Source organism: Panthera pardus, unplaced genomic scaffold (genome assembly GCF_024362965.1).
Source record: "Panthera pardus isolate Hobbes unplaced genomic scaffold, ASM2436296v1 HiC_scaffold_27, whole genome shotgun sequence".
Classification (NCBI taxonomy): domain Eukaryota; kingdom Metazoa; phylum Chordata; class Mammalia; order Carnivora; family Felidae; genus Panthera; species Panthera pardus.
In genome coordinates this window covers 84,132,941-84,375,080 of record NW_026526843.1, presented here as the reverse complement: position 1 = coordinate 84,375,080, position 242,140 = coordinate 84,132,941, and the positions used below count along the sequence as shown (strand labels likewise).

The window sequence follows — 242,140 nt, the reverse complement described above, 5'->3', positions numbered from 1 at the left end:
GGGCTCATAGTAGCATGAAGATGATGGGATAGAATCAGTGAACTTGAGAACAGAACAATAGAATTTCTCTGATCTGAACAAAAGAGAGAAAATAGATGAGGGCAAAATACCCCAGAGTCTCAGAGCCTGGTTGGACAATAATATTCATAATATTCATATCATTGAAGTCCCTGAAGGAGAAGAAAGAGTGGGACTGAAAACAAATTCAAAGAAATAATGGCTCTTTAAATTTTTTAAATTTTTTTTTTTTTTTGAGAGAGAGAGACAGAGACGGAGCATGAGTGGGGGAGGGGCAGAGAGAGGGGGAGACACAGAATTCCAAGCAGGCTCCAGGCTCTGAGCTGTCAGCACAGAGCCAGACATGGGGCTCGAACTTGTGAACTGCAAGATCATGAGCCCTTTGGACGCTTAACTGACTGAGCCACCCAGGTGGCCCAAGAAATAATGGCTCTTAACTATTGAGAACAAACTGATGGTTACAAGAAGGGAGGTGGGTGGGAAATGGGTTACATAAGGGATGGGGATTAAGGAGTGAACTTGTCTTGATTAGCACTGGGGGCTGTATGCAATTATTATTTATTTTTAAAAAATTTTTTAATGTTTACTTTTGAGAGAGAGAGACAGAGAGACTGAGCGTGAGCAAGGGAAGGGCAGAGGGAGAGAGACAGAATCCAAAGCAGGCTCCAGGCTCTGAGCTGTCAGCACAGAGCCCGATGTGGGGCTCAAACACTCAAACCACGAGATCACGACCTGAGCTGAAGTCGGATGTTTAACTGACTGAGCCACCCAGGCGCTCCTGCAATTATTGAATCACTGTATTTCACACATGAAACTAATAAAACACTGTATGTGAACTACACTGGAATTAAACGAGAATTCAAAAAACACACAATATTGAATATATAAATAAACAAAAGTAATAATGTTAAAAAAACACAAATAAATAATGGCTGAAAATGTCCCAAACTTGGCAGACATAAACCTACAGTGGTTTTGTTTTAATGTTTATTGATTTTTGAGAGAGAGAGAGAGAGAGAGAGAGAGAGAGAGAGACTGGGAGAGGGGCAGAGAGAGAGGTAGACACAGAATCCTAAGTAGGCTCCAGGCTCTGAGCTGTGAGCTCAGAGCCGGACATGGGGCTCAAACTCGTGAACCATGAGATAATGACCTGAGCTGAAGTTGCACACGTTCCCTACTGAGCCACCCAGGCGCCCCTAATATAAACCTACAGTTTTAAGAAGCTCAGTGAAACCCAAACAGGAAAACCCAAAAATGCAACACTGAGACACATTGTAAATAACTTCTGAAAACTAAAGAAAAAGAAAAATTCTTGAATGCAGCCAGAGAGAAAAAAATTATTACCTGTAGAGGAGCACTGATTCAGTTGATAGCAAGTTTCTCATCTGAAATCATAAAGGCTGGAAGGAAGAGGTACAGTTTTCAAATGATGACAGAAAAGAACTGCCAACTCTGAAGTCCATGTTCAGCAAAAATATCCTTCAGGAATGAGAGGGAAATAAAAGACATTCTCAGATGACATAAAACTTATTAAATTTTCACTAGCAGATTTACCACTAACAAATGGCTAAAGGAAGTTCTCTAAACAGAATGGAAATGACAGCAGAAGGAGGCTTAAAACGTCAGAAAAGAAGGAAAACGATGAAATGTGTATAAATAAAGATAAATATCATAGACTCTCCTTTTCCTCCTTAGTTTTTAAAAAAAAAATTTTTTTAACGTTTATTTATTTTTGAGACAGGGAGAGACAGAGCATGAACAGGGGAGGGGCAGAGAGAGAGGGAGACACAGAATCCGAAACAGGCTCCAGGCTCCGAGCTGTCAGCACAGAGCCTGACGCGGGGCTCGAACTCACGGACCGTGAGATCATGACATGAGCCGATGTCGGACGCCTAACCGACCAAGCCACCCAGGCGCCCCATCTCCTTAGTTTTTTAAATCATGATGCATTACCCAGGCACCCCATCTCCTTAGTTTTTTAAATCATGATGCATTGCTGAAGCAAAAATTGTAACACCATCTGATTTTGGGTTCAATGTATGTAGAAGAAACAGGTAAGAAAGTGATATTTAAAACATTGCAGAGTAAAGGGACCAAAGGGAAAATGAGGTTTCTACACCCAGTAGACTGAGATAAGCTACATATGTGTATTTTTTTGCTTTTCTAAAGTTTATTTATCTTGAGAGAGAGAGGAAGTGGGAGAGGGACAGAGAGAGAGGGGGAGAGGGAATCCGAAGCAGGCTCTGTGCTGAGCCCTGATGCGGAGCTCGAACTCGCAAACCATGAGATCACGACCTGAGTCGAAGTTGGATGTTTAACAGACAGAGCCACCCAGGCACCCCACATACACGTATTTTAATACCTAGAGCAAACATCAAGAAAACCATGTAAAGCGAAATACTCAAAACCACTATGTACGTCAAAATGGAATTCTAAAAAATATTCAAGTAACCCACTGTAAGGCAAGAAAAGGAAAACAGAAGAATGAGAAATAGAACAATAAAATGTTAGACTTTAGCCATAAGATAACAATAACTATGTTAAAGGTAAATAGTCTACGGGCACCTGGGTGGCTCAGTCAGTTAAGCATCCGACTTTGGCTCAGGCCATGATCTCACTGCTCATGAGTTCGAGCCCCGCATCAGGCTCTGTGCTGACAGATTCTGTCTCCGTCTCTCTGCCCCTCCCCTGCTCACGCACTGTCTCTCTCTCTCTCTCTCAAACATAAAAAAATAAAACATAAAAAATTTTTTTTAAAAGGTGAATAGTCTACATACATGAGTTAAAATACAGAGATTCACAGAATGGTTTTTAAAAACAACCCAACTATATGCTGTTTATTAGAAACTCACTTCGAATATAATAACATAGGTAAGGTAGAAAGTAAAAGGATGGAAAAAGATGTACTACTAAAATGGGCATTTATGAAAGGAGTGGTTATATTAATATCAGATAAAGTAGACTTCAGAGCAAACAAAATTACCAGGTACAAAGAGGGATACTGCATAAAAGGGTCAATCCACCAAGAAGACGCGGCAATCCAAAATGTGTACGCACCAAACAACACAAGAGAGCTTCAAAGTACATGAAGCAAAATCTGATAGAAGTGAAAGGAGAAATAAATCCACAATTATCGTTAAAAACTTCAATATGCCCTCTTAGCAGAACTACTACATATGAAATCAGCAAGATTATACAACTCAAAACCATCAAGCAACAGGATCTAATTTATAGGACACTCCACCCAATAATAGCATAATTCACATTCTTTTCAAATACCCGCGGAACAGTCACCGAGAAGGATAGCTCATAATCTGGGTCATAAAACAGACTTCAACAAATATAAAAGAACTGAAATCATACAGAATATGTTCTCTGACCATAATGGAATCAAACTAGAAATTAGTAACAAAACCAACAGGAAAATCTCCAAACAGTTGGAAACTAAACAACACATTTCTCATGGATCTATAGGTGAAAAAGGAAATCTCAAGAGAAAAATTTCAAAATACAATGAATGGAACAAAAATGAAAATATATCAAAATTTGTGGAATGTAGCTTTAGCCAAAGCAGTGCTGACATGGGAATTTAGAACACTAAATGCTTACTTACATCAGAAGAGGGCAAAGGTCTCAAATCAATCATGTAAGCTCCCACCTAAAGACACTAGAAAAAGAGGAGCAAAATAAAATGAACTCACAACAAGCAGAAGGAGAAAAATAATAAAGATAAGAGCAGGAATCAATCAAATTGAAGAAAGGAAATCAACAGAGAAAATCAATTAAACAAAAAGCTATTTCTCTGAAAAGATCAATCAAGTTGATAAACCTATAGCAAAAGAGGAAGATGCAAATCACTAATACCACAAATGAGACAGGAGAATCTTACTACAGATCCTTATAGCCATTGAAAGGAAAATAAAGTCCTCACCCCAGTCCTCAACCCTTCTTTGGAAGAAAGATGCTATGTGAATGTCTGCCCATAACACATACATAGTCAATCCATGAACAAAATGTTCATAAACTCTGTCAGTATTTGGAAAAGAAACTAGCAAACTATGAAATTTATTTGACATTAACCCCCACCTCCCCCGCAAAAAGAACTACTATATGATCCAGCAATCCCACTTCTGGGTGTATGTCCAAAGGAAACAAGACCATTATCTCAAAGAGGTGTTTGCACTCCCATGTTCATTGCAACTTACTCACAATAGCCAAGGTATGGAAACAACCTAAGTGTTTGTCAACGAATGAACAGATGAAGTAAATGTGGCATATATATACAATGGAATATCATTCGGCCTTACAAAAGAAAAAGATCCTGTCATTTGTGACAACATGGATGAACCTGGAGGGCATTATGCTAGTGAAATAAGCCAGACAGAGAAAGACAAATATTGCATGGTATCACTTGTACGTGGAATTGTTAATCAGTTAAGCATCTGACTTTAGCTCAGGTCATGATCTCACAGTTTGTGAGTTCGAGCCCTTCACTGGGCTGGAGCCTGCTTTGGATTCTGTGTCTCCCTCTCTCTCTATCCCTCCCCACTCACGCTCTGTCTCTCTCTCAAAAATAAATAAACACGGGGCGCCTGGGTGGCTTGGTCGGTTGAGCATCCGGCTTCGGCTTGGGTCATGGTCTCACGGTCCATGTGTTCAAGCCCCACGTCAGGCTCTGTGCTGACAGCTCGGAGTCTGGAGCCTGCTTCAGATTCTGTGTCTCCCTCTCTCTCTGCCCCTCCCCTGCTCATGCTCTGTCTCTCTAAGTCTCAAAAATAAATAAAAACATTTAAAAATACATAAATATTAAATGTATATATATAATAGGAAATAAAAGGGCAAAGTCACAGAAACAGAGAGTAGAATGGTGGTTACCAGAGGCTGAGAGGGTGGGGAAAATAGAGGTTGGTAAAAAGGTATGAACATTCAGCTATAAGATGAATAAGGTCTGAATTTCTAATGTATACCATAGTGACTATAGTTGATAACACTGTATTGTATAATTAAAGTTTGCTAAGAGAGTAGAACTTAAATGTTCTTACCAACAAAAAGGGTAAATATGTGAGATGATGGATGTGTTTTTAAAAAAGGAATACCATGGGGGCGCCTGGGTGGCTCAGTCAGTTAAGCATCTGACTCAGTTTCGGCTCTGGTCATGATTTCATAGTTTGGTGAGTTCGAGGCCCATATCAGGCTCCCTGCTGACAAAGCAGAGCCTGCTTGGGATTCTCTCTCTCTCTCCCTCTCTCTGCCCCTCCCCTGTCTCTCTCTCTCTCTCAAAATAAATAAATAAGCTTTTAAAAATTAAAAAAATTAAAAAGGAATAGTATGAAAAACCCTAGGCATTTAAATTTGACAACTTAGATAAAATGGACCAATTCCTTGAAAACCACGAAAACTAAACCAATACGGGATTTATAATCTGAAGAGTCCCATAACTATTAAAGAAATTAGATTAGTAATTTAAAAGGTCTTGGGGTGCCTTGGGTGACTCAGTCACCCACTCAGTCACCGGTTGAGGGTCCAGCTCTTGATTCGGTGCAGGTCATGATCTCACAGTTTCATGAGTTTAAGCCCCGCATCAGGCTCTATGCTGCGCAGAGCCTGCTTAAGATTCTCCCTCTTTCTCTGCCCCTCCCCTGCTCGGACTCTCTCTGTCTCTCTCAAAATAAATAAATAAACTTAAATAAAAATAAAAGGTCTTAAAAAGAAAGCTCCAGGTCCAAATGGTTTCACTAAACAATTCTACCAAACGTTTAAAAGAATTAATACGAAAAAAATTCTACCAAACTACCAAAATTCTACCAAACATTTAAAGAATTAATACAGAAGAATTTACACAGTCTTTTCCAGAATACCAAAGAGAAGGGAACACTTCTGTGTCAGTGGTCCCCAAGACCATGCCTGGGCCCAATGATTCACTAGAAACTCAGCACATAGTTAGGCTCAGGGCTATGATTTATTACAGTGAGAGACTGCAGAGCAAAATTAGCGAAGGCACAGGGGGTGATGTCCAGAGAAAAAATCAGGTACAAGCTTCCAAGAGTCCTCTCCGACTGGAGTCATACAGGACATACCTTAGTCCTCCAGAAAACAGTTGTGACAACACACGTGAAATGCTATCTATCAGGGACGCTCCTGAGAAACTCAGTTCCCAAGGCATTTATTGGGGTTGGTCATATAGGCACCGTCTGCCTAGCATTTACCAAAATTCCAGACTCCCAGAAGGAAAGCAGGTGTCCCACACAGACCATATTGTTTGTACAAACAGCTTAGGCACAGCGAGCCACTCTTATCAGTCCTGGTAATGACGGGAATCCTCCTCAAATCCAAGTTTCCAGATGCTAACCAAGGACCAACCTTGCAAGCAGGCCCTTCAAAGGATGGCAGTCAGGCCTGCTATGTTAATTCTTGTCTGCACAGCTTGGATATCAGGAGATTTGAAATTTAGTCACAGCAGAAATCACACATGCTCAAACAGTTCAGGCATGGTGAACCACTCTTATCAATGCTGGGAATGGTGGGAACCCTCCAGAAATCCGAGTTCCCATTAGCCTTCCAAGGGCCTTCTGTGTTAACTCTTTTCTGCACAACTTCCCAACTCATTTTATGAGGCCAGTATTATCCTAATTCCGAAACCAGCATTCGTTCATGATAAAAACTCAAAGCAAACTAGGAATAGAAGGGGACTTTTTCAGCTTGATAAAGAGCAGCTGGTAGTTTTCTTTATGGTGAAAGATGGCACGTTTCCCCCTAGGACAGGGAACAAGGGAAGTATGTCCACTCACATCACTCTCACTCAACATAGGACCGAAAGTTCTCGCCTGCACAATAAGGTAAGAAAAGGAAATAAAACGCAGACAGATTGGAAGGGAAGAAATAAAACTGTATTCACAGACAACACGAGTGGTTGTGTAGAAAATCCCAACGAATCTACTAGAAAATTTCCAGAACTAAAAAATGGGTTCAGCAAAGTCAAAGGATACAAGATCAACACACAAAGATTAACTGCATTTCTATATACATACTGATAATGAGCAATGAAACCCCCCCCACAATACTATTTGTAATCACTCCAAAGAAAATGAAATACGGTGTACAATGAACAAAACATGTACGGGATCCGCATGCTGAAAATTCCAAAATGCTGAGGAAAGAAGTCAAAGATCTAAATAAATGCAGAGGCACACAAATCATCTTCACGGACTGGAAGACGCAATATAATAAAGATGTTAATTCTCCCCCAAATGGATCCGTAAGTTTAACACAGTCCCTTTAAAAATCCCAGCAGAGTTTCTGCAGATATAAACAAGCTAATTCCAAAATTAGCTTGGCAAATGACCTTGAATGGCTAAAGCAATTTTGAAGAATAAAGTGGGAAGAATCACTCTACCCAATTTTAAATCTTCCTATACAGCTACAGTAATTTAAACTTTGATATTCACAGAGGGGTAGACACATAAGAACAACAGAACAGAATAGGGAACCAAAAATATCCCCACGCCATTCGTCCAACACAACATGCCCAACTGATTTTGACAAAAGCAATTCAACGGAGGAAAGACAGTCATTTTAACGAGTTGTGTTTGAGCCATCAGACCTCTATAGAAAAAAATATGAATCTCGACCTCATTAAGTTCACATTTTATAGCAAAATTCAAAATGAATCATGGATTTAAAAGTAAAGTATACAACTACAACACTTTTAGAAGGAAATAGAAGAGAAAATTTGTGGAACCTGGTGCTAGGCAAAAAATTTCTTAGACATGACACGGAAAGGACAATACGTATATGCAGACATTGAGGGGTACCTAGGTGGCTCAGTGGGTTAAACATCCATCTTGGGCTCAGGTCATGATCTCATGGTTCGTGGGTTCGAGCCCTGCGTCAGGCTCTGTGCTGACCATTCAGAGCCTGGAGCCTGCTTCAGATTCTGTGTCTCCCTGTCTCTCTGACCCTCCCCCACTTGCGCTCTGTCTCTCTCTCAAAAATAAATAAACATTAAAAAAATTAAAAATAAACGCATAAGTTGGACTTCAATAAAATGAAAAATTTGGGGCTGCAAAATCCCTTAAGGAGATGAAAAGACCACTACAGACTGGGGGAAAAATTGCGAACCATGTATCTGACAGAGAACTTGTATCTAGAATATGTATAGAGAATTCTCAAAATTTAACAGTAAGAAGCAAACAATACAATCAGAAAATAGAAAAAAGACATAAACGGACATTGCACCAACGAGGATATACAGATGGCCAATAAGAACATGAAAAAATGTCAACATCATTAGGGAAGTGCAATTGAAGACAAAGAGAGATCACTAGACACCCATTAGAATGGCTAAAATAAAATTATAGTGACAATACCAAATTCTGGCAAAGATGTGGAGATACTGGATCTCTCACACATTGCTGGTGGGAATGTAAAATGGTACAGACAGTCTAGAAAATGCTGGCAGTTTCTTGTAACACTAAACTTACGCTTAGCATCTGACCCAGCAATTGCACTCTGGGACATTCGTCGCAGAAAAAGGAAAACTTATGTTTACACAAAAAACTACATGACTGTTCATAGCAGTTTTATTCTTAATAGGCAAAAATTGGAAACTATCCAAATGTTCTTCAACGGGTGAAAAAACGCACCGTAAACACTGTAGAACACCAAAGCATAACAACACCGCTAGTTAGCAGGGAAAAGGAATCAACTATTGATACAGGCAGCAACCTGGGTGGATCTCAAGGCAATTATGCTGAATGAAGAAAAGCCAATTTCAAAAGGCATGATTCCATTTCCATATTCTTGAAATAACAAAATTATAGAGATGGGGAACATGTTAGAGGTTGCCAGGGGTTTAGGGTAGGTGAAGGAGGGGACTGTGACTATGTTGTGTAGCAGGAAGAATTTTTGTTGTGGAGGAACAGTTGATTGTGGTGGTTACACAAATCTACACATGATAAAATTGTGTAGTAGTATACACACAGACACAGAAATTAGTGCATGTAAAACTGGTGAAATCTGAATAAGGTCTGTGGATTGTCCCAATGTCAATATCTTGGTTATGTAAGATATTAGCACTGGGGGAAACTAGGTGAAGAGTACATGGGTCTGTCCTGTAATATTTTTACAGATCCTGAGGACCTATAATTATTTCAAAATGAGTTAATAAGACAAGGTAAATCTGGAGGACAATGAATGTTTTAGAACTCACACATTTGTGTATTATGAAATGGAATTACAGCTTTACTATGTAAATCAGACAAAATACAGGAGAGCCTACATTTTTGTTTAGCCAAGAAATGTAAATGAAAATGACAATATGAGTTCATGGTAATTGTACATGGTCCATTTCCAAACCCAGATAGGAAAACCATAAAGGGTTTGTTGCTTAAACATCTGTATGAGTTAGGATTCCACCAGAGAAGCCAACCAATAAAACATTTTACACACACACACACACACATTATTTATTTATTCATTCATTCATTCAAAGATATTGGCTTACACGACTGTGAGGCTGGCTAAGCAAATCCAAAATCTGTAGGGCATGCAGTCAGAAAGGAATGATCGGGCCCACCCAGATTATCCAGGATAATCTCCCTCACTTTAAATCAACCGATCAGGGGCTTTAGTTACATCAGCAAAATATCTTCACAGCAACACGTAGATTAATGTTTGATTGAATAACTGGGGCGGTAGCCTAACCACGTTGACACCTCAAAAAGCCACACAGCATCACAGACCATTTGTGCTGGCAATTGAATAAATTTATTCTGTTCCTAGCCACCCTGGCTTTATTATTATAGGTAATTCAAGCGCAAACAACTTAAATCAACAGTGGCCCACAATGAGTTTTATACATGAGGGTCCACTTACAGAACTTTAGAGTTGAAAGGGGCCATGAAAGGCTTAGTTTGTATTTCAGCACAGCCAGGGCACCTCCCCATCGTCCTCTCGGGCACTTATCCGGGCTGAGGCTCCCCCCAGGCAGCAGCGCGCCCAGCAGGAGCAGAGAGGAACCCACCTGGAGCACGACGCCGCGGGTGCGGGAGCACTCAGGGGGCGGAGCCTCGAGGCGCGCGGCGGTGGCGACGGCGCCCAGCCCGCCAGAAGAGCGCGCGGCGGGCGGACGGCGGGGAGCCAGTCGGGTAGGGCGAGCGCGGCCGGCGGTTGGGGTGGGGGGGTGATTGGGGGGGGTTGGAAGGAAGGGGAAGAGGCGGAGCGTGGGAGCGCACAGTGTCAGGAATACAATAGTGCTCCGCGCCGCTTCAGCCGCCGCCGCCACCGCCGCCGCTGCCGCCGCCGCTGCCGCTGCCGCCGCCGCCCAACCGCCGGCCCAACGCTGAGGCCTGACGGGCCGGGCGGGCGAGGGCCGAGGGCGGGAGCTGAAGCGCAGGGGGCGGCCCGGGCGGATCAGGCGGCGGGGCGGGGGGCGGGGGTGGGGAGGAGATTAGGGGGCAGGTGCGAGGGAGGGGAGAGAAGAAAGCGAGCGGTTAGGGGGGCGGTTACCACCCCTACCGGACTCGCCCGGCACATTGCCGGGCCCGAGTGTGGAGCCGGGAAGGAAGGAGCCGCGACCTAGCTGTGCGAAGGTAGGCGCCACCGGAGCCGGACGCGGGGCGAGCGGGGCTGGGGGCGTCGCGCCGGGTGGGCAGCGGGAGTGGCGGCCTCGGGGAGTGGAAGCGGGCGCCGCGGAGCGCGGCGTCCCGGCCCAGCCTCGCAGCGTTCCGGGGCGCCCCGGCCCCACATCGCGGTCGCTCCGGCGTCCCCGGCGTCTCCGGGCCGAGAGCGTGTGTGGGCTGGGGTAAAGTGCCCGCCGGCCCCTCAGTCGGCCGGGGGAGCGCCGGGTGGCCGACGCGGGGGGCGGGGGGCGGACGCCGGAGCTCGGGCTCGGCTACGGCTCCGCTCGGGCAGGAATTGAGCGCCATAACTGTTGCGGCCGTCCCCTCCGGTGCCCCCTCCCGGCGCCCCCTCCCTCTCTGTGCTCTGCCCGGTCTCGGGGCTCCCGGGGTCAGCCCCGCGGCGGGAGGACCTGCTCTGCGGGCCGCCCCGGGGCCGGATGCTCCGGGGAGCGGGGGCGCGCCCCTGGCTGTTTCGGTGTTGGGGGGCGTGCGGAACCGAGTGCTTGGCGAGGGGGGCCGGGCGGCTCGGGGGAGCCCGGGTGCCCCCGGAGCAGGAGCGTGAGCGCCCCGCGGGCTAGCGAACTTTCCCTCCCCCTCCCGTCATTGTTCGGGCGCTGCCGGTCCGGGGCCGCGGCGACCGCCGAGCGCCGGGCGGTCCGGGGGGGAGGGGGGTGGTGGGAAAAGCGGGAGGGCTTTGCGAATCTTACGGGAAAATTTTCCCACCGCTGGGCACGGCAAAGTTAACTTTTCTCCAGCGATCGAGTTGGTTTTATTCCCTCGGCCGTGGGGCGATCGATTTAAAAAGAGAGAGAGAGAGTGAGAGCGTGCCTCCCTCCAATCTTTTTCTCTCGCTTTTCAGAGCCACGGCTTCGGTGAAGTCTGGCTTTAAATTGCGCAGGGCAACCTGCGTTTATTATTTGTGAGAAGGAGAGGTGTGGGGGGGGGGGCGGGATCTCGAGTGAGTGACCGTAATGGTGGTATGTGAAGGCATGTTTAAAAGTTGGTATCATTGTGTAGCCCTGGGACATATGTAGTTCCCAGGCATTTGGCAAGAAACTTGTTTGGCCGCTTCTCTGACTTTCTGAGTTGCTAGGAAATCATGCCCTCAGATGTGCGCAAGGTTTTTTGATGTGAGAACCGTTTATCTGTGAAACTGAGGATGGGATCCCCGCCCCCTCCCCCCCCCCCCCCCCCCACTCCGGACGCCGTCTGATTGTATAAGAAATCAAAACCGTGTTGGTGGTGATTTCAGTGGCCTGGAGGGAAGAGCGACCTCATTCTCTGTATTCAGTCCGGTAAAGATAACTGTCTGCTTCTCTCTAAACTTGGAAAGTAATGGAAAATAATTTAGGTAAAGACTGGTTGCACAACATCTTGGCTCAGTTTAAGCAACTCAGAATCCACTTTCCCAGAGTAGTTCTCTTAAATACCTTCCCTGAAGCCACTTCTTGCCAGCCTGGGGATGGGGGTGAGGGTGAGAAAGGAGTCGGTCTGAACAAAGCATTGTGTTTTATTTAATTTAATATTTTCATAACATCTGTAAACAATGGGAATGTGGATCCCTGCCTCTGTACCCTTTGAATACCTAGTTTTCATGCTTTTATAGCATCATGTGATTACTCTCCGGATAAGTGAAAATAGATTTTTTTTTCTTTTTTGTTTAGCCTAGGAGCATTTTACCTCTATAACATCGTTTTCTTTTTTCGTTTAAAGTGAGCTCTGAGCTGAAATACTCGAATCGTAAACGATAATACCTCTCTTCAAAGGGGTGAAGGGATTACATGAGATTTTTGGGATGTGCTTCTCAGTATTAGCTACCATCATTACCACCTTTTCTTTAGCTGTGCTCTTCTCTACAATTTTGTTTGCTAGAGAAGAGTTCTTAACCCAGTATCTTTGCCTGGAAACAGCTCCTTGCATTTTTCATCCAATCAGTTCTGGGATACTCTGGGATGCAGGTCTGGTTCTAGAACCCACACATTGTCTCCCTCCTTTCTGAGTCATGTTGCTGTGCCTTGGCAGCGTGATGAGTGCCTTCTCACTTTGAGTAGCCTGTGAATCTTGGTCACAGGTAAGAGAAAGTGGAGAAGGGCCTTCCACTCCTTCCTGAGGTGTTTGTGATCAGCTGTGAGAGCCAGGAGTAACGTGGAAGCAGCCTTAGGGGTGCCTGTGTTCCCCCTTCTGGCCTGTGGATGAGGTTCTGAGAAGGCCAAGTTATGACGCAGAGCTCTCATAGTTGAGACACATAGGTTAGTGAAAGTAAAAATAAAGAACAAATGATGTGAGGCTGGTAGGTTGGGTATGATCCTCTCCTTTGATAATGCTTGTCTTTTCCCTCCCTTGTGTTCCACCAACCATAACAATCCATTTCTCTCCTCAGCTACACCAGTCTATTTCGTCTTTTTGCCCACTACTTTGAGGTCTGACTGGAAAACTAGGCAAGTATTTTGGGGGACGTTGGGGGAGGCAGGAGGCACCGGGTGTTTGTAAAGGCATGGCATTACAGAGGGCTCTTAATAAGCCTTGATCAGGGATACAGAGGTCCTATTATCATAGGACATAATGCATCTACCTCCTCATGGAGGTTATACAAAACAGGATCTATCTGAGGAGGGTAGAGATCATATGCTGGCTTACATTAAGAAAAAAAAATGTCTCAGGGTGCCTGCATGGCTCAGTCGGTTGAATATCCAATCTTGATTTCGGCTCAGGTTATGATCCCAGGGTTGTGGGATCAAGCCCAGCATTGGACTTTGTGCTGAGAGTGGAGCCTGCTTAAGATTCTCTCCCTCCTCCTCCCCATGTCTCCCTCTCCTCTCCCCCTCCCTCCCCCTCCCCCCCCGCCTCCCCCCTCTGCCTCCCCCTCCCTCCCCCCTCTCTGCCTCCCCCTCTCCCTCCCCCCTCTCCTTCCCCCCCTCTCCCTCCCTCTCCCCTTCCTAATTACCCCCCCTCAAATAAAATTTAAAAACTTTTAAGAAAAATCTCATCAAGGAATAACTTACCTCACCTTATAGGTGAGGGGTGAGTGTTGGGTGATACCCATCTGGCACTCTTCTGAAGTGGCTAATATGAGGACACTTGAGTGGTTTAGAAGTTTCTCCCTGTTGTTCAGTTACAGTGGCTGGGAAAGCTGAAGCATTCTGGTTTGTGGGGGAAAGTCTAGGATGAATGGGTAAAAATAATTAGTGAATAAAAAGGTGCTAGCAAATGCTCATTGGAGACCAAGTAACTACCACATTGAGTTTTCTGTTTTCTGAAATACTTGTGACTCCTCTATGGTTATTTTTGCCTCCTGCCTGTAGGTCTCTCCACAGACAATAGCAGTAAAGCTCTTATCATCAAAACTGCCTCTGTGGTTCTCTTGGGGGGCAGAAAGAAGGGTCCTGGGAAGAATTTGCCTGACCCCATGGCTAAGCTTGGGAAAAGTAACTCAGAAGGCAGTCAACTGAAGAAAGTATGTAGGGTGCCTGGTATGGGGAAATGGTACTGAGGTTTTGACCAATAGGAGATACCCATGTGTTCGTTAATACTGTTTAAGCAGTAAATAATTTAATCTCCATCACAACCCAGAGGCCATAGCTGAGCTCTGCTACCCAAGGAGTTCCTTGTCCGTTGATGTTGGCTGACAGGCAAGGAAATCCAAGCCTGGAATGTGCTTTTTGGAATAGCTGACAAGAGAATATGGTATCAGCATGGTCAGTACACCAGCCAGACCTTGTGTGTTGGAGTCTCCTGGGACAGTTCTTCTTATTAGATTTTAAAAAAGCTTCTTATTTCGATTATAATTACAGAAATATTGCAAGAATAGTACAAAGAACTCCTGTATTCCCTTTACCCAAGGTCACTAATTATTACTAGTTCACTCCCACTTGCTTTTATCATTTGTTCTCTTTTTCTAAACCATCAGAAAGTAACCATTGCCAGATTAGCACTTGTCAAGGGCATCCTGTCCTGAAGGGTGGCTCAAGTGTAGCAGTGGAGTATAGCAGAATTTTGGTGGTGATGCAGGGCCCCAGAGGTAGAGGGGCGTCTACCTATAGCTGTAAAGGGCGTATGTGTAAGTCAGGTGAAATCAATGTATGGTGCTACATATAGAAATCATTATCAGTTGTAAAAGTGGTTATGATAAACTCTACTTTTGTCATCCTTCATGTCAAGTTTGTTGCCAACTATGCCAAACTTCAAAATTGTTATGAAAATCCACTCCACCACTCCAACTTCGCAGCCGTAATGTATTCTCCAACATTTTCATTTAATTCGTTCAGCAAATGTGTATTAAGTGCCTACTATTTGCTAGGGGTATAAGAGGTGAAAGACAACTCATCCCACTGAGAGTTCAACATCCAATGTAAAGGAAGAAGGAAATCTATCGGCGGGGGGGGAGGGGGGGGCGGCAGTGGCGCGCGGGCGGAATTCGGTTGAAGGAGTTTACAGGAAGTGCTTAAATACCAGACTCGTTAAGGATCTGAAGAGTAGATACCTGGGAGTAGAATGTGAAGATCCATCTTCTCTGAGGCTTGCTGCTCTTAGATAACAAGGTTCATGATTGGGGAAGCCTTTGGTGGTGTATACCCAGCACAGGCTATGGGTTCAGGCCAACTTGGATTTGAATCTGCCACTTGATCTTGGCCGGTACTTCTCTATGCCTCAGTTTCTTCATCTGCCTAACCACATCTCCAAGGTAATAATTAATTGAGGTCAAAATTGCTCTGTAAACATTCATTTTATCTTCCCCCCGCAAGAAATGCAGTATGTGGGGAAATAGCATGAGCAGTATTAGGTATTAAAGTGGGATGCAGGGGAGTGTTTCTATTTTTCCTACAAATATGTATGTAATTGCTAATTGTACTGAGAGCTATGATGGAGATCACTATAAGGGATAATAACAACAGTAGCTATGATTTGTTGACCATTGCCTGTGTACTGAGCACTGTACTAAGGTACTTAATATAGTATATCTCTGTGAGGTATGAGGCAAAGCTAACTTGCCCACGGTCACACAGCAAGTAAGAGGTAGAATGCTTTTGTAAGGGAGACTAGCAAGGTTCCCTGGACCCTGAATAATGAGCAGGAATAAGCAAGGCAAAAGGGAGGAGGGATTGCCAGGCCAAGGGAACACCAGGTGTTGTGAGGGCACTGAGGTGGGAGAGAGATGTGGAGAGGATCCACAGAGGTTTGGCTGGGACCTGGGGAAAGAGAGATGAAGTAGGCAGGGGGAGATTGACAGGGCCTTATGGGACCTCATTAAGCAGCTTGTATTTTATTCCAAGGGCAACGGGAGGCTGCTGGAAGGTGTTTTCCACCTTAAACCATACGGGGTGTGTTGGGGGGGTGTGTGGTGGTGTGGTGTGTGTAATCCAGAAAAACATCTAGTGAGGCTTAAACAAAAGTAGCCTATAAGTCATTTCCCCTTCAGTGTCCCACTTTGTGATCCAGTGGAAGCAGTGTTTCTGGCCCAAATGTGTAGATCTTAAGCAGTTTCTACTGCCCACCATTAACATGGCTAAAAAGAGTTGCTATGATGCTGGAAGAAGCTGGTCCTGCAGAATGTTTCTAGAAGGTTTAATTAGGTTTATATATCTGATGCTTTTTAGGCTGCAGTAAGGGAGGTCTTTCAGCTTTCACTGAGCCCTGTCAAATGGGGAAAAAAGTAAAATTGGGAGAAGTCATTCCTGGAAACCTGAGTTGTGTTAGAAATGGAACTGTTGAGTATAAGACTTTGGTTTAAATATATCATGATAAAGATGCTTCAGTGACTAAATGGAAATTTTTAATGCTTTTTGTTTTTTTGGTGTGTGCCATCTGTGATGGCAGACAGCACATTTGTGAGAATCTGGGAAGACTTAGACATTTTTTCAGTACTTATATATTTATTTATTCTCGTCCAGGTACTGCAGGTTTTTCTGTTTGAAACTATTTCTTTTGTGCAGAATCAACTTTGCAGGAGGAAAACCAGTGTTCTCTTCCCCTTTCCATATGTACCAGACTGCAAACATACTTACTTTGAAGTAGCCTGTGTCAGTTAGCTTTTGGGGGGAAGGGAGGGCGGTTGGATGATCTAGGTTGGCCTTGCTCACACATCTGGTGCTTGTCAGGCCGGTTGGTCTAGGAGGCCCTAAGCAAGGATGGCTCATCTCCACTCCAAATGGTCCCTCCTTCGGCTGGCTGGTCTGGATGGGTTAACATCGTGGTCTCAAAGGCACAAAGAGTAGCCAGCAAGAGCAAGCTCCAGTGTACAAGCACTTCTCTTGTGTCTGCTTGTGTCGTATTTGGTATTGTCCCATCAGCCAAAGTAGGGAAGTGCTTCCTTGGCTAAGCCCAGAGTCATAATGGGAGGGAGCCATCTAAAGGTGCAAACACCAGGTGCCTGGGTGGCTCAGTTGGTTAAGCGTCTGATTCTTGATTTCAACTCCGGTCATGATCTCACAGTTTGTGCGTTCAAGCCCCGCATGGGGTTCTATACTGACAGTGTGGAGCCTGCATGGGATTCTCTCTCTGCCCCTCCCCTGCTCACGCTAGCTCTCTGTCTCTCTTTCAAAGTAAATAAATAAATAAACTTACAAAATTAAAGGTGCAAATTCAAGGAGATGCAAAAAAAAAAAACCCAAAAACTGGGGGCCATTACTTAAGTAATGCAAAATAATCATTAATGTAACCTCTTTTCCTTTGATAAATCTTGTTAAACACTCATTTCTAAATGTACTGTATTCTTGAGATTAAGTAATACAATTGGGCCATCTTCTCTTCTACTGAGTGTGGAGCTGAGTGGTGTTTTTTTCCAGAAGGAAACTGAAGGGAGACAGTGTGCTCTGGATGTAAATATTCTTGTGAATGGCTTGACTGCTCACTGATTTTGTGTAGCTATTAACAAAGGAATTCGTGGGTTTTCTCAACCTCCTGTTCAAGTTTTATCACAAAAACTTAGTGTACTAGGCTGTACTGCATTTTGTAGTCAAGCAAAAGGATAGTTAATTGGAAATCCATCACTACCTGAAAGATGAGAGAAACATTTGCAGCCTTTCCTTATAACCTTTATGTGATTTATAGTTTTTACCTGAGAAGAAATCCTTATTTGGGCATTATAATAAAGACAAAGGATTCCCTCTAGGTGTGTTTCATTTGGTCAAGATTTTATTTTTTTTTTTATTTTTTATTTTTTTTTAAATTTTATTTTAACATTTATTTATTTTTGAGACAGAGCATGAACTGGGGAGGGTCAGAGAGAGAGGGAGACACAGAATCTGAAGCAGGCTCCAGGCTCTGAGCGGTCAGCACAGAGCCCGACGTGGGGCTCGAACTCACGGACTGCGAGATCACGACCTGAGCCGAAGTCGGACGCTTAACCAACTGAGCCACCCAGGCGCCCCTTGGTCAAGATTTTAAAGTCTTCTGGGGTGCCGGGGTGGCTCAGTCGTTGAAGCTTCCAACTTCGGCTCAGGCCATGATCTCAAGGTTCCTGGGTCCGAGCCCCCTATCGGGCTCTGTGCTGACACATCAGAACCTGGAGCCTGCTTCGGATTCTGTGTGTCTCTTTCTCTCTCTCTGCCCGTCCCCTGCTTGTGCGCTTGCATTCTCTCTCTCTCTCTCTCTCTCTCTCTCTCTCTCTCAAAAAGTAAATAAACACTTAAAAAAAGACTTTAAAGTCTTCCCTGTGGTTGTAGTGAAGAATCCAGTATTGTGCTGTGAAGTGAGTGGTCAGTGACCAGCAGTTTGGGGCATTAGCCTTTGGCCTTTGCTTGTGAAGTTTTCTGAAGTAACTAACACCTTTCACATAACTGAAATAGGCTTTGCAACCAGCTTGTGGCCTGAAATATTACATGAAAATGCAACTAGACCCTAGGAAGCATGTGTGGGAAACTGAGGAGAAGGCTCACTTTGTATATCTTAGCGATGTACATTCCTCCAGAAAATTGCCTGGTGATAGAATCTTAGCTTCCTTTCTTTCCTCCTAGGATAAAAATAAAAAATGGAAAATCCCTGACATTTTAAAAGTCAGTGACTTGAAAATAGCCATCAAAATTATAAATGCCTGTATCATTTGACCCAGCAAACACATCGAAGAATTTATTCAACAATTATTTGCATATTACTTGGAGTGTTGCTTATGATAGCGAAATATTAGTAATATTCTAAGTATTGAGCAAGGCTTGGTTATTACACTGATAGTAGAATATTACACTGATATTGCATGATCCCTAAGATGTACAAACTTAAGAAAAACAGTAAATGGAAGAGTGTGTATTATATGCTGCCATTTGTGATAGCTACTGGGGCAATAATATGTGCTGTATAATATGTACATTTTTTCTTACTTGGACATAAAATATTTCTGGAAAAGTGTTCAAGATACTGATAGCTTTAGGGCATATAGAGCCAGGGTAGAGGGTTGGAAGAAGATTCTTCACTGCATAAACTTTTGTATATACCTTTTGACTTTTTTTTTTTCTTTTTGGCTGTCAAATGATCCTTTATTGAAATATTTTCCTTTGTGGTTCTTAACTAGCTGGGCATTCCACTGAACCATTATTGGTGTTATCTGTGATATCATGAGGGTGGCAGCCGTCAACCTTGCAGACCACAGATTGGGGAGTCCCCAGGATCTCTTTCATGGTTCCAGAGAGTTCTCTGGCTAAAGATCAGTGCCGCATCTGTTGGGCAAGGTTGACAGTCTCATCAAAAGTGATATTTCTACTGTGCTTAATGTTTTTCTGCTTCTTTCTGTCTCTTGGCAGTTCCTGAAAGGCTTTGATAATCAGGGCAGAGGAAGAAGGTACCACTTCAGTCTGAGCCTGTCTGTTCTGAATGGTCATTTTCAATGTAATCCTCAGACCCTTCCAATCTCTGGTTGCCTTGGCAATGTCATTACCAACGTTTTTTGGAGACAGAACCTGGGGGCCAATTTTTGCAGCCAGGACAGACATGGCGCTGACTTCCCCACCTGTGCACCTTAGGTATACAACTTTGATCTTGTTGGGGTCGAACTTAGGAGGCATGGTGGAGGTGGCTGGTGTCCTATAACCCAGATTTGGGAGGACCAAAGAGAGTTGCACCTTCACCTCCTCTAAGGTGAAAGTCAAAAGTACCTTTTGAGTTTTAAGCCGTGTGAATACAGTACCCTATTTTAAAAACCAAATACATTTATTTTAAAAAGAGATGATATATGGTGATGGTGATATGAACTTCCATGGACTTCCACCCAACAGCTATGGCTGTTAAAAAATACATATATGTATCCAGTCAGTTTTGTCTCATAGAAATGCCTCAGAATAGTGCACTTCTGAATTTTTAGCTAAAGTCCTGCATTTTCCAGAATTTCATACGAGTGGAATCATACAATACGTAGCCTTTTTTGGTCTGGCTTCTTTTACTTGATTCATCCATTTTATGTGAACTAATAGCCTGTTCCTTTTTATCACTGAATAGTATTCCATTGTACGGATGCCCCACAGTTCGTACAGTTACCTGTTGAAGGACAACTTGGCTGCTTCCAGTTTCTTGGTGATTATGAATAAAGCTGCAGTAAATATTAGCATACAGATTTTTTTGTGTGAAACATAAGTTTTTAGTTCATTTGGGCAAATACCTAAGAGTGGGACTGCTGAGTTTTTATGAGAAACTGTCAAACTGTCTTCCAAAGTGGTTCTACCATTTTGCATTCCCACCAGATTAGGTGTGTGTCAAGTTTCATCTTCCTGCATATGGATGTCCAGGGGTTCCAGAACACTTGTTGAAAAGTCTATCCGTTCTCCATTAATACTGCTTTTGCACCTGTGTCAGAAATGTGACTATGCTTGTGTGGGTCTATTTCTGGGCTCTCTGTGCTGTTGCATTGATCTGTGTGTCCATTATTGTGCTATTACCACACTTTCTTGATTACTGTCGCTTTTTGGTAAGTCTTAAAATTAGGTAACACGAGCACTCTTACTTTTTTCTTCTCTCCCAAAATTGTAGTGGTGAGAGAGGACATCCTTAAGTTGTTCCAATCTTGAAAAACATTCCATCTCTCACCATTAAGTATGATGTTAGCTGTATGTTTTTAAAATATATATACCCTATTATGCTGAAAAGAGTTACCATAGCAGTCCTGATGCTGCTTGCTATCTTTAGAGGGCCTCACAAGATTGGCCCTTGCCTGGTGTCTTGAAAATTGGCTTTTCAATCATTTTGAAAATAAAATCTTATACTCAACCTTCATTTGTTACTTTTCCAGTGTTCATTTCTTTATGCTAATCCAAGCTCCTACCTTAATCATAATTTTCTGCCTGAAGGATTTTTCCTTAATGTTTCTTTTGTGCCAGGTCTGCTGACAGTATATTCTTTGCTTTTGAGAGTCTTTCTTTGTTTCTTCACTTCTGAAGGTCATTTTTGTGGGATATGGAATTCTGGGTTGACAGTTCTTTTCCTTTGCAACGTATTACTCTACCGTTGCCTTGCTTGCATGGTTTCTGATAAATCGGCTGTAATTTTTGTCCTGTTTCTCCATGTGGTTAATGTGTCTTTTTTTCCTCTGACTGCCTTCAGGCTCTTTGTCTTTGCCTAGATATGGCTTTTTAAAATTTCGTCATATTTATCCTTCTTGGTGTTCCTCTGAGCTTCTTGTATCTGTGGATTGTTGTCTGTCACTGATTTTGGAGAGTTCTCAGTCATTATTTTTTCACATCATTCTTGTGTTCAATTTTCTCTTTTTTTATTCCTCTGGAATTCCAGTTTACAAGTATGTTATGCTGTTTGATATTTTCCCACAGTTCTTACATGCCATGTTCGAATTTTTCACTCTCTTGTCTCTTTTTATTTTAATTTTTATTGATCTGACCAATAAACTCGATCGTTATGCTCACAGATTCTTTCCTTGGCCGTGTCTAATCTCCTGTTGAGCATGTTGGGTTTTTTGTCCTTTTTTTGAGCATGTTGGGTTTTTTTTTTAACTTTTTTTTTTTATTTCTAGCATTTCGATTTCTTGCTTATCCTTTCTGTATTTTTGCTGAAATTATTCATCTAGACTTGCATGTTGCCTACCGTGCAACTCTACCATTAGAGTCTTTAATATATTAATCATAATTCTTTTAAATTTCATTCCAGATAGTCCCAACATCTGTATTCATATTGAGTCTAAATTTGATGATTGCTCTGTCACTTGGAACATTTCCTTGCCTTTTACTATGCCTCATAATAAAAAGCTGAACATGGCTGAAAAGCTGTGGAAAGCTGTTGAAACTGAACATGGGCAGGAGATACTGAGGTAAATATTTGATATGTTTGGAGAAGAACACAGGTGTCCTTCTGCTAGGCCTTTAGTGTGGAGATTTGAGTTAATCAAGTCAGGAGTTGGCTTGTATTTGATGTTTGTTTTTGGTAGGGCACCAGAGATTTCTGACTCCTCTAGTGATACCTTCTTTTTGACTCCGGCTTGGCTTTGGGGTTTTCCTTTGTGCTGTTTCCCGAGAGCTACCTCTCCTAGCCCTCCCAGTTGTATTCCACTGTTACTAACCACATAGCTGGTTTGGCAGGTGGTGGCAGGGGGGAGGAGGGAGTTTTCTCATGACTGGATGAAACCTCAGACTTAGGCAGGTATTGGAACCTGGGTCTTGAGTATGTCCTTTACAAGAATTCCTGCTCGCCCTCCAGGGGTGAAGCTTCTTTTTCTTTTTCCTGTCTTCCTCTTCCCCAGCTGCAGTTGAGTGTCCTGAAGCCAAGGGTTTCAAGCCCTTCCCCCTACAGATTAAGCCTTTTGTTCTGTACTGGAGATAAAGGAAAGGGGTCTGGGTGGATTTCACAGTGGGTGTTGTTTTCCTCAGCCAACCGGCACCAGGATGGGAGCTTTGTCTGGGATTCCCCTGATTCTTTCTCTAAGAGCCTGGTGGGATTCCTGTAGGAAAAACTTGTAAGAGGATGGGAATTCCTCCGCCCCGTGTGGAACCCAGGAGCTTCATACTCTCATGACATCCCATACTCTGGCCTTCGGTAACTTGTTAGAATTTCTGGTTTAATCTTCCTACCAGTTTACATGCCCAGATCCTGTGTCTTCCTGCAGGCATCTGTCTCTTCAGATATCCGGATGGTAGTTTGCCCTGTACTCCATACTTTGATAGGTCTGAGAAGAGTCATCGGTTTTTCAGTTTGTCTAGCTTCTTTCTCATAATGGTGAGAATGATGGTTTTCCAGGCCTTTACAAATCTGCTGAAACCTGAGTCCTAAAATGAGTTTTAATCTATATAAATGTCTAATGCAGTGCACGGCCCGTAGAAACTCAGCACAGGTTAGTTTTTCCTTTCTTTTTCTCACCTCTTTGCATGTTCTGGTTTTATGGCTAGGGAACCAGGAATAATTGATTCTCGTTTGAGTTCTGCATGTTTTAGGCTTTAAGGGGGCGCCTGTGTGGCTCAGTTGGTTAAGCATCCGACTTCAGCTCAGGTCGCCATCTCATGGTTTGTGGGTTCGAGCCCCACATCGGGCTCTGTGCTGACAGCGCAGAGCCCACTTAGGATCCTCCGTCTCCCTCTTTCTCAGCCCCTCCTCCATGAGCGCACTGTCTCAAAAATAAACAAACATTAAAAAAAAAGAAACCTCTACACCACTGGCAGTATGTTGTTACATGTTTGTCTTGCTCTCTTTCAGAATTCTATATATGCCTTTGTAATTATCGAGAACATCGTTAGCGCTCAGAAATAATTTGCCTCATTCAAAATTAGAGCTTGATTTAGTCTTCCCACAGTGTAGGTTTTGTTAGTAACCATGTGTTTGTCATTTTTATTCCCCACATTTCCGGGTGCAGTGCAGTTCAGCAGATATTTTAAGTGCCCACTGTGCTATGAGTGAGGCAGTAGGTGTTGAGTAGAATACGAGCGTGACCTGGTAAGTGGAGTAAGAGGTTCTCAAAGGCAATGGAAACCCTCTGGATGGAAGGATATTGCAACTTGGGAAATATCTCCATTTCAATCTAGAAGGATTTTTAAAAAATTTTAATTCTGTTTCTAGTTATACTAGAGATATACTAGAGATGCATTCTAGTAAAAATTGAAAAGCTGTAGAAAGAGCCATGGTTGTCCATGACATCCTTATAACATCCTCATTTTATCACATTGTCCTTCCCAGGGTTAATTTTGATTACTTATTTTTGTTTTACTATGCAAATTGCTGTGCCAGATGTCATGCCGTCTAATAACTTACTGAAATACGTGTATTTTTAAGGCACTAAGCACACAAATTCATTTAACCTTTAAGGAATGTTTATTTAAAGGGATAACTCATCATTCAGTTTGGATGTGTGACCTGATAATGGTTCTTTGCTTCACATTGTAGTGTAACTCTTAATTTTTAAATCTGAAAACTACTGTTAGCGATAGGTAGAATGGTATTGTGAGTAAATGGAAAATACAGAAATTAGTATTGACCAAAAAGAAGATGGCCTCTTACCATTTTCTTTAATTATCATCCAGTAAATTGACTTTCAGGGGATATACATAGTCTTGTGGATTTTGATACATGTATAGATCAGTATAACCACCATCATAATCAAGGTACAAAACAGTTCCATCACCCCCCCAAAACTCCTTTGTGTTACCTCTTCAGTGACACTTTTCCCTCCCCAACTCTTGGCAACCACTGATCTGTGCTCCATCACTAGTTTTATCACTTTGAGGATGTCATATAAATGGAGCGAGGCTGAATGTAATCTTTTGAGTCTTGCATTTTTTTTTCACTCACCATAATGCTTTTGAGATTCATCCAAGTTGTGTATATTAATAGGTGTTCCTTTTTTATTGTTGAATAGCATTCCATTGTAGAAATGTACCACATTTGGGTTGTACCAGTTTTGGGTAATTATAAGTAGAGCTGCCGTAAGAATGTATGTGCAAGTGTTTATAGACACATACGTTTGCATTTTTTAAGGCAAATACCTGAGCGTAAGATTGGTAGAATTATAGTAATGTTCATGGTGAAACTAGTTCGCTGGTGTTCTAACGCTAGAATGGATAGAGTAGTAGAGACTCAAGTTGTTTGAATTATGCTTACTTAGTCATGCAGCCGTGAGTGAGTTTAACCTCTTTGTGCCCCAGTTTCCTCTTTTGTAAAATGAAGTTAATAATGATAACCACTGGGATTGTTGTGTGGAATTAAAGACTTCTTAAGGATACAATGCCGAGCAATGTCTGGCATACCAAATGTTATTATTATTTCATGTTTAACTGAACCTTGTCAGAAACATTCATCTGTAATTAAAATAGGGAAATTAAGTAATCCATAAGTGTGATGTGTTTAGTAGGCAAGCCTCCAAAGCAATGCCGTCTCTAGGGGAAGTTTTAGAAGTTATCTTTAGGGGAGGCTAGGTGGCTGAGTCAGTTGGGCATCCAACTTCAGCTCAGGTCAGGATCTCGCGGTTTGTGAGTTCAAGCCCCACGTCGGGCTCTGTGCTGACAGCTCAGAGCCTGGAGCCTGCTTTGGATTCTGTGTCTCCTCCTCTCTCTGCCCCTCCCGTGCTCACGCTCTGTCTCTCTCTGTCTCTCGATAATAAATAAACATTAAAAAAAAATTTTTTTTAAGTTATCTTTAGTGGTGAAAAAGTTCAGGACCATACATATGGGAGTCCTATGTAATAGCCAAAGATTGGACTGCATGCCCATTTTTGATGATTTTACTTGCCCTCTCAGCATTAAAGAATCACATTCACCAAAATTTAGTACATTGCTATACTTAATGAAGAAACTGCAAAAAGTACCTCAAAATCAACTAACATTCATTTAGTGCTTGCTGTATACCAAGCCCCAGGATAGGCATTCCTCAAGGGTATAAACCTGAGTACCTCCCCACAAAATAAGAAATTTGGATAATCACTAAATGTTATTTTTATACTTTTTAAAGTTGACACTGACGAGGCATGATTTCTTGGAGCCCCTATGATGTGAGCCGTCTGTGATTTCTCAGGTCCTATCTTAAAACACATCTTTTTACAGGAAACCTCCCCAGTTTTGAGGAGAGAATTGCAAAACTCAGCATGCCTGAGTAAATCTCTCCCTAGAGCACTGTGTCATTAGGAAATGCAACAGAGGCCCCTTTCTTGCATAACTGCTCTATAGTATGGTCTGGCTCAGTCTGAGAAAGCACCAAGGGCAAAGGGGATGTGTTTTCCCCTGGAGAACTCCCTGTCCTGTGAGGTACACACAAAGGCCTACCCATCCACCTACTATACAGTGAATGAAAGCCAGTGTGTGCAAAGAGGAACCCAAATATCCTTTCTTCTCTTGTCTGTTCAGTTGTTTTCTAATGTATTCACATGCCACGGTCTGTCAACTGAGGACAATTCTTCACCTGCACTTTCAGGGTAGCTAACTGGGTGGAACAAGAAGTTTAGAGCACACACTCTAGGATGTCATCTCTAAACTTCCCTCACTGCCTCCCCTCCCCAAGTATCACCACCATCCAACACTCAGGTTTACCTGGAGCCTTTCCTCGCAATTGGAGCCTCCTTCCCTCTTTGCCCTGCCAATCCTGCCTGGGCCATTTCTTGCATATTCTAGCCCAGCAAGAGACTCCCCCGCGCCTCAAAACCTGCTCATTTGGACGCCATCCTTTACTCCATATTTCCTCATTAAATCATGTCTTGTCTTTTCACTTTGTCACCTGATGCCATGCTTCCTTATTCTGTGACCTATTTCGTATATACGTGACCTGAAAGTTGTACGACTAGACTGCTGTTCCCAGAGTGTAGGAAACCCTCTAATTCTCCATATCCTGTCTCCCACAAATACCTGAAAGAGAATTGCTGCCTGCTATTTAATAAACAAACTAAATATCTGTTCTCATTTTGTGTTTAAAAATTACATGTAACATGTTCTAATGGCCACAGAAGTCCTGTGCACAGTGATAGTTTGGGAAATAAATATGTGTCTTGTGGACTGTCAAAAGAAAACTGGTGCTTTGCCACGCTGCCACTGTGAAAAGTGTGACTAAATAGTCTGCCTGCGCAGAATATGACTCCATAGTATAGACTGCAGTCAAAACTGCAGGCAGCCTTTTTCTGGCCCCATCATGGTTTCTGACCTTCCCCATAGTTCTTTTCCCATTTACATTGTTAAAGAGCACTAGAATTTTTTTTCAAATACAGACGAAGCATTGTTAACAGTTGTATTGTACTTCTCTCTCATGAAACTTGTATCTTATACAGGAGACTGGTGGTGTGTGTGTGTGTGTGTGTGTGTGTGTGTGAAAGAGAGAGAGACAGAGAGACAGAGACAGAGAGACAGAGACAGAGAGAGAGATGAGCCTGAATTTGGCTCTCTGGGATGACCAATTTAAATCCAGGATAAACAATTTTTATACCTCTAAATAAATCTGGAGGTAAAAGCTCCAGTTATGCCCTTTAACCCCTTGAAGAGAATCCATGCAGGCACTTGCCTTTAGGGAAACCATCTCTAGGCTGCTCTCTTGCCATGATCTCTATGCCACTATACTCCAGAGCCAGTCTAACTTCCTTCCAGACTGCTGTCCATGAAGATGCAGGTCCTAAAGGCCTCTTCCCTATACCACCATTCCCACTCCTGCCACGAAGCCGCCACTGACTCCTTGCTGCTCACTGCATGGTGGGTAGTGTCTGTATTCCTGAAAGCCTAGCAGTTAAGGTCTTCCACATCCAATCATAACCTTTCCCACCATCGTTACCTCTTAATTTTTCAAATCCTCGTCTCTACCCATTCCAGCCAAGTATGCATTCACTAGACTCTAAACATACCATGAGTCATCCTGCCACTCCTGTGTGTACTGCCTTTGCCTGAAGTTCTCCACATTCCTCTGGGTTCGTTCCATCCTGTACATTCCTCAGGACCCACTCAGAAGCTTATCTTTTTCATCTCAGTGGTTCCTTCCATCTTTGAAGGTGCACAGGATTTAATGTGCTCAGCACTCATTTTCCCAAACGGGATGGTGTGATAGAATGGTTAATGGCCACAGAGTCCTTTCATTTCTGTATGCATGTATGTATGTATGTGACATTGCAGCCCCTCCCATCAAGGTAGAGTCCGGTTCTCTACTCCCTGAATCTGGGCTGTTCTTGTAACTTGCTTTGGCCAGTAAAATGCCACGTGAGTAGTTCTGTGTGACTTCTGAGCCCAGGTCTCAAGAAGTCTTGTAGCTTCCCCCTTGCTCCCTAGGGACCCTGAAGCAACCTTATGAAGAAGTCCAGCCAGCCTGCTGGAGGAAGAGATGACATGGCAAGAGAGGCCAGGCAGCAGCCACGCATCAGACATGTAGGCAGACATGAGTCCCAGTCACGTCGCCAGATGACTGACCATATGAGGGACCCTAGGAAAGAGTCACAGAAGAACCACCTAGCTGATGCTACTGCAGATTGCTGAGCCACAGCATTGTGAGCACATAAAATGGTTGTTATTTTAAGCCACTATGTTTTGGGATGATTTACTATGCAGCAATAAATAACTGAGGGCATGGTTTGTAGCGTTGTATTCCCAGGGCCTAGAAGACACGCCTATGGGAGTTTTCTTGAAGAGATTACTGTGGATCACTGTCATCATGGTGTCACTCCTCTCTCTACTTCATAGACAAATAAGCTTTCAAATCTTCGTGTCTCTCCCTGGTGCTCAAGCAGTTCAAAGCTTGGGCTCACCACTGTCTTCGAGAATAACACTTTGCGGTTCTTCTGTACTTCACAGGACCAACATCCCTCTATTTGCTCCCTTCACAGACCCATGGCAGGTCGTACCTCTCAGCTCACTGCTGCATCTCTTACCGTTCGCCCTTGGTCACTAACACTGTAGGGTCAACCCGTGGACTGCCTGAATGCCATAAAGCTGTTCTCAACCTCGCAGCCTTCCACCATCACTTTGAATGCTCATACCTGATTCACGTGTGCTTATTACTAGGAGAGACCTTAGAGATTGTCTCAGACAGACACCCCTTCAAGTTATGAATGAGGAAAGGAATGCCCAGATAAGAAATAACCATAAAAAATGGCTTCTTGAGGTCATATGTTGGCAGTACCAATACCAGAACCCACATCTCATGCAGATTATTACCCAGTAGATTGCTCATTTGTGCTTGGTTCATGTGTACTTCACTGGTTAGACTGTCGAGTTCTTTGGAGGCAGGCATAATCTTTTACTTCTGCCTTTTCACACTTTCCTGCTATCCCCAAAGCCTGACCAGTGACCACTGGACATACCTGTACTCAATAAGTACTTGTGGATTAATTGACACTTGAAAAGCACTTATGCTTGGAACTCTTCTATATCTTTTTTGTAGGGTTGCCAGTTTTTCGAAAAAAACTACTAAGGTACAGTTGACACACAATGTTATGTTAGTTTCAAGTGTACAACATAGCGATTCAACAATTCTGTGTGTTATTCAGTGCTCACCACGATGTGTGGTCACCGGCTGTTAGCATACAGTGTTATTACAATATTATTGACTATATTCCCTAAGATGCACTTGTCATCTCCGTGACTTATTTATTTTATAACTGGAAATTGTTACCTCTTAATCCCTTTTATCTATTTTACTCATACCCCTACCCACTTCCCCTTTGGCAGCCACTGGTTTGTTCTTTGTATTTAAGACTCGGGGTTGGTTTGTTGTTGTTGTCGTCTCTCTCTTTTGTTTCCTGTTTGCTCATTTGTTTTGTTTCTTAAATTCCACATATGAATGAAATCATATGGCATTTGTCTTTCTCTGACTGACTTAATTTCACTTCACATCATACCCTCTAGGTCCATCCATGTTGTTGCACATGGCAGGATTTCGTCCTTTTTTATGGCTGTGTAATATTCCATTGTATATACCATGTCTTTATCCATTCATCTGTGGATGAACACTTGAGTTGCTTCCATTTCTTGGCCATTGTGAATAATGCTGCTATAAACATAGCATTTATCTTTTTAAAGCAGTGTTTTTGTTTTCTTTGGGTAAATATCCAACAGTGGAATTACTGTGGCATTTCTATTTTTAATTTTTTGAGAGACCCGCATGTTTTCCACAGTGGCTGTACCAATTTACATTTCCACCGGTACTGCGTGTCCTTGTCATTCCCCCACGTCCTTGCCAATGCTTGTTATTTCTTGCCTTTTTGATGCTAGCCATTCTGACTGGGTGAGATGGTATCTCATTGTGGGGAATTGTTCTATATCTTGTTTGTGGTGGTAATTACAAATGTATGCATTTTTCAAAACTCGAATTGTACATCAAGAAGGATAAATTATACTGTGTGTAAATTTTTAGAATTAAGGTATAATTCAAGGCAATTATGCTGAAGAAATCCATTTATTTGATAAATGTGGCTAAATGTATAGGTTATGTGTTACCGTGAGAAGGAATTTGGCCCTTTGAAAATAAATGTGCACATAATGAGCACTCATGCCAGTTTCCTTCCTCCTTGCACACAAATGCTTCAGGATCATCTGTCAAGACTGCTAAAGAAAGGATACATGCCCGAGGAGATGGCGGGATCTCAGATGACTTCTAAGATCCTGTGATTGGTTTGAAAGGTAAATAAATGATATTTTGGAATGCTTGGGTAAAGCAAAATATATAAGCACCACCATACTATTCCAAAAGCTGGTCCCCTAGAACCTTAATTTTAGTCACAAAGACTTACTCAAATATAAAATAAACTATTAGCCCTCTGTTAATAGAAATTATTTAAAACTTAAAAATAATACAAAAAGATGGTCATGCGTTCTTTCATTGTTATACTGGAACATTGAGAGGCCCACCCAAGGGTTATTTAGTTCTTTGGGGGATTGCATCTTTGTTTGGAAGTGATGCGTTAAAAGATTTTTGTCAGGTAGGAGATGTAAAAATTCTTTTGGGTAGAAGAAATAATCTGAGAGTACAGATGAACTGTCCTGTAGACATTAACCACTTTTCTGTCCAATTTAGCTATCTTACTGTAGCATTTTTTAATTTTAGTACCTCTGTATACCAAATCTCTCAAATATTCTTTGAATTATCCTGGTTCCCTCACAGATAAAGTAGTCTTTGACATGTGTTCACTCTGTGTTTGTAGGAGTCACGTTTTTAATTTTGAAAATTACATTTTTTGACACCCGAAACATCCTACAGCATTGCCTGTGGATCATGCCCCATCCTGTACAAAGTCCCTGAAATCCACTACTGATTGCTGGTTTTAATGCTTTACCAGCACCTTGAAATACCTTAGTGATCATGCTGGTACCTGAAGAGCTCTTTGCAGGAAAAAACACTGGATGCCTCTGCAAAAGACTGCAGAAAGACTTTCTGGAACTACTCTCACAAAATGAGAAACTGATGTTCCTTCCTATCATGTTATTGTTCTATTTATAAGCCAAGAGGATGACATTAAGAACCTTTGTTTTAGGAGATCCAGAGCAAACAGACTCACACTGGGCCCTTCTTTCCTGTCAAACACTATTCCTTATAATCCAGTTTTGCTGGTAATGGCCATAAAATAACTATATTGAAGAAATAAAAATTGATAAACTACCAGCTGCCTCAAAAATCTAATAGCTTTGGCAAAATATACTGCAGCTCGTTCTGATAGAGCCTCCTTTTCTCTAACAGGTTTTATTTTAATACTTTCCTTTTCACACTACTGAATAGCATAATCAAATCAACAATTCTGCAAATGGCCAGTGTGTTTCAGGCACTAGGCACTGTTCAGCCCTGACCACTGCCCCCCGCCCTCTACCCCCCAGGCTCCACTGGTACTCCATGTCAGTCATTGATTTGCAGTTGTCCGGGATGAAAATGGAGAACAGAGTGAGCTCAAGTGGAGGGTTGCAGCCTGCCCTGTTAGCACCCACAGAATCCAACAAAACAGTAGATCGTTTTCACATTAATAAAACCTTAATTGTCTACAAGACCATTGAGTGTTAAATATATACAAATTTGAAACATCATGTGAGACAGGAAGGGCAGGTTAAAACATGGTTCACTAACAAACTGAATCAGCTTGACGACTTTATTGAAAGAGGCATAAGACAAGTATCTTGTAATAAAAACTCCAATTCAGAAATTATCCAGGTATGGTGCCTATTAATACAAAGACCAAAGTGCCAGCTTTCCATGCAGCACAGGGAATCCTCTGCAGAGGAATTCTGAACCAAAATTCTAAAACACCACGGAAGAGGGGGTGGAGTGGGTTAGGGATATGGGACAAGTAGGAGACATTTTTTTCAACCCGTTTTTTTTCCTGGTTATTATTAAAACAAGTTCTCTAATACTTCATTATAAAGTGTTTTTGAAAAAATAATCACTTGGGCCACCTGCTGCCCTGGGGTGTAGTTAGGTGAAGGAACATTGCTCCCACCCTTAAAATTTTAAAAAGCCAGACTGACTTCAAATTCATGACTTTTATAAAACCCATCAGAGGGAAGTATTTTGCTCAAGTATTTGTCGAGAGGATTATTTGTTCAAGTATTTTCCCCATTTTTAAATTTGGTAGTTTGTTTTCTCGCTGTTGAATTGTTTTTTTTTTAACTTATGTATTTTTAAATATTTTTAAGTAATCTCTACACCTAATGTGGGGCTTGAACTCACAACCCTGATATCAAGAGTCGTATACTCTACCATTTGTGCCAGCCAGGCCCCCACGTTTGTTTATTTTAAGTAATCTCTACACCCAGCATGGGGCTTGAACTCACAACCCCTGAGATCAAGAGTCATATGCTCCTCTGACTGAGCCATCCTGGTGCCCCTCTTACTGTTGAGTTTTGAGAGTTTTTTTTTTTTTTTTCAATATTCTGGTTAAAAATCCTTTGTTGGTTACATAATTTATTAACAAATATTTTCTCTGCATCTTTGGCTTGGATTTTCATTTTCCTAACAGCGTCATTCACCAATTAAGATTTTAATTTTGATGAAGTCCAATCTATCATTTTTTTCAAAAGGACTCTTATTAATTCTGGGTCATGAAGATTTTCTCCTGTTTCCTTCTTTTTTTTAAAATTTTTTAAATGTTTATTTATTTCTGAGACAGAGAGAAACAGAGCATGAGTCGGGGAGGGGCAGAGAGAGAGGGAGACACAGAATCCGCAGCAGGCTCCTGAGCTGTCAGCACAGAGCCCAATGTGGGGCTCGAACTCACAAACTGAGATCATGACCTGAGCTGAAGTTGGTCGCTCAACTGACTGAGCCACCCAGGCACCCTTCTCCTGTTTTCTTCTAAAAGTTACTTGTAGTTCCATGTTTTACACTTAGGTTTATGCCTGTTTCCAGTTAATCTTTGTATATGATGCAAAGTTTAGATGGAGGTCTCGCTTTTACATATGGATATCTTATTGTTCCAGCACCGTTTGTCCAAAAGACTATTCTTCCTTCTTTAAGTTGTTTTTGCACCTTTGTCAAACATCAGTTGCCTATATTTATGTGGGTCAATATCTGAACTGTTTTGTTCCATTGGTCAGTTTTTATCACTTCACCAATATCACTGTCTTGATTACTGTAGCTTTATAGTAAGCCTTAAAATCAGTTAGTGTGGTTTCTCTATTCTTTTTAAAATTTGTTTTAGCTATTCTAGATCTTTTGCTGTTTTTTTATAAATTTTTTTATAAATTTTAGGATCAACCTGTGTATTTACAAAAAAAAATGCTGCTGGGATTTTTATTGGAATTAGGTTCAGTCTCCTGATGAATCTGATGAATTTGGAGATAACTGACATCTTTAATATGCTGAACATTTCACCATATGAATATAGTATATTTCGCCATTTATTTAGATTTTTGAATTTCTTCTAGTAGTGTTTTGTAGCATGTAGGATCAGCATATAGATCCTATACGTGTTTTGTTAGAGATATACCTAAATATTTTATTTCTTTAGAACTATTGTATATAATATATTTTTAAAATATTCAGTTTCTAATTGCTTGTTACCACCACATAGAAATATGATTTATTTTTGTGTTGACCTTATGTCCTCCTCCCTTGCTAACTGGTTGTTAAAGGATTTTTAAAAAATAGATTCTCTGATATATTCTAAGCAAACAATCATGTTGTTTAGGAGTAGGAGTAGTTTCATTTCTTTCTTTCAATCTATATGCCCGTTTTTCTTTTTTTTTTTTTTTTTTTTTTTAAATTTTTTTTTTCAACGTTTTTTATTTATTTTTGGGACAGAGAGAGACAGAGCATGAACGGGGGAGGGGCAGAGAGAGAGGGAGACACAGAATCGGAAACAGGCTCCAGGCTCCGAGCCATCAGCCCAGAGCCTGACGCGGGGCTCGAACCCACGGACCGCGAGATCGTGACCTGGCTGAAGTCGGACGCTTAACCGACTGCGCCACCCAGGCGCCCCAATATATGCCCGTTTTTCTTGAGAGAGAGTGAGCGCGAGTTGAGGGACAGAGGAAGTAGGAGGGAGAGAATCTTAAGCAGGCTCCACACTGAGCACGGAGCCCCACACGGGGCTCAATCTCATGACTGTGAGATCATGACCTGAGGTGAACGCTTAACCAACTGAGCCACCCACGGGCCCCTAGTACATTTTAAAGATTTTAAGTAATCTCCATACCCAACCTGGACTTGAACTCACAACCTCGAGATCAGGAGTTGCCTGCTCCACTGACTGAGCCAGCCAGAAACCCCTGTGTGCCATTTATTTATCTGTTTATTCATCTGTCCATCCGTCCATCTATCCATCCATCTATCTATCCCTTATTGCACAGGCCAGGGCTTCCAGTATGATGTAATAGGAGTGGTGAGATAACACTGTATGTCAGCTATACTCAAAAAATTTTTTTAAATAGGAGTAGTGAAAAAGAACATCTTTTCTCCTGTTTCACCCTCAAGTCTGTCGTCTTTAAGTTTTTTTATTCAGTTGAGGAAGTTCCCTTGTATTCCTAGTTTGCTGAGAGTTTCTATCATGAATGCATGCTGAATTTTGACAGATGCTTTTGTCATCATGAACGGAAATGCTCATGTGGATTTTCTTTTTTACACTTAATATGGTTGATTACATTGATTGGTTTTTAGACATTGAACCTGCCTTGCATTCCTAGGGTAAACTCCACTTGGTTTTAGGGTTTTATATATTGCTGTTAGATTTGCTAATATTTTGCTGGGGATGTTTGCTTCTGTATTCATGAGGAATATTGGTCTATAGCATTCTTTTTTTGTATTGCATTTGTCTGGGTTTGGTATCAGGACTTGATAAAATTTGTTGAGAAGGATTCCCTCCTCTCCTGTTGCCTGGGAGAGATCTTGCAGAATTGGTGTTATTTTTTCTTTAAATGTTTGTTGAAATTTGCCAGTGAAACCATCTGGGCCTGAGTATTTCTTCTTAAAAAGATTTTTAGCTGTGAATTTAATTTCCTTAATAGATATTGCATTATTCAGGTTATCTATTTCATCATCAATGAATTTTGGTGGTTTGTGGTTTTTGAGCAATCAGTCCCATTTCATTTAAGTTGTCTAATTTATATGCATAGAATTATTCATCATATCCCCTTATTATCCTTTCAGTGGTTGCAGAGTCTATGGTGATAATTCCCTCTTTCATTCTTCATATGGCTAATTTGAGTGTTCTCTCTTCTTTTCTCTCTCAATCTTGCTAGAGGTTTATCAATTTTATTGATTTTTTTCAAAGAACCAGCTTTTGTTTTCATTGATTTTTCTCTGTTGTTTTTCTGTTTCTCTGTTGTTTTTCAGCTTCATTGATTTCTGCTTTATCCAGATTATTTCCTTGTTCTGACTGCTTTGGATTTATTTTGCTCTTTTTTTAGTTCCCTAAGGTGGAAGTGTAGATTGTTTATTTGAGACCGTTTTTTTTTTTTCCCTACAAGAGCATTTAATGTTATAAATTTCCCTCTAAGCACTGCTTCAGCTGTAGCCCTCAAATTGGTTTATGTTGTATTTTCATTTTTCTTTAATTCTGAGTATTTTCTAATTTCTCTTGAAAGTTTCTCTTTGAAGGGCACCTGGGTGGTTCAGTCACTTAAGCATCTGACTCTTGATTTCAGCTCAGGTCATGATCACAGAGTCATGGGATCAAGCCCCACATTGGGCTCCATGCTAAGCATGGAGCCTGTTTAGGGTTTGTTCATTCTCTTTCTCTCTCTCTCTCTCTCTCTCTCTCTCTCTTTCTCTTTCTTCCCCTCCCCTCCCTCGCTCCCCTCTGCCCCTCTCCCCCACTCATGTGTGCTTTTTCTCCCCCTCTCTAAGATAAAAAAAAAATGTTTTAAAGTTTCTCTTTGATTCATGGATTATTTGGATGTATGCTATCTAACATCCAAGTGTTTGGAACTTTTCCTCTTATCTGTGTGTTGTTGATGTCTATTTTAATTTCTTTATGGCCAGGGAACATATTCTTTATAATTTCAATTCTTTTATATTAGAGGTTTGTTTTATGACCCAGGATATGGTCTGTCTTGTTGAAAGAATATATATTCTGCTGTTGTCAGGTAGAGTGTTCTATATCATGTCAACTAATTCCACTTAGTTGATAATGATGTTCAGTTCTTACATATTCTTGCTGATTTTGTGTCTACTACTTCTGTGTATTAATTAGAGAAGAGTATTGAAGCTTCCAAGTATAACTGGATTTTTCTACTTCTCATTTTTGGTTTGACAGTTTTTGTTTCACATATTTTAAAAGCACCATTGTTAGGTGTGTACAAATTTAGGATTGTTAAGTCTTTTTGGTGAGTTAATAACCTTTTAGCATTATGTCATGTCCCTCTATATCCCACTTTATCTGTTACTATTTCCTTTTTTTCCCCACTTCCCTGCCTTTTTTTGGGTTACTGGAACATTTTTTAGCACCCCATTTTAATTTATTGACTGTGATTTTTGAGTTCATCTCTGCATATTTTTGTGGTTACACTAGGAATTATAATGCATATCTTTGCACAGTCTACATCAATACTTTATCACTTCAAGAGGAATGCAGAAACCTTACATTTACCCAACATCCTTTGTGTTATAGTTGGTTTATATTCCATTTACGCCTATTGAAAATCCCTTCACACGTTATCATTTTTGCTGTCAGCTATGAAACATATTTTCAAGAACCAAGAGAATAGTCTATTATATTTACCCAATTATTTTCTATTTATGTTGCTGTTCCTTTGTCCCTAATGTTCTAAATTTCTGTCTGCTATAATTTTTCAACTGTCTGAAGAACTTCCTATTGCAATTCTTTTAGAGCAGGTTGCTGGCTATCAATTCTCATTTCTGAAGGTATTTTTGCTGGATATAGAATTATGTGTTGATAGTTCCTTTTTCCCCACACCTCAAACATTTTGTTTCCTTCTGACCTTCATGGTTTCTGATGAAAAATCCACTGTAATGTCAAATTTTTGTACTCCAATAAAATGATATGGGAAACAGGCAAAAGAAAAAAAATTAAATTTCCTTACAACTTATAGCCCATTGACAAGTCCTTGAGACAGGCAGAGTGACATTCCTCTAGGAACACAGCTTCTTGAGTGACCCTTTGCTAAGGGCAGAAGGCAATCTTAGCTTAACATTATCCTGATCTCCAGGATCCTGTAAGTCTAAGTTTCCAAGTCCTTTGGAAACTTCCTTTATCTCTAACCTCCCAAATATATGTTAGTAGTCATTCTCCAAGCATATGGCCCGCTGATAAATATCTGAAGGGTCCCATGACTGAAGGTTTAGTAAACTTGCAAAGTAAATGACCTTTTCCTAACAATAGCTAGTCCCCTCAGGGTCCCGTAAACCTTGTTTCCAAAATACCTTGGAGGCTTGTGCTGTCTCTAACCCCCTCCCAACTCAAAAGTATATAATCAGTCACTCCTCACAACCCCAGTGCATCTTTCTGCTCACAGGTCCTATCCCCTTGCTTTAACAAAACCAGCCCCAAAGACTTCTCATGAATTCTTTCTTGGCCATCAGCTCCAAACCCCAACGTTTCCACATCATTTGGCACCCAGTGTGGGGTGGACTCTGGACTCTGAGCCTCGGTGCAGACATGGTGAATACTTTTTTTTCTCTTCCTTTATTTTCAATCCAGGGGCTTTTCAAGGAGTATGGTCTTATTGGAACACTTCATGCCAATTGCTCAGGTTGCAATCCTCTAGCCTGTGGCTACTCTATGGGGAGGAGAAAGCGTGCCTTTTGGCTGGAAGTTAGTACCATGGCCAGAATGGTAATAAGACCCAGAAATTTGATGCCCTCTCTTTATTCCTGTCCTTAAAGTTGTCTGGGCATGGGGCAGTCACCTAAGTCATCAGGACAGCTGCCAATCTTAAGTCTCCTGTGTGAGGTTTCTTCCTCATTGGTCTAATGTGATCCCCCTTCACATCTCTGGTCTAGCCACTTCTGGTTGTAGGACCTCTACTCATTACCGGTGGAAACTAGGACCCAGTTGAATTAAAACCCAACTGGGGACCATTTTCTAGAGAAGTTAGCCGTAAAGACTACATGTGTTGAAATGTTGCTTAGACTATGATGGATTTCTCTATCTTTACTGTTTTCTGTCAGTGTCCTCTACTAACTACTTAAATTACAACATTGGGTAATTTCCCCCTTGTAAAACTTTTCTAGTTTTGTCCATGGGTTACAAACGGTGGGTTCTTAATGGCAAGGCAAGGGCCAGCCTTCATGGCACAGCTTTCAAGGCAAGGCACGGCACAGTATCTCGGTCCATACATCAGCACCCATTTTACAGCCTAGAATGTGATGGGGGAATGGGATGTTAGCATCCCTCCTACAGAGTCTTTTAATGATAGGGCGATGATCATAGCGATTTCTTTTGAGGGATGCCTCAGGTCGCTTTGACACCAGGAACCTGTGTCATACCCTGTGTATAGTTACTCCTATAATGTAAGGTTTTTGTCTGGTTGCTTTAAAGATTTTTTCCTTTGTGTTTTTGTTCCGCACTTTGATTTAGATATGTCTGGATATGCATTTCTGTGGGTTTCTCCTGTTTGGGGTTTTTCACTACTCAGGCTATTCAGAGTATCATAAGTAGGCTCTAGATTCCAGAATAGACTGGAATAATAATGATAAAACATTTTGAAATATCTTTGCTTCATAGGGACTGCACATAATAGAAATAGAAATATTTGCTATATATCCCAGATAGAAATTAACATTAGTTTAGTAAATTATGGTTATAACTCCTGCTCCCTTTCAGCAATGTGGAAGATTGTTGCAAATGGACCAGGATGGGGGGAATTGAGCTCCAGAAAGAATGAGTGATTTTTGTAGCTTTACATACCTAATAAACTGCGGGTCTTTAAGTCAGTTTTCCAGTTCTCTTTCCACTATAATATCTTGCTATACACTTACAGAGTTTGCCCCTACTCCCCAAGCTGAAACTTTAGCAGAAGTTTATGGTGAGATGTTGGTTTGAAATGTCTGCTTTTTTTTTTTTTTTAATCAGGGAGTGTGTGAAATTTTAAATTCCTTCTGGGAGGCATCAGGTCTTGGTTTGAGCAGGGATTGGTACATTACAGCCTGCCAGCCAAATCTGGCCTACTACCTATTTTCATACAGCCCACAGACTACAAATGGATTTTTTTTTTCTATTTTTAAATGGTTGGAAAAAATCAAAAGACGAATATTTCATGATATGTAAAATTTATATGAAGTTCAAATTTCAGTGTCCATAAGTGAAGTTTAACAGTTCGTTTCAGTGCCCATAAATGAAGTTTTAAGTTTATCAGAACACAGCCATGTCTATTTGTTTACGTATTGTCTAGTGTCTTTTGTGCTGCGGTGGCAGGATTGAATAATTACGACACAGACCGAATGGCCTGCAAAGCAAAAAATATTTACTCTCTGTCCCTTTACAGAAAAAGTTTGCTATCTCCCGGTTTAGAATAATGTCTAAGTCAGTTGAGTTAGAATGTCAGTGATCTGAGCTGTGAAAAGGGTAGCCAGAATTCAAACTTTGCTCTTTGGATAAGTGTCTTAGGTATAAGTAGAAGTTAAGAGTTACTAAATGAGCATTGCACTTGTCTTTTTAACAGATATTAAGTATTTTTAGTTCTAGAGCAATATTTCACATTGTCTGTACTTTTAAAGTTAGCTCTTCAGGAAATCCTGCCATTTGTGACAACACAGATGAACTAGAGGATATTATGCTAAGTGAAATAAGCCAGACAGAAAAAGACAAATACTGCATGGTGTCACTTATATATGTGATTTTTTTTAAGTTAAACTAGAAACAGTAGAATAGTGGTTGCCAAGAACTGAGGAATGGAGGAAATGGGCAGAATTTGGTAAAAGGGTATAAATTTCCAGTTGTAAGATAAATAAACTCTGGGGATCTAATGTACAGCATGGTGACTGTAGTTAACAATACTGCATTACATATTTGAAAGCTGCTAAGAGAGTGGAACTGAAATGTTTTCACCACAAAAAGAAAAAAAAGTATGTGAGGTAATGGATGTGTTAATTTGGTTGGAGCCCTTTCACAATATATATCAAATCATCACATTGCATACTTTAAATATTGCCATTTTATTTGTCAGTTATACTTCTGTAAAGCTGAGGGAAAAAATTAAGGTCAATCAATCAAATTAGGAGAAATTGGAAAAAAATAAAGGGCAATCAGTCAATCAACCAATCAAATCAGGAGAAATTGATTGGAAGAAAAGCCAGAACTGTTTCTATCTAGTTACTTGAAGATTTAAAAAAATTTTTTTAACATTTATTTATTTTTGAGAGAGAGAGAGACAGAGTACGAGTGGGGGAGGGGCAGAGAGAGAGGGAGACACAGAATCCGAAGCAGGCTTCAGGCTCTGAGCTGTCAGCACAGAGCCGACGTGGCACTCGAACCCACAAACCATGAGATCATGACCTGAGCCAAAGTCAGCACTTAACAGACTGAGCAACCCAGGCTCCTATTTGAAGAAGATTTTCATTTGGAGTCACTTGACACCCAATTGTGAGGGGCTTAGGGAAGTTTTCTTGTGTAGAAGAGATAAAGGCTGTTATTTAAATTTTGTTTTCCTGCTTCTGAGTTGAGCTTTTTACAAGTCTAATTACCTAGTTGACTTTCTGTAGACTTCTTTTGTGAGGCTGTTTTTCTGTGACTAGTGAGAGGAAATGTCTGGTGACTTTTTAAAATATTCATTCATTCATTCATTCATTCATTCATTCATTCATTCAGAGTGAGCCAAGAGCAAGCAAACGAGGGAGGGGCAGAGAGAGGAGGAGAGAGAAAATCCCTAGCAGGCTCCGCACTGTCAACACAGAGCCCGGCATAGGGCTTGATCTTCTGAACTGTGAGACCATTATCTGAGCAGAGATCAAAGTTGAACACTTAACTGACTGAACCACCCAGGTGCCCCATGTCTAGTCACTTTTAAATGTAGAGGGGGGGGGGGTGCCTGGGTGGCTCAGTCGGTTAAGCGTCCAACTTCAGCTCAGGTCATGATCTCGCGGTTGGTGAGTTCGAGCCCTGAGTCAGACTCTGTGCTGATGCCTCAGAGCCTGGAGCCTGCTTCGGATTCTGTGTCTCCCTCTGTCTCTCTGCCCCTCCCCTGCTCATGCTCTGTCTCTCTCTCTCTCTCTAAAAAATAAATAAATGTTAAAAAAAAATTTAATGTAGAGGAAATCCCAGCTCTGACCAGGAGCAGAGCCTGCCCTTGCCCCTCACCCCTACCCTATACATTTTTTAATGTTTATTTATTTTTGAGGGAGAGACAGAGTGCAAGCAGGGGAGGGGCAGAGAGAGGCAGACACAGAATCCGAAGCAGGCTCCAGGCTCCGAGCTGTCAGCACAGAGCCCGACATGTTGCTTGACTCACGAACCGAACCGTGAGATCATGACCTGAGCTGAATTTGGATGCTTACCCGACTGAGCCACCCAGGCGCCCTTCACCCCTACCCTATAGTTGGCCTTTCCTCTCACCTGCGTATCTGCCTTGCCAGCTGGCATCAGAAGTCTATTGAGATGTCCATGGCCTATTTCTTCCACCCTCTTCCCTCCATCTCAAGGACCAGATGAGCCACATTTGTACTGTGCATGCACTTAAAGATGTCTTTAGGCCCAAGTTAACTTTTGTTGCCCTTTGAAATTTAAGCTTCTTGAGTTGCCTATCGCAGAGTTCCTAGAAACAACTAATTTTAAATGTACTATTCACGTTGATTTTTAGGGTAAAAACATTATTCTCTTGATTTGGAAATTTACCTTTTAGGTGACAGGAAAATAAACATCTCTTTGTGCTGTGCATGTATATGTATTCTGTATGTATGTGTGTGTGTGTTCTATAACTATATTCACTCTTGGATCTATTACCACCATGAAATATAGCTGTCCTAAATACTATGGGCCATACCATCCTGGAGGTGAAACCAGAGTCTGGATAATAGTCACTCCATAGACTTTTGCTAGCTCTCTTACAGTTTTTCAGCTTCCAGGGCAGTCTTCAGATACAGCTAGCTTATCCTGGAGGTATCTGCTGTGTTTTCCTGACTGGGTATTCTAGAGCTCCAAGTGTCATCTGCCTCCTTCTCGCACATTTGGTGACCTCTGGGTCAGGATCCTTGCTGGGCTGCTAGTGCTTTCAGTCCCTTGAGGCTGTTCTCATGTGTTTGCACAGCCCCCAGTGTTGCTAATACAACAATGCCTGATTCTGCCCATGTGGGTGACCCACTCATCCAGTACTCACTGGATGAGTTAAGGGCACTGATGTCTGTGCTGAGGCTCTTGACTCTCTTGTCCTCCTGCTATAGCTAGAGCTTCCGGGCCTGTAGGGGTTGCAGGTCAGCTTGTTTAGGTTTCTTTGGAAAGCCCGTCTCTGACTGGGATTCTTAATCAAGTCCTTGAAAGCTGAGCTTTTAGATAAACCTGAGTTACATGCTTCACAGCCATTTTCTGAATTGTTACTCCCTCATACTTTGGGGGACCACGAGGTCAGGTTGGTGAGCTATTGTCTTCTCCCGGGACTACCTTCTTTACTAGGAGTGTCCTTGTCCCCTCAAGAACCTAGTTCCTGGTAAGATAGGCTGCTCCTAGGCATGTCCTGACAGGCGAGAATCCCACTGGTACGTTAATCAGCTGCTCAAGTGGGGCCCCTCTGTGGGTTTATGTGTCTGTGTTGATAATATATGTCCTCTGGTGCATACATTTCTATTCCTCTGTCTCCTTGAGATGTTTAAAGCTGGTCAGCTGCTGTAGGAGGCCCAGAGCTTAATTTCTACCTTTCCCTAAACTATGCCAGCTCCTATATTCATCTGAGATATTGGCATTAGTTTGGTTGTCTTCCTGCCCACGTATTCTGCCAGGTACTACCTCTGCCCACTTCAGGCCTAAGTGGTTGACCTACCTATCCAGTGTTAGTACTTCATAGAAGTTAACTTTTGTTCTTCTCAAATCTTCATCTACTTTTGTATCCTATTCCAAGGATTGTTATCCTCCTTTTTCTAGTTTCTGGAGGTAGGAGCTTAGATTACTGATTTGAGGCTTTCATTTCTTCTTTTTTTTAAATCAGTAACTTTAATGTGTATCTATTTTTGAGAGAGAGAGAGACAGAGACAGACAGACAGAGAATCCCAAGCAGGCTCCACGCCATCAGCACAGAGCTGGACGTGGGGCTTGAACTCACAAAGTGTGAGATCATCACCTGAACTGAAATCAAGAATTGGACCGACTGAGCTGCCCAGACGCCCCAAGACTTTCTTCTTTTCTAACGTAAGCATTTAGTGCCATATATTTGCCTCTCAGTACTGCTTTACCTGTGCCTCACAAATTTGGGTATGTTGTGGTATTTTCATTTTCATTCAGTTCAGTGTATTTTTTTTTTTAATTTTTTTTTCAACGTTTTTTATTTATTTTTGGGACAGAGAGAGACAGAGCATGAACAGGGGAGGGGCAGAGAGAGAGGGAGACACAGAATCGGAAACAGGCTCCAGGCTCCGAGCCATCAGCCCAGAGCCTGACGCGGGGCTCGAACTCACGGACCGCGAGATCGTGACCTGGCTGAAGTCGGACGCTCAACCGACTGCGCCACCCAGGCGCCCCAGTTCAGTGTATTTTTAAAATTTCCCTTGAGACTTCCCCTGTGACCCATGGCTTATTTAGAAGTACATAATTTAGTTTCCAAATGTGTGGAGATTTTCCTGTTATCTTTCTGCTATTGATTTCTGTGTTTATTCCATTGTGGTCAGAGGACACACTCCATATGATACCAATCCTATTGAATGTGTTTAAGTTTGTTTCGTGGCCCAAGCTATAGTCTTTTTATATGTTATGTGGGTACTTGAAAAGGCTGTAGTCTACTGTTGCTGGATGCAGTGTTCTACAAGTGTCAGTTAAATCCTGTTGGTTGGTTGATTGTGTTGAGTGCTGTCTCCTTGCTGATTTTGTCTATTGGCTCTATTGTTGAGAAAACAGTGTTGAAGTCTCCAACTATAACTGTGGATTTGTACGTCTTACCTTTCAGTTCAACCAGTTTTGCTTCACATATTTTACAGCTAATGTTTAGTTTTGTTTTGTTTGTTTTTTGGTTCATACATATTTAGGATTGCTATATCTTGGTAGATTGGCCTTTCTATCATTATTTAATATTCTCCATCTGTGGAATTTTCTTTTTATTGATATTAATATACCCACTCCTGCTTTCTTTTGAGTAATGTTTTGCATCTTATTTTTTCCTCCATTTTTTTTTTACTTCCAGCCTACTTAATTCCTTATATTTTAAGTAAGTTGTGGTAGATAGCATATAAATGGATCGTATTCTTTAACACACTCTGCTAATCTCCACCTTTTGATTGGTTTATTTAGACCATTCACATTTGCTGGTCCTTCAGAGATCAATAAAATGTCTGTCCCTAGAATACATTTTCTGGAATCATGTTTGACCTCTTTATGAGTGACTCTTTAAGTACTTTATACAATGGAAAGCTTCCTAGATGAAGAGAGAGATGACCTGGGGCCTACCCTTCCTTTGCTGTACAGCATCTGTGACCTTGGGCAAATGACACCACCCAGTTCCATTAAAAAATGCTCACTGAGCTGTTGGGCACATACTGGGCTAGGTACTAGGCATACAAAGAGAGGACATGACACACTCCTTGCCTTCCAGGAATTTAGAGTCCAGTGGGAGACATGTGCAAGTAATCAGGTAATTATAGGGGGTAAATATTATGGTAGAGGTTAGAAGGGGCATTTACACAGCTTGGGAGTAGGAGAGGAAGTTAAGTGAGGCTTCTGATAAGAGGTGAAGTCTGTGCTGAATTTTAAATGACCAGGAGAGATCAACCAGGTAAAAGGGATCAAAGGAAGAAAATTTTGAACACTTCTGAAATTTTGTTTTCCTGTGTTTAAGGTGAGATTGGCAGTCCAGTCAAGACAAAATCTAACCCTCATTCCACACACACACATTTAATATTGTGTAATCTAGATGTCCTCAGGCCTTGGTATCCTATCGGCTTGTTTATATCCAAATTGCATGGTTCTTGGTTTCGTTGGCCTCTGCTGGACTTTCAGCCTCCAGCAGAGTGTTCATGGTTAGGTCCGCAAGTCATCATGGGGTATTTCACATGTCTCCGTAAATCACTATCAATTATAGTCACCTTTCTCCTGTCTAAATAATTTATACAGTAGATGCTTAGGGTAGGCAGTAGTGAAGGGGACAGAATCAATCATAGGCTTCAAAAGACTATCAAATTTACACTTGATTTTTGTTATATTTCTAATTCCTGTAGTCACTCTAATGGTGTCTTTTGCATGTCAGTAAGTTTTATATTTGTTTCTTTCTTCCGACCATGTTCGTATTTATTAGTAAGGATTAAATCATTTTATTTAAAAAGTTCTTAACCATCTTAATCATTCTTACTCCTTTTTTGAGAACTCCTTTTCCGCCATCAATAGTGTTTCTAATAATTGGATAGATATGTGTATGCACAGAATACGAGAGCTGCTGTGTAACCTCATGGTATTCACCAGTAGCCATGCCTTTTTAGACGAGTGTCTGGTTTGGAAAAACATGAAGAATGATAAAAAGAGTTGGGATGCAAGACTTTAGAGTAGCAGGTAAAAGATTATGATCACTAACTCTGCAAAAGAGAAGATTAAGAGGGTGCCCTTTCAGTACTTAAAACATTTTAAACAAAATTTGGTAGTGGCTAGTTATGAGTACTAAAAATAATATAAGGACTGTATTGCTATGATGGGTTTAGGAAAAGATGGAAGCATTTCTAGCAATTGTTGAAATGGATCCCAAAGGGATATGGTAGAATTTTCTAGCTGGGCCTGAAAGAAAAATTCCAAAGTCTCTTTTTTGGGCATTCAGGTAAATGTAGAGGACTTGAGGGGCACTGGGCAGGATTGAGGAAGGGGCATTCTTACGTCACCCAACCTTCCCACGGAAGTAGCATGACATAGCAGGGAGGTATGGCTGTGGCAATCAGTCCACGGGTTCAAATCTCAGCTCCCTGATCTCTTACTGAGGCTCTTTTTTTTTTTTTTTTAATAAATGGATAATATGTGAATAGGTATGACTAAATGAATTAAATTATGTGAAGCATCTACCACAGAAAAGGGTGCCCCCCATAAGTATAGCTCCCCATGCCTCTCTTTACAATCTATTCATAGTTTGGCTCTCCAAACTCACTGCTCACCAGTCTTTCATACCAGTCTGTAGTATAATATACAGAATTGCTTACAGGATTTTTTTTGTCTGTTTGTTCATTTTACTTTGTTTTCAGCATGTTGTGCCTTTCCATGCCATGAAAGGCATGTGTGATATGCCTTTCACCTTGGAGAATTTATCTTAGTCCAGGGCTGGCTTTCCACTTGGGGTACTCCAAAACCCAATCTTGCTCATATGGAGGATGAACCCCTACTTAAAGATGGACTTGAGGTCACGTAGCTCTTGAAATCTGATCTGTGTAAGCCAAGGTAGCAATTTATTGATATATAGTGAAAATTTCACTGATTGCATTTTTGTGTGATGTAGCTACCTCACACCAGATTGAAAGATCTAGTTGTATATATCACTCTCAAACTCCATGGTGAAGGACATCATCTTAATAGCTTCAAGTTGACCATGGTGGGAATGTCTACATCACAGAAATCAGTAAGCTACAAATCACAGCACACCCCACCCCAAGCCTAATGTTAAACATTTATCACCACACCACTGATACTATCTCTGTCTCTTTGGGAGAGTTGTGTGGGAGGCCAAGTCATCTTGTTAAGGGTAGACTTGGTCCAGGGACCTTAGCGATGTGATTCTCATGTTTGATGTCATCAGCATGAGAGCTCCTTTTGGTCTTTTTCTGAAACTGGTATTCCTGTCCCTCAGCCAAGAGGGATGGGTACTTGGACATGACCTCCATCTGCCTCTGGGCCGTGCTTGGATGGGAAATTCCGACTGTGGGACTCTCCTTTTTTTGATCCTTTAGACCGATCTCCCTTTTATTCTCACAGTCCATCCTAAGTGGAGTATCAAATAAAATTGTTTGTTTTTACTAAATTGTAATCATATTCCAAACCTGCTTCCCTGAAATAAAGTCAAATTCACTTCTTCTTTGCATCCATTCCACTCCTAGATTAGTTTGTTTAGAGGTTTGAGTGTTGATGAGCTTTTTGGTCCCCTGTACAGGCAGTAACAGGGTTTGCCCTCATATGTGTCCAGTCACTTCCAAGTGTGTTTTCAACTAGTCTTTTTCTCAGAGCAAACACCTGCATTTTGCTCATCTCTAAAATCCCAAGAAGTACCATGCTGTTTGGTTGGTCCATGTCCTGATAAGGTGTCACTTCCAACATGGAGCCTCCACGCCCTCTCTTAGTAACTATCCTTCGATGCCCCTAGGAAATTTGGAGCCTTCCCTTCTTGTAAGACTTATCGCTCTAGGTTGTGGTCATTTGTTTTCCTGTCCTCTTTATCCATCCACCAGAGCCCTGAGCTCCTCAAAATTACAGACCTTGCAGTTTACCTGTTCCTGTATCTGCGGTACCAAGTGTGATGTAGTATCTTGTACATAAATTTGTAGCATGTATAAATTAACAAATAACATTCTGTGAAATTAAAGGTAATGTGAAAGTTAAATCAGCCTGTGGGTGTTTTTAAGATTAACATCCCTAAGTCCAAATCTTACACTGTGGGTTAAGAATCAATTCCTGGACAGCCTTTTTGCCCCCTTTACACTATTTTGCAGCTCTGATGATTGCTAAAGTATGTGAAAGTGCCTTTGGAAAGATTTCTATACAGGAAGGGTCACATAAAGGAATGCCACTCTGTGTCTATAACTTTGTCTATAAATCAGTGCTGTGATTTGTAGCTTACTGATTTCTGTGATGTAGACATTCCCACCATGGTCAACTTGAAGCTATTAAGATGATGTCATTCACCATGGAGTTGAGAGAGTTATGTGGGCAAATGAACCAATCCTTCTATTTAAAGAATAGTTTCTCCTCTGTGGATAGACCAGGTCTAGCTTCTTTAATGCTAACTTCTAAAACCCTGCCTGTGTGAAGAAAGGATGCCTGTGTTCTCCCTGCAGTTATTTTGTGGGCTCTCTTTTCTCACTGTGGTTTTGCCTTTACATGATCCCATCACTGGCAACAAAGATTTAGGTTAAGTACCCAGTATTATTGATAGTTCAGCAGACAAGAATGCAGAGAGTAAGAGAAGTGCACACGCTAAAGAAGGATAAAGGGGGTAGTGGTCGTGGTAGTGGACAAAGAGCGAAGACATTGAGTATGCATGCATATGACATAAGGGACAGAATCCAAAATGTATGTGGAAGTACAACGTACCTGAAGAAAAAGTGAACAAGTCATAAGTGTACAACTCTGTTGATAATTTCAACATGAATATACCCATTTAACCAGTGCCTCGGTCAAGAAAACATTGCGGGCTGTCTGGGTGGCTCGTTTGGTTGAGCGTCTGACTTCGGCTCAGGTCATGATCTCCTGCTTTGTGAGTTCGAGCCCTGGGTCGGGCTCTGTGCTGGCAGTCAGCTCAGAGCCTGGAACCTGTTTCAGATTCTGTGTCTCCTCTTTGCCCCTCCCCCACTCGCTCTCGCTTGCTCTCTCTCTCTCTCTCTCTCAAAAATAAACATACATTTAAAAAAATGAGGATATCTATTAAAAAAAAAAAAGAAAAATATTGCCAGCACAGCAGAGGTCCCCTTCCTACTTCCTGGCAATGACTACCCCTTCCTTCTACCCCAGAGGTTACTGGTTTACCACCATACTTAATTCTATTGCTGTAGATGAATCCTATTTTTACCCTTTGCGTAGGTGAAGGATATGTGTGTATATATATCTTGTGATCAGTAAACTACAAGGTTTTTTCCAATTTGGGGCTACTACATACAGTGCTCATCTGAATGTCCTTGCACATCTTTCGAGGGACAAATGTGTACATTTCTGTTAGACACATAACTAAGAGCTGGGTCATAAGGTATGCATATGTTGAGCCTCAGTAGATATTGGCAAACAGGTTTCCAAAGCATTTAAACTAATTTACAGTCTCACCAGCAGTATACAAGAGGTACCGTTTGGCCACATTTGCCAACACTTGCGTTGTAGAGGTTTTGAATGTTAGCCATTCTAATGGATACTAGTGGTATTTCATTATGGCTTACTTATTTCTTTTTTATTGAAGTATAATTTACATGCGGTAAAACGCAAGGATTTTAAAGAGTACAGTTTGAGTTGTGACAAATGTATATACCCACGTAACCCACACTCCAGTGAAGATAGAGATGATTTCTGTCACCCCAGAAAATACCATCATGTTTCTTTTCAGACAGTATTCTACAACCAGAGGCAACCACTATTCAGGTTTCTGTCACCCTAGACTAGTTTTGCCTGTTATTGCCCCTCATGTACATAAAGTTATACAGTATGTATTCTTGTGTCTGGATCATTTTTGGCTTCTTTTGTTCAACATAATGGTTTTGAGATTCAGCCATGATGTCGTATTTATCAGTGGCCCATCCTATGTTATTGCTGAGTATTTCATTGTATGAATGTACCAGAATTTGTTCATCTGTTCTTCTGCTGATGGACATTTTGGGGTTTTTTGGAAGTCTAATTGTTATTTTATTTTATTTTATTATTTTTTTTAATGTTTATTTATTTTTGAGACAGAGAGAGACAGAGCATGAACGGGGGAGGGTCAGAGAGAGAGGGAGACACAGAATCTGAAACGGGCTCCAGGCTCTGAGCCGTCAGCACAGAGCCCGACGTGGGGCTCGAACTCACGGACCGCGAGATCATGACCTGAGCCGAAGTCGGAGGCTTAACCAACTGAGCCACCCAGGCGCCCCCTAATTGTTATTTTAATTTGTATTTCCCTGATAACTAATAGTGTTGAACATCTTTTCATAGTTTATTTCTGGTTGAATATCTACTTGTAAAGAACCTGTTTGAGACTTCTGCCATTTTTCTGTTGAGTTGTCTGTCTTCTGATTAATTTATTGAAGTTATTTATATAGCCTGGAAATGAGTCCATTCTAGTCTGAGAGAATCTTTTCACTCTCTTAAGAGTATCCTTTCCACACAAAAACCTATTCAGGAATGTTCATAGCAGCTTTATTTGTAATAACCCCAAACTGGAAACAACCCCCATAGCTTTCGGTGGGTGAATGGTTAGACATACTGTGGTACATACATATAGTGGAATAAAAAGAATGAACTACTGATACGTGGAACAACTTGGATGGATCCCAGGAGCATTGTGCTGAATGAAAAAAAAAAAAGCCAATCTCAAAAGTTTATATACTGTATGATTTCATTTATATAATGTTCTTGGGGCACCAGGGTGGCTTAGTTGGTTAAGCGTCTGACTCTTGATTTCTGCCCAGGTCATGTCATGATCTCACAGTTCCTGAGTTTGAGCTGCCCCACCCTGCCCAGTGCTGTGCTGTCAGCAGGGAGCCTGCTTGGGATTCTTTCTCCCTCCCTCTCTGCCCCTCCCCCGTTTCCCCACCTGATACACGTGCAGGAGCTCTCCCTCTCTCTAAAAATAAATAAAATAAAATAAACTTAAAAAATTCTTAAAATGACCATTTTATTAAGGTATAATTTACATACAACAAAATTCACATGTTTAAATATACAATTCAGTGCTTTTTAGTAAATTTACCAAGTTCTGTAACCATCTTCATAATCCAGTTTTAGAGTATTTCCATCACTCCAGGAGAATTCTTTGTGCCCATTTGCCATCTCTCCAACCCCTCCCTGCAGGCCTAGGCAACCACTAATCTACTTTCTTTCTCTCTAGATTTGCCTTTTGTGGATACTTCATGTAAATAAAATCATATACTATATGGTCTTCTGTGTCTGGCTTTCATGTAGCATAATGTTTTTGAGGTTCATCCATGGTTGTGCCATGTATCAATAATTCATTCCTTTTTTTTTGTTGAATAATATTACATTATACGTATATACCACATTATGATTATTTGCTGTGGATGGACATTTGGGGTATTTCTAGTTTTGGGTTCTCATGAGTAATGCTGGTGTGAACAATCATGTACATGCCCTTGTGTTAGACGTATGTTCTTTTATTTGGGGTATATTCCTAGGAGTAGAATTGCTGGGTTGTATACTAAATTTCTGCTTAACATTGACCAACTGTTTTCCAAGGTGGTTGAACCATTTTATAGTCCCACCAGCAATTCCTGGAGAATATTCCATGTATACCTGAAAAACATATACGTATGTTGTTCATCTTGGTAGGAGCATTTTGTAAATGCCAGCTCAATTTTTCGGTAGTGTTGTGTAAGTTTTCTACATTCTTGCCGATTTTCTTTCTAGTTGTTCCATTATCAAGAATGGGTGTTAAACTCTCTGTTAGTGTTGAATTATCTATTGCGTCAGTTCTTTGTCTTTTGTTTTCAGCAGTTTGATTATGATGTGTCTACATGTGGATTTCTTTGTGTTATGTTTAGTGTTCTGTCAGTTTCTTGGCAATTCTCAGCTATTTTTTCTTCAAATATTTTTCCAGCATCACACTCATTTTCTTCTCTGTATTGGATTCCAATTACACAAATGTTAGATCCTTTATTGTTATCCTGCAGGTCCCTGAGGTTTCCTCACCCCACCACCATCTTTTTTCTATTATTTAGATTGGCTAATTTCATTACCTATCTCAAGTTCACTGCCTCCTCCATTCTCCTATTGTGTCCTCCCAGTGAATTTTTTATTTTGGTTTTTTTAATTTTTCATTTCTAAAGTTTCAATTTGATTATCCTTTATATCTTCTCTTTGCTTTGCCAGTACTTTGTATTTTAACTCGCTTTCACGAGTGTTCAAGTTTGGTGATTGCTTATTTGAGCATTTTTTATAATAGCTGCTTTAACATACTTGTTAGATAATTTCAGCATTTGTTACATCTCATTGTTAGCATCTATTGATTGTCTTTTCCCATGTGAGTTGGCATTTTTTGTGGTCCTTTGTATAGCAAGTAATTGGGGGTTTTATCCTGGACATTTTGAAGATTATGTTATTAGATTCTGGATCTTGTTTCATTCCAATGGAGAATGTTGATGTATTTGTTTCAGCAGTCAGTTGACCTGGTTAGGTTCAGGGTGCAAATTCCAACTCCCTTTCTGTAGACTGTAGTTCCAGTGTTAGAATTCAGGTCCTTTGCAGTGCTATTCATATCTGTACCGTGTGTGACACCCACTGGTCAATCTGGGACCTGAGTGTTCCTCTGTTAGCTAAGTTCTCAAAGTCTTTGACATGATAATTAGGATCAAGTCCACATATGTGTGGGTGGGGGTGATCCGAATTGTTCATAAGCAGCTTTATGGGTTTGCTTTCCTGAGCTCTTCTCTCTTTGTTATTTTCATGGTACTTTCTGGTTTCCTAGAGCTTTCCTTTTTGGTCCTCCAGTCAGAAACCGCCTACTTTCATGATGCACAGCCTCTGGAACACAAGGGGCAGGCAGACAGAGAAAGAGAGAAAGTGAGAAAAAAAACAATGGGATTTGGTTTTGCCCTTTTGGAGCTATAACTCTACTGAATGGAATGTAAGTTTCCTTTCCCTTGAGAGTTTTAAGTCCTAGGCCTTCCTTTGCCAGTTAATTTCATTGCTGCAGCCTCTACCATGAGATTTTCTGGGTATGGAGAAGAGAGGAAAAGGAGAAAAAAAAAACCAGGGGATTTCCCCCTAGTTTCTCTGAGTTATAGTAGTTCCTGTTTCCAAAAAAAAAAAAAAAAAAAACCACCTTGCATCAGAACATGTGCTCTAACCACAGTGTTCACTCACTTTTAAGTTTTGTTGTGTTGGGTTCAGGCCAGAGAGTACTGGAGGTTAAAAAAGTGGTAAAACCATCACTAGTTCAGTTGTACTTTGCATTCTGGTATTCTTCCCTGATCTACCTGCTGATATATACTTTAATGAGTTCTCTAATAGCTGCCACATTCTCTACAAATTTTATAGTTGCATTCAGTGGACAGAAAATTGAGTATGTTTATTCCATCTTACCTGGAGCCACAAGTCTTAACTGCTATTGTAAGTGATGTTTTGGATTGGTTCCCTTCTTCCCCAAAGTGTTTATATCTCTGAAATAATAGTTTTAGACATGTGGCTTTTGGTATAATTAAGTAGACAAGTTTCTAAGGGTAAGCAGAGGAGCTGCGTTATTGGGCAGAATACATAAGGCCTGAAAACCAAAGCCACTTTTCTGAAGGCATATGTGGTAATCTCACCCGGAAGCACAGTTCTTTGTCCTCATATAGCATATCATTGACCTCATTGTTTTCCTTGGCCCTGCCTCTCTGTCACATTCTCTTACTTCTGTCCTGCTGTTTTCCAGTAACCTTTGCCCCCAGGATTTCATTCATCAAGCCCTTTCTCCTCCTTCCTCCCCTGTTTGTCTCTGGTTTCCGCCAGCCACACTCCTTCCTAGCATTATAGTCTTGCATTTTATCACCAGACACTGTCTTCCAAGGATAAATACACTTCCCTGTGGCATCTTAGGATGTAAGTGCTTGCACTTGACGGATGGAGAAGCTAGGCTAGGGAGGTGGTGGGTGAGTAATCAGCTTTTGCTGATAGATTAGGGCCAGACCTGAGTCTCTGCAAGGCATTGTGGTGGTCTAGCCAGCTGCTTTTCCAACATATTACGGATTTTTCTTTCATGCCATATTTCTGGGGGTTGTGGGGCGGGCCACATGAAGCTCCAGCACAGCCAGGAATATGGGTCTAGAAAGAAGGTAGTATTCAAACCACACTAACTCATTAATTTGGGAATATATAAGAACCTTTTGAGCTGTGGTTTGGTTTGGTTTGGTTTGGTTTGTTAATCTTGAAATTTAATAGGAAGAAACTACTAAATAACAATACTTTTATGAAAGTATTTCCTATTGTTAGTTACGTGGTACAGAATCGCTGCAGGTAGGAAATCCTAAGTGGGCAAAAATACATGGACAGAAAGCACATGGTTTTTTTGTTGCAGCATGCTTTCAATATTTTTATGGTGGAAACACATTCCTTAAAAACCACAGTGGGCTTCCCTGGTGTCTTATTCAGAGCCATCAGATTCCAGGCATGTAAAGGCTACTCAGTTTATAATCTTCTGGGCATATATTCACCATGTACAGATAAAAACTTGTTGGTACAAAAGATAACGTTACCTTTTGGAAAGAAAATCCTCAGGTACATTATGTTGTCTCATTTACTACCACTGAAATTTCTTACCTTCTTGGACTGGGAGCAAGGCAGCCACAGGGAGCTGCCTGAGTTCTGACCCCACTGTTTTTATGCCAGACTGACCCTCCCCGCACAAGGACAGGTCAATGATACTCGTTTTCCACTGCTAAGACTTTTGTTTTTTCTTTGGCAGTAGCCAAAGCAGCTAGTTAAAAAGAAAACACTCGTTATTCTTACTCTTTGATTTTACCAAGTAATATTTATTTCAGTGGAATGTTTCTGTGGAGATCTCTTTAGCTGTGGGAGCAATTTGACTTTGGTACTGGGAGAACAACTGATAAGTCACAGAAGCAGTGATTAAATAGGCAACAGTTCAACAAATAATACTGATTTAATTATGTGCATAAGGTTGACCAGGCATGAGAGTTAAAGGTAGCTTTATTCAAGGCCAGAATAATTTTTGTAACCCCTTGCCTATATTAATTTTCAGGCCCAATTAAATGAATTAATCCTTATTGATTGTGAAATATTCCTGGGTAACACCATTAAATGCTCTACTGAATTCAGATTGTTGCATTATTTTTTAAAGCTTGTCTTGGGAAAATTTTGCTGCATTTTCCAGAGCCTGTGAGCTCTAAACTGGGAGGTTCTGGTCCCGGGTTGATGGAATCTGAGAAGTGGAAGGACCATGGAGATCACCAAATCCAGATACCTTCCCAATGCTGGAATCCTCTCCACAATATTCTGTCAGTCAGGCTGACTCTTGATCACTTACCCCTCCCCAACAAAGAGTATGTATTTTTCCTCCATACATTTTTGAAGCTACTCAGTCCTCTTTCCATGATAAGTCGTTCTTTATTCCCAAGCCAAGATCTGCCTCCTAGGAACTCGCACCATTGTACCCAGCTCTCCCCTTCGTAGCCGCACAGAGCAGATCTCCTTTGTCCAAAATCATTAAAGCCATCTATTTTCCTACTTGCCATCCCCCTGTTTCCCACCTGTGGTCTTCTCAGGCCAAAATATTCCTGGTTCTTTTCAACAGCTTCTTATTTCAAGGATTCTAATGCAATGGAAAGATTCAAACAATAATATAATGAACACTCAACTCTCCACCAACCACAATTATCAACAATTAAGATTTTATCGTATTTTTTTCTTAAATAGAGACATTAAAACATTACAGAAATAATTATTTCCCTTTGATCATCTCTTCCAGTGTCATCCTCCTCCTTCCTCAGTGTCATGCATATATAGGTATGTATAAACAACATATAGATTTGTTTTAGATCTGTTTTAATTTACATAAATGGTGATATTATGAATGTGTGTTCACACAGCAAAATGTCTTAAACCTTTTCATTTATTTTGTATTACTCTTTCCATGTTATTTGTATATATTTGTATAATCTTTCCATACTATATATTATATTAGTCATTCTATGTAACATAGTATTTTTGTCTGTCTGCCTTCTGGGCATAAGGTGGGATTGTAATTCCTGCCCCATTTGAAGTTCGGTGTGGCCATGTGACTTGCTAATTTGCTAACTTGGTTTGTGACTTGCTAACTTGGTCAATGAAACGTCAACAAAAGTAATGGGTATACTTCCAAATGCAAATTTTAAGAGATTTCATGCCCTTGGCAAATAGAGATGGGGCCTTTTTCAGCCCGGGTCTGAGAATAACTACATTTAGCTTTTCTGCAGGCTCACTTTAAACATGTAGCATGAGGAATAAATAGACTTGGGTTTTGTTAAGCCCCTCATATTTTAGATTCCTTTTGTTACTTTGGCAAACTTAGCCCATCCTGGTTGATAACTAGACCTATATCATTGTTTTTAGCTGCTGCAAAGTATCCCAGAGTGTGAATTGACCTTATTCTGTCTGGCCACTCTCCTATTGACAGAAGCCTAAATACTTCCTGAATTTTTCTTTTATCAATAATTTTATATTGGTGATGTAAGTTTGTGAGCATTTCTCCAGTATATGTACCTAGAAATGGGATTGCTGGGTCACAAGGTATAGATATTTTCAGTTTTATAGGATTCTGTCTTTGCTATCCAAAATGGCTGTACCAATTTACATCCTCACCCTTTCAACTGTCATTTGTGTGACATGATTCCCAAACCTTTTTCTAATCTTGGTTCTCTTCTCTGGATTCACTTTTGTTAGTTGTTGTTTCTCTGTAATACACAGAAACTTGGTTGTTACTTGTTAGCCAACTGAGGTAGATGGTATATTTCCAAATTTAGCCCAAATTGTATAACTGCATCACCCTGTGTGGTATTTGCTGGCATCCTACATTTAGGAAATAGGGCTTTTAGGGACGCCTGGGTGGCTCAGTCAGTTGAGCGTCAGACTTGTGATTTCAGCTCAGGTCACGATCCCAGGGTCGTGGGATTGAGCTCCACATCAGGCTCCATGCTGAGCGTGGAGCCTGCTTAAGATTCTCTTTCTCTCAGGGTGCCTGGGTGGCTCAGTTGGTTAAGTGTCCAACTCTTGAATTTGGCTCGGGATCATATCTCACTGTTCATGGATCAAGCCCCGCATCAGGCTCTGCGCTCACAGCTTGGGATTCTCTCTCTCCCTCTCTGTCTCTGCCCCTCTTGCATGCTTGCATGCACGCACTCTCTCAAAAATAAATAAACTTTAAAGAAGATTCTCTCTCTCCCCCCCTCGCTGTGCTCCCCACTCTCCCTCTCTTAAAAAACAGAGGAAATAAGGTTTTTAAAATTACATTGGCTTTACATACGTTCTAGTTAAATTTCATCCTGTTTTTTTTTAATCATATTAGCTTTTGAATCCTCCCCTTTAATCAGTGTTACCCCTCGTAGATCAGTAACCATAGGTTCATGTACATTACTGATCAGAGTTTTGATCAGCACAGGGCCAAAGGCATAGGTAGCTCTGTGTCCCACCACAAGACACCTTTCAGGTCTGTCTGCAGCCTACATTCTTCATCTTACCAACTGGAAAATCCTGATGGCCTTTGTGAGCTACCTCCATATACACTGTACTTATAAATATTTATCTCAATAAATCAGTCAAGTGACTGGAACAGAAAGGAGTCTAGAGTAAGTTGAGTGTGTTGTGATTTTGAAGAACCTGAGCTAGCTGGTAGTGACTGTTTCTTTTTCAAATGCTTATCCAACTAATGCTTTATTAATTTGGTCTAGAATTCAGTTTGGAGTGAGATTCACACTTTATTTATAATGATTATACTCCATGCCTCTGAAAATAAGGGAGATTTTTGTCTCTATCCAGTCTGTTGGGAGGTCTGGTTTCTGTAAGCTTTCTTAGATGAGAGGAAGTGATTCTGCTGTCATAGCTGGAAATCATTTTTTAGCCCAGAGGAGAGGAACAAGGCGGTTTTTAGGACTATGACTACCCAGGATGCCTGTGCTCTACTCCCCAGTCAGGGTGTCTTTTCCCACCCTGCACCACCAGAACCAAACCTGTTCATGGTTTTGGGTGGTTTTTGTTTGTTTTAGTTTTTTAATGTTTTATTTATTTTTGAGAGAGAGTGTGCAAGTGGGAGCAGGTTGGAGAGAGAGGGGGAACAGAAGACCCAAAGCGGGCTCTGTGCTGACAGCAGCAAGCCCCATGCAGGGCTTGAACTCACAAACTGAGGTCATGACCTAAGCCAAAGGCACATGCTCAACCAGCTGGGCCACCAGGCACCCCAAACTTGTTGGTAGTTTAAGGAACTGTGAAGATTCCCTAGGCTAGTAGCTCAAGTGAGCCTTGCTGATGGTCTTTCTGTTGTTCTTTGGGATCAACTGCATCTCTGATTTCAGTTATTATTTTTGTGTTAGGATTCTTAGTGACGTGTCAGAAACCCAACTCAGAGTTAACCTAAGAAACAAAAAAGTTCACTGGCAAAAGAATAGCCTTTAGGAATGGCTATATCCTCACGCTCATCATAGCCCTGAATCTCCTTCTCTCACCTTTGCTTTCCTCTGAGTTAGTTTCACTCTCAGGCGGGCTGTCTGCAGCATATACAATGCCTCTTTCCCAGTGCTTCTGTCAAAACCCTTGGATCGCGGGGCGCCTGGGTGGCGCAGTCGGTTAAGCGTCCGACTTCAGCCAGGTCACGATCTCACGGTCCGTGAGTTCGAGCCCCGCGTCAGGCTCTGGGCTGATGGCTCAGAGCCTGGAGCCTGTTTCCGATTCTGTGTCTCCCTCTCTCTCTGTCCCTCCCCCGTTCATGCTCTGTCTCTCTCTGTCCCACAAATAAATAAAAAAACGTTGAAAAAAAAAAAAATTATAAAAAAAAAAAAAAAAAACCTTGGATCGCTTGTTGGTACAGCCTTGGTCATGTGCCTTAGACCCAGAAGGTGTGTATTTGTTAAAGAGGGAGGGATAGAGGTGCCCTCACCCAGACCACATGGACTGAGAGTGAGCCCTCATTCATTCCTCTTTCATACGTTTACTGAGTGCCCACTACGTGATAGGTATCATGTTAGGCTCAGAGGTTATCAATTGAACAACACAGGCACAGTCTCTGCCTTCTTGAAGTGTATAAGTGTAAAAAATGGACTTTGATGTGCTCACAGTGATAGAGGAAAAGTTACTGGTGCAGGAAAGTAAATGACAGAGTTTCTGATGTACTCTGGGGCAGGTGAGCGAAGGCTGCCCTGAGGAGGTGGTGTTTGGATTGAAACCTAACGTGAGGAGTAGATGTGTGAAGTAGGTAGGGCAATGACGAACAATATGGCCGGGTAGGGGGGTGAATAGTATGTACAGAACCTTGGAAATAGAAGCATATTCCAGGCACTGAAATGAGGCCAGGATAGTTAGATCACAGAGAGTGAAGGGGTAGAGAGGCACAGGTGGGGCTGGCGAAGTAGGTTGCAGGGCAAGGCCACATGGCTTGCGAGAGGTTTGGAAGCCATACAGTTTAAGCAGGGAATCAAAGTGATTAATAGCCTTGGTCCATGTGGGCAACTCATTTCCTAAGATACAGTTTAGTTAATTAACTAGCCAAGATCACCCTCCTGGTTGGGTTTTAAATATAGACACACCACAGTATTTGTCATGTGTCCAGACCTGGCTCAGTCATTGCCTCTCCCAGAAAGCAGTCCTCATTGCCCCCTTTTTGCCACTGGGAGAGGGTAGGGATTTCTCCATTCCTGTTCCCATAGTATCTTGATCAGAGAACTCTCATGATTTTGTCCCCCCCCCCCCCCCCCCCCCCCCGTCAAGGTCTGGACAGGATTTGTTGGTACCTGCCCAGGCTAATGATTGGCATCTGTGCAACAAAGTACCCTAGCAGATCTGGCTTTGAAAGGCCTGCTTACAAGGTTGTCCCTTGGTGGGCATCTGGGAACTTGATTTTCAGGAGGGTTCCCATCATTCCCAGAACTCCTTGTGGCCCCAAATTGTGCCTGCACTGTTTATACAAACAATGTGATTTCTGCTGAACACCTGCTTTCCTTCTTGGAGTCTGGAATGTGTGTATTTGCCAGTCAGAGGGTGCATATGTGACCAGCCTCCAATCGAAACCCTGGGCACACTGGGTGGCTCAGTCAGTTAAGCATCTGATTTTGGCTTAGGTCATGATCTCACGGTTCGTGGGTTCAAGCCCTGCATCAGGCTCTGTGCTGACAGCTCAGAGCCTGGAGCCTACTTCAGATTCTGTGTCTCCCTCTCTCAAAAATAAATAAACATGAAAAAAAAATTAAAAACCCTGGGTACTGAGGCCCTACTGAGCTTCCTTAGTGGACAGCATTTCACATGTGTTGTCACAACTCGTTGCTAGGGAGATTAAGTGCATCCTTGTGTAACTCCACCGGGAGAGGACTCTTAAAAGCTTGTGCCTGATCTCCCTTGTATTTCATCCAGTGTGCATTTGCCCTTTGCTGATTTTGCTTTGTGTCCTTTCACTGTAGTAAATTATAGCCGAGAGTGTGATTATATACTGGGTTCTGTGAGTCCTCCTAGCAAATAACAGAAGTTGGAGGTGGTCTTGGGGACCCTGATTTAGCACCCTTGCAAAACCGTTGTTAAATATTTGTTCAGCACTTACTTAAAGGAAAGAGTGAGCCTGATGAGGAACCGGGGCAGGGAAAGGGGCTCTCTGGTGGCATCACAGACTCTCCTCTCCTTTTGAGCAGTCAGCTTTGGCCCTAAACTTGTACTCCCCACTCCACTAAATTATAGCCCTACGAGGGCCTACAAGGAAATCTGTGAGCACTGGGGAACAATGGAAGGGTTTTACACTAAGGAGTATCATGATCAGATTTGCATTTTGGAAAGAACAAATGCCCAAGAATCATCAGGAAATTTTGTGAGGAGAGTTTGTTTTACTAGATTAAAATTTACTACAAAGCCACTGTAATAAAAATGGTATGGTGTAACGGACTAGAAATTTGAGCGAACACCCAGGTGCCCCAAATTCCAGCCCAAGTTCTTTCATCACATCTTTATCGAATTACTTGATGAGCCCTGTAAGAGTGAACCTGTGAGACTCAGTTCCTTCTCGGCTTTACTTCTGAGACAGGTCCATGCAAAAAATAGGGCATCACTTATACCATATGCAACAGAACCTTCTGAACCTGTTTTAGGTGGTTGTAATGCTGTCAGCTGTTGAAGACAGAATATGGGATTCTGAATTCAGAACCTGGGAAAAACAGTAAATAAGCTAAGAACTTTTTACCAGTCTCCTGTGAATTACTGATATTTCAAATCACTGCATATGAATAACTTAGGAGTAATTTTGGCACTTTTGATCTTTTATAGTTTTTCAATGGGTAGAAATGAAGTATTCCTGTTTCCACAATCTGCCACCATTGTTTTGTCTCTTTGCATGTCAGGGATGATGTTTCCTAAGGGACAACTTAATTAGACCATGCAATGATCTGCTTGGGGAAATAGAGAAAATCAGTTATTTAAAACACACTGGATGAAAAATCTTATTTAAAAAAAAAAAAGACCTTTGAAAGAGGAAAACATCCTGTACTGAGGGAACAGAGGTGGGATGATGGAGTTTTGCTGTCCCTATTTTGCATTTCTAACAGTAAACTTGAAAGCACAGGATCTTCTGACCGTTGGAGCTGAAATTATGTATTCAGTGTTTCTCACGAAATAACATTAACCATTAAAAAAAAAAAGATTGCATTTATACTTGCCTTGGGTAATTCTAAGAATTTCTGTGCAGAAAATTGTAAAAATTTTAATGTGGAAAATTTGCCAGCTCAAGACCCATGCAAGCACACAAAAGCATTACATTGATTACATGTCTGTGTATTGGCTGATTCCTGAAATGGTGTCTCAGAAGGATTAAAATTGAGCCTCTGTTCTGAGCACGTGGTGTTGACTGTAGCCTGGGAGTGTGCCAGTTAGTCACAGCACCTGCGCCTCCTTGCAGGGTCTTATTGCGGCTGCCCAGGCAGATGGAGGGTAATTGCCTCACCACTCCAGCCACACACACAGGGTTAGGAATCCTGCTTCTGAGGCTTCTCCTGCTCTGACCGAAAAGAAACGCAGAGAGTCTAGCCAGCTGGCTGCAACTCTGGGGCAGGAAAAGCAGAAGAAATGAGGATAAAATCAAGCCCCCCCCCACCCCCCACCCCAGCCCATGCTGATAATAATGATCAGACACCCTTTTGTCTCTTGCATTAAACAACATTCAGGAATCCTGGGTGTGATGGCCTGTTTGCAGTGTGCAAATGGAACATGGGAAGAGGGTGCTCAGATCTGACCTAGAAATTTGAGATGTAGCTGGAGAGACCTAATATCCCCACTGGGGACTCACAGGCCAATTACCTTGAGTCTGGTAAGTGGAATACAACTCCTAAAGGAAACTAGGTGTTTTGAACTAAGAAATAATGTATAGACAGGGCTCTGTGTATTTCTTTCTTTATTATAAGTCCTCAAAAGTCCATAAGAATTGAGATTCTCCGGTGTGTGTGAGGGCTTTGAAGGCAAAGGAAGGCATCTTTTCTTACATATTTTTGTTCATGAGCAAAATTCTGGAGTATTAGGTTGAACGATATGACATTGCTGATACTCAAAACATTTTGACCTACAACAATGGCAATTTCGTGTGGTTCAACCAAATATAAACTAATTTTACCACACGAATGATTTGAAAATATTTTCAGTTTATTATTGCATTAGGCTTAATTTCATCAGAGGGGAAAGGATCTCATAAATTCTTAAAGAGTCTTTATCTTTATAATAACTTGTGACATATCCATTACCTATCAAACTAGTGTTTTTTAGCAGTTCTACTATGGTATAATTGATGCACAAAAACTGCATATATTCAGTGTATACAATTTGATGAGTTCGGATATACGCATATACTTGTGAAACCATCACCGCAGTCAAGGCATATCCATCATCTCCAAAAGTTTCCTTGTTCTTTTTTTTCCCTTGTTCTTTCTGTGTTATAATACTTAACGAGATCTACCCTCTTAAATTTTGGGGTGTATAGTACAGTATTGTTAATAGACACTATGTTGTACAGCAGGTCTCTAGAACTTCTTCATCTTGTATAACTCTATACTCATTGGACAACAATTCCCCATTCCCCTCTCCTCCCAGCCCCTAGCAACCGTCACTCTACTCTCTTGTTTCTATGAGTTTGACTACTGTAGATACCCCATATAAGTGGAATCAGGTAGTATTTGTCCTTCTGTGACTGGCTTATTTCACTTAGCATAATGTCCTCCAGGGTCATCCTTGTCACAAATGGTAGGATTCCCCTCTTTTTAAAGGCCAAATAATATTCCATTGTATGTATATGCCACATTTTCTGTATCCATTCATCTGTCGATAGACATTTGGGTTGTTTCCGTGTCTTGACTCTTGTAGATAATGCTGCATGGGTGGGCAGGTATCTCTTCAAGATCCTGACTTCAGTTCTTTTGCATATATATGGCCAACAGGTATATGAAAAGGTGCTCAACATCACTAATCATCAGGGAAATGCAAATCAAAACCATAATGAGATATCATCTCACATTTGTTAGGACAACAGCTGTTATGTTTCTTTTTAAAATATAAGTGTTGGCAAGGAAGTGGAGAAATTAGAACCCTTGTTACACTGTTGGTAGGAATGTAAAATGATGCTGCCGCTATGGAAAACAGTATGGAGATTATAAAAAAAAAAAAACCCTAAAAATAGAACTAGTAAATGATACAGCAATTTCAGTTCTAGGTATATATATCTAGAAGTAATGTTTGTTTTTAACTTGGATATCTTGAGAGAGAATCCCAGAAATCCAGAACTCCAAGGCCTGCCATCTTAAATACAGTAACACAGCGATCGATGGTCTAGGTAGACTAGAGTAGCCTGGAATTTTTAGTTCATTTCTGGCTCAGTACCTGATCGAGTAGGCCTTCTTAGGCAGTCATTAGGCATGACTACAAATCAGTTGCTGTTCCAGTGTTTCCTACTTCATCCTCAAAATACATGTTGAAGGCTACTTATCCCCTTGCTTAGAATGTCTTTGGAGCTCTCCTTTGTGGAATTACCTTCAGAGCCATTTTATAAGCCATCCAAGGAATTGATTCATTGAATAAATATTTATTTGAGTCACGTACAGTGTTGGGCAATGTATCACGTCTAGAGACAGATGACATGGATATAGAGGGCGGTTCAGGGGAAGAGTGTGAACAGATGTATGGATGCAAGAAAGCACCAGGACTTGTGAGTGGGGAGCAGTGAGGGGTTTAGCTTCCCTAGCAAAGAGACTGCACAAGGAAAATAAGACTGGAAAGGTGAGCTGTGGCCACACTGTGGAGGGCCTTCGATACTAGGCCTAGGAGTATGAAATTTGTGCTGTAAGCAGCAGGGAGCCATTGAAGGGTTTTTGTACTTTTAGATTTTTAACCTGCCAGCCAATAACTGTAGAATTGGAATTATAAATCAACCTTGCAGTTTCTTTTCCCAACTTGTTAGTGACTAAAACTGGTTTTACACACCTGAGTTGCGTGTTCACTTGCATGGACTTTGAATGACATGTGATTGTGTCCAAAACTTAAATTCATCTTCAAAGGAAAAAATTTGCTTCCATTGACCTTAGTCAAAGGAATATGATATGTCAAAGGAACAGAAAGCAAACCCAAGCAAAAAATGTCCTAAGTATTTTGAGAAATTGCATTGTTGGAACAAATATTTGCTGCCTCAGAGGGTCTCTTGGAAGTTAACCTGTAATTGGATGTGTGAATTCTGGTGTGTGCGTGTGTGTGTGTGTGTGTGTGTGTGTGTGTGTAGTTACCGGAGTATAATTAATCTTTTGAATTGGTATCTGCCCTGCCTTTACTGGAGAGCACCAAAGGGTAACACTGGGGCCAATAAAGAGGATGGGGATTATAGCTAAAAGGAACAGGCATTCTAATGGCAATGTTAAGTTCTCTTCAGGTAAAGTATTAGGGGTGTGGGATGTGTTGTTCTGACATTCTAGTTAACTGGCTAACTGCTGGTTGCACGTGCCACTTCCCTCTGGCCTGAGGGGGCACCTTATGGCTGCCTTGGCATCAGGTAAGATGAAAGACTGCAGATGGAGTGATGTTTGCTATTTATATGGCTGCTATTACAGATTTCTTCTCTGGGGTCAGGTGTCTGACCCCTGGGATCGTGGCGTTAGTTTGAGTGCCCTTGTCAGTGGAGCCTGGCAGTAGTTCCTGCTTTGGAGAATCATTCGTTGTCCGAGGTCATTCAACGTAGTGAGTCTGAAGTGTGTGATGGCATTTCCATTTTACAGTTAGTCATTAAAAACTGCCTTCTAAAATTCTATCAGTTAACTATTGCTGTGTATCTAGCCACTTCAAAAGTTGGTGGCTCAAAGTAGTAATCATTTGGTTCATTATTCTAAGAGTCGGCTATTAGAGCTGGGTTCAGCCGAGTGGTTCTGCTGTTCTTAGCTGGTCTCCCTGATGCCTGCATTAACTACAGGTCAGCAGGGAGCTCTGCTTTTGAGGTTGGCTGGTCCGCTGGGGCAGTGGTAGCAGTGGTAGCGGGTAGGAATGCTGGGTTTTACATCTCTCCTCCCGCCGGCAAGCTAGCCTAGGCTTGTTTTCGTGGTAGCTGGGCGGGTTTCTAAAACTGAGTAGAAGTAGCCGTGCCTCCTGTGGCCGAGGCCTAGAGCTGGCACTCCCTCACCTCTGCTGTATTCTGTTGCTGTAAGCAAGTCACAAAGCCAGTCTAGACTCAAGGAGTGGGAAGGAGCTTCAGAGTCACCTTGAAAGGGCATAAATAACGAAAAGGGTGGAGAATTAGAACCATTTTTGCTATTTATGACACAAGTGCAGATTACTCTTCTTAAAAGCTTCAGTTACTTCTGTGACATTTAAAAACTCACGCATTCTGAAAAAAAATTTTAAAAACTCCTATGTTCTGTATGTTCAGTATGTTCAGAGTTAAAGGCTGATCAGAAACAAATAGAAAAGTATTAAAATTGTTCACAAGTCAGGGCCTTGATGACAGTCCTTTTGTGAAGCTGAATTTTTTTTTTTTTTTTGAAACTTGGTTGCTCTGATACGTGTGCTTGTCACACTTTAAGTCAGTCATTAATTCTGGATCCTTGCTACTAAATGATATGAAGACCATAAACGCAGGTTTAAAACATAGCTGCAGATTTTTTGACACTACTCTCATCAGGAGGCAGGGCCTGTGTCTCCTTCCAGTTAGATCTGGGTTGGCTTGTGACTGCTTCAACCAGTAGAATAGAGTATGTGGCTTCTGAGGCTATGTCATAAAAGGCAATGCAGCTTCTGCCTTTCTTCATTAGAATATTCATGCTGGAACCCCTGAGCTCCATGTAAGTAGTCTGACTACCCTCAAGCCACCTCTGCTGGAGAGGCCTTATGTGGGCATATGCTGGAGATGGTGTCTGCTGAGCCCAGTCATCCCTGTCAAAGGTGCCAGATAAGCCTCCAGATGATTCCAGCTGTTTGTCTTCCCAGCTGAGGGTTCCAGACATCTTGGAACAGGAAAAAAGCCATTCCTGTCATGCCTTATCTGAATTCCTGACCCACAGAATTCCTGAGATGAATTTATGCCATTCTGTTTTGCAGTGGTTTTGTTTTTAATTTTTAAAGCTTGCTTGCTTATTTATTTATTTATTTATTTATTTATTTATTTATTTATTTATTTATTTATTTATTTTGAGTGGGGTGGAGCAGAGAGAGGGAGAGAGAATCCCAGCAGGCGCCGTGCTGCCCAGTGCGGGGCTCAAACTCATGAACCTTGAGATCACTACCTGAGCAGAGATCACGAGTCAGACACTTAACTGACTGAGCCACCCAGACACCCTGGTTTGTTACATAGCAGTTGATAACTGGAAAGCATAAGTGAATGAGTATGACTGTATTCTCTCTCAAAATAAATAATTTTTTAAAAAAATATCTGAGAGCAAAGGGAAGCCATTGAAGTCTCTCAGCAGTGAAGGGACATAGTCTAATTTATGTTTCAGATAATATTTGGCAGTTGGGTGGAAGGTGAAACCAGTAAGTTAGGAAGCTCCTATCATAGTCTTGGTTTTAGGAGGTGGTTAGGTCCCAAACTAGGAAAATGAAGGTTAAAAGGGGAATATTGATTTAGAAGATTACTTCAGAGTTTAACTTGGCAAGATTTGATGACTGATCCAAGGTGAGAGAAAGGAAAGAATTAGGAGACTTTTCTAGATCTTGTGACCACATAAAGGAGGGTACCAATGGAGACCTTAGTGTTGATCATCTTCCAGGTTGATATGTATGGTTGACAGGGGGTTTTGGACTTGTTCTTTTTTTTTCTTCTCCCTCTTCCCCTCCCTCTTTTTTGCTTTGTTCCCTTCCTTGGTGCCATAAGCATGTGTGTAGTGTAGGGCACTTTGGGAAAGCATCATCCCTTATAAGACAGTTAGAGGAAGAAAAGGATATTAGGGAGCAACATAGGGAATCTGGAAAAAAACCCTTTGGAAACCAAGGCAGTTGTTTCAAGAGGGATGGTGGGAAGGAGGGAGGGAGTGATCAGTATGTCAAATTCAGCATACAGGGACTTAGAGACAAGGGTGGAGAAATATGCTCAGACTGGTGACTTTTTCAAGAACGGTGGTGTGGTCGAAGCCTGTTGAGGAGTGACTGAAAGCAGGGAGGGGAAGAGAGAACATAGACTACATTTTGAGGAGTTTGCAAGATAAGGGAAAGAAAGGAATTAGGTGTTAAGTAGAGAAAAATGATGTAGGGTCAGGAGAGAGTTTGGGATTAAAGGTAGGGAGAGATTTGAACCTGTTAACAGGTATAAATCCTAGTATAAAGGCAGAATTAAATTAGGAATTTAAAAGGCAGATTTTTTTCTGTTCGTAGAAAGTTATTTCTTCATTTAGAGCTGTCTAAAAATTGGAATGATTGCCTTGAGATAGTGAGCTCCCTCACTGAGTGGTCAAGTAGAGGTTAGGTCTTTTCTGGTGAGCTGTGTAGAAAGATAGATTGGTGACTGACATTGGGTATTTTAGCCTCTGTTCAGTTCTCAACAGTTTTTCCAAAGTTGTTTCAAACATTATCAACTAATGAGTTATTCCGTGGACTTGTCTTGCCTGGCAGCTTTCCGTAGATTCATCAAATCAATGGACCAAGTCAATTTATGTGCCTTTGATCTTGAAGGATGAAATTAAACTGCAGATTTTCAGATAAGAAAATATTGAGTCTTAGTGTCCAGGGAAGTTTCATCGTCATGACAATCAACCACAGCCTGGGCTCACAGATGTTTTTGAGAAGGGTAGTCACTTTCCACACAACAGCAACAATTGAGTTTTATTTTAAATTTTTGAGAGTTTATTTTTCTATCTGTCCATCGCTTTATAAAAACAGTTACTTGGAGGGGCGCCTGGGTGGCGCAGTCGGTTGGGCGTCCGACTTCAGCCAGGTCACGATCTCGCGGTCCGTGAGTTCGAGCCCCGCGTCGGGCTCTGGGCTGATGGCTCGGAGCATGGAGCCTGTTTCCGATTCTGTGTCTCCCGCTCTCTCTCTGCCCCTCCCCCGTTCATGCTCTGTCTCTCTCTGTCCCAAAAATAAATAAAAAATGTTGGAAAAAAAAAAATTTAAAAAAAAAACAGTTACTTGGAATGATCGAAATAGCACTGAGATGGTAGGAGAAATGGATAGAGAAGAAAAACCTGTTTCCTTTTCCCTGTGATTCATATTCCTATATGAGTGCTTTTAGTTTACACAGAAGTTTAATTTGCTAGGGCCAAGAGGAGATAATTAGTTTCCAGCTATGCTCTCTAATCCTTATCTTAGATTGTTTAGTGATCTCTTTGGTTAGCATTTAAAACAGTTCAGGGGTAACCTTTTGCAGTTTTGTCTCAAATGACTACTTACCTGTATCCAAATCTGGCTTCCTGGGGCACTGAAGCATGAATGACATAAATGACTGAACACCACTAATTCTCAGAAAGCCACATTTTAGTCAGTACTTTCCAGCTTTCTCACTCATCATTTCTTTTACAGAACTAACAAGTGGTATAACTAATTAATGAGAGTTTTATTCCTTCTCAAGTTATATATACATTTTAAATTCCCTCTCTTAACCTTTTGAAAATGTCAGTAAGTAGTAAAATAACTAAAACCCAGACAGGGAAACTAGAAAATGCGGGAAAAACAGCTCCTATCCACAAAGAAATACCAGGAGCACCAGGTGTGGTGAATATTGATCTTTTAATGAAAAATAGTTACATTCTTGTTAACCAACTGATTTTCCTTGTTACCAACTGGCCCGCAGATAGGTAGTCAGCCTCCCAGTTACACTCAGGCCTGTAAATTTTACCTATTTTCTTAGCCCATTTCTTTCCTCCTTTTAGGAGAATGCAGTAAGTGAAAGTCTCACAAGTCCTTCTTAATTTAATACTCTCCAGATATGGGAGGAACATAAGATGCCCTTTTATCATGTATTTCCTTTTTTTAATCATTAATTTTTTATTTGGAGATAATTTTTTGAAACGAGATTTTGAGATAATGCCTAACTTTAATGCGAGGAGTTATAAAAACAGTAGAGTGAGCGAACTTGCTGTTCCAGATAAGATGGAGTGGACACATTTCACTGTATCCCATGTTAAATGTAATGATACAGGTCATTTACAAGTAAGTGGATGCAAAAAGATATACTGTGCAAGCACCAATCAAAAGAAAGCTGGAGTGGCTATATTACTAATTTCAGACAGATTAGACATCAGAGCAAAGAAAATTACCAAGGACAAGAGGGATGCTACATAATGATTCAAAGAGTCAGTCCATCCAGAAGACACAACAATCTTAGATGGACTTTTTAAATTTTTATTTTGTGGGGGAGAGAGAGAATGAGAATCTCAAGCAAGCACACTTAGTGTGGAGCCCGATGCAGGGCTCTATCCCATGACCCTGGAATCATGACCTGAGCTGAAATCAAGAGACACTCAACCTAGTGAGCCACCACCCCCCCCCTTCAATTTGTATCCACCAAATAACAGAGCTTCAAAGTACATAAGGCAAAACTGAACTAGATTGAGAAAAAGACAAATCCATAATTAGAGTTTGGAGTTTCAGTGCCCCTTTCAGTAACTGATAGAACCATTAGACAGAAAATCAGCAAGGATATAGAAGAAATAACATCAGCAACCAACCAGATCTAATTGACATAGAATTCTATCAGTTCTATACAGGGTATATTCATTGACCATAATGCAGTCAAACTAGAAATCAAAAACAGGAAGACTACAGAAAAGTTTCCAAACAGTTGGAAGCTAAATAACACACTTCTCATTAATCCAAGGGTAAAAGAGGAAGTCTAAAAGAAAAGAAAAAAATACATTGACCTGAATGAAAATGAAAATGAAAATACAGCATATCAAAACGTGTAGGATGTAGCTAAATAAGCGCTGAGTGGGAAATTTATGGCACTAAATGCTTATATGAGGGATAGGTGAAAGATCTCAAATGAATAACCAAAGCTTCAACCTAAAGAAAATAGAACAAAAGAAGAGCAAAGTAAACTCAGAGCAGGCTGGAGGAAGGAAATAATAAAGGAAAGAAACGTTAATGTAGTTGAAAACAAAAACAACAGAGAAAAACAGTGAATCCAAAAGCTGGTTCTCTGAGAGATTCTGACTTAATTGGCAATGGGTGCAGTTTGGGCACTGGGAATTTTACAAGGTCCCCAGATGATTCCAGTGGGTAATGGGGATGGAGAACCTCTGCTGAGAGGCTAGATACATTTTCTTGGGGCTTAACCTGTGTTGGCATCTGGGGCGCAGTCCCTGTCATTCCTCCTGAGGAAAATTTGTAGCTCCGTATTTCATTTTCCTTCACTTTTTGTTGCCCTCAAAGTCAGTACTGACTCTTTCCCTTGTGTGTCAGTTTGCATGTCTGACTGCTCCTTTGCCATAGGCATTGCTCAAACCAGAGGTGAGAGTTTAACCTCACTCCCCCCTCCACTTCACCCCCAACCAACTTGATTGATTTTGGGATTAACACCGAAACCCCTCTCTGGTTGGTTTGTCACACGTCATTGGTTACCAGTTTTCGGCTGTGACCATCCAAGCCATTGTGACAATGTGTCTAGTGCACCTGGTCCTGTGACCCTGGCCCTGAGGGAGCCAGAGGACTTGGTTTCTCAGTTCTGGTGGCCACTGCAATGTCTGCCCTCTTTAGTAGCACAGTATGAACTGTTGGTGTGCAGTGGATTTGAACTTGCTCAGTAAGTTTGGGATTGTTTCTGTTTCTTTGACTTTATATGTGAGGCTGATATGCCTTTTATTGTTACTAAAACCAAGGTTTTAATATAACCAGGGTTATTTTTTTCCTCCTAATTCTGATGATCACTTTAAATTGGATAGATATTATAAATGTGTTAGGGGTACATGTGAACAAAAATTTCAGTGTGGAAGCAACTCACAGCAGCAGATAAGACATATTGGAAACCGTTATTTTTAAAAATTGTCTGAGTTTCTATCTGGAGAAAGAATTATGTATTTCATAGTAAAAGCTATTCTTACCGATTTACTTTTTTCTTAAGAGGTCTTATTTGCAAATGGTATTTTATCTCAAAAGGGTTCATGTTTTGTACATAGATTTCTTTTTACTCTTAAAATGCCAAACCTACTTATTTGGGTAGTTGAAATTGTTGAATATATGTACATAAATTAAAAAGAACATGTAGTGCTAATTTTTAAAAACTTGCTGGAACTGGGGCTTTTTTCCCTTAAAAGGCATCAAACAGATTTTAATTTAGAAAGACCTAGGACCATTAAAATCTGTCAAGATAATATCACAGAATAGACCACCCAGGCTGAAACCTTCCAGTGAGGTCTGTATCAGCCAAACAGTGTGCTGAGAGGTTAGGAAGAAGGGGGTGCTGTTAAGAGGGTGATAATTCAGTTGTAGGCTTCCAATTTTCAATATTCTTTTCTTTCATTAAAATAAAGGTTTCTTGTAGTTTAGACTAGAGGTTGGCGAGCTGTGGCCTGTGAGCAAAATCTCGCCTGCCACCTGTTTCTGTATGGCCTGTGAGCTCAGAATGGTTTTTACATTTTTAAATGGTTGAAAAATGAAGAATAATATTTCATGATGTGAAAATTATATGAAATTCAAATTTCAGTATTATAAAGTTTTATTGGACAGAGCCATGTTCATTTGTTTATGTGCTGTCTGTGACTGCTTTCATGCTACAATAGCAGATTTAAGTAGTTGCAACAGAGACCATATGGTCCATAAACTCTAAAATATTTGCTAGCTGGTCCTTTCCAGAAAAAGTTTACTGAACCCTGATTTAAACTCACTTCCCAGCCTGGCCTTTCCATGCAAGATGGTTTCTACTCAGGAGGCTTGAAATTCCCAAATAATTTGTTAACAAGTCTGTATATTAAAGAGAGTAAGGGGCGCCTGGGTGGGTCAGGTTAAGCATCTGACTCTTGGTTTCGGCTCAGGTCATGGTCTCATGGTTCACGAGATTGAGCCCTGCATCGGGTGCTGTGCTGACCGTGTAGAGCCTGCTTGAATTCTGTCTCTCCCTCTCTCTCTATCCCTCCCCCACCCAAAATAAATAAATAAACACTTAAAAAAAGTGAAGAGGGTAAGCCTGCTTCCTGGTAATAGAGATAACTTGTGGCTGACAATGGAAATACTTCTCTGAGTGGCAGGAACCTACCTAGGTAAATTCATATTTTCTTCCTCTTTTTTCTCTAATGCATTTTGGAGACTTTGGAAAAGAGTTGATTGACCTCCAGCCTCCTCATCTGGTCACAGGGAATTCATGAGGCACATGATGTGTCTTGATTTTTAAGAAACAAGCTTTAAAATGACAAATGACTGAGATGAAGACGGTCTTTAAGAAAGTACAGAAAAGTTCATCTGCTCCAACTTTTGGTATCTCTTTTTTAAAGACAAAGATTTGTTGGGGATGAGGAGAAGCAGTAAAATATGTAGGCTATGTTCTTTTTTCTTCTGATTATATTTTGTTTACTCAGTCTCTAGATAGATATGGCTGTAGTCACTGGACTACTGAAATGTGGCAGAGGAGAAAGATATGCGAGGTGAACAGACTTGAAGGGAAGTTTTGTTTCCACAACACTGAAGCAGCAGTGGATTGAATTGTTTCGTAGAGTGGGGTGAATTCTGAATTAAACCATAGGCAGTAGACTCAAATGGCCTCAGCCTGGAGGTTAGTATTGTTTACCCTAAAGCAGAGCTAATCAGCTCAAGAAACACATTAATGACATTCCTAATTTCTGTTTAAGGAACAGTTTAGGAGGTTCTTTGCCGACATGGGCAGGACTTGACCCTAAAGGATGCAAGAAGTGTTCTGCTCTGGTCTGACCAGTGACCTAACTCAGATGTCTGTCTCTGTTAATGGCTCTAAAGGATATTTTCCTGAAAGCCTAAGGGAGCTGGACTTTCAGATGTTTCTTTACTTAAGGATTACTTCCAAATACCATCATGGATTTATCCTCCTTGATTTTATCTCAGTCCTTCTTGAACCTGTTTACATTTTCATTCTGTTCCACTTCTTGAACTGGTGAGTTCTCAAAGTTCCCTAAGCATTGCTCAAAGTCCTGCTTTCTTTTTGATAAAAATTGCCTTTAGGTTTCAAAGAGTGCCCCTTTGTTACTTTTATTCTGTGATAGGGTGAATGAACTCAAGCCAGTCGTTTCTAAGGATAAGACCCTTCTTGAGTCTTATCTATTTTTGCTTCATCCTTTTAGAGCAAGATTTCTCAACTTTGGCAGTATTGACAGTTTGGGCCAGATACATCTGTGCATTATAAGAGACTATCCTGTGGGTTGTTGGATGGTTAGCAACCTCCCTGGCCTCTAGCCCCATAGATGCCGGTAACACCTCCCCCCCTTCTGACTCATGACAACCAAAAATGTCTCCAGATATTGCAAAGTTTTGTGCTTTTTGGACTACCTTTTTATAATATGAAGACTTCTCTTGGGGCACCTGTGTGGCTCAGATGGTTAAGCACCTGGGTCTTGATTTCAGCTCAGGTCATGATCTCATGATTTGTGAGATTGAGCCTCCTGTCCGGCTGTGTGCTGACAGCACAGAGCCTGCTTGAGTTTCTCTCTTTCCCTCTCTCTCTGCCTCCCTCTCTCTCTCTCCCTCCCTCCCTCTCTCTCTCTCTCTCTCCCTCCCTCTCTCTCCCTCCCTCCCTCCCTCCCTCCCTCTCTCTCTCTCTCTCTGTCTCTGTCTCTGTCTCTTTTTCAAAATAAATAAACTTTAAAAAATATGGAGGCTTCTCTATCCAATTGATTGTATTATGCTTTTCTGGATTTTTCCCAGCTCTGGTTAATGTCCATTTTGAATGACAGCGACAGCTATTTTTATAATCTCAGTGTTTCAGGTCAGCTGTTATCATTTGTGGGCGGCATGAGAGACAGATACCTTGAAATCTTAGAAGTTTTTTTTTTTTTCAAATAATAAATGTACTGTAAAAATGTGGGCAATGGAAAAAATTGGAAAGACTGTTTTTACCACCCCAAAATCCAACTTTAATTTTACTAATGTAACTAATGTTAGTAAATTGGTTTATGGCCTTCATCTATTTTCCATATATTTTATTTCATAGATGTAATCTCTCCATAAAAACCAATATTTATACTGTTTTTTCCACTTAACGTTTTAACCTAAATGTTTCCCTTTATACCATGTTTAAGTGATTGAATGAAATATGATAATATGCTTTTAATTATTCCTCTTTCGTTTGATAGCTAGGTTTCATTTATTTTTATTATAGGGTTTTTTAAATTTTTATTTATTTTTAAGAGACAGACAGAACATGACCTGTGCCAAAGTTGGATGCTTAACTGACTGAGCTACCCAGTGCCCCTATTGTAGAATTTTAATGGACATCTTTGTTCATAATCATTTTCTGTGTTTTGGATTATTTTTCAAAGATGAATGTTAGAAGTAGAATTCCTGGGTCAAAGGGTGTGAATATGTTTAAAGCAGAACCTCAGGTTATTTTTAAACTCCTACATGGCCCCACAGAGGGTAGTGAAAAGGAGCCCCTTGCACTGACCATGCATTTCAAAAGTCTGTCTCCTGGGCATATAGAAGGAAAGGGCTGTGTTTAAGCTAATCACTTTTCCTTGCCTGCCTGCTCTTCTATGAGAATATTAATGGGGAGTCAAGTAGCCACCAAACCACAGACTTAGATTCCAGTTCCAAATAATCCCAGTTGGGTTGACTTCCAGACAGTGCTCCTTTAAAAGGAAGTTTCACCCAAGGAAGGCATTTACTTTATACATTTATATTTTGCCTGGCTTGCAGTCACTGTTAAAATAAATCAGCATGCTGTTAATCATTTTGGTTGAGATTGTAGTAGGAATAAGATCTGAAAACTGCCGTCAAATTACCACTCCCAAGGGTGCAAAGTGAGGCCTGGTGCACATTTCATTTCTGCCAAAACAAAGGAATACTCATTGTGGGAGGTAAGGAAGAAAAGAATGCCTTTATAAAGGCTCTACCCTGCAAAGAGGGCTAGTAAATAAACAGCTGAATAATATATCCAAAAATAAGACATTGAGGCACATCATGAAGTTACTCAAGATTGCACTGTACTTACTTATAATTTTGCTTAACAAATAATTTTATTTTGAAGTGCTTTTAGGGGCGCCTGGGTGGCTCAGGTGGTTAAGCATCCGACCTTGGCTCAGGTCACGATCTCATGGTTTGTGCGTTCGAGCCCTGCACTGGGCTCTGTGCTGACAGCTCGGAGCCTGGAGCCTGCTTCGGATTCTGTGTCTCCCTGTCTCTCTGCCGCTCGCTCACACTCTCTCTCTCTCTCTCTCTCTCTCTCCCCCCCCCCCCCAATAATTAAACAAACAAATATTGAGGTACTTTGCAAAGTATACCACTTTAATGAAGATTTACAAGTTATCTTGAGTGTGGGTGCCTAGAAGCAGAACCTGGGACAGTATTTGAACGTACATGATTTATTGAGGGGGAGTGCTCTCAGGAGAAACTGATAAAGGAGTGAGGCCGAGAGGGTAGGGAAGAAGGAGCTAAAGTAAGGATATGGTCCTAGCAAAGTCTAGCCTTATCATGTTTTGGTTAGAGGGGGGAAGATACAGAACAATTATTGACTGCTTGGCGCCCTGGGGAGGGAGACTGGGAGAGGATAATCTCCTTGACAGACTCCTGCACTTGGGAGGGGGACAGCTGTGAACCATCAGCAGCCAGTAGGCAGTAGCTGGGAGATGGATATGTTAGCTAGGTAAAGGGGATCTGGGTGGGGCACCAGAGCATCTACTACTCTTTTGAATGTTTATTTTGTACAAGACACTGTGCTAAGACTTGGGAGTAAGAGATGAATGTGACATAGTCCCAGCTTTTTCTTTTTTTTGAGAGAGAGCCAGCAAGCGAGCTAGCACGAGTGAGGGAGAGGGCCAGGGCCGGCGGGGAGAGAATCTCAAGCAAGCCTCCACACTCAGCACGGAGCCCGACATGGGGCTCGATCCCAAGACCCTGGGATGATCATAACCTGAGCCAAAATCAAGAGTCAGATGCTTCACCGACTGAGCCACCCAGGCGCCCCAACATAGTCCCAGCTTTTAAGATGGTTGTGGTCTAGTGGCAGGACTGACCATGTAAAGAATATTTACAGTGTAAGTAAGGTGCTTTTTACACTGATAAAAGCATGCACGGAGACTGGAATAGAAAACAAAGGAATGCATAATTGTGGGAGAGGGATATCTGGAGAGCTTCATTGAAGGGATCCAACAAATGGGTAGGACCAGGTTGGGAGACCTGGTCAGGGTTAACAGAGAAGGAACTGTAGACAGAAGGAAGAGCTCCGTGCAAAGCTGGCAAGTATGAAATAAGAAGTGTTCATGGAATCACGTTGGGCCTAGAATGTGCTGGGGGTAAGGGAGCAGCAGCTGAGGAGGCCTGATAGATTGGATCCGGAGTATTGACTGTGGGCCTCGAAGGTCACGCTGAGGAGGCTGGGCTGAGAAGGGGCAGCCTTCCTGCTGTCATCCACCCAGCCTGCCTAAGGTCTCAGGGTCAACTGGGGAGTGCCCAGGCTTGATATACCTGCCAGCATTGCCCTCTGGTGGCCATGTGGCTCCAAGCATGTCCCTTAAACATTTTTGAGCCCCAACTTCCTCATCTGTAAAATGGCTGGTTGATGGTAATATTTATAGGACTGTTGTGATTAGAAATAATAAGTAAAGACAGATCTAAAGACTTACTATCATTGTGCTGCATTTACTGTTCTTTGTAATTTTCCTACAGTGATTAAGACAGCGCTGTCTCAGAAATGGATAGATTGATCAGTGTATACTATAACAGCGCAAACCAAAAAATTTTGCTTGCTTTATTTTTTTTCTAAAAATCATTAACAGTTCACTTTCTTATTTCCCAGGACTGGTATTACTGGTGTTAGATAATCTGTTTCCTAGACTCTGTATTGATAATTTAGGATTTTTTTTGTTTTCCATCTTTCATAAAGAGTGAATGTTACTGTAATAGTTTTATAAAACAAAATTCGGGGGACAAAACATAAGAGACACTTAAATATAGAGAACAAACTGAGGGTTTCTGGATGGGTTCTGGGTGGGTAGATGGGCTAAATGGATAAGGAGCATTAAGGAAGACACTTGTTGGGATGAGCACTGGGTGTTATACATAGGGGATGAATCATTCCTGATTCCTGGAATCTACTCCTGAAATCATGATTGTATGCTAACTAACTTGGATGTAAATTTAAAAATAAAATAAAATAAGCAAAAAAAATTTTAAAAACCCACAAAATTTTGTAGATTCTTAAAAATTTTCACCTCCCTCAGTCATGAACAGTTTGATAACAAACTCAAAGAATAGGATATTACAGAAAATGGAAATTACTCTATTGTACACCTGACACTAATATAACACTGTATGTTAACTGAAATTAAAATAAAAACATAAATACATACATAAAAACATTAATTCATTCATTACTTAATGAAAAGAAGATGGAGATACTGTTTTAGCCAAAGTTTCTAAGACCAGAATGTCAGATGAGAGGAATATCTTTCTTACAAGAAGTCGTGGGTCTCCTAAAACTCAGGGAAGTGAGGAGAGAGGGTACGGTCCATGCTCAGTTGGCTTTCTTCACTGAGAGTTTATGGAGAATAAAACTATTTCTTCTATGGTATATGCTACCTTCGATTCCAGTATGAGTTATCCATCTAGAGGTAATGTTTAATAGACATGGAATATTTCTATTGCTAACTCTTCTTGACTCTGCCTAAAAATTCTCGTTCGTAAAATGTTACAATAATTTTTAAAGGTTTTTTTTTTTACTTTTTTTTTTTTTTTTTTTTTGAGAGAATGAGACCACACAAGCGGGGAAAGGGCAGAGAGGGAGGGAGACACAGAATGTAAAGCAGGCTTCAGGCTCTGAGCTGTCAGCATGGAGCCGGATGCGGGGCTCAAACTTGTGAACCGCGAGATCATGACCTCAGCTGAAGCTGGATGCTTCGATGCTGATCCACAATCCACACAGGCGCCCCAATAATTTTTAAAGGTTTTAAAAGCTTTTTTGAGGTATAATTGACATACTATAACATTCTTGCATTTTAAGGATACAATTCAGTGAGTTTTAGTATATTTACAGGGTTTTGCAATCATCACTACTGTCCAGTTTTAGAACACTTCTGTCACCCCCCCCCCCAAAAAAATTTGTGCCCATTTGTAGTCAGCCTGCATTCTCACTCTCAACCCTAGGCAACCACTGCTCTGGACATTTGGTATAAATGGAATCACATAAGTGATCTTGTGTTTATGACTTCTTTCGCCGAGCATACTGTTTTGCTAGGTTTTTTTTTTTTTACATGTTTTATGTAGCATGTATCTACACTTTGTTCCTTTAAAAAAATTTTTAATGTTTTTATTTGTTTTTGAGAGAGAGAGAATGGAGGGAGAGTCAGAGCACGAGCAAGGGAGGGGCAGAGAGAGAGAGGGAGACACAGAATCCGAAGCAGGCTCCAGGCTCTGAGCTGTCAGTACAGAGCCCGACGCAGGCCTCGAACTCACACACCGTGAGATCACGACCTGAGCTAAAGTCGGGTGCTTAACCGACTGAGTCACCCAGGTGCCCCTTATATGGCTACTTTGAAGTCTTTACCTGTTAAATCTGATATCTGATGGCTGTCACAGGCAGTTTCTGTTGCCTGCTTTTTTTTCTGGTTTATAGGTCATAGGTTTCCTGTTTCTTTTCATGTCCCGTAATTTTTTGTTGGCAACTGGACATTTTAGATAACATAATGTAGCAACACTGGGTATTGGCACCCCCCACCCAAGGCTTTTTATTGTTATTTGCTTGTTTACTTCTTTAAGGATAGGCTAGATTATTTTACTGAAGTCTGTTTACTCCCCACCTTTGCCCTGCAGTGTAGGTCTTGATGTTGTTCCTTAGAGGTGCAGCCTTTGGTATGCCCCAGTTACCTGGGGACGATACTGGTTTTGACAGGGCTCTTGTTGACAGTCTTTTTCCTCACCACACCAGGCTGTTAAGTTGAAGTACTTACTGTCTGATTGTTCTGTTGTTTTTAATAATACCCTGGGACATAAATTGCTACGCAAACTGATCCAGTCAAGTTAGGGCTCCTTTGAAGGGATAGTTCCTGGGATAAGTATTGAGATTTTTTTCTGACCCCAGGACTGTTCCTCCCAGCTGAAGTCAGCTCCAATGGGGGAGAGATTTGGAGCCCTCTCTTCTGTGGTCTGCCTCTCTCCCTGGGAAAAATCTCTAAGCCACAGCTCTAGGATAGAGAGTGGGGAAGATGATGTACTTCCCTCTGAGTGGCAGCCTCAGGTCTCCTAGGTTTGCCTCTCCTGACTCGATGAGCTGGAGTCAGGGCAGTTGGAACCTCTGTATTCTCAGTGGCACCACACCCAAGGCATAGCCTCCATCCCACGAGTGGGGGAAGAAGAAAGGCCCAACCATTCAGCTACTCTTGTGTAGAACTTAACCTCAGCAACAGGTAGCCGGGGCAGGGTGAAAAATGCTGACATCCTGCTCCTCCCAGGAAGAAAGCCTTCCAAGTGGGAGCTGGAGGAAAGGGAGCTCTGTGTTCTTGGCCATACCAGTCTGGTATGAGATCTGTGCTGAGAAAGGGGGTGAAGGAAAGTGGCTCTAGGTCCATATACCACAAATTCTTTACTTACTGAGTTTTAGTTGATTTTCTTTAATAAGTGCTGCTTTATTTGCTGTATGCCCTTTGAGCCATTTCCAGGGATTTTAAATGAATAGTTTTTTGCTTCTTTTTTAAGTAATTTTCACCAGTTTCACTGTGGAGTGGGTTGGTGAAGCTCTTCACACTGCATGGGCTTCCTCCTAAGAATCATATGTGGCCTCCCCAGTCTTTGGTACCTTCTGTATTGGAAAATGTGATAGAAATGCCAGAAACGGAACTCTTTTAGCTTTTTAACATGCACTTTTGTATCTGTTACTCTTGATTGCTCACGGTGGCCTTGTACTTGGGTTTCTATCTCCTTGGTAGATGAGTGGCTCGAAAGCAGTAGTCCTGACCTTTATTCCTTGTGGAATCATGATTGCCCCTAATAGCATCTTGTATACTGTGGCACATAAAAGAACGTCAGTTACTGGTTGTATCACTGTCTTTTCTTTTCTTTTTTTTTTTTTTTTTTTTGATACTTCTTTTGTAACTTTCAGTGCCTTCCTTTTTTCTTATACTCTAGTGCTGGTATGTTCCCAGAAAAGTGGTGCCTCTTTTTTATCTGCCATTGGCCACACACACACAAGGAAGGGCACTGAAGGTTTAGTCAAAACCATTCTCCATTTGTCACAGTATAGGAGCTTTTTAACAACATTCCTTGTGATGTATAGATAGATATAATTTTAAATTAGGCTAGTTCTTTGGGGGACGGAGACAGGGAGAAAAGAGGGAAAAGGGGCAGACAGAAGAGCAGTGTAGTTGTGCTCTTAAAGGTGGGACATGCCTCACTTGTTGACCTTGGCCCTTGACAGCTCTGCCTTGCAAATGCTTTTTCCTTTCTTGCTCCTCCCGGACTGGGGTTCCCTGGCTGGTGATGGCCCCATGGCTATCCCCGCTTTTGGGTAGACAGTGATGTGGTCACATCTGAGGCTCCAGCCGATTCTAGACCATTAATCCATTGCTGCATGGGCTTCCTCCTAAGAACTATATGTGGCCTCCCCAGTCTTTAGTACCTTCTGTATTGGAAAACGTGATAGTAATCTTCTCCCATCACTGTAGGTCATTTGAGGATATTCTTGACAGAAATCATTTGATTTGTGTGATTTGCCTGCTACTGCTTCTTGAGATCTATAGGGCAGTGTTGACTGCCCCCTGGGATGGATGTCGTGTGTATTGACTGTTTTATTCAGTGTTGTTCTCTTTCCCAGGATGCTCCAGGATGAAACGCCATAGAACTCTCAGCAGCAGTGACAGTTCAGATGACTGTGAGTAGAACTGGCCAACAGGTGGTAATCTCTGTATCTATACTCTTTGAGGACTTATTCTTTGACTTAAGCTCTTTTCATGTTTCTTTCAGTGGTTAAAAAAAAATGTTTCTAGGAAGGAAAGCTTGGGGTATTATTTTTCTTATTTAAATTTCATTAGAAATAGATAAGTTAGGTGGGAGGATTGGGTTTTTTGTGGCATATTGCATTTTTTTTCACTTTTCATTTACCAAAACAACAGAAGCCAAATCTAATAATGATTTAACAGTGCTTTTCTGGAAAGGACAAAAAAATATGGGAGCATAAATTGAGGGCCCCACAAGTCTAATTGTAACTCAGGTATTAAAGGTTTGATGGGATGAATCATCATTTGTAAAAGGCAACAACCTCATTAACAGTAGCATTTGGGGGAGGGCTGAAGGATACAGATTACTTGCCTCACATTTTTAGGTTTTCCAGTTGCTTTTGCAGATATTGTTTCTCCAGGTGGAACATGAATCATGTTATTCCAAAATGTTATGAGGTATGATTACACCCAATCAAATCTCCTCAGCATTAACAGTGTCAAAGCTTTTACATGCTGGGAGGTCATCTATAAATGTCGTTAAACTCCATTATGAGTCTTTCTTGATTGCAATTTAACTGTTTTCTTCAGTGGTATGAGATCACTGTGCTCTTCTCCATTAATACCTTTCATATTCTCTTGGATGACATTGAGTTATATGACATTTAGTAATATCAGCAAATAAGAAGTCTCAGTATTTTTTTTCTAATAATCTTTTTCAGGTCCTTCCACTTCTTTTACTCCCAGCTCAATGTATAGGAGCAAGTCAAAAATTCCAAAAGAACACAAGAAGCCTGCTGAGGTGAGATCAGATATTCAATTTTTAGACGTATGCCTGCATACCTCCAATGCCCAGATCCTGGAGATGTGAGGATTAAGCTATGTGCCAGTGGACAGACTTGTTTTCCTATGAACTTTTTGGTTTTTAAGAAAGGTTCCATTTTCTTTTCCCTTTGGGAAAACCGTAATCTTCACACTGATTTCATTTTGGTGATGACGCTTTTAAGTACCTGGCTTTAGAATATAAAACCTTCCCTAACCAAGAATTCAAAGGGAAGCCAGAGTTGGGGAATTGGGAAGGACCCAAAGATCTGGTCTGTGATTGGAGAGAGCTAAATTGGCAGGTGGGAGGCAGTGCAAGTAGAGATTGATGAAGAGGTGATGGATGGAGAAGGGAAGGACTAGGTTGAAGATCTGGGCTGTGGGCTTTGATGGGTCTTTACAGCCTTCAGATGGGTCTTTACCCTCCAGCCCAAGGAGAATGGATCACTCCTTGCGAGGCTGGTCATCTTCTGCCCCAAGGACAGCAAAGTGCCAGGGTTGCACTTGGACTTGGTTTAGTGGATCCTACAGACTTTCCTCTGTGGTAATTAAATGATGAGAAACTGACATTGTGTCTTCACTTCTATGAGTAGACTTCCTTAGCTACAAAGGAAAAGGAGTGTATTAGTTAACTGTTGCTACATTACAAATTATTACAAAATTAGTGGCTTGAAGGGGCACCTGGGTTGTTCAGTCGGTTAAGCATCCAGCTCTTGATCTCGGCTCAGGTCATGATCTCACAGTTTGTGAGTTCAAGCCTCACATCAGGCTCCACACTATCAGTGCAGGGCCTGCTTGGGATTCTCTCTCTATCCCTCTCTCTCTACCCCTCCCCTGCTCATGCTTGCTTGCTTGCTCGCTCAGGTGCGCTCACTCTCTTCTCGCTCTCTCTCTCTCTCTCAACAAATAAACTTTAAAAAAAAACTTGAAGAAAAAAATTAGTGGCTTAAACAGCACACATTTATTATCTCAGTTTTTGTGGATCAGGAGTCTGGGCACAGCATCCCTAGGTTCTCTGTTCAGGGTCTTTCAAGGCTGCCATCAGTGTGCTGGTTGGGCTATGTTCTAGAGGTTCTACCAGGAAAGAACTCACTTCCAAGTTCATTTGGATTGTTAGCGGAATTCATCTCCTTGCAGCCAGAGGACTGAAGTCCTTGGGGTTTTTTTGCTGACTTTTGATGGAGGATTACCCTCTGCTCCTAGAGACTCATAGTTTTTTACAGTGTGGCCTTCTCCATACATAGTCTCAAAACATGGCAGCTTACTTTTTCAGAGCCAACAAGGGGAGAGTCTTTTGCTCCAGTCTGCTAAGACTGAGTCTTATATGACATAACATAATCATGGAAGTGATATCCCATCCCATTTGCCATATAACATAACCTAGTCAAGGGAGTGACGCTCCATCATGTGTGACATATCCTATTGATTCAAAGCAAGTCACAGGTTCCACCTACCCTTACGCAAGGTAGGGGAGGGGCATCGCTTTAGGGTGTCAGCCCTAAAAGAGCATTTCTTTCTTCCTTTCTCAGTGGTCACTTTTCATTTCCATCTTTTGCTTGGGATCTTTCTGGGCACAGTAAAATATCAGAGTATATTTATATGGATCCGTTTCATGCAGAAAAAAACTTAGGGAGTAAAATGCATATAAACAGAAGCAGAACAAATTTCCCATGTATCCAGAGGAGTCTTCGACTATAGAATGGTGAGAAAGAAACTTTGCTACTTTTCCATTTAGACAGCCAGTCCTAGAGCATGAAGTGACTCTCTAGTTTTGGGTCTTGAGTTCTCATACCTCCAGTTCAGCGAGAATAGCAGTCTTTTATTGCAAGGGATAGGGGTCCTGGGCTACTGGAAGCAAATTTTTGACTTTATATTTCACATTCTACTATAAAAGAGAGAACCTGATATTGTAAAACAAAACGAGCTTTGGCATTAGAAGAGAATGAGTCCATGTTTTGCTTTGCTGGCTTATTTCATCTTGCTGAAATAATTTGTTTTGTCATAAAACACAGACATTATTTATCACAACTACCTCTCATAGCTACCGTTTATTGAAATTTTATGTGCCAAGAGCTTTATATTAGAGAATCTGATTGTTTCCCAAAATTAAGCAATTTATAAGAATCTCCTTGGGTGATTTTAAAATTTTTATTTAATTACTTCATTTAAAAATTTAATTTTATTTAATTTAAAAATTTTATTTAATAACTTTATTTAAAATTTTTATTTAAAAATTTCATTTAAAAATTTTATTTAATAACTTACCTATATCAGTATGGACTCACGTATATTTATTTTATACTTTGGGCTATAATCCAGTAGTACATAATTTATTGTGTTGCTCAAATTGTTTCATAAATCAGTGAAATCATCTCTTATTTTTCTCTTCAATTCCATTGATTTCTGTTCTTATTTTTATTATTTTCTTCCTTCTTGCTTTAGGTTTACTTTGTTCTTTTTCTAGATTCTTCAAATGGGTGCTTAGGCTATTTGAAACTTTTCCTCTTTTCTAATGTAAGAATTTTAGTTCTATAAATTTCCCTTTAAATTTTTTTAATGTTTATTTTTGAGAGAGACAGGGAGAGAGGAGAGAACGAGTGGGGGTGGGGCAGAGAGAGAGGGAGACACAGAATCTGAAACAGGCTGCAGGCTCCGAGCTGTCAGCACAGAGCCAGACGCTGGGCTCGAACTCATGAACTGCGAGGTCATGACCTGAGCCGAAGTAGGATGCTTAACTGACTGAGCCACCCAGGTACCCCTGTGAATTTCCCTTTAAACACTTCTTTAGCTGCGTCCCATTAATTTTGATATGTTTTTAGTATATGTGCTGCCAAAGCAAGCACAATTTTGACATGTTTATTTTCATTTTCATCCAGTTCAGTGTAGTTTTTATTTTCCTTGAGACTTCCTCTTTGACCCATGGCTTATTTAGAAGTATGCTGTTTAATTTCCAAGCATTTGGAGACTTTCCTGCTATCTTTCTGTTAATTGATGTCTAGTTTGAGTCCATTTTTGATGGAGAACATAATCTGTACAGTTTTACTTCTTTTACATTTGTCAAAGTTGGTCTTAAGGCTAAGGATATGGTTTATCTTGGTAAATGTTTCATGGGTACTTGCATGCTGTTTGTCGTGCTGTTGTTGAGTCCTACTGGATGTCAGTGTTCTTCTCTATCCTCACCGATATTCTGCCTAGTAGTTTTATCTATTGTTTAGAGAGGGTTGTAGGAGTCTCCAACTGTAATTATGGATTTGTGTATTTCTCCTCTCCGTTCTGTCAGTTTTGCTTCATATATTTTGAAGCTCTTTTGTTAGGTGTATTCATATTTAGGACTGCCATCTCTTGGTAAATTTAGCATCACTTAATGTCCCTCTTTGTCTTTGATAATTTTGTTTGCTCTGGAGTCTGCACTATCTATATTAATATAGTTTTTGGCTTTCTTTTGATTCATGTTTACATTGTATGTCTTTCCATCCTTTTACTTGTAACTTCTACATATGATTATATTTGAAGTGAGTTTCTTATAGATGATGTATAGTTGGGTCATTTTTTATTTTTATTTATTTATTTATTTTTTTCAATATATGAAGTTTATTGTCAAATTGGTTTCCATACAACACCCAGTGCTCATCCCAAAAGGTGCCCTCCTCAATACCCATCACCCACCCTCCCCTCCCTCCCACCCCCCATCAACCCTCAGTTTGTTCTCAGTTTTTAAGAGTCTCTTATGTTTTGGCTCTCTTCTACTCTAACCTCTTTTTTTTTTTTCCTTGATCCACATAAGAGTGAAACCATATGGTATCTGTCTTTCTCTGTATGGCTTATTTCACTTAGCATCACACTCTCCAGTTCCATCCATGTTGCTACACAGGGCCATATTTCATTCTTTCTCATTGCCACGTAGTACTCCATTGTGTATATAAACCACAATTTGTTTATCCATTCATCAGTTGATGGACATTTAGGCTCTTTCCATAATTTGGCTATTGTTGAGAGTGCTGCTATAAACATTGGGGTACAAGTGCCCCTATGCATCAGTACTCTTGTATTAGTTGGGTCATTTTTTAATCCACTCTTTCAATCTCTGTCTCTTAATTGGAATATATAGGCCACTTAATATAATTTTAGTGTAACTTTTGGTATGATTTAGTTTAAGTCTGCCATTTTGTTGTTTGTTTTCTATTTGTTCTCTCTGTTTTTTGTCTTCCTGTGGATTACTTGAATATTTTTTTGAATTCCATGTTGATTTTTCCATAGTGGTTTTGAGTGTATATCTTTGTGTAGATTTTTTTAATATTTGAATTTTTTAAATATTTATTTTTGAGAGAAAGAGAGCGTGAGCAGGGGAAGAGAAGAGAGAGAGGGAGACACAGAATCCTAAGCAGGCTCCAGGCTCTGAGCTGTCATCACAGAGCCCGACCAGGGCTCAAACTCAACAAACTGCGAGATCATGACCCAAGCCAAAGTTGGATGCTTAACCGACTGAGCCACCCAGGCACCCCTTTGTGTAAATTTTTGTTAATGTTTATTTATTTTTGAGAGCGAGAGAGCTTGCATTAATGGGGGAGGGGCAGAGAGAGAGGGGGGCAGAGGATCAAAAGTGGGCTCTACCCTGATGAGAGGCTCAACCTCACAGACCATGAGATAATGACCTGAGCCAAAGTCGGACGCTCGACTGAGCCACCCAGGTGCCCCTCTATTTGTTCTGTCTGTTTTTTGGTTCCTCTGTTTTATTTTCTGTCTTCCTGTGGATTACTTGAACATTTTTTTGAATTCCATGTTGATTTTTCTGTAGTGGTTTTGAGTGTATATCTTTGTGTAGATTTTTAGTGGTTGCTCTCGGGAAGCAACCTTTAAAAAGGAAAACCTTTTCAACGTGGTCTCGCCATTTTATCACTTCAAATGAAATACAGAAAACTTAAGCACTGGGGCACCTGGCTGGCTCTGTTGGTAGAGCATGTAACTCTTGATCTCAGGATCATGAGTTCAAGCACCACATTGGGTGTGGAGCCTTCTTAAAAAGGAAAACAGAAAAGGAACCTTACCACCATCTAGGTTCATTTATCCACCCCCACCTTTATAATATAATTGTCTTAAATATTTTCTCTACATACTTTGAGAACCGTACTAGGCAGTGTCATAATATTTGCTTCATCCAACGAACATCATTTATAAAACTCAAGAGGAGGATAATCTATTATATTTACCTGTATTTTTACTCTTGTTCTTCCTTTTTCCTGATGTCCCAACTTTCCCTTTGTTCATTTCCTTTCTGTTTGAAGAACTTCCTTTAGCCATTCTTTTAGGGTCAGGATCACGTCTCCTGGTTTTCCTTAATCTGAGAATATCTTGGTTTCACCTTCATTCCTGAAAGATATATTCACTTGATATAGAATTCTGGTTTGACAGTACTTTCCTTTCTGCACTTGAAAAATGTGCTGCTTCTTTGTGGCCTCCCTGGTTTCTGGTGAGAAATCTGTTCTCATTCAAATAGTTGCCCCCTGCAGGTAATCAGTCATTTCCTTTCCAGTTGCTTTCAAGACTGTTCTTTGTCTTTATTCCCAAAGTTGGATTATGATGTGCCGGGACATGGATTTCTTTTGGTTTATCCTGTTTGGAGTTTGATCACCGTCTTGAATCTAAGTTTATGTCTTCTTTATATGTCTATAAACATATGTCTATGTTTATGCCAGTTTGAGGCAATTTTCAGCCATTTTTTCTCCATCTATTTTTTTCAGCTCTGTCTGCTTTCTCCTCTTCTTTTGGGTCTTCAACTGCGTGAATGTTAGATCTTTTGTAATTTCCCCCCAGGTCCCTCAGACTCTTTTCTTTTTTTCAGTATATATTCTTTCTTTTGATCAGATTGGGTAATTTCTCTTGTTCACTGATTCTTTTTGTTCTGTGAATTCCATTCTTCTATTGAGCCTCTCATGAGATTGTTATTTCAGTTATTGTGTTATTCCATTTCAAATTTTTTATTTGGTCATTCTTTACATCCTCCATTTCTCTGCTGAAACTTTCAGTTTGTTTCAAAAGTGTTTGTTTAATTTCTCACTGAAGCATTTTTATGATGGCTGCTTTAAACTCCTCATCGACGATTCCAGCTTCTGTGTCATCTCGGTATTGGTGTCTGTTGATTGTCTCTTCTCATTCCTAGTTCTTAGTATGATGAGTGATTTTCTTTTGTATTCTGGACTTTTTTGGTATTACATTATCAGACAGTAAGTCTTATTTAAATCTGTTTTAGCAGGCCTCCATAATAACCAGGCCAGTGGGGAAGTGGGGTGCTGACTCTACCACCAGTTTCAGAATTTCTAGACTTCTATCTTCTGTTATCTCTCTAGGAAGATGGTTCTGTTATCTCTCTGGAACAGGGGACACGTGTCTCCCTACAACCTGGTGGGCGTGGAAATCCCTACCTTGTTGCCTCTACTGATAGCAGGGCGAGTGGTGGTGGTCAGGGGTACTGCATTACCAGTGGATGCTGGGGACGGCGCCAGTGTAAGAGAGTGTTTGAAATTTGTTATTGCTGTGGGCACCAGAGACTTCTCTAATTCTTCTGGTGACTTTGTTTTTGTCTCTTGTCTTGGATTACAGTCTTCTGTCTGTGCTCATCCTCCGAGAGATTCTGTCTTTTACAGCTCTCCCAGCATAAGCCACTGTTATTATCGCTGGAGGCTCAAGCATGGTGGTAGAGTACTGGGGAGAGACATTGTTCTCTAACCTTCTGATTATATCTGTCTTTGAAATGGGTAGTGGTCCCGTTTCTGGGGTGAGATGGGGGAAGCGTACTTTAGGGGTAGAGCCTTTTTTTTTTTTTGCCCTTGCCTCCTGTTCCCCTGTCTGCCTGTAGCAGGTAGCCTCTGGAATTCTGTCTCTGTCCTTAGAATTCTCCCTCCTCTAGATGAAGGCTTCTTTCCCCCGCCCCCTACGTTGTAGGCTGAGGTTGGATGCTTTTCCCTTCCCCCTGGCACTAGTGAAATTACATCAGTGCCATCACCTGATATCCTTCCCCTGCAGGTGAAACTTTTTGTTCAGCAAGGGAGCCAGGACACAGAGCACCAGGGACCTAGACAGCACCACTGGGGGAGCTTTCTCCAGGTTTCCCACCATCCTCCCTGTGAGAGCCTAGTTGGGTTTCTAGGGAAAAAAGCTTACAAGAGGGTTGGAACCCCCCCCCCATGACTATAGCCCCCAGGAACTTCATTCTCTCTTGGTTGTCCCCACTTTGCTCACAGCAGTTCGTCAAAATTTCTGGGTTAAATGTTTCTGCTGTGGCTTCTGCCCCAGGGAAGCAAATGCTCCTGTCCTGTGTCTCCCTGCAGGCATACCCATCCTTCCTTGAGTTGGCCATTTGTCCTGTGACTCATTTCTCTAGGGGACTTACCAAAAAAAATCGTTAATTTGCTGCCTGTCTTGCCTTTTTCTCCTTGTGAGGATGGGAGTTTCTTTTTTTCTGACTGAAGCCTTATGTTTGTAATGGGAGTTTGTCATTGAAATGCAGTAAAAATGATTGTTTTCACTGGGGCTTAATTGGCTGCATTAATAGATACATATTTTCTTTGATGCTTAGTGCTTCAGTGAGATTCTGGTGTATGACCACCCCTGGTTTATCCTCTAGAGAAGAGTTTCCTAGGGGTGTGTGAACGTATGGTTCGGGGGCTTTCTTTGGTAACTTCTGCAACTTGTATGCAGATTTTTAAGGGTATGTTTTTAGTGTGTGTGTGTATGTGTGTGTGCGCACACGCACACGTGCACGTACGTGCTAGTAGCCTTCATCTGATTCTCAAAAGGGCCTGTACTCTTAAAGGTGTTTTTAAAAAGCCAGCTTTGGGGCGCCTGGATGGCCTAGTCGGTTACGCGTCGGACTCTTGGTTTCGACGCAGGTCATGATCTCACATTTTTATGAGTTCAAGCCCTGCATCCGGTTCTGTGTTGGCAGCACAGAGCCTGCTTAGGATTCTCTCTCTCTTCCTCTCTGTCTCTGCCCCTTCCCCACTTGTGCTGTCTCTCTCTCAAAAACTAAATAAACTTTTAAAAAAATAAATAAAAAATAAACAAAAAGCCAGTTGTTATAGAAAGAGCACATTGTACCAGATGACTAATTTGAATGTATTAAAAAGTCTTCTTTCTCAAAAGCCAGGATATTTTTACATATATTAGTCTGACTGGTCTATAAAACATGTCAACCTATCTTAAAGGATTGATAGCATATCATCTGTAGCTCTGGAGTCTCATTTGTGTGTCCAGGACTTTCATAGCAACAGAGCGAAAGCTCGCATATTTTAACTCCACAGAGAACACTGCAATACCCTCAAATAGAGCCTGTTTACACCCCTTTACCTGTATTTCTAACATGCTTGATTCTTTGGTTTTCTGACCCACAGGAGACAAAAACTACCAAGCTTGCAAATACACACTTACTGTACAAGAAAGGGATAGTGAGGGATGGGAGAAACACTTGCAGAGTAAATCTCAGATGTCATCTTGTGTGTGCAGGTGGCCCCGGTCTCCAACCCAGACTCAGTTGCTCCCCCGCGTCCATTACCAGGATGCATACACCTCTGTTTGGCAGTGGGCGAGGGGAGTGATCAGACCTTCCTGAGCTGCCCCAAAGCACTTCGCTTTATGGTAATTGATGTTTCCGTTGATGTCAACCCCAAGCCATCAAAATGTCCTGTTTGTTCTTTATAAGAAAACGGAGAAGTATTTTAAACTATTTAAAAAACATTTCTGTGAAGAACTATTTACATGGTCTTTAAAGTTTTCAACTTAGAAATTGAATAAGCTTTGCTCCATTGGAAAAACTAGCATGGGACACAGTGTCTTGAACAGTACAGGCTACTTCATCATCATATAAGAACGAGAGCTTGGATTCTTTACCAGGTTTTCTCTGCCTCAAGTGGTCGATTCTTTTAGATGACCTACACATCTTTTTTTTCACCCTAAGATTGTATAATTCTAAGAAAATCCCTTACAGTTAACTCCTTTTGATTAAATACAGTTAACCACGCGCTGTTGGGGGGTCTCATCTGTTTGTGGTCATTTATGTATAGTTTCAGATTTCAGTGACTATGAATCACAACTGGTCCGTTTCTTTGCTACATTCACATGGACCAGGCAGTTTTCCCGTTTGTGTCATACAGGAAGTAAATGTTTTTTTTGCTTTTCCTCTAAAAAATGTCACCGAAATGTTCAGACTGGCTGTGCTTTAAGAAACTGCCCGCTGAGAGATGTTAATGAGAGCAGTAAAAGCCAGAGCTGTCCATGAAGGACATTTTCATTTTGTGGCTGTGGCAGGTTAAGCATTGATATTCTAATTGAATTCATAGTGAGGCCTCCTTTGTTTCTGCAAGCATCCGAGAGGCCAAGATGTACATGCCCTGTTAGACTTGGCCTAGCTGCTGGGGCTGTATGTTAGCCCGTGAATCCCCTCTTTGACCATAAATGAGTAGATATCTGGTAAGTACAAAGGTTTTTTGTCTCAGGCACTTTTGGGGAAACTACCAGTGCATATAAAACAGGCATACAATTAAGAACTTCTAAAACTTCTCAACTTCATTACCTAGGTCAGTGTCAGCATCTAGTTCCTTCATTCATAATCTTTCATTTGGCATCAAACGCCAGGTTGTATTTTGTGAAGTTTCTGTGTTACCTTGTGGCTCGTAGAGTGTTTTCTGAAGTTTTTGATGGGCCTCTTGCTTGGGAATCCTGTCTTTGGGAGCCAAACCATGCACGTTTTAGTTGAGCTGTGAACTCTCATCTCCTTTATCCCATCGATGATTACTTTATGAACTAGATAGATAGGAGAACTCAGCTACATACTTCTTTCTGCTTTTGGAAGCAAAGCTGAGACTGTGATGATGATAATAGAATAATAACCGCAGCTAGACTTTGTTTAGCAATTATCATGAGTCCAGTAACACGCTAAGCCCTTTACGTAAACTCATCCATTTACTTCTTATAACAAGTGTTCTTATTACAAGGTGTTTTTATTATCCCCATTTTAGAGATGAGTGAACTGAGGCCCAGAATTTAAATAACTTGTCCCAAATCAGTTGGTGAATCCAGTAGACCAGTCTGGGTAGACTGTTCCTGGTCCCATCTTGCTTTCTTTAAACTTTTTTTTTTTTTTTTTTGAGAGGGAGAGAGAGAATGCCAAGCAGGCTCCGCACAGTCAGCACAGAGCTGGACGCGGGGCTCAGTCTCATGAACCGTGAGATCGTGACCTGAGCCAAAATCAAGTCGAATGCTTAACTGACTGAACCACCCAGACACCCCCATATTCCATTCTTTGAAGACTTTTAATTTCATTTTTGACTATATAAAACATTTGCCTGGTTCAGATATCCAACTGTGACCTAAAATACGTTCAGAGAGGTCCAGCTTTGGTCTGTTTCTCATCCCTATTTTCTCCCCCCTCCTGAGAATTAACCATTTTTTTAAAAAAGCTTTTCATTTATCCTTTTATTGTTTCTTTATGAAAGTACATACAAATATGTGTATATGCATGTGCCTCTGTGTGTGTATAAAACGCACACCTCTACCCAGGATACGCTAAAGCTATTTTGTTTGCCTGTATTCATTAAAAAAAATTCCTTTTCTTATCAAAAGCAGATTCATGAGACCAGTTTGGTAAATATATTTCATATCACTTTGCAGATATCTTCCTAAGTACTGAACTTGCATTCCTATCCCTTCTTCGGCATTTTATGTTCTGCCTCATGCTTGGGATATTTCTACAGCAAGATAAAGCAGACTCTTGCACTCTGCCTTAAGTAAAAATGCTTCTCGGGAAACCTTGGGTCTGATGCCATTTAATCTGGCTAGCTTATAAAATTGAAATCAGGCTTATCATATAAGTCTGCTATTTTTCTCTAAAAGTGAAAGGAAAATTATAATAGTCATTAGATTCAGCCTTCATTTGCTTAAGGAAGATAGGTATGAATTGATTGGTGTTCCTGCAGTCAGGTTTCCAGACTTCACAGAATGTCTGTTCCCTGGAGGTTTGGTATTTCTGAAGCCGTGGACAAGGGCCAGATTTCGCTGGCCTCTGCTTTTATATCGCTTTGTCTAAAGTCTTCAAGTTACTTTTTCTGTTTGGTAAACATGTGTATTAGTTTCCTGGGGCTGCTGTAACAAATCACCACAAACTGGGTGGCTTAAAACAACTGGAATTTATTGTCTCACAGTTCTGAGGCCAGAAGTCCAAAATTGGCCAGGCTATTAGGGGAGATTCCATCCTTTGCCACTTCTAGGTTCTGATGACTATCAGCATTTATTGACTTGTGGATCAGTGAGTCACTCCAAACTCTGCCTCCCTGGTCACACTGCTTCCTCCTGTTCTGTCTTAAATCTGTCTCTGCCTTTCTCTCGTAAGAACACTTGTCATTGGATTTAGAGCCCACCCAAAAATTCTGGAATGACCTCTTCATCTCAGAGTCCTTAAATTATTTATGTCCGCAAAGATCCCTTTTCCAAATAAGCTAATATTCACAGGTTCCAGAAATTAGAATGTAGGCATATCTTTTGGGGGGCCACCACTCATCCCACTACAATATGTTTCCAGGCTACTTAGGAAACTATACAGGACAGATGTTCATAAGCAGTTACATCAAGTGTAAAGATACAGCTTAAGCTATATGGTTAGATGGTGTGACATATATTAAGTCCGAAGCATGATTTGCAAATCAGTTAATTTATTTTGCGAAGTGTATCACATGGAAAACAATGAAATATTTTAGGAGGTTGAAAATACTTAGCTTTAGTATTCTTTCCAGATCTAACATAGGATTTCCCACAGCACACTCTCTCCCAAAGACAGTAGTTTATTAGCACAATTGTAAATTGTCACCGCTCCTTAACCACTGGCTCATTAAAGGCTCTGTAGTCATTTATAGAAATGGATCAGTGTTCAGGAAAATGGTGATTGAGATTTTCCCCCTAGCCATGCAGAACACTAAGCTCTATGCAGAACACGCTAAATGGATATGTCTGTGATCCTCTCTTACCCCCTTATACAAAGAACTTTGTAATAAACCACCAGTTTTTTTTTTCCTGTAGACAGCTTTCTCCCTGCACAGCACCCAATTATCTTTAATTGGCTAAGATTCTTGGTAGGTAGGTCATTTTGTTGCCACCTGGCCACTAGCATGAAGTTTAAGGTTGGTTTCCTTCTCTACTTTGCTCAGAGCATATTAATTCTAAATCATCCCTAAGTGAAAGCAACAGGCGTTTGCAGGGTTCTCCCTGTAAAGTAGCAAATGGAATGAGTCTTTATTCGTTTAAATGGCATCATTTGATTATGTGATAATTCAGTCCTATACTCTGAAATGTTGTCAGTTTAAGCAGAAGTGCACCAACAGAGAATTAACTGCTTTATTAGATCACCCTCTGTGCCTCTACTTCACGTCACACAGAATTTGAACAGCGCTTCTCCTCAGAGAACCTTTATTAGCATTAAAGGCTAAAATGGGGGCGCCTGGGTGGCGCAGTCGGTTAAGCGTCCGACTTCAGCCGGGTCACGATCTCGCGGTCTGTGAGTTCGAGCCCCGCGTCAGGCTCTGGGCTGATGGCTCGGAGCCTGGAGCCTGTTTCCGATTCTGTGTCTCCCTCTCTCTCTGCCCCTCCCCCGTTCATGCTCTGTCTCTCTCTGTCCCAAAAATAAATAAAAAACGTTGAAAAAAAAAATTTTTTTTTAAATAAATAAAGGCTAAAATGTTTGATTGATAGCATGTTTTTCCTTTGACCTTCCAGAAATTTGCACATGTTTACCTTCAGCCTGCCAGTGGTTGGTTGAATATTTTTAGAATTAGAAATTAGTAGATGATGTATAGACCAGTGTATGTATACTTTTATGTAAAAGTATATTCCCTCATTGCTTAGACCTCAACTGGGCCTTCATCACTGAAATCGTTGCCAGCTTAGCTTACGATCTCATGGCATGCTTTTTTCTGTTGTTGAAAAGGCAGAATCACAAAGCTTAGGCTTCCACAGCCATTTAAGTTATGTTTCCAGGCTGGTAAGCATATTTCTGTGCCCCTTAGTCACCCAGGGACCCTTTCAACCAGAGGATGACAGTACATCAAACTTTAGATGGATCATGGTTCCCATATTGTCAGTGCCTAATTGTACTTAGGGTACAGAAAATGAGCTATGAAGAATCTCTTTGTTTCCCTGAGTCCAAGTTGTAGCTGTACTCATATGATCATCCTCTATCTCTGTCCTTTGAAATTATCACGCAGCTAGGGCTCCCTTGCCAGGGATCAGGTTAAGGCTCGTGCTGGGATCCTCTTGGCTGCCACAGTAGACATTTCATTCCTATCCTCCTCACCTCTGAGGTGTTCACTGAGTGCAATAAAAACTGATAAACCAGATAGTAAAAGGTTAAAAAAGACAATGAAACTAAGGGCATTTTTTAAAGATCTAAGTACAAAGATAACAAATAGAATAAAAATATGAACCTTAAATGCAAAAAAAATACTGTAATTAAAAGAGCAAAGAATACGCATCTGGTAGAGAAAGATGCACAAGGAAATATAACACATGTAATTATCAAATATGACAGTTGAGACCAAACATCTGAGTCATGCCAGTAAATCTGAATGGGCTTAACAGCTATTAAAGAAAAATATTATTTTGGCTCACAAAACAAGACGCAACTATATGCTGTATACAAAAATATACCTAAAACACCTACTCAGAAAGGCTAAAAGTAGAGATGGACAAAGGTATACCAGGAGGACGGTAGGAGGAGGAGTGAGCCTGATAGTAGACAAAGTAGAAATCAAGCCCCCAAAACAAAGAAGACTTTTTAACATTCTTTGAGTCTGTTTATTTTTGATAGAGATAGAGTGTGAGTGGGGGAGGGGCAGAGAGAGAGGGAGACACAGAATCCTAAGTGGGTTCCGGGCTCTGAGCTGTCAGCACAGAGCCTGACGTTGGGTTCGAACTCGCGAACCGTGAGATCATGATCTGAGCCAAAGTCGGACGCTCAACCGACTGAGCCACCCAGGTGCCCCAAAGAAGACTTTTTAATGTTAAAAGCTACAACTTACCATGAAGATGTAATACTTTAGAGTATTTGTGCACTGAATAACCCAGCAACCACCTTTCTGGAGCAAAAACTATAGAAGAGTCAAGGAGACGTAGGTGGAAACACACCAACCATAGGGGGCTTTCATACACTTCTCTCAGTCTCAGATTAAGTGAACAAAAAAATAAGTGAGGAGATAGAAGATCTAAACAACTTAAGCAGTAAGGTACATCTGATTAATATCTATCAAACTCTAACTCTTGATATTAGAGATAATAGACAATACACCTTCTCAAATGTCTGTGGTACACTTACAGAGTGATCAAATATTAAGTCACAAGGAAAAACATTTCCATTATGTAGACATGATGTAAACAAAAATTCTGGTCACAACGCAGTAAAATCAGAAATTACTAACAAAAACAGGAAGGTCCTTTCCTATGGAAACTTTAAAACCTATTAAACAACTCTTGGGTGAAAGGGGAAATACAAACCAAAATCATAGATTTTTTTAATTTTTTAATGTTTATTTATTTTTGGGAGAGAGAGAGAGCACAAGCAAGGGAGGGAGAGCAGAGAGAGAGAGAGATACAGAATCCAAAACTGGCTCCAGGCTCTGTGCTGTCAGAACACAGCCCAATGCAGAGCTCGAACCCACGAACCGTGAGATCATGACCTGAGCTGAAGTCGGACGGTTAACCGACTGAGCCACCCAGGCGCCCCTGAAATCATAGATTTTTAAAAATAATGATTAGTTGAAAACATTCCATCTCAGATGTTTGTTCCATATCTTAAATTTATGATCAGAAAAAGGTGAACATTGTTCCACCCACTCTTGATAAATCTTTAAATAAATATTAACTTAAGTTCTCAATGTTTCCATTGTTTAATTACAGTATACTAAATAAATATTATATTTTTCATTTTTTATATACACTTATAGCCAACAATAAGAGAGTTTCTAATATGTTGACCAAAATGTTTAAAGTGCATAGAAAAATCATAATTACCCCATTAATTGTTAATATTGCTTTTCACAGTTTCTATATGCACCATCATTTTTATGATCCCACACTTCTGTCCAAAGTAGACCTCCCTATACTTTGCAAGCCTCTGCAGAAATAAATTTGAAAAACTGGATAAGATAGATAACTCTTATGAAAATACAGATTACCAAACTTGACTCCATTAGACTAAGTAGAAAGCTTAAAGTGATCAATTTCCAAAGAATAAGTAGAGTATGTTATTAGGAACTACTGCACAATAAAAGCACCAAGTCCAGGGGCACCTGGGTGGCTCAGTCGGTTGAGCGTCCAACTTTGGCTCAGGTCATGATCTCACAGTTCGTGGGATTGAGTCCCATGTTGGGCTCTGTGCTGACAGCTCGGAGCCTGAAGTCTCCTTCCAATTCTCTGTCTCCCTCTGTCTCTGCCCCCTCCCACTTGCACGCACTCTCTCACTCTCTCTCTCACTCTCCCTCTCTCAAAAATAAATAAACGTTAAAAAAAAAGCTTTTAAAGCACCAAGTCCAGATGGTTTCATAGGGACCAGTTAGTCCCAGTAATTCTCAGATTATTCTAGAGCATTGTTAACAGAAGGAAAACGTTCTAATTCTTTTTATGAAACATGCATAACACTGATACCTAAACCTAAAAGACAAAGGCAATTAAAAAAGAAAACTTCAGATAAATATCACTCATGAATATGATACAGAAATAGTAAATAACGGAAGACAGAATACAAAACCATAGTAAGAAGGTATACCATGACCAAATAACATTCATTCCAGAAATGCAGAATTTGTTTGGTATTAAGAAATACAATATTATCATACAGTATATTAATATATAAGGAAAGTAATTATATAATTATTCTCATATTCACTGAAGAAGCCTTTAACAAAATTCAGTACCCAGGCCTTCGAAAACATTCAAGAAAAAAGGAACTGTAAGATAATTTAACATATATACAATGTATATACACCATATACTAGGTGTATATACTAGGTCATCAACCTAGTATCTTAGTTGATAGAGAACACTAGATGCGTTTCCCCCAATTTCAGGAAGAAGGCAGATGTGTCCACTATCCCCAATACTGTTCCAAATGTTAGTGCAATATCTGCCAATTCCATTAAACAAGAGAAACCAATTAGAGACAGAAGACTAGGTAAAGAAGATACGAAATTCTGTTTGCAGATGATATGATAATATATCCGGAAAACCATAGGAAAATCAATGATAAGACTAATGCAAGCAATAAAAGAATTCAGTGAAGTTAACATATAAGATCAATAGCTTTTATAAGCAGTTAGAAGATACAAACGTGCCTGGAACATGTTGTAAGGTAAAGAATTAAGGAAATACTCAAAAAAGGATGGGATGCATTAAAAGAGCACAGATGCTAGGCAACCCAAAAGAGCTCCTAGTGATCAAAGGTGAAACAATTTGAGCAACAAAATAAATAACACTAATACTAGATTATAACTGGAAGAATAAAGAAATACTTACAAGTCTATAATGATCTAACTAAACAATTGAAAAATAAGGGGGAAGAAAGGACAGATCTTTCTTACAGAGCAGTTCCAATCGACAAACGTAGGACTGAGGGACATAGAAAATCACCATTAGAACACCACAGTAATAATTGTTGCAGGCAAGTTATCCACCAGTGGATGCTAAAGTTTGAGGAGAAATGGGATATTTTTATAATCTCAAAGTATCTCCTCTAGGATATTTATAAATTACAAAGGGAAATACAGTAACCTAACAGTGGAGAAAACCAGCAAGACACTACATTAACCAAGCGATCAAGTTTAATATCACCACTGACAGGACATTGGCATTATGCATTGCTGATAAAATGGAACAAGAAAGGCACAGCATCATTTCTGTGGTGTTCTTGCCAAAAGCGAATAGCTTTAATCCTGAGAAAACATCATTCAAACCCAAATTGTGGGGATATTCTCTAAAATACGTGACTAGTACTCTTCAAAAGTGTCAGGGTCTTGAAAGACCAGGAAAGACTGAAAAAGCCTCACATACTGGAGAATACTCAGGAGCCATGACAACTAATTGCAGTGTGGGATTCTGGATTGAATTCTGGAACAGAAGAACATTAATGGGAAAATCAGTAACATTTTAATAAGGTCTGTAGCTTAATTAATAGTATTACAGCAATATTAATTTTCTGGTTTAGCTAATTGTACTTTGGTTATGTTAGATATTAACATTAGAAGAAACCGTATGAAGGGGAGCTCTGTGCTATTTCTGTAACTTTTCTGTGTGTCTGAGTAAATAATTAAAAAATAAAGTGATGGCTAAATAAATAAGTTATCAAAGGATACTTATTGCTCAATTTGAGAGCGTTAAAGGTTGTTTGTTTTATACAGTTTTAGAGTAACCTGTATTGTTGATTTAAATTCAAAGAGCCCTCGGAAATAATTCGAGAAGAATTTTTTTAAGTTTATTTACTTATTTTGAGAGACAGAGAGAGAAAGAAAAAGCGAGCAGGGGAGGGGGAGAGAGAGAGAATCCCAAACACGCTCCATGCTGTCAGTGCAGAGCCCGATGTGGGGTTCAATCTCACAAATGGTGTGATCGTAACCTGAGCCAAAATCAAGAGTTGGACACTCAACCGACTGAGCTGCCCAGGCACTCCGAGAAGAATTTCTTTACTCTTTATTAAATTCAGAACAAACTGGCTTCCCTGTCGGTACCTCAAACACTTTCCAAATAAAAGTTGATCTGGCCATTGAGGAAGTTGAAGGTGTCTCTTGAAGTGTAGAGTGGGTGAGGATAGTCTTTTTAAAAGGAGAACATTAAATTGTTTTAGTTTCATAGTGATGGTCTTCTCAAGATGTGTACAATGTCTTCTCAGGTATTCCGGAAGGACCTCATCAGTGCCATGAAACTTCCAGATTCTCATCATATTAGTCCTGACAGCTATTACCTCTTTGCGGATACATGGAAGGAAGAATGGGAAAAGGGAGTCCAGGTACCAGCCAGTCCAGACAATATTCCACAGCCTTCTGTCAGGTACTTGCTTTGACTTAAGGAATGAATGATCTTACGGTTATCTGTGCGCTGGCTGGGGAGAGACTTTGAATGGGTAATGATACATTTATAATACAAAGTCATATACTGCCACCAGTGGCAGATGGTCTGAGGCTAGGGTAGGCCAGCAGTTAGAGTCAAGCTCGTTTATTTAGGGATATAATATGTGCGCATTCGCAGGGTTAAACTATCTTGAAGTCCAATCTGAACTTGTGATAAGGTTTTAGAGACTAGGATTTCCAAGTCTACTAGCATTTACTAGTCTTTGAAGAGAAACAACATTAATGACATAACCTTGTAAGAAACCTATTAATATATAATCCCATTAGAAGTTGCTTCATTTTAATAGGGGCCTTGTCGTGATAGCATCTGTAAATAGAAGGCCAAAACATACAGTCTGTGAAATGCATAAACCCAAATGAAAGGGGATGAAACTGGAATATCGGGTTGACTATAAGCACATAACCTTCATTTACAAAGACTTGAGAAGAACGTTTAAGTAGGAGAGGACTTTTCTGCCAGAGAAAGGAGTAAGTTCAGCTCCTCAAGAGCGATGACTGGGGTGCCTAGGTGGCTAAGTCAGTAATGTGTTCCACTTTGGCTCAGGTCATGATCTCACGGTTTGTGAGTTTGAACCCTGTGTTGGGCTCTGTGCTGACAGCTCAGAGCCCGGAGCCTGCTTCGGATTCTGTGTCTCCCTCTCTCTCTGCCCCTCCCCCGCTCCTGATCGATCTCTCTCTCGAGGTCTGTCTCTCTCACACAAACAAACATTAAAATTTTTTTTTTTAAAGAGAGTAATGACTGGTTTGGAAGCCATTTTTTCATATTGGTCTTTGTGTTTCCCAGTGCTTTGCGCAAAGGCTGGCATGAGATAAAATGCTTGGTATGAGTTTTGAGTGCAGAAAAGAAGGAAGGAATGGAAGGAATAGCACCAGATAAGGGGACTGGTGGGACCCGCTGCTCACTATGAGAATTACCTTATTGTACATCTTCTCTTTTTCTGGCACATGTTAGGTTCCTAAAGGGCAGCAGTTACATCCTTGAATTCTGTGCCCCTCGCCTCAGGTTTTTAGGCCCTCGTCATGCCCCGGAAACACTTGTCAGATCGCTTCTAGAAGCCCGAGCTCAGGCCACTCCACCCATGGAGAGAAAGCTCCACAGTCTTGCCCAGCACATTTCCTGAGCCTCACTAGCTCCGTCGTCATCAACGCCATCTCCTGTCTCCTCAAAATCAGTGCAGCATCATGAGTGAACACAAGAGTCAGACATTTTCATGTCCTTCTTGTCCGTATTTTCATATACCATAGCAGTAACACTGGGAAGCCTATATACACATGAACAGTCATCACAAATAGAGGAGCATAAAAATGGGTAAGAAAATGTGATAGTGGGCACAGGAAGGCACAGAAATGCGTGATGAGAAGAGAAAAGAAAGACAACAAGATGTGACTATAAGCTACCTAAAAGCAGAGCTCCTGTTGTCAAATAGGAGGTTTTCAACGCACACTTATTGATGTGAGGAGACTAGGACAAAAGCAAAGAGGAAAATGAGTGGATGTTAGGAAAGAAAATTAGTGAAGAACCAAAATACATTACAAGTAAGAAAAGCAAAGATGACACTAGGAAGGGAAGGGCATAAAAACAAAGAAGATCAGGGAATAACAGTAAGTAGGAAGGGCTAATAATAAACCTTCCCTTTTAACCACTTGTATTTCCTTTACTAAAAGTGAAAAGATTTTTTCACTTTCTCAAGCACTTGATGGAAAGAGTTTATTGTAAGGAAACCTACAACTAACAAGTAAACTTTAATAGATCAAACTAGGAAATTGGGGTGGGTGGGTACCTGGGTGGCTCAGTCAGTTAAGCACCTGACTCTTTCAGTTCAGGTCATGATGTAATGGTTCATGAGTTCAAGCCCCGCATTGGGCTCTGTGCTGTGTCAGCAAGGAGTCTGCTTGGAATTCTGTCTCCCTCTTTCTCTGCCCCTAGCCCTCTCATGCTGGCGCTCGCTCTCTCTCGCTTGCGCGCTCTCTCTCTCTCAAAATAAATAAACTTAAAAAATTTTTTAAATAGGAAATTGGGAGGTGGGGGATTTCACTAAGTTCTTCAGTCAAGTCTAGTTTCAGGTTTGTCACATGACCATCATGTATTTTTATAAATGTGCAGCTTGCCTTTTTTTTTTTTTTTTTTTTTTTAAAGATTCTCACGTGGCCTTTCCTCTGTGTGCACAGAGGGTGGGGGAGAGACAGAAAGAGAAGTCAAGATCTGGCATCTCTTTTTCTTCTTACAAGGACCCACCAACCCTATCAAGATTAGGTCCCCACTTTATGACCTCACTTAACCTTTGTTATCTCTTGATAGGCCCCATCTTCAACTATAGTCACACTGGGAGTTAGAGCTTCAACATTAAAATTTTGGGAGAACACAATTCAGTCTATAACAACCACTAACCTACTTTCTGTCTCTATGGATTTGCCTTTTCTGGACATTTCATATAAATGGAATCATACAGTGTGTAGCCTCTGAGTCTGACTTCTTTAATGCAGCATAACATTTTCAAGGTTTATCCACGTAGTCGTACATATCAGTATTTCGTTAACTTATTATGGCCAAATAATATTCCATTGTATGGATATACCATATTTGTTAGTTTGTTCATCAGTCGATGGATGTTTGGATTGTTTCCATGTTTTAACTATTATAAATAATGCTGCTGTGAGCATTCTTGTACAAGTTTTTGAGTGGACTTAGTTTTCATTTCCCGTGGGCATGTACCTAAGAGTAGAATTACTGAGTCCTGTGGTAACTGTGTCTTTAACATTTTGAGGAACTGTCAGACTGTTTTCCAGAGCATCTGTATCTTCTATTCCTACCAGCAATATATGAGGGTTTCATTTTCTCCGTGTCTTTACCAACACTTGTTATTGCCTGTCGTTTTGATTATAGCCATCCTGGTGGATATAAAGCAGATCTCTCCATAGTGTTAAGTTGCATTTGCCTAATGGCTAATGATGTTGAGCATCTTTTCTTCATGTGCTTATTAGCCATGTGTATATTCTTTTTGAAAGAGAGCTTTTCTACTTTATTACAAAAAGAAGCCTTTGTGTGATTATTTTTTTCTCTTCCTATGAAACACTGCTGTTCAGACAGCCAAAGTGAATCACCTCGTCTTTACTTCTTTATGTTTCATCACATTCACTTTGGAATAGATGCCCTCAGCTGCTAAAAATCTGACCCGTTGGTGAACAAGGCAACAGAGTCCCCTGACCAGCGGTTTTGGAATGTCCCATTTTTATATACTACATTCATACATACCTCGTATATATTTTTTCTTTGGAGAAATTATTCAGATCTTTTCTCCATTTTAAAAATTGGGCTGTTTGTTTTGTTACTGAGTTCTAAAAGTTCCTTACATATTCTGGATATAAGTCTCTTATCAGACACATGATTTACAAATAATTTCTCTCATTCTATGAGTTGTCTTTTCACTTCCTTGGTAGTGTCCTTTGAAGCACAAAAGTTTTTAGTTTTGATGAAGTTTAGTTTGTTTTTTGCGTTGGTTGCTTCCCCTTTTGGTGTCATATCTAAGGAATCATTGCCTAAACCAAGATTTTGAAGTTCTGCACCTGTTTTCTCCCAAGAATCTTATAGTTTCATCTCCTACACTTGCGTCTTCGATCCATTTGAGTTAACTTTTGTATATGTTGTGGAGTGTTAAGGCCCAGCTTCATTCTGTCACATGTGGACGTCCGTGTGTCCCTGCTCATTCGTTGAGCCAGCCTCCTTTTAGAAAGTGATAGGCGCGAGACCCCAGGCCCCCCCCCCCCCCGCCACCTCGGTGCCATGCCGCTGTGGAAGAAAACACAGTTCTTGAATTGCCAAGTAATCCCAGTCCTGTTTTTACAAATCCCTTCTTTCACAAATCTACCAAGGTGACTTTAAAAAAGGTTTTCCTACTTTGACTTGAGATGCTGATTTCTCTATTTATACTTCACTCTTTCCAACTATGTTACTTTTTTTCCCCCACACTGTAAGAACAGTATTTGTGTTCCTTTTTATTGGCTAATTTTCTAACTTTTTGCGTTAGTGCTTCTTTTTATATGTCTTCAGTATTGTTGTTTTCATAGATTACAAACCTCCTACAAGTTAAGGATGTGCATGGTAACAGTTGAGTTATTTACACAATTGAGAGAATACTTGAACAGTTTTTTAATTAAAAGATGGTAGCTTTATGGGGCACCTGGATGGCCCAGTCGGTTGTGTCCAACTCTTGATCTCCGCTCAGGTCTTGATCACAGGGTCGTGAGTTCGAACCCTGCGTTGGGTGCCACACTGGGCATGGAGCCTACTTTAAAAAAAGAAGATAGTAGCTTTGCTCTCAAAAGCCACAAATAAAAGTGTTTTCCTCTAATATAACTGCCAAATCTAAACAAATGTAAATGCTTTATAATGAGACCTTAGAATGATTGCTTTTAAATTGAAAACCAGCATCTTCAGTGATCATGTATTACTTTCATATAAAGAAGAAATGTTAATTGTTTAATTGTAAACATTCTTCCCACCTTCCAAAATTTAAAAAATCGTAAATCAGTGTGCATCAAGAGCATGATGACATTCCTTAATTCTCTGCTAAAGGTTTTTAATAAAGACTCTAGCAGTTCACAATAGGATATAAGTAATATCAGAATGTAAAAGCAAAACTCTTCTAATACATTATTTTGGATCAGCTCATCCATGTTGGTTTTAGTAAAATGAAAACCTAATCGGTTAGTGACTTTATTTTCCACTGGTAGAAATCTCACTTCTCTAGAGAAAATATTCTAAAACATAAATTTGTTAGAGAAATTTAAGAATGAATCTAATGCAATACAATACAGTAGTCCCCCACCCCCCATTCACTGGGGATACATTCCAAGACCCCTACTGGTTGCCTGAAACTGGATAGTGCCAAACCCTATGTATGCTATGTTTTTTCCTATACATACACACCTATGATAAAGTTTAATTTCTAAACTAGGTACAGTAAACGATTAAGATAACTAATAAAATGTAACAATTACAACAACATACTATAATACAAGTTACGTGAATGTGCTGTCTTCTCTCAAAATATCTCACCCTTCTCATGATGATGTGAGATGATAAAATGCCTACTTGATGAGATGAAATGAGGTGAATGACATGGGCATCGTGACATAGCATTAGGCTACTATTGACCTTCTGATGATACATCAGAAGGAGGATCATATGCCTCCAGACCACGGTTGACTGTGGGTGACTGAAACCGTGGAAAGGGAAACCACAGACAAAGGGGGACTACTCTAGTTATTTAAGTTAAAACATACATGAAAATATTGGGAAGTAACTCTTTACAGGTTCTTCTTTGTATTAGTCCAGATAGGCCATTTACTATAACAGACATCCCCCTCCCCCAAAGTCTCAGCGTATTAACACAGTGAAGGTTTTATGTATTGCACTTATCTCCATCCAATGTAGGTTAGGATGTGAGTCACCTCTGCCCCATGTAGTCCTTCAGGGACTCAGGCTTTTTTATGAGTGGCTTCTCTGTTGGCTAGGTCCATTTCTACTCCCATCTTTCCCCACAAAATTCTAAATCCAGTCTGCAGGAAAAGAAAAGACAATGTGGAGGGTTATACAGGTAGATTTTGGGGGTGCTAGGATTTGAAGTGGCTTATCCACCTATATTCCATTGGCCAGAGCTCACTCACTTGGCCCACCTGACTGCAGAGAAGGCTGGAGGGTGCAGTCTTGCTGTGTGCCTAGATGGAAAACGAAACAGTTTGGTGAGCACCTAGCATTTCTCTGCTACTCTTTGATAGTGACATTACAAACTCAAAGCTCCGTGAGCGCAGGGACCTTACTTATACTATTCACCAATGTAACCCTGTAGTTGATGCTGTGACCTGCACTGCCCAAATTCCCATATAGTCTTAGGACCTTTCCACATGATCTCTCAACAGCATAATTTGACTTCTTACATAGCACCTCTGGGCTCCAAGAGTGAGTATTCCAAGAGATAACAAGTGGAAGCTGCTAGTCTCAAGACCTGGGCTCAGAAACTCGCATAGTATTATTTCCACCGTAGTTTTTTTTTTTTTTTTAATTTATTCTGATTTTTATTTTAAGTAGGCTCCATGCCCAACGCGGGCTTGAACTCACGACCCTGAGATCAGGAGCCTTGCTCTGCACTGACTGAACCAGCCAGGCACCCCACTTCCACCATATGTTATTAGAGCAGGTCACAGAGAGCTCCCGAACTGAAGGGGAGAGAAATAGACCCTACCTCTCGACAGAAGGAATATCAGATGATATGTGACCCTCTTCAATCTGTCACAATAGTAATATTTTTAATGTTTGTGTTTCAGTTACTTGCCTAATTGCCTGCAGACAGATTAATCAGTCGGCTAGAGAAACTTAAATACTAATAAGCTAAACACTTGCTTTTTATTTATTACCTAATCCACAAGATTGTCAGAATGCTTCAGAATTTTATTTCCTAATGGACTTAAGTAATTTTGGATATATAGAAGTTAATTGACCTGATCCTTGGGGCTGTCATAACTGAAAAGGAGGGGAAAGTGATACAGCAGAGTAAGTGAAGCATATTTCAGAATCTTTGTTCTGGTTTTCAAGCCAGTTTTTTCCCTCTGTTGCACTGTCCTTTCTGCAGTTGTTTCTTTAGCGTAGTGTAGGGTGTGTGGCAGTTGAGGGGAGAGGTGCAGACAATCACAGAGCCAGCTTGCACTGTAAGTTACAGCTGTTGAGATAAGTCTGTTGACTACCACAAGGAACTTTCTGAAAGCAAGTTCAACAAATGAAGTTGGTGTTAACTTCATTACATGTTTTTAGGTAGACCATGGATATTTTTTTATGCTAGTCAACAATAAACAAGCTTCAGATCATTTTTTTTGTTTTAGGTTTTCATTTGTATATTTAAATAGTTTCTGTTGCCACAAGGTTACAATGGAAGGAAAACAGTGCTTCATGTTTGGTTGAAAGGAAGCATGCATTATAATTTCTATGACACGCAAGTGGTTGATGTATTTACTGTGTGTGTGTGTGTGTGTGTGTGTATGCTTTTAATTATAGATGAATTACTGACTTATTGTGAAAACAAAAATGAATCAGAATACAAAACATCAACTGCATTGTATATATGCTTATACACACGCTTGTGTGTGTGTGTATGTGTGTATATATATATATATGGGAATGTTCTAGAACTTGCTTTTTTCACTTAACAGTTTATCATCAATCACTAATGATACTTAAAGAGGGATATTCAGATATTCCTCTTTTAGATATTTTGGATAGATATTCAGACAGGCCCCTATTTCTTTTTGGAATGTAAACATTGAACTAACTGGACTATGGAGAGCAGCACTTTCTTCACTAAATTCCAGGCTCAAATATATAACCACCAATTCAGCATCTCCATTTGGATGTCCAGTAGGCATCTGAGACTTCAGATGTCCCAAACTGAACTATTGATCTTCTTCCCAAACTAGCTCCACCTGTAGTTTCCTGTGTTTAACTGATGGCGGATCCATTCTTTGTGCTGTGTCTTTTCAGTCTTTCTAGCCAAAATTCTTGGAGCTGTCTTTGATTCTTCTTTGCCTCATACCCCAGACTCAGTATTAAAGGAGATCTTCTTGACCCTACTTTCAAAAGATACTCAGATTCCATATAGTGAGTCAAAGGAAGAATGGCCCTGATGATAAATGGGAGCCCAAGCCTGCCTCCCGCTCCACTGCTCCATTTCATCATCCTGCCTCTCTCACCTCCCCTGTTCTCCTTGCCCCACTCTCCCCACACTTCCTTTCCTGTTCCGTTTCATGCGGCACCAGTCTGCCACTCTTGCTTTCAATTATGAGACTCCGTCAGAAGCACAATGTAGACAGCGCCTTCATACACACATCTTAACGTTTAAAGCAGCCCTCCGGTGGCTTTCCCACTTACTGTTGCCCCCAGACTTAGCAGCTTCAAGCAGCTATGTTACACTCATGGATTCTGTGGGTCAGGAAATCGGATGGGCAGAGTGGAGATGGCTTGTCTCTGCTCCGTGATATCTACGGCCTCATCCAGCAAGACTTGAAATTTGGGGGTGACTCAGCAGCTGGGGGCTATAATCATCTGAAGGCTTATTCACTAACATGTCTGTCACCTGGGCTGGGATGACGTAGACCGTACATGGCTTCTCCATGCATTTTGGTTTCCTCACAGCACAACAGTCTCAGCACAGGCAGACTTCTTACAGGCCTCAGGCACCTGCGCGTGTTCCGGCCAATAAGGTGAAAGGTGTATTCCCTTTTAAGACCCGGCCTTGCACTTCTCATAGCATCACTTCTGCCATATTCTGTTGGTGGAAACAGTCGTAAGCCCTCCCTGATTGAAGAAGAGGAGAAATAGACTTCACCACTTGATGGGGGAGTAGCAAAGTCACATTGTAAAAGAGCATGTGAGATTTTGAAAATACCAGCTGTCACAGAGGTTATAATTGTCCTTTGTTTCATAGATGAGGCATGGAGTTTGATAGAGAGGCAGTCGACCCAGAGTGGCCAGATTAACAAGGAGAAATTTGGGGAACTACTAGAGATAGTAATATAAAGGGGCTCCTATTTAGGTAGCTTTTAAGACATTTATTTCAAGCCTTTAAAAAATCCATAATGATAAAGTGTTGTGCAATTTCTGTGCTGTTCACAAATGATCCTAATCCACTCCGGGAAATGAAGCATAGTCTCTACCTGCCAAATATTTAGATCAACCAAAGACACACTAAGGATTCACTGTGCATAATATATAGGGGAGGCCGTCGGTCAGGTTAGAGTAGTTGCAGCTTTCTTTTGTTGCCTCAGTGTCAAACAGCAGTGTTCACATGCTGTGAACCTGGCCTACCCTGAGGAGCCGGTGGGTAGGCCTGTTTTCTATGGAGCTAAGCAGGTGTGGCTGTTGTGGGTCCTTTCACCAAAGGTCAGTCACCCACGAAGTTATTACAACATTCATTTACATTTGAGCATCCAAATCAAAAACTGCCCTTACTTAACATCATCCTGGCAAAATTGCTCATACCTCTGGGCTTATGAGCTTTTGCTGATTTGATCAGTTGTTCTGGTGACATTCAAAGAATGTCTCTATACCTAGGATATATTGCCCAGAGAAGAAAATGACCCAGGGATAATCCTGGAATTTTCCCCAGCTGCAGCCATGTGGTATGTACTTGAAGATGTTAAAGCTGCATTTTAAAAATCCCAAAGTAGTATTTTTCACTAATTCTCATAGACCTTCCCCTCTACACAAATTTCTCCATGTGAGATTTGAATTAACTTCACCTTTCCCCGTGCATTTCCTTGCCTTTAGTATTACCGTTTCAGTCTATAGTATGTTCACTGCCATAGATTCGGTCCTTAGATTCAGACCTTTAGTTCAAGTTACATATGAAAAGATGAGTGACATAACGTCATTGTCATCATTATCATTATAAATCTTGCATGGAAGTATAATATACACATAGAGAAGTGACCAGAGCATAACTGTATAACTCAGTGAACTTTCATGAATGAAGTACACTTGTTTAACTGCCACTCAGATCGAAAAATAGAATGTGACCAACACCCCAGAAGCCCTCCTGCTCATGCCCAGTAACTGACCTCCCTCTCCATAGGTGACAGTTTTTGAACTTGATATTGAGGCTAGATTGTTCTGTTCATCATAACAGTTGTGAGATTTATCCATGCTGTTGCATGTACTAGTTTATTAAGCTTCACTTCTGTGTCATAGTCCATTTTGTCAATATTCCACATTTTATTTATCCATTCTGATCTTGATAGGTATTTGTATCACTTCCAGTTTTCAGCTAATATAGACATCTTTCTTCCTTTGACATACATATGTCTACTTTTTTGTTAAGTATATTCCTCAGAGTGAGTTTACTAGGTCCTAGGGTATGAAGTTCAGCTAGGATATCTGCTGCTGAGTAGTTTGCCAAAGTGGTTGTACTAATTCACACGCCCACCGGCAGTGTAGGAGAGGTCTGTTTGCTCTGCTTCCTTACAAACACTTAAGTAATGTCAGTTTTTGGTCAGTCTTTCCAAGTTTAGCCATTCTGGTAGGTAGTAGTAATTATGATTTCGATCTACATTTCTCTGATAACTAATGAGGTTGAGAACCGTTAAGAAGTTTTCTTGCCATGTGGATAGCCTTATTTTTGAAGTATCTATTCAAGTTTCTTGTCTACTTGTCTGTCTTTTTCTAATTGATTTGTAAGAGTTTATTATATATTGGTGATAAACACGTTTTTTAATCTCTTCCTTTATGGCTGATGGCTTTTTTTTTTTAAGTTTCACTTATTTATTTATTGAGAGAGACAGAGAGAGGGAGGGAGAGAGAGCGTGAGAGAGGGAGGGAGAGAGAGCGTGAGTGGGGGAGGGGCAGAGAGAGAGAGGGAGAGAAAGAATCCCAAGCAGGCTCCACACTGTCAGCACAGAACTCGACACAGGGCTTGATCCCACGAACCGTGAGGTCATGACCTGAGCCGAAAGAACATCCAATTTCTTTAAATAAATAATGAATAAAATATATTTGCCTTCAGAGCACCTGGCTGGCTCAGTCAAAGAAGCATGCAGCTCTTGATCTCATGTTCATGAGTTCAGGCCCCACATTGGGTGTAGAGATTACTTATAATAAACTTTAAAATATATATATGTGTGGGGCGCCTGGGTGGCTCAGTCAGTTGAGCGTCTGACTTCGGCTCAGGTCATGATCTCACGGTTCATGGGTTCAAGCCCCGCATCAGGCTCCGTGCTGACAGCTCGGAGCTTGGAGCCTGCTTTGGATTCTGTGTCTCCCTCTCTCTCTTCTCCTCCCCTCCTTGCAGTCTGTCTCTCAAAAATAAAAATAAACACTTAAAAACATATATATATATATATATGTGTGTGTGTGTGTGTGTGTGTATGTATGTATATATGTATAAGATATATACATATATATATATATCTATAGATATAGATATATATAGTGTGTGTGTGTGTGTGTGTGTAGTCATAGTCTGAGGTTTCTTCCAGAAGCTTAATAAACATGTTAGTTTAAGTCAAGAACATTTATAGTCTACCTTGTTCCACATAGAATTTGAGGCAATCAATATGAATAGTTAGCAAAATATTCTTTCTTTTAGAACAAGATGAATCTTGAAAAAAATTAGATATTCTATAATTACCTCATAGGCCATGCACCAAATAAGCATAGCATATTTAATCTCATTGTCTTGGGAGAATTCATATGCATGTCCTGTCCTTTTCAGTTGGGTTCATTTCAGTTGGAAGCAGGCCTCTGTCAGCAGTTCCCAAGTTTTTAGCTTCAATAAATATTTTAGGGTTCTGCTTTTTTCCTCAAATATTTGTCGCCTTTGGCTTTAAAAACTCCATATGGTAGGAAAGTTAAAATGTGCAAAAGCATATAGTTATTAACTTTATTCAACATACATTATGTGGAATCATAACCTTGTAGAAGAATGCTTAGGAAGAAATATTTACTGTATATTTACAAGGTGGACTATGCCTATGTATACTTACATGTCTTTATACAAATACGTTTATGTTTATGAATCCTTCTACATATATAGTGACTCTTGAGTAAAGAAACTGGCTCCACAAGCCTTCCAGAGAAACAGTTTTCATTTTATGATATATGTACATATTTCTTTCTCTCTTTTTTAGAGGGTCCACTGTGTTCTTTAAAATTTCCAGGGAATGGGGTGCCTGGGTGGCTCAGTCAGTTAAATGACTTCAGCTCAGGTCATGATCTCACGGCTCATGGGTTCAAGCCCTGCATCAGGCTCTGTGCTGACAGCCTGGAGCCTGCTTCAGATTCTGTGTCTCAGTCTCTCTCTGCCTGCCTGCCTGCCTCTCTCTCTCTCTCTCCCTCCCTCCCTGTCTCCCTCCCCCCCGCAACAATAAATAAACATTAAAAAAATTTTTTTAGGGGCACCTGGGTGGCTCAGTTGGTTAAGCATCTGACTTCAGCTCGGGTCATGATCTCGTGGTTCGTGAGTTCAAGCCCTGCATTGGGCTCTGTGCTGACAGCTCAGAGCCTGGAGTCTCCTTTGGATTCTGTGTCTCCCTCTCTCTCTGTTCCTCCCCCACTCGCACTCTGTCTCTCCTTCTCTCAAAAATAAATAAAAATTTAAAAAAATTTTTTTAATTGCCAGGGAAGAGTGCCTAGGTGGCTTAGTCTGTTAAGTGTCTGACTATTGATCTCAGCTCAGGTCTTGATCTCAGCAATCTCAGCATCTTGAGTTCAAGCCCACACTGGGCATCGAGCCTACTTAAAAAAATAAAAATAAACTAAAATTGCGAGAGAATAAGAATCCAGATTTCCTCTTGTTTGTATTCTGATGCTTCATGCAGTATCTAAAACATTGATTGTAGAATACGTCATTGGTGAGAAACTTCTATTTCTTCCCTTGCTTGGTTTCCTTGGCTTGGGCTCCTAAGTGTCAGGAGGGGTGAGAGGAAATACAGGTTTGCTCAGGCTTGCTGGAGAAGTTGATAGAGGAACAGGAATCTTTCATCCTGTCATGTTACCCTGGCCCAGACTTATGGTCACTATCATTTATGGCTAGGAAATGCCTGAAGTTTATGTAAGTCCATGGCCTTTAGGCTTCACCTCATTTACATAAATAGTGAAAATAATGAGAAATATAGTAACAATAACATTATTAAACATCTTTTTTTTTTCTATATACTATGCTAAGCACTTTATATATTTATTTCACATATCATAATAGCCCTGCAAGTTTAATACTATTTTATCATAATTTATGACTACTGTCCTTACTTTTTAGCTAAGAAAACCAAACCTTATAGAAACTAAGTAGTTCCCAGGGTGCCTGGGTGGCTCAGTCGGTTAAGCGGCCAACTCTTGATTTTGGCTCTGGTCATAATCTCAGGGTTGCTGAGTCCAGGCCCCACAACGGGTTCTGCACTGTGTGGGGCCTGCTTAAGATTCTCTCTCTGCTCCAACCCTGTTCGTGCTCGCGCGCTCTCTCTCTCTCTCTCTCTCTCTCTCTCTCTCTCCCTCCCTCTCCCTCTCAAAATAAATAAAACTTAAAAAATTTAAAAAAAAGAAAGTAGTTCCCCAAGATGACTATGTATGTAAATGGCAGAAAAACCAGGCTTGTGAGTCTATAGCCTGTACTTTTTTTTTTTTTTTAAGTTGGGAAGGGGCAGAGAGAAAGGGGGTGAGAATCCCAAGCAGGCTCTGTGCTAGTAGCCAAATCAAGAGTTAGACGCTTAACCAACTGAGCCACCCAGGCGCCCCAGTCTATACTCTGTGCTCTTTACCACCATCCAGTATTGCCTCCATGGCAGAAAATCATAACTTTGGCTGAAATATATCTATCTTTGGCATGGAATCTGCTGTGCCTTTGTGCAGGTATCACCTCTTCCTCAGTTCCCCCTTCTAAACAAACGTGGTAGCTATTGCACCAAGAACACACAATGCAACATTATTAGAATGAATGATAATAGAGACCCAGGAGCGATAAGTATAACTGAAATATCTCATTAGCAGTCAGAATGTTCACGGCAGATGACAAAACTGAATCTGTAGAACCATTTACTTTCTAGAAAGGGATCTGTCGTACCTCTCAGTTGGCAGAGCAAGGGATCTCCCCCTATGGAGGCAAGGGAGAACATTCAGCTCCACCATATGGCCTGAGTGCCGTTGGTCCCACCCAGTCAGTCCCTAGAATCTGTCATTTGTCAACTGTTATCAGTATCTTTCTTTCACTTGTCTAGGGTTGTGGCTGAGAAAGTAAAGGATGTTCTGTTTATGCGGCCCCGGAAGTATATCCGCTGCTCCAGCTCGGAAAGCACAGAACCTGGCTACATCAACATCATGGAGTTGGCAGCATCTGTGTGTCGCTATGACCTAGACGACATGGACATCTTCTGGCTCCAGGAACTCAATGAAGACCTCGCAGAAATGGGTAAGTTCTTTTCTTACAACTAAGTTATTCCTTGACTTGACTCGTGGTTTTTTTTAAGTTGTCAGGACCATTTAACTTGCTTTCATCTTGTGGCTTCTTTTCTTTTCTGGCCTTTTCATTTATTTTTCTCTTTGATCTTACCTTAATGAGGCATTTCTTGAAATGCATAAATATACTGAAATAGAGCAATAACATTTAAATCTGACCTTTTCTTTCCTTGTTCATTGTGAATAGCACAGGTCAGGGATGGCATGTAGGTTTTATAAGATTGTTTTCCAGTTCTGATTGTGAGAGTGATTATGGCTAATTGGACTCCTGGTTGAGGATTCTGAAGCTGGTTCCTGGCTCAGCCCTGAAAAACACTCTGATCAGTGGGCAGGGCCAGGGGCAGCAGCACTTCTGCCGTCTCTGCTGGGTGGACAGAAGTTGTAACTTCAGCATTAGGCAGCACCGCTGCACCCGACAGGTCGGTGTGTCCGGTGAGCCTTGATGCCAGACTTGTCATTTCCTGCCGGAAGGAGAACGAAAGGCCTAGGGCAGAACTTCCCCTAAGCAGTTCTCAGCTATCTCACTACCTTTAGCGAGTTCTGAAGTTGTCATGCAGGTCTCGAAAAATAAAATTCAATTAAGCAAAGGCAAGCAAACAAACAAACAAACAAAACTTGGAAGTACACGTAATAATAGTGGTAAAGTGATGGTATGCCGTACCGTACCATACCGTACCGTGCCGGCAGTGCTGGGAAATGCTAGGCTGAAAGGAAACTCACTTTGTGCTTACGCACAGCTCTTTGACCAGTCTTCAGCCTGAGCGGTGTTTAGGTCCAAATGGTCCTTTGGAACTCTGTGGGTGGTTTTATTTAAGTCTCCGTAGGAGATACGGTAAAGCATACATTTGATTGCATTTTTGCTTGAATCACGTTTATCCATTGTTAGCACAACAAGGATCAGCAGTTCTCCTTTTCTTCCCTCCCTCCCCTTTTTTTCTTTCTTTTGAGGTTGGCGTCTGAACGCATGTGAATAAAAACTTAACATCGTATTACATCCGGTTTGGCATGATGGTGGCAGTTATTCTGTCAGCAACCAGTACTTCTTGCTTTTGAAAACTTTTTACTGTATGTCTTCTCTTGCTCTGCCTTCCAAAAGGAGAGAATGGGTGTCAGTTTAGGGTGAGAACCACAAGGGAAGAGAATGAAAGACTGACAGAGGGGGTAAGTCAGAGTATGAGAGCTTAATCGAGTGGATTGACGGTTCAGCGTGCGGTTGTGCTTAGGAACCGTATGACATCTATATACATTATGATCATTCCAGGCCTGCCTTCGGCATGACACCACCTGATGACGAGGTCCCTTTGGTATTTTGCAGTTAATTCCCTTTGGATGATTTTTTTATGGCCTTTTTTTACTTTAGAATAGTTTTAGATTTACAGAAAAGTTGTAGACGTAATACAGTTGCCATGTACCCCTCACGCAGTTTCAGTTTCCCCTAATGTGAACAATGTCTCACTTGCCCATAGTACATTTGTCAAAGCTAAGGAACCAACACAGGTACATTACTATCATCTAAATTCTAGACTTTATTGAGGTTTCATCAGTTCTTCCACTAATGATCTTTTTCTGTTCCAGGATCCCATCCAAGACACCACATTGCATTTAGGCTTGGAAGAATTTTAAAAAAGGATTGCCTTATCTCAAGTCTTACTCTTTGGAGTAAATGATATTGTAGTGAGGCTTATAAAAAAAAGCTTAAAATAAACTTGTAAAACCAACATTAAATTAAGCATATTTTTTGGTTCAGATTAAGGAATTTTAAAAATTGAGTGCTTACTACATAGCAGGCACTATACTAAGCAGTGTACAAACATTACCTCATCTCAGCCTCACAAGAAATCAGTGAGTTTATATTATTGTCCTTATTTTATAGATAAGGAAACTAAGCCCTGAAGAGGATAAATAACTTGTCAAAGTTTACGTAACCAATATGGGGTCAAGTGGAATATCCTCCTCCACGCCAGGAAAAAAAAAAGTGTGTGATTTGTCTTGGCTGGAAAAATGAAACATACTACCTAGGTGGTTTTTGCTTTCATAAGTAGCTACGACACTAAAAAGGTTGTTTGCAATTCCAGAGTCTCTTAGTATAGCTTATATTACAAATGAAGTAGAACACTTGGGTAAATTTGTTTGAATCATTGTCAGAATTGTTCCTGAGTTTACAAGCTGTTAAATATATATGTGCTCTCACTAAATCATTAGTCCCCCCAGAAAGAAGTATGTTTAGTTGTTGCCACTATCCACCATATGAATCTTTTAGTTGGGTTTATTAAGTTGGTTTTATTTAATTAAAAGTTTTATTTAATTAAAAGTATAGAAGGAAAAGGAATCAAGAGGCAAAAAAAGGTAATTTCAGAATTTACAGCTAGACCTTTGTGGATGCTAATAGGTTTATTTTATATATATAGTTTGCCGTTGGAAAATATTATTGGATATTTTTAAAAGTCGGGCTTGAAAAACAAAATGTTTCATATGTACAATGACATTTACAGAACCTAGAATTTTCTTTTATGACTTAATACCTTTTTATGTGAAAATTTCTTCATATAATCATTAGATGGGACTCATTTGCTAAGAATGAATTATTATTTATGTCCAAACAGTTATGTGATCCTAATTATCTTATTATGCTGTAAATTAAAGTGTTCAAAATTACAAAGCTCAGTAGGAACTTCTCCCTCAGTGGGAATAAGAGAAAACAGATTTAGGAGGAGACTGGTTAGGATGTAGACAGAAAACTGAAAGAGTCAGTAATACATGTTACAAGGAATGTGGTGAAATGTATTTCTCCTTTCATGTGTCAAACACTAATACGTGATGATAGGTAAATATTAGAATAGCTCTAGTAAAAGATTCTTTGAAATCTGGTTGTTTTAGATCAGGGAAGAGATGGTTTTATCTTTTAGAATCCCTCCATCCTTGCACCGGGCTCACAGTAGGTGATTTGGGAATGACAGCTGACTGATGGGTTGATTGATTGTTTGTATTTCTGTGCAGGTTGTGGGCCAGTTGATGAGAATCTTATGGAAAAGACAGTAGAAGTCCTGGAACGCCATTGCCATGAAAATATGAACCATGCTATTGAGACAGAGGAAGGGCTAGGCATAGAGTATGATGAAGATGTGATCTGTGATGTGTGCCGGTCTCCAGACAGTGAAGAAGGGAATGATATGGTGTTCTGTGATAAGTGTAACATCTGTGTACATCAGGTTAGTGAGAGTGGAGACCACCGCCTCCCCACGGTCAGCCTTTCTGAAACTCAGTGATGGTCTCCAGCACCCATATCTGGGTAGCAGTTTGCATTTAAGGGGGAAAACAAAGATTTGGCCTGGCTGTTCTTCAGTAATTCCTTTAGAAACAATACTTGTGATCCCCAAGGTGACTGACTTACTAACTTTACCCCAGGGGGCTAAACCCAGATCTTTTTCGTGTCCCCTCATACCCATGCTGTTGAGATTGCCTCGTTTGATACTTTCACCGTCCCCTGGGGAGTCTCCTTGCTGCTGCCCGGGAGTCTCTCTTCTGCCTTGGAATCCCTGCATGGTCAGTAACCTTGGTGAGTTTACACTTCCTACAGCTGGAAGTACAGACTCTTTTTACTAGCACCCAGAGCCCTCTCCAGTCCTCCTGATAAAGAACCCCCAGGAAGCTGAGTCCAATACACTTCTAAAGATCATAGAATTTTAGGACTGCAAAAAACTATCCCACTCCTCAGTTTTACGGATAATACCAGGAGAGATGAAATGACTTTACCCAAGCTCTTCCAGTTGGTTGACAGTTATTTGTCATCCTTTCTACCATAATGCCTTCTTAATTAATTATTAATGATGATGATGATGGTGATGATATCAACATTCTTTTTGGCTCTTTCCTTTTCTTCCTCCCATAATCCCTATCCTCCAGCAAAATAAGGTTACTTAAGGGGGGCAGTGATGACTATTCCTGACACTGTCCTGTCTCCATGTTTCAGCCACACCCCAACCTAAAATGCTTTCTCCTACCTCCATCTATGAAAAATCTATGTATCTTCCAAGATCTAGTTTAAGTCTTGTCGTGAACGCCCCTACCCTAAGTGATTTTTCACTCTTCTGAACCTGTTGTGTATCTCATTGATTTCATTAATTTATCTAGCGAATAGGTATGCAGCACCATCCATGTGCCAGGACTTACGCCACATGCTGAAGACTCAGTCAGTGATGAAGAGGCAGACATGGCCTTTGCTCCCAGGGTTATCAGAGTCTGGTGTAGAGGCTACATGGAAACTGCCCAATTAGCACAATACGCCAGGTGTTTTTGTAGACAGAAGTTCCATGCTGCCGTGTAAGTGCATGGGAGGGATGGAGATCAGGGACAACTTCCAAGAGGTGGCATCCAAGCTGAATCTAAATGCCACATACAGCAGCAGTGCGTGTTCAGGCAGAGAGGCGAACACATTCAGGCAGGGTAGTGGGAGTGGGCACAGTGTATCAGAGGCAACTCTGAGCTGTTCAGAGCTGCAGAGAGTGGTTGGGTGGAGCAGGGGAGGATGGAGAGCGACAGCACAGAGGGATTACAAGGGCCACGAGTGACAGGCCCTTGCTGACAAACTAGGGAACTTTGGTTTTGTCCTGTCAGCCCTGAAGGCTATGAGTTGTATTTTAGAAAGACCACTCTGGCTACAAAATGACTAAAAAGATTAAGTAATGCACTGGGGCACCCGGCCGGCTCAGTTGGTAGAGCATGTGACTCTTGATCTCGGGGTTACGAGTACGAGTTCAAGTTCCATGTTGGGCATTAGAGATTACTTAAAAAGGAAGGAAGGAAGGAAGGAAGGAAGGAAGGAAGGACAGACGGAAGGAAAGAGGGAAGGAAGGATGGAAGGAAGGAAGGGAGGAAGATAGACAAGGTAGGTAGATAGATTAGATAACACAGGAGATCGAGGGAAAACAGGGCTTAAGACTTTAATTGCCTGGGCCACCTAACCTAACCCTCTGCATTAGAAGGTACTCAATTATTCTGTGACCCAGTTGGGTCTTTTTCTTCATTTTGCTTGTTTCCTTTAAAAGAGTTCATTTCAAAAATTTACCTTCACTCTACCAGTTATTGGCATTTATGTCACACCTTTAGTGAGAAAGGAAGTATCGTTTAAGTATGAACATAAGTATCTGATAGTTCAAGTCCACAGTCCTTCCTCTGTAGTTCCAAAAATTTTTAAAGCTCTGAAAACTGCTAGATTTTGCTTAAGTTTAGCACCAGAACTGACTTGGGGCAATACTAGAACTCACCCAATATGAGGCTATTTATACTGTTTATCCCATTTTGCATAAATGCTCATATAGTTTGCTAGAGAAATATTAATGTATTTGAGAATACGGTACTGCCCCTGGTCCCATTGGGAGTTAGGTAATATACCATATATGTACTTAATACTTTCCTAAGATCTGACCAGTTTTGAATTTCCTGATGTTTCTCACCCTGAATCTAATCATTTAGATAAATGATTGTGGATCTATAGTAGGCTTGAAGGGAAAATAGTACAAAGGTCATCTGTGTATATTTTCTGTATTTATCCTTCACAGTAGGGACAAACACTAAGGAATTATTTTCAGATTCTTTGACTAAAAAACGAATGTAGCCTAATAATTCTCCTCAAAGATTATTTTATCTGTTTTGAAAATATATCCAGTAATGACTATAAATGATGCCCTTTCCTCACGTAGAAAGTGATGACAATAACACCTGGCCAGGCCTTGCAGGATATAAGCTGGTATGTATTAAAGCTGAATGTGGTTGGGGCGCCTGGGTGGCTCAGTCGGTTAAGCGTCCGACTTCGGCTCAGGTCATGATCTCACGGTTTGTGAATTCGAGCCCCGCGTCGGGCTCTGTGCTGACAGCTCAGAGCCTGGAGCCTGCTTCGGATTCTGCGTCTCATTCTCTGTCTGCTCCTTCCCCACATGTGCTCTGTCTCTCTCTGTCCCTCAAAAATAAATAAAAATGTAAAAAAAAAGTTGAATGCTGGTGCCACACAAAGTTTCATATAAAAGAGATTCTTCCAAAGTGAGTATATTCACTTGAATTCTGAAGAGATACTGAGGTTAGAGCTCCCTCTGTTGACTGAAAAGTGATTTAAAATGATTTGGAAGATTTGGTTTACTCCTTAATAGAATCAGGGATATGTTGACATCTCTATTTTTTAAACATAATTTTTTTTTCTTTACCGCCACCATATTATGTCAAATGTTTGTTCCTATGCCACTTTAATACACTTGTGTCAGTACTTTAGAAGAGAGGGTTACATCAATAGACTTGAGGTTTTAACTTTAAAAATGTGAAAATCAGGACCATTCCGAGTCCCTTTGTATGTTCCATTTTTTGGTTTTTAGCCCAGGTATTGAACACTCAAACCAAGGCCTAAATTAATTTGCCTGAAGTTTATGCTCATAGTTTTTAGATCTGTCATATATACATTTGGCACTGAGTTTATTAACCCCCTGAAACTGTATGTAACACATATGTCTGTGCACGTGTGCAGTTTTCTCAGGAGAATCCACCCTTTACCATTTTGTAGTCTGGAAAAACTTGAGAGCCACTGCTATGCAGTACAAGCTTTTATAATCCTATAGCCATGAATAAGTATATACAAGGGCTCAGTAAATGATTTTCTGCCCAATAAAAGGACCAGGAGATAAAGGGGATCCTTAGAACCACTGGTTTTTCTTTTGCTGGTCTGTAAGAGGCTCTCTTTTAGGGAAGAAACTTGCTTTCATTTCCTGGCAAACATTCTGGACCTCAGAGAAAGAAAAGCTCTGACGGCTAGGAGCCTTATAAAATGATGCCCTACTGTTGGAAGAGCAGCCTGGTTGGAATTCAGCCTCAGTTATTGATCCAAATTAATTTGTTCTACCAAACCACCTATTCGACCTCAGCATAGAAAGCATTCCAGATAAACTGGTGATAAAAGACCTACCCCCCAGTGACCTTAGAGTCTCACTGAGGAGATAAAACATAACAGCTAGAGTCGGGAAGACTACACGATGCCGCCACGTACTTGGTGAGGGAAACCATGTTGAGTAGAGGGCAAGGGTCAAGAAGTGGAGAAGACACAAGGGGCTCCATGACCTGAGAAGTGAGGTGAGGAGCACCAGGCTTTAGATCAGGGGCCGGCAGACTTTTTCTTTGAAGGGCCATATGGTAAATATTTTAGACTTTGAGGGCCGCATACAGTCTCTGTTACATATTCTTTTTTTTTTTAAGATTATTTTATTTATTTATTTATTTATTTATTTATTTATTTATTTATAATATGAAATTTATTGTCAAATTGGTTTCCATACAACACCCAGTGCTCATCCCAAAAAATGTGCTCTCCTCAATACCCATCACCCACCCTCCCCTCCCTCCCACCCCCATCAACCCTCAGTTTGTTCTCAGACATATTTAAAAAACAAACAAACAAACAAACAACATTGCTCTAAAAATACGAAAACCATTCTTAGCTTGTTGGCCTTAACAAAACAGGCCTCAGGTAGTAGTTTGCCAACCCATAATTTAGATCAGGGTTGGGGGTGAGAACAGAAGGAATTTCTAGAGGGTTTGTTGCTGTGCAATGGTATGAAATCTTTGTTTTAGTAAGAAGAATATGGCAGCCTAATAGAAGAAGGATTGAAGGTGTGAAGGGGGTGGAAGAGAATTTAGGAATAAATCAATTCAGGCATAACATGATAAGGACTTGGATGGAGCAGTTGTGGTGGGGATGGAGAGGAAGGTCAGAGCCCAAGGGCCACTCTGTAAGGAGGACTGGTATGCCCCAGGGACAGTGGATGAAAGGAAGTGGATAATATGAGTACAGGAATTTTGGATCTGGAAGCTGGGAAGCATGGTGGTGATATGGATAGAGAGAGTTTGGAAAAGGAGCCAGTTGAGGGGTAACACGATAGTAACTGTTGGAACCTGAATCCGAGCTATGGGTGAACCTCCTGGGGTACGTACAGATTTTGAAGTTGCCATGGTGAATCAGTCAGCGGTGGAAAGTTTGCCAGGCCACATGGGGATCCAGGAGGCCCCCCAGGTTTAGTCTTTAATGGTGAGAGTAGAGCAGTAAAGAGGGGAAGGATGGGCGGGCGAGATTGGAGGTAGTAAAAAAGGAAATCTAGAATGTTTTCCAAACTAACCCCCCCTCCCCCACCAGTAGTTCATTTATTTGTCCAAATTCATTCCATGAAGGATTTGAAGCAGCTTCTAGAACTCTATGGAGTATTGTGATTAGTCTAATATTCTCTTCAATTCAGGATTCATTCACAAGTCCGTTTTTCTTCAACCCAAGCAAGTAAATGCTGTGATTTGCTGAGTGCTTTTTATACACCAGGCTCTGTTAGGCTCTTGAAGCATTAGCTCATTTGCTCCACAAAAGTTTCATTCTGTTTCTTTTTCAGCACTTTTTTCTTGATTACAACAGTACATGACATGTAGAAGTTATTCCGTTAGTGTATGACTAAGTATAACACATAATTTTGAAGAAGCTTTAGAAAACAGAGGCAGAAAAGAAGTATGTAATCCCCAAACTCAGTAGCAGTTGGGCCAGCCTTTTTGTATGTATTTCCTTCTAGTCTTACTCTATTGTCCTTAAAGTCAGTTCTCATAGACAGACATGCTGATCTTAGATGCTGGAAGGTGCCTTTTTTTTTTTTTAAGTGTTTTAAAATTACTAAATCCTGGATATGAGCTTTTGGGGCCTTATTTGCCTTTCTCCTAAAAGCAGAGAGTACTCTGTGACTGCACCAGAGCAGACATCAGCCCTGCTGAAAAGATTCTAACCATTCTCCCCTCTCCTGCTCGTGCCTCCAGGCCTGCTACGGCATCCTCAAGGTCCCGGAAGGCAGCTGGCTGTGTCGTTCCTGTGTCCTTGGCATTCATCCACAGTGTCTGTTATGTCCAAAGAGAGGTGGGGCCATGAAGACTACCAGGACAGGGACTAAATGGGCTCATGTCAGCTGTGCCCTGTGGATTCCAGAGGTAAGACTCATCCGGGCTTGAGCCCGTTTGCTCCAGGTGCACCTGTTTCCCACGGCATTCAGACCGACTCAGGCTTCATGGAGATGCTTCATTCCTGCTCCTGCTCCTGAGGTGATAATGCTTCCACTTGAGCTCTCTCACGCCCTTCTTGGATGCATGTGAGCATGGAAGCCCACGCTGATTAATTTATAGATGGTGCCACCAGTGGTAGTGAATGAGTTTGTATGAGAAGAGAGCCAGGATAGGAGCAGATTTTTTTAAGGTGCACCTTACACTTAAAATACCAAATACTAAGTGTACAGTTTCATGACTTTTACACATATCTGTAACCACAGCCCAGACCAAGACGAGGAACACCTCAGAAGTAGACACAGAGCACCCCAGAAGGATCCCTCATACCTGCTTTCCAGTCCCCATTTGGGTCCCTATTACCATTTTGATTACTATCACTATAGATTAATCTGTTTTTGAATTTCATGTAAATGGAATCATACAGTATGCACTCTTTCCTGTCTGCCTAGCACTCCATGTTGTGGTATGGATCAGTACTCATTTGTTTCTTGCTGAGGAGTATTCTGTTGCATTGATCTACCATGATTTATTTATCCATTCTCCTTTAATGGACACTTCCGTTGTTTCCAGTTTTAGGTTATTCTGGATGAAGTGAGCATTACCTCTTTTGCCCACTATGATGGTTGCCCTTTGATTTTTGAAGCCTTTTTTTAATGTTTTTTTTTTTTTTATTAAAGAGAGGGAGCACAAGTAGAATAGAGGGGCGAGGGGAGAGAGAGAGAGAGGGAGAGAATCTTAAGCAAGCTCCATGGTCAGCATGGAGCCCAGTGCGGGGCTTGGTCCCATGACCCTGGGATCATGACCTGAGCTGAAATCAACCAAGTGAGCCACCCAGGCGCCCCTGATTTTTGAAGCTGTTTTCAGAGCTTAGACTCAACATTTGTCTAAGAGCCTCTTTGTTCAGAACTCCATCCCTAACTATTTAATCTGGTCCTTCAGTTGCTGATATTTCATAAGAGGCTGTGTGCTCACTAAATTGATTAAAAAGGGCTTCCAAACATTACTTCTTCTTACTTATGGCTGCTCTTTTTTTTTTTTAACCCGTTTAAACATCCCACGCACATCCTCTTTCCCCAACCCCTATCCAAGCCAGCACATTTGTTAACTGCAAAACAAGAGAGACTTTAGAATTCAGTTCATGGGAAAGCTGATGATACTGTATCAGTAATTCATTCTCCCTTAAAACTTCCTGGCACCTGGCTGGCCCAGTGAGTAGAGAATACGACTCTTGATTTCCAGGTTATAAGTTCGAGGCCCACGTTGGGTGTAGAGATTACTTCAAAAAATCAAATAAAAAAATAAACAAACAAACTTCCCTGGCTTTATTCTTGTTAATGACAGTTCCAGGGGAGTTAACTATCTAACAATTGAGCTTAGAGTCACATAGTTAAACTGAAAGTCCTCGATAAATACTACAGTATTCTTATGGATATAGGAATAAGTATTTTTTTTAATATTTGGATAATGGTTCCTTTTTCTTACTAAGAATGTCCAGCTCATAGACTGACATGAACTCTCAGGTTTCTGGCCTGAGAGTGACTGGTCTCCAGCAGCAAATGTCCCAACTAATAGAGCAGGCGCTCTCACCATATAAGAGTCTAGAACATGACTCAGGAAGAGTCCTTTAAAAATAAAAGGAGTGGGGCGCATGGGTGGCGCAGTCGGTTAAGCGTCCGACTTCAGCCAGGTCACGATCTCGCGGTCCGTGAGTTCGAGCCCCGCGTCAGGCTCTGGGCTGATGGCTCGGAGCCTGGAGCCTGTTTCCGATTCTGTGTCTCCCTCTCTCTCTGCCCCTCCCCCGTTCATGCTCTGTCTCTCTCTGTCCCAAAAATAAATAAAAAAACGTTGAAAAAAAAAATTTTAAAAAAAATAAATAAATAAATAAATAAATAAATAAAAATAAAAGGAGCTGGGGCTCCTGGGTGGCTCAGTCGGTTGAGCATCCAATCTTGATTTCAGCTCAGGTCATGATCCCAGGGTTGTAGGATCAAGCCCTGCATTGTGCTCCACGCTGAGCATGGCCTGCTTGGGATTCTCTCTTTCCCTCTGCCCCCCTCCCCTGCTCACATTCTCGCTGTCTCTAAAATATAGAAAGAAAAGAAAAAAGAAAAGAAAAGAAAGAAAGGGAAAGAAAAAGGAAGGAAGGAAGCTGTCTTACCTGTTGACATTGTTTATTATGGTTGTTTTTAGTACCTTTTGGGCTGCTCAAGATCTCTGTGATCTTTCTACTATTAGTTTCTGGATGTGGGTAGAACTTGTACTAGTTTAACCAGCCCTTATTCAAAGTCCTTCACTTTTTAAAGTTGTATCTCTCTTGGAAACTCCCGTACACATTTGTAAGTGAGAGGGAGAACACTTTTTAGCAGAAGTTGTTTGACCCCTTGTTTCATATGGAAAAAAATGTTTTCCATCTTTTGTTAAAGCATTCTTTCCTTTCAGCACTCTCCCAAAGACTAATTTCGCTTTGAAGCTACTTTGGCTGAGACAGTAGAGCAAACTGATGATGGTTACATGATTTAAAAGACCATGGTTTGAAAATGTTACCATCCTCATCCTTCCTACTTACGTGCTGCGACCTCTTCATTACACAGATTGCTGCGACTTTGCAACAATACCATGATTCTTTATAAACCGAACTGAAAGGCTTGTCACTGCCTGTTTTTCATCCTCAGTTGATTAAATGACAAAACGAGGCATGTGGCACCATCTCTAACAGACAATAGATGCTAGATTTTGTGAATTTTAATTCCTTTCCTTAGTGGCTTTCTTTGGTTCCTAAGTAAAGTGTAGATATGTATCTTGGATTCATTAAGGTAACCATGCCTAGCCTCCACTCCTGCCCTCTCATCCTCTATATGAGTCATGTCCGTTACTGGAAATGATCAGAGGTCTGAGCAGTGGCTAGAGACAGGTTTTATTTATTCTTGGTTCCATAGTAACCTTAAGAGATGTGGCCCACCTCATTGTCTTGATGGCCTGAGCGTCACATAACATCATTTGTGGCTTGTGAAAGGTACTTCTGGAATGCCTTGGTGCCTCTGCCTTATGGTGGTGTTTTATTTATAGGTCAGCATTGCTTGTCCTGAGAGGATGGAACCAATCACCAAGGTGTCCCACATTCCACCCAGCCGATGGGCCTTAGTTTGCAGCCTGTGCAAGGTGAAGACAGGGGCCTGTATTCAGGTAAGTCGCCGAGAGAAGTGGTGGGGTGGGTACCACTGAACTGGCCAGACTCAACATCCCAGTGAGAGCAGCCTCTTAACTGAAAGTTGACTTGGGAGGCCCCCCACTCACTCCTCCTCACAGGGGCTCTGCCATGGTACAGACCATTTCTGGAGCGTTTTTTTTTTTCTTTCCAGACATTGCCTCTGGACCCTTCAGCTTATTCTTTTCATTCATAGTGGCAGTTAACTTCCATCCTTTGCTGTCGGATCTGATGAATTAGGTGATTTTTGAAGCTAGATGATACCATCCTGGGTGGAAACAAGCCATAGATCTAAAACAACCAGACCCAGGTTCCAGGATGATTTAACCAATGACTCTGCTGCTGAACTAAGTACAACTCAATTTGGAAGGGAAAGGTGCACTTGAATAGATAAATCCTGGTGTATAGGCCCGAAAGTCCTGCTCACAGGCACGTATGTTGCATTCAGTAGTACAAGTAAAGTTTTCTGAGACGTCTGAGATATAGGAATTCAGCTGCATAAAGTAGAAGTAGTAGCTGGTGTGCCCAACAGCAGCAGTTGGGTGGTCGATGAGACTGGGAGAGGCCAGTTACCTCCAGGAAAGGCAGAACGGTTGACCCTTCTACTCCCCAGGCCTCCTGCATAGGAGCTACAGATTGGTTGGAGTTAGATTTGCCTGCTAAGCTTTTTCACAGAAAAGGGGCCATACGATGTTATAGCTTAGGGACAGTGGCTCTAGGTATTTCATGAAGTTTCTTGCTGTCTGGCTCATCTTGTAGATTTCTTGCTACAGACCCGGGATCAGCGACTCCTCAGAATAACCTTGGTTCATTTACTGGGAAATGGTATTTAAAGAACACAATATGGGAGCACCTGGGTGGCTCAGTCAGTTAAGCGGCCGACCTCAGCTCAGGTCATGATCTCACAGTTCGTGAGTTCGAGCCCTGCGTCAGGCTCTGTGCTGATGGCCCGGAGCCTGGAGCCTGCTTCGGATTCTGTGTCTCCCTCTCTCTTTTCCCCTCCCCCACTCATGCTGGCTCTCTCTCTCTCTCTCTCTCTCTCTCAAAAACTGAATAAACGTTAAAAAAAAATTTTTTTTAAAGAACACAATATGGGCCCCAAAGGCCCTTTTAATTTTTTAAATTCATTTTTGCACCTGACAGAATTGGGTACTTTGTCCTGCTTTTTTTAACTTTTTCCTGCTGATACTATTTAACTACAGCAGTTACAAAGGAAAAAAACTTGAGGGAAAACTATTCCCACGGGGTCTACTACCATAATACATTGCCTGTTTAGGTTTTCCTAAGTTCTCTCCCGGTTGTTTCTCATATGTGAGCCCCTCGGGGGCCAAGGTTGTACATCACTCTTCCATGGATTGCCCCTAGCACAAAGGAGAGTGTGCCTGCCCGTTGTCAGTGTTCAGTTAGTGCTTACTGAATAAATATATCCATACTTAATGGTATCATAGATTTGTTTATAACATGCATTCTCCCCACTAAAACAAGAAAAGATTTTCCGTGTTTTTATAATTATTAGTAGTCCTTTTATAATAGCACATTGAGTTTATATCCATTAATTTAGTTATTTTCATTATTGTGGTACCTGCATTTTTCTCCTATCTTTGCTATTTCAAGGGATGGTTTTTTAGAATAGTTAGTAATTGGTGGCATGACTGTGGTGAGAGAGAACACTGGCCTTAACCTTAGCCGACCTGAATTTGCATTACAGCCCCACATTGCCACATTCTGCCACATTGTCTGAGTTATTTATCTGAGTTTTATCTTCCCTTATAGACTGTGAGCTCAGACTGTTTCCTCCTTAGATCCCCCAACCCCTGACATGGTGGACAGACAGTAAATACTAGATTGATGGATGGATAAAACATTCTGGAGTTGGTTTTTCATCTTCAGGGCAATCGTTCTTATTTTTATTAGAGTTTAGAGTCTGTATTTTGTAAAGATCTTACCAAATTAAGACTCGTAATTTTCTTACAAGGAATTACATTTGTTTAATTCCTTATAAGGAATATTTGAGCGCCTGATTGTGTGCCAGGCACTGTTCTAGGCACTTGGGATTTCTCAGTGAGCCAACAAAGAACTCACATTTGAGTTGGGAGAAATAGAGAATAAGAAATAGATATTAAATAGCGTTTAGAAAATGGTGAGTGCTCTGGAAAGGAAGAATGTGGAGTATGGTAGGAAGAGGGAGAGTGTGGGGCAGGGGGCATGTGTCACAGGTTTGTTTAAAACGAGTGGTCAGAGTAGGGCTCATAGAGGTGACATTTAAGAAAAGACTTGGAAGGTTTGAAGGTGAGAGAAAACGACACAGTTATTTTGGGTAAAAATATTCCAGGCAGAGGGATCAGCCAGTACAAAGGCTCTGAGATGGGAGGTGTGTCTGGCCTATTTGAGCGACAGGAAAGAGGCCAATGAGGCTGGAATGGAGTGTGTGAATATCAGAGAGATCATATGGGGACTTGACTGGTTAAGGTAAGAGTAAGCAGGGTTTTTTTTCCTATAAATGGCCAGATAATAAACACGTTAGGCTTTGCAGGTCATATAGTCTCTAACACAACTACTCAATTCTGCCGTGAGCACAAAGACAGCCAGAGACTATACTTAGCAAATGAACATGGCTTTATTCCAGTAAAACATTATGGACTCTAAAATTTAAATTTCATTTTCGTTCACATGTCAGAAAATGCTCTTATTTTTTAAGTTTTTTAATATTTGTTTATTTTTGAGAGAGAGAGAGAGGCCGAGTGTGAGTGGGGGAGAGGCAGAGAGAAAGGGAGACACAGAACTTGAAGTGGACTCCAGGCTCTGAGCTGTCAGCACAGAGCCCGACGCAGGGCTCGAACTCACAATCTGTGAAATCATGACCTGAGCTGAAGTCAGATGCTTAATGGACTGAGCCACCCAGGCACCCTGAAATATTCTTATTTTTATTTTTTACATCATTTAAAAATGTAAAAACATCCTAAGCTGCCATTCTTAGCTCTTGGACCACACAAAAACAGCTGCTGCATTTGGTCTCTGGGCCATAGTTTGCCAGCCCCCGGGGCTCTCATGAAATCTTTTGTTTTTACTCAGAGCTTAAGGGGGAATCATTGGCAGGCTTCGAGCAGACAGGTGACATAATTTGATTTATGTTTCTAAGGGATCACTCTGTGGAATGATATGTCTAGTACTTGCTTCAAAATAATCCAGGGGGCAGTGTGCTATGGGAGGTTAAAGAAACATGAAATAAGATTGGTCATACATTAATTGTTATTGAAGCTGGGCGATGGGTATATGGGGGTTAGTATAGTATTCTCTATGCTATTATATAGGTTTTTAAATTTCCATAGTAAAAGGTGAAAAACAAAAAATAGACTGGGGCGCCTGGGTGCCCAGTCAGTTAAGTGTCCAACTTCGGCTCAAGTCATGATCTCACGGCTCGTGGGTTCAAGCTTTGCGTCGGGCTCCGTGCTGACAGCTCAAAGCCTGGAGCCTGCTTTGGATTCTGTGTCTCCCTCTCTCTCCGCCCCTCCCCTGCTCAAGCTCTATCTCTCTCAAAAAATTTTTTTAAAACGTTAAAAACAAAAATAGGCTCCGGCTGCTGTATTTAGAATAGAATAGGAAGGGAAGGTTAGAAAGAGGAAAAGCAGTTAGGAGGCTGTTACAGTAATCCATGAGAGGTGATAGTGGCTTTGACTAGAGTGGTAGCCCTGGAGGTGGTGAAAAGTGCTAAGATTCTGGGTGAATACTGAAGGGAGAGCCAACAGGATTGACTGAATCAGATATGAGATATGAGAGAAGGATAGGAGTTGGGGATGCTTCCAAGTTTGGGGCCCAAATGGTGGGAAGGGTGAAGTTGCCACAAACTGAACGGGGAAATCTGCAGGAGAACAGATTTGGGGGAAGAGATGATGAGTCCGGTTTTAGACACTTAGGTTTGAGGTATCTACTTGACATCCTGTGGAAATGTCAAGCTGGCAGGTGTCTGTGTGAGTGTGGAGTTTGGGAGGAAGCCTGGACTGCAGACCTGCATTTGGGAGCCAGTGGCCTATAGATGGCTTTAGCCTGGACCGGGGAGGATCGCCGAGCGAGTGAGTGTAGATAGAGGGGAGAACAATACCAAGCCCTGGGCCTTGAGGCATTCCGGCGTGAAGAAGTCCAGCAGAGGCGGAAGAAGCAGCAGAGGAGATGGGGAAGAAGCAGCCGCAGGGAGACGGGAGGAAAACTGAGAGTGTGTAGCAGCCTCTAAATGAAGAGAAGAAAGCATCTCAAGGAGAGGGAAAGATCTGTGGTGGAAAGAGGCTACTGAAGTAAGATGAGGACTGCAGATTGACCCCTAAATGTAGCAAACGTGATTACTGGTGATCGGGAGGAACAGTCTAGGTACAGTAGTGACAGCAAAAGCTACGTCACTAAAGGTCAGGGGAAAGAAGGAAGTGAGGAACAGTTTGAAAAAGTGGGGTAAAGAGGTCTTTCCTTTAAGGTTAGAAGAAATACCAAGTCTGTATGTATACTTGTTAACATCTAGGACTTGCGTGAAAGGCAGTGATCCAGTGCAGAGGAAAAACTGCTGGAGTGCGGTTTTCAGCAGGTGAGAGAGGGTGGCGTGAAGTGTGCGACGGAGGGGTGGCCTTGGGCAGGAGCGCTGATAGTTCTTCCCTGGTAACAGCCTTGAAGGTAGAGTGTAGGTGCAGTATTAAGTAGATGTGTCGATGGGAATCTGCAGAAGCACTCTTTCGAGTGTTTTAATTTCCTCAGTGAGGTAGGAAGCAGGATCATCAGCTGAGAGTGAGGTCCAGAGGTTTGAGAAGAGAAGAGGTGTGAAATAGTTTTGTGGTTTGGGGAAGTGTGGTGTGAGTACCGGGCTGTATGAAAGACCCTCCCTCTAGGTGAGAGGGAATGAACTTCAGGTGATCTGCTGAAGTGTGTAGTTTTTTCCACCTACATTCTACTTATACTAATAGAATGGCCTTTGTTTTCCGTGGTTGACATCTGGTTTTCTGGTGGGGAAAAAAGACCAAAACCTTTTTTTTTCCTTTTAAACCACCACTAAGTAAAGTTAATTCCAAACTCATTAGTAATTTAACATCTTGTTCCCTGTATGTGAATCAAAAACACAGTAACCAAACACAGTAATTCAGTAGGGGTCAAGTTGTGTTTTTTTTTTTTTAATGTTTATTTATTTTTGAGACAGAGAGAGACAGAGCATGAACAGGGGAGGGGCAGAGAGAGAGGGAGACACAGAATCCAAAACAGGCTCCAGGCTCTGAGCTGTCAGCACAGAGCCCGACGCGGGGCTCGAACTCACGGAGCGTGAGATCATGACCTGAGCTGAAGTCGGACGCCCAACCAACCGAGCCACCCAGGCGCCCCAGTAGGGGTCAAGTTTTATTAGCCTCATTGTTCTTGGGAAGTTTATTTAAGGGTCTTTGTGATTAGTAACCTATTTGGGGTATTTTGCTTTATTAACTCTTTCTGGAAATTTCTTAACTATCCATGAATTGTGTTTATCCTTCCTGTCTTCCAACAGTGGGAATACACGCAACTATTCTCTTCTTTTGATTTAGGAACATTCCCTGGGGAAGGATAGAATCCAACACTGGTGGGTTTGGGGGTCTAAACTAGCTAGTATCTATAGCTTCCATATCTGGAAGCTAGAACCTTTCTCCTGAGCATGAAGTCTTCTGATAATCCTGAACCAGATCATAAAGACTGGGTTCAAATGAGATGCCCTCAGACAGCTCTGTATTTTGCCTAGACTTTGAACACAGTCCCTCTGACAGCTGGCTTTCCGGAATTCCTGTAGGGTCCTCACATGTTTTATGTTCAAGCCCCCTTCAGCCTAGAGCCAGATTCTTTAGGTTTTCCCTAAGAGGAAAGAAAGAACAGTGGTTAAACATATGACCTTTGGAGCCCGACTCCTGGGATTCAGGTTTCGGTTCCACCCCCTTGCTTTTTATACCATCTTAAGGAAGTTACCTGCCATATCTGTGCTTCAGTTTTCATATCTCTAAATGGAAATGATAATAGTACCTACTTAATAAAGGTGGTAAAGAGTGCAGTGCAGTACCCAACAGATAGCAAATACTCAGTAAATGTTAGCGGTGAAAGTAATTGTACTTGTTTTATTCTTCATTTATTATTCTCAGGAGTCCATCTGACTTTGCCGATGGACAGCCGTAGCACTCATCCAGCCAGACTGAGTAGTAGAATCCTCAAACATTTGGTACAACAAATGAAAACTTGCAACAAGTGGGGGAATGCAAAGAGGCCCACTCAGTGACTACATTGAATATTTTTTTCAAATATTCCAAATTTGGTTCAGTACACACTGTTCTTATTCTAAGGCATTTCTGGCCCCTGCCTTCAGGAGTTTGTCGTCTATTAGGGGAGGCCAGATATAAACACAGGAAAAGTTAACTAACACTGAAGTGACATCTCCCCTCAGACCTTGCAGACCCTTAGGGACGACAGGTGAGAAGGGCTGATGGCCAGTGTTGGTGCCGGAGTTTAAATATACAGTGGCTGGAGGAAGTTTGGTAGGCTGGCTTGAACCATTTAGGACATTGTTTCAGTGACACAGTTTTGACAGAATTGCTGTGGTACCACCCATTTGTCTGTTCACAGATTATTGGGGATTAAAGACAACCAAATGGACACTGTCCTGCAGCGAGACAGGAACTGCTGAGGACATATGGACCAGGTCCTTGGGGTTCCAGGCATGTGTCATCCCCTTTTGAGGAGGACACTCTATGTTCTTTTTGGGGGTGACAAAATATTTCCCAACTCATTTCTTTTCTACAGTTTCTGAAAAATATACAGAAAACTATTCCTTTTCCTCCTTTAAAGATACATAAACTACAGTGAAATACCACTTCATACTCACTAGGGTGATAATAATCAAAAAGGTGGTGGGATCCCAGGGTGGTAGAATCAAGCCCTGTGTCGGGCTCCGTGCTGAGCGTGGAGCCTGCTTAAGATCTCTCTCTCTCTCTCTCTCTCTCTCTCTCTCTCTCTCTCTCTCTCTCCCCCTCTCTCCCCCTCTCTCCCCCTCTCTCCCCCTCTCTCCCCCCCCACCGGCATCTGGGTGACTCAGTCATTAAGCATCTGATTTTGGCTCAGGTCATGTTCTCACAGTTCATGAGTTCAAGTGTCACACATTGGGTGAGCTCGTGCCCCACTTCAGGTAAGCATGAACCACACTTCGGGCGAGCCCCGCTTCTCTCTCTCTCTCTCTCTGCCCCTCACTTGTGCTCGCTCTCCCCCCAAAACAAAGATTCTCTCAAAAACAAAATTAGGGGCACCTGGGTGTCTCAGTCCATTGGGAATCTGAGTCTTGACTTTGGCTCAGATCATGATCTCAAAGTTCATGAGTTCGAGTCCCATGTCGGGCTCTGTCCTGACAGCATGGAGCCTGCTTGGGATTCTGTCTCTCCGTCTCTCTGCCTTTCTCCCACTCGCTCGCTCTCTCTCTCTCTCTCAAAATAAATAAAAATAAACTTTAAAAATTTTTTTAAAATGAGAAAAAGATTATCTCTCTCCCTCTGCCCCTCTCCCCTATTCTCTCTCTCTAAAATTTAAAAAAAAATTTTTTTAATAAAATAAAAACAAAAAAATTTTTTAAGGCAGGCAATAACAATGTGGAGAAATTGGAACCCTCGTGCTTTACTGGTGGGGATATAAAATGTGCAGCCACTATGGAAAACGGTTCGGCAATTTCTCAGAAAGTTAGATGTAAGAGCGCCTGGGTGGCTCAGTCAGTTACGTATCTGACTTCAGCTCAGGTCATGATCTTGCGGTCCTTGGGCTTGAGCCCCGCATCGGGCTCTGTGCTGACAGCTTGGAACCTGGATTTGGATTCTGTGTCTCATTCTGTCTCTCTGACCCTCCCCCACTTGTGCTCTGTCTCTCTGCCTCTCAAAAATAAACATTAAAAAAAATTGTTTTAAGTCAGATGTAGAATTATCATATGAGCTAGCAATTCCACTTCAAAGCGTATACTTGCAGTTGAAGAGGTGTCCAAGACCCCCCTCAGGTTCAATGATTCACTAGAAGGACTCAAAGAACTCAGAAAAGCCATTCTAGTGGCTACAGTTTATTACAGTGAAAGGAAGGATACAGATTAAAAACAAGGGGAAGAAGCACATAGGACAGGGGTCCAGGAGAGAGTAGGCATGGAGCTTCCAGTTGTCCTCCCCAAGTGGAGTCTTGTGGACAGTGCTTATTTCTCCCCCCCCCCCCGGGACATGTGATGATACACAGAGTATTGCCAACCAGGGAAGCTCACCCAAGTCTTAGTGTTCAGAGATTGTATTAGGAGTTGGCCACTTAGACACAAGTGACCCACCCGCATGGCTGATCTTAGCCTCCAGTCCCTCCAGAGGTCAGGCTGATACCATGTGGCTCAAAGCCTCCACCATAAATCACATTGTTAGCATAGGCTATCTGACATGGTCCTGGGACCCCTGATAAACAAAGACACTCTTCTAAGTCAGGACATTCCATAGGCTTAGAGGTCACCTCTTAGTAGCTGGGGGCAAAGGGCCAAACCTTTCTTTGGGCAAGGTTAATCCTTTAATGCACCTTCCCAAAGAGAAACGAAAACATATGCCTACATAAAAACTTGTACACAAATGCTCATAGCAGCATTATTTCCTAATAGCCAAAAACTGAAAACGACCCAAATCCCCATCAAGTGATGAATGGATAAACAAATGTGGTATAGTCATACAATGGAATGTTGTTTGGCCACATTTTAATTTTTTTTAAGTTGATTTATTTTGAGGGAGCACACACACAGCGAGGGAGGGGCAGAGAGAGAGGTGGGGAAGAGAATCCCAAGCAGGCTCCTCACTCCTCAGCACAGAGCCTAACACAGGGCTCAATCCCATGAACCATGAGATCATAACCTGAGCCAGAATCAAGAGTCGAATGCTTAATCAACTAAGCCATCCAGGCACCCTCCCATATTTTTAAAAGAATGAAATTCTGATACATGCTATGACATGGATGAGCCTTGAGAACATGCTAAACCGGACACAGATGCCACATGTATGATCCCTCCTTATGAAGTGTCCAGAATAGGCCTATAGATTAGTGGTTGCTTGGGGCGGGGGTTGGGAACAGGAAGTGACTGCAGGTAAGCATGAGATTTCTTTTTTGAGGTAATGAAAATGTACTAGAATAAAAACTTGAAACAACACCAGAAAAGAAAATGTACTGGAATTACGTAGTGGTGATGGTTGCAGAACTCTGTAAACATGCTAAAACCATTGAAACGTATACTTAAAAGTCGTGAGTTTTTTGGCACAAAAAAAGTTTTCTGGTATCTCAGTAAAGCGTTATTTTAATGGGCATAATATATACCTTCTCTGTCACCTTTAAGTGGTTACAGTAGAAATAAATGAGATGTATATATATAAAGGCATTTTGTTTACTAGAATATTCCAAGTGTATGTATTTGGAAAAAGATAAATAGGTATTTGGCACCAAAACTTAGTTGGCATTTCTCCTTTACCACCAAAACACAGCGACCTTCAGCTATAAGCATCATAGAATGACCTTTTTTGCGACCAGGTGGATTTTATGGCAGAGTTCCGTAAGGATGTATTCCATTTTTCATCTCAGCACCCAGTTCTTATTTGTGTATTGTCTTTTATTTTGACTAATTTATATTTACGTCTCCACAGTCTATAAATGTGACCTGAGACACATGGTCTGTTTTCAGCTTCTGATCAGTAGTAGTTTTATGTTACACATTCATCCCCTTGAATAGGATACGGTCCTTTTGCTTTCTCTTTGCGCATTTTTATCAGTTACTAAACAGCGAAAGAGCACTATACCCAACACTTTTAATCTTCTGCTAAAGAATGCCTTTTGCTTCTTGTTTTTTAAATGACTGGCTAGTCTCTTAGCCGAGTGATAACACAAGGTGCCCAGATAAAAGTACATTTTTGGCTTTCATCATCCTCATTATCATAAGGCCTTTCAAATATGTGGACATTTTAAGGATACAGATTTCAGTGTAAGGTAACAATCTTTTCCAATAGAACTGTCCAAAGCTGGGGTGGGCTGTCTTAGGAATGTAGTTTAAGTGGCTAGATTACCACTTACTTGAAAAGTAGAAGGAGTTGGGGGGCAGGGCAGTGGAGGTAGAAAACCAGGGACTCTAGAGGCACCTACAAGCAGTGATAAATGCGGTGCTGGATAAGATGATCTTAGAATTATATTTCATCTCTGGAATTCTTTATCCTGTAAAATTGGCTTAAATGCAATCTGCCTCCTTTAAAGCTTTGATGGTTGCCAGTATTCTCTTAGGTGTTGAATTTCTCCGTCTATTAGAAGGAGAACTGTCAGGTTTTGCATTTTTTAGTCTTTATATGTATCTGAGGTCATTCCCTATTTGTAGTTATCACAAACCCCCAACATATAGTTAATTCGGCGGTCTGCCCTCCAGACTCAGGCTTCCAAAAGAGTTGAGACTTGGCTTTCACCATGGGAATTCTCCACTATTTTTAGAAACAAATCCTCCATCTTTCTCTCCCATGTATTTAAAATCTTTGGAAGGAAAGCTATAGCATTGTAACCATAACAAATGGCAATTGAGACTAACTAAAACACAGGAGTACAGCAGTCATGGGCCGGCTCTTCCTACTCTGTTGCCCTGTAAATGAATCCTCAGTACATGCTATGCAGTGATACTTAACAAATGTGTTGCATCTATAAATGGCAAAACATTACAAACTGAATTTCAGATTGTCTGTAGCCCTAATGTTCCTTAGAACGTTCTGCAGTGATGGAAATCTGTGCTGTCCAGTATGATTGAAATGTGGCTAGGGTGGCTAAGGAATTGAATTTTTAATTGTATATCGTTTTATTTTTTTAAGCTTACTTTGAGAGAGCGAGAGAGAAAGTGCACACACATGCACTTACGAGAGTGAGGGAGGGGCAGAGAAAGAGGGAGAGAGAGGATCCCAAGCAGGTTCTGCACTATCGGCATAGAGCCCAACGTGGGGCTCAAACTCACAAACAGATCATCGCCTGAGCCGAAATCAAGAGTCGGATACTTAACCGACTGAGCCACCCAGGCGCCCCAATTACATGTGCATACTGTATATGTAATTAAATTAAATGTAAACAGCTACTTACGGGTAGTTGGCTACCATGTCAGACAGCACAGCTCTATAAGAACAATTTCAAGAAGTTGGGTTGCTTAGATACTGGAGTTCCTGGGACCTTTTTAGAACCAGTAGATACTCTGGCAACAATATTGACTTCGTTTTTTCTTTTGTTTGTTTACAAGCATTTCTTGAGCACCTGATTGTTCAATAGTTGATGGCAATGCAAAGATGAATGACACGGCTTCTGTCTTTAGGAGCTCTGGCCAGGGTTCTGACGCTCACGATACTGTAGGTACACTGTAAAAAGTACTACTATAGAAGCATATAGTAAGGCGACGTGAGGGCCACAGAGAAGGTACAGCATGACTCTTCACAGGAGCCAAGGAAGACTTCTGAGAAAAACTTCAGGCCCGAGCTAAAGGGGAGTTTGAATTTTTTTTTTTTTTTGCCTCTTCTTTCTGTTTTCTATACAAGCAGATTTCCTGAGTTACTTGTAAAGCATCTGTCATAGTCAGTTTAGGGCCAGTTTTCTCCCTGCCTCGCCTCTGCTTCCCGTGAGCAGCTCTCACATTAAGCCCTGGGATATGCGGTTCCCCTTCCCCCCCCCCCCAGCCCTGCCCCCTTAACGCATCTCTTCTTCCTACAGTGCTCTGTGAAAAGCTGCATCACTGCCTTCCACGTCACCTGTGCCTTTGAGCACAGCCTAGAGATGAAGACCATCCTAGATGAGGGGGATGAAGTGAAGTTCAAGTCATACTGCCTCAAGCACAGCCAAAACAGGCAGAAGCTCAGGGAGGCCGAGTACCCCATGCACAGGGCTACTGAGCAGAGCCAGGCCAAAAGTGAAAAAATCAGCCTGCGGGCGCAGAAGCTTCGGGAGCTGGAGGAGGAGTTCTATTCCCTGGTCCGCGTGGAAGATGTGGCCACAGAACTGGGGATGCCCACGCTAGCTGTGGACTTTATCTATAACTACTGGAAACTGAAGCGGAAAAGTAACTTCAATAAGCCATTATTTCCTCCGAAGCAGGATGAAGAAAATGGCCTGGTGCAGCCAAAAGAGGAGAGTATTCACACTCGCATGAGAATGTTTATGCATCTACGCCAAGACCTAGAGAGGGTAAGGTGATCAGCTGTGGCTACTGTTTAGGTCTCAGCCTGCATAGAAATGGAGGCCCCGCTTCCAGTTTCGTTTCTGTTTTTAAAGGTCAGCTCATTTATAGTGTGGGCTTCTGTGTGTGTGTCCTTGCTTATCTTCTGATTACATTGTGGCCCCGAGCATTGGGCTCTGTTTAAATTTTTGGCAGTCACTTTCAAGGGAACTGGAGAGCCCTCGCTTACATGCTTATGAAGCTTAAATCTGAGATAAATTCTCATTTGGTTTACTTTTTATTCACTGTTGAGCCTAAATTGGCTCAGCTCTATTTTACTGACACGTGAGACTGTGGGCTGAGTTAAGAATTAATTTTATTGAGGAAAAAGTTTCTCAAACTCGGCACCGGTGACATCTTGGGCTGGCTAGTTCCTTATTGTAGCGGGGGACTGTCCTTTGTCGTGGGGAACACTGGAAGATGTTGAACAGCGTCCCTGGCCTCTACGCAGTAGCCAATCCCCCTCCCAACACATACCCAAATGATGACAACAGAAAATGGTTCCAGATTACCAAATGCTCCCTGGGGGTCAGAATCGCCTCTGATTGAAAGTCTCTACACCAGATAATTTAGTTTAACTCACTTATTCAAAGATAAGTTAGGCCCTGTGTTTACCCTACAGAATTTTATAATCAAGTGTAATTATAGAGATGGCTTGTTTTTTCTCTCTGCTACCAGAATCTGGAAGGGAACAGATTTGGCTCACTTTGTAAAATTTAACTCACACATCGATAGCACTTACTATGTGGCAACACTGTTCGAAGCATTTCATAAATATTAACTCATTTAATCCTAACATGCCTGTGAGGGAAGTACTGTTGTTAGCCCTATTTACCGATGACTAAACTGGGGCACAGAAAGGTGGGATGATCGGGCCGGTGGGGTGGGAAGTATAGGAGCACGTGGATCGCACCCTTGGGGCTGTAGAGATTTGGCTGAGCAGGAGGTGTGAGCAAAAAACCACTGTCAGTCTGTCCGGCAGACCTTTATCCTGCTGGTCCAGCGCTCATTAGAAAATTGTACTGGATCCAGCATCGCCAGTGTTTTATTCAGGAATTTAAAGGGAAGGCCAGAACACTACATCATCATTCGGTCTTCCCAGTTTGGCTGTGCGTATAAACATCGAGCCCATCACGCTGCAGGGAGAGTAGGTTTCAGGAGGTGGCTTGGGAGCGTTTTCTTGTGCTGCCGATCAATGTGGGAACCACGGTCCCGTGCCGGACCATGCTACGTGACTTCCCGTAGAGTGGCTCTCCTTATGCAGCATTTTGTGTTGTCTTCTCTCCTCACCGCCCCCGTGCCCCCACTTGGTTTTAGTTGCCTTAATTTTGGCTAAACGATTCCAGTTGTCGGGTTCACGTAACATGACAAAAATCTCTATTTGCCGGGGATTGGGCTTTCAGGTGCGAAATCTGTGCTACATGATAAGCAGGCGAGAGAAGCTGAAACTGTCACAAAACAAAATACAGGAACAGATCTTCGGTTTGCAAGTCCAGCTTATCAACCAGGAAATGGCTGCAGGTAACCTTATATTAAAGATGCCCTGGGACACCTGGGTGGCTCAGCAGGTTAAGCGTCTGACTCTTCATCTCAGCTCAGGTCTCCATCTCAGGGATGTGAGTTCAAGCCCCGAGTTAGGCTCCACACTGGGCATGGAGCCTACTTTAAAAAAAGAAAAAAAAAGTCCTAAGCAATATATAGACTCTGATTTCATCCCATTTTAACAATTTAAATTTTCTGTCGGTTGTTTTACTTAAAAATCTTTTAAAATTCTTGTCGAATATCTCATTTGCTCTGCTCCAACCCTGATGTAACATGGGCCATCTTGCTGTCAACTCATGAGGCAAGAAATCCCAAGGTGGGGTTGGGGGACTTGCAGGTCTGGGGCGGATAATCTAGGTGTCAGACAGATATTAGGGGCCACTAGTTAAAGCCATGAGCTATTCTGTAATCGTCAGATTGACTTAGAAATCCATACAATAGGGCCTAGTCCTAGTTTCCAAAAAACATTTAACTCCGAGGTTACTCATCTTAACGATATTTTGTTAAAACCTTAGCCAGTGGTTAGGAGATCTGGGTTCTGTCTCTTATTTACTAATATTTGTCGAGCACCTGCTGTGGACTAAGAACTGGGCAAGAAAGTAGAGCAGTCCGCGAGACAGAATCCCTGCCTGTAGGGTATGCTGCCCGCTTAACAAGAGAGACAGGAGAGCATAATTCCAGTGCCCTAAGCACGGGGAGCTCGGCTACGATGACAGTCCTATTCAGTGACATCTGTAACCCTCCTGTACCTCCTGTAATACCGAGGTTGGCGGCAGAGCCTGGACAGCCGCGAGTCAGTGTGTGGGGTGCGCAGAACCCAGCTCCGGCCAAGGGCCAGCCGTAGAGTGAGAGAAACACCCAGAAATGAGGTATCAGGTAGTCATCGAAGGCTCTGGGGTGTTTATAAGTATCCTGGGTCACAGCAGAATGCTATAGCAGGAGGCGGCAGGGCTGCTCAGCCACAAAGGCACTGTGATGGGCAAGACCAAGAAAACCAAAGGACGGCAAGGAGGGTCCCTGCGTGCCAGGGAGATTGTCCCCTAAGCCACGTGGCCTCTGATTGGTGGGTGCCAGCCCCGTAACTGCTTGTGGTATCAGCAGGTGGCAGCAACACGGGGGCTGTGAGTATTCAACATGCACCCTTAGGGAACACCTGTTGCCCAGGTACTACCTAATAGTTATCCTCTCACGGGGAAAAGTTAAGTCCCTATGCAAAGAGGAATTATTTAGAAGTACTTTTTTAATTTCAGAGCACCCAAACTAATAGCGAAAGGAAGATCTGTTCTAAAAGTGATCGTAGGATGACAGAACCAGGTAACTGATTGCCAGTACTCCACAGGCCGAGCCCAAAGCAGGCCACTGGCAGGAATGTCATGATTCTTTTCTGCTGGCCTTGCCACTGCAAAACCTGCCCCGCCCACCCCTCTTTATAATGGACATTCACAGTGAGGAGACTATTTGAGGTTACAGGCATAAAGTACACAGGAACCACCCGCTACCATTTCTACTGTTGCCAAGTTAAAACACATACTCACATGCTCTTCGTCCACCAAAACCTATGCTGTGTTCTTGAGGGTTTGGATTTGACTTTGGGGGAAGGGTGGGAGAGATTGGAGGGTAGGGTCTGACATGTCTTTTCAGGCACATCCTGAGTCCTGTGCAATACCCGCACCTGCACACACGCAGACACCCCAATAGGGAGACCCTGTTCCAAACCACTGCCAGTGACATTCTTTTCAGAAGTGGAAGGGGGCAGAGATGGGGATGTAGGAGGTGGCACACTAGTCTTTGTGATCATTGTACAGCCTGGGAGGGCAGGGGTGAAGAGGTCGAGAGCCACACGACAAACAGTGGCTCCGCTGAGTTTCCCACCTGTAGCCACCCCCACCCCACCCAGCCTCTGTTCAGCCCCTCCGGCTCCTATCCCGTGATGCACATACACATCAAAGTCAGGGGCCCGTTAGACATTTGGAAGAGTGGGTATGTGAACTCGCCGTGCCATAATAAGCATATACGCCGTTATTTAAATCAGTTGTTAAAATGAGTCTGTCTTTTTGATCTCAGGACTTCCTTTGACAAGTACACTAGAAAACTCATTGTTCTACCCGCCTCCAAGAATTACCTTAAAGTTAAAAATGCCGAGATCAGCCCCGGAAGACTGCAGAAACAGCTCCACAGAGCCTGATCATGGACCCCTCTCTCCTGCCAGCAGCTCCCCTGTTCCCAGTATAAGGAGCATGCAGGTGCCTCAGGAGTCACTAGAAATGAGAATGAAATCGTACCCAAGACATCCACTAGAGAGCAAGAGTAACCGTCTGCTGGCCAGTCTCACCCACTCTAGAAGTGAAGCAAAGGACCCCAGTCCTGCTTGGAGAACTCCATCCCCGGAGTTCTACCACGGGCAGTCACTGGGAAAGCCTCTGGTCCTCCAGGCTGCCCTGCATGGCCATTCTTCCATCGGGAATGGGAAGAGTCAGTCTACCTCCAAGCTTGCCAAATCCAACGGCCTGGAGGGCAGCTGGTCTGAAGATGTCACCCAAAAAGACAGCTCAAGTGAGGTGTTCTGTGACCAGGAGTCCATGCTCAGCTCCCACTTGGCCAGTCAGGGCGCCTTTAGAAAATCGACCGTGGAACACTTCAGTAGGTCCTTTAAGGAAGCCACCAACAGGTGGGTGAGGACCACGGAGGACCTCCAGTGTTGTGTGAAGCCAACCAAGAACGTCAGCCCCAAGGAGCAGCTCTGGGGCAAGCAGCTTGTGAGGCGGTCTGCAGGGAGAGCTCCGTATCAGGAAAACGATGGGTATTGTCCAGATTTGGAGCTGAGCGATTCAGAAGCAGAGAGTGATGGGAATAAAGAGAAAGTCAGGGTAAGGAGAGTTAGCTCGGACAGGGAAAATCCTGCCCACGACTCTCGACGGGATTGCCACGGTAAAAGCAAGACACATCCCCTTTCCCACACTTCAATGCAAAGGTGATCGGAAACCTCCAAGAATAGCTCAGTCTTTGCCTTTGCCCCATACACTGGGGCAGACCCCCACACCAAAAGGATTCTAGTGTACTTTAGGAGGAACTGTAGTGAAAGAAAACGTTTCACAGCGAATTGACTTGCAGTTTTTGAAACCGCTTCAAGTCTACTTTTCGCAAGCACATTCTAGGAATTACAGATTGTCCAGAAGTCTTTTCTGCCAGAGGCTGTTGAGAACAGCTGGGCCCAGAGTACTTGCTCAGTAAATACTTTGGGACAGCTCTCCAGTCCTGTTAACACGTTGATGCACATATGTATTAAGAGTCCTTGCATCGTTAACGCATTTGCAAGAGACCGTGATTATCAGACACTAAAACTACTTCCCTTTTGAAGCTACGGCACGTGACCTCCCACAGCTCCTGTCTGTAGGAAGTTGCTAACTCCATTGGTACCTGGAAACCCGCTTCAGGGAGAGCCCAGGGACCAACATCTCAGATACTGTCAGATTCACTACCCTCTTCCTTGGCTCAGCACAAGGTTGAGCTCCTTTCGCAGTATCTTACCTACCAAGTCAATACTCCTGATGCTTCTTAAGTGTCCAGTGCCTGTTCCTAGACTTGCTGGTCAGGGGCGCACTTGTAACTACTTGGCCCATCTAACGAGCGTGAGAGGCTAACTTGTGGATAGTGTTTACAGAGGTACAAGGAAAATGCTCAGATTCTCTCCACTTAGGCGTTTGGGAGGGATCCCAGAGCCTTTCCCAAAGTGAGACCAATTCCGGAGGATTTGTACCAGGTCAGGGGTTTTGTGTTCTTGTTTTCAAATCAGTTTGACTTAAATAAGTTTGGCTGACCGTTTTTTGTATACCTGCTTTAATGTTTATAAAGTTTCTATTGAGGTATAATTAAAATATAGTAAGATGCACAGAGGTTAAGTATTCTTACCTGCTTTAATTTTGAAACAGATTTTTATTGTCAAACAGAATTTGAAAGCATGTGTTTAACACATGGATATAATTTAGCTTTGTACCAACTTCGAATCCGAGGCAGTTCCCCACACAAAAAGGCTGGAGCCGTTTTTCAGAAGTTGCTTATACCCTGTTCCCAAACAATCAGCCTTGAATAATTTGTGGGAGGAAGAGAATAATTACATTTGGGGGGGGGGATAAAACATGTCTGCTTCCCATTTAAAAGAAGGGGAACATGTTACAGTTTTTAAAATGTGAAGCCGACTATAATTCTCTGCTCTCTCTTCTTAGCCTTAAATTAATATTCTCTTTCTTCTGGTTTGGGAAAGCATAGTGGGAATTTTCAGACAAAAAGAGGCCATTTTTCGATCTTTAAAGTTGGTTCCTGGTAAAGCAAACAGCCCAGCTGCAGTGGGCGCGCCAGTGGCCCAAGGGCAGGCCAGGGCCCCTCTGTCCCCTCCCCCGGTGCGGGAGCCTCGGCGGCGTTCCTGTCCCCACTTCTGTTCTCGAAGCCTTGTTAATGGGTCCCGTGGCTCGTGTTTTCTCCTCCCTTTTGGAAAACTTCTGTATTTTGCCTCCTCTTTGGCCACACCTTGAAAATGTTTCTTTTATGCCTGTGTACACGTGTGAATGTGCCAGAGCACGTGTGGTAGGCGTCCTGTGTTTTGTTTGAGTGGAAGCAGCTAAGAATCATCCACACGAGGAAGACTGTTCCTCCTTATGGACGCACTAGGTTTCTGTGCTTTTCCCTCTGAGCTCTGCTGGGGTAGATGTGAATTTGACACCTTCCCTCTAAGGAAGAGGTAACGAGCTCTGCTATAGGGGCCTTCTGTTGCGCTCGAGGCCAGTAGCCCGAGTCCTTTCATGCCTTTTGGTTCTGAGTGAGTGCAAGGAAAAGCAAACATTGAAAAAGTGCTTCAGCCAAATTCCATATGTAATGCCATGGGGAGAGTATTGACTAAAATAACTTCAGTCAGGGAAATATAGTTGTAATATTTTTACAAGATTTTCCTAAGTAAATGAAGGAGCCTTCAGTTGTGTAAATTTCAATTGCCCCAAAATGTATTTGCTACATTTTGCTGTTGTTTGAAGTATTACCTCTTAACCTTCTTTTGTTAATTTTTTTTCATTTTGTCTTATATAGTCCAGTTTTCCAAGACAAATTCAGTCTTTTTTCAAATGTCACCTTTTTACCAATACTTTTTCATTAAATTATGAAAACTGCTAACGACTGTCAGTGTGGTAATTTCTTAATTTGGCATGCGGGTTTTAGAAAATCTTACATATGTTCCTCTTATATTTAAAAAATCTCATCCGTTAAACAAAACAGATGGTGGGGGGAAAGGGACGGAGGGGGAGAAGGAGGAATTGAATGTTTAGAAGCACAGATCCATGATTCATGTCCAATACCGGGGACCAAAGAGAACTCTGGGACCTTGGACTCTACCCCAAAATCATGATTTCATCAGGCTAATAAGACAAAACCATCATTTAAAATCACCAAGGAAATGGATCCTATCTAAAGTCACAAAGTCCAAAAGGCTTAGTTCGGGCATCACTCAAATACACACTCTTTACGATACTCATTCTGCTTGGAGTCGTGTGAGCATATGAATGTGATACAGGTTATGTAGTGCCATGGGGGGACGTTGGGGGCATTAAAAAACATTTTCATTATGTTTTGAGAAATGTACTTGCTAAAGGTCATTGGGTAAATCAGTAGTGAAGATAGTTAAGAGCCACGGTTGTTTCTCTCTCCCTTCCTCCCCCCTCACCCACCCTCCCTCTCTCCCTTCCTCTGCCTTTCTCCTCCTCCTCCTCCAACACCCCTGCCTTCTCTCTCTCTCTCCCTTCCCTCCCCCGCCTCTCATTAATGGCGAACTCTTTTGACTCAGTACATTGTTAGGTAAGATGTCGGAGAACTGAAACTACAAATATACCCAGTTGTAGCCCACAAAAGCTTTGGGTCTGTACTTCCAATGGGAGATGAAGCCTTTGTCTTTGTGTTGAAGAAACTTTTGAGAGAATAAACCAGACGCTGCATCGTCCTGGGTTGGGTTCCCCTCCCCCCCCGCCCCACAATCCTCAGCATGTTTGCTGACCCTTAAGAATTGAGGAAAACTCTTATGACAGGAGTAAATCCGTACTTGCCCCTGAGTGACTTCTGTGTGACATTTTCCAAAAACGCACCTTATTTATAATAAATGTTTTATTAGAGTCCCGCAGGATTAATCCAGCTGTTTCCAAGTTTTATGGAAAGCAGCAACGCAACAGTGTGTTGATTTTTTTTTTTTTTCTCAAAAAAAAGAACTCCGTTAACAAAGGCCTGCCCTGAGGCTGGCGTTCCCACGCAGGGAGCTCTGTCCCTGTGACACTCCGCCCGCCCAGCGCGGCACTGTTTAAAGGAGGCTTCTGTGGATTCAGTTAATGTTACTTCATGGATTGGAACACACTGTATGGCCTGAAGCCATGAGGATAGTTGCCCTTGAAATGAGGTGGGGGAGGCCCGAGACCCAGGCCCTGCCCTGTCCCCTGCCCTGTCCGGTCACCGATGCGTTCTTCAACATGAAGCCCCCTAAAAATAGTCATCGTCTGAAGGAACTGCCGAAGCATCGAGCAGCTCTCATCCCGTTGAGACGCGTTTGGGTGGGAGCATTCCAGCCTCCAGGCCTGGGCACCCCAAGCTTTTAACTTCCCTTCGCCTCCCCGCTTCTACCCCACCTTCTCAATTTTCCTTCCTTCTCAGTGAATGTCAGGTTGTAAGCAAGCCGGAGGGTGGAGTCGGGCTGCTCAAGCTCTACCCACCGCAGCAAGTTCTCTGAACGCGGAAACCAGGGGCAGAACCTCGGAGCATTCACCATTACCTTCCAAAGTATTGGCGCGCGGTCCTGAAGGCTGCTCCCGGAAGTCACACGTGGAAATGGGCCCGTTATTTCATAGTCATTTCTCACGTGATGAAAAACTTCCAAGCTCAGAACTGCTGACGTTTTTGGAAATGATACACTCCTTGAATGAATCCCCTCAGCTTCAAGAAAGAAAGAAAGGCACTTCCGGTTGGGCAGTCTCCTCCCCCTCCCCCCCAGTGTCCTCAAAGATGGACTGAGAAGTACATTGGCAGAGACCAGGCTGAATGTCAGTCTCAAGACAGCTACGTGGGTCCCTTAGGGAAGCCAACCAAGGCCAAAGCCGTTGGTAGGACAGTCCAGGACATTTGTGTGGGACCAGCCAAGCCTTCAAATAATAAGAATGGCAATATTCATTGAGCCCCTATGTCTGGCCGTTTGCTGATTAAGCATGCACTACCTTATGTTTACGGCTCCTGACGACAGTATGAAGGTGATACTCTTAGCTCTATTTGATGCATGTCAAAGGCCAGATGGTTCCAGCAGTTATTCGAGGTTCCCCAGTGAGTATACAGCAGGATTGGGACTAGAACCTGTGAGGTCGCCTCTACAACTCTTACTCTTGGTCACTTTGCCTGACTCTACGTGCCCCAAGCCCCTTCTCTAAGTGCTCCTTCTCAGCTTCGCCCTGAAGAAAGCGACCTGAGTTGCAGGTGGCCGGAGTGATGCTAAGAAAGGCCATGAGCCAGAGCGCCTGGGTGGCTCAGTCAGTTAAGCGTGCAACTCTTGATCTCGGCTTGGGTCACGATGCCACAGTCCGTGGGATCGAGCCCCGTGTTGGGCTCTGAGCTGGCTGCGTGGAGCCTGCTCGGGACTCTCTCTGCTGCTCTCCCACTTGCAATATCTCTCTCTCTCTCTCTCTCTCTCATATAAATAAACATTTTTTTAACTTTAAAAGACAAAAAGAGGGGCGCCTGGGTGGCTCAGTCGGTTGGGTGTCCGACTTGGACACCATGACTCTGGTCACGGTCTCACGGCTCGTGAGTTCAAGCCCCGCGTCGGGCTCTGTGCTGACGGCTCGGAGCCTGGAGCCTGCTTCGGATTCTGTGTCTCCCTCTCTCTCTCTACCCTCCTCTGCTCATGCTGTGTCTCTCTCTGTCTCAAAAATAAACATTAAAAAAAAATTTTAAAAGGCCATGAGCAAAGGAACACAGGTGGCCTCTAGAAACTGAGAAAGGAAAGGAAATGAAGTCTCTCCTAAGGTCTCCAGAAGGAACCTAGCCCTGCCTATGCCATGACCTTAGACTTCTGACCAACAGGACTATGAGAATAAATCTGTGTTGCTTTAAGCCACCAAATGTGTGGTAAGTTGTGACATCAGACATAGGAAACTAACACGCTAGGGCACAGAGGAGTGCTCCTTACTCTTTCGGAGGAGCACTCCTCCTTCCCAAAGGGCCCACCTGGGCTGTGGCTGACCACTGTGGGTTGCTCCTGTGCTGTCTCTCCTAGTCGAAAAGCTTTCTGGAAATGGAAAACAAGTGGGGTTTTTTTTTTTCCTATCAATCAGATCCTCCCCTGTAGAAATTAGTTTTGTATGTCCTGCCCACCCCCCTACTTTTTCCAAGGTGGCCTCTGGTCCTTCTCAGGTAGCCTTGGGTAACCTTCCATGGGCCTGATTGATCCCCTGTGGCTGGATCTGGCACCTGCCTGAGTAGTTGCCATGGGTTTGGATGTCCCTGTCGTTCACAGAACTGTTCTAGGGACGTGGAAATAACTCTCTGAGTGCCACCTCGGTGGGAAGATGATAGAAGGCAGGTGGGGCTCATCAGAAGGACTGGTGCTCTAATCATCAGAACCTTCTACAAAAGTGGGCAGCTTGGAGGGTTAGAGAGTTCTTGAAGATCCCAGGCACCCGAGCAGAGCTTGAGGATTAAAGAACGCAACTCTATGCGGCCTATAAGAAACCACTTTTGGAGCGCCAGGGTGGCTCAGTCGGTTAAGCGTCTGACTCATCGTTTCGGCTCAGGTCATGATCTTGCGGTTAGTGAGTTCGAGCCCCGCATCGGGTTCTGTGCTGACAGCTCGGACCCTGGAGCCTGCTTCACATTCTGTGTCTCCCTCCTGCTCTGCTTCTCCCCCGCTCATGCTCTGTCTCTCTGTCTCTCTCAAGAATAAATAAACATTTTTTAAAAATAAATAAAAAAAAGAAACCCATGTTTAAGTAGAAAGACACAGGTTAAAACTAAGAAAAAGATTCCATGCTGACACTAACAAAAAAAAAAATCTGTGGCTATATTAATACCATACAAGGGCAAGTTCATCAAGAGAGCATAAAAGTCCTAGGTGTCTATGCATCTAATAACATAGCTTCAAAATACATTAAGGAGAAAACGATAGAACTGCAAGGAAAAATGCACAAACCAACAATTATAGTTTATGTCTATAATAAATAGAACAAGTACGGAGAAAATCAGTAAGACTGTAGAAGATCTCAGCAAAACTATCAACCATCCAGATTGAATGGACATTCACCATGCCACACCAGAAGAGCAGAATACACATCCTTGTCAAATGCAAATGGAACATTTACCAAGATGGGCCATTAAACAAGTCTTACGAAACTTGAAAAGATTCAAGTCAAAGTATGTTCTCTGACCACACTGGAATGAAATTAGAAATCCGTAACGGAAACACCTCTGGAAAATCCAATCATCGGGCACTGAACAAACTTCTAAGTACCACACGAGTCAGGGAACTCAGAAAATTAAAAACTATTTTGAACTGAATGAGAAAGAAAAGGCAACATATAATTTGTGGGATGGCACTAAAGCGGTACCTTGGGGAAATTCTACGGCGCTAAGTGCCCGGATCAGAAAAGAAGGGTCTCAAGTCAGTGACTGTAGCTTTCATCTTAACAAAACTCAAAAGAAGAGGAAATGAGATCCAAAGTAAGGGGAAGAAAGGAAATAATAAAGGGCAGAGCTGAAATCAGTGAAAGACGAAAGGAAATCATTGAAACCAAAAGCTGGATTTTGAGAAGATAAAATAAATTTGACAAATCTCTAGTGAGACTGATCAGGAAAAAAAGAGAAAAGGCCAATTACCAATGTTAGGAACGAGAAATATCATTGCTGCAGGTTCTATGGATATTAAAAGGATAATAAGGGAATATCATTTATTTTTACATTTATTTATTTTCAAGAGACAAGGCATGAGTGGGAGAGGGGCAGAGAGAGAGAGAGAGAGAGGGGGATACAGAATCCGAAGCAGGCTCCAGGCTCCGAGCTGTCAGCGCAGAGCCCGACACGAGGCTCAACGCGGGGCTCGAACCCACGAACCGTGAGATCATGACCTGAGCCGAAGTCGGACGCTTAACCGACGGAGCCACCCAGGTGCCCCAATAAGGGAGTATTAACAACCTTTTGCCAGTAAATTCAACAACAAAGAAGAAATGGACACAACCCCTCAAAGACACAAACTACCAGAGTACATTCAAGAAGAAAAAATAGATAAACCGAAAAGCTTTTTATTATTAAATACATTAGCATTAAAAGCTTTCTTATGGGGCGCCTGGGTGGCTCAGTCGGTTAAGCGGCCGACTTCGGCTCAGGTCACGATCTCGCGGTCCGTGAGTTCGAGCCCCGCGTCGGGCTCTGGGCTGATGGCTCAGAGCCTGGAGCCTGCTTCCGATTCTGTGTCTCCCTCTCTCTCTGCCCCTCCCCCGTTCATGTTCTGTCTCTCTCTGTCTCAAAAATAAATAAAACGTTAAAAAAAAATTAAAAAAAAAAAAAAAAGCTTTCTTATGAAGGCCGCCTGGGTGGCTCAGTTATTAAGCATCTGACTTCGGCTCAGGTCATGATCTCACGGTTCATGAGTTCAAGTCTCACATCCAGTGACCTTGAGCCCCGCTTCGGGTGAGCCCAGCCTCTCTCTCTCTCTCTCTCTCTCTGTCCCTTGTGGGATTCTCTCGCTCCCTTGCGACCTCTCTCTCTCAAAAAAAAAAAAAAAGCTAGAAAACTCCAGGCCCAAATGACTTCACTGGCAAATTCTAATAGACATATAAGGAACAAATAAGGCCAATTCTACACAAACTCTTCCCAAAAATTGAACAGAGGACAGTTCTCAACTCATTCTATGAGGCCAGCATTACCCTGATACCAAAACCACACAGACGTAATAAGAAAACTACAGGCCAATGTCCTTCATAAAAGTAGCTGCAAAAATTCTTAGAACCTGAACAAATTGAATCCCAGTAATATATCAAAAAGATAAATACACCAAGACTGTCTTAGCTTGGGGCTGCTATAACAAAAAACTCTAGACTCTCTGGCTAGAGCAACAGAAATTTATTTCTCACAGTCTGGAAGCTGGGAAGTCCAAGATCAAGGTGCCATCAGACTCCTGTCTGGTGAGGGCCCACTTCCTGGTTTGTGGACAGCTGCCTTCTCACTGTGTGCCCACGTGGCCTTTCCTTGGTGCATACTCACGGAGAGAGAGAGATCTCTTCCTCTTACAAGGGCATGAACCCCATCATGAAGGGCGCACATAAACATTTGGTCCATAACAACCACCAAGTGAGATTTATCCCAGAAATGCAAGGTTGATTTAACCTTCAAAAAACAGTCAGTATAATTCATCGTATCTCAAAGATACATAAAAAGCACTTGACAGAATCCAATATCCATTCATGATAATAATGCTTGGCAAACTAAAAATAGAAGGGACCTTCCTGAACCTGATAAAGGACATCTATGAAAAACCAACAGCTAACATCGTATTTAATGGTGAAAGATTTAACGCTTCCTCCCTAAGATCAGGAATAAGACAAGAATGTCACTACTTCTCTTCAGTATTATGCTAGCATTTCTAGCCAGTCCAATAAAGCAAGAAAAAGAAATGAAAGGCATCCTGATTCGAAAGGAAGAAATATAACTCTTTTTATTTTCAGATGACATGATTATCTATGTAGAAAATCAGACAGAATCTACCCAAAAAAGCTACCAGAACTCATAAGTCTAGCAAGGCTGCAGGATAAAAGGTCACTTTATTAAAAACTATTGTATTTGGGGCACCTCGGTGGCTCAGTCGGTTGAGTGTCCAACTCTTGATTCTCTGTCTTGGGATTCTCACTCTCTCTCTCTCTCCCCCTCTGCCCCTCTCCCCTGCACTCACTCTCTTTCTCTAAAATAAAAAAAAAACTGTTGTGTTTTATTTTTTACTCTATTTTATATACTAGCAAGGAACAATCAGAAATTGAAATTTCAAAAATAATACCACTTACAACAGTACCAAAAAATGTGAAATTCTTAGGTATAAATATGACAAAAGATATGAAAAGATCTCAATAATGGCATCAATAAAACATTTCTGAGAGAAACAGAAGACCTAAAGAAGTGCAGAGATACACCATCTTCATTTGTCAGAAGGCGCAATATCAAGATGTCAGTTATCCCCAAGTTGGTCTATGGATTCAATGCAATTCCAATTAAAATCACACCAACTCTTGGGGGTGGGAATTGACAAACTGAATTTAACATTCATATGACAGGGTGCCTGGGTGCTTCAGTCGGTTGTGCGTCCAACTCCAGCTCAGGTCATGATCTCGAGGTCCATGAGTTCGAGTCCCGCGTCAGGCTCTGTGCTCACAGCTCAGAGCCTGGAGCCTGCTTTGGATTCTGTCTCTCTCTCTCTGCCCCTCGCCTGCTCGTGCGTGCTCTGTGTCTCTCAAAGATAAACATTGGGGCGCTTGGGTGGCTCAGTCGGTTAAGCATCCAACTTCGGCTCAGGTCATGATCTCGTGGTCCGTGAGTTCAAGCCCCGCGTCGGGCTCTATGCTGACAGCTCGGAGCCTGGAGCCTGCTTCGGATTCTGTGTCTCCCTCTCTCTCTGCCCCTCCCCTGCTCACGCTCTGTCTCTCTCTCCTTCAAAAATAAACATTAAAAAAAAGTTTATTAAAAAAAACCCTAAAAGTATAAAGCTACTAGACAAAACACAGGAAACTTTTAGAAGCTTGGTTAGGCAAAGATTTCTTTGATATGCCCATCAAGAGCACTTTCTATAAAAGAAATTATTTACATATTGGTAAATTGGACTTCAGTAAAATTAAAAACTGCTACTTTTTGAAAGACAGTGTTAAGGAGAAGTCACAGACTGGGAGAAAAGATTTGCAAATCATTTATCTGATAAAAGACTGGTATCCAAAATATGTCAAGAACCCTCACAGCTTGGGGCTCCTGGGTGGCTCAGTCTGTTAAGAAACCAACTCTTGATTTCCGCTCAGGTCATGATCTCACTGTCCTGAGATTGAGCCCCATATCGGGATCCTTGCTGAGCATGGAAGCTGCTTGAGATTCCTTTCCTCCCTTTCCCTCTGCCCCTCTCCTGTTTGCTCTCTCTCTTTCAAAAACATTTTAAAAATATATTTTTAAATTAAAACCAAAGAACCCTCACAACATAATAACAAGAAAATAACCTTTTTTTTTTTTTTTTTAATGAGCAATCTCGGGGTGGCTGGGTGGCTTCGTCGGTTAAGTATCTGACTCTCAATAACACTTCAGGTCATGAGTTCAAGCCCCTCATTGGGCTCCACACTGGGCATGAAGCCTACTTCAAACATTTTTTTAGTTTACGTATTTATTTTGAGAGAGATAGCGACAGCATGAGTGGGGAAGGAGCAGAGAGAGAGAGGGAGAGAGAGAGAATCCCAAGCAGGCTCCACATTGTCAGCCCAGAGCCCGATGTGGGGCTTGAATCCATGAAACAATGAGATCATGTCCTGAGCTGAAACCAAGAGTCGGAAGCTTAACCGACTGAGCCACGCAGGCGCCCTGAAACCTACTCAAAATAAAATAAAGGGGCGCCTGCATGGCTCAGTCGGCTGAGCGTCCAACTTCGGCTCAGGTCATGATCTCACAGCTCGTGAGTTCGAGCCCCACGTCGGGGCTGACAGCCCGGAGCCTGGAGCCTGCTTCGGAGTCTGTGTCTCCCTCTCTCTCTATCCCTCCCCGACTAGTGCTCTGTCTCTCACAAATAATAAATGTAAAAAAAAAATTTTTTTTAAGAAAGAAAGAAAGAAAAAGGAATGAACTACCCACAGCAAGAGAGATGAATCTCAAAATAATTATGCCGGGTCAAAGGAGCCCGACAAAACAGAACACATACTGTATAATTCCATGTACGTACAAATCCAGAAAATGAAAAGCAGCGTGGTTGCCTGGGAGATAGCGTGGAGGGCTGGGAGAGAGCTTTCATAAAGGGGCAGGAGGAAACTTTTGGGAGTGACGGATGCGTTCATTATCTTGACGGCAGTAATGGTCTCGGGTGTGCGGACATATGTCAGAACTAACCAAATTATACTTGTTATGCATGTCGGTTTATTGCATGTCTATTCTACATCAACAAAGCTGTTAAAACCTTGAAAGGACTCCTTCGGTTATATCTTTGTGTCCCTAAGAACTTTGCTACACTGGCCCAGAATCAGGAGGTTTTCTGCAGCCTCTGATGGATAATGGTTGACCTTCAGTCGGGCTCTAGAGACAAGTTCTCATGGGGTCTTCTGGATCCAGAACTGCGTCTCAACCCCCTGCCTCCTTCATATCTTCCAAGTATGTTCTGTACCTGGCGTGATTTCTCTAAGGTCAATTTCAAATTACCATGGCCACAATGGGGAATTTTTGACACGAACAAGATTGTTGACTTAAGGGGCACCTTAGAACACAGAGGGAAGAAACCCTCACAAGGAGATTGCTCCTGTCTAAGAAATTCTGTTTATGTTTAACATAGGAGACTATGTTAGCTTCATTTCCAGATTTCAAGGATTAACTTGAAAGAGCTTTAAAATTACTTAGAGGGGTGGGGCCCCTGACTGGCTCAGTTGGAGGAGCATGTGACTCTTGATCTCGGGGTCGTGGGTTCAAGCCCCACGTTGGGTGTAGAGATTACATAAATATAAAAAATACAAATCTTTACAATTATTTAGATTGGTAAAATTTTCAGTGGCCTGTTATTGTCTGAACCAGCTGCAATCCCAATATCTATCTCTATCTCTTTCTGTCTCTCCTATTTGTCAAAATGGGTTTTTTGTATCTATACCTTCTTCCCTCTCCTTCACGAAGGAACATAATTAGGGGCGTCTGAGTGGCTCAGTTGGTTAAGCTTCCGACTCCTGATTTCGGCTCGGGTCATGATCTCACAGTCTCTGGGTTCGAGCCCCGCATCGGGCTCTGGGCTGACAGTGCGGAGCCTGCTCGGGATTCTCTGTCTCCCCTCTCTCTGCCCTTCCCCTTGCAGGCATGTATGCTCTCTCTCTCTTTCTCACAAGATAAATAGACTTAAAATTTTTTTTTTAAAAAGGGAGGAACATAATTAGCCTTTTACAACAATAATTTCGTATTTGTCTGAAGCTGACTCCCTGTTAATTTTTTGGTTTCTCTCCCTCTCTCTTACACACTGGGGAAACTTTAAAGATTAACTGATCAAAAAACCATCCCGTCGTTATGTGTACACTCTAGGAATATCCAGCCCAGACAAACTGTCAAAGTCTAAAAGAAGAAAAGAAAATGTTACTCAATGATGTCTCTTTTTGTGGACACTGAAAAGTGTCCTAATAGCCTCCGTTACTCTAGTTGTGAGGAAAGAAGAAAAGAACTTAACCCCAGGATAAAAAGCTTTTGATGGGATCAAGAGTATTTTTTTTTAACGTTTATTTATTTTTGAGACAGAGAGAGACAGAGCATGAATGGGGGAGGGGCAGAGAGAGAGGGAGACACAGAATCGGAAACATGCTCCAGGCTCTGAGCCATTAGCCCAGAGCCCGACACAGGGCTCGAACCCACAGACTGCGAGATCGTGACCTGAGCTGAAGTCGGACGCTTAACCGACTGAGCCACCCAGGCACCCCAAGAGTCCTTACAAATTAGTTTACCATTTAAAAACGTCGGCATAGGGGCGCCTGGGTGACTCAGTCAGTTGAGCATCTGACTTTGACTCAGGTCATGATCTCATGGTTCATGGGTTCGAATCCCATGTTGGGCTTTGCGTTGACTGCACAGAGCCTGCTTTGGATTCTCTGTCTCCCTCTCTTTCTACCCCTTCCCTGCTCACGTTCTCTCTCTCCCTCCCTCTCTCTCTCTCTCTTTCTCAAAAATAATAAAAATAAAAAAAATTTTTTAATGTCAGCACAGTATTTTTGGTTGGACAAAACCAGGGGTAAAAAATTTTAACCTTCTAAAATTCTTATACATGGGGTGCCTGAGTGGCTCAGTCAGTTGAGCAAATGACTCTTGACTTCAGCTCAGGTCATGATCTCATGGTTCATGAGTTCGAGTCCCACATCAGGCTCTCTGCTGTCAGCACAGAGCCCACCTCGGATACTCTGTCTCCCTCTCTCTCTGCCCCTCCCCCGAGCACATATGCAGGCTCTCGCTCTCTCTCTTTCTCTCAAAAATAAACATTAAAAAAAAAAGATTCCTTCTTTCCCTTTGCCTCGATCTCTCTAAAAAAATTTAAAATAATGAAACAAAACAAATTCCTATACCGGTTTTATGAGTTGAGTTACCATTGCTTCCATAACTTCGTGTGTGTGTGTGTGTGTGTGTGTGTGTGTACAGTTGAACCTTGAACAATGCAGGGGCCAGGACACCGACCCCCCCTCCAGCACAAAAATCTCCATATAACTTTTGACTCCTCCAAAACTTAACTACTAATAGCCTGCTGTTGACCAGAACCTTTACCGATAATGAACAATTAACACATCTTTTGTATGTCCTATGTATCACACACTATATTCTTAAAGCTAGAGAAAAGAAAATGTTATTAAAAAATCATAAGGAAGGGGCGCCTGGGTGGCTCAGTCGGTTGAGCGTCCGACTTCAGCTCAGGTCACGATCTCGCGGTCCGTGAGTTCGAGCCCTGCATCGGGCTCTGGGCTGATGGCTCGGAGCCTGGAGCCTGCTTCCGATTCTGTGTCTCCCTCTCTCTCTGCCCCTCCCCCATTCATGCTCTGTCTCTCTCTGTCTCAAAAATAAATAAATGTTAAAAAAAAATTTTTTTTAAATCATAAGGAAGAGAAAATACATTTGCAGTACTGTATTTATCAAAAAAAATCCACGTAGAAGTGGACCCACACAATTCAAATCCACGTTACTCAAGGGTGAACTGTATATATGAACACAATGAAATGATAGTGTCTTTTTAAAGAGTTTAATTTTATGAACGAATTAAATTCCTACAAAGCACAGATTTGTAAGATGTAACATGTTAGCTAATTGAAATTTCTGGATCTTGACTTTAAGACTTTAGGTAAATGATTAGGGTTTTTGTTCCCAAGTGTTTTATTTAAATTCTACGTAGTTAACATACAGTGTAATTACTAGTCTCAGTGTAATACTCGGTGCTCATCACAACACGTGCCCTCCTTAATCGCCATCACCTATTTCCCCCATCCCCCCACCCCCCTCTCTTCTGGTAACCATCGGTTTGAAAAATGATTAAGTTAATTGATAAGTAATCTTTAGATGCCTGGATAGTTTCTCTTTTTTTATTTAAAAAAAAATTTAGTGTTTATTTTTGAGAAGGGGGGAGGGGCAGAGAGCGAGGGAGACACAGAATCCAAAGCAGGCTCCAGGCTCTGAGCCGTCAGCACAGAGCCCGACACGGGGCTCGAACCCACAGACTGTGAGATCATGACCTGGGCTGAAGTTGGACGCGGAACCAACTGAGCCACCCAAGCGCCCCTGGACAGTTTCTCAGTAAGAAATAGATGCAAAACACTAGTCACTGAGCATAATTGTTCTTTAATTTTATTTATTTATTTATTTATTTATTTGGTCTGTTTGTTGAGAGAGAGAGAGAGAGAGAGAGAGAGCAGGGGAGAGAGGCAGAGGGAGAAGGAGAAAGAATCTTAAGCCGGCACCATGCTCAGCTTGGAGCCCAACTTGGGGCTTGATGTCACAGCCTGGAGATCACGACCTGAGCCGATGTCAAGAGTCGGTCGCTTCACCGACGGAGCGACCCAGGAGCCCCAAACATAATTTTTGTTCTCATTTTCTAGAATGGCACTGTGCTTGTCGATAAATTCAGGAAAAGTGCAGACAAGTAATGGAATTGGAAAGCCCAAATTGTCAAAGCTCTCAGAAACCCCTTGAATGTCTATGGCCTAACAAAGAGCATACCTTGTTTCACTGAGTTTTTTACAAATTGAAGGTCAGTGGCAACCCCCCCATCGTGCGCTATTTTTCCAACAGCATTTGCTCACTGCATGTCTCTGTGTCCCATTTTGGTAATTCTCATAGTATTTCAAATTCGTTCATTCCTATTTGTTATAGTCATCTGGAATCAGTGATTATGACTCACTGAAAGCTCAGATGATAATTAGCATTTGTTAGAAATAAAGCACTTTTTTTATTTTTTATTTTTTTTTTAATTTACATCCAAATTAGTTAGCATATAGTGCAACACTGATTTCGGGAGTAGATTCCTTAGGGCCCCTTCCCCATTTAGCCCATCCTCCCTCCCACACCCCTCCCGTAACCCTCAGTTTGTTCTCCATGAGTGTCTTCTGTTTTGTCCCCCTCCTTGTTTTTATATTATTTTTGCTTCCCTTCCCTTATGTTCATCTGTTTTGTCTCTTAAAGTCCTCATATGAGTGAAGTCATATGATTTTTGTCTTTCTCTGACTAATTTCACTCAGCATAATACCCTCCAGTTCCATCCACGTAGTTGCAAATGGCAAGATTGCATTCTTTCTGATTGCCGAGTAATACTCTATTGTATAGATATACCACATCTCCTTTTTTTTGTTTTAATTTACATCCAAATTAGTTAGCATATAGTGCAACAATGATTTCAGGAGTAGATTCCTTAATGCCCCTTACCCATTTAGCCCATCCCCCCTCCCACAACCCTTCCAGCAACCCTCAGTTTATTCTCCATATTTATGAGTCTCTTCTGTTTTATACCACATCTTCTTTATCCTATAACTATAAACATGGGGGTGCATGTGTCCCTTTGAAACAGCATCCCTGTATCCCTTGGATAAATGCTTAGTAGTGCAATTGCTGGGTCGTAGGGTAGTTCTATTTTTGGTTTTTTGAGGAACCTCCATACTGTTTTCCGGAGTGGCTGCACCAGCTTGCATTCCCACCAATAATGCAAAAGAGATCCTCTTTCTCTGCATCCTCGCCAACATCCGTTGTTGCCTGAGTTGTTCATGTGAGCCATTCTGACAGGTGGGAGGTGATATCTCGATGTGGTTTTGATTTCTTTTTCCCTGATGATGAGTGATGTTGAGCATTTTTTCATGTGTCGGCCATCTGGATGTCTTCTTTGGAGAAGTGACTATTCATGTCTTTTGCCCATTTATTCACTGGATTATTTGTTTTTTGCATGTTGAGTTTGATAAGTTCTTTATAGATTTTGGATACTAACCCTTTATCTGATATGTCCTTTGCAAATATCTTCTCCCATTCCATCAGTTGCCTTTTAGTTTTGCTGACTGTTTCCTTCACTGTGCAGAAGCTTTTTATTTTGATGAGGAACAACAACAACAACAAAAAACAGTAGAACACATTAATGAAACCAAAAGCTGGTTCTTTGAAAGAATTAACAAAATTGATAAACCACTATCCAGTTTGATCAAAAAGAAAAAGGCAAGGACCCAGATAAATAAAATCAAGAATGAAAGAGGAGAGATCACAACCAATGCAGCAGAAATAAACACAATACTAAGAGAATATTATGAGCAATTATATGCCAATAAAATGGGCAATCTGGAAGAAATGGACAAATCCCTAGAAACATATACACTACCAAAACTGAAACAGGAAGAAAGAGAAAACTTGAACAGACCCATAACCAGTAAAGAAATCGAATTAGTAATCAAAAATCTGCCAAAAAACAAGAGTCCAGGGCCAGATGGCTTTCCAGGGGAATTCTACCAAACATTTAAGAAAGAGTTAACAACTATTCTTTTGAAGCTGTTCCAAAAAATAAAAATGGAAGGAAAACTTCCAAACTCTTTCTATGAAGCCAGCATTACCTTGATTCCAAAACCAGACAGAGACCCCACTAAAAAGGAGAACTATAGACCAATTTCCCTAATGAACATGGATGCAAAAATCCTCAACAAGATATTAGCCAACTGGCTCCAACAATACATTAAAAACATTATTCACCGTGACCAAGCAGGATTTATACCTGGGACGCAGGGCTGGTTCAATATCTGCAAAACAATTAATGTGATTCATCACATCAATAAAAGAAAGGACAAGAACCTCTCAATAGATGCAGAGAAAGCATTTGACAAAATACAGCATCCTTTCTTGATAAAAACCCTCAAGAAAGTAGGGATAGAAGGAGCATACCTCGGGATCATAAAAGCCATATATGAATGACACAATGCTAATATCATCCTCAATGGGGAAAAACTGAGAGCTTTCCCCCTAAGGTCAGGAACAAGACAGGGATGTCCACTCTTGCCGCTGTCATTCAATATAGTATTGGAAGTCTTAGCCTCAGCAATCAGACAACACAAAGAAATAAAAGGCATCCACATCAGCCAGGAGGAGGTCAAACTTTCACTCTTCACAGATGACATGATACTCTATATGGAAAACCCAAAAGATTCCACCAAAAAACTGCTAGAATTGATTCATGAATTCAGCAAAGTTGCAGGATATAAAATCAATGCACAGAAATCGGTTGCATTCCTATACACCAACAATGAAGCGACAGAAAGAGAAATCAAGGAATCGATCCCATTTACAATTGCACCAAAAACCATAAAATACCTAGGAATAAATCTAACCAAAGAGGTGAAAAATCTATACACTGAAAACTATAGAAAGCTTATGAAAGAAATTGAAGAAGACACAAAAAAAAAAAAATGGAAAAAGATTCCATTGCTCCTGGATAGGAAGAACAAATATTGTTAAAATGTCAATACTACCCAAAGCAATCTACATATTCAACGCAATCCCTATCAAAGTAACACCAGCATTCTTCACAGAGCCAGAACAAATAATCCTAACATTTGTATGGAACCAGAAAAGACCCCGAATAGCCAAAGTGATCTTGAAAAAGAGAACCAAAGCAGGAGGCATCACAATCCCAGACTTCAAGCTATACTACAAAGCTGTAATCATCAAGACAGTATGGAACTGGCACAAGAACAGACACTCAGATCAATGGAACAGAATAGAGAACCCAGAAATGGACCCACACACGTGTGGCCAACTAATCTTTGACAAAGCAGGACAGAATATCCAATGGAATCAAGACAGTCTCTTCAGCAAGTGGTGCTGGGAAAACTGGACAGCGACATACAGAAGAATGAACCTGGACCACTTTCTTACACCATACACAAAAATAAACTCAAAATGGATGAAAGACCTAAATGTAAGACAGGAAGCCATCAAAATCCTCAAGGAGAAAGCAGGCAACAACCTCTTTGATCTTGGCCGCAGCAACTTCTTACTCAACACGTCTCCGGAGGCAAGAGAAACAAAAGCAAAAATGAACTACTGGGACCTCAGCAATAAAGCACTTTTAAATTAAGGCATGTACATTTAAAAAAAATTTTTATTCTTCATTTTTGAGAGAGGGACAGAGTGCAAATGGGGGAGGAACAGAGAGAGAGGGAGACACAGAATCTGAAGCAGGCTCCAGGCGCCGAGCCTGATGCGGGCTTGACCCCATGATGTACATTTTTTTAGACACAATGCTATTGCACACTTAATAGACTACAGTATAATTTTTTTAATGTTTTTTTTAATTTTTTTTTAACGTTTATTTATTTTTGAGACAGAGAGAGACAGAGTATGAACAGGGGAGGGGCAGAGAGAGAGGGAGACCCAGAATCTGAAACAGGATCCAGGCTCTGAGCGGTCAGCACAGAGCCCAACGCGGGGCTCGAACTCACAGACCGTGAGATCATGACCTGAGCTGAAGTCGGACGCTTAACCGACTGAGCCACCCAGGCGCCCCTAATGTTTATTTTTTTAATGTTTATTTTTGAAAGAGAGAGAGCACGAGCAGGGGAAGGGCAGAGAGAGAGGGAGACACAGAGTCCAAAGCAGGCTCCGGGCTCTGAGCTGTGAGGACAGAGCCCAAAGCAGGGCTTGACCCCACGAACCGTGAGATCATGACCTGAGCCGAAGTCGGTGCTCAACCGACTGAGCCACCCACGCGCCCCAATAGACTACAATAACAAATGAGCTTTTATATGCATTGGGAAACCAAAAAGAAAAAAATTTCATTTGACTCACTTTATTGAGAAATTCACTTTGTTGCGGTGGTCTGGAACCGAACCCGCAAAATTTCCGAAGTATGCCTGTATTGCCATTTCCCTTGATGGCAACGAGGTGGGTCCCCTCTAAGATCCACAAGTTATTTCCTAGAGAGTTAATAAGGGGTTGACCCCTGCGTTTCAAAAGAACTTCCAACCCTCCGCTCCAGCGGATTACAAGCTGATGTGACTAATTACCCCAAAGGACTCACATACCTCCAGCTTTATCACCGGCAGGTCCAAGCTGCATTTTCAAAACACCCCCCTGCCCAACCTCTGCAAGATCTCAAACCTGAAAGTCTGGTTTTCTGAAAACTGCCCGGGAGCCTCAGTGGAAAAGACCTTATCAAGCACTCTTAGCAACTGACATGGCAATAAAGTTCATGTTTCTCAACTCAAAAGCTACACATCACTTTATCCTGACAACTGGATGACCATCCCACTGGGACACTAGACAGGATTCTTAGGAACCTTCCAGAAACCACGGACCACAGAAGGGGACCGCTTCTGCCCAAGGTTAATTTTCTGATTCTTTAGCAGCCTTTTTCTTCCTGTTGTTGTAATTGACACTCCCCAGTAATCAACTGAAAGCTTCTCAGTAGGGTCCTCCTTACCTTCATCCTGTGACTTTTGACCCTCTGTGATCTTCTCCCACTTAAGAAAAAAAAAAAAAACCGGGTTCTCTCAGTCCACAGCTACTGCTCTCAATTTAACTGCTGACAAAAAAATTAATCATTCTTCCTTTATTTTTGTTAAATTTATGTATTTGTTTTGAGAGAGAGAGAATGCACACGCATGTTTTGAGAGAGAGAGAGAGAGAGAGGGAGAGAGAGAGAGAATCTCAGGCAGGCTCTGCACGGCCAGCGCGGAGCCCAATGAGGGGCTCGAACTCACAAACCATGAGATTGTGACCTGAGCCGAAACTCAGGCACCCTTAATCATCCTTCCTTTAAATGTACCTCTAGGGGCGCGTGGGTGGCTCCGTCAGTTAAGCAGCAGGCTCCAGGTCAGGTCATGATCTCACGGTTCACGAGTTTGAGCCCCTCATCAGGCTCTGTGCTGACAGCTCGGAGCCCAGAGCCTGCTTTGGATTCTGTGTCTCCCTCTCCCTCTGCCCCTCCCCTGCTCATGCTCTGTCTCTGTCTCTCTCTCAAAAATAAATACACATGTAAAATTTTTAAAAATAAAACAAAAGATCCAAGACTTAACCTGAGAGTTCATGAGGTAGCAGGAGAGCCAGACAAAGCAACAGTTCTCAGTCGATGTGGCGACATAATTTGCCTCCAGATGCTACGAAGGATACAGCACACTTTCGTAGTATTGCCAACAAGGCATAACCTGAATTAACCATGAGGAAAACTCAAAGAATCCCAAATTAAGGGACATTCTACGTTTCGAACTCCAAAAATGTCAATGTCATGAAACAAAGGCCGAGGAGCTCTTCCAGATTAAAGGGGAAGAAACACAGCTAAATACAACGCTTTACTCTGGATTCGATTTGGGAATGGAATGGTTTTTTTTTTCCTTTTATTAGAAAGGACATTAGTGGGACATGAAATTCAGGTAGATAATATTGTATCGATGCTAACTGCCTGATCTTGATTAACTGTGCTGTGCTGTGGTTATATAAGAGAATGTCCTTTTATTTTTAGGACATGTATTCCAAAGTATTTAGAGGTAACAGAACATCATGTCTGCGACTCACTCTCAAACTGGTCGAGAAAAATATATATATATTTGCATTTATATGTAAATGAGACAGAGGAAAATAAAGCAAATGTGGTGGACTGTTAACATTTGAGGAATCTAGGGGCGCCTGGGTGGCTCAGTTGGTTAAGCGTCCAACTCTTGATTTTGGCGCAAGTCATGATCTCATGGTTTGTGGGTTTGAGCCCCGCGTGGGTCTCCACGCTGACAGCGTAGAGCCTGCCTGGGATTCTGTCTCTTTCTCTCTCTGCCCCTCCCTCGCTTACTCTCTGTATCTTTCTCAATATAAATACAAATAAACCTAAAAAAAAAAAAAACATTTGAGGGGCACCTGGTGGCTCAGTCAGTTAAGCGTCTGACTCTTGATTTCACCTCAGGTCATGATCTCACCGTTTGTGAGTTCGAGCCCCATGTTGGGCTCTGCGATGACAGTGTGGAGCCTGCTTAGGATTCTTTCTCTCTCTCTCTCTCTGGCCCTCCCCTGCTCTCTCTCTCTCTCCAAAATAAATAAATACACTTAAAGAAAAACATTTGAGGAATCTAGGTAAAGGGTAATCATGAATCCTTTGTACCATTTTTGCAACTCTTCCGTAAGGGTGACATTTTTTCAAAATAAAGTTGACATCCTGCCTACCAAAAAAAGTGCTGTATCATCACTCTGGCGGGCCCTGGGGGGGGGGGGGCAGCGGGGTGAAGGTGAATAAGATTGCATCCCTGCCCTACAGGACTCGGGATCTAGTGGGTCATTTTGGCTGCAGATCCAAAGGGGTGAGGCTAGCCCCCCAGGGAAGTGACAGCAATGTGGGCAAGAAATGGGGAAGCTTGAATGAACTACGGAAGTGCCAGCAGAGCCAGAAGGGCATTAAAAGGACAATTTCTATGATCTGGTGACTAACCGGGCTTGAGGGAGGGAACAAGAAGAGAAGGGCTTCTTACACAGTCTATTGCTTATAGACCATCGTCCCATTCCCAGGTTTGTGGAGAATAATGTGATTGGTTTGGGACAGCTCCGTGGGGGCAGTCGAGTAGAGAGCCTCTGAACTACCAGCCTGTGGTTTGGGGGGGAGAGGTCGGGGCTGAGATACAGTTTGGGGTGTTGTCAGCATTAGGGAGGTAGAAGAAGCCATGTGATAGGGAGAGGACACAATAGAACCCCAGAGAAGCATCTGGAGACCGTGGTCCCGTTCTTGGCCCCACCCAAGGAAGTGTCCTTCAAGTGTTCTGGGTTTTTTTTAATGTTTTTATTTTTGAGAGAGAAAGACACACACACACACAGAGTGCAAGCAGGGGAGGGGCAGAGAGAGAGGGAGACACAGAATGGGAAGCAGGCTCCGGGTTCTGAGCTGTCAGCACAGAGCCCAATGTGGGGCTCGAACCCACGAGCCATGAGATCATGACCTGAACGGAAGCCAGACGCTTAACCGACTGAGCCACCCAGGCGCCCCAGGTTCTTATTTTTCTACTGATGGTTTGGCCTATTTGCCAGAACTCTCCCAGCTTAATGTGTGACTGGGAGTCTCCTCACTTTGTAGACTTGTGTTTTCCCATCTTTAAATGGGGGCACGGGAGAGCGGTTGACTTAAGTAACCTCCCCGGGATGAAGGGGAAATAATTGAGGCCGGAAGTGCCAGTTACTCTAAGTTTCTAACCTTAAACTTTGAGCGGCGATTCCTCCAACCATCTCCTGCCCGTCTCGAGCCATGTGCCTTTCCATCTTGGTTTCTGGCCCTTCAACTGGAACTCCAACAGTGATTGTGACTTGAGTGTGCTAAGGGGTTTTAGGGCAGTGCAGATGGCAAGGAATGTGACACCGGATTGAGAGAGATCAATAATGAGGTAGCACTGGCCGCCTGGGTGGCTCACCTCGGCTCAGCGCATGATCTCCTGGCTCATGAGTTCGAGCCCCGCATCCGGCGCACTGCTGTTAGCGCAGAGCCCGCCTCGGATCCTCTACCCTCCTCTGTCTCTCTGCCGCTCCCCCGCTCAGCTCATTCTCTCTCTCTCTCAAAAATAAAAATAAACATTTAAAAACAAGTAATGAGGCAGCACTGACCTCGCATCCAACACATACAATAAAACACACAAATCTCAAGCGTAACCACCCCAATGACTTTTGACAGTTCGTATTTCTGTGCAACGCAAACGTTCATCCGGATACGCGCCCATCACCCCAGAAAATTCCTTTCACCCCTTCACAGTTAATCCCCGGCTCCCATCCCCCCAGCGGCAACCACCGTTCTGTTCACCTCCCTCCCTGAATTTTTTTTTTTTTTTTTTTGCACTGTTTTAAACTTGGAGGTTCTTTAGAGAAACTGCGAAGAGTGTGGAGCTGAACCGTACTTAGGATCGATAGGATCTTTAAATCCAATCAAACAAAGCCTTTCCGCTTCCCCCACCAAAAACGCTTCGCAAGAGTTGGCCTCCAGCCACCAGGCTTTCTTCTCCGCTAGGAAAAGGGTGGATTTGTTTAACCGCTTTGTTCTTTCCTTTTTTCACCTGTTTGTGTTTAACCGGACCCTCGACCGCAATCTCTGCTAGGCGTTTTAACCATTTTTCTTGTTTAAGTAAGAGATAAACTCGAGCTCTCCGTCCAAACTCCGAGGCTTAGGTCCCGCGGGCTCCAAGCCTGTGCCCCGCCCCCTCCCCCCTGTCCGGGGTGGGTTCGTAGGATTCTTCCAGGAGCCCCGGAGGAGGCGCCCAGCGTTGGGGGTTGCGAGTCCCCACCCCCCACCTGCCGAGCCGCCGCGTCCCCCGCCCGGCCCTCCCGGCTGGGCTGCCTGACCTTTGAGCCGCCTGCAGGTCGCCAGCCTGGTGAGTGCCCGGGTCGGGCCGGCCTCCCCGCCCCCCCCCCCCCCCCCCCCACTCTCCGGGGGAGGAAAGGTCTGGCGACCGCCTAGCGAAAGCCCCTCGGCCCGACCAGGGCCGGCCGGCCGGAGACCGACTGCCCCCTGCGCGCCCCGGGGACCCCGCGCCCTGCGCGCCCCCGCTCGGCCGGCCCGTGCACCGGGCGGCCTCGACCTGCAGCTTCCCCAGGGCCTCGCGGTCGCCCGAGGCTGCAGCGGCGCCGCCGGGTCGCGCGGAGGCCCCTCACCCGCACAGGTACCGCAGGTGCAGCGGGGGCACCCGCCGCCGCGTGCCCGCTCCCCCCTGCCGGGCCGCGGGTGCCCGAAAACCCCGGGCGGGAAAAGGACGTCTGCCGGCGCGCCTGGCTTGCACGCCAGGAGCGCCGGGTTAGAAGTCGCTGTTGCAAAAGTCCCGCGTCTGATCTTGGGCCTTATCTCAGACTGATAGCAGGAAGGCCTTTGGAGCCCGTGCCAAATTTTAACAGCCGGCGCAGATTCCGAATGCTACGACGCTGGCAGTCAGCATTTAAAGCCTATTTGAGCCGTGTCTCTTATAAAAAAAAAAAAAACAAAAACAAAAAAACAATGTATCGAAGGAAATTTAATTAAAACAAAGATTATTTTCCTTTTCCCCGTGTCACTCATTTGCCCCATCCGTGGGTGGGACCCCTCACTTCAAAGCAGAAAGATGCCAGGGAGAAAGTTGCCTGTTTTTCCTCGCCCATGGGGTTACTTAGGTAATGTTGTTGGTTTATTTGTTTCTTTTCTGATTTTTCTTTGTCTTCTCCCCGTTCGCTGGTCACGCTCTGGCCTAAAGTCCCAGCATGAAATGTTCCTGCCTGCGGAGTTCAGACTCCTTGCCAAACTGGCACCGTGCCTTGCTAGGCGGCCAGAAACAGCTGTCCCACGGGGGTGCCCAGACCGTGCCCTTTTCTGCACCCCTTCCATCGCGTGCAGTTGAAAAGGGGTGTCCGTTCTCATTCAGTTCACGGAGGAACGTATTTCGAAAAGTGCAGTTCAGAAAAAGGCAGAGCAGGAAGGTTCTGGCTTTTGAGCGGTCAGAGAAGGGAATCCGCACCATCCGCGCAGGGGGAGGGCGGCGGGAGCTGGTGTGCTGCAGGCGGGGGAGGGGCCACCAATGAGGGAGCTGCCCGCCCCCGCCCCACCTTGGGGGCTAGGGCGCAGGCATAAAGGGCAGCCTTACCCCGTCCGAGCGGCCAGCTCTCCGAGGGTCATTGGCACCGAGGTATGGATGTTGGGGTGTTGTGACTTTTTGCCCCCTCTCTTTTCAAAAGATAGCTTGAAAATAGGCACTGGGAAGTAAGTCAGTTGAAGATGTCTCATACTGGACTGTCAGCTCTGTCTTCATTTTCCTATGCGTGTCTTCCTGCCACATGGCGTTATTTTGTTCTGATGAAGGGAAAAGTGGCTTTCCTGTTCTGGTAAAAACCCAGTCTGTACTTACCAGCGCCTCAGGCCAGGTGTTTTGCTGAAGTTGCCCGACGCGGTTACATTTTACCTTATCTCTGTTAACCTTCCAGAGATCTCTCGCATGATCATGTCTTCCGTTAAGATTGAGTGTGTTTTGCCGGAGAACTGCCGGTGTGGCGAATCTCCCGTGTGGGAGGAGGCATCCAACTCTCTGCTCTTCGTCGATATTCCGGCAAAAAAGGTTTGCCGGTGGGATTCGCTCAGCAAGGGAGTGCAGCAAGTGACCGTGGGTAAGGATGAAGGCGGGGCTCTCCCTGGGACCTGCCCGGATGGCTGTCTTTTCCCTGCGGAGTGGCTGTCACCTGATGTGTCATTCCCCAGGGACCTTCCTGGTAAAGGGTACTAGGTATGCTTTAACACTTTTGGATTGTCCTGCTCTCTGTATCCCCTGTGTCCTCCCACTTTGACCCAGGAGAAACTTCTGGATGGTCAATACTTTCCTCTTCCTCTGTGAGGGAGACGGCAACATTTCCCCATCTTGTTTTGCTCAGGGGGCGCACAGTAGGGTCTTTCCGTAACATCCTCGGGTAACAGCTTTAAAAGTTGCAGACCCCGTTTGTGGCACAGCAAAGGCTGTCTTATCCTGGGTCAGGCCAAGCCCTTAATCCGCGAAAAGAAATAACAGGCATATCCCTTTGAACATAAAAAGAAGGGCTTTCAGACTTACAAAGCATCAACCAGGCCTATCCGGTCATGGTAACAAAATAAGATTCAGGACGAAATTCAAGGGCATTTGGATGAGATTGTTTATGGCCACGTGATTCCCAGTGGAGGGGTTTCTCATTCTCTGGCCGGGAAGGGTGTGGGCTTGGTTAGAGATAAGGAAGTTGCTTATTTTGTGTTAATGAGAAGAGATACCAGGAATTCCTGTGACCTCAGGACGGCTCATCCCAGAACTGGTGACCTCAAACTTTTTTTTTTTTTAATGAGTAGGAACAGCTTCTTTTTTTAAATTTTTAAAATTTATTTTGAGAGAGAGAGAGAGAGCAGGAGAGAGGCAGAGAGAGAAGGGAGCATGACCTGAGCCGAAACCAAGAGTCAGATGCTCAACCTACTGAGCCACCCGGGCGCCCCAAGAGGGAACAGCTTTTTAATTCACCCAGGGATATCAGTTCGGCTGGAGGCAAAGTGACTGTGACCAGCGGTCAGAGTGGGGACAGGGACCTGTTGCCTTCCCCAGTCTCTCTTTGCCAGCCTGCACACATTAGGGATATATCCCCACCTCCAATCTGCAAACTACCCCCCACAAACCATAGAAAAGGCTTATGATGTCAGCAGTCACTTAGGAAGTCTCAGGCCACAGGTCAGGATCCATGATGAGAATGTGACCTTCCCTATAGTGTCCCGCACATTCTCCGGGCCCCTCGATGGCTGGAATCAACTTCTGAACAGGGCTTTTAGCTAAGACCTGCTCCCAGAGCACCTGGCGCCTTGTGCTTGTTGAAGAGGTGCTCAGAAAATGTTTTCAAAATAAATTCTGGTCAATTGGTTTCCTGTGATTGCTCACCATGGTAATCAGTCTCTCCACTTCAGAAGTCTCCTTATATGTGGAAAAATACTAAACCCAGGAAACCTAACATTTAAAAAGTACAAAATGTAGGGGCGCCTGGGTGGGTCAGTCGGTTAAGCATCCGACACTTGATCTCAGCTCAGGTCTTGATCACAGAGTCGTCAGTTCAAGCTCGGCACTGGTTGTGAAGCCTACTTAAAAGAAAGAAGAGAGGGGCGCCTGGGTGGCTCAGTCGGTTAAGCATCAGACTTTGGCTTAGGTCATGATTTCGCGGTTCGTGAGTTCAAGCCCCACATCAGGCTCTGTGTTGACAGAGCAGAGCCTGGAGCCTGCTTCGGATTCTGTCTCTCTCTCTCTCTCTCTCAAAAATAATATAAAAAAAAAAAGAAAAAAGAGAGACAAGCCCTGTTTCGGAGGGAGAATGAGATGTCGCAAAGCCTAGTTACCAGAACCAAACGCAGTTTGTAGCTCTGGGTATCCTGGAGACCAGGTGAATCGAGCATCACTTGCTCTGTGACAGCTACTCTGGTGTCCCCTTGTCCCCCCACCCCAGTTAGGGACCCCTCCTTCGAACTTGATGTGACACCCGCCCCAGTGTATGGTGGCTGTCGCAGTGTGACTTCCCTGCTTCTCCCACTAGACTGGAAGCTTCCAGAAGAGTTGGGTTTCATTCCCCTTTCTAGCCCTGCTGCCCAGAACACTGCTCAATGAATATACTCTGGTTAGGTAGTCTGCACCCTTCAACTGAAGGGAGAGGGCACTCCCATTGTCAAAAGAGCTGGAATCCCCTCGGGGTGGAATCCCCTCGGGGATGTCTGGTGGCTCGATGCCTGCGGTGGGCCGCTGGGCCGCTGGCCCACGTGTCGAGTCCTGAATGCTGCTTTTGCTTCTGCAGATGCCCCCGTCAGCTCTGTGGCCCTTCGCCAGTCAGGAGGCTACGTCGCCACCATTGGAACAAAGTTCTGTGCTTTGAACTGGGAAGATCAGTCGGTGGCTGTCCTGGCCACAGTAGATAAAGATAAGAAAAACAATCGATTCAATGATGGGAAGGTGGATCCCGCTGGGAGATACTTTGCTGGTATGGTTTATCTCTAGCACCTGTTGACTGAGCCTTGGCAATAAGCAAGACTTAGAGTTGGACTGGTAATGGGTCTTGGGGTCTTTTATCATTACTTGAGTAGCCTTTGACTGAAAACAAAATCCCGTAAGAAAGGCTTCATAAATATCCCTTTCAATTTCTGTCTCCAGCAGAGACTAAAGCGTGCATGGTACTTTTGTAGTTTAAATGAGTTTTAAAATAGGGGTTTTGTGGGGTGCCTGGGTGGCTCAGTCAGTTAACCGACTTCATCCGACTTCGGCTCAGGTCATGATCTCGTGGTTCTCGGGTTCGAGCCCCGCATCAGGCTCTGTGCTGACAGCTCAGAGCCTGGAGCCTGCTTCGTGGATTCTGTCTCCCTCTCTCTCTGCCCCACCCCCGCCCCTGCCCCTGCTCATACTCTGTCTCTCTCTCTCTCTCTCTCTCAAAAATAAATTTAAAAACATTAAAAACTTTTTTTAGATAAATAAATAAATAAAAAGTTTTGGGGCCCCTGAGTGGCTCAGTCGGTTAAGCGTCCGACTTCAGCTCAGGTCGTGATCTCACGGTTCATGGGTTCGAGCTCTGCATTGGGCTCTGTGCTGACAGCTCAGAGCCTGGATCCTGCTTCGGTTTCTGTGTCTCCCTCTCTCTCTTCCCCTCCCCCGCTCATGCTCTCTCTGTGTCTCAAAAATAAATAAACATTAAACAAAACATTAAAAAATTACATTGGTACAATTTCATCTGATGTACTATCTATATTCCAGTTTGGCCATTAACCAAATAATGTCCTTTATAGCATTTTTTCCCCTCTGGCACAGGATCTAGTCTATGATTATGTATTGCATTTACTTGACATGTCTCTTTAATCTTCTTTAGTTGGGAACAGTACATAGCCTTTCTTGTTTTTTATGACACTGCCATGTTTGAAGAATATAGTCCCATCCAACTCCCCTTGTTTTTTAAATTTATTATTCTTGTTATTCTTATTATTAATGTTTTATTCGTTTTTTTTTTTAAGAAAGAGAGAGAGAGAGCATGAGCAGGGGAGGGGCAGAGAGAGAGAGAGAGAGAGAGAGAGAGAGAGAGAGAGAGAGAGAATCTTAAGCAGGCTCCACACTCAGCTCAGAGCCCGATACAGGCTCAATCCCATGCCCCTGGGATCATGCCCTGAGCCAAAATCAAGAGTCAGACGCTTAACCAACTGAGCCACCCGGGTGCCCCAGTTCTGTGGCACTTTGCGAGACAAAATAAAGATGTCGTCAGGGTCGCCTAATATTTTGAGCAATATTTGCATGGTGTAGATTTTCCTATCCTTTCACTTAGTCACTATCTGTATCATTATATCTGAAGTGAGTTTCTTATACCTAGCAGATAGTTGGATTTTTTTTAAATCATCTTGAAAATATTTTAATTGATATGTTTAGGTTATTTACATTTACTGTAATTACTAATATGTTTTGAGTTAGATCTACCATTTTGTTAGTTGCTTTCTCTTCCTTCCCTCTGTATTTTTTGTTCCTCTGTTTCCCCTTTCCTGCCTGCTTTTGGATTGTGTGAACGTTGTTTTAGAATTCAATTTTAATTTATTTGTGGTGATCTTTTACTATATCTCTCTGTATAGTTTTTAAGGGCTTCTGAAGAGATTGCAAAATATACAGTTAACTTTTTGCAGTCTAGAACCAATATTTTACCACTTCAATTGATCTTCACTTATTTATGCTATAGTTGTCTTTTTTTTAATGTTTACTTATTTTGAGAGAGAGAGAGCACGCACACAAGAAGGGCAGAGAGACGGGGAAAGAGACAATTCCAAGCAGGCTCCTTGCTGTCAGTGCAGAGCCCCAGTCAGGGCTTGATCTCATGAACCATGCGATCAGGACATGAGCCAAAATCAAGAGTCGGACACTTAACTGACTGAGCCACCCAGGCGCCCCTGTGCCCCTGTGTTGTCTTTATATATGTATATGTAAGCCCCATCGGAACATGTGATTTTTGGGGCGCCTGGGGCGGCTCAGTCGGTTGGGCATCTGACTTCAGCTCAGGGAATGATCTCAAAGTTCATGGTTTCAAGCCCCGCATCAGACTCGGCGCTGACAGCTCAGAGCCTGGAGCCTGCTTCGAATTCTGTGGCTCCCTCTCTCTCTCTGCCCCTCCCCTGCTCACACTCTATGTCTCTTTCTCTCTCTCTCTCTCTCTCTCTCTCTGTCTCTCAAAAATAAATAAACGGTAAAAAAAAAAACTAAAAAAAAAATCCTACGGCAAATATTGACACATTCGTCTTAGTAAGCAACCTGTATGTTTAGGTTCAGAGTATTTACCAGAAAAGCTGTGACCTGCTGTCTGTGAGGTACTCCTAGGATCTGGTCCCCATGTGGGCCACTCAGCGCTGGTCTGAGACTCAGGAGTTCTAACCACAGCTTCATTCCCAGTCTTTGGTATGCTAATTAGAACCAGATTCGTGCACATACAAGTTGAAGATGAGCCCGGAGATCATAAACAGCTTTATGGAATGCCAATTTCTGAGCAACATCCCTCTTCACTATTTCCGGGTGCCTTCCATTTTCCTGGCTCTCTCCTTGTCACTCCTCCAGCCAGAAACCACCCTGTCTCTAGGACGGTGCTGTCTCTGGGGGCCAAGCAGCAGGAGGGAGGGAGAGAGAGAGAGAACGTAAACACAGCAGTGTTTGGCTCTGCCTTTTTGGAGCTACACCTTCACCAAATGGAGAGGAATGTCCCCTTCCCTGAGTCGTGGTTCCTGCAGTTTCTGTTGCTGGCCACCGTCTGCCGTTGCTACCCTTGCCGTGGAACTGACGGAACGGAGAAAGGCATGGAAAATACCCAGTCTCTGAGCCTCAGGAGTTTCCTTTTCTGCTCCCTGGGCCAGATTCAGAGGGTTCCTCTTGGATCCCGGTCTTCGCCACAGTGCTCACGTCCAAGTTCCAGGCCGTGTTGAGTTCAAGCTGGGACATACTGGAAAATAAAACAGAGCACTCCCCACCAGTTAGGTGGCATTGCACATTCTGGTGTTCTTCCCTGGAGCTGCCTGATACGTACTTTTCAGAGTTCCCAAATAGCCACATGGTTACAGACGTTATAGTTGTGCTCAGGGCAAGAAAATGGGGTTGGCGAACATGTACTCCTTCTTATCTGGAAGAACTATACGTAACCTGTTGGTATAACCTTAATTTGCATTATAAGCAAGGTAGGTGTCGTTTATTTAAAATTTTTTGATGTTTATTTTTGAGAGAGAGAGAGAGGGAGAGAGAGGGGGCGCAAGTGGGGGAGGGGCAGAGACAGAAGGACAGAGGATCCGAAGCAGGCTCTGCCCGGACAGCACAGAGCCCGACACGGGGCTCAAACTCACAAACCATTGAGATCTTGACCTGAGCCGAAGTCGGACGCTCAACTGACGGGGCCACCCAGGCACCCCAGTAGTTGTCATTTTTGGAAACGGGACCCAGGTTGGGATTGTATGATCATCTCCTTGACTTGATGATGGGCAGGGAACCCTGGGATAAGAGGTGGTGCAGGGCACGGGGCAAGATGCTGTGGAGCTAACCTCGGTGCTTTTTGGGCTTTGTAGGCACCATGGCCGAGGAAACGGCCCCAGCAGTTCTGGAGCGGCACCAGGGCTCCCTGTACTCGCTCTTTCCTGACCACCACGTGGAAAAGTACTTTGACCAGGTGGACATCTCCAATGGTTTGGATTGGTCCCTGGACCACAAAATCTTCTATTACATTGACAGCCTGTCCTACTCCGTGGATGCCTTTGACTACGACCTGCAGACAGGAAAGATCTGTATGTACTTTTTCATTATTCCTTTTAATACTGCTGGTGAGTTTTTTTTCCCCCCTCTGTATGTAACCAGTAAGCTGCCTCTTCCTCAACTCGTCTGAAAAGGTCCTTATTTGGGGGGGGGGGGGGGCGCCTGGGTGGCTCAGTCGGTTGAGCATCCGACTCTTGATCTCGGCTCGGGTCACGATCTCACGGTTTGTGAGTTCGAGCCCTGAGTCAGGCTCTGTCCTGACAGCGCAGAGCCTGCTTGGAATTCTCTCTCCTCTTTCTGCCCCTCCCCTCCTCATGCTCTCTCTAAATAAATAAGTAAGTAAGCTTAAGAAAAAAGGTCCTCACTTGTGAAATAAGGGACTGTCTGGTGGTTACTATGCCAGTATAGTCACAATTACACAGACCTGACTATTTTTTCCAGTGAAGCCATGGCCCTCAACACAACTAATGGTGGCCGCCATTGCAAAAATATGAATAGATCCTTAATTCCCTTTCTTGCCACCATCTCTAGAAAGAGGCTCACCTTGAAATGGATCCTATTCTACCAGGATGTGCCTATAGGGAAGCAATACACAGGACAATGAGCTAAAGGAAGAGAAAGTTAAGGTTTGGGGTTGAAATCTCTCACTTGCGCTTTAGTTAACCATAGGAAGCTACTCAGAGACAGATGAATAATCTTCCAAAATAAAGAAGTTTACAAAGTAGTTGCAGATTGTTCAATTCCGTCAATGGGTTCTACATGAGCCGTAGTTGGAAGCTGGGAGGGAAGGAGTTCTTGAGAAAAATCTAGAAGGGAGTGCTTGAAACTGTTTTGTGAAAGGTGCCAAACCACAAGAGCCAAACCCATAATGAAAATGACATGAAAAAAATCACAAGACTCTCATATAATTTAACCAGGGGCAAACTATTTCAGTACTGATGTTTTTGCTCTGAAATATAAAGTGCTCTGTTTTATGACTGTTTTTACCCATTTTACTTACGCATTTTTTATTAAAAAAATTTTTTTAATGCTTATTTTTTGAGAGAGAGAGAGAGTGAAACAGAGTGCGAGCAGGGGAGGGGCAGAGAGAGAGGGAGACACAGAATCGGAAGCAGGCTCCAGGCTCTGAGCTGTCAGCACAGAGCCCGACGCGGGGCTCGAACTCACAAACCGCGAGATCATGACCCGAGCCGAAGTCGGATGCTTAACCGACTGAGCCACCCAGGCGCCCCTACTTACACATGTTGTTTTTTTTTTTAACTTTTTTCTTCCATAACCCAGTGCAGTTATTAGAATGACCTGGATTTCGTAAAGATCCTCTGGAGTTTGATGGTTTTTTTGTATACTGTGATTCCCCCTTTAATGCCAGCCAGTTAGTTGGCTTCAGAATACCTTTCCTTTCAGGAACAAGCTTTTTTTTTTATATTTTTGAATGTTTGTTTATTTTTGAGACAGAGAGAGAGAGCACATCTGAGCGTGAGTAGGGAAGGGGCAGGGAAAGACGGAGACAGAATCTGAAGCAGGCTCTGTGCTGACAGCAGAGAGCCCGAGGTGGACCTCAACTCAAGAACCCCGTGAGATCATGACCTGAGCCGAAGTTGGATGTTTAACCGACTGAGCCACCCAGGCGCCCCAGGAACAAGCTCTTCAATGTTTAGTTTTGATAAGATGATTTTGGAGCATTTGGCAGAAACAGAACTGGTACATCTTACTAGTTTTTGCACGTGAACTGTTCACATGGTACCATTATTTTTATAACCATAAACTGAAATGTATCAGGTCTAACCATAGACTGAAATGTATCTAAGATGTGCAAGAGCTTCAGTTCGGGTCAGCCTCAAAGAGAACTATTGGTATTTTGTTAAGAATTCCAGGGGCGCCTGGGTGGCTCAGTCGGTTGAGCGTCTGACATTGGCTCGGGTCATGATCTCGCAATTCGTGAGTTCAAGCCCCGCGTCGAGCTCTGTGCTGACAGCTCGGAGCCTGGAGCCTGCTTCAGATTCTGTGTCTCCTCCTCTCTCTGCCCCTTCCCCACTCATGCTCTGTCTCTGTCTGTCAAAAATGAATAAACGTTAAAAAAAATTTTTTAATAAAAAAAAAAGAATTCTACTTTTTGGAGCACCTGGGTGGCTCAGACAGTTGAGCGTCCGACTTCGGCTCAGGTCATGATCGCATGGCTCGTGAGTTTGAGCCCCGCATTGGGCTTTCTGCTGTCGGCGTGGAGCCCCCTTCGGACCCTCTGTCCCCCTTTCTTTCTCTGCCCCTCCCGTACTTGCAATCTCTCTCTCAAAAATAAATAAACATTAAAAAATTTCTACTTTTTTCTCTCCTCCTCTGAAAGCTTAGACAGATAGGTCTGTACCCAAACCAAAGAGAGTATGATCATCCCCAAATCATGTGGTAAAAATCCTTTGTTGAGGAGTGCCTACTTACGTTTCTGGACATTTTTGTTTTTTATTATCTATTTAATTTTTAAAGTTTATTTATTTTGAGAGAGACAGAGAGAGCATGAGTTGGGGAAGGAGAGAGGGAGAGGGAGAATCTCAAGCAAGCTCTGGGCAGCCAGCACAGACCGAGACACGGGGCTTGAACTCACGAAACCACGAGATCGTGACCTGATCCGAAACCAGGAGTCAGATGCTTAACCAACTGAGCCACCCAGGCACCCCTGGACGTTTTTGTTTTAAAGTTATGAACTCTTGGGCACCTGGGTGGCTCGGTCGGTTGAGCCTCCGACTTCAGCTCAGGTCATGATCTCGTGGCTTGTGGGTTTGAGCCCTGCATCGGGCTCTGTGCTGATGGCTTAGAGCCTGGAGCCTGGTTCGGATTCTGTGTCTCCCTCTCTCTCCTTCAAAAAGAAATAAACATTAAAAATATAATAAAAAATAAAGTTATGACCTCTTCTGAACCATCTCACATGCCAGACCCTGACTAAGGAAACATGATCAGGATTTACAGTCAGCTTGAGCATCACTGTCTGATGCTCAGTATTGAGCGGCCTGTTGTTTCGTTGTACGCATGTGTGTATTTGTTTGTTTTTAACTACAGCCAACCGCAGAAGTGTGTATAAGCTGGAGAAAGAGGAACAAATTCCAGATGGAATGTGTATTGATGCTGAGGGGAAGCTCTGGGTGGCCTGTTACAATGGAGGAAGAGTGATTCGTTTAGATCCTGAGACAGGTAAAAATAAAAAAAATCCCTGCCCTATCTAGAAAAAAACAGACACTAGCAACGGGAGAAACTACATTACTGACAAAGTTATACAGAGATATATTCAAAGGTCTCGGTAGGGTGATTTTGGAAATAAAGGCCAAACATATAGCCCCGAATTTACAGTCAGTCTTCCTTTCCTGCGGAGGTAAGTCTTTTGGGCCAACACAAATCATCAGGGAAGGTTAAGTCAAATACATGGCTGGTATCTGACCTCCACTTTTTGACTCCTCTTTTTGGAATATCCCTAATCTTCTGCAAGGAGTCCAGAAAGGCTGTGCAGGTTGGAGATTTGCTGGAGCTAGACTTTCAATAAAATATTTGCTCCTCTAGGGAAAAGACTCCAAACTGTGAAGTTGCCTGTTGATAAAACAACATCATGCTGCTTCGGAGGGAAGGACTACTCTGAAATGTACGTGACATGTGCCCGGGATGGAATGGACGCGGAGAAGCTTCTGCAGCAGCCTCAGGCGGGTGGGATCTTCAAGGTGATCTGGCTCTTTCTTTTATCTTGAGGGTGAGATTGGGGAGATCCTTGGCTAAGTAACTGAGCCATTAGTGCCTTTTCATACTTGTAAACATCATGCTAGACTTGTAAAAACATTTTATTCAGGGGCGCCTGGGTGGCTCAGTTGGTTGAGCGTCTGACCTCGGCTCAGGTCATGATCTCGAGGTTCATGAGTTTGAGCCCCGCGTCGGGCTTTCTGGCATCAGCATGGAGCTGGCTTTGGATCCTCTGTTTCTCTCTCTTTCTCTCTCTCTGCCCCTCCCCTGTTGCACTCTCTCTCTCTCAAAAATAAATCAACATTTAAGAAATAGCCTAAAAATTTTTTTATTTAGATTTTCTAGACTATAAGCCCAGGACGATGTGTTCAGCCTACTTTGTGGTGTACTTTAAAATATTTTGGGGCTTCAGTAGTGCTTGTTGAAATTCTATAAATTGGTAGAATGGGCTTGGAAAACCAGTGTTTGAAACATGTTTATAAGATCAATTGAGGGGAGCCTGCGTGGCTCAGTCGGTTAAGCGTCTGACCTCAGCTCAGGTCATGATCCCACGGTTCGCGAGTTCAAGCCCCACTTTGGGTTCTGTGCTGTGACAGTTAAGAGCCTGGAGCCTGCTTTGTATTCTGTCTCCCTCTTTTTTCTGCCCCTTCCCCACTCATTTTCTCTCTCTCTCTCTCTCTCTCTCTCTTTCAAAAATAAATATACATTAAACATTTTTTTAAAAAGATCAGGTGATTGTTTTGATGTCACAAAAATATCTTTGGGTTTCTTAACTTCCTTTTTGCAACAAAACAAACACTGGTAAAAGTCATAGACCTCTCAAGCTGAAAAGAAATAAGAAGATGGTAGAAATAAAATCAGGTATTTTTAAATTTTATTTTAGAGAGAGAGAAAGACCACGCACAAGCGGGTGAGAGGGGCAAACGGGGAGAGAGAGAGAGAGAGAGAGAAAGAGAAAGAGAAAGAGAAAGAGAAAGAGAGAGAATCTTAAGCAGGTTCCATGCTCAGCACAGAGCTCGACTCTGAGCTCGATCCCACAACCCCGGGGTCATGACCTGAGCCAAAATCAACAGTTGGACGCTCAACCAACTGAGGCACCCAGGTGCCCCAAATTCAGGTTTAAATACAAGTTAATTGTAGATGGTTGCCAGTTGGATTATTATCAATGGACCACCTAATCAAGTAATTCCTTTTTATGATAGGAAATAAAACAAGGATGATTGGTGGCTAAGTAATAGTATTATGAATCACAAAACTGCTTTTAAAGAATACTTGGGAGTTATCTTTTAGCAAAGTTTCTCTCCTTTCTTTTTTTAACAGATAACTGGCCTGGGAGTCAAAGGAATTCCTCCCTATCCCTACGCAGGATGAAGACACAGAAAATTCTAGAGCTGAAATTTCAATGTAGTTACCAAAAAAATAAATGATGTGATAAAAATTTTTATTTACAATTTTTTTAAGGTAGAGCATTTTAGTAAGGGGTGACAGGTAGTTTTAATAACACTACAAGGCCTTCTGAAAAGGTATTATAGAAATGTAAAGAATTGTTCAACTGTAAATTAACCTCTTGATTCTTTGCAAATAGCTAGAAGGAGAGTGGGGAGGGACCCTATCTGTTCTGTATTCCTTACTTATTATACCTAAAGCTTCAAAAAATTAATAAATACTGGCCTGGTAATGACTTATTATGATTATATTCCTTTTTGTTTTTATCATAGTTTTATAAAATATACTGCAATGCTAACCTACCCTCATATTATTCTTCCTATATGCTATTTTTTACAAGCTAAAATATTCCTGGAGGTTAAGAATTAAACACTCTAGCAAAATGCATGCTTCCAACAGCCACCTGATAAATGTAAAAGTACTATATGACTTTATAGAAAGAATACTTTTATAATTTTTAGTGTGTATTTATTTATTTTAATTTTTTTAATGTTTATTTTTGAGAGAGGGACAGAATGTGAGTGGGGTAGGAGCAGAGGGAGAGAGAGACACAGAATCTGAAACAGGCTCCGGGCTCTGAGCTGTCAGCACAGAGCCCAATGCGGGCCTTGAACTCGCAAACCATTGGATCATGACCTGAGCTGAAGTTGTACACTTAACCGACTGAGCCACCCAGGTGCCCCTAGAAAGAATAAGTTTTTAAAAAAAAATAGCTTTATTGAGGGCGCCTGGGTGGCTCAGTCGGTTGGACATCTGACTTTGACTCAGGTCATGATCTCATGGTTCGTGAGTTCAAGCCCCACATCAGGCTCCGTGCTGACAGCTCAGAGCCTGGATCCTACTTTGGATTCTGTGTCTTCCTTTCTCTCTGTTCCTCCCCTGCTTGTACTCTGTCTCTCTCTCTCTCTCTCTCTCAAAAATAAATAAAACATTTAAAAAATTTATAAAAAAATAGGTTTATTGAGTATAATTGACCTATACATACTTAAAGTGTACAATTTGATAAATTTGGCGCATATATACGTCAATGAAACCAACACCACAAGTGAGATAATGAATTTATACACTACTCCAAGACTTTCTCTGTGTCTCTTTATAATCCTTTCCTTTGGTCCCTCTGTATGTCTGCCCTCAGCCCCAGGAAAACACTGATCTGATTTTTCTCACTATTAACTAGCCTTAAAATTGGGTAGTGTGAGGGTTGCCTGGGTGGCTCAGTTGGTTAAGCGTCCAACTCTTGGTTTCGGCTCAGGTCATGATCTCATGGTTCATGGGTTCAAGCCCCACGTCAGGCTCTGTGCTGACAGCATGGAGCCTGCCTGGGATTCTGTCTCTCTCTCTCTCTGCCCCTCCCCTGCTCTCTCTCTCTCTCTCTCAAAAATAAATAAACATTAAAAAAAAGTTTTAGGGGCGCCTGGGTGGCTCAGTCGGTTGAGCGTCCGACTTCGACTCAGGTCATGATCTCACGGTCCGTGAGTTCGAGCCCCGCGTCGGGCTCTCTGCTGACAGCTCAGAGCCTGGAGCCTGTTTCAGATTCTGTGTCTCCCTCTCTCTCTGGCCCTCCCCTGTTCATGCTCTGTCTCTCTCTGTCTCAAAAATAAATAAGTATTTAAAAAAAAAAGTTTTAAAAAATTGGGTAGTATGATTTCTCCAACTTTGTTCTTTTTCAAAATTGTCGTAGCTATTCTAGTTCCTTTGGCCTTCCATATAAATTTTAGAATCTGCTTAACTATACCTACAAAAAAAATCATGCTGCAATTTTAATTGAAGCTGCTTTAAATCTTGTAGAACAATTTAGAGAGAATTGGCATCCAGGAACGTGGTGTGTCTTTCCAACTGTTTAGGTCTTCAAATTTTTTCATCAGTAGTTTGTAGCTATCAGCATATAGATCTTGTACATGTTTTGTTAGATTTATATTTGAGAACGATGTGCATTCTGCTGTTATGAGTGTTCTATAAAAATTTTTTTAATGTGTATATTTTAGAGAGAGAGAGAGAGTGCGTGCGCAAGTAGGAAAGGGTCAAAGAGAGAGGGAGAATCCGAAGCAGGCTCCAGGCTCTGAGCTCTCAGCACAGAGCCCGACGCGGGGCTCGAACCCATGAACCGCGAGATCATGACCTGAGCCGAAGTCCGATGCTTAACCGACTGAGCCACCCAGGCGCCCCATGACTTGAGTGTTTTATAAATGCCAGTTAGATTCAGTTGGTTGTTGGTGGTGTTGAGTTCTTCTATATCCTTCCTGAGCTTCTGTCTTCTAGTTTTGTCAATGGGGAAGGAGCGTTGAAATCTCCAGCTATAATTTTGGATTTGTCTATTTGTCTATTCAGTTCTGACAGTTTTGGGTTTGAGTATTTTGGAACTCTGTTGTTAGGTGCATACACCTTTAAAATTGTATGTTTTGAAGGGGGGGAATGCCTGGGTGGCTCGGTTAAGTGGCTGATTTCTGCTCAGGTCATGACCTCATAGCTCGAAGGCTCATGACTTTGAGCCCCGCATCAGGCGCTGTGCTGACAGCTCAGAGCCTGCAGCCTGTTTCGGATTCTGTGTCTCCCTGTCTCTCTCCCCCTCCCAAGCTCATGCTCTGTCTCAGAAATAAACATTAAAAAATTTTTTTTAATAAATAAATAAATAAATAAATAAATTGTATGTTTTGGGGGCACCTGTGTGGCTCAGTTGGTTAAGTGTCCAACTCTTGATTTCTGCTCAGGTCATGATCTCACAGTTCATGGGATCAAGTCCCATGTCGGGTTCCATGCTGATAGCTCGAAGCCTGCTTGGGATTCTCTCCCTTCTCTCCCTCTGTCTCAAAATAAAATAAAGACACATTAAAAAAAAATAAAATTGTCTTTTTGGTGAATTGACTTTTTTTCAGTATGTAATTTCTATCCCTTGAAAATCCATTGAAATCTATTGAAAATTCGTCAAGATTAAATCTTTTTTTTTTAGGTAGAATGTGTTTTTTACTGACTGATTTGGCATATAGACTTGATCTAAAATGTTTGCCAGAATTTTTATTTATTTATTTATTTATTTATTTATTTTAATTTGCATCCAAGTTAGCATATAGTGCAATGATGATTTCAGAGGAGTAGATTCCAGTGATTCATCCCCTATGTATAACACCCAGTGCTTATCCCAACAAGTGTCCTCCCTAATGCCCCTTACCCATTTAGCCCATCCCCCCACCCACAGCCCATCCAGCAACCCTCAGTTTGTTCTCTGTATTTAAGAGTCTCATGTTATGTCCCCCTCCCTGTTTATATTATTTTTGCTTCTCTTCCCTTATGTTCATCTGTTTTGCATCTTAATGTTTGTATTTATTTATTTATTTTTGAGAACAGAGCTTGAGTGCAGGAGGGGCAGAGAGAGAAGGAGACACAGAATCCAAAACAGGCTCCAGGCCCTGAGCTGTCAGCACAGAGCCCGACGCGGGGCTCGAACTCACGGACCGTGAGATCATGACCTGAGCTGAAGTTGGGTGCTTAACCGCCTGAGCCACCCAGGCGCCCCTGTTCTGCACCTTAAATTACACGTAGGAGTGAAGTCATACGATATTTGCTTTTCTTTGATTGACTTATTTCACTTAGCATAATACCTTCTAGTTCCAAGGTTAAATCTTTTTTAAAGATTTTATTTTTTAAGTAATCTCTACACCCAGTGTGGGCCTCAAACTTAGAGCCCTGAGATCAAAAGTCACATGGCTCTACCGATTGAGCTGTCCAGGCATCCCATCAAGGTTAATTTTTTTTGCTCTCAGCCATCACGGTATTTATCATTGCTGTTATTACTTCATTCCTGATATACTCAGTTTCTGTCTCCTTTAGCAGTTCTTTTAGAGTAGGTCTGTCTGATGGCTATGAATTCTTTCAGTTTTCCTTTATATGAGAATGTCTTTATTTCACCTTCATCCCTAAAGGTTATTTTCACTGGATGCGGATCATGGTTGATAGTTCTTTTCTTTCAACCTCTTGGCATTTCAAAAACATGCTATTCCTGAGGTGCCTGGGTGGTTCAACGGGTGAAGCATCCGACTCTTGATTTCAGCTCAGATCATGATCTCACAGTTCATGAGATTGAGCCCCGTGTTGGACTTTGCTCTGGCAGCAAAGAGCTTGCTTGGGATTCTCTCTCCCTCTATCTCTGCCCCTCCTCCACTTGTGAATGCTCTCTCTCTCTCAAAATGAAAAAAAAAATGAAGTTTTTAAAGAAAAGAACTTTAAAAATGTGCTATTTCCTTTTGGCCTTCATGGTTTCCAATGAGAAAAATGCAGTCTTTGAAATCATTGTTTCTCTACAGGTAATAATTTTTCTCTTGCTGATTTCAAGATTTTTTATTTGTCTTTAGTTTTCAGCCATTTGATTAGGATGTGTCTGGATATGTGTTTCTATGTATTTCTTTGGGTTTATCCTGTTTGAGGTTTTGTTGAATCTGTAGGTTTGTGTTTTTTACCTAACTTGAGAAGTTTGGGCAATTATTTCTTCAAATATTTTTTTTGCCTCACATTTCTCTTCCTGGGACTCCAAAAACTTGAATACCAGACTTTTTGTTGTTATCCCACGAATTCTTGAATTTCTGTTAAATTTTTTTTCAATATTTTTTTTTCTCTCTGTTGTTCTACTCATCTATCTTCAAGTTCGCTGGCTCCTTTCTCTGTTTTCTTTGCTATTGAGCCCACCTAGTTATTTTTGTTGTTGTTATTTTATTTTTCAGTTCAAAAATTTCCATGGGGTTAATCTTTGTGTTTTTTCTATTCCAATACTTTCCATTTCAATATCTGGAGGATTTTCATGATTGCTCATCCAATCATTTCTATAATTGCTGTTTTATTTATTTTATTTTTAATGTTTTTATTTATTTTTGAAAGAGAGAGAGAGAGAGACACAGCATGAGCAGGGGAGGAACAGAGAGAGAGGGAGACACAGAATTCGAAGCAGGCTCCAGGCTCTAAGCTGTCAGCACAAAGCCCGATGCGGGGCTCGAACCCACAAACTGTGAGATCATAACCTGAGCCGAAGTCGGATGCTTAACCGACTGAGCCACCCAGGTGCCCCTGTTTTATTTATTTTAATATTTACTTATTTTTCAGAGAGGGAGAGAGAGAGAGAGAGAGAGAGAGAGAGAGAACATGAGTGGGGGAGGGGCATAGAGAGAGGGAGACACAGAATCCGAAGCGGGCTCCAGGCTCCGAGCTGTCAGCACAGAGTGCGATGCGGGGCTCGAACTCACAGACCACGAGATCATGACCTGAGCCGAAGTCAGACACTGAACTGACTGAGCCACCCAGGCGCCCCACTGTAATAGCTGTTTTAAAGTGCTTTTCAGATCATTACACCTCCCTCTTGGCACCTGTTGATTATCTTTTTCCATTTGAATTGAGCGTTTCATTGTTCTTCGCATGAGTAATTTTAGATTATATGAAGAATGTTAATATATTTGTTTTAGCAGACAATCTACACGGTTACATTTGGTCCAGAAGTTCACTCAGCTTCTGTGGGTGTGGTTCCAATGTCAGTTGTTTTTACAGGCTTTGCAGTGTTGGGACTTGGGAAGAGGTCTAGCATGAGCTCAGTTGTACAAGTCTTTGATATGTTAATCAGGATCCGATTCCTGTACTTGCAAGTCCGGAGCTGGGGAAAGCGACTCCATAAAGTTGTTTATGAATGCCTGAGCTCAAACCCAACCTGCAAAGGCCTTTTCACTGGGGAGCTCCAGGGAACATCGTGGATCTGACGCCCCAGGACAGCCCCTTCTCCAACCCTCACTGCAAACCACGAGTTGTCTGATCTGTGCTTGTCCTTTCCCGTCCTGATTTCTCCATCGCGTGAGTTCAGAGAGCAATAAGGCTGCCATGGGACTACTCCCAGGGCTCCAAAGAGTGTGTAGCAGGACTTTTTGGAGACCATCAGGAGACCAAAGATGATCTGAAACACGGAACTGGGGACCTTGCTCCCCACCCCCATGCTACAGCTGGCTAGCCTCCTAGCCCAGGCACCTCCAGCCCATTTCTCATTCAAGGTAAGTCAGAGAGTGGTGGAATTGCTGTGGGATTCCAGAGGCCAAGATGGAGTTCTCTGAGGACTTTGAGGAAGGAATCTCCTAAAGTGCAGGAGATCCCAAGCTCCCCAGAATGGCTCTCCTGCTCTCTGCAGGACCCCCGAAACTGGGAATTCAATTTTGTGGGATGCAGGTTCTAGCACCCTTCCCTGGTGGTGGAAGCCTCCCCCATGACTAACATTAATGTTTATTTATTTTTGAGAGAGAGACAGAGACAGAGACAGAGCACGAGCGGGGGAGGGGCAGAGAGAGAGGCAGACACAGAATCCAAAGCATGCTCCAGGCTCCGAGCTGTCAGCACAGAGCCCGATGCGGGGCTCGAACTCACGGACCCTGAGATCATGACCTGAGCCACCCAGGCGCCCCTCTAGAATATTATTCCTGTCTATAGGAACTCAAGGCAAGGGCTCTGCCTATCTTCAGTGCTGAAGATACATAGCAGGTGACTAGAAGTTTATTTCATATTCAAGAAATATCTTCCCACAAGGAAACCAGTAAGCCCAGGTGGCTTGACGGTCAAGTTGTACAACACATTCAAGAAGCAGTTAATTTAAGGTTATATAAACTCTTACTGAGAATATGGGGAGGAAAGGGTAAAACCCCCAATTCATTTTATGAAGATAGTGTATTTGTTTCCCATGGCTGCCGTAACAGAATGCCACAAACTGGGTGGCTTAAAACACAGATACTTATCACTGACCAGTTCTGGAGATTGGAAGTCTGAAACCATGTCAGTAGGGCCACGCTCCCTGTGGAACCTATAGTAAACCCTTCCTTGCCTCTTTCTAGCTTCTGGTGGTTTTCCAGCAATCTCTGGTGCCCCCTGGCTTGCAGCTACCTAACTCACTCTTTGCCCCTGTTACCACATGGCATCCTCCCTGTGTCTCCCTGTCTTCACATGGCCGTCTTCTTTTTTTATTAAGAAAACTCTACCCCAAATGTGGGATTCGAACTCACACCCCCAAGATCAGGAGTTGCACGCTCCACTGACTGAGCCAGCCAGGAGCCCCTGGCTTCTTATAAGGACATGAGTCCTTCTTCTTATAAGGACATGAGTCATGGGGTGCCTGGGTGACTCGGTCAGTTAAGTGTCCAACTTTGGCTCAGGTCATGATCTCACAGTTTGTGGGTTCAAGCCCCGCCTCGGGCTCTGTGCTGACAGTTCAGAGCCTGGAGCCTGCTTCGGATTCTGTGTCTCCCTCTCTCTCTCTGCCCCTCCCCCACTCACACTCTGTTTTTCTCTCAAAAAACAAATAAACATCAAAATTTTTTTCCGAAATAAAGGACACGAGTCATATTGAATTAGGGTCCTGCCTTACAGTAGTATGACCTCACCCTAACTAATCCCATGTGCAATGACACTATTTCCACATAAGGTCACATTCTGAGGTACTGGGGGTTAGGATTTCAACATCTTTTTTGCAGGTGCACAATTCAACCCATGATTGCATAGTGAACAACAACAAAAATTTCAGGTTTATCCCATTCATGAACATAGATGCAAAAATCCTAAAGGAAATATTAGCAATATGTAAAAAGAATAATGTGTTTTTAATGCTTATTTATTTTTGAGAGGGAGAGAGCGCCCACAAGCTGGAGAGGGGCAGAGAGAGAGCGAGAGAGAGGATCCGAAGTGGGCTCTGTGCTGTCAGTGCAGCGCCCAATGCAAGACTCGAACTCATGAACCGTGAGATCATGAACTGAGCCGAAGTCACACACTTAATCAACTGAGCCCCAAAAGGATAATGTATCATGACAAGTTGAGTTTACCCCTGGAATACAATGTTGGTTTATTATTGGAAAACTGGATAATATAACTTAAACCATATTTACAGATTAAAAGAGAAAAGTCGTGATTGCCAAGAAAGACACAGAAAAAGTATCTGACAATTTTAGCAGCCATTGGTAATTAAAAAAAAAAAAAAAACTTAGTGGGGAGGCCGGGTGGCTCAGTCGGTTGAGCAGCCAACTTCAGCTCAGGTCATGATCTCGCGGTTCGTGAGTAGGAACCCCGCATCGGGCTCTGTGCTGACAGCTCGGAGCCTGGAGCCTGCTTCAGATCCTGTGTCTCCCTCTCTCTCTGCCCTCCCCCGCTCACATTCTGTCTCTCTTGCTATCAAAAATAAATAAACATTTAAAAAAAATTTTTAAACTTAGTAAAGTAGGAAGAAATGGGACTTTTTATAACCTGGTAAGGATCTCTTAAAACACGCGTACACACACACACACACACACACACACACACACACACATTATTCTTAGTGGGAAACGTTGAAAGATTTCCCTTTAAACCAGAAAAAAGAAGCCCACAAGCGTTCTACTATCAATAATTCTCTGCACCATTGTACTGAAAACTCTAGCCAATTCAGTAAGAGCGGGAAAAAAGGGTATAAGAATCAGTGGTCTCTAGGGTCAGTGCAGAGAAGCGGGTCTGTGAGGCTCAGGTCAAGAGCTAGGCTGCAGGGTGACAATGTCACGGACATTTAAAAGAGAGCTCCTGGATATTTCGATGTACATCCTCAGGAACCTCCACAGCCTACTTTCTAAGCTAACAACATTTAAGACTTCCCAGATACCTACCTGGGCTAACACAACCAAAAGATCTGTTTCTGGACTATGACCATGCTGGCTTTTCTCTGAGCCAAACCGCAGAACCTGATAAGGCAGGTGGAGATCAGATTTACCATCGAGAGTGAACACGATGCACTCTGCAGTTTGCTACAAACCTGCTTCGCCAAAAGCCACTTCCTACTCACGTTGTCACCCGCATCCTCCAAGTACTGAATTCAGAGGGGTGTACCCCAGTGTATTACCATCCTTATTCCCCAAAATTGCGTATAGTCTTACACTGATGGACATGCTGAGGATTTCCCACGATGCCATTAAGATATAGGGATGCCCGGGTGGCTCAGTCTGTTAGGCATCTGACATGGTTCGTGAGTTCGAACCCCGCATCAGGTTCCCTGCTGTCTGCACAGAGCCCGCTTCGGATCCTCTGTCCCCCTCTCTCGCTGCCCCTCCCCCACTCACGCTCGCTAGTTCTCTCACTCTCTCAAAAATAAAAGTAAACACTAAAAAATAATATGAAGACATTATATACTATATGTATCATATGATATATTATCTCCATTTTATAGATAAGGAAACTGAGGCTCAGAAGAAATCTGACCAAAGTCAAACTATGCTGGCGTGAGATGATAGAAAATATAAAATATCGGTCTCTGCCCCTGGTTCCTGGCACAGAGCTCCTAAAACCCTTGAATTTCGTAAATGATAAGAGCTCTAGGAGGATCTCTTGTTCAAATATTTGTCTTTGACCCTGGTTCCTGACACAGGGCTTCCTGAAACCCTTGTACATTTCTAAATGATAAGAACATTAGGAGCGGGTCGCCTGGCTGGCTCAGTCGGAAAAGCATGCATCTCTTGATCTTGGGTTTGTGAATTTGAGCCCCATGTTGGGTGTAGAGATTACTTAAATAAATAAAACTTGCAAAAAAAAAAAAAAAAAAAAGAACTCTAGGACCATCTTTTGTTCTAATGAGGTGACTGTAGGTGACTCCTGGATGGGGGCTGGTCACCAGAAGGATCAAGCCACGATTAGAAGCTTGGGATTTTCAGCCTCCCGAGACGGGAGAGGGCTGGAAACAGAGTTAATGATCAATCATGCCTACATGAGGAAGGCCTCATAAAAATCCCAATAGTAGGGGGATCAGGGAGCTTCTGGGTGGGTCAACACATTCGCATTCTCGGAGGAGGATGAACCCCATCACCACAGGGACAGAGAAGCCTCTGTGCTCAGGACCCTCTCAGACTCTACCCTATGTATCTCTTCGTCTGGCTGTTCATCTGTATCCTTCCTTTATCATGTCCTTTAATAAACTGGCAAATGTAAGTAAGGGCTTCCCTGAGTTCTGTGAGCCACTCTAGGCGATTAATCAAACCTGAGGAAGGGGTTCATGGAAACCACCAATCTGTCGCCACAACTCCCGTGGGCAACCTGGGAACCTACTACTTGTAATTGACATCTAAACTGGGGAGAAGGGCAGTCTTGTGGGAGTGAGCCCCTCAACCTGTGCGATCTGATTCTATCTCCAGGTAGATGATGTCAGAATTTAGTTAAATTATAAGACATCCAGCTGGTGTCGCAGAGAATTGCTTGGTGTGGAAAGAAACCCCCACACATCTGGTGACCAGAAATGTCAGAAGTGGGGGCACCTGGCTGGTTCAGTCGGTTAAGCGGCTGACTTCGTCTCAGGTCATGATCTCACGGTTCGTGGGTTTGAGCCCCGCATTGGGCTCTGTACTGACAGCTCAACACCTCAAGCCTGCTTCAGATTTTGTGCCTCCCTCTCTCTCTGCCCCTCCCCTGCTTGTGCTCTCTCTGTCTCTCAAAAATAAATAAACATTCAAAAAAATAAAAAAGGGTCACTTGGGTGGCTCAGTCGGTTGAGCATCCAACTTCGGCTCAGGTCATGATCTCAGGGTCTGTGAGTTCGAGTCCCACGTCGGGCTCTGGTGCTGACAGTTCAGAGCCAGAGGCTGCTTCAGATTCTGTGTGACTCTCTCTCTCTCTGCCCTTCCCCCGATCATGCTGTGTGTCTCTCTCTCTTAAAAATAAATATTAAAAATTTTTTTAAATAATTAAGAAGTGTCAGAAGTGAAATGTTCTGTATAAAAGTAAAAGAGAAGCATTAGGGGGAGTCTGGGTGGCTCAGTCTGTTAAGTGTCAGACTCTATTTCGGCTCAGGTCATGATCTCACAGTTCGTGAGTTCGAGCCCCGAGTTGGGATTATCTTCCTCTCTCTCTCTCTCTGCTCTTCCCCCTCGTGTTGTCTCTCTTTCTCAAAGTAAATAAACTTTAAAAAGAGAGAGAGACAGAGAGAAGCATAGGAAGAAGTAGACTGTGTTTTTCCCTATACAGAAGAAGAAGGACTGGGTGGTGTTTCTCTTTTTTTTAACATGACTGTAAGTGGTAGAACTAAGTGCCAAATGCGGACAGGTCTGAATGTAAAAGATGCCTATTACCTAAGAAAAATCCAACTCGGTATCTCCCTGAAGACCCATTCTTCCTTGGGGCATGTGGCAGCTCTCCTTCCCACAGGGTCCTCCAAAGCCTCCAAGCACTAATCACACAAAGTGCCAATCACTGATCCTCGAAGAATCCAATTAAGGAAACAAACTCCAACTCAGAGCTTCACCCGTCACCGGCCCATGTGAACACCAGCACCGCGTCCCCTCTCGCAGTGACTGACAGCCACAGACCCTCAGCAGTGTCACAGGCCTCCAGCCACTAATCACCTCGGGGCTCAGCATCCCCGACACCCCTGGCAGCTGATCACTGACCTTCAGAAACTGCCCATGGCCAGACCATAGGGGATATCAGAACACACAGGAAAACCCCTCAATTCCGGACTGTCAGGGTCTGAGATTTTACCCTCTTGGAAGCTAACAAGTTTTACAGCTGCTGACAGAAGGCACGAGACCGCTGGGGACTTTACAGAGGATTTTCTACTCCTTGCACAGCAGACAGCACGCATATCACGTCGGCACTCCGCATCCCCCAGGTCTCAAAGGGGTGGCACGGAGGGGCCCCGGGGGCTGCCACACATGCAGTGGGTTTCCATGACAGCCAAGAAACGCTGAGCTCGGAGAATCCAGCGCCTGTTTTGTCCCAGCGGGAGACGTTACCTCATCCTCCCCCCCCCCCCCCCCCCCCCGCCGAGGTTGCTCGCTGTTGACACAATGCTGAGAATTAACCAAGGTAATGAGTGGTCAGGGCGTTGTATTCTTTTAATTTTTTTAATGTTTGTTTATTTTTGAGAGAGAGAGAGAGACAAAGAGCATGATCAGGGGAGGGGCAGAGAGAGAGAGGGACACAGAATCCGAAGCAGGCTCCAGGCTCTAAGCTGTCAGCCTAGAGCCCGACGTGGGGCTTGGACCCACGAACCGCGAGATCATGACCTGAGCCGAAGTCGGACGCTTAACCAACTGAGCCTCCCAGGCGCCCCAGGAGGCCTTGTATTCTTAGACATCCTGGAAGTCGTCTAAGGCCAGGCTATTACACCGCAAGCCGCAAGCCACACAAAGGAGTTTAGACTGATTTTGCTGGTTTGGTGTCACTGTTCCCCATGCTTGCCCCCCTCCCCCCGACCGTGCACAGATAACCCAAAGGGGCACACTTTATTCCAGCTCCGAATTTGTTGTTGAACTTGATTGGAAACACCATTGCATTGGTTGGGTTAAGTCTAATGGGGTAGTGACATCAAGTGCCTGTACCCAAGTTGCTAGGCATGGCATAATCCGAGGCCACTTGGGTGTCAAGAGAAGCAGATGAATTTTTATCAGTCAGATCTAAACAAGGCCACGCCGGCATCTGGCAGCATCTGGCAGCTGACTCCGGGAGACCGTGTGATTGTTTTTCCAGGCTTCAGTGCTTGACCTAGGGGACAAAGAGAGGATTGTCTCCTCACCTCACACCTCTCAGAGGCTAGCCCACGTGCTCCCCCAAGTACCCTCTTTCCACAGCCAGGAAATCGGTGTGTCCCATCCCAGGGCCTGTAACTTCACTTTTATCCAATCTTCTCCTACCTGCACCCAGACCTTTCAGCTAGAAGGGCAAGTGCAAAAAGACCAAAGGCGTTTTTATAAAGAGAGAGAGAGAGCGTGCAGGAGAGGGGCAGAGAGAGTGGGAGACAGAGAATCCCAGGCAGGCTCTGCCCTGTCAGCACAGGGCCTGACGCGGGGCTCGAACTCACAAACTGTGAGATGATGACCTGAGCCGAAGTCAAGCGTCGAAATCAAGAGTCGCTTAACCGACTGAACCACCCAGTGACCCCTAGTTTTTTAATTTTTTTTTTAACGTTTATTTACTTTTGAGACAGAGAGAGACAGATCATGAACAGGGAAGGGTCAGAGAGAGAGAGGGAGACACAGAATCTGAAACAGGTCCAGGCTCCGAGCTGTCAGCACAGAGCCCGACGCGGGGCTCGAACTCACGAGCCGTGAGATCATGACCTGAGCTGAAGTCGGACGCCCAACCGACTCAGCCACCCAGGCACCCCGACCCCTAGTTTTTTAAATGTCTTCTATCTTGGCCACTGGGGGCCACCCACCGTAGGGGAACTCCATGAGCATGGACTCAATCAAGTAGTGGTTATCCTTATATTCTAGCACCACATCCATCCAATGAGGGAATCCAGGTGACTGAATCAGGATGAAGTTTGAATCTCCTAGGCGTCTTTGGGGCTGAGCTGTCAACCAGATGGTTATGAACCAGGTTAGCCTGGGATGGCCTTGAAGAGAAAGAAAGATACATGGTGCCCAGGCATGGCAGGGCAGAATCCCTGATTTTCACCACTTTTGTCCTGATCATTATCTAGGAGGTATCTAATAGGAAATGGTCCCTTTTTGGTGACAGCCACATTAAGTGACCAAACTGCCTTACTAAGGTGTGTGGACCAGGAGGAGGTGAGAGGGGTAGAGTCTGAGATCCTTTCGAGCCCAGTTTTGAGGAGCCAATGTTCAACATCGGCTATCTGCCAATGGTAGGGAAGCACAGGATGTCTATCAAATACTTTGACTCTTGGCCCATTGTCGGGTGGCCTTTGCAACAAGAGGTACACCACTGTCAAGACTGCGGATGGTCTGCATCTGAAACAGAGTCTTTTACTTTGTGCCCAGTCTCTGAGGATGGATGCCTTACCATGTCCAGGGGACAATGGCAGCCTTTGGGGCAGCACCGGCTCCATCAGCGGCTTGATTCCAGTACAGTCTCATCAGAGAACAGGCCCTTACTGTGGATGGCCACATGGCTGATCCAGACTGATCCAGACTGACCTCAAACACTAACCACACTAACCTTACTGATCCCCATAGGCCTGCATCATCGCCCCCCAAACCCCCATCATGCACACCGGAGACCCTTTATCAGACAACATGTGCCACCCCTCCCACCCCCCAAGAGACTCTCAGGCGCTGAAACCTCAAATCGAGTTCCAATCTTATGCCAATTGTTATTAAGCTGCTTCTGAGAACTACTTCTATTTCCTGTCCCCATCCCTAAGACCACCTTCCCTGAGAGTCACAGGTGCAGTGAGACCACCATTTCCTATTAGCGTGGGAAAGCCAAATTGCCCTAAAGCTGTGATTTTTTTTAACTCTTTTAAAGTATCAGAAGTCTTTTCTTTTTTCCCCTCAACATTTATTCATTTTTGAGAGAAAGAGACAGCATGAGTGAGAAAGTGGGAAAGGGGCAGAGAGAGAGGGAGACACAGAATCCAAAGCAGACTCCAGGCTCTGAGCTGTCAAGACAGAGCTAGACTCAGGGCTGGAACTCACAAGCCGTGAGATTATGACCTGAGCTGCAGTCGGGCGCTTAACCCACTGAGCCACCCAGGCGCCCCGGAAGTCTTTTCAAAGACAGATAAGCGGAGGAGGCTCCTCCTGGAATCTGGGTTTCCTCATTAAATTAAAGGAGGTCAGGAACAAGACTCCGCCTTTTCTGCATCACTCGCCCCGCCCCCAGCTCAAGCAGGCATATTTATTGGGTGAAAAGAGTGCCAGTCAAAGCAAGACGCGCCCCTTCACAGCCAAAAGGCACGTGCTACTTAAGGGCAGCCGGGCTCAGACGTTCTCACTGGTTGAAATGTCTGTCAATCAAGTCTCCGCTCCCGCCCCCTGGCCGCGGACGAGCGGCGGATCCAGATTCAGCAGGAGGTAGAGCTCTTAGTTGGCTGCACGCTGGCCCTTCATGTGGAGAGCCCACCTCCCACCCTCTAAAGGTGTCATAGCTGCTCTGATGAACAGCTGATTAACCCCAGGACTGTCACTGGCCCACAGTTCGGTGACAACTGGCTCTGCCTCTTCCTGAGCAGCTAATGGCACAGAGACAGGCAAACCTGCGAAGAGGCTCTGAGCCCAGCCCGGCTTCTGTCCGCTGGTCCCGTTAAGGTGTAGTGTTCAGTCCCCGGGAAGGGAGACAGTGAGACAGCGTTGTAAGTGCGTAGTGGGGCAAGGAGTCTGCGCAACAGCCACTCTAAGGAACGCAAAGACCTGGGGGGCGGCCCAAAACACCACTGGTCTCATCTAGCTCTTAGGAATTGACTTCATTCAGACCGCCTGAGTTTAATCCCAGCATAGGAAATTTTACCCATGTGTGTGCATGTGTGTGCTTCTTTAAAAAATATGTTTACATTTTCTGTAATTGTGTTTTCTGTAAGATTCTGTAATATGGCCATGGTGGTACTGTAATTTACAACCCTGGTTTAAAAGTTAAACAGGGGTGCCTGGGTGGCTCAGTCGGTTAAGCATCTGACTTCAGCTGAGGTCACGATCTCGAGGTTCAGGAGTTCAAGCCCTGCGTTGGGCTCTGTGCTGACAGCTCAGAGCCTGGAGCCTGCTTTGGATTCAGTGTCTCCCTCTCTCTCTGCCCCTCCCCTGCTCACACTCTGTCTCTCAAAAATGAATAAACATTAAACAAAATTTTTTTAATAAAATAAAAGTTAAAAGACAAAAATCATAACTATTATGATCTGTTATTGATTACACAATATATAAAATATATAAACGTTAACATCAATAATCTGAATTGTAAGGGGGGAGGAATAGTAAAAGTGTCAAGTTTAGGAATGCTACTGAAGTTAGTTTTTTTTAATGTTTCTTTACTTTTGAGAGAGAGAGGGAAACACAGAATCCAAAGCAGGCTCCAGGCTCTAAAAAGAGACCCTGCAAGATGGAACTGCGAGATCATGACCTGAGCCGAAGTTGTCTGCTCAACCAACTGAGCCACCCAGGTGCCCCTGAGGTTAGGTTTTTACCAGCTTATAATAGGTTGTCATAATTTTAAGATAATTTAGGTAATCCTCATGGTAACCACAAGGGAAAACATACAGTAATTACACAAAAGAGCATGATAAAGAAGTCAAAGCATACTGATACCAAAAGACATCAAAGCACCACAACAGACTGATTTACAAGCACCAGAACAACAAAATTACAAAACAGAAAACAATGAACAAAATGGCAATAGCAAATCCTTACCTATCAATAATTAACCTTAAATGTAAATAAATTAAATTCTCTAATCAAAAGACAAATGGCTGAATTGATTGAAAAAAAAAAACCCAAGAGATTCACTTTAGCCTTAAGAACATACATAGACTGAGGACAAAGGTTTGGTAAAATTTCAAGCAAATGGTAACACCAAAAAAGCAGGTGTAGCTATATATATATCAGACAAAATAGACTTGAAACTAACAAAGGTACATTTTATTAATCAAAATGTCTTTTTCAGATCCCAAAGTGACCCCTCTGAGCTTGCTGTTTTTTCGTCAAAATTAAAGCTTCCCACAAAGAGGCCACGTTTGTAGGGCAAGTGGAATTTTTCTGGAAAGGGGAGAAAGCAGTTCCAGGTAAGAAGAATGATGGCCCAGAGGCTGATATGACTTAGAATCTTGCCAGAAGCAGAAGCTGAAAAGTGTGTGCAGAGAGTGTTTTTCATTTAGATGGAATCTGTTTGAATCCACATACGCCCGCGCATACCAAACCCAACGCGGTTTGTGTGTGCTGTGGAGGGGGAAGAATACTCAACAACAAATGTAGCGAATGAACAGCAAGGGGGAATTGAGATTTTAAAAAAGGGGAGTCCTCTCTGAGAGGCTGATACTTAGCAAAGACTTGAAGGAGGGAAAGGAGTTGGAAAGAGAATAAAAGAACAAGACTACAGCATTTCTAGTCCCCCGGAGATGTACGTGTAATTGGCACCCCACAGCCTTCATCCGTGGCTGCTCTTCCCCCAAACTTCAACTGAGACCCTGGGTCCTCATTCTGACCCTGGCAGAGTTCCCCAAACCCTCTCTACCTTTGAGATGATTGACTCCAAGAATCCTGCCACTTTTTCTGACCACTACTCCCAACGACCCAGACTGGCCTTAAGTCATTTTTCAAGCCTCGTCTTCAGAAACCTCCGCTTTCCATACCAGACCCCAAGCCTCCCAGAAGTAACTGCTAGGGATCCAAAACCACCTTCTATTTCGAGTCCACAATCTAAACATTCCCAAAACCATGATTGCCACGATTTCACTTTTTAGGGCACTTATTTAAAACTTCCACAGTCACTACATTAATGTTAATGAGGATTCATTCATTCAACTGATATTTACAAACACCTATTCCATGTCAGGCAATGTTATAAGCACTCTCAGATTAATCCTCTCAATATCCCTAGGTAGTTAATGCCTTTAGCCCCAGTTGATAGAAGAGTAAAATGGGAACATAAGGTCACACATTTGGTATGGAGGGGGCTGTGATTTGAACCCAGGCAGTCTGGCTCAAGAATCCGTGCCCTTAACCACTATGACTGGCAATCACGGCTCTTGTTTCAAAGTTCTCTCTTCAATTAGATACTTCCTTTAGGTCTTTCTCAAATGCTATCTCAGTGAGGCCTTTTTCCTGGCCACTCCAGCTAAAATTGACACACACACACACACACACACACACACACCCTCTACCCTTTCTTGCTTCATTTTTCTCCTTCACATTTATCACTATATTATACATTTTACTTATTGATCTAGCAATTAGCACTACTCAAATTTGTTATTTACATTTATTTATTATTTTTAACATTTATTTTTGAGAGAGAGAGACAGAATATGAGCAGGGGAGGGGCAGAGAGAGACACACACACAGAATCTGAAGCAGGCTCCAGGCTTTGAGCTATTAGCGCAGAACCTGACGCAGGGCTCGAACCCACGAGCTGGGAGATCATGACCTGAGCCAAAGTCGGACGTTTAACTGACTGAGCCACCTAGGCACCCCTGTTCTTTACATTTATTATGTCTCCTATAGAAGTCAGCCCCTAGAGGGCAGAGATGTGTGCCTGTTTTATTCACTGCTGTAGCCCCTGTCACACAGTAGGCACTTGGTAAATATTGGTGGGATAGATGAATGAATGAATACGTGAGGGAGGGAGTGATTGAACCCTTCCAATGACGGTGAATTCCAAGCTGCGTTGCCTGGATCCTGGTTGGCCCTGGATTCACTCCTCTGACTCATACACAACTGACTTGGCTCTGCTTACAGAGCCATTTAAACTTGCAATTATACCACTCCGATGAATTGCTATTGAGAAAATTTGCCCTAGAGTGAATTACAAGCCAATTTAATTCCTTGTTCAATGTCATACAGCGGTGCACTTCACCCAAAGCCAATTTTGGGCTATTTTAATTTTTCTGAAATTGTTTTCAGTGGGATGAATCATTTTCGGGTTAACTTTTACAATGATGATTCGATCTATGCATCCATTTTCTTATCTGTGTCATGTTTCGGCAATAATAGCTTTGCCCCAGATATCTTCCTTGGTCTTGGGCTGCTCCTTGAACAGCTCAGGCACATTCTTGCTTCAGGGACCGTGCTGATTGTTCCCTCCACCAGAAATGCTGTCACATCTGTGTAGTTTATCTATTGTTTCCTTGACATTTTTTTTCTTAAAAAAAATCATCTTTTTTAAAAATCATTTTTCAATAAGGTCTAAGCTGACTATTCTATTTAAATACAAACTTCTGTCACCTTACACTCCTGATCCCCCTTGAATTTATCTATTTCTTTATTTATAAGTAATCTTTGTACCCAATGTGAGGCTTGAACTCACGACCCAGAGATCGAGTCAGTTGCCCCACGAACTGAGCCAGCCTGGTGCCCCCCGATCCCCCCCTTAAATTTAACGTATACTTACCATCTCACAACATACAAATAAACATAACTGGTTGCCTTGTTTATTGTCTGTCTCCCTCTGCTGGAACAGAAGCTCTAGGATGGCAGGGAATTTTGAATCTTATGTTCCCTGCTGTGTCCCCACTGCTTATAACAGTGCCTGGCACCCAGGAGGCACTCAGTAAATATTTGTTGAATGAGTAGCTCCTGTCATTCTGTGCTTCGTTTGTGGCCAGTTTTCACCAAGTCTAATATTTCAGGGTCAAAATTCGTAGGTTCACATTTTGTTGAGAACATTGGATCCTTCCACCGATTAGTTTTCCCTCAACATGTTTTATTTTTTTTAACGTTTATTTTTGATGGAGAGCACGAGTTGGGGAGGGGCAGAGAGAGAGCGGGAGAGAGGACCCCAAGTGGGCTCCACGCTGACAGCAGCGAGCCTGATGCGGGGCTCAAACTCACAAACCATGAGATCATGACCTGAGTTGAAGTCAGATGCTCAACTGACTGAGCCACCCAGGTGCCCCTTCCCTCAACACATTTTAAAGTTCAGAGTTCTGACTGTCATCAGTTTACTCTGGGGTGCTTATGGCTATCAGTGACGGTTGTGAATCTGGTAAGATGTTTTGTTTTTATTTCCTAGGTAATCCATGACAAAAACTGTAAGCAAGGCCCCTTCTGCAGTCCAGAATTGTCTGAGACGGGCTTCGCTAACCTGGCAGGGCAAAGGAGAGAAGGCAGCCAACGGAGACTGTTAGTAAGCAACGTGGCTTTGTGGGTAATGAGCGCATTCCCACTGCGGAGTTCTGGAGGCCGGTGGAGAACACACAGTTTAGAGATGTCCCACCTGAGGGCCCAGGGAAAATGATGGAGAGCGCTGGGCAGTGGCGACGATGTGGCCTTCACCGCTGGGCGAAGTGGAGATTGGAAAACTGCTGTGATTTACAAAAGCTGGTCGGTCACATGTTTACCCCATGACTTAGCAACTCCGTTCCTAGGTACATGCCCAAGAGAAATGAGTGCATCTATCCATCAAAAGATGTATACGACAATAACAAGATGTATGCAAGGACGGTCACAGAATTATTCTTAATAGGCCCACATAGAAAACTACCCAAATGTACCCATCAACACTGGAATGGATGAAGTGTGGGCCGTTCATACAATAGAAATGATTACAGCAACGAAAATGGTGAAACTTCTGATTACATACCGGTGCGGCTGCATCTCACAAACATCATGCTGAATGAAAGAAGCTGGACATAAAAGTGTATGATGGCGGGGCGCCTGGGTGGCGCAGTCGGTTAAGCGTCCGACTTCAGCCAGGTCACGATCTCGCGGTCCGTGAGTTCGAGCCCCGCGTCAGGCTCTGGGCTGATGGCTCGGAGCCTGGAGCCTGTTTCCGATTCTGTGTCTCCCTCTCTCTCTGCCCCTCCCCCGTTCATGCTCTGTCTCTCTCTGTCCCAAAAAAAAAAAAAAAAAAAAAAAAAAAAGTGTATGATGGCACTTATATGGATGTCCCAAACCAGATAAAACTAACTTAGGTTGTTAGAGGTCAGGAGAGTGGTTACCCTTGGAGAAGGGTGGGGTTGGGGGGTGGACCTGAAGGCAGTGTCTGGTGTTCATGTTCTCTCTCTTGACCTGGGTGCTGGTTACATCGGAGTGTCCAGTTTGTAAAAAGTAAATGAGCTTTGGGGCACCTGGGTGGCTCAGTCAGTTAAGCCTCCGACTCTTGGTTTCAGCTCCGGTCAGGATCTCAAGGTTCATGAGTTCGAGCCCCACATCAGGCTCCTGGCGGACAGTGTGGAGCCTGCTTGGGATTCTCTCTCTCCCTCTCTCTCTGCCCTTCCCCCACTCACCCTTTCCCCCCCTCTCAAAATAAATAAAAAAGTAAATGAGCTTTGAAGGTTGTATGTACATTTTAATTGAGTGGATAAAACACGAGTTTTGGGGGTGGCTCACTCAGTTAAGCACCTGACTCTTGATTTCGGCTCAGGTCATGATCTCCCGGTTCGTGAGTTCAAGCCCCATGGCGGGCTCTTCGCTGACAGTGCGGAACCCACTTGGGATTCTCTCTCTCCCTCTCTCTCTTCGCCCCTCTCCAGCTGGCTCTCTCTCTTTCTCTCAAAAACAATAGAAATAAACTTAAAAAACAGGGGTGCCTGGGTGGCTTAGTCGGTTAAGCATCCAACTTCAGCTCAGGTCATGATCTCGCAGTCTGTGAGTTCGAGCCCTGCGTCAGGCTCTGTGCTGACCGCTCAGGGTCTGGAGCCTGCTTCAGATTCTGTGTCTCCCTCTCTCTCTGCCCCTCCCCTGCTCATGCTCTGTCTCTGTCTCAAAAATAAATAAAAAATAAAAAAATAAAAAACAAGTTTTGAGGGGCGCCTGGGTGGCTCAGTTGGGTAAGCAGCTGACTCGGTTTTGGCTCAGGTCATTGTCTCATGGTTCGTGAGTTCGAGCCCCGCATCAGGCTCCACACTGACAGCATGGAGCCTGCTTGGGATTTTCTCTCTCTCCCTCTTTTTCCACCCCTCCCTGCTCATGTTCTCTGTCTCAAGATAAATAAACTTAAAAAAAAGTTTTGAGGTGGCCAGGGTGGCTGGGCCCCAACGAGGGAGGGGGAAGGTGGTATTGTTGCCATCAGAAAGGGAACAAGGGCATGGGTTTTAGGATTTAGTCTAAGTGCAGCCCCTTGTTTGACCAGAATAGAGGTTTCTAGAGAGCCTGGGAGCTTGATGAGGAGGAAGGACTGGGAAGACTGGAAGTGCTCATCTGCTCATCCACCGTGGCTGTAAGCCTGAAGGGCCTTGATGGTGGGGCAGGGCACTTACACCAGAGGTAACAATACCACATCTCCGAAACACATACCATACCCATCCCTGCTCTAAGTGAACTGACATGGCTGAACACCTGCCCTCGTGGGACTTCCATCCTGGATGGGGTCAGTTCGGGGGGATATGTTCTCTGGGCCAAGGGCAGGGTATGGCGGCAACAGGCTGGCATTTATTATAGGGAGTATCACTCCGATATACTCAGGTACTTCGTGGCTAGGATAACACAGCCCTTGCCCTTCTGCAGTCCCAGTAACTGCAGGCTGGGAAGGTGGAGGGTACTCCCTTGACACGTTAGGATTCTCTACTTTGGGGGACCTATCCTCAGGTTGGGAGACTGGTCCCACAACAAAGCACTCAGAGAGTGAAATTGCTCACTTCCAGGAAGGTTCATATGGACATTGCTCCCACCTTAGCCACATGCCAGTGGACTAAGGCTCCTCCTGAGACTCAGTAGCTAGGGGTAGAGACATCACCTCTAGTGGTGGGTCCATCAAAGCCAGATTTTCTTCTGGTAGCCAGGGACTGGGGGCTCTGCATTCTCTGAAGTCCCAAGCAGGCACATGCGCAGAGATGGTAGCAATGAGCATGTAATCTGGGAGTTCTAAAGTATGAGGCATGGAATGAGGCCACCGAAGAGAGGGCAGAGATGCCAGGGGCATGAAGGGGAGCCCAGATGTCCACACTTAACAGGGATTTAGGAGAGACTCCCTGGAAAGAAACAGACAGCCAGGGCAAGTCTCCCACTCCACCTTCTAGACCCCTAAGGACGCGGAAAGCCTGAAAGTATGAGACTCTAGCAGAAGGAGACAGCATATTTCCAGAGAAGGAATGTGCAGGGGCAGACTTTCTGCGAGAGAGAGAGAGAGAGAGAAAGGAGAGAGGAGGGGAGCAGGCAGACAAAGACACAAATGCATACACAGAGATGAGATGTGCATCTGGAGTTAGAGACCACCCAGACAGGGACAGAAGGGAAGAGAGAGGCTTCCAGACTCACCTAGACAGAAGACGGGTGGAAATCCCAAAGCTCAAAGGGAAACAGAGAAGGTAGCAAGGGAGACAAACACTCATCCTCAGCAATAGAAAAGCCCTGCTCTGACACACCACCCTTGATCCCTGGTGGTCCTGACCCTTCTTCTAACACAGGAGGTCCCAGGGTGGTAGCTTTTCTCTAAAGATGGTTGCCATCAATTTTTTCCTATAGGCTACACCCCCACCCAGAGGAGCCCTGAGGCACCATAGAAGCAGCCCAGGCTATCCTGCTGGAGAGAGAAGCCCCGTGGAAGATCAAAGAGCCAGACATGTGAGTGAAGAAGCCATCTTGGATGTCTATCCCAGCTGAGCCCTCAGATGCCTCCAGCCCCAGCCAGCATCTGACTGCAACCTCCTGAGGTCCCAAGAAGAGCCACCTGCCTGAGCCCAGTCAACAACAGGACCATGAAAGACAATACTAAATTGTGTTAAGCCACTAAGTTTTAGGGTGGGTGTTCCCCAGAATACTCCAAAACAGGCTACAGTGGCCTGTGAAGACCTGAAACCCCCATTCTCACATCCCCTCCTTGCAACAAAACCAACACCAGCCAGTCAGACTTTCAGTCCCTTTAATTAGGTGCTCTGAAGAAAGGGCAGAATGACAGGCAGGCGGTGAGAAGATGATGCTTCTTAAGCCCCACTTGGCAACTGGTCAGTCCTCATCCTCCGGAAGCTGGATCTTGCTGGGGTCAAAGCAGTTGGATTCCATGATGGGGAGGCCATTGGCCTCTCGGTACTTAACAAGCCTCTCAGCTTCCCGGCGGGCCCACTCCTGCATTCTGGAGGCAGCAGCAAGGGGGTAGACATGAGGGAGCCACACTGGACACCAATCCCCATCTTAGTCCTCGCCTATTCCCCACTGGCACAAGGAACAGGATTCCTGGCACAGTCCCCTTCAACCTCCACCCCTGCATCTGCTCCCACCCATCCCACTCTCTTGGACACCCCCATGCACCTGTAATCAGGCAGATAAGCTATAAAGGTGCTGCCGAGGACCAAGACAACAGAGAAGCCAAAGAAAAAGACGACCCGCATGTTCCAGACGTCCGTAACAGGGTCTCTGTCATAACCGTGGGAGTCTGGGTTCTGTGGCAAGAAGAAGAAGAGGTCAATGAGAGCTTCCTGTGGCTCCACAAAACCTTATGCTGGCCCTGCATAAGTTGGTCTCCAGTTTCACCTCAGACCAATCTCTCCTTTCTTTAATTCCTCTTTCTAGTCTTAGGACTTGTCAAACTCCTTGCTACCGCAGGGCCTTTGCACTTACTATCCTCTGCCTGGAAAGCCTTCCCCCCATATCTTGTCGCGGCTAGATCTGTCTCCTTGTTCAAAGTTTTGGCTTCATAATTACTTCCCTTAGGAGGCATTCCCTAGTCGCCTTATCCATTACCAGTCTCACACTTCAGGAAATTGCCACTTTTATAGGTTAAAAATGCTTGAATAGTGCCAATTTCCTATGGCTTCACCTGCTAAAATTTTGCCCTACCCCCAAATCACTCTCCATCTACTTATCTTGCTTAACTCACTTTCTAGCAGTTATTAATTTACCAAGGTAGCATCTCCCCAGATCCTATCACATTATTTTTTATCATTATATACTCACTACGACCGTTTCCAAATATTTTACATGTTTATTTTGTGCTCTCCATTATATAAGCTCTATGAGAGCATGGGCTTTATCCAATTTCCACACTGCTGAACACACTAGGGCCCTGAACTGCACCTGGCATACAGCAGGCCCTCCATACTTATCTACAAAATGCATGAATAAATGAATATGCATCTATATATCCTATATATCCAAGCCAGAGGTTAGTACTGATGAAGTGTACCATACACAAACTTCACAATATCCCAGCAAGGTGGAAAGTAACAATAATAATTAACATCTTCTAATGCTGAATACTAAGGGCCAGGTGCTGTACTGAGCATTGTGACTCATTTAATTACATGAGGCAGATGTAGTATTTTATTTTCTAGAAGGTGTCTTAATACTTTCCCCACTTTACAAAGAGGCACCAAGGAGTTAAGCTGCTTGTCCAAGGTCACAAAGATGAATAACTGTCAACGCCTGTATTCCAACCGTGGCATTCTGATTTCTGAGTCTCTGCTATCCACACAGCACAGCAGACCCGGTTCCGCCACGTATTCAGCCATGCGAGTTTGGGCGAGTCGCTTAATATCATTAGGCTTCAGTTTCCTCATCTGTAGAATGGGTATGCTAAATAGTCCCTACTTCCAAACAGGGCTGTTTTGAGGATTACATGAGATAAGGCACGTAAAGTGTTTAAAGCACTTGCACTGAGCAAACCCCGTATCAGTGTTCAGTATTATTACCGTTATACTATATTGCTTCTAACGTGTTTTGAGCACTGCCCACTTCAGGTTTGATTATCTGTCTGCAAAACGAGGCCAATCTCGCCTCTGGCCCTGAACCGAAGATTACCAGGGGCTAAAGAAGAAAATCAATCTAGGCAAAGTTCCCAAGTCTTTGAGGCCTTCGTCAGCAGCGCACTTCTCAGCCGCCTAAAAACGTCCTCTAAGGCGCCCCGTCCGCCGGCCCCCGATTGACCCTTCTGGCGTCCCGTTGCCCCCTCCCTCTCACCTTCTCATAGAGGTTTTCGTCCTCCGGCTCTGGGTCCTCCTGCCAGCGTACAGTCGGTGCCGGCGCCCGCTTTCCTGCCACAGCCGACGGGGCGATCACAGCCCTGGACGAGCTGGATTCCCAGCGAACACGGGCGGCCGGGAGCCCTCGCGTCGCCGCTACTGCCGAAAGGCGGCGAGCGCACAAACCTAACAGCCCGGCCGCCATGGCAGATTGTTCTACAGACTCTCAGGGGCGGGGACGGAAATGCGACTCTGCGCAGCTGCAGTTGGCCCGAGCGCGACAATTATCGCTCCGCCCCCACCGCACTAAATAAGTCCCAAGTCCGGATTTTGTTTTCAAATGTGGCCAGGTGCTGAGTAGCCAGCCCTCTTTCCCTCCATCTGTCCTGGCCTCAGGGGAGCGACCATTTTTTTAACCTCTCGGTCAGGCTAAGGAATTTACGGCTGAGAGGTCTGCCCATTTCCTTGATAAGGAAGCGTTGACATTTGGATGGATGCGGGTCCCAGTCAATGGCCCGGAGATTTCCTCGGTCTTTTGGGTAAAGGGACGGAGCTTCCGCTTGTCTTTCATCTTCAGAGGAAGCCAAGCTTCCAAAGAGCGGGCCTCGCCGGATTGGCCAATAGCTACTCCTTTTTGCAACTTGCGAGCGTTCGCACGGAGAGTGGGGAGGTGCCATATGCTTGCCAATCAGAGCCGACCAGGGCTGGCCGTCGGCAGCCGGCGACCAATAGACGAGACCGACCAGAGCGCGCTCCCTTAGTAGGTGGATGGTGGTCGAAGCGCCGGCTCCCTTCTCGTCGTCGCCATTTTGTGCTGGTGACTGCGGCCGGCTGGGAGTAGGCGGCAGTGGGTTTCCTGGGGAGGGTAGCGCGCTTGGCGCTTCTCCCCTCCCCGCTCTTCCGCCCTCTTGCTTCCAGCCTCAGACTTAACGCTGGTGCGGGCCGGCCCCGGCTGAGCTGGGAGAGTTGGAGGAGGTGGCGGCGCGCAGAGGTGATGTCCGGGAGCCCTCCCTTGACAGCCCGGGCCGAGAAGGTGAGCGTCGCCGCTGGTCGTGGGGGCGGAGGTAAGGGGCCGGGGGCGGGCGGGTGCGGAGCGGAGGCGTGTGGGCGGACTGCGGGACGTGGGCCTGGGCCACGCGCGGGACCGAGAGATGCGTGCATGGCCTGAACTCGGGAGGGGGTGTCTCTCCCCCCCCCCCCCGTTTTGGGAACGGAGGCGCGTGCGCGATTGGGGCACAGGATGGGTGCACGCGGGTTGGGGGAAGGGAGGGACTGATTTGAGTGGGCTTCTGTGGCTGTTTGCGACACCGAACTTTATCCGTGGGGAGGCCCATGTTTTTATGCATACGGGAGAGGGTGTGCTGTCTGCTCTGTGTGACTTGGGTACTTACCGGTCTATGGGGGAGTATTCTGTGGCTCTGGTCCTTATTCTTGGGGGGGGGGGGGGGAGGGCAGACGTCCGTGTGACTCTGGTCTTTATCCTTGGAGTACGTGCTGTAACTCAGGTCTTTATCCATGGGGAGGGATCCTTATCCATAGGGAGTCGTCTTGCGACTGGCCCTAACCCACTTGCTAGGTGGGGAGGGAGTGCAAGGAATGTGTGCATGACTTATAGCCACTTCTTTTAGAAGGGGTTCGGGTCTGTGACTCTGACGCTCATCTTTTGAAAGAGGGCCTCAGTGTGTGATTATGGCTGGTATTCGTTGTGGGTTCCTGTCTTGTGATTTTTGGCCCGTAGTTAGTTGGGGCTGGTGTCTGTGACTTTGGTCGCTATCTGTCGTGGATACCGGTGTGTGACTCTGACCTCCTTGCCAGAGTCTACTGAGGGTTTTCTATCTGGCTCGCATCCACTGGGACCCCTGGTTGTGATCGTAACTCTTATCCATCTGGGAGCAGGTAACTCTGGTTCCCTGTGGCTTGAGGAGGAAGGGAAAATTGGTTGTGTGTATACATGGAGGAAAGGTGTGGTGGCAACGTAGTGTTGGGCAAGTGTTGTTACCGCCTGGCTTTGCCTGATTCCTGCTCAGAGGGTGGGGCCTGAAGATTCTGGGATACTTCTTGGTGACCCCTGGCCAGGTCACGTGGCTCACAGGACTTACTTAGTTCTCATGGCAGGCTTGGGGGTTGGGTGAGGCGACTGCCCTTCCATCCCAGCAGAACAGCACAGTGGTTGGAAACAGCCTCAAAAGGACTCCTTTCGCCTCTGAATAAGTTGGGCCCAGAGCCCTAGGGAGAGAACCACCTTGGGACCTGGCTGCACATAAGAGACAGGGCTCGAGGCTGAGCCAGTTGCCGAGTAAGGGCCAAAGCTGCGTTGGCCAGGAGCCCGGGGAGGCGGCATTTGTCTCACTGCCAAGTTAGCCCCTTTACCCTCTGGGCCTTTCATGATCTCCTGCTGTCTTGTAGGGGACAGCCAACATCTTGTTGGGAGGATGCAATGGCACTGAGCGGGGAGTGGGGGGGCATGGAAGGAGCCTGGTGGGTGCCTAGGACTCCCATTGTGAGGTCTTGCCTCCCAGCCTAACATGCCTGACCTCAGACAGGTCATCCAGCACTGAGAGCCCCCTGGGCAGGTAGCTCCAGGCTCGGTCTCATCTACCAGTCTCAGATGGCAAAGCCCTGATCACAGAATAGGTGGCACCACCAAGTCTCTCTGCAGGATGCTTCCTCTCTGCTGAGGGCCTTGCTTTTTCTGTTTTATTTTATTTTATTTTATTTTATTTTATTTTATTTTATTTTATTTTATTTTATTTTATTTTATTTTATTTTATTTTATTTTATTTTATTTAAGTAAGCTCTACGCCCAACATGGGGCTTGAACTCACAACCCTGAGATCCAGAGTTGCATGTTCTACTGACTGAACCAGCTGGGTGCCCCTGGCCTTGCTATTTCTAGGGTGGTGGGTTCTAGCCTCACGTTTGTGGGGAGAGGAAGGAGCAGGCCAGGTAGGGGCTGCCTTCCCACCCTGGTCCATAGGAACACTAGGAAGTTGGGAAATAATGTCCCTGGGCTAAGGGACAGCAGAGAGCCGCGCGAGCAAGGGTTTTTCAAGGAGGCCCCAACTGCCTTGACCCCTTTCTTCCTTCCACTCTCTCCAGAGTCCCTGCAGGAGGCATCACCCAGGCTGGCAGATCATGGTGGCAGCAGCGGGGGTGGCTGGGAAGTGAAACGGAGCCAGCGGCTGAGGAGGGGCCCCAGCAGCCCCCGCAGGCCCTATCAGGACATGGAGTATGAAAGACGGTGAGTTACCCACTCCCACCCCTACCAAGCATCCTAGGCTTATCCCCATATAAAGAATTGATCCAGGAAGGTGCCAGGAGGGGGCTTCCGAGCAGAGGAAACAGTGCAGCAGATGATTGGTTTCTTTTCAGCGAACATTTACTTGGCACCTGTCGTGAGCCAGGACCTGTGCTAGGCTCTGGGAATGCAGTGGTGAATGAGACAGATAAGATTGCAGCCTTCTTACTCAGGGTCTCACAAGGGAGACCACACAGTTTACAAGTGATTAAAAAACAGCTCTATAGGTGCCACAGTTGGTTGTGAAGTTGGAAAGGGATCAAGAGAAAGGGAGGAATGGAGGCTGAAGCTCAGGTTTCCATTTTGGGTAACTGAGGTATATGGTGCCATTCACCAAGGTGTGGACAGCCACTGCAGGAGGAGAAGCAGAGGTGGGTGGCAGATGGGTGGTGGTGGCTTGTAAGGGCCTGTGGATTCTCAGGGGAGAGGCGTGGGCTGCAGCTTTGGGTTGAAGGAATGAACGGGAGTGATGCCCTCAGAGTCAGGAATTTTGTGCCGGACAAGTATAGGGCAAGCCAGGTCAGATAGCAGGAGACTTCAGGGACAGGGTGGGCTAAAGCTTGTGTGATACTTGTCTTGGAATGGAACACTCTAGTACGGTTATTTTTATTTTATTTATTTTCTTCGTGTGGTTATTTTTAAACTCTAGTAGAACAGGAAACGAGGCACTTTGTAAAATGCCCTCACCATCCTGGTGGATCACTCCAGTTGATTCTAATGCAGATGACTTATTCTTGACATTTTAAGATTGCATAGGAAAGTAGACCTAATGCTCCCAAGAAAGTCTCTATTAAGAGTCAGTAGATTTAAAAAAAAAAAAAGTAGATTTATAAAAAGTCATGGAGGAAATAATTTTTTTAAATGCCTTACAAAAGGTTTCTTCTTCCACTACCCCCTTTAAAAATGTTTTCTGAAAAGTAAGCCCAAATTTGTGATGTGGTCATCATCTAGTGCTATTCAGTCTGCTTAAAAAATGTCTTTTGAAAGCATTCAGTTTGGGATTGTATTCACTGAAATGCTCTTCTGGCAGTTTCTGAGTTTGAGTAGGTGACATACTTGCTTCAGACTTTATAACCAGTTAGAGCCATTGTCTGTCTTCTGGCTTTCAAAGGACCTCAACTGCAGAGGTTTGAGTGAATCATACCTTTTCGGTAGGTTCCTATCGTAGGTCAGTACGGAGCCTTCTCTTGCCATATTTGGTTTTTCCTTTTTATTTCCAATTCCCATAGCTGTAGGCAGCTGCTCTGTCCTTTTCGAAACGTATCCTTCTAAAATAGGTAGCACAGTGTCTGTGTTTTCAGTTTACACAAATGGCAGAGAGCTAAGGTTTTCATTTTGTTTTCTGAACTTTGTATTACTCGGCACTGACTGCATTTTTAAGATCTGCCTCTACTGCCATGTGTATGTTAGTGCTTTTCTTCTAATTGGTCCCAAGGACACCTTCGGGTGTGCCTGTTGCCTTTTACTTAATGATTCCCTCAAGCATGGATACCTGGGGGCGCCTGGGTGGCTCAGTCGGTTAAACGGCCAACTTCCACCCAGATCATGATCTCATGGTTAGGTTCGTGGATTCGAGCCCCGCGTTGGCCACTGTGCTGACAGCTCGGAGCCTGGAGCCTGCTTCAGATTCTGTCTCTCCCTCTCTCTCTGCCCTTCCCCTGCTCACACTCTTTCTCTCAAAAATACACATTAAAAATTTTTAAATTAAAAAAAAAGCATGGATACCTGTAAAATTCATCTTTTTTTTTTTTTTTTTTTTTTTTTTTGGTCTTACAATCTGTGCTTTCAGAATCTTCTCTGTTCCTACCTCTGGATCACAAAGATTGCACTCTCTAGTTTCCCCTTTCACATTCAAGTCTTTAATACCATCTAGAGTACATTTCTGAATATGATATAAGGTATGTTCTGGTTTTGTGTTCCTCCATATAGTGGGCAGTTTTCCCAGTACCCCCGCCTTTTAAATAGTCCATTTTTTTCTCTATTGATTTGCAGTACCTCGTCTCATTTCAAGTTCCCTCATATACATGGATCTGTCTTATGTGATCTGATTTGTTTCATTGGTCTATTTGCTTATTCTCATGCCAGAACCTTACTGTTTTTATCATTACAGCTTTATAGAATCTCTTACTTAGCTCCCACTTTGCTCCCTTATTTATCAAAGTTGATTTTAGCCATTTGTGGAAACTATATAAAAAAGATAGTAAAGTCCCTCAAAAACATTCAAGAATTTTGATTGAGGAGTGCCTGGATGGCTCGGTTGGTTAAGCGTTTGACTCTTGGTTTTCAGCTCAGGTCATAATCTCATGGTTCATGAGTTCGAGCCCCGCATCGGGCTCAGTGCGGACAGTGCAAAGCCTGCTTCGGATCCTTTCTCAGTCCTCTCTCTGCCCCATCCCCAGCTTGCTCTCTCTACCAAAAATAGAACATTAAAAAAATTTCAAAAAATATAACATTAAAACAAAATTCTCCATACAGGGCTTGGATGAGATTACCACTTAATGTTAAGTGGTAATCTCATCCAAGCCCTGTATGGAGAATTTTGTTTTAATGTTTATTTATTTTGAATTTTTTTAATGTTTATTTTTGAGATAGACAGAGTGCAAGTGGGGTTGGGGCAGAGAGAGACTGAGACACAGGATCCGAAGCAGGCTCCAGGCTCTGAACTGTCAGCACAGGGCCCAATGGGCGCTCAAACCCATGAACCGTGAGCTCATGACCTGAGCCGAAGTCAGATGTTTAACTGACTGAGCCACACAGGCGCCCCATGAATGGAGAATATTTAAAATTTGTTTAAAGAACATACAAATTTGAATAAATGAAAACACAAGTCTTGCATAATTTCTACGTGCTTCAGTAGTCTTCATGGACATCTTACTTTCTTTTATATTTTCCAAGCTGGTGTTTGCTGGGGTAGAGGAAAGCTGTTGATTTTTTGTAAGTTCTCTTATCCCTGTATTCTCTTGTTATTTCTAATTACTCCTTGTCAGTTCTGATGGTCTTTCTAAGTAAGCAGTTGGTCGTGCTGTATACAAATCAACTCTGTCACTTAACCTCTTTTTCTTCACTTACAACGTTGTCTAGGACTTTAGTTAAGTACCACACTAAATAGTGTCAGTGATGCTAGGTGCACAAATTAAGATTCATTTTAGCAGATTGTAACAGAAAATCCAAAGAATAATGGCTTAAACAATCAGTTTATTTTTTTTCTCATAAAGGGCACCTGCAGATAGGCATTCATTCCTGGCCCAATAAGCAGCCCTTTCTGCTTAGGCATCAAATCGGATGTGTGCTGTAGGCTTTTAAAATATAGCCTTTAATAAAGCAAGAAATTCTCTAATCTTCGTTTGCCAAGATTGATTGGAAATGAGAATTCAACTTCATAATTACATCCTTTTTTTTCCATCTGCCCGTCAGTTTCATAAATCACATTAAATTACATCCTTGCCGGGGTACCTTGGTGACTCAGTTGGTTGAACGTCTTACTCTTGGTTTCAGCTCAGGTCATGATCTCATGGTTTGTGAGTGAGTTCAAGCCCCGTGTCAGGCTCCTCGCTGACAGCACAGAGCCTGCTTGGGATTTCTCTCTCCCTCTCTCTCTCTCTCTGCCCCTCCCTGTCTTGCTTGCTCACTCTCAAAAAATAAATAAACATTTAAAAATAAAAATAAATTAAAAAAATAAATTATATCCTTGCCATTGTTGAGGTATACCCTCCTCAATCATGGTGTGTATGTTTCTAACTTCTTATTTTGAAAAAATTTCCAATTTTCAGAAAAGTTGCAAGTACAGTAAACTCCTTTATATCATCTACCAGAACCACTAACTGTAAACATTTTGCCACACTCGTTTTACCTACCTGCCTCACCATCTCTCTCTTCCTCCCATCCCTTTCTCCCCCCCCTTCAATACAAATATATATCCATTTATCTATATATAGACAACATTTTCTTTTTGAATCATACAAGTTAGTGGTAGACATGGCCTTTATGTACTACACGTATGTTCTAAGAACAAGGACTTTCTCGTGGTACCTGGGTGGCTCAGTCGGTTAAGCGTCGGACTTTGGCTCAAGTCGTGATCTCACGGTTCGTGAGTTCGAGCCCCTCTGTCCCCCCTCTCTCTCTGCCCCTACCCCACTCATGCTCGCTCTCTCTCAAAAATAATAACTGAACATTTTAAAAAATCTAAAAAAAACCCAAAAAGAACAAGGACTCTCTCTTCCATAACCACAGTACACTTACGAATATCAGGAAATTGAACATTGTTATAATACTTTCCTGTAAAAGTCCACATTCGTATTTTTATTTTGGTGCCCAAACCTTGGAACGAACCAAGGACAAAAGTCCATATTCAGATGTCATCCTTGTCCTTTATTGCATTTGTTCCCTAGACTAGGATCTAATCCAAGATCGTGCACTGCATGGAGCTCCTTTGTATTTGTGGTTCCCTTTAATCTGGAACTGTTCCTCGGTACTTGGTCTTTTTCTTTTGTGACCTTGATATGTTTTAAGAGTACAGATCATTTGCTTTGTAGATGTTTCTGAATTTGAGTTTTTCTGAGGCTTATTCATGAAATTTTGGCAGGAAAATTATTTTTTAATATTTGTGTTTTTATTTTTCATTTTATTAAAAGTTTATTTTTGAGAGAGAGAAAGAGAGAGTGGGCAGTGGGGGAGAGAGAAGGGAAGAGAGAGGATACCAAGCAGGCTCTACACTGTTAGCACAGAGCCCGATGCGGGCTGGAACGCACAAGCTGTGAGATTATGACCTGAACCAAAATCAAGAGTCATACACTTAACCAACTGAGCCATCCAGGTGCCCCCTCATATCTGTGTTTTTAAAACATTTCTACTTGGAGTGCCTGGGTAGCTCAGTCGGTCAAGCATCTGACTTTGGCTCAGGTCATGATCTCACGGTTTGTGAGTTTGAGCCCCACATCCGGCTCTGTGCTGACAGCTCGGAGCCTGGAGCCTGCTTCAGATTCTGTGTGTGTGTGTCTCTCTCTCCCTCTTTCCTCTCTCTCTCTCTCTCTCTCTCTCTCTCTGCCCCTCCCCCACCTGCACTTTGTCTCTCTCCCAAAAATAAACATTAAAAAAATTTTTTTTAAATAAAAGTTATGTTTGATTAGATGCTGTATCATTTAGGATATTTGCATCTGTGTCCCTCAGTAAAGTGGTCCTATGATTTCCTTCTCTAGTATTCATCTGACATTGAGCCAACATAGCCTTATGGCATGATTTGGGCAGCTTTTGCCATTTCTCTCTTTATTGGAGGAACATGTACAAGAATTATCTGTCCCTTGAATGCTCAGTAAAACTCAGCTTTAAAAGGGCCTGAGTTTTTGATGATGGTTTTGTCTACTTCTTTTGCCAATTTTGGCAGTTTATGTTTTTCAGAAATATATTCATTTTGTGGAGGTCCTCACATGGTTCAGTCCACCTTCGTAGAAATGCATTGTGAACAGGCTCTGTCTTTGGAAGGTGTGTAGTCAAAGTGCTCTGTGGCCAATGAAAAGTATCTTTTACTGTCCAAATCCGTTCTGTTCCCGAGTTTAGATAGCAAGAGTTCGATACGCAAATTGATGTGGCTTAGATGCTGAATGTCACAGTTCAGGATTTCACCTGAACATTTATTCAGCTCTGTTCAGTTCTTAAATTCTGATGACTAGAGTTCAACTATTGAGGGATAACTGTGGTGAGCAAACATGAAGACATATTGCTCATACCAAAAACCTTAAACATACACCACTCACACCAGCTACTTCTTGTCCAGGCATTTATCATAAAAAAAAATTGTGGGTTCCGAGCAAGCTCACGAGGACAGGGACTTCATTTTATTCACAGCAGTATCCCTGGCACCTGGAACAGTGCTCAATGCGTAGCAAATGTTACATTAATATTTGTTGAATGAATAAATGAATGAAAAATTGGGAAAAAACTGGAAACCAACCAGATAGCTGGAAACGTTTTATTTTCCCCATTTGTTAATTATCTTTGAGCTTTATGGTGTTTTTCTAGTATTTATTACAAAATTTCAAACACAACAACGTTGAAAGAATTTCATAGTGAATACCTCTATACCCATCCACTGGATTCTACCGTTAATATTTTACCATGCTTGCTTTGTGACATGTGTATTTGTTTATGGTATTTTTAAACATATTTTTAACTTTTTACAAAGCCAGATTTATCAGTTGTTTTTTTTTTTTTTTATGACTTCAGGGTTTTGTCTTGCTTAGAAAGGCCTTCCCCATTCTTGGGGTGATTAACTTTTATCTTCTGTTTTCTTTCTAATGTTTTTATGGGTTCTATTCAGGGGTTTAAATTTTTGATTCATCTAGAATTTACTTGGTATAAAGAAGTGAGGTAGATGAACAAATTTTATTTTCTTAAATTTCTGTGAAGGACCTGATAGTAAATATCGTTGGCATTGCAGACCACACGGTCTCTGTCACAGCTACTCGGCTGAAAACAGTCACAGACAATATGTGTGTGAACGTGTATAACCGTGTTGAAGAAAACTTTATTTAGGTGACTGGATTGGGTCCACTGGCTGTAGTTTGCTGATCTCTGGGCCAGACAGTTGTTGCAACTGGTATTTATTGACTAATCCATTTTCCCCTTGTTCGTTTGAAATGCAACCTTTGGCTTACTCTGAATTTCCATGTGTGTTTTTGTATAGTATGGATTCTGTTCCACTTCACTGATCCGTCCATTTGTGCTTCAATTTTGCCACCTTTGTATATAATATATTTTAATATCTGGCATGGCTCCTCTCCCCCTCATTAGTCTTTTTTTTTAACAGAATTTTCCTGACTCTTGTAAGTTTCTTGTCATCTGCTGTTATAAATAGAACTCTATTGAATGATGTTTTTGTATGTGTGCAAGTGTATTGGTACATTAAATTTCCGGGAGAATTGGGGATTAGAGGGTAGGTTTTTCGTTTTGCCAGCCATTGCCAAATTCTCCTCCGTAGGGACTGTTCCATTTTCACTCCTACCAGCAATAGGAGAGTGCCTGTTTCCCATACAGCCTTACCAACAGTGTGTTGTCAAACATTTGGACTTCTGCATATATATTGCATTAGAAACGTTCTATCACAAATCTTCCATGTAGAAGAATTCCAAATAATATATGTAGATACTCCCCCATTCTGGGAGGCAAAGCTTAATTCCCCCCCCCCCCCACCCCTTGAGTGTGAGCTAGTCTTAGGGACTCAGTTCTAAAGAACAGAGTGTAGAAAGGGAAAAAGAGAAACTGCAGTGAAGAAACCTGGCAGACCCCACCACAGCCACATGATCAAGGTCAGCATCACCAGTGATTAACCATGTTGATACCATGTGCCCCTTATACAGTGCCATCAGTAGGGCAGATCACCTCTCTTGTATTCTCCCAAAAAAATATAGCCTTCATAATCTCAAGTCTAATCACAAGAACATGACAGACGAACCCAAGTGGAGGTACATTCTACAAAATACCTGACCAGTGCTCTTCAAACCTCTCTAGGTCATAAAAAAAAACAAGGCAAGACTAAGAAACTTTCATGCGCCAGAGGAGACTAAAGGTGCATGATGACTAAAAGCAGTGTGGTATCCTAGATTCGATCTTGGAACAGAAAGTGGATAGTAGTGGAAAAACAGGTGAAATCCTAATTAAGTTTGTAATTTAGTGAACTTCTTAGTTTTGACAAATGCAGCATGATCACATTTGTCCCCTGTTAACATTAGGGGAAGCTGGGTGAATGGTATAAGAGAATTCTATTATCTTTGAACTTTTCTGTAAATCTAAAATCATTTCAACATAAAGTTTGACTTCATCAAGATTAGAAACTTAAGCACAACCACAGACATTGTTCAAGAGAATGAAAACACAATCCACAGAATGGGCGAATGTATTTGCAAATCCTATATCTGATAAGAGATTAACACCCAGAATATATAAAGAGCTCCTACAACCGCACAGAAAAACTCCATTCACAAAGGGACAAAAGACTTGAACAGATGAAAATATCAAGTGTTGGTGAGGATGTAGAGAAACTGGAAACTGGGTGCACTGCTGATGGGAATGTAAACGGCGCAGCTGCTGTGGAACACAGTACGGAGGTTCCTCAGAAAAGTAAATCTAAAACTACCATATGGTCCAGCAACCCCACTCCTGGGTGTTTATCCAAAGGAATTGAAAGCAGGGAATCAAACAGATACTTGCATACCAGTTTTCTTAGCAGCATTCTTCACAACATCCAAAACAACCAGCAGGTGGAAGCAGCCCAGGTGGCCATCAACAGATGAATGTATATGCCTTACGTACGTACGTACGTACATACATGCATACGCACTTACGTGTCTAGCCATAAAAAGGAATGAAATTCCAATGCATTCCACAACTTAGATGAACCTTTAAAGCATTATGCTAAGTGAAATAGGCCAAACACAAAAGGACACATATGATTCTACTTATATGAGACACCTAGACGAGGCAGAAAGTAGACTGGCAGTTGTAGGGCAGGTGGGAAGTTATTGATGTTTAGCAAAGTCCAGAGTTTCTGTTTGGGATGATGAAAAGGTTCTGGAAATAGTGGTGATGACCGCAACAGCATCATGAATGTACTTTGTGGTAAAATAAAAATCACTTAAAAACATACAAAAATAGATGTTATTTTTTTAAGTTTTCGTGTTTTTTAAAAATTTTTAAAAAATGTTTATTTATTGAGAGAGAGACAGAGACAGAGTGTGAGCAGGGGAGGGGCAGAGAGAGAGAAAGAGAGGGAGACACAGAATCCGAAGCAGGCTCCAGGCTCCGAGCTGTCAGCACAGAGCCCGACGGGGGGCTTGAACCCACGAACCATGAGATCATGACCTGAGCCGAAGTCAGACACTTAACTGACTGAGCCACCCAGGCCCCCCTACAAAAGTAAATTTTGAACGTTTATTTTTAAATGGCCTATCCAGTGTAGGTTTTTTTTCAGTTTATTTATTTACTTAAGTCATCACTACATCCAACATGGGGCTCGAACTCACGACCCCAAGATGAAGAGTCACACGTTTTTCCGACTGAGCCAGCCAGGTGCCCCCTATCTGATGTGGTTTTAATTTCCATCCTTCATTATGAGATAGAGCACCTTTTCAAATATAAATCATCTGTATTTCTTTTCTGTGAATTCTGTTCCTCTTTCTCTTCCCATACTCTTTCCCAGTTAGTTTGTCCTGACTTTACTCATGATGGTTTTCTTTTCCAGGCAGAAGTGTTTTATTTTTATATAGTCAACTTTAATCATCTTCTATGGCTTCCGGATTTGGGTCATAGTTTTCCCCATTTCAGGATTATCTAGAAATCATCTCATGTTTTCATCTACTTTTACGGTTTCAATTCTTCCATTTAAATTTTTTACCCATTTTATTTTTATCATTATTGTTTTTACCATGGGACACTGCATTTCTTTTCACATTTTCCTGATTTTTTAAATTTTTTAAAAGACATTTTTTATTTTATTTTTTTTTTTTCAACGTTTTTTATTTTTTATTTTTGGGACAGAGAGAGACAGAGCATGAACGGGGGAGGGGCAGAGAGAGAGGGAGACACAGAATCGGAAACAGGCTCCAGGCTCCGAGCCATCAGCCCAGAGCCTGACGCGGGGCTCGAACTCACGGACCGCAAGATCGTGACCTGGCTGAAGTCGGACGCTTAACCGACTGCGCCACCCAGGCGCCCCTAAAAGACATTTTTTAACGTTTATTTGTTTTTGAGAGAGAAAGAGAGAGAGCAGGGGAAGGGCAGAGAGAGAGGGAAACCAGAATCCGAAGCAGGCTCCAGGCTCTGAGCTGTCAGCACAGAGCCTGACGTGGGCTCGAACCCATGGACCGCAAGATCATGACCTGAGCTAAAGTCGGATACTTAACTAACTGAGCCACCCAGGCGACCCTTTAAATTTTTTTTCATCATGAGAAGCGTACTCTTTAATCCCCACCCCTTATTCCCACCCCCCCAGTAACCATCAGTTTGTTCTCTATAGTTAAGAGTCTGTTTCTTGCTTGGTCTCTCTTTGTTCCCTTTGCTTGTTTGATTTGTTTCTTAAATTCCACATGTGAGTGAGATTATATGATATTTGTCTTTCTCTGACTGACTTATTTTGCTTAGCATTATACTCTAGCTCCATCCATGTCATTGCAAATCTTTGACCCATTTTAAACATATTCAGGTTTATATGTGTGAAGTATAGTCATAAAATCTTGTGTTTGTGTAATTAACCTTTTTGGTTTAGTTATACTTGGAATCTTTACATTCTTTTTTTTTTTAATTTTTTTGAATGATTTTATTTTTTATTTTTGAGAGAGAGAGAGAGTGTGCGCGCTCCAGCGCGCGAGACGGGGAGGGGCAGAGAGGGAGGGAGGCACAGAATCCGAAGCAGGCTCCAGGATATGAGCTGTCAGCACAGAGCCTGATGCAGGGCTCGAACTCACAACTGTGAGATCATGACCTGAGCTGAAGTCATACACTTAACCAACTGAGCCACCTGGGTGCCCTGGGATCTTCCCATTTCTAAATGGTGGCTCCTCGAATACAGGCAATGTATTTATTTCTGCATATTACTTTTGTACCCAGCATTCTTACTGATTTATTGTTTATAATCATTTTTCAGTTGATTCTCTTAGGCTTTGTAGGCATATCCCTATATCATTTATAAATAATGGTAATCTTACCTTTCTTTTCCAGCTTTTAACCATTTTTCTTTATTCTCTTATTTGGTTCAGTTAGTATTTTAAAATGGTGTTCATAGTGGTGTTGATAACGGGCATTCTTTTTTTAAAAAATTTTTTATGTTTATTTTTGAAGAAGAAAGAGTGTGATTGGGGAGAGGCAGAGAGAGAGAGAGAGAGAGAGAGAGACAGAATCTGAAGCAGGCTTCAGGCTCTGAGCTGTTAGCACAGAGCCTGATAGCGGGGCTCGAACTCATGAGCTGTGAGATCATGACCTGAGCCAAAGTCGGACACTCAACCGACCGAGCCACCCAGTCGCCCCTGATAAAGGACATTCTAAAAGTGTTGTTCCTGACCAGGATTGGGACCTGCTAGCAGTAGTCTATGGTCATGTCTGTTTTTTCTTTTTTTATTTCAACATTTATTTATTTTTGAGAGATAGATAGAATGCGAATGGGGGAGGAGCAGAGAGAGAGGGAGACACAGAATCCGAAGCAGGATTCAGGCTCTGAACTGTCAGCCCGAACCCATGAACTGTGAGTTCATGACCTGAGCCGAAGTCAGTCGCTTAACCGACAGAGCCACCCAGGCGCCCTGTTTTTTCTTGTTTTAGGTAAACCTGTATTGGTTGATTTTAGAACATTTTTTAAATCGTTATTTTATCAAACAATTATTGGACACCCACTAAGTACCAGGTACTAAGCTAAGCTTTGGGAAATAGGGCAGGGGACCCTCTAGGTGTTGTCCCCTCTTTCCCAGAACACGGTCTAGTACTTCTTTAAATCATCAAAGAAATGCACATGAGGGATGCCTGGCAGGCTCAGGTGGTGGAGCACGTGACGCTTGATCTCAGGGTTGTAAGTTCAATCCCCACGGTGGATATAGAGATTACTTAAAAATAAGATCTTTTAAAAAAAAAAGGCACATGAAATCAACTTTGAGATAATTATTTTATAGTAATCGCGGTAGAAGAAATTTCAACAAAACAGCTGCCAGTGCTAACGGGGTGACCGTGAAACAGAGGGGCAGGGTAGCATGGTGCAACATGGGGCAGAGGAAGAGAGGTCAGTAGAGACCTCGCCCCACATACCCTGCAGACCTTGCGGGATCTGGGTGAGCATTTTGTTGTTTCATCTTCCAAATAAGAGGGAGCCACTGAAGGGAGTGCAGTGCGATGGTTGGGCTTGATTGGCTTTGCTTTTGGAACACTTGCTTATCTTTGGGGTGTAGAGAATGAGCTGGGAGAGGCCTGGTGGAGGTGAGACTGGCCCCAGGGCTACACCCGAGGGCCCTGTGAAGGAAGCCCGGCAGGGGCTGGGGGAGGTGGCCAAGGGAAGCGGAAGCGGATTGGGTTTGAGAGGTGGGAGCCAGCTCCCCTTGCTGTGGAGTCAGGATTTCGGGACCCCTGTCGGGATTGGGATCTAAGAGTCTAGAGCGAGTGAGTGGGTGGGAGCCCCCGTCACCTCTTGCACCTTCCCAAGAGGACTGCCCTCTAATTCCTCCCTATCCTTCTTCCCTCAGAGGTGGCCGTGGGGATAGGACTGGCCGCTACGGAGCCACTGACCGTTCGCAGGACGATGGGGGGGAGAGCCGCAGCCGAGACCATGACTACCGGGACATGGACTACCGCTCATATCCCCGCGAGTACGGTAGCCAGGAGGGCAAGCACGACTATGACGACTCGTCCGAGGAGCAGAGTGCAGAGGTGAGCACCGGGGCGGACAGGCGCCTGCAGGGCCTCTGGTTGTAGCACCACGTGCAGCTAGCTCTTGGCTCCCATACCTTCAGACTGTGCTCAGTGGCTTTGTCTCACCTGGAGGGTCTGTCCCTGCTCCCCTCTCTGAGGGCTTCTCTCCCAAGTTGGGTCTCCCTGACTTCCACATGCTTGGCTCTATACTTCTGAGGGCCCCTGGCCATCACCTCTCTCCCTTCTTCCCTGTTGTTCAGTTGGGTCCACGGTTCACTGCAAGCCCTTTACCGCCTGCTCCCAGCCAGTTTGGGGCCCTTGAACAGCCTCTTGCATGGGATCCAGCATCTGGGGTTGGGAGGGCCATGGGGAAACTGGATATCACCAAAGAGAGCAGCCCTGGGAGGCCCGACCATGGGCAGTCCCAGGGGCAGCAGAGCCCCTGCACAAAAGGAAAAGACCCTCTGGGGCCTCTCCTTTGAGCTCAGGGGGTAGCCAGTTCCACGTTGGGTAGTTAGCCCTAGCCTGAGGAGGGGGGGCGTGATGTTCACCGTCTGAGGAGAAGCAACAGACTTGCCTCAGGGGAACCCCACTTTGAGAGGGTAGTCCGTCCGGGCCCAGGTCCAAGCAAGCAGGCAGGTCTCCTATGTAGCAGGGTGGGAAGGGTACTATTGCAAGTCAGTCCTGGAGGACAGAGTGTGAGCCACCAGCTGCCTTCTGGGAGAGTCCAGTGCAAAGAACTCTGCTGGGCAGCCAGGTTTCCCCAGTGGCAGCTGTGATATGTGCCTGGATGTCTCTGGGGCACCAGGGGGCCGTGGGTAGCCCCTGTGGGAAGAGTGGGAGTGGAGCGCCGAGTTATCTGGTCTCCCTGAGGGCAGAAGGGGTATGGACCCTGGCCTGGCCTGCTTAGTCCTGGAAGGATGGCTTGGGTGACACCCAAGAATTTAGTGACCACACCATGTTAGGAGGGAGCCTGGTGGTGATAGAAGACTGGCCAGACAGAGGATCGGGACTGGGGGCAGGGCTGTGGCCCTCACACCTTTGCCAGCCCCTGCTGACCGGCTCTGGATGAGATATCAAGGAACAGTTGAGCACATACTGGCTGAGCTGCAAGGGAGGAAGAGGGGGAAACAGAGGGCAGGATTTAGTGTGCTGACCCTAGACCCAAGGAGGTTTAAGCGGTATCTGGTCACCTGTCTGTGGGAGTTCCTCCCCCACAGCAGGACTGCCACCAGCCTCTCCCCACTCCCCACCAAGGCAGCCCCCAACAGGCATCCTGGGGACAGTGTCCCACCCCAGAAGGGTTGCAGTCCAGGGCTTACCCATTTTGCTTGCCCTGAGCCTTTAGCCGGAGCCCGCCCACCCCTGGCTTTCAGAGCCTGCCTGCCTCAGAGAGCCAGCGGCCAGCCCCTAGGCCCACCCCAGACTGACTGCCCGTCTGGTGTCTCTCGTCTTATTCTGTTGGCCAGGATTCCTACGAGGCCTCCCCGGGCTCCGAGACTCAGCGTAGGCGGCGGCGGCGGCACAGGCACAGCCCCACCGGCCCGCCAGGCTTCCCCCGAGACGGCGACTATCGGGACCAGGACTATCGGACCGAGCAAGGGGAGGAGGAGGAGGAGGATGAGGAGGAGGAGGAGGAGGAGAAGGCCAGTAACATCGTCATGCTGAGGATGCTGCCACAGGCAGCCACTGAGGATGACGTACGTGCCCCCCCTCGTGGCCCTGGGCAGGTGGCAGGGCAGGAGGCCAGGCTGGGTCTCCTCCAGGGCCCTCAGCTTCTCCCTCACCCCGAACTCAGCACCTTTTATCCCTTCTCTCCCCCAGCACTGATCCGTCCTCTGGGCAGGCCCTTGTCCTCTCCTGGTCTGGAAGGGAGGAGTGTCGGATAGGCTGGCTTGGCCAAGGGGCTGCCGCAGTGGGGTGTGGGAGGGAACAGAGCATTCCTCCTGAACATTCCACTGCTCATCCGTCCGTTCTGCATGTGTTGACTGAGGGCCAGATGCTCCCCAGGCCCAGAGCCAGGTATTCCTGGTGGCAGAGATGATGTAGGGCCCGGCAGTCCTGGGGATGGGGAGGGTCCCCATGGGGTTTTCTGAGGTTTTATTCACGTTCTCTCCCCATGCCCTCACCCGCGCCCTTGTCGGCAGCGTCAAATCTCCGTGGCCTGGCCACAGACCCCTGTGTTCTCTGATGTCCTTTGCTGCTACTGGCAGCCTCCCTGCTCAGTTCTCTCACATTTCCTTCCCTGTTCCTCCCTTTGCTTCTGTTTCCTTCTCATACAGACTTTCCCTAACGAGCCCCAGTAAAACCCCAGAGGGCCACTAGAATAGCCTCCTCATTAGCCTCCCCGATTCTCCTCTCTGACCCCGCCGAATTCTCTGCTCAGCTCCCCTTCGAAATCTACCAGCTGCCCATTTTGTCAAAGAGAAAATCCCACGTGTGTATTCGGGAGCTTCTCCAGTCTGGCCCAGCCACGCTGCTCAGGGTCAGACAGTAGCTCTGTGCTGACATGTGTTGGGGATTTATCACGGGGCGGGCCACATGCCAGGTCTCATGTAATCCTCACAGCCACCCTGCGGGGAAGGCACTCTGTGTGTTTCCATCCTACCGATGAGGAAGCCAGGCCCCCAGCAGTGAAGCAGCTTGTTCCAGGTCCCTCAGCCCGTGAGTGGCAGAGTGGACTTGGGGTCTGGACCTGGGCACCTGGATTCCAGAGGCCACATTCTTGCTGTTTCCAGAGCCCTCCCTGAACGTTCGCTGTCCTCATGATCTTGTGTGTGTGTGTGTGTGTGTGTGTGTGTGTGTGTGTGTGTGTGTGTGTGAGAGAGAGAGAGAGAGAGCGCACGCGAGAGTGAGAGCGCTCCTTTCTTTTTCACCTGATGAGGAAACTGAGGCCCAGAGGTAGTAAGATCGCCACCCGAGAATGCCTGGCACGTGCTCCCAGGCTTCTGCGAGAGGCACCACTGGCCTAGAGACCCTGCCTCACCTGGCCCAAACCCCAAATTGCCTCTACAGCTTCCCTCTGGCTTCATCCAGGAAGCTTTGCACACCCTGTGAGCACACCTTTTTGTCTCTGCCCAGGGTACCGATCTGCCCACGGCCTAGGGTGCGTGGCTGGGCTCTGCCCAGACCCAGTCCCTCCCATTTTGGTTTTTGCTTCCTGGGTGTCTCGGTGTGAGCCGGAGGGCGGTCCCAGAGCTGCGTCCCAGCTCTCCTCCCCACAGCTGCACCAAGCCTGTTATCAGACCAGCCCCTTGGGCCATTCTTGAGCTGCAGGCTCCGCTTGGCTTGCTCTCTCGTTGCTCTCGCCTCTGAGGGTCTTCCGTGCTGCCGTGCCCCACCTCGTACCATGTACCATGCCCCCTTTGTTTCCCTCACTCTCTGCAAGTCTGGGGCCGAGCGCCGAGACCGGGTACTGGTATGGGGCCGGGGCCACAGCCCCTCGGGGAAGAGCCCCGAGAGAGCGAGGGGAGGCAGTGCATGCACATCACTCACGGGCAGCCCCTCAGGGGCCCCCCGTGTGCTGAGCCTGCCCCAATCCGTATCTCCCCGTACAGATCCGGGGCCAGCTGCAGTCCCACGGAGTGCAAGCGCGGGAGGTCCGGCTGATGCGGAACAAATCCTCAGGTGAGCTTTTGTTCCCAGTGCCTCCCCTTCTGCTGGCCAGCCTCAGCCTCCAGTCTCCCTCCTGCTTCTGTCTTCTCCCTCACCCTCCCTGCCCTGCCTTCCCTCCACGGCTGGGCATGGGCAGCTTGGGGTGCCCTCTCTTCTTCTCTTCCCCTCGACCCACCCTCCTCACAGCTCCGGGGCTGTTGGGGAGGGGGTGCAGCGCTGAGCTGAGTGCTCCCCGGGGGCAGGGCCAGGGCCAGGCTCCGGGGAACCTCCTCTTTGGGATTCTGAGTATCTGAGGTGGTAACACCCCCATATACTCCCTTCCCTCTCCCTTCTTCTCCTTCCCCTCCCTTCAATCCCCCTCACGTTTTTCTGGTAACAGCCTGTGACCAGAAAGTAGGTCTGACACGGCCCCACCCTCGTGTCCCAAGAGAGGGGAGGCAGGGGATGGCTCTTCTCCCAGGGTGCATCCCAAGGAGCAGCCAGGATTCCTGGCCTTGCTTCTTCCCTCCCTCCCTCCCTCTTGCAGGCTGCTTGGAGCTGGCCTGAGATTAGCAGGGTGGTGGGGGGGGAGTTGTCTCTGCAGGACCTCTGGCCCAGGCTTCCCAAGGCAGGCACAGTGGGGCTTCACTGCCTGGGCTTCTCTCTCCATCTCTCAATCTCTCTCCTCCCCACACCTCCATATCTATCTATCTATCTTTCTTTATCTCTCTCTCCCCCTCTCCCCCCCTTCTCTCTCTTTCCCCTTCTCTCTCTCTCTCTCTCCCCTTCTCTCTTTCTCTTTTCCTCTCTCTCTCCTTCCCTCTCTCTCTCCCCCCTTATTTCTCTTCTCTCTCTCTCTCCCCCTCTCTCTCCCTCTCTCTCCCTCTTCCTCCCTCCGTCCCTCCCTACCTCACCCCAAATCATACCATTTCATCCTCCTGTGCATCCTAATAGTCACTCTTTTGGAGATCAAGCATGCCCCCCCCAAACCCGCCACATCTAAGCCCTCCCTGTGTGTACACCTCCAAAGGAGGAGCTGTTTTCCTGTGGCCTCAAGCCCTGGATCCCTTTCCTAGCCCTGGCCAGGCCTGGAGTCTCTTGATAGCATGTAGGTCTTGCTCTCCTTCACCTCAGCCACGCCACACACTGACAGGGTGGTTCTGGTCTCTCTCTCCATAGGCGGTGTCCTAGGTGTGGCCCCCTCTGTAGCCCTGGGCGCTTCTCCCAGGCCCTCACTGATCCTTTAAGGGCCGCCAGGCCAATCCTGGCCCCCATTCTCCTGCTGTCTCGGAGGACTTGCACTGTGGGTGGCCATAATCTTCCTAGCTTGGCCCTGAGTGAGGCTCCCTGGTGAGGCCCACATCCCCTTACTGTGCTGAGGCTGAGGTGACATCATATCCCCAACTCCCCCTGGTTCCTGATGGGCCTGGAGCCTTCCTAGCCTCACCGAGCAGCCTGGCCCAGGTTCTCTTTTGTTTCTTTGATGAAGCACTTGTTACAGGACCCCTCCTGGGTGCCCCAGCCTTGTGCTGGGCCCCGCCCTTCAGGTGTTTATTCTGGCCCATGTGGAGCCAACAGCCTGCCCATCTGCCCTCCTTCCTTCTCAGGAGACAGACCTCTACGTGTACCCTTTCCCTCCTAGCTCCTTCTCTCTGTCTCTGTCACTCCAGGCAGGTCTGCCTGAGCTCCTCTCTCTTTCTTCCCAGTTGGCGTGTATGTTATCTCCTCTCCCCCTCCCTCCCCACTCCCTCCCCCCCCCCATTCCTCTTTCCTGCCCCTCCCGGCCTTCTGCCTTGCCTCCCACTCCCTGGTCTTTCTCTCTCTGATTACTTCTCTCTCTTCCTTTCTTCTTTTTCTCTCCCCCCTTCCCTCTCTGCCCCCCTGGTCCTCTCCCCTCGGGTCCCACCCCCGGGAACGCCGTGTGTCCAAAGCTGTTGACTAACCCACTGCGTCTGTATCTGAATGCTGTCTCCAGGTCAGAGCCGGGGCTTCGCCTTCGTCGAGTTTAGTCACTTGCAGGACGCTACACGATGGATGGAAGCCAATCAGGTTGCTTTGCCGCACTTGAACCCCCCCCCAAACAAATACTACTTTGTAATCGAGCGCTCCCCATCGCCTGATTCTTATGGACACAGTTCCCTGCCCTGTGGCCCTGTGTCCCATCCCCCCTCCCCGCCCCCTCTCTCTCTCTCCCCCTTCCTGACCCTCACTATCTCCTCTTCCCATCTCTTGCTACCCACCGGGCTTCCCGTCAAGAGCCCACACTCACCGCTGGCCCCTTCCTCCCAGATGCTATTAGCTCTGCCCCTCCACTTCCCAGCCGAGCTTTTGGAGAAAGGGCTGCTGGGGGCGGGGGGAGGTTCTTCCACCGAGGCTCCCAGTCCCCGGGGACCAGCCTGCTCAGGGGTTAGGCAGAGCCAGGACTTCGTTCCACTCTCAGGCGCCACTGGAAGCCTAGCCACTGGGGGACTTAGCTGTTGGCACACTAACTGGCAAGTCCCGTTTGGCCAGCTCTCTCCCTGCATGTGAGTTCGGCCTTTTGATTTCGGTGTGAGCGGCCAGCACTGCTCTGTTGATCTAAAGTAGCAGTCAGATGTGATAGAACTCACTTCAGGTGCCCCGGCCCGCCCCCTGCACCTAACCCCTCCTCGGAAGTCACCGCTTGCCCCATTCCGCTGCTGGCAGACCTGCCCTCTCAGCAGAGAGTCCTGCTCTAGGGAAGGGAAGGGAGCCTGCTCCCCTGCCTGGCACGGTCTCCCCACCCAGCAGCTTTGGGACCTTCAGAGACCCAAGGACCTGCTCTGCTTACCCACCCAGAGCCCGGCTCACTGGTGTGGGGCACCGAAGGAAAGCCTCAGGGGAGGAAGGGGCAGAAGAGGTGGAAGCAGGGCTCAGCATGGCGGCCCTGGGGCCATCTCTGCCCTAATGCTGTGGGCCCAGGACCCAGCCAGCCCCGGGAAGACAGCCTCACAGCAGGAACTTCCATCTCTTAAATATGGCTCTTTCTTTTTCCCCTTCTCCAGCACTAGCGCGCGTGCGCTCTCTCTCTCTCTTTCTCTCCCCTCCTCTCCCTCCCCTCCCTGTCCCCCTCATCCCGAGTGTAGCCTGTGTAGTGCTGGCCCTGGGTGTGGCCTGGCAGCATCAGGGCCGAGTGGGGGGTTTTCCCCCACTGTCCGGCAGGCGTCGGTCAGCCGAGCACTGTGTGCCTGGTGGCGTGTGTTCACGTGTGCGTGCGCGTGCCCGGAAAGGCAGCAAACAGCTGCGCCCGAGGGCTGTGGCGCTCTCCCTCCCTCCTTCCCTTCCTTCTTCCCTTGTCCGTTCTCCGACCTCCCTCCGTTCCCTGTCCCTCATCCATCCAGCTGAAGGGCTCGCTCACTCTCTTCTCCTGTGCTGAAACGGTGCGTGGGGCACTGCTGCCCGGGCCTCACTGTGCTCTGCTTTTTCCCGCAGCACTCCCTCAACATCCTGGGCCAGAAGGTGTCCATGCACTACAGCGACCCCAAGCCCAAGATCAATGAGGACTGGCTGTGTAATAAGGTACAGGGGCGGTGGGCAGCGGTTGCCATGGATAGAGACGGCGGCGGCGGTGGCAGCGTCTGTCTCCCTGGGGCCTCTGGGGGTGGCATAGGCGTCGAGGACTGGCTGAGCTCAAGTAGCCACCGTTCCTCGCCGTCTACCCACCCACCCACCCGCCCGCCTGTGCGTACTGAGCTCTCATTGGCGCCAGGCTCTGCCCTCACGTAGTACGGTCTTGGCTGAAGTCCCAGTGGGCTTTCAGCAAATACTTACATAAGGGACCAACTAGTGACAGTGGAGGCACAATGCGGTGTGTCAGAATGTGGACCTCTGAGCCAGACTGGCTGGAATTAGACCCTCTCGGATCCTCCTTGATCTCTGCCTCGCTTTCCTCCTCTCTAAAATGTGAATAGCGATGACACCTCTCCCCAGAGGTGGTTGGGAGGATTCCAGTGTGGTGATGAGAGGGTGACACTTGGAACGACACCTGGCCCATGGTTAGCACCCTTTAAGTCTGCCCATACCCCCCCCAAAAGAAAGCACAGGGCATGGTGAGAGCCTGAGTCAGGTGACCCGACCTTGATGGCCCCTCCGACAAGGCCATGTCCACCAGAGGCCCAGGGTAGAAGCTGTGAGGTCTTGGAGTCGTATTCCCTACGAGGAAGCTGAGGCTCAAAGGGGTGCCACCGTGGGTGAGCCTTGAGCCATGACTTGCTCCTGACCACAGGGGCCCCGGACGCCACCCTGGGTTCAGGTCTCCCCTGGGGCCAGCCTCACAAGCAGCCCCGAGGCGGCCCGAGACCCCACAGCCAGCCGGTGGTCCTGAGAGCTGGCAGACGCCCTGACTTGCTCCCCGAGAAGAACTCTGCCTACTAGGGGAGTGGCACCGTTGGTTTAAAAAGAAAGTGTTATCAGAAGGCAGGGTGTCTGATGTCTCTGCAGAGGTAGAGACAAAGTGACAGTGCCACTGTGTCTCTCCTGTATTTTCAGAGACTCCTCAAAAGCAGGGAACTCCCTCCTTTCCCCTCCTCTATTCCCCACATCCTCTTGGTCACCAGGTCCTGTCACTTCCATCACAGAAATGCCCTCCCTTGCAATTCCCACCACCCAGACCAGTTGTCACACGCTCTGTCCCGCTGTGGACCCCTCTTCTGCTGTTCTGGCCTTGCCTCTTTCTCTCACCCTCTCATCTGTAACATTCCTCGAAACCACCTCTAACCACATCCTTCCTTCTCTGCTTAGGACCTCGCCAACTCTGAACTTAAGTGTGACCACCCTCTATAATCTAACTTCACCTGCCCTCTCCAGCTTTGGCTTTTGTCTGGCCTCACCTTCCTACACCAGCTACAGAAAATCTCTTGTTCCTTCGCTAGCCATAGCTTCCCAGCAAAACCAAAGCAAACTTCTGGGCCTCCCAGATCAAATATCTCTGCCAACTGTCCCCAGCTAAGTGAGCCATACCCCTTTTGGCCTCTTCCCCTCCGTGGGTCCCCACAGACTAACCTGCCTCCCTGTGCTACATCTGCCCCCTGCTGTGAGGCCTCGAGGATGACAGAGGCCACGCCCTGGCATACAGGGCAGAGCCTGGCATGGGACCAGTGCGCACTACGTGACCACGGAACAGAGAGAGAGATTTGGTAGAAGTTGGGGGTTTCTGGAGGCTGGGATGGCCAAGGCTGGTTTCTCAAGAGAATCAACCCAGTTCTTGAGATAAACGAGGGATGGGAGTCTGACGAGAGTGGCCACTGGCTTTTAGGGGTGAAGACACTGAAGGTGTCTAACAGGGAAGCAAGTTTTAGGAAGAGGAACCTGCTAAAGGGACGAGGAGGGGGTGGCACTTGTAACAGGGGTGGGGGAATTGATTCCCGAGCTGAGGGGATGGCCCTGAGGACAGACTTGAGACTGTGTGAAGGGAAGATCCACAGACTGAGAATGACAGCCGGAGCCCCCTTCCACCCCTGACCCTGGGACCTTCCTTCCTGGAGCATCATGGGGTTCCCTGAGGTGGGGGGAGGGGTGGTCTCTGGATCCAAGTTTGGAGGGTACAGTGGAGAGCCCCACCTGCTCTGACGGCCTGGCCTGTGCCTCACAGTGTGGCGTCCAGAACTTCAAACGCCGCGAGAAGTGCTTCAAATGTGGTGTGCCCAAGTCAGGTGAGGCCCTCCTACCTCCCCACCTCCCTGGGACTTTGGTGGGAGAGGGGAGGAGGGGGAGGGGCCGGTGTCCTGGGAGGAGGGTGGCCAGCCTTGGAGCCTCCTTCTTCATCACCAGCCTGTCTTGTGCCATCCCTGACAGAGGCGGAGCAGAAGCTGCCCCTGGGCGCAAGGCTGGATCAGCAGACGCTGCCTCTGGGTGGACGGGAGCTAAGCCAGGGCCTGCTCCCCCTGCCTCAGCCCTACCAGGCCCAGGGAGTGCTGGCCTCCCAAGCCCTGTCACAGGGCTCGGAGCCAAGCTCAGAGAACGCCAATGACAGTGAGTCAGTTGTTCCTTCCTTTCTCCCTGCCCTAGGGTGTCTGTCTGGGCTAGACTCTCCAAGCGCAGAGAGATGGTGGTGACCAGGACTTAGCCCTCCCAGGGTCTCTCTGCTTGGTGGGGGGACACATATGTGATGTAGGGAGAGCAGGAGAGGAGCGTTGCCCGACTCGACTTTGGGGGTGTGTTGAGAAGGTTCTCAGCAGGTGAGTGACTGAGCTGGGACTTGGACTGACAAGCAGAGTTTATCCAGGAGGAAGAGGTGAGAGGAAGCAGCAGGTGCAAAGACATGGAAGCCAGAGAAGAGGGACAGTGGGGAGCCACCAGAGGGCAGGGCTGGAGCAGGGTGTCAGGGGTGCCCCCTAATGCTGGGCCCCTTCCCACAGCCATCATTTTGCGCAACCTGAACCCACACAGCACCATGGACTCCATCCTGGGGGCCCTGGCACCCTATGCGGTGCTGTCCTCCTCCAACGTACGCGTCATCAAGGACAAGCAGACCCAACTGAATCGCGGCTTCGCCTTCATCCAGCTCTCCACCATCGTGGTGAGGGCGGCACAGGGGGGGGCCGGGCGGCCAGGGTCCCGGCCCCCGGGGCGGGGAGGAGGGACCCCGAGCCCAGCCCCACCCCCACCCCCCCCCCCCCGCCGCGGCTCCAAGCCTGGAAATGGGGCAGTGGAGCCGGGGACCTCCCCGGGCCTGACCCTTCTGCCTCCGCCTACCCCCTCCTCCCCCCAGGAAGCAGCCCAGCTACTGCAGATCCTACAGGCCCTGCACCCACCGCTCACCATTGACGGCAAGACCATCAACGTTGAGTTCGCCAAGGGTTCTAAGAGGTCAGGGTTCCACCTGTGTCCTTTCCTAGCTGGCCCCCTGGGCTGGGGCCTCGCGTCTCACTCCCAGTCTCTGACATCCTCTCCAGGGACATGGCCTCCAATGAAGGCAGCCGCATCAATGCTGCCTCTGTGGCCAGCACTGCCATTGCTGCGGCCCAGTGGGCCATCTCACAGGTACTCAGAGACTCCCCTCTGCCCCAGCATCCCCATACCGGGGCCACCTCGACCCTCCCGTGCCCTCTCTGCACAGCCTGGAGGGCTGGCTTGCTGTTTTGGCTTTCCGTGGACCCCAGACCCTGTCACAGTGGCTGCCGTGGGCTTTGGGCGCCTCGCTGCAGCTCCCTCCCCAGTCACCTCCTCCCAGGCTTTCAACTTCAACACCATCACAGCTGCTTTTCGCTTCTGTTTGGTGGTTATTTTATCATCCTGAATTGTTTCAACTTCTTTAATGAAACGGAGTTTATAAGTGGCTGAAAGAAAATTGGGAGAGGAGAGTAAAGAAGGGGAGGACGGTGTCTTCCTTGATCTGATACCCAGCACACGAACCACGCCACACACGTACCAGTGTCAGCCGTGGGAGCACTTTGGCACAAGTCTTCGTTCCTTTCTTGTTTTTGCCGCTGTCCTGCCCTGCTGTGGCCAGGTGGCCCTCACACTTCACTTGTCTGAGGCCTGCATGCTTTCTATCAGCAGACCGGCACAAGCCTCACCTGTGGGCAGATGCTTCTTAGCAGGTTCCCCTCCCCCTGCGCCCCTTCCTCTGCTAATGAGCCCCTCCCACTGCCCCTCAGGCCTCCCAGGGTGGGGAGGGTGCCTGGGCCACCCCCGAGGAGCCACCGGTCGACTACAGCTACTACCAACAGGATGAGGGCTATGGCGGCAGCCAGGGCACAGAGTCCTCCCTCTATGCCCATGGCTACCTCAAGGGCACGAAGGGCCCCGGCATCGCTGGAACCAAAGGGGACCCAGCTGGAGCAGGTGAGCCCCAGCATCTCTCTCTGAGCCCGTGGTGGGGGTCAACGGGCATGGGGTCCTGGGCCCCACCACTAACAGGTATTCTCCCCCCCTCCCTCCCTGGCCCTCTTTACAGGTCCTGAGGCCTCCCTGGAGCCTGGGACAGACTCTGTGTCACTGCAGGCTTTCTCCCGTGCCCAGCCTGGTGCCACACCTGGCATCTACCAGCAATCAGCCGAGGCGAGCGGCAGCCAGGGCGCTGCTGCCAACAGCCAGGTGAGAGAGCCCAGGGCGTCCTGGGGGACAGGCAGGGTTCCTGGGGGGGCGGGCACTGGCAGACACTGAGCCCTGTTCCCCTGTCTGGCCCCGTGACCAGTCATACACCATCATGTCACCCGCTGTGCTCAAATCTGAGCTCCAGAGCCCTACCCATCCCAGCTCTGCCCTGCCACCAGCCACCAGCCCCACTGCCCAGGAGTCCTACAACCAGTACCGTGAGTAGCCACGGCCCGTGGGTGGGAGGGCGGGGGGAGTTCCTTAGCAAAGCACAGAAGAGCGTGACGCCCCTTCTCCCCTCCCCTCCCCCAGCTGTTCCGGACGTGTCTACTTACCAGTATGACGAGACCTCTGGCTACTACTATGACCCCCAGACTGGCCTCTACTATGACCCCAACTCCCAGGTGATAGGGTGGCCCAGGGAGTGGGTGGGGTCTGCAGTTCTCCTTAAGGTCTTCCCTCATGCCTTTGCATTGCCCCTCCCCCAGTATTATTACAACGCTCAGAGCCAGCAGTACCTGTACTGGGACGGGGAGAGACGGACCTACGTCCCTGCCCTGGAACAGTCAGCCGATGGGCATAAGGAGACGGGGGCCCCCTCGAAAGAGGGTAAAGAAAAGAAGGAGAAGCACAAGACCAAGACAGCCCAACAGGTGAACACTGGGGGTTCAGCAGTCACTGGCTGGCTGTGTGGTGTCTTCCGATGAAGAATGTGCTTCTGTCCTCTTTAACCTTCCACTGCCAAGGGCGGAGGGCAGATGTGTGTGTGGTGGCAGTGATTGTGCTTAAGAGAGACCAGGCTCCTGGCCCAGTTCTGCTCTTTGATGCGTGACTGACCTCAAGCCAGGGCAGTCTCCTCAGTATGTGGTAGGGCCACCCACCTCTCTGCGTGGCCAGTGCCATCCATCCAAGCGAGCCCAGTCAGCCTTCCTGTCCCCCAGTGGGAACCCTCAGGTTGCCTGCATGCCTGAAGCCAGGCTAACCCTGCCTGTGGAAACGAACGGGCAGGCAGACCTCCTTTGGGCCCAGAACCCCACTCGTGAGTATGTGTCCGATTGTCCGTCCCAGAGAACTTCTCGTGGGCCCCTCAGGGTGCGGGTGGGAAAGCGGCCACAGCAGCGTTTGGTGGGCGTGGGCAGTTGGAGGGAACGTCAGCGTCTGCCTGGGGAAGAAGAGTGTGACAGTCTGGGTGTAGCGCTCAGTGCCGAACCAAGTGCTGAGTAAGAACTAAGTGTTCCCTTGACTACCTGGTAAATGCTAAAAGTCATGTTGTGCCTGGGGTAGGGGGAGCAGAAGGTGGAGTGTGGCAGAGTATCACGGGTGTGTGTTAAAATCCTACCCAGAGAAAGCCATTTTGTGCAGCGTGGAATGGTAAGACGATATGAAAGCCCACAGAGAGCGGAATCGTGTGAGTGCCTGTCAGGAGAATGGGGGACACAGCCCAAGAGGGCTTGATGGGGGCCACCGGTGGTAGAATGACAAGTAGGGACCGTCACGGCCGTCTCCTCACCTCTTGCTTGAGGCTGCGGGGTGGGAAGGGGCAGTGGACAGAGTTGGCGGTTACAGCAGTCAGAGGGGCCCCGAGAGCCTCACCCCCACCCTTCCCCCTAGATTGCCAAGGACATGGAACGCTGGGCCCGCAGCCTCAACAAGCAAAAAGAAAACTTCAAAAACAGCTTCCAGCCCATCAGCTCCCTGCGAGACGATGAAAGGCGGGAATCAGCTACCGCAGATGCTGGCTATGCCATCCTCGAGAAGAAGGTGTGTTGTGGCCACCCCTCCACTACCCACTCTCCGCCCCAAGTCTTGTCATCTCAACGGTCCCTCTGTGGAGTCCCTGAATCTGTGTGTCCGTCTTCCCCAGGGAGCACTAGCTGAAAGACAGCACACCAGCATGGACCTCCCGAAACTGGCCAGCGATGACCGCCCAGTGAGTGGTCGGAGCAGGAGGGGGGGGGGGGGGGCGGGCGATCTGGCCAGGCCTGACCTCCCACCCCTACGCTCATGTTCTCCAGAGCCCACCTCGGGGCCTCGTGGCAGCCTACAGCGGGGAGAGTGACAGCGAGGAGGAGCAGGAGCGCGGGGGTCCAGAACGGGAGGAGAAGCTCACTGACTGGCAGAAGCTGGCCTGTCTACTTTGCCGGCGCCAGTTCCCCAGCAAGGAGGCGCTCATCCGCCACCAGCAGCTCTCTGGGCTACACAAGGTGGCTGAGGGAGGATTGGCAGGGAACCTCGGCTCTGCTTGGCCCGGCCCGGCCCGGCCCAGCCCTGCCCGGCCACTTCACACCTCCTCCTGCCTGTCCCCTTGCAGCAAAACCTTGAGATTCACCGACGAGCGCACCTGTCGGAAAATGAGCTGGAAGCACTGGAGAAGAACGACATGGAGGTGAGGTGTGACCCACTCCTGGGCTCCATCCCCTCTGTCCCTTGCCAAGTGCCTGTCCCCTCAGGCAGCTGGCGCTCAAGTCCCTGAGCTGGATATTGCCTGGCTGCCATCAGCCGTCTCACCTCCTGTCCCTGCGAGGCTTCTTCCCGACTCCCCCCGTGCTGGCTGCTCGCACCCACGATGTCCTGCCCATGGGACCTCAGACCTGTTAGCCAGATCCAGCTCCCATGGGGCCCCTAATGTTTCCTGCGAGTAGCCACCGGTTCCCCCGTCCTCACACACATGCACACGCACACGCACACACGTTTTCAGCAAATGAAGTACCGGGACCGTGCAGCTGAACGCAGAGAGAAGTACGGCATCCCTGAGCCACCGGAGCCCAAGCGGAGGAAGTACGGCGGCATGTCTGCAGCTTCTGTGTAAGTGCCCAGAGCTGAAGTGCGGACCCGGGGCCGGCAGGCTGGTCACTCACACTGTACCCACTGGCCCTGCAGGGACTTTGAGCAGCCCACACGGGATGGTCTGGGCAGCGACAACATTGGCAGTCGTATGCTCCAGGCCATGGGCTGGAAAGAAGGTAGTGGCCTGGGCCGGAAGAAGCAGGGCATTGTGACGCCCATTGAGGTGAGTCTTCTGTGATCCCATCCCCGTCTTCCAGCATTCTCTGCTGCACCCCCATCCCACCGCTCACCTGACGGCCTACCTCCCTCACATAGGCCCAGACACGGGTGCGGGGTTCCGGCTTGGGGGCCCGAGGCAGCTCCTACGGGGTCACCTCAACCGAGTCCTACAAGGAGACACTGCACAAGACAATGGTGACCCGCTTCAACGAGGCCCAGTGAGCAGCTGTGAGAGCTGCTTCTACATATGTCGGGTGTCCGGCCCAGGGCAGGGGAGGGTGAAGTGGTGGGTGGTCTGAGTGGGGCCCTGCACCTGTCTGCTAGCCTACTCCCCAGCCAGAGAGGCCCTGACCAAGTCAGACTTTAAATTGGTGACTTTTGTTGGAAAGCTGGGCTGGGATCATGCTCTTCTTTTTGTAATAAAAGCTGAAAAGTCCGTAGCTTGCACGTCTCTTTCTCATGCGCCAGCACGGTTTGTGACCCACACAGACACAGGGACATAAACGCAGATGGACGAGGGGCCTCCTCGGGCTGAGGTGGGTGGCATTGCTGGCACTCGCAGTGTCTGGTGCATGGGGACTGAACATGAAGTTCTGGCCTGTGCCCCAACCCACAGGATCCTGATCACAGCCCCCCTCACTGTCGTCAAGTCTAGCAAGTCTCGATATACCAGGAAACCCGCCAGCACTGGGAACCCTGCACCTGCTGTGCAATCTCAGGGCTAAACCTAAACTGCATTTGACTGTCCAAGGGCATCTCCCAGTTGGACGACAGTGGGCACTCTGGCACCAGTTGCCGCTGCGCCCTCAGTGAACGGATGGCCCCAGAGGGGTGGAGATAGAGAAGCTCAGCCTGCCAGTCCCTGGTCCCACAGCTGCCCCATCAGGACTGCTTGGGTTCACGCTCATTCCTGTGCTCTCCATGGCTGTTAGCATAGCACCCGCCCCTCTGGTCACCAGGGACCGATCTGCACTCTGATTCCCAAGTACGCATGCGTGCATACTCTCAGCACTGGTCTGGGTGTGGTGGAAAATGAGGCTGGGGCTGCCCTCTCCTGGCCTTGGAGGGCTGCGCCAGAAACTGGGCCAGGAACGGCCCCTCCCCCAAATACTTGTCTGTGAAACCAGAAGGTGGAAGGGGAGGTGGTAAGGGGAGAGTAGTCGGCACAAAGCCCCTCCCCCCACTTACTGGCCCGCGTAGTGACATCTCCCTGCACCAGCTGTAGGAGGCGAGGTGAGAAAGAAGGGGCCCCCTAGAGGTGATAATGCTGCTGATTTGGGGTGGGGGTATTGCCCAGGGACTGAGGGAAGAGGGTGTGGGGGAGGGGAGAGGGACAGGAAATAGGAATAGAAAGAGGCCACCTGTCTCAGGATGGGTGGCTTTTAGTCTGGAGGCACCCACATGTTCCCTTCCCTCTTCCCACCCCCCAGGGCTCTGGAATCCCACAACAAGGAAGCCTTGTACATGGTTGGCAGTAGTAAATGGTACAGTCACTCTGGAAAACTGTTGGGCTGTTTCATATAAAGGTAAACATAACATCCTATGACCCAGCAATTTCATTCTTAGTTACCCCAAATAATGCAAACGTGTCAATAAAAAGACTTGTTATATGTACATGGAGAGCAGCTGTGTTCACCGCAGCCAAAAACCGGGAACCCAAACATCCAACAAGAGGAGAATGGATAAATTAGGGTCTGTTCAATGGACTACAACTCAGGAGTAAAAGGAACAAAGTGCTGTTACAAATATCAACATGAATGAATCTCACAAACGAATGAAAAAAGACACACAAAAAAGACACTATATACGATTCTGTTCATGTGAAGTTCTCATTCAAAACATATTGGTGGGGCGCCTGGCTGGCTCAGTCGGTAGAGCATGCAACTCTGATCTGAAGGTTGTAAGTTCGAACCCCATGTTGGGTGTAGAGATTACTTTAAAATCTTTAGGGGCGCCTGGGTGGCTCGGTTGGTTGAACATCTGACTTCAGCTCAGGTCATGATCTCACAGCTCGTGAGTGTGAGCCCCGCATTGGGCTCTGTGCTGACAGCTCAGAGCCTGGAGCCTGCTTCAGATTCTGTGTCTCCCTCTCTCTCTCTGCTCCTAACCCACCCGCATTCTGTCTCTGTCTCTCCCAAAAATAAATAAACAAACATTAAAAAATTTTTTTTTAAATCTTTAAGGGGCGCCTGGGGGGCTCGGTTAAGTGTCCGACTTCGGCTCAGGTCACGATGTCACGGTTCATGAGTTCGAGCCCCGCACTGGGCTCACTGCTGTCAGTGAGGAGCCCACTTCAGATCCTCCGTCCTGCCCTCTCCCCTGCTTAGGTGCACGCGCTCTCTCTCCCTCTCTCTCAAAAATAAAAAAATAAACATTCTGGGGCACCTGGGTGGCTCAGTCAGTTGAGCATCCGACCTCAGCTCAAGTCATGATCTCACGGTCTGTGGGTTCGAGCCCTACATCGGGCTCTGCTGACAACTCAGAGCCTGGAGCCTGCTTTGGATTCTGTGTCTTCCTCTCTCTGCCCTCCCCTGCTCGCACTCTGTCTGTGTCTCTGTCTCTCAAAAATAAATAAACATTAACAAAAATTAAAAAATAAACATTAAAAAAATCCTTAAAAAAACACATTTTGGTGATAGAGCAGGGTGGAGGTGGGGAGGGTATCCACTAGAAAGGGTTGCAAGGTAGCTTTCTGGAATAATAAAAAGGTTCTAGATCTTGACTGGGGTATGGGTCACATAGGTGTATACTTTGGTAAAAATTCAAGCTGTATAATTAAAATCTGAGCATTTCCTCATATGTAAATTATACCCAAAGTTAGAAAAAGACCACCAGAACAAACCTGAATGAGAAGCAAGGAAATGATAAAGAGCAGAAATGGAGGAGATAGGGAAAAACAAGATTCATAAAATTAAAGGCAGAATCTTTGAAACAAAAATTCAGAGGAAAGACACACCCTCTGGCAAGACTGATGAATTAAGATAGAAAATGCAAACAAACCAAATACAAAATTAAAGATGGGAACTTAATATAGTTGTAACAGAACGTTTAAAAATAATGAACATATACCCGAAAACCTAGATGAAATGAATACATTCTTAGAAAAATATAAAATGCCAAAACCATTCCATGAACAGATCAATTTAGTAGAGCAAAAATTAGTGGGTTAAAACAGTAGTCAAAAGCTTTCCTCTCCCCACCCAAAAAAGGGCCCAAATGGGGCTTTTTTTTTTTAAGTTTATTTATTTTGAGAGAGAAAAATGAGCAGGGAAGGGGCAGAGAGAGAGAGAGAGAGACAGAATCCCAAGCAGGCTTCAGGCTCTGAGCTCGTCATGGGGCTCGAACCCACAAACCGTTGGGATCATGGCCTGAGCCAAAATCAAGAGTCAGACGCCTAACCGACTGAGCTACCCAGGCATCCCCCAGAAACAGATGAGACAGTACATGAACATTTCAAGCCCATTTCACTTATATCTGTAGATGTTAAAATCCTTAACAAATTCTTAGCTAAATGAATCCATTAGTACATTTAGCAAACCTGTTTTGATCAAATAGAATTTATCCCAGGAATTCAAAAATTGAGTCCATATCAGAAAAGCTATAAATGAATCGCTTCTCGGCCTTTTGGCTAAGATCAAGTGCAGAAAAGCTATAAATGTAGTTCTCTAGGGGCGCCTGGGTGGCGCAGTCGGTTAAGCGTCCGACTTCAGCCAGGTCACGATCTCGCGGTCCGTGAGTTCGAGCCCCGCGTCAGGCTCTGGGCTGATGGCTCGGAGCCTGGAGCCTGTTTCCGATTCTGTGTCTCCCTCTCTCTCTGCCCCTCCCCCGTTCATGCTCTGTCTCTCTCTGTCCCAAAAATAAATTAAAAATGTTGAAAATTTAAAAAAAAAAAAAAATGTAGTTCTCTACATTAATGGACCCAAAGTAAACAAACATAGTAATCTGAACCACAGAAAAAGCACTTGATAAAGGTTCAAGAAACCATGAATGAATGCCTATATAAATGAATGGGTGAAAGAGTAAATATAGAGAAGGGAAATATTTTTACAGGAGAATGTCAACTGATAATACTAATAATTGTCAGCAATGATGGAATTAGAAAATATATACAATGCTAAATTAAAACTAGCATTGACACTAGCAGTCGGTGGGTCAGGTCGGTTACACTTTGATGAGGAACAGGATATTTACATAGATTCAAAGTATCTCTCCACGAAATACATGTGAGTTCATTCCAAAGGGAAAAGGAACAAAGCAACCATTATCAGTATTAAAATTAGGAGCCAAATGATAGCATGAAGTAAGGAGTCCGGGTCCCTTCTGTGATATTTCCTCCCTGAGTGCAGAACCGGAATCCAACCATGAGGAAACATCAGACAAAACCAAACTGAGAGGCATGCAACAAAATTCCTGGCTTGTCATCTTCAAAAGCATCAAGGTCATGAAGGTCAAGGGAAGACTGAAGAACTGTTCCAGACTGCAAGAGACATGCTATTTGAAAGTTCAAATGTCACCTCCTTAATGAGGCCTGTCCTGGCTACCCTGTTTAAAATTCCAAACCCTCCCCCGCCAAACTCCCTGTGCCTCCCTCCTTGCATTACTTTTCTCCATAACACTTCTCAGCTTCTAACATCCTCTAGATTTTCCTCCTTTTTGATATTGTTTGTCTCCTTTACTGGAACGAAATCGCCACGAAGGAAGAGATTTTTGCCTTGCTCACCGCTGTGTCCCTAGTGCCTAGAACAGGGCTTGGCATGTACCAGAGCTGGGAAGCATGAGTAAATACGCACATCACAACTGTTCAAATCACTCTCACTTAAAAAGAGAAAAAACAAAAACAAACAAAAAAAAAAAAACAAAAAAAGCTAGAGGCGCCTGGGTGGCTCAGTTGGTTAAGCGTCCGACTCTTGGTTTCAGCTTAGGTTATGCATGATCTCACAGTTTGGGAGTTCAAGCCCTGTGTCAGGCTGTGCGCTGCCTGTGTGGAGCCTGCCTGGGATTCTCTGTCTCCCTGTCTGCTCAAGCTATTCCCTCCAACTGGAATGATTGCTCTTCCCTCTTGCTTGGGAAAGTGCAAATCCCGCCTCAATTACTCTCACTGATCCAGATCCGTTTGAGGGCAGTCAATTCTTCAGAGAAGAACTCGGCCACACTCATGGCTTCAGCTGTCACCTCTGATGGTCCACAAACCTATATCTACGGTCCCAGGCCTCCCTCCAACCCCTGAATTTCGCACCTGGTCCCCAACTATCTCACTCAACCAACACATACCACAACTCGGATGTCCACCATGCATCTCAAATGTAACATATCCAGAAACAAACTCCCGATCTTGCCCCACACCTGATTTCCCATGTCAGTTGATAACAACTCCATCCATCCTTCCAGCTCCTCAGGCTAATAACCTGGGGGTCTAGCCTGGACTCCTTTCTACTTTTCATGTCCTTTGTTTATATTTGATCTCTGGGCAAATCCTGGCGCCTTTACCTTTGCAATCAATCCAAAATCAAATCCCTCCTCACCACTTCCACTTTTACCATCTCTTTTTAAAAGTTTGTTTAGTTTTGAGAGAGAGAAAACACAAGTGGGGGAGGGGCAGAGAGAGAGAGACACAGAATCCGAAGCAGGCTCCAGGCTCTGAGCTGTCAGCACAGAGCACAACGCAGGGCTCAAACTGTGAGATCATGACCTGAGCTGAAGTCAGACGCTTAGCTGACTGAGCCACCCAGGTGCCCCTTACCATTTCAGTCTGATCCTCTCTCACGACTTCCTGGACTCTTGCAGTGGTCTCTCTGCTGGTTTTTCTGCTCCCGTCTTTTCCTTCATAGTTCTCTCTCCCCACACACACAGCAGCCAGCTTGTTTATTCTAAAACATAACTTAGGTATGCCTGGGTGGCTCAGTCAGTTAAACTTTGGACTTTGGCTCAGGTCATGATCTCATGGTTTGTAAGTTCGAGCCCCACACAGGGCTCTCTGCTGTCAGCACAGAGTCCCCTCGGGATCCTCTGTCCCCTCTCTCTCTCTCTCTCTGCCCTGCCCCTCCCCCACTTCTGCTCTCTGTCTCTCTCTCTCCCTCAAAAATAAATAATCTTTAAGATAGATAAAGACAAAAAATAAAATGTAATTTATATAATGTGACCCCTCTGCTTAAAATCCTTTTACAGCTCCCCACAAATCTTAGAACAAAAACCAAACATCTCAGCCTGGCTTATAATACCCTACTTTACATGGCCTCTGATCTCATCACCCAGTGTTCTCCCTTCCTCACCCCTCTCTGACTACACAGCCTTCTGCTCTTCCTCAAACAAGAACCTCCAACCTCAAGGCTTTGCACCTAATGTTCCCTCTGTCAGGAATGCTTTCTTTCCCCCATGGCCTGCTTCCTCACTTTTCACATGCCACTTCCTCAGGGAGGCAGTCCCTTAACTACTTTGCATGGGGTATCAGGGGAGGTCTCTCTGAAGTGAGGCAAAAGATAAATAAGAAGGAAAATATCTGGGACACCCGGATGGCTCAGTCAGTCAAGCATCCAAGTGCGGCTCAAGTCATGATCTGGTGGTTTGTTAGTTCAAGCCCTGCATTGAGCTCTGTGCTGACAGCTCAGAGCCTGGAGCCTGCTTCGGATTCTGTGTTTCCCTCTCTCCCTGCCCCTCCCCTGCTTGTGTTCTTTCTCCCTCAAAAATAAATAAAATTTTTAAAAAAAAAGGGAAAAGATCTGATGGAAGAGTGTTCTGGACTACTGCAAGGGCAGTCTCCTCCATATGTTCTTTGCTATGTTCTCTCAGTGCCCTGCACTTGGTAGGCACTCAAGAAGTCTTTTTCAAATGAATAA

At 44.1% G+C, this 242,140-nt stretch overlaps 4 protein-coding genes and 1 pseudogene across 22 annotated transcripts; 3 read left to right on the top strand and 2 right to left on the bottom strand.

The window, feature by feature from the left end:
• Positions 1–10,125: 10,125 nt before the first annotated feature.
• Positions 10,126–145,285, top strand: JADE3 (jade family PHD finger 3). Of its 11 annotated transcripts, none has more exons than XM_019417539.2 (12): positions 10,139–10,163; positions 13,018–13,075; positions 80,984–81,040; positions 81,827–81,906; positions 99,841–99,998; positions 113,831–114,021; positions 117,066–117,277; positions 122,892–123,059; positions 126,198–126,314; positions 138,082–138,552; positions 139,987–140,104; positions 142,190–145,285. In XM_019417539.2, exons 3-12 carry the CDS (start codon positions 80,995–80,997, stop codon positions 143,098–143,100), a joined length of 2,472 nt encoding a protein of 823 aa, XP_019273084.1. In that variant the 5' UTR covers positions 10,139–10,163; positions 13,018–13,075; positions 80,984–80,994; the 3' UTR covers positions 143,101–145,285. The 11 variants fall into 11 exon arrangements, with proteins under 11 accessions (XP_019273086.1, XP_019273090.1, XP_019273084.1 ...); XM_019417537.2 differs by lacking the exon at positions 10,139–10,163 and adding an exon at positions 10,468–10,607; XM_019417541.2 differs by lacking the exon at positions 13,018–13,075 and having other exon boundaries at positions 10,126–10,163.
• Positions 19,110–19,642, bottom strand: LOC128773836 (60S ribosomal protein L12-like; annotated as a pseudogene).
• Positions 145,286–166,594: 21,309 nt separating the features above from the next.
• On the top strand, positions 166,595–179,981 carry RGN (regucalcin). 3 transcript variants are annotated; one of them, XM_019417607.2, is made up of 7 exons: positions 166,595–166,704; positions 168,278–168,457; positions 170,633–170,815; positions 174,399–174,614; positions 177,631–177,762; positions 178,126–178,280; positions 179,617–179,981. In XM_019417607.2, exons 2-7 carry the CDS (start codon positions 168,289–168,291, stop codon positions 179,665–179,667), a joined length of 906 nt encoding a protein of 301 aa, XP_019273152.1. In that variant the 5' UTR covers positions 166,595–166,704; positions 168,278–168,288; the 3' UTR covers positions 179,668–179,981. The 3 variants fall into 3 exon arrangements, with proteins under 3 accessions (XP_019273152.1, XP_019273153.1, XP_019273151.1); XM_019417608.2 differs by lacking the exon at positions 166,595–166,704 and adding an exon at positions 166,882–166,992; XM_019417606.2 differs by lacking the exon at positions 166,595–166,704 and adding an exon at positions 167,849–167,982.
• A 22,943-nt stretch (positions 179,982–202,924) lies between these two features.
• On the bottom strand, positions 202,925–205,305 carry NDUFB11 (NADH:ubiquinone oxidoreductase subunit B11). The gene is made up of 3 exons (XM_019417613.2): positions 204,975–205,305; positions 203,328–203,458; positions 202,925–203,151 (listed from the first exon to the last, which is right to left on the bottom strand). Exons 1-3 carry the CDS (start codon positions 205,179–205,181, stop codon positions 203,025–203,027), a joined length of 465 nt encoding a protein of 154 aa, XP_019273158.1. The 5' UTR covers positions 205,182–205,305; the 3' UTR covers positions 202,925–203,024.
• Positions 205,306–205,650: 345 nt separating this feature from the next.
• RBM10 (RNA binding motif protein 10) lies at positions 205,651–235,743 on the top strand. Of its 7 annotated transcripts, XM_053891671.1 has the most exons (25): positions 205,651–206,009; positions 208,076–208,217; positions 219,923–220,078; positions 220,487–220,670; positions 222,122–222,352; positions 224,210–224,279; positions 226,222–226,295; positions 227,697–227,783; positions 229,855–229,915; positions 230,058–230,234; positions 230,621–230,781; positions 230,974–231,071; positions 231,158–231,245; positions 231,863–232,049; positions 232,162–232,301; positions 232,402–232,519; positions 232,614–232,705; positions 232,790–232,954; positions 233,913–234,062; positions 234,166–234,231; positions 234,317–234,505; positions 234,613–234,687; positions 235,000–235,106; positions 235,182–235,311; positions 235,404–235,743. In XM_053891671.1, the coding sequence occupies exons 4-25, from the start codon at positions 220,584–220,586 to the stop codon at positions 235,527–235,529; spliced, it is 2,679 nt and encodes an 892-aa protein (XP_053747646.1). In that variant the 5' UTR covers positions 205,651–206,009; positions 208,076–208,217; positions 219,923–220,078; positions 220,487–220,583; the 3' UTR covers positions 235,530–235,743. The 7 variants fall into 7 exon arrangements, with proteins under 7 accessions (XP_053747646.1, XP_019273077.1, XP_019273075.1 ...); XM_019417532.2 differs by lacking the exon at positions 219,923–220,078; XM_019417530.2 differs by lacking the exon at positions 219,923–220,078 and having other exon boundaries at positions 205,651–206,040; positions 230,621–230,778.
• The last annotated feature ends 6,397 nt before the right edge of the window (positions 235,744–242,140 follow it).

Excerpts from the sequence above, each read along its gene's own strand:
- JADE3 (XM_019417541.2), top strand. The coding sequence starts at position 80,995 with ATGAAACGCCATAGAACTCTCAGCAGCAGTGACAGTTCAGATGACT. Across the intron at positions 81,041-81,826 it reads CAGTGACAGTTCAGATGACT|GTCCTTCCACTTCTTTTACT; the intron begins GTGAGTAGAACT and ends AATCTTTTTCAG. Across the intron at positions 114,022-117,065 it reads TGAAGACCTCGCAGAAATGG|GTTGTGGGCCAGTTGATGAG; the intron begins GTAAGTTCTTTT and ends ATTTCTGTGCAG.
- RGN (XM_019417607.2), top strand. The coding sequence starts at position 168,289 with ATGATCATGTCTTCCGTTAAGATTGAGTGTGTTTTGCCGGAGAACTGC. Across the intron at positions 174,615-177,630 it reads CCTGCAGACAGGAAAGATCT|CCAACCGCAGAAGTGTGTAT; the intron begins GTATGTACTTTT and ends TTTTAACTACAG. Across the intron at positions 177,763-178,125 it reads TCGTTTAGATCCTGAGACAG|GGAAAAGACTCCAAACTGTG; the intron begins GTAAAAATAAAA and ends TTGCTCCTCTAG.
- NDUFB11 (XM_019417613.2), bottom strand. The coding sequence starts at position 205,181 with ATGGCGGCCGGGCTGTTAGGTTTGTGCGCTCGCCGCCTTTCGGCAGTA. Across the intron at positions 203,459-204,974 it reads ACGAAAACCTCTATGAGAAG|AACCCAGACTCCCACGGTTA; the intron begins GTGAGAGGGAGG and ends TTCTTGCCACAG. Across the intron at positions 203,152-203,327 it reads GCTTATCTGCCTGATTACAG|AATGCAGGAGTGGGCCCGCC; the intron begins GTGCATGGGGGT and ends TGCTGCCTCCAG.
- RBM10 (XM_019417528.2), top strand. The coding sequence starts at position 205,971 with ATGTCCGGGAGCCCTCCCTTGACAGCCCGGGCCGAGAAGGTGAGCGTC. Across the intron at positions 226,296-227,696 it reads GATGGATGGAAGCCAATCAG|CACTCCCTCAACATCCTGGG; the intron begins GTTGCTTTGCCG and ends TTTTTCCCGCAG. Across the intron at positions 230,782-230,973 it reads TCCAGCTCTCCACCATCGTG|GAAGCAGCCCAGCTACTGCA; the intron begins GTGAGGGCGGCA and ends TCCTCCCCCCAG.